General features: G+C 47.8%; 2 protein-coding genes across 6 annotated transcripts; one reads left to right on the forward strand and one right to left on the reverse strand.

Moving 5' to 3' along the window:
* Positions 1-60298: 60298 nt before the first annotated feature.
* FAM76B (family with sequence similarity 76 member B) lies at positions 60299-165882 on the reverse strand. 5 transcript variants are annotated; one of them, XR_010202187.1, is made up of 11 exons: positions 164992-165520; positions 153857-153921; positions 152407-152461; positions 126771-126926; positions 119422-119612; positions 106105-106152; positions 81275-81355; positions 67464-67614; positions 67210-67311; positions 64633-64988; positions 60299-61137 (listed from the first exon to the last, which is right to left on the reverse strand). XR_010202187.1 is itself a non-coding variant. In XM_063951482.1 (10 exons), the coding sequence occupies exons 2-10, from the start codon at positions 153898-153900 to the stop codon at positions 64899-64901; spliced, it is 918 nt and encodes a 305-aa protein (XP_063807552.1). In that variant the 5' UTR covers positions 153901-153921; positions 165802-165882; the 3' UTR covers positions 60299-64898. The 5 variants fall into 5 exon arrangements, 4 of the variants coding, with proteins under 4 accessions (XP_063807552.1, XP_063807553.1, XP_063807550.1 ...); XM_063951482.1 differs by lacking the exon at positions 164992-165520 and adding an exon at positions 165802-165882 and having other exon boundaries at positions 60299-64988; XM_063951483.1 differs by lacking the exon at positions 164992-165520 and adding an exon at positions 165572-165672 and having other exon boundaries at positions 60299-64988.
* Positions 165883-165985: 103 nt separating this feature from the next.
* CEP57 (centrosomal protein 57) lies at positions 165986-240458 on the forward strand. The gene is made up of 11 exons (XM_063951476.1): positions 165986-166075; positions 167198-167357; positions 194046-194219; positions 210143-210264; positions 216883-216999; positions 218229-218306; positions 225753-225851; positions 226628-226708; positions 227499-227725; positions 228360-228504; positions 238359-240458. Exons 1-11 carry the CDS (start codon positions 166046-166048, stop codon positions 238560-238562), a joined length of 1437 nt encoding a protein of 478 aa, XP_063807546.1. The 5' UTR covers positions 165986-166045; the 3' UTR covers positions 238563-240458.
* Positions 240459-266354: the final 25896 nt, after the last annotated feature.

A 266354-nucleotide genomic window follows, 5' to 3' on the forward strand; every position in this document is an offset into this window, starting at 1 on the left:
TTTTATTCAGAGGTAGAATTACTCTCTGAAGTCCTAATTCCAGCACAGCCCCCAAATGAGTCATCCATTGTGACAGAACCAGGGATGACTTTGCCCAATTTATGAGCCAACCGTGTCTCTGTAAACAAGCAATTGTCTGTTGCAGATGACACTGAAAATTCCTGAGACTGTGCCAGGATTAATAAGTCGTCTAGGTATGGAAAAATCCTTATCTCCTGCTGACGGAGATAAGATGCCATCACCAACATAATTTTGGTGAATACTCTGGGAGCTGTGGCCAGTCCAAATGGTAGGGCCTGAAACTGAAAATGATGCTGGAGGATAGCAAACCTGAGATAGTGCAGATGGAAGAGTGCTATAGGAACATGTAGGTAAGCATCCTGGATATCCAGGGATACCATACAATCCTCTGGATCCATGGCCAAAACAATGGAACAAAGTCTAAATATGAAACCGAGGCACCCAAATGTACTTGTTCAGCACTTTGAGATTGACTATGGGCCAGAACGACCCATGTGGCTTCTGGACTAGAAACAGGTTGTAATAAAAAACCTTATCGTCGTTGTGCAGGAGGAACTGGAATCATCACTCTGACTGAAGTAACGTCTGAACTGTCTCTTGCAAAGCCCTGGCCTTCGTTTGCACTGAAGACGGGCTGGTACAAAAAAAACCTCTGAGGAGAGTGTTTCTTGAAAGCAAACACATAACCGTGAGATACCGCTTCTTGCACCCAGGCATCTGTGGTAGATTGCTGCCAGTTCTGTGCAAACTGAAGAAGTCGGCCTCCCACCCTGGCGTCCCCCAGGTGAAGGCCCGCACCATCAGGCTGATGGCTTATCTTCTGATTTGGAAGACGGTCCTCTGGTAGCCTAATAGTCTTTATGGGCCCAACACACTGATAGATCCGCCGCCGAGCTGCCCGACGGGCGAAGGGGAGGGGGGCAGTGACGGGGGAGTGAAGTTTCTTCACTCCTCCCGTCACCCGGCTCCATAGCAGTGCAGGCAAATATGGACGATCTCGTCCATATTGGCCTGCATGCACAAGCGACGGGGCACCAGCAATGAACGAGCGCGGGGCCGCGCATCGTTCATCGCTGGTGCCTCCACACTGCACGATATGAACGAGTTTGCGTTCATTAATGAACGAGAACGTTCATATCGTGCAGTATCATCTGCCAGTGTATAAGGCCCATTAGTCTTACTAGACTTGTCAGATTGAAACTGTTTGCCATCACCCTTTCCTTTTGCTTTTCCTTGAGTCCGAAAGGGCCAAAAAGCTGGAAATCTAGGCTTGAATTTGTGTGTGGAAGGAAGCTTTACTTTATCGGAATCTGCTTCTGACTCCAAAATACTGTTTAATTCTTTAACAAAAAGAATATCTCCAGTAAAAGGCAAAGACTCCAGAACCTTCTTGGATTCTGAGTCAGCTTTCCATGTACATAGCCAGACCGCTCTGCGAGCTGCTACTGCTGAGGCTAATGCCTGAGAGGCAATTGTACCCATATCCAAGGCTGCTTCTTCCATTAAAATAGCCACCTGTTTGATTTGTGCAATATGGGACTTGCTTTTGCCATCCAGGCTGAAGCCATGGCTGGTCTTATGATTGCCCCAGACAAAAAGAAAATGGTTTTTAGAAAACAATCTTCCTATCCTGACATCATTTAATGATGTTGAAGGCAGAGGTAATGTAGATTTTCTCACCAATTGAATGACTTTGGGAGCCACCTGCCTTTTTAAACAGTCCCCAGCTGGAAGAGGATAATGGGAATTCCATTTCTTTGGAATCCCAAACTTCTTACTGGGCGTAACCCTGGCCTCTTGCATAATTTCCATCAGCTGATATGACCCAGGAAACTCAGTCCTAACTGTTTCACGTTTAAACACAGGTGCCCTAGATTTTAACAAAGGCTCTGCTGCCTCTTCTAAGGATAGAATGGCCTTCATAGCACTAATTAGCTCAGGTATATCCACTGAGCTGAGGCCTTCCTCCTCGTCTCTGTATGCAGACCCGGGGTGCGATTTGACCTCATTCTCCAATGAGTCCTCATCTGAAACGTGTAGATTTTGAAGATGTTGTTTCATGTCTGTGATTTACTTACCACCGGCCTTTCACCTTTTTCTGTTGAGAGGCTGCCGATTTCTGTACTGGATGTGATAACCCCCAGTTGGAATGTTGCAGGTAAGGGTTAATAGGGTAACCTATCCCTGGTATAGGAGCTGGCATTATCCGCTCAGCTAAACTGGATAATGTCTGTGCAAAGGTAGCCCATGGGGGTTCAACTTGAACCTGTGCCTGCCTCGGATTATTCAAGAGGCTTTGGTGAAAGCTAAAACAATTTGCACATAATCCATTTTGAACCAAATCCTGAGAGGTTAACTCAGCTTGCAAGACAAACATGACATGAGTGTTGGTGCTGCTGTGGAGAGTGTATCCTCCTCACCCTTGTCTCTCTTAGACATGATAAATAAATCACACACCTGTACAGTGTTAACTACACAAATTGTGACTGCAATCACTTTAAAATTTGTCAAAGTGACATACAAGCCGATCCCTCCCTGCTTTGCACCAGCATTGAGGATCAGAATACACAGAAACTGACAGAAAATAGTAAAGTCAGCAATCACACTAGCAATCAGTCACCGGTTATACATTAGTATAATAAGCAATGAGCACATAATCAACTACAGATACATTTCAAGTATGTAGGAGAAACATATTACTGCATTACCTTATATAGAAGTTTAGACGTATTTAGTCGCACAGAGAAAGAAAACAGCAGCAATAGGTTACAGACTCATATGTATCAGGCACTTATCCAACTATTCGTACCAAAGGTAGAGACTTCGTGCTGTATCACCCGGCTCAGGAGAGTGGGATGCACAGAGATTTCACCCCGCTTCAAGGATCGAACAATACGTTGGTGAACGCTGAGTGGATCCAGACGTTATTAGTGTACACAATCGCCCCATGAACCTACAGTGAACACAGACGCCCAAGTGAACACAGACACACCAGTCATACAGCTGCCTATGCTGTGACCATGTCCTTTTACATACACAGCGTCTCAGATGGAAGCGAGAACCTCAGTTCATGGCGGGAAACTCCCCACTGCTGACATAAACCCTAGGGATCGCGGCCTCATACTACCCTTGGGGCCTATGATCACTGAGGCCTAGCGCTTGTGCACCTGAGGTGGCAGCCGTGTCAGCGACTGTTTGGTAGTGTCCATCCTGAAACAGTGCAGCTGTGTCTCGCGTTTCCCCTACTAAGCAGAACCGATGCCTTACCTTCTCCACGTGCTCCGGCCACAGCCTGGTAACGTCTGCTGGACTTGCTAGTACATCCTACACAGACGCCCGCCAAAATAGCACCGTACACGTGGGTAAGCGCTGTCTCGACCCGGCGGGGAGTTGTTGGAGCGACTCTTTCTAAGGTAAGTATAAGATGCTTTTTAGAAAGATCACTAAAAAAAAGTAGTAAGACTATAAAAATAAATAAAAAGCTTATGGCTGCTAAAAACCAGCAGCCCATTAACCATGGTCCGGCTCCTGCGACACCAAACAAAAAACTGAAATGCCAAAGCCAGGAGGCGGGGATATAGGGCCGGGCCCGTTGCATTCTGGGAGGACGAAAACTTTGATCATTTGGTGCCAATACGCTGTCGCTACCTCATGTCCCAATGTTATCCTGTGGATAACCTGTGGACCCTGCAGGAGAAATATTGTTACGGTTACATTATATGTTCATTTGGCTTTGACAATGACTAATGTGCATTTGTTTTCTCTTAGCTTGCACGATCAATGTTTTCCATTCTTTGGGTGGAAAACAATGAAGTAATCATACAATCATCTAATTTATTTGTGCTCTGCTTTGGAATTCTTCCATTGTCATTCAATACTCTTATTTTTTAATTTTCATTGCATTTTAGAGCTGTATCCTAAATCTGCTCCCAGATAAGGATAGGCCCCATTGCCAGACCTGTCAGCGCTCCTTAAGGTGGTGTTCTGGCATTGGGTATTTCAACAGGAGCAAAATGACCTCATCACCATTGTGACGTTTCTAAACACCAACCTGCAATGTCACAGCATCAGATATGCCAGAGATTCTCAGATGCGGTCCTCCAGAAACCCAAACCGTCCAGGTTTTAGGTATATCCAAGGTTCAGCACAGATGGTTAAACCAAATTGACTGATATGCTAATTAAGTCACATGTGGCCAAGCATGGACCGCTGGGGTGCCTTGAGGACCATGTTTGAGAATCCCTGGAGATATGCATACCTCCTAACATTTATAAACTGAAGCCCAAGACTTCATGCAAAAGGTGGTTGTGGCTTCCCTTACACGAGGCCACGACCTTGGAGTATGAATTTTTTTATTTAAGGAGGGGAAGGGGGAGTGGGGAGGGTATGATCACAAATCACTCCCATGTTTCACATCATGCTGGGTGTGAGCCCAAAACTTCGAGAGCTGCTGAGCTGCCCCCCAGCCTCTTCTCTACACTAAATGAGCAGCGCATGCATACGCAAGGCATAAATTCACTTTGTAGCTCTGCTTAGCAAAGCAGAGGCGATGACAGCATGACGCCTGAAATTGGAACGGGTGGGAATTATGGGTATGATGCATACTGCAGCAAGAGCTTATAGAGCATCTGTAATTGTTAGAGAAGTAAATCCACTGTATTATAATTATCTAGCACCACCAATTTATGCAGCACTGTACAGAGAATATCTGTCATTTACTGTAGAGTAAATGTTAGCTAGAAGGTGATTGGTTGATATGGACAACTTGTCCATTCTTTAGGAGGCTTGAGCCATCTCCTCCTAAGTTCCTAACCATACAAGTGCAGACACATTTTAATTAGAATAATTAAGCTACTAGTGTGTTCAGCAAAGAGGTACTGTTTCCGTGTTACACACAATTCTGTTTGTATGGGATCTCGCATTTAGCAAGACTGCACACATAACTTAGCCGTATTACAGGTGCTTCAGATTTATACACATCTGAGTAGAGTATGCATTGCCAGCTGGGTTGATGTTACTAGGGGGAGTGTTCATAATTAGGATAAGTATTCAGTGGGTATAGCCACATTTGTGGCACCAAGTGTAGGGCTGGTGCAGATAAATAGTAATGATGCTACTTTCACAGGCAGGTGTATGGGGGAGGTGACTGTATACAGATGGCCAACTCTGAATACAGGCAAAAATCCACATTTATTTCAGATCGCAATGAGTGGCTGCAATTGCACTTAACTCTGAATCTGGCCCATATTGTCTTTCCATATATTTCCATCCCCCTGACTGAGCGGTTGCATTCTGGTAAGCGCTCCTTCTTGGGGGGGGCGCTTGGAATAACTGGGGTCGACTGGATGTTCACCTCCTCGTCCACTTGCTGTGTGCATACCAATAGCTGCAGATACCTCCGCAGCTGCTATTGTCTACTGGCTGTCTGCTGCCAATGGTATTCACCAGCCTGGATGTACGGGTTGCTGGCCCGAGCAGATGTGCTCGGAGAGCTCTCCCTGGGCCTGGGCTCACCACCATCACAGCATTGTCCTACAGGACTGCTTCCTTGCACTAACTCCCAGCTTTGCTCCTCCACTCATCTCCTTGGCCACCATGAGCGCTGCTGCAGCAGGGTCTGCGTCTCCCCTGAACTGCTGCATCCTACCACACGGTTGACCCGGATGCCGATGCTCACTGTGGGGTCTGGTGTCAATCTTGATGCTCCCAATGCTATCACCATTGTTGGCACTGCCTTGCTCCTGTTCCTCTCCCGTGGCTGGGCTGTGAAAGCATTAGGCCCTATCGTGCCTGTTGCCATCTAGCCCATGTAGGCTGTGCTCTCTGACCCTGACAACTGTGCTACTCCCACCATGCCTGCTTCTGCGCTCTCCTGGCTGAGACCCTGTGTGAGCTGCTGGACCCACTCAAAGCATGCCAGAAACACTAATAAGCAACAATTAACCCGTGGATGGGATGTGTATATAAGTAAAGCCCGAACCACATCAAGAGAAGCCAACGAGGTAGGAACGGAAGCAACAGCATCCGAATATGAGGGAACCATAATATCCTGGTTAATATGAAAGCTGGATACCACCTTTGACAGGTAACCCAGCCTGGTACAAAGGACCACTTGATCTGGATGAAAGATGAGGAAAGGGGATTTATAAAAGAGAAAAGCACTCACATTTGACACACAGTGAGCAGAAGAAATTGCACGTGAGCCAGTAAAATCCCATGGAGTCCAGGGAGTCGAATGGGTGAGACTAAAGCACCCTCAGGACAAGCAGCAAATACTATGGAGCCACCGGAGGAATGAAGGATAGCTGAAGATGGAGTACCCCCTGAAGAAAAGTCTGCACAGCTGTCAAGTGGGCAATCATCTGTTGACAAAAAGACTGAAAGGGCCATACATGAACCTTCAAGGATGATAGACAGAGGCCCATATCCAACCCTACCTGCTAAAAGGCAAGACCTGGAAAAAGCAAAACATTGACAGAAAGACATGGCAGGCGAAACACCAGTCAAAATAGGCCCACCACACCGACAATAAATCCTTGCTGAGGAGTGTTTCCAAGCTGAGAGCATGGTAAGAACCACCTCATCAGAAAACCACTTAATTTTAAAAAGGCTGTTTCAATAGCCACCCCGTCAAAGTTAGCCGCTGATCATTGCAGAGACCAGCAGTCGACTGGAAGCCCTACCGTGAAGAACTAGCATTGAGGACATTCCTTGGAGCTTAACCCTGAGAAAAGATGGGCTGTACCCAGAAGTCGAGGGTAGTATTAAACCAGACCTCACAAAAGAGCAAAGCCAGCCTCTTACACTAGGAATCCCCAGGTGGTGGTCGGGACAATCATGCTGCAAGCTTCTCAGCAGGCTTAGCCTGCTTGCAAGGTCCAGATGTAACCAGTCACCTGGATACATCTAGACCTCAAGGTCCAGATGTAGCAAGACTAGGAATCTTGGGACCCATGGGAAGGCTGGCCCTGAGTAAGACAGATTTGACAGTCTCAATTAAAGCCTTAACATTGACCGGGCTATAAGAGTCCTCGCCCTAAAGGGAGGACAGGTTGAAGTCCGAAATCTCTAGGAAATCCTAGCCAGGAGTCAGAGTCCCTCCCGAAACTAAGTTGTATCTGGATGGAGGCAGAGTAGAAATCTGATATCTTGAGGGTATCCAGATATTGGAAGGAGTTGTAAACCTGAACTAGGTCCTGGACTGATTGGGACAACCCCTGGACCCAAAGGAATTTCATGGGAGCTGGATGAAAGGTTATAGGGACTGGAGGTGCCATTGAGGGACCTGCACCAGCGGATTGGCCCACTAAAGGAAGAGGCGGCCTTGGAGGCAGCCAACTGATTGTCAGAGGTCCGCCCACGGGAATGCTGTGCCTCTGTGAAGCACCACCAACATAGACCATCCTGGTCTTGCGTATAAAAACAAACCGCTTGTCTTACCAATTTCTGCAGGCACTGGCTCCCAGTACTTAAGTGCAATTCTCCTAGGCAACTTTGGAATAATGGCACTTGACCAACATTGTAATGTAAACCAAAAGTGCGGGAAGGCTTCATGCACACACACACACGCACATAAAGTGCACTGTGCGAGTAGAGAAGAGCTTGGTAAAAAGGAGACAAACACTAGCAAACAAGTAATGAATATCCTAAATACCGCTGAAATAGAAGAAAAATAACAAAATCTGAAGATACCTCGAAAACTGAATAGGTCTACAGAAAACATTGAATATAATCTATATGGAAATATTTACAAGTATCCCTAGCTGAAATAAGGACAGTGTACAGATAAGATTTTAAACCTACCGGTAAATCTTTTTCTCGTAGTCCGTAGAGGATGCTGGGACTCCGTAAGGACCATGGGGATAGAGGGGCTCCGCAGTAGACATGGGCACTTTAAGAAAGACTTTGATTCTGGGTGTGCACTGGCTCCTCCCTATATGCCCCTCCTCCAGACCTCAGTTAGAGAAACTGTGCCCAGAGGAGACGGACAGTACAAGGAAAGGATTTTTGTAATCCAAGGGCAAGATTCATACCAGCAACACCAATCACACCGTATAACTTGTGATATACTACCCAGTTAACAGCATGAAAAAACAACATAGCATCAGTCCAAGACCGATGAAACTATAACATAACCCTTATGTAAGCAATAACTATATACAAGTCCTGCAGAAGTAGTCCGCACTTGGGGCGGGCGCCCAGCATCCTCTATGGACTACGAGAAAAAGATTTACCGGTAGGTTTAAAATCTTATTTTCTTTAACGTCCTAGAGGATGCTGGGACTCCGTAAGGACCATGGGGATTATACCAAAGCTCCCAAACGGCCGGGAGAGTGCGGATGACTCTGCAGCACCGATTGAGCAAACAGGAGGTCCTCCTCAGCCAGGATATCAAACTTATAAAACTTTGCATAGGTGTGTGACCCCGACCAAGTAGCAGCTCGACACAGCTGTAGTGCCGAGACCCCTCGGGCAGCCGCCCAAGACGAGCCAACCTTCCTAGTGGAATGGGCCTTAACTGATTTTGGCAACGGCAATCCTGCCGTAGAATGCGCCTGCTGGATCGTGTTACAGATCCAGCGAGCAATAGTCTGCTTTGAAGCAGGGCCGCCAACTTTGTTGGCTGCATACAGGACAAACAGTGCTTCTGTTTTCCTGATCCTAGCCGTTCTGGCCACGTAAATTTTCAAAACCCTGACCACATCAAGAGACTCGGAATCCTCCAAGTCACGAGTAGCCACAGGCACGACAATAGGTTGGTTCATATGAAAGGATGTGACCACCTTAGGTAGGGATTGAGGACGGGTCCGCAACTCTGCTCTATCCATATGGAAAACCAGATAGGGGCTTTTATGTGATAAAACCGCCAATACCGAAAATCGCCTAGCCGAAGCCAAGGCCAACAACATGACTACCTTCCAAGTGAGATATTTCAACTCCACTGTTTTCAGTGGTTCACACTAATGAAACTTAAGGAAACTTAACACCACGTTAAGGTCCCAAGGCGCCACCGGAGGTACAAAAGGAGGCTGAATATGCAGTACTCCCTTCTCAAAAGTCTGTACTTCAGGTAAAGAGGCCAATTCCTTTTGAAAGCAAATGGATAAGGCCAAAATTTAAACTTTAATGGAGCCTAATTTTATGCCCAAATTCACTCCAGTTTGTAGGAAGTGAAGAAAACGGCCTAGATGGAATTCCTCCGTAGGAGCATTCCTGGCCTCACACCAAGAAATATATTTTGTTGTAACAGGTCTTGCCTTAGAGGAAGAGGCCACGGATCTTGTGAGCATTTCTTGCAGATCCGGATACCAGGTCCTTTGTGGCCAATCTGGAACAATGAGAATTGTTCTCACTCCTCTTTTTCTTATTATCCTCAACATCTTGGGTATGAGAGGAAGAGGAGGAAACACATATACCGACTGGAACACCCACGGTGTCACTAGGGCATCCACAGCTACCGCCTGAGGGTCTCTTGACCTGGCGCAATACCTGTGTAGCTTTTTGTTGAGACGGGATGCCATCATGTCTATTTGGGGTAGTCCCCACCGACTTGCAATCTGCGCGAAGACTGCCTGATGAAGTCCCCACTCTCCCGGATGCAGATCGTGTCTGCTGAGGAAGTCTGCTTCCCAGTTGTCCACTCCCGGAATGAACACTGCTGACAGAGCGCTTACATGATTCTCCGCCCAGCGAAGAATTCTGGTGGCTTCCGCCATTGCCACTCTGCTCCTTGTGCCGCCTTGGCGGTTTACATGAGCTGCTGCGGTGATGTTGTCTGACTGGATCAGAACTGGTTGATTGCGAAGTAAGATCTCCACTTGATGTAGGGCGTTGTATATGGCCCTTAGTTCCAGGATGTTGATGTGAAGACAAGTCTCTTGACTTGACCAAAGTCCTTGGAAATTTCTTCCCTGTGTGACTGCTCCCCAACCCGGAGGCTCGCGTCCATGGTCACCAGGATCCAGTCCTGCATGCCGAACCTGCGGCCCTCTAGAAGGTGAGCACTGTTTAGCCACCACAGGAGAGATACTCTGGCCCTGGGGGACAGGGTGATCCGCTGATGCAGGTGCAGATGCGACCCGGACTATTTGTCCAATAGGTCCCATTGGAAGGTCCTTGCATGGAATCTGCCGTATGGAATGGCGTCGTATGTTGCCACCATCTTTCCCAGAACTTGAGTGCAATGATGTACTGACACGTGTTTTGGTTTCAACAGGTTCATGACTAGAGTCATGAGTTCCTGCGCTTTTTCTGTCGGAAGAAAAACCTTGTTCTGGTCTGTGTCCAGAATCATGTCCAAGAAGGGCAGACGAGTCGTAGGATTCAGCTGCGACTTTGGAATATTGAGAATTCAGCCATGTCGCTGTAACACATTCAGTGAAAGTGATACGCTGTTCAGCAACTTCTCCCCTGATCTCGCTTTTATGAGGAGATCGTCCAAGTACGAGATAATTGTGACACCCTGCTTGCGTAGGAGCACCATCATTTCCGCCATTACCTTGGTGAAAATTCTCGGGGCCGTGGAAAGCCCAAACGGCAACGTCTGAAATTGGTAATGACAATCCTGTACCGCAAATCTCAGGTACGCCTGATGAGGAGGATATATGGGAACATGCAGGTATGCATCCTTTATGTCCAGAGATACCAGAAAATCTCCCCCTTCTAGGCTGGCGATGACCGCCCTGAGCGATTCCATCTTGAACTTGAACCGTTTTAAGTAAAGGTTCAGTGATTTTAAATTTAAAATGGGTCTGACCGAACCGTCCGGTTTCGGGACCACAAACAGAGTTGAGTAGTACCCCTGCCCTCTTTGAAGCATGGGAACCTCTACCACCACTTGTTGAAGACACAATTTGGGAATCGCATGTAACACTATCTCCCTTTCCAGGGGGTGTTTCGGTAGGGCCGATTTGAAAAACCGGCGAGGAGGCACCTCTTCCAATTCCAGCTTGTAACCCTGGGAAACAATTTCAATTGCCCGTGGATCCACCTGTGAGTGGACCCAGACGTGGCTGAACAGTCGAAGACGTGCCCCCACAGGAGCGGACTCCCTCAGGGGAGCCCCAGCGTCATGCGGTGGATTTTGCAGAGGCCGGGGAGGACTTCTGTTCCTGGGAACTAGCTGTGTTGTGCAGCTTTTTCCCTTTGCCCTTACCTCTGGCAAGAAAGGACGATCCACGTGCTCTCTTGCTTTTATTGGAACGAAAGGACTGCATTTGATAATGAGGCTCTTTCTTAGATTGTGAGGGAATATATGGCAAAAAATTTGATTTACCTGCCGTAGCCGTGGAGACGAGGTCCGAGAGTCCCTCTCCAAACAATTCCTCACCCTTGTAAGGCAACAACTCCATATGTCTCTTGGAGTCGGCATCACCAGTCCACTGTCGGGTGCATAAGACACGCCTAGCAGAAATAGACATAGCGTTTATCCTGGAACCCAGTAAACTAATGTCTCTTTGAGCATCCCTCATATACAAGACAGCATCTTTTATATGCCCTAGGGTCAGTAAAATGGTATCCTTATCAAGAGTCTCAATATCCGTTGATAAGGAATCTGTCCATGCTGCTACAGCACTACAACCCCAGGCCGACGCAATAGCCGGTCTGAGTAACGTACCAGAATGTGTGTAAATGGACTTCAAGGTAACCTCCTGCTTGCGGTCAGCAGGATCCTTGAGGGTAGCCGTATCTTGGGATGGAAGCGCTATCTTTTTTAATAAGCGCGTCAAGGCCTTGTCCACCCTAGGGGAGGATTCCCACCGTATCCTGTTTTGCGACGGGAAAGGATACGCTGTTAGGATCCTTTTGGGAATCTGCAGTTTTTTGTCTGGAGTTTCCCACGCTTTTTCACATAATTCGCTCATGTGAGGAGGGAAAGGAGACCTCAGGTTTCTTTCCCTTATACATGTGTACCCTCGTGTCAGGGACAGGCGGTTCCTCAGTGATATGCAACACATCTTTTATTGCGATAATCATATATCGAATACATTTAGCCACCTTTGGCTGTAATTTTGTATCATCGTAATCGACACTGGAGTCTGAATCCGTGTCCGTATCTGTGTCAACTATTTGGGATAGTGGGCACTTCAAAGACCCCGAAGGTCCCGGCGACATAGGGACAGGCATGGGTTGACTCCCTGACTGTGCCCCAGCTTCGGCTTTGTCTAGCCTTTTGTGCAATAAATTAACATTTGCACTTAAAACATTCCACATATCCAACCAGTCCAGCGTCGGCAGCGCCGACAGAGACCTACCATTCATAAACTCCCCCTCCTCCTTAGGTGAGCCCTCAACCTCAGACATATCGACACACACGTACCGACACACCACACATACACGGGGAAGCTCTTTCCTGAAGACAGGTTCCCCACCAGGCCCTTTGGAGAGACAGAGAGAGAGTACACCCCAGCGCTATATGACCCTGGAAAAAACACAGTATGTTTACCCAGTAGCGCTGTTTTGTGTATATGCGTCAATTATGTGCCCCCCTCTACTTTAAAACCCTCTGTCACCGTGTGTTAAGCAGGGGAGAGTCCGGGGAGCCTCTTCTCAGCGGTGCTGTGGGAAAAGTGGCGCTGGTGAGTGCTGAGGGCAAAGCCCCGCCCCCTCGGCGGCAGGCTTCTGTCCCGCTCAAATTTTTCAATACATGGCGGGGGCTCTTTATATACATGTACAGTGCCCAGCTGTACATGAATATATCTATCTTTGCCATAAGAGAGGTTTATATTGCTGCACAGGGCGCCCCCCTCTGCGCCCTGCACCCTTACAGTGACCGAAGTGTGTGAGGTGAAGGGGAGCAATGGCGCACAGCTGCAGTGCTGTGCGTTACCTCAGTGAAGATCCAAATGTCTACTGCCGCCTCAGATGGTCTTTTCCTCACATACTCACCCGGCTTCTTTCTTCCGGCTCTGCGAGGACGGCGGCGCGGCTCTGGGACGGACGGCGATGGTGAGACCAGCGTACCGATCCCTCTGGAGCTAATGGTGTCCAGTAGCCTAAGAAACAGAGCCCTGAAACTCAGAGAAGTGGGTCTGTTTCTCTCTCCTCAGTCCCTTGATGCAGGGAGTCTGTTGCCGGCAGGCTCCCTGAAAATAAAAAAACCTAACAAAAATGCTTTCTTACAGGAAACTCAGGAGAGCTCCTGAAATGCACCCAGTCTCCACTGGGCACAGTATCAAACTGAGGCCTGGAGGAGGGGCATAGAGGGAGGGGTCAGTGCACACCCAGAGTCAAAGTCTTTATTAAAGTGCTTATGTCTCCTGCGGAGCCCGTCTATCCCCATGGTCCTTACGGAGTCCCAGCATCCTCTAGGACATTAGAGAAATATCAGTAAAAGAAACACATGCAGCCGGCATACACTAAAGAAAATACAAAATGTAAAAACTCCCACTAAGCACACCAAAAGGTTAAGAAGGAAGATGAAACCTTGCACTTGGGGTAGTGGGAGGTATAGGGGAGGCAAGAGCAGTATCCCTTTCTCTGGTAGCAGTACAGGTCCAATACTGGAGGAGGAAGAGATGGAACCTTTGGTGGGCAGCATAGAGAAGGGGGCGTGCCAAATGGTGGGGGGTGGAGAGTACTGGAAGAAAGCTAGCTAGCTGACCCGCATGGACCTGCCGCTGAGCACAGCATTCAGTTTACAGTGTAATGTCACTGGTGGTCTAGTGTGTGCATGGAAACGATCAGGCAGACCCTTAGCTAACCCCCCACCAGCTGGGATTGCTGCAGAGACCTTCTGCGCCATATTGCTCCAGTGGGTCCTGCTCTCCATTCTAGGACCAGCTGTTGTCACTGATGCAGTTATCAGTGCACCGGCCACCAAGACTGGGGTCCTTGTGGAGCGGTTAGTGAGAAACTGCTATTGCTACACTGCTGGCCAGCCACGTGTATATAAAAAATAATTAAATCAATCAAACAAACAAACATACAAAAGAGGGGCTGCAAGACGGCAACCTAAAAAACAAAAGAAAGTGTGTCCAGTCTCCATATGCAGAAAAGAAGAATTGGGTGCTGGGTCAGAGGTGGTTGCTACACGGGAGGAGGGTGCCTGTGCTGCAGCTCCTGCTTTAAACAAGTTTAACTCTTTGTTGCTCTGGCTCCATAGCTCACGCTATACCCAAAGTCTCCAGTGTCCCCCATGGATGCTAGGGAAATGTACACGAACCTATCATTTCAGATATTAAACTGTAAACTTTATGATGCATCTGTTTTTTGATCGTACTATGTTCCTAAATTGTGCTAAAGCTCCTTGTTTTGTATTGTATATAGCCACTACTAGTTGTGGACAAAACTGTCATTTATATATCACATCTTCCAAAACTGTACATGCCTCAATGTTTCACAAATCTAGTCCTCATGGACCACTAACAGTTAATGCTTTACAAAATGCCCAGTTGGTGTACAGGTGCAATCATTCCTGGCTGACACATTTCACAGGTGGAGCTAATTATTGCACTTGTGATACTAAGGAGATCTGTAAAACATGCACTGTTAGGGGTCTCAGATGACTAGAGCTGGGAATCACTTACATACATCACCATTACTACATAGAGCTATATTCAATAACTGTCGGAAGCTGCCGTCTTGTCGGAAAGACGGCAGCTTCCAACAGTTTTAGGTCGGAAGGGGTTCAGCGTGCATTGTCGGAAGCGAGGCCAAACCTGACAGGTTTTAGCCCCGTTTCAGACAATTTCAATCAGACTTTAAAAAAAGTCGGATTGAGATGAGGAGACTAATGGTGCTGCGGGGGGTGCAGAGATCGGCGGCCGGTAGGAGGAGCAGGCTGCAGGGGGACATGCCTGCGGCGGCGGGGGAAGGCGCTGCAGGGAGAGAGGTGCCTGACCTTCCCCCGGCCAAACACCTCTCTCCCTGCAGCGCCTACCCCTACCGCAGACATGTCCCCCCGCAGCCAGCTCCTGCCGCCGATCTCTGCTCCCCCCGCCGCAGACATGTCCCCCGCAGCTTGCTCCCCCCTGCCGCCGTCCCACTCATGCACCGCTGCTGTCAGCGCATCAGCAGCGGCAGCACAGGACCTGTGAACGGCCAAATCCGACAGTCGGATTTGGCCGCCCATTAAATAGGGGTTGTCGGGTCCATTCCGACAACTGCATGTCGGAATGGACCCGACTCTTATTGAATATACCCCATAGTGGGAATGCAACAGATTTGGAATTTAGGGAGTTGATCGTACCAATATGACCAAAATTATCTTTGATATCTGCAGTCCCAGCTTTGGGGGTAATTCTGAGTTGATCGCAGCTTCAAGTTTGTTAGCAATTGGGCAAAACCATGTGCACTGCAGAGGGGACAGATATAACATGTGCAGAGAGAGTTAGATTTGGGTGTGGTGTGTTCAATCTGCAATCTAAATTGCAGTGTAAAAATAAAGCAGCCAGTATTTACCCTGCACAGAAATAAAATAACCCACCCAAATCTAACTCTCTCTGCACATGTTATATCTGCCTCCCCTGCAGTGCACATGGTTTTGCCCAACTGCTAAAAAAAATCCTGCTGCGATCAACTTGGAATTACCCCCTTTGAGCGATAGGAAAGTAGATGCTAGCTCTTTAATGTATGTCAGTGGTTCTCAACTCCAGTCCTCAAGTAACAGGTAACATTTTCAGGATTTCAATCTGTGAAGGTGGGATAATTACTCATCCAGCAAAATAAATAAAATCATCTGTGCATGATGAAAGGAATCTAGAAAACATGACCTGTTGTGAGTACTTGAGGCCTGGAGCATAGCGCCACTGATCTAAGTAACTGTCTAAGATCGCAGATCATATGTGGCTGGGATTGGTAAATTAGGAATAGCCCATTGGCACTGTTCACTCCGCCATTTTCTCAGTTCTTATGGTTTATCCTTCTGGAGTGACTTCATCACTTGGGAAACCGGTTATGAAGGAGAATGGGATGACTCACCAAGACAGAACAGTTATTAACTGATGTGGTCTGCACTCGATCTATTGTTTATACTAGCCACCCCATCTAGGACCTTCTTTCCCGCACTAGGCAAAAATGTACAGGATGATTATGAGTATTGTATATATTCTGTGTGTAATTTAGAAAAAAAAAAACATTCACTCGTACATACTTTAATAAGCTAGAACACAGCTGTGATAAAATGCTATATAGCACTTACAGTTTCCTCCTAGTAATTACTTTACATTTATGTTATGTTAGCAGCATCTAGTGGCTGAAATAAATAGTTCAACTTCAATACTAATTCTCAGACGACTTTGTACACAGATACAAACTTGGTAAAACAAATGTAAAAAATTCTCATTACATTTTTATTAAATAACAAACAAAAAATGAAATGAGTACAGATGAATCAATTGCATAACAATTTTCAAAGAGCAAAAAAGAGAAACAGGATAGAAGGGAAGAACAGAACGGGGAAGGGAACAGAAAGGGATGGAAGACCACAAACTCAACTTAGATAAACAGCAATGTAAGCGGGATCTATTGGCTTTCAGAAAGACGTTAGATCAGTGGTCTCCAACCTTAATTGAGGTGTGAGCTACTCAAGAAAAATTAAAGATTCCTGAGGAGCTACTAAAGTTTTTAAAAAAAAATAAGGATTTACCGGTAGGTTATCAAAATTCTTTCTCCTACTCCGTAGAGGATGCTTGGGACGACATCAAGACCATGGGGTATAGATGGGATCCGCAGGAGACATGGGCACTCTAAAGACTTTTCATTGGGTGTGAACTGGCTCCTCCCTCCAGACCTCAGTTGTAGGAACTGTGCCCAGGGAGACTGACATTTCGAGGAAAGGAATTACTTAACTAGTGGTGAGATATCTACCAACTCACACCCTCAACCATGCCGCACACATGGCATTCAACATAACACACACCAATAGGCATGAACTAATTGCAACCTGCTGAAACCAAGGTAACACAATTTGTGTAACTGTAATAACTAAACTGCAGGTAAAGTACGCACTGGGACAGGCGCGCAGCATCCTCTACGGACTAGGAGAAAAGGATTTACCGGTAGGTTATCAAAATCCTATTTTCTCATACGTCCTAGAGGATGCTGGGGACGACATCAAGACCATGGGGTCTATACCAAAGCTCCAGTACGGGCAGGAGAGTGCGGATGACCCTGCAGTACCGATTGACTAAACTTTAGGTCCTCATCGGCCAAGGTGTCAAACTTGTAGAATTTTGCAAATGTGTTTGACCCTGACCAAGTAGCTGCTCGGCAAAGTTGTAATGCCGAGACCCCCCCGGGCAGCCGCCCAGGAGGAGCCCACCTTCCTAGTAGAATGGGCCTTCACTGACATTGGTAACAGCAATCCAGCCGTAGAATGAGCTTGCTGAATCGTACCTCTGATCCAGTGCGCAATAGTCTGCTTGGAAGCAGGACACCCAATCTTGTTGGGAGCATACAGGACAAACAAAACCTCTGTTTTCCGTATTCGAGCTGTTCTAGCGACATAAATCTCCAAAGCTCTAACCACATCTAGAGACTTTGACTCAGCGAACGTGTCAGTAGCAACTGGCACCACAATAGGTTGGTTTATGTGGAAAGAGGAAACCACCTTTGGAAGAAAATGTTGACGAGTTCTCAACTCTGCCCTATCTTCATGGAAGATCAGGTAAGGGCTCTTTTGGGACAAGGCCCCCAATTCAGACACCCGCTTTGCGGATGCCAACGCCAAAAGCATCACCACTTTCCAAGTGAGAAACTTCAACCCTATTTCTTGTAGAGGCTCAAACCAACACGATTGAAGGAACTGCAACACCACATTAAGGTTTCATGGTGCCACTGGAGGCACAAATGGAGGCTGGATGTGCAGAACCCCTTTCACGAACGCCTGAACTTCTGGAAAGGAGGCCAATTGTTTTTGAAAGAAAACTTATAAGGCCGAAATCTGGACCTTGATTGACCCCAATCTAAGGCCCGCATCCACACCAGCCTGCAGAAAATGGAGAAAACGTCCCAACTCAAACTCTTCCGTAGGAGCCTTCTTGGATTCACACCAAGGGGTAAATTTACTAAGATGGGAGTTCTATTTAAGATGGGATGTTGCCCATAGCAACCAATCAGATTCCACATATTATCTTCTAGAAGGTGTTAGATAAATGAGAAGTAGAAGCTGATTGGTTGCTATGGGCAACATCCCTTCTTAAATAGAACTCCCATCTTAGTAAATTTACCCCCAAGACACATATTTTCTCCAAATACGGTGGTAATGTTTAGATGTTACTCCTTTCCTGGCCTGAATAAGAGTGGGGATGACTTCCTTGGGAATACCCTTTAGGGCTAGGATCCGACGCTCAACAGCCATGCTGTCAAACGTAGCCGCGGTAAGTCTTGATACACACATGGCCCCTGCTGTAGTAGGTCCTCTCGAGGAGGAAGAGGCTGAGGATCTTCTATGAGCAACTCCTGAAGATCTGGATACCAAGCCCTCCTTGGCCAGTCTGGGGCAATGAAGATTGCTCAAACTCTTGTTCTTATTATTATTTTGAGAACTTTTGGAATCAGTGGAAGTGGAGGGAAAACATATACCGACCGAAACACCCACTGGGTCACCAGTGTATCCACTGCCATTGCTTGAGGGTCTCTCGACCTGGAACAATATCTCTGAAGCTTCTTGTTTAGACGAAATGTCATCATGTATACTTGAGGAACTCCCCAAAGACTCGTCACCTCTGCGAAGACTTATTGGTGGAGGCCCCACTCTCCTGGATGGAGATCATGTCTGTTGAGGAAGTCTTATTCCCAGTTGTCCACTCCCAGAATGAAAATTGCTGACAGAGCTCTAACATGTCTTTCTGCCCAGAGGAGAATACTTGTTACCCCTGCCATTGCTGCTCTGCTTTTCGTTCCGCCTTGCCTGTTTATGTACGCGACTGCTGTTTGTTACATTGTCCGACTGGATCTGCACGGGATCTTGAAGAAGATGTACCGCTTGTAGAAGGCCGTTGTAAATGGCTCTCAATTCCAGAACGTTTATGTGAAGGCAGGCTTCCTGACTTGACCATTTTCCTTGGAAGCTTTCCCCCTGTGTGACAGCTCTCCAGCCTCGGAGACTTGCATCTGTGGTTATTAGGACCCAGTCGTGAATCCCAAACCTGCGTGCCTCTAGTAGGAGAGAACTGTGTAGCCACCACAGGAGCGAAGTCCTGGCTTTTGGGGACAGGATTATTTTCCGGTGTATGTGTAGGTGGCATCCGGACCACTTGTCCAACAGGTCCCACTGGATTACTCTGGCATGAAAACGGCCAAACTGTAATGCCTCGTAGGCCGCTACCATTTTCCCCAACAACCGAATGCCTTGATGGATCAACACGCTTGTTGGTTTCAATATTTGTTTGACCATTTTCTGGATTTCCAGAGCCTTTACCACTGTAAGAAATACTCTCCGTACTTCTGTGTCCAGAATCATCCCTAAAAAGGACAATCTTGTCGTCGGTTCCAACTGCGACTTTGGAAAATTCATGTTCCAACCGTGTTGTTGGGAGTATTGACAGGGAGAGTACGATGTTCTGCACCAACTGTTCGCTGGATCTAATTTTTATTAGATCGTCCAGATAAGGAATTATATTGACTCCTTTTTTAATGAAGGAGGACCATCATCTCCGCCATCACCTTGGTGAATACCCTCGGTGCCGTGGAGAGTCCGAACGGCAACGTCTGAAACTGGTAATGGCAATCCTGTACTGCGAATCTCAGATAAGCTTGGTGAGGAGGATAAATGGGAACATGCAAGTAAGCATCTTTTATGTCTACTGACACCATGAAGTCCCCCTCTTCCAAACTGTAAATCACTACCCTCAGGGATTCCATCTTCAACTTGAACCTTTTCAGGTAGAGATTCAGATTTTCAGGTTTAAAAATCGGTCTGACCGAGCTGTCCGGCTTCGGAACTACGAAGAGGCTTGAATAAAAAAACCTTCTCGTTACTGTGCCAAGGGTACCAGGAAAATGACCTGATCCTGACATAATTTTTTAATTGCCGTTGTTACTGCCTCTCTTCCCGGAAGAGAAGCTGGCAAGGTCGATTTGAAAAATCGGCATGGGGGGATGTCTTGAAACTCTAGTTTGTACCCATGGGACACTATTTGTAAGACCCATTGGTTCAGGCCAGATTGAATCCAGATTTGGCTGAAAAGTTTCAGACGTGCTCCCACCCGTGCGGACTCCCGCAAGGGAGCCCCAGCGTTATGCTGCAGATTTGGCAGGAGCAGGGGTGGACTTCTGCTCCTGCGATCCGGGAGACTCTGCGGATTTCTTTCCTTTTCCCCTTTCCCTACCTGCAAAAAAAAAAGGGGAGACCTTTGGCCTTTTTGTATTTGTTGGGCCGAAAGGACTGTATGTGAGAGTGATGTGTCTTTTTCGCCGGTGTAGGAGCATAAGGCAAGAATGTCGACTTACCTGCGGTAGCCGCCGAGTCTAACGCATCCAGCCCTTCACCAAATAAGGCCTCACCTTTATACGGGAGAGCCTCCATATTTTATTTTGGAATCTACATCAGCATTCCACTGGCGAATCCACAACGTCCTCCGAGCCGATACTGCCATGGTAGCGGTTCTTGATCCCAAGAAACCAATATATTTCATGGATTCTAGTACGTACGCAGCAGCGTCTTTGATATGACCTAACGTTAGGAGTAACTCGTCTCCATCTATTGTGTCAATGTCTAATGACAAGTTTTCTGACCACTTTTCAATAGCACTACTCACCCACTCACAGACAATGGTAGGCCTGAGTAGTGTCCCATTGGCCACATCAATAAATCACCTCACTCACTTGCGGTCTGTCGGCTCCTTAAGTGAAGCCATTCCAGGCTCAGGGAGAAACACCTTTTCTCTTTTATGACAGGGCCCTGTCTAAAATGCGGGGTGACTCCCACCATTTTTAGAAAAAGGTAAGCTCCTGAATTCCTTTTGGGAATCTGACATTTCTTTTCAGGTTAAAGCAGACCTGAGGTGGAGGGAAAATTACATTACTTCTTTACTAAAGTAAACCCTCTCCTTGTGGTGATAGAGGGGGCTTCATAACTTCTAACACCTCCTTTATAGCTAAAACATGTTTTGAATGTTTTTTTGCTAACTTAGGACCTATTCCCCTGGAATCACTAGTGTCGACACAGGAATCAAGAGTCTGTGTCGGTATCAGTTTGTACTACTTGTACAAATTTGTATGTGACCCAGAAAGGTCCCTGTGGATGAAAGGCAGATCCCTGTGGATGAAAGGCAGAACTATTAAAAATCACACCGTCAACAGATTATTTTCATTTTCTGTATGAGATTCAGTCCAACCTCTTACTGATGATTCACACTATCATATAACCTTTCACCCAGTCAGGCTCTTGGTGTCATATTACACCTCTGTATCCCTAACATGTCTCCACGGAGTTCCCTACCACAGACATGTCACACACGTCCAGAACCACACCACAGACACTCCGGGACTTATAGGGGGACAGACCCACAGTAAAATCTGTCAGAGGGACAGAGATGGGATTTGCCAGTTCACAACCCAGCGCCAGTAACACAATGTCTGTGAACACAAAATGCCCACTGACATTCAGCGCTTTTATAATGTTAATTACACAATTACATAGCACCAAATTCACTGTGGCCCCCCCTGTTTTGCACCCTGATACTTGTTCAGTAGTGGAGGAGGACCAGCCTTGTCTCTGCAGCCTGAGGAGAGAAAATAAGAATTTACTCACCGGTAATTCTATTTCTCGTAGTCCGTAGTGGATGCTGGGGACTCCGTAAGGACCATGGGGAATAGACCGGCTCCGCAGGAGACTGGGCACTCTAAAGAAAGATTAGGTACTACCTGGTGTGCACTGGCTCCTCCCTCTATGCCCCTCCTCCAGACCTCAGTTAAGGAAACTGTGCTCGGAAGAGCTGACATTACAAGGAAAGGATTTTTGGAATCCAGGGTAAGACTCATACCAGCCACACCAATCACACCGTATAACTGGTGATAAACTTACCCAGTTAACAGTATGAACAACAACAGAGCATCACTCAACGGATGCCCCATAACAATAACCCTTTATTAAGCAATAACTATATACACGTATTGCAGAAAGTCCGCACTTGGGACGGGCGCCCAGCATCCACTACGGACTACGAGAAATAGAATTACCGGTGAGTAAATTCTTATTTTCTCTAACGTCCTAGTGGATGCTGGGGACTCTGTAAGGACCATGGGGATTATACCAAAGCTCCTAAACGGGCGGGAGAGTGCGGATGACTCTGCAGCACCGAATGGGCAAACACAAGGTCCTCCTCAGCCAGGGTATCAAACTTGTAGAATTTAGCAAAAGTGTTTGAACCCGACCAAGTAGCAGCTCGGCAAAGCTGTAATGCCGAGACCCCTCGGGCAGCCGCCCAAGAAGAGCCCACTTTCCTTGTGGAATGGGCTTCTACTGAACTCGGATGCGGCAATCCTGCCGCAGAATGAGCCTGCTGAATCGTGTTACAGATCCAGCGAGCAATAGTCTGCTTTGAAGCAGGTGCACCCAGCTTGTTGGGTGCATACAGGATAAATAGCGAGTCAGTCTTCCTGACTCCAGCTGTTCTAGAAACATAAATCTTCAAAGCCCGGAATACATCTAGCAACTTGGAGTCCTCCAAGTCACGAGTAGCCGCAGGCACCACAATAGGATGGTTCAAATGAACAGATGACACCACCTTTGGCAGAAATTGCGGACGAGTCCGCAATTCTGCCCTATCCATATGGAAAACCAGATAGGGGCTTTTACACGACAAAGCCGCCAATTCTGACACACGCCTAGCCGAAGCTAAGGCCAACAGCATGACCACTTTCCAAGTGAGATACTTTAGCTCCACTGTTTTAAGTGGCTCAACCCAGTGGGATTTCAAGAAATCCAAAACGACGTTGAGATCCCAAGGTGCCACCGGTGGCACAAAAGGGGGGCTGAATATGCAGCACTCCTTTTTTTTTTTTAAATAAAGTATTTTTATTTCGAAGGAGAGTAGTTTGCATACAGACATTGCATAACAGGAACACATTAAACACGTAATGACATGTCCTCATCGGGGAACAGCATTCACTTTCGACTTATTTTCAAACTATGTCATTTGCTCATAGGCGCATAGGAATGTACAGTTATATATACCATTATTTTGCATTATCCGTACACTCTAGTATTCATGAAATCACATTATACTTTGTTTTGTTTCCCCCCCCCCCCCCTCAAATATAACTCTTACAGACAATCCGTCCGAGTAAAACCCTTTAAAAGAGAAGAAAACAATCAGAAACCAAACACAGAGAACCCCAGAAATAAAAAAATTAAAAAAACAAAGAGACAAAAAACATTATGGGGAAGAGGACGCCTTGGGGGATACTAGCACTCTAAATCCTACCCTGTCCAGATGGGCACAGAGCCACTCTCTCATTCACAACCCATTGGGTGAGAGGGAAGCCTATGGCCCTAGAAGATCATAACTTGGCAAATCCAGGACCTGTTAGTAACCCTATCACCATTAAGTTGTAGGGTCTGGGACGGAGTATATGGATTCCAGCCATGGAGACCAAATTCTTTCAAATTTAGCGGAGGCATTGTGTTTCATATAAATGTATCGTTCCTTAAAAACAGTGTCGTTTATTAGTGCCTTAAGAGCGGGGAGTGTAGGGCCCTTAGGGGCCATCCATAGCCTCGCAATGCTCACCTTCGCCATTGCACATATGTTGCGAGCATATAGGCCCTCTGTACCAGACACAAAGTCAGAGCTACCCATTCCCAGGATGCAAAATTGCGGAGTAAGCATGGCCTCGTCCACCCCTGTGTTCCCCAGAATCGATCCGACCCCCGCCCAGAAAGCCCGCAGCACCGGACAATCCCAAATGAGGTGCCAAAAAGTACCTGCAGTCATCCCACACTTAGGGCAGTCACCCACACGACCCGTCCCGAATTTGGCCAGTCTGGCTGGGGTCATATATATTCTATGCAAAAGGAAGTATTGTATCTGTTGATACCTGATGGATTTGGTAACCGTGCACGGAGTTTCCAAAGCAAGGGCCCAGTTCTCTTCATCTATGGGGCCCAGATCCTGCTCCCATTTGACACGGAGACGTGTCAAAGGATCTATATGGAGTTTGGCGAGTAGATAACCATAAGCATGGGAAATCATCTTAACTCGACCCAGCATACTTACAAAGGTCTTAATGGGAAATGGTATAATTTTAGGGGGGAAATTGGCGAATTGGGACTGTAAGGCATGTCTGAGCTGGAGGTATCTAAAAAAATAGGAGTTAGGCAAATTAAACTCATCTTTTAGTTGTTGGAAGGATTTGAGCGTATTATCCGTATAAAGGTGATTTATGGAAATCACTGATTTAGGGGCCCAAACTTCCCTCCCCTCGAGCGCATACAGTTCAGGGAGCCATTTAGAATACCAGAGGGGGGTGTCCGGGTCCAATCCATCAAATTTCAAAAGAATTTTTAGTGCCTGCCACACCTTCATGGCTTGGTATATAAGAGGAGGGAGGAACCGGGCCAAGCTCCCACTCAGCAACACCTGCAGGGGGGATAAGTCGGGAAAGTAGCATTGGACAAATACCCAGTGTAGAGAAGTGACGCCAGTATCCTGCACCCATGCACTAATATGAGACAGCTGAGCGGCATAGTAGTACATCTGAAAGTTTGGCAAGGCCAGACCTCCGTCGCTGCGCAGCCTGGTGAGAGTGTTCAGTTGTATTCTAGGACGTTTGCTAGCCCATATTAAAGAAGACAGGACACTATTCAATTTTCTAAAGAAGGATGGATGAATATATACAGGGGATTGCAGAACCACATATAGAATCTTAGGTAGTATTATCATTTTTACGAGGCTGACCCTGCCAGATACAGTCAATGGAAGCTTACACCAAGTCTTGGATTTACGAGTAATTTGTTGCATGATCGGATCAAGGTTAAAAGGTGTAAAGTCAGAGGGGTCATTGGTTACCTGAATCCCAAGATATTTAAATTTCGCCGTCCAACATAGCGGTAGGGAGATTTTAGGAGCAGCAGGGGGGGGGGCAATCACAGGCATAATAGAGGACTTAGACCAGTTAATATGAAGGCCTGAATATACACCGAACTCCTCAATCAATTGCAACACTGTAGGCATAGACCTGGTGTAATCCTGCAGAAACAACAGCATGTCGTCAGCGTAAAGGGCAATCCTATCCTCACGAGGGCCGGTATGAATGCCCACCACGCCTGGGTGAAACCTTATTAGACAGGCCAAGGGTTCGATGGCCAGGGCAAACAAGGTTGGGGACAGAGGACATCCCTGCCTGGTCCCGCGAAACAGGCGGAACGAGGGAGAGATATAGCCATTCACTGAGATCCTGGCAGTCGGGTGCTGATAAAGCAATTTAATCCATTTTATAAAATTAGGCCCGAAACCCATAGCTGTCATGACCTCCCATAGATAGGACCACTCGATACTGTCAAATGCCTTGGCGGCATCCAGTGAGACCACTACCGAGTCAGAGGGGAAGTCATATGGGATTTGTAAGATGGTATATAATCTACGTAGGTTAATAGAAGTGGACATCCCTGGCATAAAGCCGGTCTGGTCGGAGTGGATAATGGAAGTAATTACGGTGTTGAGTCGAACTGCTAAAATCTTTGCCAGGATCTTAGCGTCAGTGGGAATCAATGATATCGGTCTATAGGATTCTGGGGATCTAGGGTCTTTTCCGGGCTTCGGGATCACTATAATAATCGCCTCCGCCATAGAGGGGGGAAGTTGATCATTAACAAAAATATCAGAATACAGGGCGTGAAGCCTAGGACCGAAGAAATCAATGTGGGTCTTGTATACCTCTGAGGGGATGCCGTCATAGCCCGGTGCCTTGCCGCTGGGAGACAAGCCAATAGCCGCCGTTACCTCTTCCAGAGTTAAGGGTGCCTCCAGCATCTCAGAGGCCTCCGGGGGGAGTGTGGGTAGGGGAATATTACTTAAATAAGCGGAGAGGTCTGATGTCGAGTCTACCAGTTGTGAACTGTAGACCTCAGCATAGTAGGAGCGGAATAGCTGCGCAATTTCCGGCGTGGTGTTCACAAGGGCGCCATCGCTACCGGTCATCTGAGCAATTGTAGAACCTGGGCGGTCACTGTGCACCAATCGAGCCAACAGGCCACCTGGCCTATCGCCCTGCATGTAAATATTAGTAGCCTGAAATAGAAGCGAGCGCAAGTTTTTATCAGACAGATGAGCCACCCATGCCAACTGGGCCGCCAGCCAGCGTACCTTCAGCGCAGGGGTGCCATCCACCAAGTATCTAGATTCCAAATCCCTGGCGTCACTCTCAAGGGCTCGCTCTCTCTCCCTGCAGGACATTTTGAGGGCAGAAATACGTCTAATATACGTTCCCCTTAGGAATGCCTTAAATGAATCCCAAACCACTGTTCCGGGGGCCGAGCCTACATTGTCAGTAAAGTATCCCTCCCACTGAGTCACCTGGTCAGAGCAGTCACCTATTTGCAGCAGCCAGGAAGGATGCAGTTTCCAATAAGATTGACCCCTCTGGCTCACCATAGCGAGAGTCAACACCATAGGGGAGTGATCAGATATACCCCGGGCCTCGTATTGGACGTCAACCACCCTAGGGAGAAGAACGGGGGAGAGTAGGGTCAGATCGATCCTGGAGAACGAACCATGCGTGCCAGAGAAGCATGAAAACTGTCTAGTCGTAGGGTGCCGAGCTCTCCACACATCCACCCACTGCAAATTATTCAGAAAATCAGCAAATTTAGTAGGACTAGAGCGGACCCCAGCAGCCTGCGGAGAGCGCCATCTGTCTAAAGCTAAATTCATGACATTGTTAAAGTCACCCAAGCAGATTACCGGGGTGTCCGGAGAGGAGGCTATGAATGAAGCGGCTTGCTGTAGTACATCGTACGAGAATGGGGGGGGGGGATATAAACCGCCAGTATGTAGTAGGGTTGGGAACTTAGTCTACATTCAAGGAACACAAATCGACCGTATTTGTCAGTCTTGACCGATACCAGCTCAAATTGGACCGATTTCTTTATCAGGATTGACACACCCCTGGAGGAAGAGGAGTGAGAAGCGTGATAGGCCCAGCCCACCCAGGGTCTTCTAAGTGACAGTAACCTATTCCCCTCCAAGTGAGTCTCGCAGAGACATGCAACATCCGGGCCATATTTCCGAAGTGTAGTTAATACTAAGGAACGCTTTATCTTATTATTTAAACCTCGAACATTCCATGTCAGAAATTTCAAATTAGCCATAGATCTGGTAATATTCTATGTAGTAACCTAAAGATACAGTCCAGCGAATATTCCTGGAAATTGTTAGTGAGGGTAAGAACAGTGCTATACTACTCAATCCCTGACTCTCAATCGACAGTATCCAATGCATCAGACATACTTCCCACATCAAAATAAATGTACTCCAAAACAAATTTAAGCATGAGAAAAATAACAAACTATAGAAAGAAAAAAACTTGTGTAAGGCACAGCAACAAGCTGTTCGCTGAACTCTCCCCCCCTCCCCATATACCACCCCTAACTTCGGCATACTTAAATCCCAAACTATCGTTTCTATCTCTCAAGGGCTAATTACTAAACAAAACCCTTAACCAAAGTCAAGCGATCAAGAGAAAGAAAAGAAAAGTCCTGAGCCACCAACGCCAAGGGGGGGCTCCCTGGACAATGGGTAGATGCCTCTGGTGGTCCCAACCGATCATTAGACAGTGCAGGGCCTCAATCCGGGGCCATCTGGCGCGCTCCCGGAGCATATCTGTCCAGCCATTGGGCCGCCTCTCTAGGGGAATTGAAGAATTTGGTTTCCCCGTCCGCTACCACCCGGAGTCGGGAGGGGAATAGCATAGAGTAGGAGACGTTCAGGTCTCTGAGGCGCCTCTTGATAGGCATAAACTGGGCTCGATCCTTCTGGACTTCCGCGGCAAAATCAGGAAAAGCAGACACGGTAACCCCGTTTCTGGTAAGGGGGCCTTTTGTGCGTCCCAACCGGAGGACCGAGTCACGGTCCTTATAATGCAGAAATTTGGCGATGAAGGTGCGCGGAGGGGCGCCAGGAGGTAGAGGACGAGATGGTATCCGGTGTGCACGCTCCACCGTAAACTGTGCCGTGAAGGATTCAGCGCCGTACAGTTCCTTAAGCCATGACTCCAGGAAGACCTCAGGCTGGGAGCCCTCCTCCTTCTCCGGCAGGCCCACAAATCGCACATTATTTCTACGCAGCCGACCCTCCATGTCTAGTAATTTGGATTGAAGGGATGTTACTTGCTGGGTTACCGTGGAAATAGATTGTTTCATAGGACCGCACATATCCTCCAGATTCGAGACACGGGTTTCTGCCTCTCCCACTCTCTCTCGTATGCGCTGGACGTCCTGCCGAAGCAGTGAGAGATCACACTGCACTTTCTCCATCTTATCTGAAAGACGCTGTTCCGATCCAGCTATTGCCTCCAGCACTTGTTGAAGAGATGGAGCTGCGGGTGTGTTAGGGGATTCAGCAGCTGTTGCAGATGGGGAGTAGGAGTGGGACGGAGAGGCCCCCTGCGAAGCGGCCTGCGAGGCCCGTTGGTTTAGTGGGTTAGGTTGTCTGGCAAATTTCTCCAGCTTCGCCGCAGCCGTGCGCTGGCCGTCCCGAACCATGACGGACAATAGGTAGTAACAGACACTCCGGTATAATCTCAGGTCAAAAGCGTAGAAGGAGACTTCAGTAATGAGTGAATTTTAGGGTTGTAATAAGCAGAAACACATCCGCAGCTGGTCTCCAAAGTAGTAGGCAAATGTAAAAGAAAGTACTGGCAGCGTCCCAGAATATAGGTGAGAGCAGGAGCGATGCAGTTATTTAGTATGTAAAATAAGACAGCAACTGAAGTCAAAGTGTAATTTGATCCCAGGAGGTAGAAGTCACTCACCAGTTACATATCAGTCAGCCTTTAAGTGAGAGTGTTCCCTCTATGACTGGAAGCAGCAGTCCAGAGCAGTGGGGCCGGGAATCTCCAAAATTAAGGCCGGGGATCCGGAGGAGGTATAGGCCGCAAATCCGGAAGTATGTCTCCTCGGCCGTACAGACCCCGGGGAGAGCGGGGAAATCGCCTGCCGGTGCCCTGCAGCGTAGGGAAGAAAAGCAGGGTATTCAGGCACACCAAAGGGGCCAGGATATTACAGGAGAATGTTTAATCCAGGGAGCTCCCGGGATCTGCTTCCTACTCCTGTGCTGCCGTGGCCACGCCCCCCATGCAGCACTCCTTTAACAAACGTCTGAACCTCCGGTAGTGAAGCCAGTTCTTTTTGAAAGAAAATGGATAGGGCCGAAATCTGGACCTTTATGGACCCTAATTTTAGGCCCATAGTCACACCTGACTGTAGGAAGTGTAGGAATCGCCCCAGCTGGAATTCCTCTGTAGGTGCCTTCCTGGCCTCACACCAAGCAACATATTTTCGCCATATCCGGTGATAATGCTTTGCTGTCACGTCCTTCCTAGCCTTTATCAGCGTAGGAATTACTTCATCCGGAATGCCCTTTTCTGCTAGGATCCGGCGTTCAACCTCCATGCCGTCAAACGCAGCCGCGGTAAGTCTTGGAACAGACAGGGCCCCTGTTGCAACAGGTCCTGTCTGAGAGGCAGAGGCCATGGGTCCTCTGTGAGCATTTCTTGCAGTTCCGGGTACCAAGTCCTTCTTGGCCAATCCGGAACAATGAGTATCGTTCTCACTCCTCTTTTTCTTACGATTCTCAACACCTTGGGTATGAGAGGAAGAGGAGGAAACACATAGACCGACTGGAACACCCACAGTGTTACCAGAGCGTCCACAGCTATCGCCTGAGGATCTCTTGACCTGGCGCAATACCTTTTTAGCTTTTTGTTGAGACGGGACGCCATCATGTCCACCTGTGGCAGTTCCCATCGATTTGCAATCTGCGAGAAGACTTCTTGATGAAGTCCCCACTCTCCCGGGTGGAGGTCGTGTCTGCTGAGGAAGTCTGCTTCCCAGTTGTCCACTCCCGGAATGAACACTGCTGACAGTGCTTGCACGTGATTCTCTGCCCAACGAAGAATCCTGGTGGCTTCCGCCATCGCCACCCTGCTTCTTGTGCCGCCCTGGCGGTTTACATGAGCTACTGCGGTGATGTTGTCTGACTGAATCAGCACTGGTTGGTTGCGAAGTAGGGGCTCCGCTTGACTCAGGGCGTTGTATATGGCCCTTAGTTCCAGGATATTGATGTGCAGACAAGTCTCCTGACTTGACCACAGCCCTTGGAAGTTTCTTCCCTGAGTGACTGCCCCCCAACCTCGGAGGCTTGCATCCGTGGTCACCAGGACCCAGTCCTGTATCCCGAACCTGCGGCCCTCGAGGAGGTGAGCACTTTGCAGCCACCACAGAAGAGACACCCTGGCCCTGGGGGACAGGGTGATCAGCCGATGCATCTGAAGATGCGATCCGGACCACTTGTCCAGCAGATCCCACTGAAAGATTCTCGCATGAAACCTGCCGAAGGGAATGGCTTCGTATGACGCCACCATTTTTCCCAGTACTCGCGTACAGTGATGCACCGATACCTGTTTCGGTTTTAGGAGTCCTCTTACTAGAGTCATGAGCTCCTGAGTCTTCTCCTCCGGGAGAAACACCTTCTTCTGGTCTGTGTCCAGAATCATGCCTAGGAAGGGCAGACGCGTCGTAGGAATCAGCTGCGACTTTGGAATATTCAGAATCCAGCCGTGCTGTCGCAACACTTCCTGAGAGTGTGCCACGTTGATCAGCAACTGCTCCCTGGATCTCGCCTTTATGAGGAGATCGTCCAAGTATGGGATAATTGTAACTCCTTGCTTCCGAAGGAGCACCATCATCTCTGCCATCACCTTGGTAAATATTCTCAGTGCCGTGGACAGTCCAAACGGCAGCGTCTGGAATTGGTAATGACAGTCCTGTACCACAAACCTGAGGTACTCCTGATGTGGAGGATAAATGGGGACATGCATATAGTTTGTGAATTGCCGCCAACACTACCTCCCTCTCCATGGGGGAAGCTGGCAAGGCTGATTTCAGGAAACGTTGAGGGGGCGTCACTTCGAATTCCAGTTTGTATCCCTGCGACACAACTTGTATCGCCCAAGGATCCAACCGTGAACAAACCCACTGGTGGCTGAAATTTTTGAGACGCGCCCCCACCGCTCCTGGCTCCGCCTGTGGCGCCCCAGCGTCATGCGGTAGATTTAGTGGAGGCCGGGGAGGACTTTTGTTCCTGGGAACCAGCTGCATGATGCAGCTTTTTTCCCTTACCCCTGCCTCTGGCAAGAAAGGATGCACCTCTGACCTTCTTGCTTTTTTGAGGACGAAAGGACTGCATTTGATAATACGGTGCTTTCTTAGGCTGTGAGGAAACATACGGCAAGAATTTTGATTTCCCATCTGTAGCTGTGGAAACCAGGTCCGAGAGACCATCACCAAACAATTCCTCACCCTTATATGGTAAAACCTCCATATGTTTTTTAGAATCAGCATCCCCTGTCCATTGCCGAGTCCATAAGACCCTCCTGGCAGAGATGGACATTGCATTTACTCTAGAGCCCAGTAAGCAAATGTCCCTCTGGGCATCCCGCATATATAGGACGGCGTCTTTAATATGCCCCAGGGTTAGTAAAATAGTGTCCCTGTCCAGGGTATCTAACTCCTCCGACAGAGTATCTGTCCATACTGCTACAGCGCTACACATCCAGGCCGAAGCAATGGCTGGTCTCAGGAGAGTACCAGAATGTGTATACACAGACTTCAGGATAGCCACCTGCTTCCTATCCGCAGGATCCTTTAGGGCGGCTGTATCCTGAGACGGCAGGGCCACCTTTTTAGACAAGCGTGTTAACGCCTTGTCTACCCTGGGAGAGGATTCCCAGCGTAACCTGTCCGTTGGCGGGAAAGGATACGCCATAAGTAACCTCTTGGAAATTATTACCTTCCTTTCAGGGATTTCCCACGCTTTTTCACATAATTCATTTAATTCGTGGGAAGGGGGGAAAGTTACTTCTTGTTTTTTTCTCCCCAAACATATGAATCCTCTTGTCAGGGACAGGGATTTCCTCAGAAATGTGCAATACATCCTTCATCGCTATAATCATGTAGCGGATGGCTTTAGTCATTTTAGGCTGTAACTTAGCCTCATCGTTGTCGACACTGGAGTCAGACTCCGTGTCGACATCTGTGTCGACTAACTGGGATAGTGGACGCTTATGAGACCCTGACGGCCTCTGAGCTGTGGGATCAGACACTGGGTGAAACCCTGACTGTCCCAAGGCCTCAGCTTTGTCAAACCTTTTATGCAAGGAGCTTACATTATCATTTAACACCTTCCACATTCAAATGCACTTGCTCTGCCTCCAAGTATCCTTCCTCATCAAACATGCCGACACTGACGTACCGACACACCGCACACACACCGGGAATGCTCTGACTGAGGACAGGACCCCACAAAGGCTTTTGGGGAGACAGAGAGAGAGTATGCCAGCACACACCCCAGCGCTATATAACCCAGGGATTACACTACAACTCCGTGTTTACCCAGTAGTCGCTGTATACCACAATTTTGCGCCTAAATTTATGTCGTCCCCCCCTTTTCACCCTTTGTGCACCTGGATACTGCAGGGGAGAGCCTGGGGAGCTTCTTTCCAGCGGAGCTGTGAAGAGAAATGGCGCTGGTGTGCTTAGGAAGAAGGCCCCGCCCCCTCAGCGGCGGGCTTCTGTCCCGCTTCTGTGTGGAAAAAATGGCGGGGGTTTGTACATATATACAGTCTCTGACTGTATCTATGTACTCTTTTGCCAAAAGGTACTCAAATTGCTGCCCAGGGCGCCCCCCTCCCCCCCCCCCCCCCCAGCGCCCTGCACCCTACAGTGACCGGAGTGTGAAGGTGTGCTGGGAGCAATGGCGCACAGCTGCGGTGCTGTGCGCTACCTTATGTAAAGACAGGAGTCTTCTGCCGCCGATTTCGATGTCTTCATGCTTCTGCTGCTTCTTTTCTTCTGGCTCTGCGAGGGGGACGGTGGCGCGGCTCCGGGAACGGACGATCGAGGTTAGGTACCTGTGTTCGATCCCTCTGGAGCTAATGGTGTCCAGTAGCCTAGAAGCGCAACCTAGCTGCAGATAGGTAGGTTTGCTTCTCTCCCCTCAGTCCCACGTAGCAGTGAGTCTGTTGCCAGCAGAAGCTCACTGAAAATAAAAAACCTAACAAATAATAAGAATTTACTTACCGATAATTCTATTTCTCGGAGTCCGTAGTGGATGCTGGGGTTCCTGAAAGGACCATGGGGAATAGCGGCTCCGCAGGAGACAGGGCACAAAAGTAAAGCTTTTACAGGTCAGGTGGTGTGTACTGGCTCCTCCCCCCATGACCCTCCTCCAGACTCCAGTTAGGTACTGTGCCCGGACGAGCGTACACAATAAGGGAGGATTTTGAATCCCGGGTAAGACTCATACCAGCCACACCAATCACACCGTACAACTTGTGATCTAAACCCAGTTAACAGTATGATAACAGAGGAGCCTCTGAAAGATGGCTTCCTAAACAATAACCCGAATTAGTTAACAATAACTATGTACAAGTATTGCAGATAATCCGCACTTGGGATGGGCGCCCAGCATCCACTACGGACTCCGAGAAATAGAATTATCGGTAAGTAAATTCTTATTTTCTCTATCGTCCTAAGTGGATGCTGGGGTTCCTGAAAGGACCATGGGGATTATACCAAAGCTCCCAAACGGGCGGGAGAGTGCGGATGACTCTGCAGCACCGAATGAGAGAACTCCAGGTCCTCCTTTGCCAGGGTATCAAATTTGTAAAAATTTACAAACGTGTTCTCCCCTGACCACGTAGCTGCTCGGCAGAGTTGTAATGCCGAGACCCCTCGGGCAGCCGCCCAAGATGAGCCCACCTTCCTTCCGGAATGGGCCTTAACAGATTTAGGCTGTGGCAGGCCTGCCACAGAATGTACAAGTTGAATTTTGTTACAAATCCAACGAGCAATCGACTGCTTAGAAGCAGGTGCACCCAACTTGTTGGGTGCATACAGTATAAACAGCGAGTCAGATTTTCTGACTCCAGCCGTCCTTTAAATGTATATTTTTAAGGCTCTGACAACGTCCAACAACTTGGAGTCCTTCAAGTCGTCTGTAGCCGCAGGCACTACAATAGGCTGGTGCAGGTGAAACGCTGATACCACCTTAGGGAGAAAATGCGGACGCGTCCGCAGCTCTGCCCTATGTCGAATGGAAAATTAAATAAGGGCTTTTATAAAACAAAGCCGCCAGTTCAGATACTCTCCCGGCCGAAGCCAGGGCCAGTAACATAGTCACTTTCCATGTGAGATATTTCAAATCCACATTCTTTAGTGGTTCAAACCAATTGGATTTGAGGAAATCTAAAACTACATTTAGATCCCACGGTGCCACCTTAGGCACCACAGGAGGCTGTATATGCAGTACTCCTTTGATAAAAATCTGGACCTCAGGGACTGAGGCCAATTCTTTTTGGAAGAATATTGATAGGGCCGAAATTTGAACCTTAATAGATCCCAATTTGAGACCCATAGACAATCCTGATTGCAGGAAATGTAGGAAAACGACCCAGTTGAAATTCCTCCATCGGAGCACTCCGCTGCTCGCACCACGCAACATATTTTCGCCAAATACGGCGATAATGCTTCGCGGTGACTTCCTTCCTTGCCTTTATCAAGGTAGGAATGACTTCTTCTGGAATGCCTTTTCCTTTTAGGATCTGGCATTCAAACGCCATGCCGTCAAACGCAGCCGCGGTAAGTCTTGAAAAAGACAAGGACCCTGCTGAAGCAGGTCCCTTCTCAGAAGTAGAGGCCACGGATCGTCCGTGACCATCTCTTGAAGTTCCGGGTACCAAGTCCTTCTTGGCCAATCCGGAGCCACTAGTCTTACTCCTCTTTGCCGTATAATCCTCAATACCTTTGGTATGAGAGGCAGAGGAGGAAACACATATACGGACTGGTACACCCAAGGTGTTACCAACGCGTCCACAGCTATTGCCTGCGGATCTCTTGACCTGGCGCAATAACTGTCCAGTGTCTTGTTGAGGCGAGACGCCATCATGTCCACCATTGGTTTTACCCAACGGTTTAATAGCATGTGGAAAACTTCTGGATGAAGTACCCACTCTCCCGGGTGAAGGTCGTGTCTGCTGAGGAAGTCTGCTTCCCAGTTGTCCACGCCCGGGATGAATACTGCTGACAGTGCTATCACGTGATTCTCCGCCCAGCGAAGGATCCTGGCAGCTTCTGCCATTCTGTTTCTTGTGCCGCCCTGTCTGTTTACATGGGCGACTGCCGTGATGTTGTCCGACTGGATCAACACCGGTCTTCCTTGAAGCAGAGGTTCCGCCTGGCTTAGAGCATTGTAGATTGCTCTTAGTTCCAGAATGCTTATGTGAAGAGACTTTTTCAGGCTCGACCACACTCCCTGGAAATTTCTTCCCTGTGTGACTGCTCCCCAGCCTCTCAGGCTGGCATCCGTGGTCACCAGGATCCAATCCTGCATGCCGAATCTGCGGCCCTCCAATAGATGAGCCTCCTGCAACCACCACAGAAGGGATACCCTTGTCCTCGGCGACAGGGTTATCCGCAGGTGCATCTGAAGATGCGACCCTGACCATTTGTCCAACAGATCCCTTTGCATGGAATCTGCCGAAAGGGATTGCTTCGTAAGAAGCTACCATTTTTTCCCAGGACTCTTGTGCATTGATGTACAGACACCTTTCCTGGTTTTAGGAGGTTCCTGACCAGGTCAGATAACTCCTTGGCTTTTTCTTCGGGAAGAAAAACCTTTTTCTGAACTGTGTCCAGAATCATCCCCAGGAACAGCAGACGAGTTGTCGGCATTAATTGGGATTTTGGAATATTCAGAATCCATCCGTGCTGCTTTAGCACCTCTTGAGATAGTGCTAAACCCATCTCTAGCTGTTCTCTGGACCTTGTCCTTATTAGGAGATCGTCCAAATATGGGATAATTAATACGCCTTTTCTTCGAAGAAGAAATATTATCTCGGCCATTACCTTTGTAAAGACCCGAGGTGCCGTGGACAAACCAAACGGCAGCGTCTGAAACTGATAGTGACAGTTTTGTACAACGAACCTGAGGTACCCCTGGTGTGAGGGGTAATTGGAACGTGGAGATACGCATCCTTGATGTCCAAGGATACCATAAAGTCCCCTTCTTCCAGGTTCGCTATCACTGCTCTGAGTGACTCCATCTTGAACTTGAACTTCTTTATGTACAGGTTCAAGGACTTCAGATTTAGAATAGGCCTTACCGAGCCATCCGGCTTCGGTACCACAAAAAGAGTGGAATAATACCCCTTCCCTTGTTGTAGAAGAGGTACCTTGACTATCACCTGCTGAGAATACAGCTTGTGAATGGCTTCCAAAACCGTCTCCCTTTCTGAGGGGGACGTTGGTAAAGCCGACTTCAGGAAACGGCGAGGTGGCTCTGTCTCTAATTTCAACCTGTACCCCTGAGATATTATCTGCAGGATCCAGGGATTTACCTGCGAGTGAGCCCACTGCGCGCTGTAATTTTTGAGACGACCGCCTACCGCCCCCAAGTCCGCTTGCGAAGCCCCAGCGTCATGCTGAGGCTTTTGTAGAAGCCGGGGAGGGCTTCTGTTCCTGGGAAGGAGCTGCCTGTTGCTGTCTCTTCCCTCGTCCTCTGCCTCGTGGCAGATATGAATAGCCCTTTGCTCTCTTATTTTTAAAGGAACGAAAAGGCTGCGGTTGAAAAGTCGGTGCCTTTTTCTGTTGGGGAGTGACTTGAGGTAGAAAGGTGGATTTCCCGGCCGTAGCCGTGGCCACCAAATCCGATAGACCGACCCCAAATAACTCCTCTACGCATCGCCTGTCCACTGTCGTGTCCATAAAGCTCTTCTGGCCGAAATGGACATAGCACTTACCCGTGATGCCAGTGTGCAGATATCTCTCTGTGCATCACGCATATAAAGAAATGCATCCTTTATTTGTTCTAACGACAGTAAAATATTGTCCCCGTCCAGGGTATCAATATTTTTGATCAGGGACTCTGACCAAACTACCCCAGCACTGCACATCCAGGCAGTCGCAATAGCTGGTCGTAGTATAACACCTGCATGTGTGTATATACCTTTTTGGATATTTTCCATCCTCCTATCTGATGGATCTTTAAGTGCGGCCGTCTCAGGAGAGGGTAACGCCACTTGTTTTGATAAGCGTGTTAGCGCTTTGTCCACCCTAGGAGGTGTTTCCCAGCGCTCCCTAACCTCTGGCGGGAAAGGGTATAAAGCCAATAACTTCTTTGAAATTAGCAGTTTTTTATCGGGGCACCCCACGCTTCATCACACACGTCATTTAATTCTTCTGATTCGGTAAAAACTACTGGTAGTTTTTTCACACCCCACATAATACCCTGTTTAGTGGTACCTGTAGTATCAGCTAAATGTAACATCTCCTTTATTGCCAAAATCATATAACGTGTGGCCCTACTGGAAAATAGGGTTGATTCGTCACCTTCACCACCGGAATCAGTGCCTGTGTCTGGGTCTGTGTCGACCGACTGAGGCAAGGGGCGTTTTACAGCCCCTGACGGTGTTTGAGGCGCCTGGACAGGCACTAATTGAGTGTCCGGCCGCCTCATGTCGGCAAACGACTGCTTAAGCGAGTTGACGCTATCCCGTAATTCCACAAATAAAGGCATCCATTCTGGTGTCGACCCCCTAGGAGGTGACATCCTCATATTTGGCAATTGCTCCGCCTCCACACCAATAACGTCCTCATACATGTCGACACACACGTACCGACACACAGCAGACACACAGGGAATGCTCTATACGAAGACAGGACCCACTAGCCCTTTGGGGAGACAGAGGGAGAGTCTGCCAGCACACACCAAAAAGCGCTATATATGACAGGGATAGCCTTATGATTAAGTGCTCCCTTATAGCTGCTTTTATATTGATATATTGCCATTTATTTTGCCCCCCCTCTCTGTTATACCCTGTTTCTGTAGTGCAGTGCAGGGGAGAGACCTGGGAGCCTTCCTGACCAGCGGAGCTGTGACAGAAAATGGCGCCGTGTGCTGAGGAGATAGGCCCCGCCCCTTTTCCGGCGGGCTCGTCTCCCGCTATTTAGTACATTTAGGCAGGGGTAAATATCTCCATATAGCCTCTGGGGCTATATGTGAGGTATTTTTAGCCTTTTTAAAGGTTTTCATTTGCCTCCCAGGGCGCCCCCCTCCCAGCGCCCTGCACCCTCAGTGACTGCCGTGTGAAGTGTGCTGAGAGGAAAATGGCGCACAGCTGCAGTGCTGTGCGCTACCTTAAGAAGACTGCAGGAGTCTTCAGCCGCCGATTCTGGACCTCTTCTTGCTTCAGCATCTGTGAGGGGGCCGGCGGCGTGGCTCCGGTGACCATCCAGGCTGTACCTGTGGTCGTCCCTCTGGAGCTTCATGTCCAGTAGCCAAGAAGCCAATCCATCCTGCACGCAGGTGAGTTCACTTCTTCTCCCCTCTGTCCCTCGTTGCAGTGATCCTGTTGCCAGCAGGAATCACTGTAAAATAAAAAACCTAAGCTAAACTCTCTAAGCAGCTCTTTATGAGAGCCACCTAGAATTGCACCCTTCTCGGCCGGGCACAAAAATCTAACTGGAGTCTGGAGGAGGGTCATGGGGGGAGGAGCCAGTACACACCACCTGACCTGTAAAAGCTTTACTTTTGTGCCCTGTCTCCTGCGGAGCCGCTATTCCCCATGGTCCTTTCAGGAACCCCAGCATCCACTTAGGACGATAGAGAAACTTTCTTTTTCTAGCAGGCTCAGGAGAGCCCACTAGGAGCACCCAGCTCTGGCCGGGCACAGATTCTAACTGAGGTCTGGAGGAGGGGCATAGAGGGAGGAGCCAGTGCACACCAGATAGTACCTAATCTTTCTTTAGAGTGCCCAGTTTCCTGCAGAGCCCGTCTATTCCCCATGGTCCTTACGGAGTCCCCAGCATCCACTAGGACAGGCATTCCCAACCGCGGTCCTCAAGGCACACCAACAGTGCAGGTTTTAGTGATATCCAGGCTTCAGCACAGATGGTTAAATCAAAATAACTGAGGTACTAATTAAGTCACCTGTGTTCAAGCAGGGATATCACTAAAACCAGGACTGTTAGTGTGCCTTGAGGACCGTGGTTGGGAAACACTGCACTAGGACGTTAGAGAAAATGGCGCTGAGCAGCGTGCTGGCTGACTGAGGAAGAAGCTCCACTCTTCAATGGTGTGTTCCTCCTCAGCTTTTATGAGGTAATTTTTTATACTGGTGGGGGTAGGACTGTGCCTCAGCAACTTATGCCCCTTATTTATGCCAGTTTCCATAGGTTTCATGCTGCCCAGGGCGCCCCCCCCCCCCTGTAGTGCCTGTGTATGTGTGGGCAACATGGCGCACTGCGCTCCCGCCAGCCGCGCGGGACCTTTAGCCGTCACTTTCTTTATTGAAGACCTGTCTTCTAACTTCTGGCTCTGTGAGGGGGGTGACGGCGGTCTGTGGGAGTGAGCATCTAGGCACGGCTAGCGTTCAGTTCCCTTCAGGAGCTAATGGTGTCCTGTCAGCCAGAAGTAGAGCCATGAAACTCTTTAGGAAGTTGGTTCCTACTTCTGCCCCCTCAGTCCCACGAAGCAGGGAGTCTGATGCCAGCAGATCTCCCTGAAAATAAAAAACCTAACATAAGTCTTTTCAGAGAAACTCAGTAGAACTCCTCAGAGTGCATCCAGTCGACCTGGGCACATTTCTAAAACTGAGGTCTGGAGGAGGGGCATAGAGGGAGGAGCCAGTTCACACCCAATTAAAAGTCTTTTGAGTGCCCATGTCTCCTGCAGATCCCGTCTATACCCCATGGTCTTGATGTCGTCCCCAGCATCCTCTAGGAAGTATGAGAAATGCTGTACTAATGCCTGTGACACATTATGCTACACACCATAATGCCCAAGACATTATGCCACGCACCAAAATGCCCAAGACACATTATGCCATGTACCACAATGCCCAAGACACATTATGCCATGTACCACAATGCCAGAGACATTATGCCACACACAGTAATGCCCGTGACACATTATGCCACACACCACAATGCCCCTGACACATTATTCCACACACCGTAATGTCCGTGACATACTATGCCACACTGCAATGCCCGACATTATTCCACACACCGTAATGCCCATGCCACACCGCAATGTCCCTGACATTATTCCAGACACAATGCCCACAGACCATAATGCCCTTGCCACTTTATGCCACACACCTCAATGCTAGACTTATTCCACACACCATAATGCCGTGACATATTATGCCACACTCCGCAATGCCCTTGACACATTATGCCACACGCCATACTGCCTGTGACACATTATGCTCCACAGTAAGGCTTCTAATTACTTATAAAATTACCTGCTCATTGCAGGTGTCTCACGCTCGCTGTCAGGGGTTCCATGTTCATTGCCAGGGGTGTCATGCTCTGAGGGGCAGATTTATTAAGCCTGGTGAAGTGATAAAGTGGAAGGTGATAAAGTACCAGCCAGTCATCTTCTGTCATTTTTCCAAACCCAGCCTGTAACATGTCAGAAGATGATTGGCTGGTACTTTATCACCTTTCACTTTATCACTTCACCAGGCTTAATAAATTGGCACCTGGGTGTCATGATCATTGCCAGGGGTGTAAGGCTTGTTGCTAGGGGGTCTTGTTACCAGGTGTGTAGTGGAAGCGCCAGCGCTGAGCACTCCAGCACTTCCGGGTGGCTATAGTGCTGTGCTGCCTGACAGACGCTAGAGGTCAAGTAGGACCTCTAGCATCTGTCTCCTTGGAGGTGGAGAAGCGCTACAGACCGACGGCGGGAGTCAATTGTGGACTACCCCTGTAGTTGGGCAGCGGCATCCAAGTAACCCAGAATGCAGAAATGAGCGACAGGTTGGCGACCACTGCGTTAGATCATTTTTGTATGGACAGTACTGGGGACTGTTTCAACATTAAAAACTATACAGCTTGCATAGTTCCAGAACTCATCATGAAATGGGACAAGTTGCGTGACTGAGGGATGACAACTACAAGATTCTTCCTTTCGCAAATCATTAATTGTGTCAACTGACAGCAGCCCCCCTTCATAGCCAGTGGAAGCCAAGCTTCTTTTCCTTATTTTAGAATTAAGAACAGAGCTAAACACACTAGTTCAAGAACATAGCTAGCAAAAAAAAAAAAACCCCACTAGCATTAAGTCCGACACCAGCGGGGTGGTAATATATCAAACACCAGCAATGCACACAGAACTCATGCAATGAGGGAAACCCATCATATTCATTGGGCAGAAGAAAATGTTCCTGTAATATATATCGGACGCATCAAGAAATGGGAAATGGTCAATTACCTCAGCAGGTTCAACCAAGAGAACTTCTAGATTGTGGAGAGATTGCGGAAAGCTGGTTGAACCGCAATGTTGAGGCAATTCTGCTCCATGACCTGGGACCCCACAGGCATTCTTGCAAATTAGGACAGTTCCTTGAGGTTTTCACTTTATTTGTTACCTTCAATTACTATGAAGGCTTTCCTCGAATTCTCAAGGTGGTCAGAATAGTGGTAATATATGAACTTTCTCAGTATGTCAGTGAGTCCATTGTGGCGTCCTCTCCAAGTCAGAAACCTTGTAACAGTTTGATTATCAGTGATTAGCACGTGTGGCTTTAACAATGTTCCAGGCTAAGCCATGATCCTTAATACAAGACTTACAGAGACCATACTCCACTACAAACCCTAGAGAGGTTGGATGACTGTTTCCTAGTGTGAAAAGGGAGATTTCTTGCTCCTATTTTTGGCTGAATAATTTGAATGGTGTAAGGGCTGTAACACACTAGCCGGTTTTCCCCGGATGGCAAAAAGCCGGACAAACGTTGTCCGGCTTTTTGCCATCCGGGAGAAACCGGCAGAATCGCTCACAGAGGACGGCTTCGAGCCGTGTGTGATGCTGTGCGCATGCGCAGCATCAGACACGGCTTCAGAAAAAAACGGTGTGTGTTAAAGCTCCCCTTCACACACACGGTTTACTAGCTACAAAGACGGCCCGGCAGCCGGACCTTCCAGTGGTGAGACCCGGCAGCCGGGCCGGGGGCCGTGCAGTGTGAAGGGACCCTACCTCTCACACTGTTAACTACAATGCCGGCACGTGATAAAGCCATCCGGCTTTTTCCCGGCCGGCAAAAGCCAGGTAGTGTGTTTTAGCCCTAAGGGTTCTTTATAGGTCCAGATTTGTTTCCTTCCAGGAGATGGTGGCATTTTTACCAAAGGTGCCAACAATACTGCAGGATATGACAAATTAGTAACTATACCACAGTGCTCCACTAGTGATTTGGGATTTAAAATAAGTGTATAACACAACACAGAGGATACGTTTTGCACATGGAAAACCACCATTCATTTTAAGATTTCCATGGTCTGAAAGGTGTTGGAACAGATGTAGATTCGGTCAACCAATATTACGCAGACAGTGAAAATGTAGACACCTGACAAGGTTGAGACAGTAAGAAGGCTGCCATTGAAATGGGGGACAGGTTTCTTTTTTTTGCATTGTTGAGTTGCATTTAGCATGCTTAACCACGTGACCCCAATTAGTGCACTGTTTCGCTCAGCAAAGGCTACTATTCCTAATTGTAGTCCATGTCGATGGTGAAGTCTGAAAAAGTAAAAAAAAAAAAAAGAATTTACTCACCGGTAATTCTATTTCTCGTAGTCCGTAGTGGATGCTGGGGACTCCGTAAGGACCATGGGGAATAGACGGCTCCGCAGGAGACTGGGCACATCTAAGAAAGATTTAGGACTATCTGGTGTGCACTGGCTCCTCCCCCTATGACCCTCCTCCAAGCCTCAGTTAGGAACTGTTCCCGGAAGAGCTGACACAATAAGGAAGGATTTTTGAATCCCAGTAAGACTCATACCAGCCACACCAATCACACCATATAACACGTGATAGGAACCCGGTTAACAGTATGATAACAAATGGAGCCTCGGAAGAGATGGCTCACAACAAAACCCGATTTTTGTAACAATAACTATGTACAGGTATTGCAGACAATCCGCACTTGGGATGGGCGCCCAGCATCCACTACGGACTATGAGAAATAGAATTACCGGTGAGTAAATTCTTATTTTCTCTGACGTCCTAGTGGATGCTGGGGACTCCGTAAGGACCATGGGGATTATACCAAAGCTCCCAAACGGGCGGGAGAGTGCGGATGACTCTGCAGCACCGAATGAGAGAATTCCAGGTCCTCCTCAGCCAGGGTATCAAATTTGTAGAATTTTGCAAACGTGTTTGCCCCCGACCAAGTAGCTGCTCGGCAAAGTTGTAAAGCCGAGACCCCTCGGGCAGCCGCCCAAGATGAGCCCACCTTCCGTGTGGAATGGGCTTTTACAGATTTAGGCTGCGGTAAGCCTACCGCAGAATGCGCCAGCTGAAGTGCTACAAATCCAGCGCGCAATAGACTGCTTAGAAGCAGGAGCACCCAGCTTAGCGGGTGCATACAGGATAAACAGCGAGTCAGTCTTTCTGACTCCAGCCGTCCTGGAAATATAAATTTTTAGGGCCCTGACTACGTCCAGCAACTTGGAATCCTCCAAGTCCCTAGTAGCCGCAGGCACCACAATAGGTTGGTTCAAGTGAAAAGCTGAGACCACCTTTGGGAGAAACTGAGGACGAGTCCTCAATTCTGCCCTATCCATATGGAAAATCAGATAAGGGCTTTTACAAGACAAAGCCGCCAATTCTGAAACCCGCCTGGCCGACGCCAAGGCCAACAGCATGACCACTTTCCACGTGAGATATTTTAAATCCACAGTCTTAAGTGGTTCGAACCAATGTGATTTCAGGAATGCCAAAACCACATTGAGATCCCAAGGTGCCACTGGGGGCACAAAAGGAGGCTGAATATGCAGTACTCCTTTGACAAAAGTCTGAACTTCGGGTAGTGAAGCCAGTTCTTTTTGGAAGAAAATCGACAGAGCCGAAATCTGGACCTTTATGGACCCCAATTTGAGGCCCAACGTCACCCCTGCTTGCAGGAAGTGCAGGAATCGACCCAGTTGAAATTCCTCCGTCGGGGCCTTCATGGCCTCACACCAAGCAACATATTTTCGCCAAATGCGGTGATAATGTCTTGCGGTGACATCCTTCCTGGCTTTGATCAGGGTAGGGATGACTTCCTCCGGAATACCCTTTTCCTTCAGGATCCGGTGTTCAACCGCCATGCCGTCAAACGCAGCCGCGGTAAGTCTTGGAACAGACAGGGTCCCTGCTGCAGCAGGTCTTGTCTGAGCGGCAGAGGCCAAGGGTCCTCTGTAAGCATCTCTTGAAGTTCCGGGTACCAGGCTCTTCTTGGCCAATCCGGAACCACGAGTATGGTTTTCACTCCTCGCCTTCTTATTATTCTCAGTACCTTGGGTATGAGAGGTAGAGGAGGAAACACATAAACCGACTGGTACACCCATGGTGTCACTAGAGCGTCCACCGCTATCGCCTGAGGGTCTCTTGACCGGGCGCAATATCTTTTCAACTTCTTGTTGAGGCGGGACGCCATCATGTCTACCTGTGGTTTTTCCCACCGGTTGACCAGCATTTGGAAGACTTCTGGATGAAGTCCCCATTCTCCCGGGTGGAGGTCGTGCCTGCTGAGGAAGTCTGCTTCCCAGTTGTCCACTCCCGGAATGAACACTGCCGTCAGTGCTAACACATGATTCTCTGCCCATCTGAGAATCCTTGTGGCTTCTGCCATCGCCATCCTGCTTCTCGTGCCGCCCTGTCTGTTTACATGGGCGACCGCCGTGATGTTGTCTGACTGGATCAGTACCGGCTGGTTTTGAAGCAGGGGTCTTGCCTGGCTTAGGGCATTGTAAATGGCCCTTAGCTCCAGGATATTTATGTGAAGAGAAATCTCCTGATTTGACCACAGTCCTTGGAAATTTCTTCCCTTTGTGACTGCCCCCCAGCCCCGAAGGCTGGCGTCCGTGGTCACCAGGACCCAGTCCTGTATTCCGAATCTGCGGCCCTCTCGATAGGGTTATCCGCTGTTGCATCTGGAGATGGGACCCGGACCATTTGTCCAACAGGTCCCACTGGAACGTCCTTGCGTGGAACCTTCCGAATGGAATTGCTTCGTACGAAGCTACCATTTTTCCCAGGACTCGTGTGCATTGATGTACCGACACTTTTCCTGGTTTTAGGATGTCTCTGACCAGAGATGACAATTCCTCGGCTTTTTCCAGTGGAAGAAACACTCTTTTCTGGTCTGTGTCCAGAATCATTCCCAGGAACAGAAGACGTGTCGTCGGGACCAGCTGTGACTTTGGAATGTTTAGAATCCAGCCGTGCTGTTGTAGCACTTCCTGAGAAAGTGCCACCCCCACTATCAACTGTTCTTTGGACCTCGCCTTTATCAGGAGATCGTCCAAGTACGGGATAATTAAAACTCCCTTCTTGCGAAGGAGTATCATCATTTCGGCCATTACCTTGGTAAAGACCCTCGGTGCCGTGGATAACCCGAACGGCAGCGTCTGGAACTGATAGTGACAGTCCTGTACCACAAATCTGAGGTACTCCTGGTGCGGAGGGTAAATGGGGACATGCAGGTACGCATCCTTGATGTCCAGGGATACCATGTAATCCCCCTCCTCCAGGCTCGCAATAACCGCCCTGAGCGATTCCATCTTGAACTTGAACCTTTTGATATAAGTGTTCAAGGTTTTTAAATTTAAGATGGGTCTCACCGAACCGTCCGGTTTCGGTACCACAAACATTGTGGAGTAGTAACCCTTTCCTTGCTGAAGGAGGGGTACCTTGACGATCACTTTCTGTGAATACAGTTTTTGAATAGCCACCAACACTGCCTCCCTGGCAGAGGGAGTTGCCGGCAAGGCAGATTTTAGGAAACGGCGGGGGGGAGACGTCTCGAATTCCAGCCTGTACCCCTGAGATACTACTTGAAGGACCCAGGGATCCACTTGTGAGAGAGCCCACTGTGCGCTGAAAAACCTGAGACGTGCCCCCACCGTTCCCGATTCCGCCTGAGCAGCCCCAGCGTCATGCTGTGGACTTACCGGACGCAGGGGAGGACTTCTGCTCCTGGGAACTAGCTGTGTGCTGCAGCTTTTTCCCCCTTCCTCTGCCCCTCAGCAGAAAGGATGAGCCTCTAGCCCGCTTATTTTTCTGGGGCCGAAAGGACTGTACCTGATAATACGGTGCTTTCTTTTGCTGTGGGGTAGCCTGTGGCAAAAAAGTCAATTTCCCAGCAGTAGCTGTGGAAACGAGGTCTGAAAGACCTTCCCCAAAAAGTTCCACCCCTTTATAGGGTAAAACTTCCATGTGCCGCTTGGAGTCGGCATCACCTGACCATTGCCTAGTCCATAACCCCCGTCTGGCGGCAATGGACATAGTGCTTATTTTTGATGCCAGCCAGCAAATATCCCTCTGTGCATCACGCATGTATAAGACCGCGTCTTTTATATGGTGAATCGTTGGCAAAATATTGTACTATCCATGGTATCAATGTTTTCCGACAGGGAGTGATGCAATAGCGGGTCTCAATATAATGCCAGTGTGTGTGTATATAGCTTTTAGGGTACTTTCCAGCTTTCTATCAGCAGGTTCTTTTAGGGCGGCCGTATCCGGAGACGGTAGTGCCACCTTCTTTGATAAGCGTGTCAATGCTTTATCTACCCTAGGGGGTGTTTCCCAGCGTGACCTATCCTCTGGCGGAAAAGGGTACGCAGCCATTAACCGTTTAGAAATGATCAATTTCTTATCTGGGGAAGTCCACGCTTCCTCACACACCTCATTTAATTCGTCAGATGCAGGAAAAACTACTGGTAGTTTTTTCTCACCAAACATAATACCCTTTTTTGTGGTACCTGGGGTATCATCAGAAATGTGTAAAACATTTTTCATAGCCTCAATCATATAACGGGTGGATCTATTGGAGGGTACACTCGTCTCATCATCGTCGACACTGGAGTCGGTATCCGTGTCGACATCTGTATCTGTCATCTGAGGTAGCGGGCGTTTTATAGCCCCTGATGACATTTGAGACGCTTGGACAGGCACAAGCTGAGTAGCCGGCTGTCCTATGTCGTCAAACCTTTTATGTAAGGAGCTGACACTGTCACGTAATTCCTTCCATAAGTCCATCCACACTGGTGTCGACCCCGCAGGGGGTGACATCACATTCACAGGCATTTGCTCCGCCTCCACATCATTATCCTCATCATACATGTCGACACAGCAGTACCGACACACAGCAGACACACAGGGAATGCTCTTACAGAGGACAGGACCCCACAAAGCCCTTTGGGGAGACAGAGGGAGAGTATGCCAGCACACACCAGGGCGCTATATAACACAGGGATATCACTATACAGAGTGTTTTCCCCTATAGCTGCCTATAATATATATATATACTGCGCCTAAATTGTGCCCCCCCCCCCCCCCTCTCCCCCCTCTCTCTCCCCCCCCCCCCCCTCTTTTTTACCCTTTCTGTAGTGCAGGACTGCAGGGGAGAGCCAGGGAGCTTCCTTCCAGCGAAGCTGTGAGGGAATAATGGCGCCAGTGTGCTGAGGGAGTTGGCTCCGCCCCTTTTTCGGCGGGCTTTCTCCCGCTATTTTATCGTTTCTGGCAGGGGTTAATATACACCTATATAGCCTCTGGGGCTATATATGGTGTTAGTTTTGCCAGCCAAGGTGTTATTATTGCTGCTCAGGGCGCCCCCCCCCCAGCGCCCTGCACCCATCAGTGACCGCAGTGTGTGGTGTGCATGAGGAGCAATGGCGCACAGCTGCAGTGCTGTGCGCTACCTTGGAGAAGACAGAAGTCTTCAGCCGCCAATTTTCCGGACCACCTTCTTGTTTCTGGCTCTGTAAGGGGGACGGCGGGGCGGGGCGGCTCCGGGAACGGACGACGAGGTCGGGTCCTGTGTTCGATCCCTCTGGAGCTAATGGTGTCCAGTAGCCTAAGAAGCCCAAGCTACCACCACTTAGGTAGGTTCGCTTCTTCTCCCCTTAGTCCCTCGTTGCAGTGAGCCTGTTGCCAGCAGGTCTCACTGAAAATAAAAAACCTAAACTATACTTTCTTCTAGGAGCTCAGGAGAGCCCCTAGTGTGCATCCAGCTCAGCCGGGCACAGAAATCTAACTGAGGCTTGGAGGAGGGTCATAGGGGGAGGAGCCAGTGCACACCAGATCTTTCTTAGATGTGCCCAGTCTCCTGCGGAGCCGTCTATTCCCCATGGTCCTTACGGAGTCCCCAGCATCCACTAGGACGTCAGAGAAATAAGATTTTACATACCGGTAAATCTATTTCTCGTAGTCTGTAGTGAATGCTGGGGACTCCGTAAGGACCATGGGGAATAGACAGGCTCCGCCGGAGACAGGGCACTTTAAGAAAGAATTTGGATACTGGTGTGCTCTGGCTCCTCCCTCTATATCCCTCCTCCAGACCTCAGTTAAAGAAACTGTGCCCAGAAGAGCTGACAGTACAAGGAAAGGATTTTGGAATCCAGGACAAGACTCATACCAGCCACACCAATCACACAGTATAACTTGTGATAAACTTACCCAGTTAACAGTACGAACAATAGAGCATCAGATCAACCCTGATGCAACTATAACATAACCCTTATGTAAGCAATAACTATATACAAGCATTGCAGAAGAAGTCCGCACTTGGGACAGGTGCCCAGCATCCACTACAGACTACGAGAAATAGATTTACCGGTAAGTAAATTCTTATTTTCTCTAACGTCCTAGTGGATGCTGGGGACTCCGTAAGGACCATGGGGATTATACCAAAGCTCCCAAACGGCAGGAGAGTGCGGATGACTCTGCAGCACCGAATGAGCAAACACAAGGTCCTCCACACCCAGGGTATCAAACTTGTAGAACTTTGCAAAAGTGTTTGAACCCGACCAAGTAGCTGCGGGTCCGCAATTCCGCCCTGTCCATATGGAAAACCAGATATGGGCTTTCATGTGACAAAGCCGCTAATTCTGACACACGCCTAGCTGAAGCCAAGGCTAATAAAATTTCTCACGTGGAAGGTGGTCATGCTAACTCCACGGTTTTAAGTGGCTCAAACCAGTGTGACTTCAGGAAACTCAATACCACATTAAGATCCCAAGACGCCACTGGAGGCACAAAAGGGGGTTGAATATGCAGCACTCCTTTTACAAACGTGTACAAACGTCTGAACTTCAGGAAGAGAAGCCAGTTCTTTTTGAAAGAAAATGGATAGGGCTGAAATCTGGACCTTAATGGAACCCAATTTTAGGCCCAAAGTCACTCCCGACTGTAGGAAGTGAAGGAAACGGCCCAGCTGGAATTCCTCCGTAGGGGCATTCCTGGCCTCACACCAAGCAACATATTTTCGCCATATACGGTGATAATGTTTAGCCGTCACGTCCTTCCTAGCCTTTATCAGCGTAGGAATAACCTCATCTGGAATGCCTTTTTCTGCTAGGATCCAGCGTTCAACCGCCCAGCGAAGAATTCTGGTGGCTTCCGCCATCGCCACCCTGCTCCTTGTGCCGCCTTGGCGGTTTACATGAGCCACTGCGGCGATGTTGTCTGACTGAATCAGCACCGATCGGTCGCGAAGCAGGGTCTCCGCTTGACGTAGGGCGTTGTATATTGCCCTTAGTTCCAGGATGTTGATGTGAAGGCAAGTCTCCTGACTTGACCACAGACCTTGGAAATTTCTTCCCTGTGTGACTGCTCCCCACCCTCGGAGGCTTGTGTCCGTGGTCACCAGGACCGTGTCCTGAATGCCGAATCTGCGGCCCTCGAGAAGGTGAGCACTCTGCAGCCACCACAGGAGAGACACCCTGGCCCTGGGGGACAGGGTGATCAGCCGATGCATTTGTAGATGTGATCCGGACCACTTGTCCAACAGATCCCATTGAAAGGTCCCCGCATGGAACCTGCCGAAGGGAATGGCCTCGTATGATGCCACCATCTTTCCCAGGACTCGCGTGCAGTGATGCACCGACACCTGTTTTGGTTTTAATAGGTCTCTGACCAGTGTCATGAGCTCCTGAGCCTTCTCCATCGGGAGATAAACCCTCTTCTGGCCTGTGTCCAGAATCATGTCCAGGAAGGGCAGACGAGTCGTAGGAATCAACTGATACTTTGGAATATTTAGAATGCAGCCGTGCTGTTGTAACACTTCCCGAAAGCGTGCCACGCTGATCAGCAACTGCTCTCTGGACCTCGCCTTTATGAGGAGATCGTCCAAGTATGGGATAATTGTGACTCCTTGCCGTGGCAGGAGCACCATCAATTCCGCCATTACCTTGGTAAATATTCTCGGTGCCGTGGAGAGACCAAACGGCAACGTCTGGAATTGGTAATGACAATCCTGTACCACAAATCTGAGGTACTCCTGATGAGGTGGATAAATGGGGACATGAAGGTAAGCATCCTTTATGTCCAGAGACACCACAAAATCCCCTTCCAGGCTTGCGATGACCGCTCTGAGCGATTCCATCTTGAACCTTTTCAGGTATGTGTTCAGGGATTTTAAATTCAATATGGGTCTGACCGAACCGTCCGGTTTCGGTACCACAAACATGGTCGAATAGTAACCCCTTCCCTGTTGAAGGAGGGGAACCTTTACCACCACCTGCTGAAGATACAATTTGTGAATTGCAGCTAACACTATTTCCCTCTCTAAGGGGGAAGCTGGCAGGGCCGATTTGAGGTAACGGTGAGGGTGCATCTCTTCGAATTCCAGCTTGTATCCCTGAGACACAATCTCTATAGCATAGGGATCCACCTGGGAGTGAACCCACTTGTGGCTGAAATTTCGGAGACACGCCCCCACCGGGCCTAGCTCCGCCTGTGGAGCCCCAGCGTCATGCGGTGGATTTAGTGGAAGCCGGGGAGGACTTCTGTTCCTGGGAACTAGCTGTATTGTGCAGCTTCTTTCCTCTATCCCTGCCTCTGGCAAGAAAGGACGCACCTCGGACTTTGCCTTTTTGTGATCGAAAGGACTGCATTTTGTAATACGGTGCTTTCTTAGGTTGTGAGGGAACATATGGCAAAAACGTTGACTTTCCAGCCGTAGCTGTGGAGACCAGGTCCGAAAGACCCTCCCCAAACAACTCCTCACCCTTGTAAGGTAAAACCTCCGTGTGCCTTTTTGAGTCGGCATCTCCTGTCCATTGCCGAGTCCACAGGACCCTTCTGGCAGAAATCAACATTGCATTAATTCTAGAGCCCAGTAGGCTAATGTCTCTTTGAGCATCTCTCATATAAAGGACAGCGTCTTTTATATGCCCCCGGGTCAGTAATATAGTATCCTTGTAAAAGGTATCAAGTTCCTCAGATAAGGTATCTGTCCATGCTGCTACAGCACTACACATCCAGGCCGACGCAATCGCCGGCCTTAGTAAGGTACCTGAATGTGTATAAATGGACTTCAGGATACCCTCCTGCTTTCTATCCGCAGCATCTTTTAGGGTGGCCGTATCATGTGACGGCAGGGCTACCCTCTTGGATAAGCGTGTTAAAGCTTTGTCTACCCTAGGGGAGGATTCACAGCGTAACCTCTCCGTTGGTGGGAAAGGATACGCCATAAGCATCCGTTTGGAAATCTGCAGTTTCCTATCTGGAGATTCCCAAGCCTTTTCACATAACTCATGTGAAGGGGGAAAGGTCACCTCTTGCCTTTTTTTCCCCATACATATAAACCCTCTTGTCAGGGACTGGGGTTTCCTCTGTGATGTGCAACACATCTTTCATTGCTATAATCATGTAACGGATGGCATTAGCCATTTTAGGCTGTAACTTTGCATCGCCATCGACACTGGAGTCAGAATCCGTGTCGATATCTGTGTCAACAATTTGGGATAGTGGGCGCTTCTGAGACCCTTTACGGCCTCTGCGACATAGGATCAGGCAAGGGCTGAGACCCCGGCTGTCCCAAGGCTTCAGCTTTATCCAACCTTTTATGCAAGGAAGTAATATCATTTAAAACCTTCCACATATCCATCCAATTGGGTGTCGGCGGCGACCCCACATTAATTTGTTCCCGCTCTGTTTCCACATAGACTTCCTCGTCAAACATGCCGACACAAGCGTACCGACACCACACACACAGGGGATGCTCTATTTGAAGACAGTTCCCCCACAAGGCCCTTTGGAGAGACAGAGAGAGTATGCCAGCACACACCCCAGCGCTATATGTCCCAGGAATCACACAGTAACTTAGTGTTAACCCAGAAGCTGCTGTATATACTGTTTTTGCGCCAAATTTATGTGCCCCCCCCCCTCTCTTTTTACCCTCTTCTACCGTGATTCTGCAGGGGAGAGCCTAGGGAGCTTCCGCTCAGCGGAGCTGTGGAGAGAAAATGGCGCTAGTGAGTGCTGAGGAAGAAGCCCCACCCCCTCAGCGGCAGGATTCTGTCCCGCGTTTGTGTAAAAATATGGCGGGGGCCCATGCATATATACAGTGCCCAACTGTATATATGCCCACTTTTGCCAAGAGGTCTCTAATTGCTGCCCCCCCCCCCCCCCTGCACCCTACAGTGACTGGAGTATGTGGGTTTAGTGTGGGAGCAATGGCGCACAGCTGCAGTGCTGTGCGCTACCTCATATAAAAAGACTGGAGTCTTCAGCCGCCGATTTCGAAGTCTTCTTGCTTCTGTCTTCCGGCTCTGCGAGGGGGACGGCGGCGCGGCTCCGGACGACCAAGGGTGCGATCCTATGTACGATCCCTCTGGAGCTAATGGTGTCCAGTAGCCTAAGAAGCAGGACCCTATCTTCAGTGAGTAGGGCTGCTTCTCTCCCCTCAGTCCCACATAGCAGAGAGTCTGTTGCCAGCAGATCTCTGAAAATAAAAAAAACCTAACAAAATACTTTCTTTTTAGCAAGCTCAGGAGAGCTCACTAAAGTGCACCCAGCTCTGTCCGGGCACAGATTCTAACTGAGGTCTGGAGGAGGGACAAAGAAGGAGGAGCCAGAGCACACCAGTATCCAAATTCTTTCTTAAAGTGCCCTGTCTCCTGCGGAGCCCGTCTATTCCCCATGGTCTTTACGGAGTCCCCAGCATCCACTAGGACGTTAGAGGGGGGGGGAAACACCCCAAAAAACTTGTGTCCACCATATGGAGTTTACCTATTGACTGTCAACCTTATTACTGTCCACCTATCATCCGGATACTGATGGAGCTGGGAACAATGTAAAATTTTTAAGAAAGTGTTGTTTCTCCACACAAAGCCATCTTTTCGATCCAGAGTGTTTCCAGAACCAGTTTTAAAGTTACTTACACCGCTTTCACATAGCCATTCCGAGTCACACCCGTGAATTGGAAACAGATCCTTCCCGGGTGCGACCCGGCATTGGACCCTTTCAGGCCAACTTTCCGACCCTGGTAATATGCCGATACCGGGTTATTTGTGCGGTGTGAAAGGGGTATTAGATAAGAAGCATCTCTCCAGTCACTGTCAGCTGGTCAATAAAAATCTCCATAGGACATTAGCTCTTAGAAGAAATATAAAAAAAATAAGATTTTACTTACCGATAAATCTATTTCTCGTAGTCTGTAGTGGATGCTGGGACTCCGTAAGGACCATGGGGAATAGCGGCTCCGCAGGAGACAGGGCACAAGAATAAAAGCTTTAGGATCAGGTGGTGTGCACTGGCTCCTCCCCCTATGACCCTCCTCCAAGCCTCAGTTAGGATACTGTGAACGGACGAGCGTACATAATAAGGAAGGATATTGAATCCCGGGTAAGACTCATACCAGCCACACCAATCACACCGTACAACTTGTGATCTGAACCCAGTTAACAGTATGATAAAACGAAAAGGAGCCTCTGAAAAGATGGCTCACAACAATAATAACCCGAATTTTTGTAACAATAACTATATACAAGTATTGCAGACAATCCGCACTTGGGATGGGCGCCCAGCATCCACTACGGACTACGAGAAATAGATTTATCGGTAAGTAAAATCTTATTTTCTCTGACGTCCTAGTGGATGCTGGGACTCCGTAAGGACCATGGGGATTATACCAAAGCTCCCAAACGGGCGGGAGAGTGCGGATGACTCTGCAGCACCGAATGAGAGAACTCCAGGTCCTCCTCAGCCAGGGTATCAAATTTGTAGAATTTAGCAAACGTGTTTGCCCCTGACCAAGTAGCTGCTCGGCAAAGTTGTAAAGCCGAGACCCCTCGGGCAGCCGCCCAAGATGAGCCCACTTTCCTTGTGGAATGGGCTTTTACCGATTTTGGCTGTGGCAGGCCTGCCACAGAATGTGCAAGCTGAATTGTACTACAAATCCAACGAGCAATCGTCTGCTTAGAAGCAGGAGCACCCAGCTTGTTGGGTGCATACAGGATAAACAGCGAGTCAGATTTTCTGACTCCAGCCATCCTGGAAACATATTTTTTCAGGGCCCTGACAACGTCAAGCAACTTGGAGTCCTCCAAGTCCCTAGTAGCCGCAGGTACCACAATAGGTTGGTGCATGTGAAATGCAGAAACCACCTTAGGTAGAAATTGAGGACGAGTCCTCAATTCTGCCCTGTCAGAATGAAAAATTAAGTAAGGACTTTTATATGATAAAGCCGCCAATTCTGACACACGCCTGGCTGAAGCCAGGGCTAACAGCATCGTCACCTTCCATGTGAGATATTTGAAGTCCACAGTGGTGAGTGGTTCAAACCAATGTGACTTTAGAAAACTCAACACAACATTGAGATCCCAAGGTGCCACTGGAGGCACAAAAGGAGGCTGTATATGCAGTACCCCTTTTACAAATGTCTGAACTTCAGGCATTGAAGCCAGTTCTTTCTGGAAGAAAATCGACAGGGCCGAAATTTGAACCTTAATGGACCCTAATTTTAGGCCCATAGATAGTCCTGTTTGCAGGAAATGGAGGAAACGACCCAGTTGAAATTCCTCTGTAGGGGCCTTCTTGGCCTCACACCACGCAACATATTTTCGCCAAATGCGGTGATAATGTTTTGCGGTTACGTCCTTCCTGGCCTTGACCAGGGTAGGGATGACTTCATCTGGAATGCCTTTTTCCCTCAGGATCCGGCGTTCAACCGCCATGCCGTCAAACGCAGCCGCGGTAAGTCTTGGAACAGACAAGGCCCCTGCTGGAGCAGGTCCTTTCTCAGAGGTAGAGGCCACGGTTCGTCCGTGAGCATCTCTTGAACTTCCGGGTACCAAGTCCTTCTTGGCCAATCCGGAGCCACGAGTATAGTTCTTACTCCTCTCCTTCTTATGATTCTCAGTACCTTTGGTATGAGAGGCAGAGGAGGGAACACATACACTGACTGGTACACCCACGGCGTTACCAGGGCGTCCACCGCTATTGCCTGAGGGTCCCTTGACCTGGCGCAATATCTGTCTAGTTTTTTGTTCGGACGGGACGCCATCATGTCCACCTTTGGTTCTTCCCAACGGTTTACTATCAGGTGGAAGACTTCTGGGTGAAGTCCCCACTCTCCCGGGTGGAGGTCGTGTCTGCTGAGGAAGTCTGCTTCCCAGTTGTCCACTCCCGGAATGAACACTGCTGACAGTGCTATCACATGATTTTCTGCCCAGCGAAGAATCCTTGCAGCTTCTGCCATTGCCCTCCTGCTTCTCGTGCCGCCCTGTCTGTTTACGTGGGCGACTGAGGTGATGTTGTCCGATTGGATCAATACCGCCTGACCCTGAAGCAGGGGTTTCGCTTGACTTAGGGCATTGTAAATGGCACTTAGTTCCAGAATGTTTATATGAAGAGATGCTTCCATGCTTGACCACAAGCCCTGGAAATTTCTTCCCTGTGTGACTGCTCCCCAGCCTCTCAGGCTTGCATCCGTGGTCACCAGGATCCAATCCTGAATGCCAAATCTGCGGCCTTCTAGTAGATGAGCACTCTGCAGCCACCACAGAAGAGACACCCTTGTCCTTGGAGACAGGGTTATCCGCTGATGCATCTGAAGATGCGATCCGGACCATTTGTCCAGCAGATCCCACTGAAAAGTTCTTGCATGGAATCTTCCGAATGGAATCGCTTCGTAAGAAGCCACCATTTTTCCCAGGACCCTCGTGCACTGATGCACTGACACCTGGCCTGGTTTTAGGAGGTTCCTGACTAGCTCGGATAACTCCCTGGCCTTCTCCTCCGGGAGAAACACCTTTTTCTGGACTGTGTCCAGAATCATTCCTAGGAACAGTAGACGTGTCGTAGGAATCAGCTGCGATTTTGGAATATTTAGGATCCACCCGTGCTGACGTAACACTACCTGAGATAGTGCTACTCCGACTTCTAACTGTTCCCTGGACCTTGCCCTTATCAGGAGATCGTCCAAGTAAGGGATAATTAAGATGCCTTTTCTTCGAAGAAGAATCATCATTTCGGCCATTACCTTGGTAAAGACCCGAGGTGCCGTGGACAACCCAAACGGCAGCGTCTGAAACTGATAATGACAGTTTTGTACTACAAACCTGAGGTACCCTTGGTGAGACGGGTAGATTGGGACGTGGAGATAAGCATCCTTGATGTCCAGAGACACCATATAGTCCCCTTCTTCCAGGTTTGCCATCACCGCTCTGAGTGATTCCATCTTGAATTTGAACCTCTTTATGTAAGTGTTCAAGGATTTCAGATTTAAAATTGGTCTCACCGAGCCGTCCGGCTTCGGTACCACAAACAGCGTGGAATAATACCCCTTTCCCTGTTGTAGGAGGGGTACCTTGATTATCACCTGCTGGGAATACAGCTTGTGAATGGCTTCCAAAACTGCCTCCCTGTCGGAGGGAGACTTTGGTAGAGCAGACTTCAGGAACCGGCGAGGGGGAAACGCCTCGAATTCCAGTTTGTACCCCTGCGATACTACCTGTAGAATCCAGGGGTCCACTTGCGAGTGAGCCCACTGCGCGTTGAAATTCTTGAGACGGGCCCCCACCATGTCTGAGTCTGCTTGTAAAGCCCCAGCGTCATGCTGAAGACTTGGCAGAAGCAGGGGAGGGCTTCTGCTCCTGGGAAGCGGCTGCATGGTGCAGTCTTTTCCCCCTTCCTCTGCCCCGGGGCAGGAAGGAATGGCCTTTAGCTCGCTTGTACTTATGGGAACGAAAGGACTGAGTTTGAAAAGACGGTGTCTTTTTCTGCTGATGTGAAGTGACCTGGGGTAAAAAGGTGGATTTTCCAGCCGTTGCCGTGGCCACCAGGTCCGATAGACCAGCCCCAAATAACTCCTCCCCTTTATACGGCAATACTTCCATATGTCGTTTGGAATCCGCATCGCCTGACCACTGTCGCGTCCATAACGCTCTTCTGGCAGAAATGGACATAGCACTTACTCTTGATGCCAGGGTGCAGATATCCCTCTGTGCATCACGCATATATAGTAATGCATCCTTCAAATGCTCTATAGTTAGCAGTATATTGTCCCTATCCAGGGTATCAATATTTTCAGTCAGGGAATCCGACCACGCGACTCCAGCACTGCACATCCAGGCTGAAGCGATTGCTGGTCGCAGTATAACACCAGTATGTGTGTATATACTTTTAAGAATATTTTCCAGCCTTCTATCTGCTGGTTCCTTGAGGGTGGCCGTATCAGGAGACGGTAACGCTACTTGTTTAGATAAACGTGTGAGCGCCTTATCTACCCTAGGGGGTGTTTCCCAACGCGTCCTAACCTCTGACGGGAAAGGATATAGTGCCAATAATTTTTTAGAAATTAGCATTTTTTTGTCGGGGGAAACCCACGCTTTATCACACACCTCATTTAACTCATCTGACTCAGGGAAAACTATTGGTAGTTTTTTCACACCCCACATAATACCCTTCTTTGTGGTACTTGTAGTGTCAGAAATGTTCAATGCCTCCTTCATTGCCGTGATCATGTAACGTGTGGCCCTACTGGACATTACGTTTGTCTCCTCACCGTCGACACTAGACTCAGTATCTGTGTCTGGGTCTGTGTCGACCCACTGAGGTAACGGGCGTTTTAGGGCCCCTGACGGTGTCTGAGACGCCTGGACAGGCACTAATTGATTTGCCGGCTGTCTCATGTCATCAACCGTTTTTTGCAAAGTGCTGACATTATCACTTAATTCTTTAAATACGATCATCCAGTCAGGTGTCGACACCCTAGGGGGTGACATCACTAACCCAGGCAATTGCTCCGCCTCCACATCATTTTCCTCCTCATACATGTCGACACACACGTACCGACACACAGCACACACACCGGGAATGCTCTGATAGAGGACAGGACCCCAAGAGCCCTTTGGAGAGACAGAGGGAGAGTCTGCCAGCACACACCAAGCGCTATATATATATATACAGGGATAACCTTATATAAGTGTTATTCCCTTATAGCTGCTGTTTATATAATTTTTAGCTGCCAATAGTGCCCCCCCTTCTCTTTTTTACCCCGATTCTGTAGCAAGTCTGCAGGGGAGAGTCAGGGAGCCGTCCTTCCAGCGGAGCTGTGAGGGAAAATGGCGCTTGTGTGCTGAGGAGATAGGCTCCGCCCCTTCACGACGTCCTTATCTCCCGCTCTTTTCTGTAATAATGGCAGGGGTTAAAATACATCCATATAGCCCAAGAGCTATATGTGATGTATTCTTTTGCCAACCTAAGGTATTATCTGTTATATTGCGTCTCAGGGCGCTCCCCCCCAGCGCCCTGCACCCTCAGTGACCGGAGTGTGAAGTGTGCTGAGAGCAATGGCGCACAGCTGCGGTGCTGTGCGCTACCTTAGTCTGAAGACAGGATCGTCTTCTGCCGCCGATTTCACTGGACCTCTTCGCTCTTCTGGCTCTGTAAAGGGGCCGGCGGCGCGGCTCCGGGACCCATCCAGGCTGAACCTGTGATCGTCCCTCTGGAGCTAATGTCCAGTAGCCTAAGAAACCCAATCCACTCTGCACGCAGGTGAGTCCGTTTCTTCTCCCCTTAGTCCCACGATGCAGTGAGCCTGTTGCCAGCAGGACTCACTGAAAATAAAAAACCTAAAATACAGTTTTATTCTAAGCAGCTCAGGAGAGCCACCTAGCCTGCACCCTTCTCGTTCGGGCACAAAAATCTAACTGAGGCTTGGAGGAGGGTCATAGGGGGAGGAGCCAGTGCACACCACCTGATCCTAAAGCTTTTATTCTTGTGCCCTGTCTCCTGCGGAGCCGCTATTCCCCATGGTCCTTACGGAGTCCCAGCATCCACTAGGACGTCAGAGAAATAATAATAACCTGATGAGCTATTGGCACCCGCTGATGCTTCCATTGTTTGATGGATCCCATTTGTTATTTGCCACATTTACAAGGTGGTGGGCAAATGTGAACGCACACACTACCAGGTCAGGCAGTGTCTTGGTTCTATACCACTGATTGCAGAGAAGGCAGCTATGGGTTTGCTCCGTTTTGCACCTCCTAGTGATAGTTGTGTGTCAAAACAATTAAATTGCCACCAATAATACCCCTTTCACACTGCCAATGACGGATCCCACCCGGGATAAGCCGGGTGGGTTGCCATAGCAGGGGGGGCCTCACCTCCGCGCCGCCTCTCCCTGTCTAGTAAACAGGTCCCGGGAGCCCGTTTACGCAGCCACTACCCCCGGTATTCAACCCAGGTATAACACTGCTTTATTTCCGGGTTGAATTGCCGGGTCAGGTGACCCGCGATTTCGGCAATTGCCCTTTCACACCGCACGCCGACCCGGCAATATGGGTCGATACCGGGTTATTTGTGCGGTGTGAAAGGGGTATAAGTGAACTAAAATGCAAAATTGAGGAATAAGTAGCACAATGCAGAAAAGGGTAGCAAAACGAGAGTAAAAAGTACACAATTTAGGTTAAACAGGCAACACCCAGGTCCAATACAAGTGGCCCTCACCATTATGCTTAATCTGCAACCTTATACCAATTCCTTTGCGACAAATCTAATTCTGAGGGCCCACTACTCTATAAGCAAACTAAGATGCAAAACTGATGAACTAGTAAAGACGGAGGAAAAAGTACGCAGCCCGGGAATCGTGGCAAGCTTCTCACTCCATGTGGCGCTAAATAGGAAGAGGTATGTAGATTTATTAGTTGTATTTGTGGTTCATGTACAAAGTGGATAACCACCATTGGAATTTTTCAACCACTCAAAAAGCCCAGCAGCAGATGTGGATGCTGGTAATAAAGGACTAACATTTAAAGCATAAACAAAATCGGGGGGGAAAAAACTTAGCAAGTTTATTTTTTTTATTGTGAAATATTGTATTTAAAAAAAAATTTTTTTTTTTTACAAAAATGCCAACAGTAAAATGTGCAAGTACAGAATCCAAATCTATACAGGTGAAAAAGACTTCAAATTCATACAGATATACATGATGCAGTTAGGACAATGCGTATTTACAAGCTTTGAATGAACAAAACAATTCATTTGGGTAATACCACTAAACAGTTGAAAATAAAAAAATCCTTAAAAAGCACAGTACATCATCCAATCCACATGAAGCACTCCTGCTCATTTCATTACAGACCCAAGACCAAGTATATAATTCAAATATATTTTTTTTGCATTTTTATACAGTTTTAAAGTTAAAAATAAAAATGAGGTTATAGTCATTTAATGTGGACTTAATACTGTGAAGCCCCTAAAAAACACACAAGAAGGAAATACTGTAACTAGTAGAGATTAGTATCATTTGCAAGACCACTCTGTGAAGTATTCTCATCGTTTTGCCTTTTGTACATTGCTCCGGTAGTTTGGCCTTCAGTATTCCTGCCTCAACCACACAGAATGATATGACAAGCACTGTCCTCAGGTCCCTTCAGAGACTACACACTGCATTAAATGTATGAAGCGTAGAGCTGCACAGCAAAAATAGAACTCCATAACTACCGCTGGAACTCTGCACCTCTGCGAATGAAACGGCCTGCTCCAACAAAAACTCGATTTGTATGACCTTTTCCTGCCGCTTCATTCGTCCATAGAGAAAGGTTTAAATATCCAATGAAAATTATATATTATTTTTTTTAATCTGAAAGGGTTCGTTTACATTTGCCTTTATTCTTTTGACCTATATGAGTAAACCAAGACCAACAAACAAAATAAATAAAAACACACAGATTTTGTTAAAAATCTTAAAATATATAGGATATACACAATTATAATGTACTGCACTTTTGACTTAAATATTCTCAACATAATTCAGACAAATCCAGTTTATCATTACGATTAACAGAATCATAAAAAAGGAGGCGTTATACTTAATGGGCCTCAGCTAGATTTAAAAACTCCAGCTAAAAAGGAGCAAATTTGCACCTGGGACTACGTTAAGCTACAGGTGTGCGTCATTGCTGTCCATGAAATAAAACAACTACTAATATAACAAGGGTGCAGATTACTTGATACCCTATTAACAGTGGCGCTAACTCAATCTAAATATGGCCACATTTAAAATCTGTAGTGCATCATATGTTTGTGTTGAGATGCTAAGTATAACTTCTACCAGGATTATTCCTACCTCTAATACCCCTTTCACACATGCAGCTAAATCCTGGGGTTTTGCATCAACTCAGGATTTCTGAATGTGTGAAAGGAAACAACCCGGACTCCGACCATGTCCCGACCAGGGTCACGGAGCTAAGATCAGGGAATTTGTCGGCTTGCAAGACCCGGCAAACTCCTGGATCACATGTCTGAAATCGGCATAAATAAAACCCAAGGTAGAGATAGATAGGGTAAGATGTGTTGCCTTAGAAAGCAATTTTTTCTACCCACTAAACTAATTTGGTTTAAAAAAAAAAATAACTGGAGTGCGCAATACTCACTGTTCCAAATCATTCACAATGTGTACATACGGAACACTGGTAAGAGGCGTGACCGATATGGGGACAATGGGTGAAAAGGTTTGTTTGGTCTTAGAGGAAATAACCAGTCACATTTTCCTTTTCATTGAAAAACAAGAATACGATGACTTGTAAACATGATCTCCCTCCAGCATACTCTATAACAGGAGAAGGGCGGTATATAAGGGCATAAGCCTAGATGATTGTCTCTTCAAACTATCCTGCTCCACCCAAGGCAGCAGAGCGTGCGCAAATAGTTCCCATATGGGCTTGCCACAGGTTCTATTCCCATTCTATGATTGTCGTGGACACCCACGAGTGGGAATAGTCCTGTTTTACCAGGATTCCGTCTGGCGGCATTCCAGCATCGGTATCCTGACCGCCGCTGTGAGACCCATAGAAAGCAGTGCCTAGCAGCCTAATTAGAAATCAGATTTAATACTTTTATTGGATCTGCTAAACAAAATCTAAACGTACATTTCATAATTTCATACATGGAATTCTAAATATTCTTAATGTACGTTGTTGTCCACAGTCACAATTCACTTTTGTTTGTTTTTTTGAGTACAGGCAAGAAAAATAATCAGTTTGTCAAAGGTTGCTATGGGGAGCACCATTGTTTATTTCATAGACGCCCTGCTTAACATGGAAAACATTTAAATTAGAGACGCTCTTAAAATGGGCTTGTCAGCCATTTATAAAACCACAGTGATGTCCTTACATATATTTGTTTGGGAAGGGATAAGCAATAGTATGAATGCATGCCACTCGCAGATGCTTCAGCAGAGGCGGTACATTGTAAGCTATTCTCTTCTATTTTCTGGTTTGCATAAAATGCCTTTGGATTTTGAGGATCTGCCAACAGTTGTGCTAGGACGTAAAAATCCCACCATCCTTGGTACAACAGTCAACAAGACCTAGGTAGATTTGATGCACTAGCTACCTAATAAATGCAGCAGGTAGATGGGGAGAAGCAGATCACACACTCTAGCACAGGCATGTCCAAACTGCGGCCCTCCAGCTGTTGTGAAACTACAAATCCCAGCATGCCCTGAAAGTTTTGCTGTCAGAGAATGCTAAAGCTGTGTCAGGGCATGCTGGGATGTGTAGTTTCTCAACAGCTGGAGGGCCGCAGTTTGGAGATGCCTGCTCTAGCAGCTGAACTGGGAGACTAATGCTCCTACACTTCTTGCCGGACCACCACATTTTACTGCCAAAATAGTGGAGGATGAAGAAATTATGTTTTTAAATGAAACCGGTTGCTTTTTATAAAAAGTGATGCAGTCTTAGACAATTCCCTTTTAAAATAGTGCCCCACCCCTCCCATTATATCTGCATAATAGGATCCCCTCTTTATGTACCCCTTAAGAAAGGGGTCACCCAAATGATCATCCAAAGCTGGCCTCATTGGTACATTCTCATAAGGCCACCTCCCATCTTATTGTTTCGCCAACATAGAAAAAACGGTGAGCCTCAGCTCCAATATATAATGCACTTGGACTTTCAAAACCAATTGTGAGGCTGAATCCATGCCACAATAACAGCTGCCAGTTTATTAAGCCCTTTGTGGATGACCAATTTCTTCAGAAGGGGGAAGAGTACTCAGAAAACAGACCCTCCAAAATACATGGAGCAAGGGAAGGGAAGAGGGGGGAAAGGGGTTTACACTAAAGCTGCACAGTGACCAGTATAGTGTTAACAAATAGAATTTTTAGAGGAGGAAATGAGTAAAGTTATGGTTTCTCCACTATTGCGTCTCCTTCATGACCTTCATCTCTAACCCACCAGTAACCAGAGGTGGATGCAGCGATACGACACTCATGCACCACATGAAAATAGACAACGGTTCCCCTTAGTTACCCGAACACTTCATTAACATTCCACAAACTCTTCATGTTACAATTTAGGTTTTTTTACATTTTTTTTTTTTGCCTTGCTATAAACAGTATAGTTGTACAAAAAAAGTAACCATGAGATTAAAAAATAAAAATGCACTATCCTAAAAATATTACTTAATAAAACAACTTTAGCAGAGCGAGATTGTTTGAAACCAAATATTTATATATTTTTTTAAATTGTATATGGCACCCAGCGTAGGCAACACTGAGGCAGTGAAGCCCATTCGCTAGGCCTGACCAACATCTGCCGATTAATGAGGCCATGATGCTGAATGGAGCAAAGTCTTGCCCGGCCCTTTGGCACACAAAAAAAAAGAAAAAAGGAAACAATTAAATTAAATATGCGCGATTCGTTCATTTCTATATATACGCTTTCTGTACAAAAATCAATTAAAACATGGTTTTCATACATATGTACAGAACTCCCTCGACACTCCTATAATTTAAAAAAAAAAAAAAAAAACCAAGGTACACCAAAGGCACTTGCAAGTAAAAATCCACAAGACTCCACAAAAGCACACTTTGTTTCCCTGCAGGCACAGTGCAAGTGTGTAAGAAATTAAAAAACTACTTAATGGATATCATAAATCTCTTCAGTCATTTACACAGTAGTTTTTTTGTTTATTTTAACCCCTTCTGGGATGAAGGGGAACCAGCAGCGCTCCAAATAAAGAAGAGGGGTTAAGCACCAGCATTAAAATCCTGACATAATATTAAAAACACACAGTTCAAATATCTGAACACTAACTAATATATTTGTCACAGCAGATGTAAAGCACTCATTAAATTGTGAGCAGTGTAATAAAACTAGGTTTACCTGCTGACCTGATATCTTTTTGTTTTATTGCCTTATGCACTCTTGAAAAGTTTGTTATTGTAGTGATGCATTCTCTCCTTTGCAGAAACAGAACAGAGAGGGGGGTGGAGGTGGGGTCTTCAAGCCAGTTGAAGTAGGTTTGTCTGAAAAGTGTAAAACTTAAAAAGTCCAGTACGTACTATAAAACATGTACTAAAAGATAGTTTTTCCCTTGTCACTAGATATTTTTAAGGGCTTCACAGACCAACAATGTGTCCTTCCATTAAAAAGTTCCTTAAAGAGAGGTCAGTATGCTGCCACTTTTGTCAAATTTTTTACCCTTTGATAAAGCCGCGACCTGTTTCAGCAATTCTCTGTTTTTGCCCTAAAATGGAAAAGAAAAAAAAAAAAAAAAAAAAAACCACAACAGAAAAAACGTTAGTGAACAAGTAATGTTATCCATCATTGATAGCAAAACTATCTAACACTGGTTTGTCAACCATCAATGCTTTGGAAACATCGATGGTCATCCCTATCCAAGGGTCTCCCAGGCTGAATCATAGGGTTATCTTTCAAGACAACGGTCTACTACACAACATGAGTTATTCAGTCTCAAATGGACAACTTACATACACCTATGTGCAACTTTTACTAAATATATGTTTATCTATGAACGTCATTTCATGCTTTTCAGCCGTTAGCCAGTGAGAGTTGTTTATGACCATTTGTCTGAGATACGGCACAGTCTGGCTGTGCTCTGCCATTGGGCACAATATAAACCAAAAGTAGAAGAAAAAAGTGTGTACCTGCGCTGGCTAAATATGGTTAAATTGATAAACTGTCAATAATTAAAAGACAATAATAATAATAATAATAATAAAAATAGCAATAATAATAATGAAAAATGGATGGTTTGTTCTATATAAAAGAGTAACAATTTAATAACATATCACATAAGACAATTACTAAAAAGGAAGGAATTCCTCTTGCCACTAGGTGGCAGTATAAACTTGGATTAGCTTATCTGGACAGCAATAAATAAATTTCATATTCTCCAATGTTAGAATTGTCCATTCCTATAGGCTAGGACAGCCTCCCTCTGTGCATTCACTGTACTCAGTATGTATTTACCAGATCCCCTCGTTGGTGAGCATCAGCCTTGGAACAAGTCCTTTGTATAGCTGTAGGGGTAAAGCCAGATAGAAGTAGAGATCCAGTGATGGGAGATAGGTCCAAATTATGCCAAGGAGGACACGGCTTTTGCGGGCCGCTGTGGAGAACGGAGTCCAGATAGAGTAAGTGCGCTCAAGTCCAATGAAAGAAAGCTCAACGCGTTTCACTGGTAAGATCCAGCTTCCTCAGGAAGTGGAAGCTGCTCCTGAGGAAGCTGGATCTTACCAGTGAAACGCGTTGAGCTTTCTTTCATTGGACTTGAGCGCACTTACTCTATCTGGACTCCGTTCTCCACAGCGGCCCGCAAAAGCCGTGTCCTCCTTGGCATAATTTGGACCTATCTCCCATCACTGGATCTCTACTTCTATCTGGCTTCACCCCTACAGCTATACAAAGGACTTGGTCCAAGGCTGATGCTCACCAACGAGGGGATCTGGTAAATACATACTGAGTACAGTGAATGCACAGAGGGAGGCTGTCCTAGCCTATAGGAATGGACAATTCTAACATTGGAGAATATGAAATTTATTTATTGCTGTCCAGATAAGCTAATCCAAGTTTATACTGCCACCTAGTGGCAAGAGGAATTCCTTCCTTTTTAGTAATTGTCTTATGTGATATGTTATTAAATTGTTACTCTTTTATATAGAACAAACCATCCATTTTTCATTATTATTGCTATTTTTATTATTATTATTGTCTTTTAATTATTGACAGTTTATCAATTTAACCATATTTAGCCAGCGCAGGTACACACTTTTTTCTTCTACTGTTCAGTCTTGAGGAATTGACCTTCCTCTTACCTGCTGCTGTTGGCCGTGCACCTGTGTATTTCCTATTGCACAAAATAAACCAAGTAGCTTTAGTTGGGTTAACGGGATCCGGTCTGAAGATCGACAGTGTCTAGGTCAACAATGTTTAAGTCGACCACTATAGGTAGACAGTCACTAGGTCGACAGGGTCAGAAGGTCGACAGGTCAAAATGAGGTTTTTTTTTTAAACAAAAACTTTTTCTTTTTCATACTTAACTATCCACGTGGACTACGACTGGAACGGTAATCTGTGCCGAGCGAAGCAAGGCACCTTGCCCGAAGCATGGCGCACTAATTGGGGTTCCCGGTCACTCTACGAAGAAAACGACACCAAAACAACAAAACCTCATGTCGACCTTTTGACCTGTCGACCTAGAACATGTCGACCTAGTGACTGTCTACCTATAGTGGTATAATGGTATTGTCGACCTAGACACTGTCGATCTAATGATCCACACCTGGGTTAACATGAAACAGGTAAATATAAAATGTTTAACAGACCGTATAATAGCCTACCAGGGAACACATCAGCCACAACAATGGAGAGCGTGGCCAGCATGAGGCTTTCCTAACATGCGGCCTAGCCCAACGTATACTAGTAAAGCAAACAAGGATTCTTACCTGCAGTAGCTCAACAGACTCTTTGTGAGCCTTTTCCATGCCATTCATCTTTGTCCTTAAATTATTCTCTTGGTATTGGAAGTCTGCTTTCAATTCTGTCAGCTAAGAAAGATTGCAAAAGTTTCTTAGGGACATCATTTAGCAGATGCTGAGCGCTAAAACACAGTATAACATGTACAACAATGTATAAACACACACACACACACACACACACACACACAGACAGACAACTGTGAGCTGCCGCAGGGACATACCTTCTTATCCTTCTCCAAAATGGTCTGATCTCTCTGCTGCAAGAGACGTTTCAGCGACATGACTTCCTCTTTCAACTGACTGATTAGGACAAAGTTGTCTGTACCGCCAGTGTCTGTCGACTGATTGATTGAACTACTAAAATAGTAAATGCTGGAATTTGAATATTTATTGTAATACCAACAAATGATACACAATGTGTAATACCAACAACAAACATTTAGCATGCACTCAAACCCCCCCCCCCCCCCCCAACTGTGCAGGAGCAATTCTGCTATAAAAGCAATCTACATTTAACATAGCAATGAGCATTAGGTTGTTAACTATAATTCCATTTCCTTCTTCAAGGCTGTAAGGTGGGGGAAGAACCAGCACCCCCCCCCCCCCCCAGTGTTGTGTAGGAGGTAGGCACAGAGCCATTGTCATTGCTTTACATTTTTTATGTTTTTGTGAATGCAGATCCCCCCTATATAAAGGTCACAGATTGACTATATGATGGACACTGCGCACAGGCTGGTTACAGAATAGACGTACGTCAGCAAACAGGATAGGTAGGTGGTCCACAGACTGCCCAACAGAGTGCACAAGCAATTCCACAAGCTTTCTTAGGAGGGTCCCTGCCACTGTGGGTGCAGACTGGGACACCAGTGTATTGCAGAGAGGGCCATGATTGTTCATTGTGTAATTTAGTCTGACATCCAATATAAATTTAAAGGCCAACCATGTAGTTTGGGGGTCTAGTACCCCTTAATCTTTGGCATGGTACCCAGAGAGACAGGCATACATGCAAATAGCAAAGGGAAATGGCTGAATCTGTATTACACTGCTGCAGGGGTGAGAGGTAAAGTCACCCCCACCAGTGTCTGCTTAAGTTGTGGGACCAATGAGAGGTCACAAACGAGCTGCTGTACAGGCTGACAGTGTGGCAGGCTAGAGGCTGTGGAGCTGGACATAGCACAAGTAAAGGCAGATGGAAGAGGCATTACAAAGACACAGCCACGTTGCAGTGGGACAGCTAATACAGTTTAGAAACCACAAATTCAGATCTACGGAAGGCCTGGCCAACCTGTGGCTCTCCAGCTGTTGTAAAAAACTACAAGTTGCAGCATGCCCTGCCAGTTTTCACAATTAAAGAATTCTAAAACTGTGTCAGGGCATGCTGGGATGTGTAGTTCCACAACAGCTGGAGAGCCACAGGTTGGCCAGGCCTGATCTAAAGCAAGGACAAAAGGCTCAGTGTCCACTTCCAATGCAGGCCAATTTTATAAGATTTATATATTCCCTACCCACCCCGATCCCAATAGACCACATACAGTGTCCATCACCCTACAGCTGAAGAATCATTCCTAACAACTTCTAATATCAGGAGCTACATTCTATCATATAAAATAATGCTAACGAAGCAGAGGGCACATCATCATCACTAGGGTGGCCAATCCTGGGATCGGCAGGATTTGGGCCAGAAATCGTCCGGGATTCAATCCCGAAATTGGAAGCTCCAATTACGGGGATTGAGGGATCATGCGGCCCTTTGTGTTTTTAAAGCCGGGCAGTGTTGAGTGTCATCAGGACGCTCAGACGCTGCTTGGCTCCCTCCTCCCGGCACCCACTGCGCAGCGTGACGTGCAGTCACAGGTCACGCTGTGCAGTCAGCCGTCCGCCGCCACGCCCAGAGGATGTGTCCCACTCTCTTGCTCCCGTCATATGGTGAGTTATATGGGATGGGCGGACACATAGGAAAAAGCCAATCCCAGGACTGACCATTTTTCAATACGGATACCAGGGATTGAAAAAATAAGATTTTACTCACCGGTAAATCTATTTCTCGTAGTCCGTAGTGGATGCTGGGACTCCGTAAGGACCATGGGGAATAGCGGCTCCGCAGGAGACTGGGCACAACTAAAGAAAGCTTTAGGACTACCTGGTGTGCACTGGCTCCTCCCTCTATGACCCTCCTCCAGACCTCAGTTAGGATACTGTGCCCGAAAGAGCTGACACAATAAGGAAAGGATTTGGAATCCCGGGTAAGACTCATACCAGCCACACCAATCACACCGTACAACTCGTGATACTATACCCAGTTAACAGTATGAAATACAACGGAGCCTCTCAACAGATGGCTCTCAACAATAACCCTTTAGTTAAACAATAACTATATACAAGTATTGCAGACAATCCGCACTTGGGATGGGCGCCCAGCATCCACTACGGACTACGAGAAATAGATTTACCGGTGAGTAAAATCTTATTTTCTCTAACGTCCTAAGTGGATGCTGGGACTCCGTAAGGACCATGGGGATTATACCAAAGCTCCCAAACAGGCGGGAGAGTGTGGATGACTCTGCAGCACCGAATGAGCGAACTATAAGTCCTCCTCAGCCAGGGTGTCAAACTTGTAGAATCTTGCAAATGAGTTTGACCCCGACCAAGTAGCTGCTCGGCAAAGTTGCAAAGCCGAGACCCCTCGGGCAGCCGCCCAAGAAGAGCCCACCTTCCTTGTGGAATGGGCTTTCACTGATCTAGGATGCGGCAGTCCAGCCGCAGAATGTGCAAGCTGAATCGTGCTACAGATCCAGCAAGCAATCGTCTGCTTAGAAGCAGGAGCACCCAGCTTGTTGGGTGAATACAGGATAAATAGCGAGTCAGTTTTCCTGACTCTAGCTGTCCTGGAAACATAAATTTTCAGGGCCCTGACTACGTCCAGCAACTTGGAATCCTCCAAGTCCCTAGTAGCCGCAGGCACCACAATAGGTTGGTTCAAATGAAAAGCTGATACCACCTTAGGCAGGAATTGGGAACGAGTCCTCAATTCCGCCCTATCCATATGGAAAATCAGATAAGGGCTTTTACAGGACAAAGCCGCCAATTCTGACACACGCCTGGCCAAGGCCAACAGCATGACCACCTTCCACGCGAGATATTTTAGCGCCACGATTTTAAGTGGCTCAAACCAATGCGACTTTAGGAAATCCAACACCACGTTGAGATCCCAAGGTGCCACTGGAGGCACAAAAGGAGGCTGAATATGCAGCACTACTTTAACAAAAGTCTGAACTTCAGGCAGTGAAGCCAGTTCTTTTTGGAAGAAAATCGACAGAGCCGAAATCTGGACCTTAATGGAACCCAATTTGGGGCCCATAGTCACCCCTGACTGTAGGAAGTGCAGGAATCGACCCAGCTGAAATTCCTCCGCTGGGGCCTTCTTGGCCTCACACCACGCAACATATTTCCGCCATATGCGGTGATAATGTTTTGCGGTCACATCCTTCCTGGCTTTGATCAGCGTAGGAATGACTTCCTCCGGAATGCCCTTTTCCTTTAGGATCCGGTGTTCAACCGCCATGCCGTCAAATGCAGCCGCGGTAAGTCTTGGAACAGACAGGGCCCCTGCTGCAGCAGGTCTTGTCTGAGCAGTAGAGGCCATGGGTCCTCTGAGATCATTTCTTGAAGTTCTGGGTACCAAGCTCTTCTTGGCCAATCCGGAACAATGAGTATAGTTCTTACTCTTCTCCTTCTTATTATCCTCAGTACCTTGGGTATGAGAGGAAGAGGAGGGAACACATAAACCGACTGGTACACCCATGGTGTCACTAGAGCGTCCACCGCTATCGCCTGAGGGTCCCTTGACCTGGCGCAATAGTTTTCTAGCTTTTTGTTGAGGCGGGACGCCATCATGTCCACCTGTGGCCTTTCCCACCGGTTTGTAATCAGCTGGAAGACTTCTGGATGAAGTCCCCACTCTCCCGGGTGGAGGTCGTGCCTGCTGAGGAAGTCTGCTTCCCAGTTGTCCACTCCCGGAATGAACACTGCCGACAGTGCTAACACGTGATTTTCCGCCCATCGGAGAATCCTTGTGGCTTCTGCCATCGCCACCCTGCTTCTCGTGCCGCCCTGTCGGTTTACATGGGCGACCGCCGTGATGTTGTCTGACTGGATCAGTACCGGGTGGCTTTGAAGCAGGGGTCTTGCCTGACTTAGGGCATTGTAAATGGCCCTTAGTTCCAGAATATTTATGTGTAGGGACATCTCCTGGCTTGACCCTAGTCCTTGGAATTTCTTCCCTGTGTGACTGCCCCCCAGCCTCGAAGGCTGGCATCCGTGGTTACCAGGACCCAGTCCTGTATGCCGAATCTGCGGCCCTCCAGAAGATGAGCACTCTGCAGCCACCACAGTAGAGACACCCTGGTCCTTGCAGACAGGGTTATCATCCGATGCATCTGAAGATGCGATCCGGACCACTTGTCCAACAGATCCCACTGAAAGATCCTTGCATGGAACCTTCCGAATGGAAATGCTTCGTAAGAAGCTACCATTTTCCCCAGGACTCGCGTGCAGTGGTGCACCGACACCTGTTTTGGTTTTAGGAGGTCTCTGACTAGCGAGGACAACTCCTTGGCCTTCTCCCCCGGGAGAAACACCTTTTTCTGTTCTGTGTCCAGAACCATCCCCAGGAACAATAGACGCGTTGCAGGAACCAGCTGCAACTTTGGAATATTCAGGATCCAGCCGTGCTGTTGTAGCACTTCCCGAGCTAGTGCTACTCCGATCAACAACTGTTCCCTGGACCTCGCCTTTATAAGGAGATCGTCCAAGTACGGGATAATTATAACTCCCTTTTTTCGAAGGAGTATCATCATTTCGGCCATTACCTTGGTAAATACCCTCGGTGCCGTGGACAGACCAAACGGCAACGTCTGGAATTGGTAATGACAGTCCTGTACCACAAATCTGAGGTACTCCTGGTGAGGAGGGTAAATGGGGACATGCAGGTAAGCATCCTTGATGTCCAGTGATACCATGTAATCTCCTTCCTCCAGGCTTGAAATAACCGCCCTGAGCGATTCCATCTTGAACTTGAATCTTTTTATATACGTGTTCAAGGATTTCAAATTTAAAATGGGTCTCACCGAACCGTCCGGTTTCGGTACCACAAACATTGTGGAATAGTAACCCCTTCCTTGTTGAAGGAGGGGTACCTTGCCTATCACCTGCTGCGAATACAGCTTGTGAATTGCCTCCAGCACTGCCTCCCTGTCCAAGGGAGTCGTTGGCAAGGCAGATTTGAGGAAACGGCGAGGGGGAGACGTCTCGAATTCCAGCTTGTATCCCTGAGATACCACTTGTAGAATCCAGGGATCCACCCGTGAGCAAGCCCACTGATCGCTGAAGTACTTGAGACGGGACCCCACCGCACCTGGCTCCGCCAGTGGAGCCCCAGCGTCATGCTGTGGATTTAAGAGGAAGCGGGGGAGGACTTTTGTTCCTGGGAACTGGCTGTATTTTGCAGCTTTTTCCCTCTACCTCTGCCTCTGGGCAGAAAGGACGCGCCTCTAACCCGCTTGCCTTTCTGGGGCCGAAAGGACTGTACTTGATAATACGGTGCTTTCTTTGGCTGTGAGGGAACATGGGGTAAAAAAGCTGATTTCCCAGCTGTCGCTGTGGAAACTAAGTCAGAGAGACCATCCCCAAACAACTCCTCACCCTTGTAAGGCAAAACTTCCATGTGCCTTTTAGAATCTGCATCCCCTGTCCACTGCCGAGTCCATAAACCCCTCCTGGCAGAAATGGACATTGCATTTATTCTAGATGCCAGCCGGCAAATATCCCTCTGTGCATCTCTCATGTATAAAACAGTGTCTTTTACATGCTCTATGGTTAGCAATATAGTGTCCCTGTCTAAGGTATCAATATTTTCTGACAGGGAATCTGACCACGCAGCTGCAGCACTGCACATCCACGCTGAAGCAATAGCTGGTCTCAGTATAATGCCTGAGTGTGTATAAACAGACTTCAGGATAGCCTCCTGCTTCCTATCCGCAGGTTCCTTGAGGGCAGCCGTGTCCGGAGACGGCAGTGCCACCTTCTTTGATAGACGTGTGAGCGCTTTATCCACCCTAGGGGATGTCTCCCAGCGTAACCTGTCCTCTGGCGGGAAAGGGTACGCCATTAGTAACTTTTTAGAAATTACCAGTTTCTAATCGGGGGAAGTCCACGCTTCTTCACATACTTCATTTAATTCATCAGATGGGGGAAAAACCACTGGTAGTTTTTTCTCCCCAACCATTATACCCTTTTTTGTGGTACCTGGGGTAATATCAGAAATGTGCAAGACATTTTTCATTGCCGCAATCATATAACGGGTGGCTCTATTGGAATGTACACTCGTCTCCTCGTCGTCGACACTGGAGTCGGTATCCGTGTCAACATCCGTGTCTGCCATCTGAGGTAGCGGGCGTTTTAGAGCCCCTGATGGCTTTTGAGACGCCTGGGCAGGCACGAGCTGAGAAGCCGGCTGTCCCACATCAGTTATGTCGTCAAACCTTTTATGTAAGGAGTCGACACTATCACGTAATTCCTTCCACATGACCATCCATCCACCTGCTCCACCTCCACATAAGCCTCCTCATCAAACATGTCGACACAGCCGTACCGGCACACCGCACACACACACAGGGAATGCTCTGACTGAGGACAGGACCCCACAAAGCCCTTTGGGGAGACAGAGTATGCCAGCACACACCAACAGCGCTATATAACACAGGGATTAACACTATGACTGAGTGATTTTTCCCAATAGCTGCTTATATACACAATATTGCGCCTAAATTTAGTGCCCTCCCTCTCTTTTTTACCCTATGTAGTCTGGAAACTGCAGGGGAGAGCCTGGGAGCGATCCTTCCAGCGGAGCTGTGAGGGAAAATGGCGCCAGTGTGCTGAGGTAGATAGCCCCGCCCCTTTTTCGGTGGACTTCTCCCACTTTTTTATCTGTATATCTGGCAGGGGTATTTTACACACATATATAGTCTTTATGACTATATTATGTGTTTTCTTTGCCAGCAAGGTACTATATATTGCAGCCCAGGGCGCCCCCCCCCCCCCAGCGCCCTGCACCCATCAGTGACCGGAGTGTGAGGTGTGCATTGGGAGCAATGGCGCACAGCTTCAGTGCTGTGCGCTACCTTGATGAAGACCGAAGTCTTCTGCCGCCGATTTCCAGGAACGTCTTCTTGCTTCTGGCTCTGTAAGGGGGACGACGGCGCGGCTCCGGGACCGGACGACCGAGGCTGGGCCTGTGTTCGATCCCTCTGGAGCTAATGGTGTCCAGTAGCCTAGAAGCCCAAGCTAGCTCCAAGCAGGTAGGTTCGCTTCTCTCCCCTTAGTCCCTCGTAGCAGTGAGTCTGTTGCCAGCAGATCTCACTGAAAATAAAAATAAGAATTTACTTACCGATAATTCTATTTCTCATAGTCCGTAGTGGATGCTGGGGACTCCGTCAGGACCATGGGGAATAGCGGCTCCGCAGGAGACAGGGCACAAAAAGTAAGCTTTTAGGATCACATGGTGTGTACTGGCCCCTCCCCCCATGACCCTCCTCCAAGCCTCAGTTAGGTACTGTGCCCGGACGAGCGTACACAATAAGGAAGGATCTTGAATCCCGGGTAAGACTCATACCAGCCACACCAATCACACCGTACAACTTGTGATTTGAACCCAGTTAACAGTATGATAACAACGAAGAAGCCTCTGAAAAGATGGCTCACAACAATAATAACCCGATTTTTGTAACAATAACTATGTACAAGTATTGCAGACAATCCGCACTTGGGATGGGCGCCCAGCATCCACTACGGACTATGAGAAATAGAATTATCGGTAAGTAAATTCTTATTTTCTGTAACGTCCTAGTGGATGCTGGGGACTCCGTCAGGACCATGGGGATTATACCAAAGCTCCCAAACGGGCGGGAGAGTGCGGATGACTCTGCAGCACCGAATGAGAGAACTCCAGGTCCTCCTTAGCCAGAGTATCAAATTTGTAAAATTTTACAAACGTGTTCTCCCCTGACCACGTAGCTGCTCGGCAAAGTTGTAATGCCGAGACCCCTCGGGCAGCCGCCCAAGATGAGCCCACCTTCCTTGTGGAGTGGGCATTTACAGATTTAGGCTGTGGCAGGCCTGCCACAGAATGTGCAAGTTGGATTGTGCTACAGATCCAACGAGCAATCGTCTGCTTAGACGCAGGAGCACCCATCTTGTTGGGTGCATACAGGATAAACAGCGAGTCAGATTTTCTGACTCCAGCCGTCCTTGAAATATATATTTTCAATGCTCTGACAACGTCCAGCAACTTGGAGTCCTCCAAGTCGCTAGTAGCCGCAGGCACCACAATAGGCTGGTTCAAGTGAAAAGCCGAAACCACCTTAGGCAGAAACTGAGGACGCGTCCGCAGTTCTGCCCTGTCCGAATGGAAAATCAGATATGGGCTTTTGTACGATAAAGCCGCCAACTCTGATACTCTCCTGGCTGAAGCCAGGGCAAGTAGCATGGTTACTTTCCATGTAAGATACTTCAAATCTACCGATTTGAGCGGCTCAAACCAATGGGATTTGAGAAAATCCAAAACTACGTTGAGATCCCACGGTGCCACTGGAGGCACAATCGGGGGCTGTATATGTAGTACACCTTTGACAAAGGTTTGTACTTCAGGCACTGAAGCCAATTCTTTCTGGAAGAAAATCGATAAGGCAGAAATTTGAACCTTAATAGACCCCAATTTGAGGCCCATAGACAATCCTGCCTGCAGGAAATGTAGGAATCGACCCAATTGAAATTCCTCCGTTGGGGCCTTCTTGGCCTCACACCACGCAACATATTTTCTCCAAATGCGGTGATAATGTTGTGCGGTCACTTCCTTCCTGGCTTTAATCAAGGTAGGAATAACTTCCTCTGGAATGCCCTTTTCTTTTAGAATCCGGCGTTCAACCGCCATGCCGTCAAACGCAGCCGCGGTAAGTCTTGGAACATACAAGGTCCCTGCTGAAGCAGATCCCTTCTTAACGGTAGAGGCCACGGCTCTTCCGTGAGCATCTCTTGAAGTTCCAGGTACCAAGTCCTTCTCGGCCAATCCGGAGCCACGAGTATTGTTCTTACTCCCCGTAGCCGTATAATTCTCAGTACCTTTGGTATGAGAGGCAGAGGAGGAAACACATACACGGACTGGTACACCCACGGTGTTACCAGAGCGTCCACAGCTATCGCCTGAGGGTCTCTCGACCTGGCGCAATATCTGTCCAGTTTCTTGTTGAGGCGGGACGCCATCATGTCCACCTTTGGTTTTTCCCAACGGTTCACAATCATGTGGAAGACTTCTGGATGAAGTCCCCACTCTCCCGGGTGGAGGTCGTGTCTGCTGAGGAAGTCTGCTTCCCAGTTGTCCACTCCCGGAATGAACACTGCTGACAGTGCTATGACATGATTTTCCGCCCAGCGAAGAATCCTTGCAGCTTCTGTCATTGCTCTTCTGCTTCTCGTGCCGCCCTGTCTGTTTACGTGGGCGACTGCCGTGATGTTGTCCGACTGGATCAACACCGGCTGACCCTGAAGCAGCGGTTTTGCCAGGCTTAGAGCATTGTAAATCGCTCTTAGCTCCAGTATATTTATGTGAAGAGACGTCTCCAGGTTCGACCACACGCCCTGGAAGTTTCTTCCCTGTGTGACTGCTCCCCAGCCTCGTAGGCTGGCATCCGTAGTCACCAGGACCCAGTCCTGTATGCCGAATCTGCGGCCCTCTAACAGATGGGCACTCTGCAACCACCACAGAAGAGACACCCTTGTTCTTGGTGACAGTGTTATCCGCTGATGCATGTGCAGATGCGATCCGGACCATTTGTCCAGCAGATCCCACTGAAATATTCGTGCGTGGAATCTGCCGAATGGAATTGCTTCGTAAGAAGCCACCATCTTTCCCAGGACTCTTGTGCATTGATGTACTGACACATTTCCTGGTTTTAGGAGGTTCCTGACAAGTTCGGATAACTCCCTTGCTTTCTCCTCCGGGAGAAACACCTTTTTCTGAACAGTGTCCAGAATCATTCCCAGGAACAGCAGACGTGTCGTCGGGGTCAATTGAGATTTTGGAAGATTCAGAATCCACCAGTGTTGTTGAAGCACTACTTGGGTTAGTGCTACTCCGACTTCCAGCTGTTCTCTGGACCTTGCCCTTATCAGGAGATCGTCCAAGTAAGGGATAATTAATACGCCTTTTCTTCGTAGAAGAACCATCATCTCGGCCATTACCTTGGTAAAGACCCGAGGTGCCGTGGACAAACCAAACGGCAGCGTTTGAAACTGATAATGACAGTTTTGTATCACGAACCTGAGATACCCTTGGTGTGAAGGGTAAATTGGGACATGCAGATAAGCATCTTTTATGTCCAGGGACACCATGAAGTCCCCTTCTTCCAGATTCGCTATCACTGCTCTGAGTGACTCCATCTTGAACTTGAATTTCTGTATGTACAGGTTCAAGGATTTCAGATTTAGAATAGGTCTTACCGAACCGTCCGGCTTCGGTACCACAAATAGTGTGGAATAATACCCCTTTCCCTGTTGTAGGAGGGGTACCTTGACTATCACCTGCTGAGAATACAGCTTGTGAATGGCTTCCAATACCGTCGCCCTTTCTGAGGGAGACGTTGGTAAAGCAGACTTTAGGAACCGGCGAGGGGGAGACTTTTCGAATTCCAACTTGTAACCCTGAGATACTACCTGCAGGATCCAAGGGTCCACCTGTGAGCGCGCCCACTGTGTGCTGAGAATCTTTAGTCGACCCCCCACCGCCCCTGAGTCCGCTTGCACAGCCCCAGCGTCATGCTGAGGGCTTTGTAGAAGCCGGGGAGGGCTTCTGTTCGTGGGAAGTAGTTGCTTGCTGCACCCTCTTACCCCTTCCTTTGCCTCTGGGCAAATATGACTGTCCTTTTGCCCGCTTGTTCTTATAGGAACGAAAGGACTGCGGCTGAAAAGACGGTGTCTTTTTCTGTTGGGAGGTGACCGGAGGTAAAAAAGTGGATTTTCCGGCTGTTGCCGTGGCCACCAGATCCGATAGACCGACCCCAAATAATTCCTCTCCTTTATACGGCAATACTTCCATATGCCGTTTGGAATCCGCATCACCTGACCACTGTCGCGTCCATAAACTTCTTCTGGCAGATATGGACATCGCACTTACTCTCGATGCCAGAGTGCAAATCTCTCTCTGAGCATCTCGCATATAAAGAAAAGCATCCTTTAATTGCTCTATAGTCAATAAAATACTGTCCCTATCCAGGGTATCAATATTTTCAGTCAGGGAATCCGACCACACCACCCCAGCACTGCACATCCAGGCTGAGGCTATTGCTGGTCGCAGTATAACACCAGTATGTGTGTATATACTCTTCAGGGTAGTTTCCAGCCTCCTATCAGCTGGATCCTTGAGGGCGGCCGTATCAGGAGACGGTAACGCCACTTGTTTTGATAAGCGTGTGAGCGCCTTATCCACCCTAGGGGGTGTTTCCCAGCGCGCCCTAACCTCTGGTGGGAAAGGGTATAATGCCAATAACTTCTTTGAAATTAGCAGTTTTCTATCGGGGTTAACCCACGCTTCATCACACACGTCATTCAATTCCTCTGATTCTGGAAAAGCTACAGGTAGTTTTTTCACACCCCACATAATACCCCCCTTTGAGGTACCTGCAGTATCAGAGATATGCAAAGCCTCCTTCATTGCCGTGATCATATAACGTGTGGCCCTATTGGAAAATACGTTTCTTTCTTCACCGTCGACACTAGAGTCATCTGTGTCGGTACCTGTGTCGACTGACTGAGGTAAGGGACGTTTTACAGCCCCTGACGGTGCCTGAGACGCCTGGACAGGTACTAACTGGTTTTCCGGCCGTCTCATGTCGTCAACTGACTTTTGCAGCGTGCTAACATTATCACGTAATTCCATAATTAAAGCCATCCATTCCGGTGTCGACTCCCTAGGGGGTGACATCACCATTACCGGCAATTGCTCCGCCTCCACACCAACATCGTCCTCATACATGTCGACACACACGTACCGACACACAGCAGACACACAGGGAATGCTCTTATCGAAGACAGGACCCCACTAGCCCTTTGGGGAGACAGAGGGAGAGTTTGCCAGCACACACCAAAGCGCTATAAAAATGTATATAAACAACCCTAAAAGGTGTTGTTTCTGTTATATGCGCTTAATATATAAAAATATCGCCAAAATATGCCCCCCTTCTCTGTTTTACCCTGTTTCTGTAGTGTAGTGCAGTGCAGGGGAGAGTCCTGGGAGCCTTCCTCACAGAGGAGCTGAGCAGGAAAATGGCGCTGTGTGCTGAGGAGAATAGGCCCCGCCCCCTAAAACGGCGGGCTCTTCTCCCGGAGTTTGCGATATATGGCAGGGGTTAAATACATCCATATAGCCTCAAGGGCTATATGTGATGTATTTTAGCCATAGAAAAAGGTATTATACATTGCTGCCCAGGGCGCCCCCCCCAGCGCCCTGCACCCTCAGTGACCGCTGGTGTGAAGTGTGCCGACAACAATGGCACACAGCTGCAGTGCTGTGCGCTACCTTATGAAGACTGAAAGTCTTCTGCCGCCTGTTTCCGGACCTCTTCAACTTCGGCATCTGCAAGGGGGGGTCGGCGGCACGGCTCCGGACTCCATGGCTGGGCCTGTGTTCGATCCCTCTGGAGCTAATGGTGTCCAGTAGCCTAAGAAGCAAATCCATCCTGCACGCAGGTGAGTTCACTTCTCTCCCCTAAGTCCCTCGTAGCAGTGAGCCTGTTGCCAGCAGGACTCACTGAAAATAAGAAACCTAAAAAACTTTTTCTAAGCAGCTCTTTATGAGAGCCACCTAGATTGCACCCTGCTCGGACGGGCACAAAAACCTAACTGAGGCTTGGAGGAGGGTCATGGGGGGAGGGGCCAGTACACACCATGTGATCCTAAAAGCTTACTTTTTGTGCCCTGTCTCCTGCGGAGCCGCTATTCCCCATGGTCCTGACGGAGTCCCCAGCATCCACTAGGACGTTAGAGAAAAACCTAAAATAATGCTCAGCCGGGCACAAAATTCTAACTGAGGTCTGGAGGAGGGTCATAGAGGGAGGAGCCAGTGCACACCAGGTAGTCCTAAAGCTTTCTTTAGTTGTGCCCAGCCTCCTGCGGAGCCGCTATTCCCCATGGTCCTTACGGAGTCCCAGCATCCACTTAGGACGTTAGAGAAAATGGCCTGGAATTGGCCACCCTAATCATCCCCTTTACTCTCTGCTAAAAGACATTACATTTAAAGAACCCTGAAAATAATCCATTCGTTAAAGAGATAAACCCATCTTCCTTCAGCTGGAAAACTGCAAGTCTCAGTCACAGACCCCTGTACATAATGGAGCCTTTGCTGCGCACACAGCTTTAAGGACACATTTGCATTGTATTGATCATCAAGGTTCTGTATAAACACTCATGACCTGTAGGGGAATGGTTCAGATTTTGCAGGGATATATCTATCTCTCTCTCTATATCTCGCTATCTACATACACACATAGTTCCCGAAAGAAGTGACAGCATTGCAGTTCTAGCAGTTGAAGTTGTTGTGTAGATTTAATACCAGTTATCTATGTAGCGCACACGTTACGCAGCGCTTTACCAAGAATATATCAGTCATTTACGCCAGTCTGTCACAGTATAGCTTACAATCTACTTTCTCTAACACATGGAAACACTAGGGTTATTTTTTTTGGGGTCAAAAGCCAACTCAACATGTTTTTTTTTGGAAAGTATGGAAACCTGTGCAAACGTGGAGAGAACATACAAACCCTGCATATACGGTGCCTTGCTCAAGACTTAAACACATGACATCATGTCTGCGAGGCAGTGATGCCAACTAATATGCCAACTGCATTGCCCCCCTTGTGTTGAGCTCTCATTTCATTATTAAAATCACAGTACTGGGGAGGAAGACTTCGGGAGATGTAGAACGTACCTGTCTCCGTTGGTTGGCTTTGATTCCATTTTGGGCTTTTTCTTTGGAGGCTCATTCTGAATTGCAGTAGTAGATTTATGACTGTAAAAAGAAGAGTCAGTATTATTTAATAAACAAAACTAGTGAGTGCCATGCAGATTACATGCGAGTTAGACAGTTTCCAATGACCTTTGTTAGAAATGAGAATGATCTAGTGTTCCCGTTAGGCTTCTTTTACGGCACTCTGCCTGATTTAATAATGGTACAACGCGCCTTGCCCTTAACTGCTGCACCCTCTGGACCTCCCACTGAACTCACTCCGTTCTGGCCACGTCTCTTCTACTTGCAGCAGAGCACTGACCTCCTGCTGAACTTCGGAGGAGGTGGTGATTGGATTAAGCTTTTTTTGTGCCACCTCCCCCAATATCTGGCGAGAGACAGTGGGCTAAGGCAAAACTGGTCAGCAGAGGATACGGCAGTGCAGGGTGCTCGGTCAACGGGAGATGCATATCCCCCTAACTGGATACACCAATATCCAAAGGAAAATCAAAGGGTATGGCTGTTCCCTTTTACAAATGTAAAACCCAACAACAATTTAGCATTTTGTACATTGTAGTCATATGAAAAAAAAAAAAAAAAAAAACCATCTATTCCAAAGTGTTGCGTTACATCACTCTTCCAATAGCCCCATACATTAAATCCAGAGTTAGTCGTTTTTCAAGTGACCATATATATTAGTCAGCCCTCGGTATTTGCATACTAAACTGTAATTAAATAGTGTGCATTATTATATAGCTCACAGTCTGATCTTACAGGTCATCCAGCAGGCAGTGATATATACAGCAGCCACCCCGGGCTCCTAGCAGAGTGCCTGACAGGCTCATGAGAAGCTCAGCACACAATAGAATAATCCGAATAATATAAAACAAGGCTACAGGTGTACAGTCTTCAACTCGAGCAATGCCGGGTATCTCAGCCAGTGCTAAATGACAATGAAATAATGTGTTTTTCATTACAGAGTTTTGCAGTAACTATTGCTGCAGCGTTAGGATCACTATAGGGCTGTTGGAATTGGGAACAGGATTGCTCTGCTTACAGACAGCTGACCATTTATGATCAGTAGCTACAGCTTCTGGGGTTGTGCCCCAACATCCATCAGTGAGATTCTAGCAGTTGTCACAGAGTGTGACAGTGTGTATGTTATGTATGAGAGTGTGACAGTGTGTATATATATATTATAGGCTTACTATACTATCCCTGTAAACCAGGACACTCAGGAATTACACAGGGTCTATGGCTGCTTACAACCAGGTGAAATACAGGCTAGAATTATGACAGCCACAGAACCTGTGTATTTCATGTGTCACAATTTAAAGGGATATTCAATTACCCCCGAAGAGACATAGGGAGTAAAACCCCCCGATGTTTCTTCGGGCGTTGCGGTCGGGCTATTCGATTAGCTCGGACATTAAAAAGTGCAGTTTCACCAGAAAATACACGGGTTCAGTGAAACCCGTTTTCGTCCTGTTATTGGGGATTTTGCTTTGCCTGCCGGAGGCAGGTGAAGCAAATTCCCAGATAAGCCCCGGCACGTGCCGGCTTATCGGGGCTAATTAGATAGCGCGCGCCCACCCCCGCCCAATGATACATTTACACCTGCAATCGGAGCGGATAATTGAATATCCCAGATAGTATGGTAAGCCTATTATGTATGAAAGTGTGGCCCCAACGAAGATCATATCTAAGCAAACACCTAATCCTGGCCAAACTACACCACCATGCCAAATTTGGTGGAGCTAGGTACAAAACTCTGGCCGTGCATAAAGGACAGACACACAATCCCTTATTATATAGATATTTGATCATTCCCTGTATCTCATGGTTTTATTTGTTGTTGCACAATTAAAGGGTATGTAGCAGAGGGGCACTGAAGCGGACCATGAGGTGGCCTGGTGGGCATGGGCTGAGCATGTGCCCGATTGCAGGTGAGGAGGTCTGAGCGGCATTGTGGGGGCCTAGTAGGACAGATTTAAAGTATTACATACAATACTAGACTACCCATTAGTACTCACATTTTGCCACACAGCTGTAGCGACATGATGCAACCATTTGCACTTTAAAATTAAAATGTGCCTTCCACTGTGATTAGCACCCTATCCAAAAAAAAAAATCTTTGCATGAACAGGATGACCAGATAACGTTTGCGGGAGAGCCCCCAAGTATAATATATATACTTGCATATCATTTATCTGTCCATATAAAATACAGCCCATTGTAGAGTACTTGACGTTTCTTCTTTTTATGCCCGATGCATGGTAAAAGTACAACATGGAGTAAAAAATAAGAATTTACTTACCGATAATTCTATTTCTCGGAGTCCGTAGTGGATGCTGGGGTTCCTGAAAGGACCATGGGGAATAGCGGCTCCGCAGGAGACAGGGCACAAAAGTAAAGCTTTTACAGGTCAGGTGGTGTGTACTGGCTCCTCCCCCTATGACCCTCCTCCAGACTCCAGTTAGGTACTGTGCCCGGACGAGCGTACACAATAAGGGAGGATTTTGAATCCCGGGTAAGACTCATACCAGCCACACCAATCACACCGTACAACTTGTGATCTAAACCCAGTTAACAGTATGATAACAGAGGAGCCTCTGAAAGATGGCTTCCTAAACAATAACCCGAATTAGTTAACAATAACTATGTACAAGTATTGCAGATAATCCGCACTTGGGATGGGCGCCCAGCATCCACTACGGACTCCGAGAAATAGAATTATCGGTAAGTAAATTCTTATTTTCTCTATCGTCCTAAGTGGATGCTGGGGTTCCTGAAAGGACCATGGGGATTATACCAAAGCTCCCAAACGGGCGGGAGAGTGCGGATGACTCTGCAGCACCGAATGAGAGAACTCCAGGTCCTCCTTTGCCAGGGTATCAAATTTGTAAAAATTTACAAACGTGTTCTCCCCTGACCACGTAGCTGCTCGGCAGAGTAGTAATGCCGAGACCCCTCGGGCAGCCGCCCAAGATGAGCCCACCTTCCTTGCGGAATGGGCCTTAACAGATTTAGGCTGTGGCAGGCCTGCCACAGAATGTACAAGTTGAATTTTGTTACAAATCCAACGAGCAATCGACTGCTTAGAAGCAGGTGCACCCAACTTGTTGGGTGCATACAGTATAAACAGCGAGTCAGATTTTCTGACTCCAGCCGTCCTTTAAATGTATATTTTTAAGGCTCTGACAACGTCCAACAACTTGGAGTCCTTCAAGTCGTCTGTAGCCGCAGGCACTACAATAGGCTGGTTCAGGTGAAACGCTGATACCACCTTAGGGAGAAAATGCGGACGCGTCCGCAGCTCTGCCCTATGTCGAATGGAAAATTAAATAAGGGCTTTTATAAAACAAAGCCGCCAGTTCAGATACTCTCCCGGCCGAAGCCAGGGCCAGTAACATAGTCACTTTCCATGTGAGATATTTCAAATCCACCTTCTTTAGTGGTTCAAACCAATTTGATTTGAGGAAATCTAAAACTACATTTAGATCCCACGGTGCCACCTTAGGCACCACAGGAGGCTGTATATGCAGTACTCCTTTGATAAAAATCTGGACCTCAGGGACTGAGGCCAATTCTTTTTGGAAGAATATTGATAGGGCCGAAATTTGAACCTTAATAGATCCCAATTTGAGACCCATAGACAATCCTGATTGCAGGAAATGTAGGAAAACGACCCAGTTGAAATTCCTCCATCGGAGCACTCCGCTGCTCGCACCACGCAACATTTTCGCCAAATACGGCGATAATGCTTCGCGGTGACTTCCTTCCTTGCCTTTATCAAGGTAGGAATGACTTCTTCTGGAATGCCTTTTCCTTTTAGGATCTGGCATTCAAACGCCATGCCGTCAAACGCAGCCGCGGTAAGTCTTGAAAAAGACAAGTACCCTGCTGAAGCAGGTCCCTTCTCAGAAGTAGAGGCCACGGATCGTCCGTGACCATTTCTTGAAGTTCCGGGTACCAAGTCCTTCTTGGCCAATCCGGAGCCACTAGTCTTACTCCACTTTGCCGTATAATCCTCAATACCTTTGGTATGAGAGGCAGAGGAGGAAACACATATACCGACTGGTACACCCAAGGTGTTACCAGCGCGTCCACAGCTATTGCCTGCGGATCTCTTGACCTGGCGCAATACCTGTCCAGTGTTTTGTTGAGGCGAGACGCCATCATGTCCACCATTGGTTTTACCCAACGGTTTAATAGCATGTGGAAAACTTCTGGATGAAGTCTCCACTCTCCCGGGTGAAGGTCGTGTCTGCTGAGGAAGTCTGCTTCCCAGTTGTCCACGCCCGGGATGAATACTGCTGACAGTGCTATCACGTGATTCTCCGCCCAGCGAAGGATCCTGGCAGCTTCTGCCATTGCCCTCCTGCTTCTTGTGCCGCCCTGTCTGTTTACATGGGCGACTGCCGTGATGTTGTCCGACTGGATCAACACCGGTCTTCCTTGAAGCAGAGGTTCCGCCTGGCTTAGAGCATTGTAGATTGCTCTTAGTTCCAGAATGCTTATGTGAAGAGACTTTTTCAGGCTCGACCACACTCCCTGGAAATTTCTTCCCTGTGTGACTGCTCCCCAGCCTCTCTGGCTGGCACCCGTGGTCACCAGGATCCAATCCTGCATGCCGAATCTGCGGCCCTCCAATAGATGAGCCTCCTGCAACCACCACAGAAGGGATACCCTTGTCCTCGGCGACAGGGTTATCCGCAGGTGCATCTGAAGATGCGACCCTGACCATTTGTCCAACAGATCCCTTTGCATGGAATCTGCCGAAAGGGATTGCTTCGTAAGAAGCTACCATTTTTTCCCAGGACTCTTGTGCATTGATGTACAGACACCTTTCCTGGTTTTAGGAGGTTCCTGACCAGGTCAGATAACTCCTTGGCTTTTTCTTCGGGAAGAAAACCCTTTTCTGAACTGTGTCCAGAATCATCCCCAGGAACAGCAGACGAGTTGTCGGCATTAATTGGGATTTTGGAATATTCAGAATCCATCCGTGCTGCTTTAGCACCTCTCGAGATAGTGCTAAACCCATCTCTAGCTGTTCTCTGGACCTTGCCCTTATTAGGAGATCGTCCAAGTATGGGATAATTAATACGCCTTTTCTTCGAAGAAGAAATATTATCTCGGCCATTACCTTTGTAAAGACCCGAGGTGCCGTGGACAAACCAAACGGCAGCGTCTGAAACTGATAGTGACAGTTTTGTACAACGAACCTGAGGTACCCCTGGTGTGAGGGGTAATTGGAACGTGGAGATACGCATCCTTGATGTCCAAGGATACCATAAAGTCCCCTTCTTCCAGGTTCGCTATCACTGCTCTGAGTGACTCCATCTTGAACTTGAACTTCTTTATGTACAGGTTCAAGGACTTCAGATTTAGAATAGGCCTTACCGAGCCATCCGGCTTCGGTACCACAAAAAGAGTGGAATAATACCCCTTCCCTTGTTGTAGAAGAGGTACCTTGACTATCACCTGCTGAGAATACAGCTTGTGAATGGCTTCCAAAACCGTCTCCCTTTCTGAGGGGGACGTTGGTAAAGCAGACTTCAGGAAACGGCGAGGTGGCTCTGTCTCTAATTTCAACCTGTACCCCTGAGATATTATCTGCAGGATCCAGGGATTTACCTGCGAGTGAGCCCACTGCGCGCTGTAATTCTTGAGACGACCGCCTACCGCCCCCGAGTCCGCTTGCGAAGCCCCAGCGTCATGCTGAGGCTTTTGTAGAAGCCGGGGAGGGCTTCTGTTCCTGGGAAGGAGCTGCCTGTTGCTGTCTCTTCCCTCGTCCTCTGCCTCGTGGCAGATATGAATAGCCCTTTGCTCTCTTATTTTTAAAGGAACGAAAAGGCTGCGGTTGAAAGGTCGGTGCCTTTTTCTGTTGGGGAGTGACTTGAGGTAGAAAGGTGGATTTCCCGGCCGTAGCCGTGGCCACCAAATCCGATAGACCGACCCCAAATAACTCCTCTACGCATCGCCTGTCCACTGTCGTGTCCATAAAGCTCTTCTGGCCGAAATGGACATAGCACTTACCCGTGATGCCAGTGTGCAGATATCTCTCTGTGCATCACGCATATAAAGAAATGCATCCTTTATTTGTTCTAACGACAGTAAAATATTGTCCCTGTCCAGGGTATCAATATTTTCGATCAGGGACTCTGACCAAACTACCCCAGCACTGCACATCCAGGCAGTCGCAATAGCTGGTCGTAGTATAACACCTGCATGTGTGTATATACCTTTTTGGATATTTTCCATCCTCCTATCTGATGGATCTTTAAGTGCGGCCGTCTCAGGAGAGGGTAACGCCACTTGTTTTGATAAGCGTGTTAGCGCTTTGTCCACCCTAGGAGGTGTTTCCCAGCGCTCCCTAACCTCTGGCGGGAAAGGGTATAAAGCCAATAACTTCTTTGAAATTAGCAGTTTTTTATCGGGGCACCCCACGCTTCATCACACACGTCATTTAATTCTTCTGATTCGGTAAAAACTACTGGTAGTTTTTTCACACCCCACATAATACCCTGTTTAGTGGTACCTGTAGTATCAGCTAAATGTAACATCTCCTTTATTGCCAAAATCATATAACGTGTGGCCCTTTTGGAAAATACGGTTGATTCGTCACCTTCACTACCGGAATCAGTGCCTGTGTCTGGGTCTGTGTCGACCGACTGAGGCAAGGGGCGTTTTACAGCCCCTGACGGTGTTTGAGGCGCCTGGACAGGCACTAAGTGAGTGTCCGGCCGCCTCATGTCGGCAAACGACTGCTTAAGCGAGTTGACGCTATCCCGTAATTCCACAAATAAAGGCATCCATTCTGGTGTCGACCCCCTAGAAGGTGACATCCTCATATTTGGCAATTGCTCCGCCTCCACACCAATAACGTCCTCATACATGTCGACACACACGTACCGACACACAGCAGACACACAGGGAATGCTCTATACGAAGACAGGACCCACTAGCCCTTTGGGGAGACAGAGGGAGAGTCTGCCAGCACACACCAAAAAGCGCTATATATGACAGGGATAGCCTTATGATTAAGTGCTCCCTTATAGCTGCTTTTATATTAATATATTGCCATTTATTTTGCCCCCCCTCTCTGTTATACCCTGTTTCTGTAGTGCAGTGCAGGGGAGAGACCTGGGAGCCTTCCTGACCAGCGGAGCTGTGACAGAAAATGGCGCCGTGTGCTGAGGAGATAGGCCCCGCCCCTTTTCCGGCGGGCTCGTCTCCCGCTATTTAGTACATTTAGGCAGGGGTAAATATCTCCATATAGCCTCTGGGGCTATATGTGAGGTATTTTTAGCCTTTTTAAAGGTTTACATTTGCCTCCCAGGGCGCCCCCCCCCAGCGCCCTGCACCCTCAGTGACTGCCGTGTGAAGTGTGCTGAGAGGAAAATGGCGCACAGCTGCAGTGCTGTGCGCTACCTTAAGAAGACTGCAGGAGTCTTCAGCCGCCGATTCTGGACCTCTTCTTGCTTCAGCATCTGTGAGGGGGCCGGCGGCGTGGCTCCGGTGACCATCCAGGCTGTACCTGTGATCGTCCCTCTGGAGCTTCATGTCCAGTAGCCAAGAAGCCAATCCATCCTGCACGCAGGTGAGTTCACTTCTTCTCCCCTCTGTCCCTCGTTGCAGTGATCCTGTTGCCAGCAGGAATCACTGTAAAATAAAAAACCTAAGCTAAACTCTCTAAGCAGCTCTTTATGAGAGCCACCTAGAATTGCACCCTTCTCGGCCGGGCACAAAAATCTAACTGGAGTCTGGAGGAGGGTCATAGGGGGAGGAGCCAGTACACACCACCTGACCTGTAAAAGCTTTACTTTTGTGCCCTGTCTCCTGCGGAGCCGCTATTCCCCATGGTCCTTTCAGGAACCCCAGCATCCACTTAGGACGATAGAGAAATAGGATTTTGGTACTTACCAGGTAAATCCTTTTCTTTGAATCCATAGGGGGCACTGGAGTACTCTTGGGATATGGACGGGCTTCCGTAGGAACAGCACTGAATATTTAAATTTAGAACACTCCACCCCTCCATATCCCCGAGTACCTCTCAGTGTTTTTTACTGAGCCGAACAGGAACTATAGAGAGGTTGACAATGGAGTATTACATATAACATAACGGACAATAGCGAAGTTGACAAATAACGTTACTGACAACTAAACAGTTGACACCCTAACCAGCACTTGTAATTTGAACCAGTCGGTGAAAGTGTGTTACCATAAGATCCTCAGAACTCACCACAACTAGGTAAAACTGCTCTGGGTGGGCGTCCAGTGCCCCCTATGGATTCAAAGAAAAGGATTTACCTGGTAAGTACCAAAATCCTATTTTCTTTATCATCCACTAGGGGTCACTGGAGTACTCTTGGGACGTACCAAAGCTCCCCCCGTGGGCGGGAGAGCTGTTTGGCACTTGTAACACTAGGCGGCCAAAGCTAGATGCTGATGCCGCAAACGTATCAAACTTGTAAAAGCGCACAAACGTGTGCACTGAAGACCATGTAGCCGCACGGCAAAGCTGCGTCGTAGAAGCTCCCCGACCAGCTGCCCATGAAGTTCCCACAGAACGTGTGGAATGAACGGTTACTGACGTAGGCGGTTGTAACCTAGCTTGAAGGTAAGCCTGACGTATGGTCAGTTTTATCCATCTGGATAAGGCTTGTTTAGACGCTGGCCAACCCATCTTGGCAGCATCATAGAGAACAAACAACGTATCCGTCTTACGAACTGAAGACGTTCGGGATACATAAACGCGTAATGCGCGTACCACATCCAGAGTTCCAGAATGTGCCGTCAACACAGGAACTACTATTGGTTGATTGATGTGAAAAGATGACACTACCTTTGGTAAGAAAGCGGGATTCGTCCGAAGTTCCGCTCTGTCATCATGAAACACCAAATACGGTGACTTGCATGACAAGGCACCCAAATCAGAAACACGCCTTGCCGAAGCTAAGGCTAGAAGAAAAATTGTTTTCCAAGTGAGAAATTTTATATCCACTTGCTGTAAGGGTTCAAAACATGATGACTGTAAGAACTCTAAAACCAGATTCAAGTCCCATGGCGCTGTAGGTGGAATGAATGGAGGCTGTACTCTGAGGACACCTTGGAGAAAAGTGCGTATAGACGGCAATAGAGCCAATCGTCTTTGAAAGTAAATTGACAAAGCAGATACCTGACAAAGCAGATACCTGCACCTTTAGTGTAGATAAACGCAGGCCTCCATCTTACCCTGTTTGTAGAAACAACAAAAGGCGGCATAACTTGAAAGATGATGTTGGAAACTTCCGAGCTTCACACCAACCTATATAGGCACGCCATATTCTGTAATAATGAGCTGCCGTAACCGGCTTCCTAGCTCGTAACATGGTTGGTATAACCGAATCTGTAATGCCCTCTCTTCTTAAGAGGGCGGTCTCAACAACCACCCCGTCAAACGCAGCCGCGCTAAATCGGGGTAAAGGAACGGACCCTGTTGTAACAGGTCTGGACGTAGTGGGAGCGGCCAAGGATTGTCTGCGAGTAGTCCTCGGAGATCCGAGAACCAAGCTCTCCGAGGCCAATGAGGCGCCACTAGTATGACTGTGACAGACTCTCTTTTGATCCGTTTTAGCACCAGAGGGAGCAACGGAAACGGTGGAAACAGATACACAAGACTGTACGGCCACGCGACAGTGAGAGCGTCCACCGCCACTGCCTTTGGATCTCTTGTTCTGGACACATACTGGAACGTTTGGTGATTGTGTCGAGACGCCATCAGGTCCACCTGAGGATAACCCCATCGCTGAACCAACATGTGAAACACTTCTGGATTTAATGCCCATTCGCCTGGATGAAAATCCCGACGACTGAGATAATCCGCTTCCCAGTTGTCCACTCCCGGAATGAACACGGCCGACAATATCACCTGGTGGCATTCCGCCCAATTGAGGATTCGAGCTACTTCCCGCATTGCCATGCGGCTTCTCGTTCCTCCTTGTTTGTTGATGTATGCGACCGCCGTCGCATTGTCTGACTGCACTTGGACAGGCTGAGAGCGAAGCATGTGCACTGCTTGTCGTAGCGCATTGTAAATTGCGCGGAGTTCCAGGACATTTATAGACAGCAATTTTTCGTGATCCGCCCAGAGACCCTGGATCTGACAATTTTGAATTACCGCTCCCCAACCTCTGAGACTGGCGTCCGTAGTTAGAATTATCCAATTCCAGCCTCCGAACAGTCTTCCTGCGGTTAAATTGTGTTCCTTGAGCCACCAGAGCAGAGATACTCTTGCCCTTGGCGACAACCTCACCCTGTGGTGAATCTGCAGATGCGAGCCCGACCACTGGGCGAACACATTCAGTTGAAATGGACGCGAGTGAAATCTTTCGAACTGAAGCGCTTCGAGAGCTGCCGCCATTGTACCTAAGAGGCGAATGCACAAGTGTACAGACACTGTGCGTGGATTGAGCACTAATTGTACTAGATGGCGTAGAATTTGTACTTTCTGCTGTGGTAGGTAAATTCTTTGATTGACCGTATCGAGAATCATACCTAGGAATTGAAGGCGTTGAGACGGAATTAGATGTGATTTCTTGAAGTTGACAATCCAACCGTGGTGAACCAGTACATCGTACGTTAGCAGCGCATGTTGGAGAAGCATCTGTTGAGACGGAGCTTTGATGAGCAGATCGTCTAAATACGGAACTATTGTCACTCCCAGGGATCTGAGATGAGCTATCATCACAGACATCACTTTGGTGAATACCCGAGGCGCTGATGACAGGCCAAACGGTAGAGCCTGAAACTGGTAATGGTTCTGGCGTATTGCAAACCGTAAGAATTTCTGATGAGGCTGCCAAATTGGAATGTGTAAGTACGCATCCTTGAGATCTAGTCTGCAATCACCGAACGCAGAGACTCCATTTTGAATCTGTAGTAAGTTAAGTACTGATTGAGACCCTTTAAGTTCAATATTGGTCTGACTGAGCCATCCGGCTTCGGTACTACAAACAGACTTGAATAATAACCCTGACCCTGTTGGTGTACAGGGACCGGAATCAAAACTGCTGAATCCAGTAGGGACTGGATGGCAATTTGCAGAACCGTCCTCTTGTCGTCCGACAGAGGCAATCCTGTCTTGAAAAACCGCAGAGGCGGAAGACAGTCGAACTCTATTTTGTAACCTTTTAACACTAAATTGCGGATCCACCCATCCGCGGATGTGTGGAACCACGCCAAATGGAACGTTTGAAGGCGTGCTCCCACAATCGGAGAACCGAGATGGGCTGGTAGCCCGTCATGCCACTGGCTTGTCGGTAACCTTAGCGTCCTGGCGAGTTGTGTTGGTTTGTTGGAAACCACGTCCTCGACCACGTCTAGCAGGCGTGGCTGTTCCTCTGCCACGTCCTCGAAAGGGCTGAGGTCTAAAAGATTTGAACGAAGGTCCAGCGTACCTTCTTCTTGATACCGGTGGAGGCAATGTAAGAAAACAGACTTACCTCCCGTAGCCTCAACAATCCATGCGTCCAATTCAGGACCAAACAACTTCTTGCCATCGTAAGGCAACGCCTCTATACCTCGTTTGACCTCTGCCTCCGCATGATAAGCACGCAGCCAGAGTGCTCTTCGTGCCGTTACTAGCGACGATGAAATACGAGAAGTGAGCTGACAGACGTCAGTAGACGCTGTGCAGAGATACTCTACAGCCTCACTCATTTGATTTACAAGTAGTATCAGGTTTTCGTCATGTAAAGCAGATTTGAGTTCTGTAACCTGCTGCTACATACATGGATTTTAGCATAGTTTCTTAAGCGTAGTAGCTGCTGGCACTGGTATGGTTAATTTCTTGGTAAGCTTGGACACTGAGGAATCAACTATTGGTGGATTCTCCCATGTACACGTTACCGAGTCTGGAAACGGATAACTAGACTTAAATCTGCGAGGTATAGAAAACAGTTTATCTGGATTCTGTCGTGTTTCTACCAACATCTGATTAAGAAATTCCGACACAGGAAAACTTATTGGCGTTTTCCGTCGTTTCGTAAATACGACCTGATCATTTGTGAGAGGCTCCTCAGTTTCAGGAAACTTCAGAGACAGACGTACCGCTCTGATGAGATCATCAATGCCGGAACTGTTAAAATCCTCGCCATCTGACTCCACTTCGCCCTCCTCACCCTGATCTTGTTCCGTGAGGTCTGGCATGGAATCGTCAGAATGCAACATAGCAGAAACTGGAAAATCATAAGACATATGAAATTTATCCCGTTTACCCAAAATGGATTTGGACCTTACGCAAGGCTGAGACGCCTCCGGTAGTTCTGGCGGTCTCACCCTAGACTCAGATCTTGCCGTTTCCCGCTCCTGACGAGCGGCGGTCAATTCTGATTGTAACCTATCTAGTACATTTACTAACATACCCCACGGAGGGTCCGGTGAGGACATTGGTTGTAAACTGGAGCAGAAATGGTATTCTGAATCGGATCCACAAAACATACTGTACATGTGGTAGATCCATTCGGTAACACACTGCTACAGACTTTGCAATTATGCTTTTTAGTTTTTTCTGGTGCCTTACTCATTATGGCGACAGACAATACAATACACAAAAAACAGACACTTGCACGACTCAGTAAAAATAAGAATTTACTTACCGATAATTCTATTTCTCGTAGTCCGTAGTGGATGCTGGGAACTCCGTAAGGACCATGGGGAATAGCGGCTCCGCAGGAGACTGGGCACAAAAGTAAAGCTTTAGGACTACCTGGTGTGCACTGGCTCCTCCCCCTATGACCCTCCTCCAAGCCTCAGTTAGGATACTGTGCCCGGACGAGCGTACACAATAAGGAAGGATTTTGAATCCCGGGTAAGACTCATACCAGCCACACCAATCACACCGTATAACCTGTGATCTGAACACAGTTAACAGCATGATAACAGAGGAGCCTCTGGAAAGATGGCTCACAACAATAATAACCCGATTTTTGTAACAATAACTATGTACAAGTATTGCAGACAATCCGCACTTGGGATGGGCGCCCAGCATCCACTACGGACTATGAGAAATAGAATTATCGGTAAGTACATTCTTATTTTCTCTGACGTCCTAGTGGATGCTGGGAACTCCGTAAGGACCATGGGGATTATACCAAAGCTCCCAAACGGGCGGGAGAGTGCGGATGACTCTGCAGCACCGAATGAGAGAACTCCAGGTCCTCCTCAGCCAGGGTATCAAATTTGTAGAATTTAGCAAACGTGTTTGCCCCTGACCAAGTAGCTGCTCGGCAAAGTTGTAACGCCGAGACCCCTCGGGCAGCCGCCCAAGATGAGCCCACCTTCCTTGTGGAATGGGCTTTTACAGATTTTGGCTGTGGCAGGCCTGCCACAGAATGTGCAAGCTGAATTGTACTACAAATCCAACGAGCAATAGTCTGCTTAGAAGCAGGAGCACCCAGCTTGTTGGGTGCATACAGGATAAACAGCGAGTCAGGTTTCCTGACTCCAGCTGTCCTGGAAACATATATTTTCAGGGCCCTGACTACGTCCAGCAACTTGGAGTCCTCCAAGACCCTAGTAGCCGCAGGTACCACAATAGGCTGGTTCAGGTGAAACGCTGAAACCACCTTAGGGAGAAATTGAGGACGAGTCCTCAATTCTGCCCTGTCCGTATGAAAAATTAGGTAAGGGCTTTTATAGGATAAAGCCGCCAATTCTGAGACACGCCTGGCTGGAGCCAGGGCCAACAGCATTACCACTTTCCATGTGAGATATTTTAAGTCCACAGTGGTGAGTGGTTCAAACCAATGTGATTTTAGGAACCCCAAAACTACATTGAGATCCCAAGGTGCCACTGGAGGCACAAAAGGAGGCTGTATATGCAGTACCCCCTTGACAAACGTCTGAACTTCAGGAACTGAAGCCAGTTCTTTCTGGAAGAAAATCGACAGGGCCGAAATTTGAACCTTAATGGACCCTAATTTTAGGCCCATAGACAGTCCTGTTTGCAGGAAATGCAGGAAACGACCCAGTTGAAATTCCTCTGTAGGGGCCTTCCTGGCCTCGCACCACGCAACATATTTACGCCAAATACGGTGATAATGTTGTGCGGTTACATCCTTCCTGGCTTTGATCAGGGTAGGGATGACTTCATCCGGAATGCCTTTTTCCTTCAGGATCCGGCGTTCAACCGCCATGCCGTCAAACGCAGCCGCGGTAAGTCTTGGAACAGACAGGGTCCCTGCTGGAGCAGATCCCTTCTTAGAGGTAGAGGCCACGGGTCCTCTGTGAGCATCACTTGAAGTTCCGGGTACCAAGTCCTTCTTGGCCAATCCGGAGCCACGAGTATAGTCCTTACTCCTCTCCTTCTTATGATTCTCAGTACCTTGGGTATGAGAGGCAGAGGAGGGAACACATACACTGACTGGTACACCCACGGTGTTACCAGAGCGTCCACAGCTATTGCCTGAGGGTCCCTTGACCTGGCGCAATACCTGTCTAGTTTTTTGTTGAGGCGGGACGCCATCATTGACAGTGCTATCACATGATTCTCCGCCCAGCGAAGAATCCTTGCAGCTTCTGCCATTGCCCTCCTGCTTCTTGTGCCGCCCTGTCTGTTTACGTGGGCGACTGCCGTGATGTTGTCTGACTGGATCAGCACCGGCTGACCTTGAAGCAGAGGTCTTGCTAGGCTTAGAGCATTGTAGATGGCCCTTAGCTCCAGGATATTTATGTGAAGTGATGTCTCCAGGCTTGACCACAAGCCCTGGAAATTTCTTCCCTGTGTGACTGCTCCCCAGCCTCTCAGGCTGGCATCCGTGGTCACCAGGACCCAGTCCTGAATGCCGAATCTGCGGCCCTCTAGAAGATGAGCACTCTGCAACCACCACAGGAGAGACACCCTTGTCCTTGGTGACAAGATTATCCGCTGATGCATCTGAAGATGCGACCCGGACCATTTGTCTAGCAGATCCCACTGGAAGGTTCTTACGTGGAATCTGCCGAATGGGATTGCTTCGTAAGAAGCCACCATCTTTCCCAGGACCCTTATGCATTGATGCACTGAGACTTGGCCTGGTTTTAGGAGATTTCTGACTAGCTCGGATAACTCACTGGCTTTCTCCTCCGGGAGAAACACCTTTTTCTGGACTGTGTCCAGGATCATCCCTAGGAATAGAAGGCGTGTCGTCGGGATCAGCTGCGATTTTGGAATATTGAGAATCCAACCGTGCTGCCGCAGCACTATCTGAGATAGTGCTACCCCGACTTCCAACTGTTCCCTGGATCTTGCCCTTATCAGGAGATCGTCCAAGTAAGGGATAACTAAAACTCCCTTCTTTCGAAGGAGTATCATCATTTCGGCCATTACCTTGGTAAAGACCCGGGGTGCCGTGGACAATCCAAACGGCAGCGTCTGAAACTGATAGTGACAGTTCTGTACCACAAACCTGAGGTACCCTTGGTGAGAAGGGTAAATTGGGACATGTAGGTAAGCATCTTTGATGTCCAGAGAGACCATATAGTCCCCTTCTTCCAGGTTTGCAATCACTGCTCTGAGTGACTCCATCTTGAATTTGAACCTTTGTATGCAAGTGTTCAAGGATTTTAGATTTAAAATTGGTCTCACCGAGCCGTCCGGCTTCGGTACCACAAATAGTGTGGAATAGTACCCCTTTCCCTGTTGCAGGAGGGGTACCTTGATTATCACCTGCTGGGAATACAGCTTGTGAATGGCTTGCAATACTGCCTCCCTGTCTGAGGGAGACGTCGGTAAAGCAGACTTTAGGAAACGGCGAGGGGGAGACGTCTCGAATTCCAATTTGTACCCCTGAGATACCACCTGAAGGATCCAGGGGTCCACTTGCGAGTGGGCCCACTGCGCACTGAACTTCTTGAGACGGGCTCCCACCGTGCCTGAGTCCGCTTGTAAAGCCCCAGCGTCATGCTGAGGATTTTGCGGAGGCGGGAGAGGGCTTTTGTTCCTGGGAACTGGTTGTTTGCTGCAGCCTTTTTCCTCTCCCTCTGCCACGGGGCAGAAATGAGGCGCCTTTTGCCCGCTTGCCCTTATGGGGCCGAAAGGACTGCGCCTGATAATACGGCGTCTTCTTAGGTTGAGAAGCTACCTGGGGTAAAAATGTGGATTTTCCAGCAGTTGCCGTGGCTACCAGGTCTGATAGACCTACCCCAAATAACTCCTCCCCCTTATAAGGCAATACTTCCATGTGCCTTTTAGAATCCGCATCACCTGACCACTGCCGCGTCCATAAACCTCTTCTTGCAGAAATGGACAGCGCGCTAACTCTTGATGCCAGTCGGCAAATATCCCTCTGTGCATCACGCATACATAAAAATGCATCTTTCAAATGCTCTATAGTCAGTAATATACTGTCCCTATCTAGGGTATCAATATTTTCAGTCAGGGAATCCGACCACGACACGCCCGCACTGCACATCCAGGCTGAGGCGATTGCTGGTCGCAGTATAACACCCGTGTGAGTGTATATACATTTTAGGATATTCTCCTGCTTTCTATCGGCAGGTTCCTTTAGGGCGGCCGTATCAGGAGAGGGTAGTGCTACCTGTTTAGACAAGCGTGTGAGCGCTTTATCCACCCTAGGGGGTGTTTCCCAACGTGCCCTATCCTCTGGCGGGAAAGGGTACGATGCCAATAACCTTTTAGGAATTATCAGTTTTTTATCGGGGGAAACCCACGCCTCAACACACACTTCATTTAATTCCTCGGATACAGGAAAAACTACAGGCAGTTTTTTCTCACCAAACATAATACCCTTTTTAGTGGTACTTGTATTATCAGAGATATGCAATACATTTTTCATTGCTTCAATCATGTAACGTGTGGCCCTACTGGAAGTCACGTTTGTCTCCTCATCATCGACACTGGAGTCAGTATCCGTGTCTGTGTCTGCCATTTGAGGTAACGGCGTTTTAAAGCCCCTGATGGCGTTTGAGACCCCTGGACAGGCACAAGCTGAGTAGCCGGCTGTCTCATGTCGTCAACTGTCTTTCGTAAAGAACTGACACTGTCACGCAATTCCTTCCATAAGCTCAGCCACTCAGGTGTCGACTCCCTAGGGGGTGACAACTCTATAATAGGCAATTGCTCCGCCTCCATCTCATTTTCCTCCTCAAACATGTCGACACAATCGTACCGACACACCGCACACACACAGGGAATGCTCTGATAGAGGACAGGACCCCACTAGCCCTTTGGGGAGACAGGAGAGTATGCCAGCACACACCAGAGCGCTATATATAGACCGGAATACCACTATAAAACGTGCTTTTCCCTTTATAGCTGCTGTTATTATTAGAACTGCGCCAAATTAGTGCCCCCCTCTCTTTTTTACCCTTTTCTGTAGTGCAGGACTGCAGGGGAGAGTCAGGGAGACGTCCTTCCAGCGGAGCTGTGATGGAAAATGGCGCCCGTGTGCTGAGGAGATAGGCTCCGCCCCCTTCTCGGCGGCCTTTTCTCCCGCTTTTTGGTGAGTTCTGGCAGGGGTTAAAATACATCCATATAGCCCTGGGGGTTATATGTGGTGTATTTTCGCCAGCCAAGGTGTTTACATTGCTGCTCAGGGCGCCCCCCCCTAGTGCCCTGCACCCTCAGTGACCGAAGTGTGAAGTGTGCCTGAGTAACAATGGCGCACAGCTGCAGTGCTGTGCGCTACCTTGTTGAAGACGGATGTCTTCTGCCGCCGATTTTTCCGGACCTCTTCTTGCTTCTGGCTCTGTAAGGGGGCCGGCGGCGCGGCTCTGGGACCGGACTCCGAGGCTGGGCCTGTGTTCGGTCCCTCTGGAGCTAATGGTGTCCAGTAGCCTAAGAAGCCCAAGCTGGCTGCAAGCAGGCAGATTCGCTTCTTCTCCCCTTAGTCCCTCGATGCAGTGAGCCTGTTGCCAGCAGGTCTCACTGAAAATAAAAAACCTAAAACTAAACTTTCACTAAGAAGCTCAGGAGAGCCCCTAGTGTGCACCCTTCTCGGCCGGGCACAAAAATCTAACTGAGGCTTGGAGGAGGGTCATAGGGGGAGGAGCCAGTGCACACCAGGTAGTCCTAAAGCTTTACTTTTGTGCCCAGTCTCCTGCGGAGCCGCTATTCCCCATGGTCCTTACGGAGTTCCCAGCATCCACTAGGACGTCAGAGAAATAGCAGTAAGGTGTCTCTGTATATATATCTGGCCAAGTGCAGTACACGTGGCCAGTACTATGAAATGTGATCCCAAATTCCCACTAACACCCCTGCGCCTCCGGTGGAGTAGCGATGTAGTACTGGAACATTCTGGAATCACAGCAGGAAGACACAGGAAGCATGGTTAAAATGGCTGCCATGCTTAAACATATAATCACAGTGCATTCCATACTGATCTTATAAACAGTCTCCCTTCCAGCATAAACATCATTATATATATATATATATATATATATATATATATATAAGAATTTACTTACCGATAATTCTATTTCTCGGAGTCCGTAGTGGATGCTGGGGTTCCTGAAAGGACCATGGGGAATAGCGGCTCCGCAGGAGACAGGGCACAAAAAGTAAAGCTTTACGATCAGGTGGTGTGTACTGGCTCCTCCCCCTATGACCCTCCTCCAAGCCTCAGTTAGGTACTGTGCCCGGACGAGCGTACACAATAAGGAAGGATTTTGAATCCCGGGTAAGACTCATACCAGCCACACCAATCACACTGTACAACCTGTGATCTGAACCCAGTTAACAGTATGATTACAGCGGAGCCTCTGAAAAGATGGCTCACAACAATAATAACCCGATTTTTGTAACTATGTACAAGTATTGCAGACAATCCGCACTTGGGATGGGCGCCCAGCATCCACTACGGACTCCGAGAAATAGAATTATCGGTAAGTAAATTCTTATTTTCTCTATCGTCCTAGTGGATGCTGGGGTTCCTGAAAGGACCATGGGGATAATACCAAAGCTCCCAAACGGGCGGGAGAGTGCGGATGACTCTGCAGCACCGAATGAGAGAACTCCAGGTCCTCCTTAGCCAGGGAATCAAATTTGTAGGATTTTACAAATGTGTTTGCCCCTGACTAAATAACCGCTCGGCAAAGTTGTAAAGCCGAGACCCCTCGGGCAGCCGCCCAAGATGAGCCCACCTTCCTTGTGGAATGGGCATTTACATATTTTGGCTGTGGCAGGCCTGCCACAGAATGTGCAAGCTGAATTGTATTACACATCCAACTAGCAATAGTCTGCTTAGAAGCAAGAGCACCCAGTTTGTTGGGTGCATACAGGATAACAGCAAGTCAGTTTTCCTGACTCCAGCCGTCCTGGAACATATTTTCAGGGCCCTGACAACATCTAGCAACTTGGAGTCCTCCAAGTCCCTAGTAGGTGCAAGGCACCACAATAAGCTGGTTCAGGTGAAACACTGACACCACCTTAGGGAGAGAACTGGGGACGAGTCCGCAGCTCTGCCCTGTCCGAATGGACAAACAGATATGGGCTTTTTTGAGAAAAAACCACCAATTTGACACTCGCCTGGTCCAGGCCAGGGCCAAGAGCATGGTCACTTTTCATGTGAGATGCTTCAAATCCACAGATTTGACTGGTTTTAAACCAATGTGATTTGAGGAATCCCAGAACTACGTTGAGATCCCACAGTGCCACTGGAGGCACAAAAGGGGGTTGTATATGCAATACTCCCTTGACAAACTTCTGGACTTCAGGAACTGAAGCCAATTCTTTCTGGAAGAAAATCGACAGGGCCGAAATTTGAACCTTAATGGACCCCAATTTGCGGCCCATAGACACTCCTGTTTGCAGGAAATGCAGGAAACGACCGAGTTGAAATTTCTTTGTGGGGCCATCCTGGCCTCACACCACGCAACATATTTTCGCCACATGTGGTGATAATGTTGTGCGGTCACCTCCTTTCTGGCTTTGACCAGGGTAGGAATGACCTCTTCCGGAATGCCTTTTTCCCTTAGGATCCGGCGTTCCACCGCCATGCCGACAAACGCAGCTGCGGTAAGTCTTGGAACAGACATGGTACTTGCTGAAGCAAATCCCTTCTTAGCAGCAGAGGCCATAAGACCTCTGTAAACATCTCTTGAAGTTCCGGGTACCAAGTCCTTCTTGGCCAATCCGGAGCCATGAGTATAGTTCTTACTCCTCTACGTCTTATAATTCTCAGCACCTTAGGTATGAGAAGCAGAGGAGGGAACACATACACCGACTGGTACACCCACGGTGTTACCAGAACGTCCACAGCTATTGCCTGAGGGTCTCTTGACCTGGCGCAATACCTGTCCCGTTTTTTGTTCAGACGGGACGCCATCATGTCCACTTTTGGTATTTCCCAACGGTTTACAATCATGTGGAAAAAACTTCCCGATGAAGTTTCCACTCTCCCGGGTGGAGGTCGTGCCTGCTGAGGAAGTCTGCTTCCCAGTTTCCATTCCCGGGATGAAACACTGCTGACAGTGCTATCACATGATTTTCCGCCCAGCGAAAAGTCCTTGCAGTTTTTGCCATTGCCCTCCTGCTTCTTGTGTCGCCCTGTCTGTTTACGTGGGCGACTGCCGTGATGTTTTTCCCACTGGATCAATACCGGCTGACCTTGAAGCAGAGGTCTTGCTAAGCTTAGAGCATTATAAATTTACCCTTAGCTCCAGTATATTTATGTGGAGAAAAGTCTCCAGACTTGATCACACTCCCTGGAAATTTTTTCCTTGTGTGACTGCTCCCCAGCCTCTCGGGCTGGGCTCCGTGGTCACCAGCATCCAATCCTGAATGCCGAATCTGCGGCCCTCTAGAAGATGAGCACTCTATAACCACCACAGGAGAGACACCCTTGTCCTTGGATATAGGGTTATCCGCTGATGCATCTGAAGATGCGATCCGGACCATTTGTCCAGCAGATCCCACTGAAAAGTTCTTGCGTGAAATCTGCCGAATGGAATTGCTTCGTAGGAAGCCACCATTTTTACCAGGACCCTTGTGCAATGATGCACTGTTTTTAGGAGGTTCCTGACTAGCTCGGATAACTCCCTGGCTTTCTCTTCCGGGAGAAACACCTTTTTCTGGACTGTGTCCAGAATCATCCCTAGGCACAGCAGACGTGTCGTCGGGATCAGCTGCGATTTTGGAATATTTAGAATCCACCCGTGCTGTTGTAGCAGTATCCGAGATAGTGCTACTCCAACCTCCAACTGTTCCCTGGACTATGCCCTTATCAGGAGATCGTCCAAGTAAGGGATAATTAAGACGCCTTTTCTTCGAAGAAGAATCATCATTTCGGCCATTACCTTGGTAAAGACCCGGGGTGCCGTGGACAATCCAAACGGCAGCGTCTGAAACTGATAGTGACAGTTCTGCACCACGAACCTGAGGTACCCTTAGTGAGAAGGGCAAATTTGGGACATAGAGGTAAGCATCCCTGATGTCCCGGGACACTATATAGTCCCCTTCTTCCTGGTTCGTTATCACTGCTCTGAGTGACTCCATCTTGATTTGAACCTTTGTAAGTGTTCAAAAATTTTTTAGAATAAGTCTCACCTAGCCTTCTGGCTTCAGTACCACAATATAGTGTGGAATAATACCCCTTTTCTTGTAGTAGGAGAGGTAATTTAATTATCACCTGCTGGGAATACAGCTTGTGAATTTTTTCCCATACTGCCTCCTTGTCGGAGGGAGACCTTGGTAAAGCAGACTTCAGGAGCCTGCGAAGGGGAAACGTCTCGACATTCCAATCTGTACCCCTGGGATACTACTTGTAGGATCCAGGGGTCCTGTACGGTCTCAGCGCCATGCTGAGAACTTGTCAGAAGCGGTGGAACGCTTCTGTTCCTGGGAATGGGCTGCCTGCTGCAGTCTTCTTCCCTTTCCTCTATCCCTGGGCAGATATGATCTTATAGGGACGAAAGGACTGAGGCTGAAAAGACGGTGTCTTTTTCTGCAGAGATGTGACTTAGGGTAAAAACGGTGGATTTTCCAGCAGTTGCCGTGGCCACCAGGTCCGATGGACCGACCCCAAATAACTCCTCTTCCTTTATACGGCAATACACCTTTGTGCCGTTTGGAATCTGCATCACCTGACCACTGTCGTGTCCATAACATCTTCTGGCAGATATGGACATCGCATTTACTCTTGATGCCAGAGTGCAAATATCCCTCTGTGCATCTCGCATATATAGAAATGCATCCTTTAAATGCTCTATAGTCAATAAAATACTGTCCCTGTCAAGGGTATCAATATTTTTAGTCAGGGAATCCGACCAAGCCACCCCAGCTCTGCACATCCAGGCTGAGGCGATCGCTGGTCGCAGTATAACACCAGTATGTGTGTATATACTTTTTATGATATTTTCCAGCCTCCTGTCAGCTGGTCCTTGAGGACGGCCCTATCTATAGACGGTACCGCCCCTTGTTTTGATAAGCGTGTGAGCGCCTTAGCCACCCTAAGGGGTGTTTCCCAACGCGCCCTAACTTCTGGCGGGAAAGGGTATACCGCCCCTAATTTTCTATCGGGGGGAACCCACGCATCATCACACACTTTATTTAATTTATCTGATTCAGGAAAAACTACGGTAGTTTTTTCACATCCCACATAATACCCTCTTTTGTGGTACTTGTAGTATCAGAAATATGTAACACCTCCTTCATTGCCTTTAACGTGTGGCCCTAATAAGGAATACGTTTGTTTATTCACCGTCGACACTGGATTCAGTGTCCCTGTGTCTGTGTCGACCGACTAAAGTAAACGGGCGTTTTAAAACCCCTGACGGTGTTTTTGAGACGTCTGGACCGGTACTAATTGTTTGTCGGCCGTCTCATGTCGTCAACCGACCTTGCAGCGTGTTGACATTATCACGTAATTCCCTAAATAAGCCATCCATTCCGGTGTCGACTCCCTAGAGAGTGACATCACCATTACAGGCAATTGCTCCGCCTCCTCACCAACATCATCCTCATACATGTCGACACACACGTACCGACACACAGCACACACACAGGGAATGCTCTGATAGAGGACAGGACCCACTAGCCCTTTGGAGAGACAGAGGGAGAGTTTGCCAGCACACACCAAAAACGCTATAATTATATAGGGACAACCTTATATAAGTGTTTTCCCTTATAGCATCTTTATTATATATTTCTAACGCCAAATTAGTGCCCCCCCTCTCTGTTTTAACCCTGTTTCTGTAGTGCAGTGCAGGGGAGAGCCTGGGAGCCTTCCCTCCAGCCTTTCTGTGAGGGAAAATGGCGCTGTGTGCTGAGGAGATAGGCCCCGCCCCTTTTTCGGCGGCCTCGTCTCCCGCTCTTAACGGATTCTGGCAGGGGTTAAATATCTCCATATAGCCTCCGGAGGCTATATGTGAGGTATTTTTAGCCAAAATAGGTTTTCATTTGCCTCCCAGGGCGCCCCCCTCCCAGCGCCCTGCACCCTCAGTGACTGCCGTGTGAAGTGTGCTGAGAGGAAAATGGCGCACAGCTGCAGTGACAGCTGCAGTGCTGTGCGCTACCTTTAGAAGACTGAGGAGTCTTCTGCCGCCGATTCTGGACCTCTTCTTACTTCAGCATCTGCAAGGGGGCCGGCGGCAAGGCTCCGGTGACCATCCAGGCTGTACCTGTGATCGTCCCTCTGGAGCTGATGTCCAGTAGCCAATCCATCCTGCACGCAGGTGAGTTCACTTCTTCTCCCCTAAGTCCCTCGTTGCAGTGATCCTGTTGCCAGCAGGACTCACTGTAAAATAAAAAACCTAAGCTAAACTTTTCTAAGCAGCTCTTTAGGAGAGCCACCTAGATTGCACCCTTCTCGGCCGGGCACAAAAATCTAACTGAGGCTTGGAGGAGGGTCATAGGGGGAGGAGCCAGTACACACCACCTGATCGTAAAGCTTTACTTTTTGTGCCCTGTCTCCTGCGGAGCCGCTATTCCCCATGGTCCTTTCAGGAACCCCAGCATCCACTAGGACGATAGAGAAATTTATATATATATATATATATATATGTGTGCATACTATCAACAGCCTGATGTTGCTGCTGTCCCTTCTCCCCCCCCCCCTCGCATCTGCTCATAGCGTGCAGTGCGGGCCGGGCATCCCTGCGCCGGGACCTGGAAGACTGGGAGCGCGTGTTAGCGCTATGACTACCGGGCCGCAGCGGATACAAGCGGCGGGCGGAACATTGGGAGAAGCGGCGGCCGGACCAGACGCGGGGAGCAGATGGGCTGTAAGAAGCGCCGGAGCTGAGACCCGGCGGCCAGAGCAGTTGAGCGGCTACGTTACCCGGCGGCCGGAGCCGCTGCGGCCACAGTCAGCCGAAAGAAAACCAGCGCCTTCCCCACACGTCGGGGCGGCAGCGGAAGCTGACCGCCCCGTTCTCACCCCTCACATACCTGCAATAGTTGTACCGAGTCTGGAAACGGTCTGTGATGAGGCTCCGACGGGGCTTCTTAGTAAGCGCCGGCCAGCCTGAGCAGGAGATATGTGTGGCTGTGAGGGAGCTCTTTCAGAGAGGCCCGACACGCCCCTGCTGCTATCAGCAGCTGCACTATACCTGACCCTGCCTTTTGGAAGGGGGAAAGGGATGTATGAAATTTAAAAATAAAAATATTCAAAGTAATTGTGACCTGAGCCACAGAGCTGTTACTACTTCGAGCACAGAAAAAACACTGAGAGGTACTCGGGGATATGGAGGGGTGGAGTGTTCTAAATTTAAATATTCAGTGCTGTTCCTACGGAAGCCCGTCCATATCCCAAGAGTACTCCAGTGACCCCTAGTGGATGATAAAGAAAAGGACAGTGTGATTGTTACATAGTAACAGTAGCGACACGTACCTTTGTTTCCAAATTCCCTGCTCTGCTTCTGGGCTTAGACTGCCAATTCTGTAAGTGCAAGGAAAAATAAATCATTTACAATGCTGGATAGACAAAGACCTGGACTTTCAGCGGAGGAAAATACAACAATGGCAAATATGGAACCAAAAATAAGAATTTACTTACCGATAATTCTATTTCTCGGAGTCCGTAGTGGATGCTGGGGTTCCTGAAAGGACCATGGGGAATAGCGGCTCCGCAGGAGACAGGGCACAAAAGTAAAGCTTTCCGATCAGGTGGTGTGCACTGGCTCCTCCCCCTATGACCCTCCTCCAGACTCCAGTTAGATACTGTGCCCGGACGAGCGTACACAATAAGGGAGGAATTTTGAATCCCGGGTAAGACTCATACCAGCCACACCAATCACACTGTACAACCTGTGATCTGAACCCAGTTAACAGTATGATAACAGGGGAGCCTCTGAAAAGATGGCTCACAATAACAATAACCCGATTTAGTTAGCAATAACTATGTACAAGTATTGCAGATAATCCGCACTTGGGATGGGCGCCCAGCATCCACTACGGACTCCGAGAAATAGAATTATCGGTAAGTAAATTCTTATTTTCTCTATCGTCCTAGTGGATGCTGGGGTTCCTGAAAGGACCATGGGGATTATACCAAAGCTCCCAAACGGGCGGGAGAGTGCGGATGACTCTGCAGCGCCGAATGAGAGAACTCCAGGTCCTCTTTTGCCAGGGTATCAAATTTGTAGAATTTTACAAACGTGTTCTCCCCCGACCACGTAGCTGCTCGGCAGAGTTGTAATGCCGAGACCCCTCGGGCAGCCGCCCAAGATGAGCCCACCGTCCTTGTGGAATGGGCTTTAACAGATTTAGGCTGTGGCAGGCCTGCCACAGAATGTGCAAGTTGAATTGTGCTACCAATCCAACGAGCAATCGACTGCTTAAAAGCAGGAGCACCCAGCTTGTTGGGTGCATACAGGATAAACAGCAAGTCAGATTTCCTGACTCCAGCCGACCTGGAAACTATATTTTCAGGGCCCTGACAACATCCAGCAACTTGGAGTCCTCCAAGTCCCTAGTAGCCGCAGGTACCACAATAAGCTGGTTCAGGTGAAATGCTGACACCACCTTAAGGAGAAACTGGGGACGAGTCCGCAGCTTTGCTCTGTCCGAATGGACAATCAGATATGGCTATGTGAGTCAAAGCCGTCAAATCTGACACTCGCCTGGCCGCGGCCAGGACCAACAGCATGGCCACTTTCCATGTGAGATATATCAAATCCACAGATTTGAGTTGTTTTAAACCAATGTGATTTTAGGAATCCCAAAACTACGTTGAGATCTCCCAGTGCCACTGGAGACATCAAAGGGGGGTTGTATATGCAGTACTCCCTTAACAAACTTCTGGACTTCAGGAACTGAAGCCAATTTCTTTTCTGGAAGAAAATCGACAAGTCGAAATTTGAACCTTAATGGACCCCAATTTGAGACCCATAGACACTCCTGTTTGCAGGAAATGTAGGAATTAACCTAGTTGAAATTCTTCCGTGGAGCCTTCCTGGCCTCACACCATGGAACATATTTTCACCTAAGCGGTGATAATGTTGTGCGGTCACCTCCTTCCTGGCTCTGACCAGGGTAGGGATGACCTCTTCCGGAATGCCTTTTTCCCTTAGGATCCGGCGTTCACCCGCCCTGGCGTCAACGCAGCTGCGGTAAATCTTGGAACAGACATGATTCTTGCTGAATCAAGACCCTTCTTAGTATCTCTTGAAGTTCCGGGTACCAAGTCCTTCTTGGCCAAACCGGAGCCACGAGTATAGTTCTTACTCCTCTCCTTCCTATCATTCTCAATACACTGGGTATGAAAGGCAGAGGATGGAACACATACACCGACTGGTACACCCACGGTGTTACCAGAGCGTCCCAGCTATTGCCTGAGTGTCTCTTGACCTGGCGCTTCATGTGGGACGCCATCATGACCACCTTTGGTCTTTCCCAACGGTTTACAATCATGTGGAAACTTCCAGATTAAGTTCCCCACTTTTCCGGGTGGAATTCATACATGCTGAGGAAATCTTCCCAGTTGTCCACTCCCGGAATGAACACTGCTGACAGTGTTATCACATGATTTTTCGCCCAGCGAAAAATCCTTGCTATCATTGCCCTCCTGCTTCTTGTGTCGCCCCGTCTGTTAACGTGGGCGACTGGTATGATGATGTCCTACTGGATCAGCACCGGTTGACTTTGAAGCAGAGGTCTTCCTAGGCTCAGAGCATTGTAAATTGCCCTTAGCTCCAGTATAGTCATGTGGAGAGAAGTCTCCAGACTTTACCACACTTCCTTGGAAATTTCTTCCCTGTGTGACTGCTCCCCAGCCTCTCAGGCTGGCATCCGTGGTCACCAGAACACAGTCCTGAATGCTGAACGTGCTGCCCTCTAGAAGATGAGCACTCTGCAGCCCCCACAGAAGAGACACCCTTGTCCTTGGAGACAGGATTAACCGCTGATGCATCTGAAGATGCGATCCAGACCATTCGTCCCGCAAATCCCCCTGAAAAAATTTTTTTGCGTGAGATCTGCCGAATGGAATCGCTTCGTAAGAAGCCACCATTTTTCCCAGGACTCCTGTGCATTGATGCACTGATACCTGGTCTGGTTTTAGGAGGTTTCTGACTAGTTCGGATAACTCCCTGGCTTTCTCCTCCAGGAGAAAACCTTTTTCTGGACTATGCCCAGAATCATTCCTAGGAACAGCAGACGTATCGTCGGAAAACGGCTGCGATATTTGGAATATTTAAAATCCACTCGTGCTGTCGTAGAACTACTTTAGATAGTGCTCTTCCGACGTCCATTCTTTTCTTTGAAGAATCATCTTTTCGGCCATTACCCTGGTAAAGGCCCGGGGTGCCGTGGATACTTCAACGGCAGCGTCTGAAACTGATATTGACAGTTCTGTACCACGAACCAGAGGTATCCTTGTTGAGAAGGACAAATTTGGACATGGAGGTAATCCTTGATGTCCAGGGACACCATATAGTCCCCTTTTTAGTTCGCTATCACTGCTCTGAGTGATTCCATCTTGATTTGAACCTTTTTATGTAAGTGTTCAAAGATTCAGATTTAGACTACGTCTCACCAAGCCGTCTGGCTTCAGTATCACAATATAGTGTGGAAGACTAATACCCTTTTCCTTGTTGTAGGAGGGGTACTTTGATTATCACCTGCTGGAAATACAGCTTGTGAATCTTTTCCAATACTGCCTCCCTGTCGGAGGAAGCCGTTGGTAAAGCAGACTTCAGGAACCTGCGAGGAAAAGATGTCTCGACTCTCCAATCTGTACCCCTGGGATAATACTTGTACGATCTAGGGGTCAACTTGCGAGTGATCCCACTGCGCGCTGAGACTCTTGAGACTACCCCCCCACCTCACCTGAGTCCGCTTGCACGGCCCCAGCGTCATGCTGAGGACTTGGCAGACGTGGTGGAGGGCTTCCTTTCCTGGGAAGGGGCTGCCCGCTGCAGTCTACTTCCCTTACCTCTATGTCTGGGCAGATATGACTGGCCTTTTGCCCGTTTGCCTCATGGAAACGGAAGGATTGAGGCTGAAAAGACGGTGTCTTTTTCTGCTGAGATGTAACTTGGGGTAAAAAGGTTGGATTTCCCAGCTGTTGCCGTGGTCCCCAGGTCCGATGGACCGACCCCAACTAACTCCTTTCCTTTATACGGCAATACTTCCATGTGCCGTATGGGATCTGTATCACCTGACCACTGTCGTGTCCATGACATCTTCTGGGAGATATGGACAACGCACTTATCTTGATGCCAGAGTGCAAATATCCCTCTGTGCATCTTGCGTACATATATATAGAATGCATCCTATTAAATGCTCTATATCAATAATATATTTTCAGTCAGGGAATCCGACCAAGCCAACCCAGCACTGCATCTCCAGGCTGATGGCGATCGCTGGTCGCAGTATAACCACCGTATGTGTGTATATACTTTTTAGGATATTTTTCCAGCTTCCTATCAGCTGGCTCCTTGAGGGCGGCCGTATCTGGAGACGGTAACGCCACTTGATAAGCGTGTGAGCGCCTTATCCACCCTAAGGGGTGTTTCCCAACGCGCCCTAACTTCTGGCGGGAAAGGGTATAACGCCAATATTTGCTATCGGGGTAACCCCACGCTTCATCACACACTTCATTTTATTTTATCTGATTCAGGAAAAACTACAGGTAGTTTTTTCACTCCCACATAATACCCTTTTTTGTGGTACTTGTAGTATCAGAAATATGTAACACCTCCTTCATTGCCCTTAACGTGTGGCCCTAATGAGAAATACGTTTGTTTATTCACCGTCGACACTGGATTCAGTGTCCGTGTCTGTGTCGACCGACTGAGGTAAATGGGCGTTTTTAAAGCCCCTGACGGTGTTTCTGAGACGCCTGGACCGGTACTAATTGTTTGTCGGCCGTCTCATGTCGTCAACCGACCTTGCAGCGTGTTGACCTTCTCACGTAATTCTCTCAATAAGCCACCCATTTCGGTGTCGACTCCCTAGAGAGTGACATCCCCATTACAGGCAATTGCTCCGCCTCCTCCCAACATCGTCCTCATACATGTCGACACACACGTACCGACACACAGCACACACACCGGGAATGCTCTGACAGAGGACAGGACCCCACTAGCCCTTTGGAGAGACAGAGGGAGAGTTTGCCAGCACACACCAAAAACGCTATAATATATATAGGGACAACCTTATATAAGTGTTTCTCCCTTATAGCATCTTTATATATATATTAATATCGCCAATTAATGCCCCCCCTCTCTGTTTTAACCCTGTTTCTGTAGTGCAGTGCAGGGGAGAGCCTGAGAGCCTTCTCTCCAGCCTTTCTGTGAGAGAAAATGGCGCTGTGTGCTGAGGAGATAGGCCCCGCCCCTTTTTCGGCGGCCTCGTCTCCCGCTCTTCAACGGATTATGGCAGGGGTTAAATATCTCCATATAGCCTCTGGGGGCTATATGTGAGGTATTTTTAGCCAATATATAGGTTTTCATTTGCCTCCCAGGGCGCCCCCCCCCAGCGCCCTGCACCCTCAGTGACTGCGTGTGAAGTGTGCTGAGAGGAAAATGGCGCACAGCTGCAGTGCTGTGCGCTACCTTTAGAAGACTGCAAGAGTCTTCTGCCGCCGATTCTGGACCTCTTCTTACTTCAGCATCTGCAAGGGGGCCGGCGGCGCGGCTCCGGTGACCATCCAGGCTGTACCTGTGATCGTCCCTCTGGAGCTGATGTCCAGTAGCCAAGAAGCCAATCCATCCTGCACGCAGGTGAGTTCACTTCTTCTCCCCTCAGTCCCTCGTTGCAGTGATCCTGTTGCCAGCAGGACTCACTGTAAAATAAAAAACCTAAGCTAAACTTTTTCTAAGCAGCTCTTTAGGAGAGCCACCTAGATTGCACCCTTCTCGGCCGGGCACAAAAATCTAACTGGAGTCTGGAGGAGGGTCATAGGGGGAGGAGCCAGTGCACACCACCTGATCGGAAAGCTTTACTTTTGTGCCCTGTCTCCTGCGGAGCCGCTATTCCCCATGGTCCTTTCAGGAACCCCAGCATCCACTAGGACGATAGAGAAATCTGAATACCTAGAACAGACCCCAATTGGATACTTGGGGTGGTAGCAGTGGGGGAGGGGGTTGTAATAATTTTGCTAATAACCTCAAACCTAGATCTGTGAATGAACAGTGTAAATGTCAGTGCAAATTAGTACTTGCAATAAAATAATAAGAATTTACTTACCGATAATTCTATTTCTCGGAGTCCGTAGTGGATGCTGGGGTTCCTGAAAGGACCATGGGGAATAGCGGCTCCGCAGGAGACAGGGCACAAAAGTAAAGCTTTCCGATCAGGTGGTGTGCACTGGCTCCTCCCCCTATGACCCTCCTCCAGACTCCAGTTAGATACTGTGCCCGGACGAGCGTACACAATAAGGGAGGAATTTTGAATCCCGGGTAAGACTCATACCAGCCACACCAATCACACTGTACAACCTGTGATCTGAACCCAGTTAACAGTATGATAACAGGGGAGCCTCTGAAAAGATGGCTCACAATAACACTAACCCGATTTAGTTAGCAATAACTATGTACAAGTATTGCAGATAATCCGCACTTGGGATGGGCGCCCAGCATCCACTACGGACTCCGAGAAATAGAATTATCGGTAAGTAAATTCTTATTTTCTCTATCGTCCTAGTGGATGCTGGGGTTCCTGAAAGGACCATGGGGATTATACCAAAGCTCCCAAACGGGCGGGAGAGTGCGGATGACTCTGCAGCACCGAATGAGAGAACTCCAGGTCCTCTTTTGCCAGGGTATCAAATTTGTAGAATTTTACAAACGTGTTCTCCCCTGACCACGTAGCTGCTCGGCAGAGTTGTAATGCCGAGACCCCTCGGGCAGCCGCCCAAGATGAGCCCACCTTCCTTGTGGAATGGGCATTTACATATTTTTTGCTGTGGCAAGCCTGCCACAGAATGTGCAAGCTGAATTGTACTACAAATCCAACGAGCAATAGTCTGCTTGGAAGCAGGAGCACCCAGCTTGTTGGGTGCACACAGGATAAACAGCAAGTCAGATTTCCTGACTCCAGCCGACCTGGAAACTATATTTTCAGGGCCCTGACAACATCCAGCAACTTGGAGTCCTCCAAGTCCCTAGTAGCCGCAGGTACCACAATAAGCTGGTTCAGGTGAAACGCTGACACCACCTTAGGGAGAAACTGGGGACGAGTCCACAGCTTTGCTCTGTCCGAATGGACAATCAGATATGGCTTTATGAGATAAAGCCGCCAATTCTGACACTCGCCTGGCCGAGGCCAGGACCAACAGCATGGTCACTTTCCATGTGAGATATATCAAATCCACAGATTTGAGTTGTTTAAACCAATGTGATTTTAGGAATCCCAAACTACGTTGAGATCGCCCAGTGCCACTGGAGACATCAAAAGGGGGTTGTATATGCAGTACTCCCTTAACAACTTCTGGACTTCAGGAACTGAAGCCAATTTCTTTCTGGAAGAAAATCGACCGGTCGAAATTTGAACCTTAATGGACCCCAATTTGAGACCCATATACACTCCTGTTTGCAGGAAATGTAGGAATTAACCTAGTTGAAATTCTTCCGTGGAGCCTTCCTGGCCTCACACCATGGAACATATTTTCACCTAAACGGTGATAATGTTGTGCGGTCACCTCCTTCCTGGCTCTGACCAGGGTAGGGATGACCTCTTCCGGAATGCCTTTTTCCCTTAGGATCCGGCGTTCACCCGCCCTGGCGTCAACGCAGCTGCGGTAAGTCATGGAACAGACATGATTCTTGCTGAATCAAGATCCTTTCTAGTATCTCTTGAAGTTTCGGGTACCAAGTTCTTCTTGGCCAACCGGAGCCACGAGTATAGTTCTTACTCCTCTCCTTCCTATCATTCTCCATACACTGGGTATGAAAGGCAGAGGAGGGAACACATACACCGACTGGTACACCCACGGTGTTACCAGAGCGTCCCAGCTATTGCCTGAGGGTCTCTATACCTGGCGCTTCATGTGAGACGCCATCATAACCACCTTTGGTCTTTCCCAACGGTTTACAAACATGTGGAAACTTCCAGATGAAGTTCCCACTTTTCCGGGTGGAATTCATTCATGCTGAGGAAATCTTCCTAGTTGTCCACTCCCGGAATGAACACTGCTGACAGTGTTATCACATGATCTTTCGCCCAGCGAAGAATCCTTGCTGTCATTGCCCTCCTGCTTCTTGTGCCGCCCCGTCTGTTTACGTGGGCGACTGCCATGATGATGTCCTACTGGATCAGCACCGGTTGACTTTGAAGCAGAGTTCTTCCTAGGCTCAGAGCATCGTAAATTGCCCTTAGCTCCAGTATATTCATGTGGAGAGAAATCTCCAGACTTGACCACACTTCCTTGGAAATTTCTTCCCTGTGTGACTGTTCCCCAGCCTCTCAGGCTGGCATCCGTGGTCACCAGAACACAGTCCTGAATGCTGAATGTGCCGCCCTCTAGAAGATGAGCACTCTGCAGCCCCCACAGAAGAGACACCCTTGTCCTTGGAGACAGGGTTATCCGCTGATGCATCTGAAGATGCGATCCGGACCATTCGTCCAGCAAATCCCCCTGAAAAGTTTTTGCGTGAGATCTGCCGAATGGAATCGCTTCGTAAGAAGCCACCATTTTTCCCAGGACTCCTGTGCATTGATGCACTGATACTTGGCCTGGTTTTAGAAGGTTTCTGACTAGGTCGGATAACTCCCTGGCTTTCCCCTCCAGGAGAAATACCTCTTTCTGGACTATGCCCAGAATCATTCCTAGGAACAGCAGACGTATCATCGGAAAACAGCTGCGATTTTTGGAATATTTAGAATCCACTCGTGCTGTCGTAGAACTACTTTAGATAGTTCTTTTCCGACCTCGAACTGTTCTCTGGAAACTTGCCCCTTTCAGGATATCGTCCAAGTAAGGGATAATTAAGATGCCTTTCTTCTTTTAAGAATCATCTTTTCGGCCATTACCTTGGTAAAGGCCCGGGGTGCCGTGGATAATTCAACGGCAGCGTCTGAAACTGATATTGACAGTTCTGTATCACGAACCAGAGGTACCCTTGTTGAGAAGGGCAAATTTGGACATGGAGGTAATCCTTGATGTCCAGGGACACCATATAGTCCCCTTTTTTCCGGTTCTCTATCACTGCTTTGAGTGACTCCATCTTGATTTGAACCTTTTTATGTAAGTGTTCAAAGATTTCAGATTTAGACTGTCTCACCAAGCCTTCTGGCTTCAGTAATACAATATAGTGTGGAAGACTAATACCCTTTTCCTTGTTGTAGGAGGGGTACTTTGATTATCACCTGCTGGAAATACAGCTTGTGAATTTTTTTCCAATACTGCCTCCCTGTCGGAGGGAGCCGTTGGTAAAGCAGGCTTCAGGAACCTGCGAGGAAAAATTGTCTCGACTCTCCAATCTGTACCCCTGGGATAATACTTGTACGATCTAGGGGTCAACTTGCGAGTGATCCCACTGCGCGCTGAGACTCTTGAGACTACCCCCCCACTGGTGGAGGGCTTCTTTTCCTGGGAAGGGGCTGCCTGCTGCAGTCTACTTCCCTTTCCTCTATGTCTGGGCAGATATGACTGGCCTTTTGCCCGCTTGCCCACATGGGAACGGAAGGATTGAGGCTGAAAAGACAGTGTCTTTTTCTGCTGAGATGTAACTTGGGGTAAAAAGGTTGGATTTCCCAGCTGTAGCCGTGGCCCCCAGGTCCGATGGACCGACCCCAAATAACTCCTTCCCTTTATACGGCAATACTTCCATGTGCCGTATGGGATCTGTATCACCTGACCACTGTCGTGTCCATGACATCTTCTGGGAGATATGGACAACGCACTTATCTTGATGCCAGAGTGCAAATATCCCTCTGTGCATCTCGCATACATATATATATATATATAGAATGCATCCTATTAAATGCTCTATATCAATAAAATATTTTTAGTCAGGGAATTCGACCAAGCCAACCCAGCACTGCATCTCCAGGCTGATGGCGATCGCTGGTCGCAGTATAACCACCGTATGTGTGTATATACTTTTTAGGATATTTTTCCAGCTGCCTATCAGCTGGCTCCTTGAGGGCGGCCGTATCTGGAGACGGTAACGCCACTTGATAAGCGTGTGAGCGCCTTATCCACCCTAAGGGGTGTTTCCCAACGCGCCCTAACTTCTGGCGGGAAAGGGTATAACGCCAATATTTGCTATCGGGGTAAACCCACGCATCATCACACACTTCATCTTATTTTATCTGATTCAGGAAAAACTACAGGTAGTTTTTTCACTTCCACATAATACCCATCTTTTGTGGTACTTGTAGTATCAGAAATATGTAACACCTCCTTCATTGCCCTTAACGTGTGGCCCTAATGAGGAATACGTTTGTTTATTCACCGTCGACACTGGATTCAGTGTCCGTGTCTGTGTCGACCGACTGAGGTAAATGGGCGTTTTTTTTTTTTTTTTTTTTTAAAAACCCCTGACGGTGATTCTGAGACGCCTGGACCGGTACTAATTGTTTGTCGGCCGTCTCATGTCGTCAACCGACCTTGCAGCGTGTTGACATTCTCACGTAATTCCCTAAATAAGCCATCCATTCCGGTGTCGACTCCCTAGAGAGTGACATCACCTTACAGGCAATTTCTCCGCCTCCTCCAACATCGTCCTCATACATGTCGACACACACGTACCGACACACAGCACACACACCTGGAATGCTCTGACAGAGGACAGGACCCACTAGCCCTTTGGAGAGACAGAGGGAGAGTTTGCCAGCACACACCAAAAAAACGCTATAATTACATAGGGACAACCTTATATAAGTGTTTCTCCCTAATAGCATCTTTATATATATATATATTTATATCGCCAATTAGTGCCCCCCCTCTCTGTTTAAACCCTGTTTCTGTAGTGCAGTGCAGGGGAGAGCCTGGGAGCCTTCTCTCCAGCCTTTCTGTGAGAGAAAATGGCGCTGTGTGCTGAGGAGATAGGCCCCGCCCCTTTTCCGGCGGGCTCGTCTCCCGCTCTTTAGTGAAGTTTGGCAGGGGTTAAATATCTCCATATAGCCTCTGGGGGCTATATGTGAGGTATTTTTAGCCAGTATATAGGTTTACATTTGCCTCCCAGGGCGCCCCCCCCCCAGCGCCCTGCACCCTCAGTGACTGCGTGTGAAGTGTGCTGAGAGGAAAATGGCGCACAGCTGCAGTGCTGTGCGCTACCTTTAGAAGACTGCAAGGGTCTTCAGCCGCCGATTCTGGACCTCTTCTTACTTCAGCATCTGCAAGGGGGCCGGCGGCGCGGCTCCGGTGACCATCCAGGCTGTACCTGTGATCGTCCCTCTGGAGCTGATGTCCAGTAGCCAAGAAGCCAATCCATCCTGCACGCAGGTGAGTTCACTTCTTCTCCCCTCTGTCCCTCGTTGCAGTGATCCTGTTGCTAGCAGGACTCACTGTAAAATAAAAAACCTAAGCTAAACTTTCTCTAAGCAGCTCTTTAGGAGAGCCACCTAGAATTGCACCCTTCTCGGGCGGGCACAAAAATCTAACTGGAGTCTGGAGGAGGGTCATAGGGGGAGGAGCCAGTGCACACCACCTGATCGGAAAGCTTTACTTTTGTGCCCTGTCTCCTGCGGAGCCGCTATTCCCCATGGTCCTTTCAGGAACCCCAGCATCCACTAGGACGATATATATATATATATATATATATATTTCTCTATATATATATATATATATATATATATATATATATATATATATATATATATATATGTATGTATGTATGTATGTATGTATGTATGTATGTATGTATGTATGTATGTATGTATGTATGTATGTATATATATATATATATATATATATATATATATATATATGCGAGAGAGATATAGATTCTCGGCGGCGCGGCACTCAGCTTCTCAGTATAAATGATGCGGACAAAGTCTGCTAAACAACGTTTCAATATATTGAAGCATTGATTAGCAGACTTTGTCCGCATCATTTATACTGAGAAGCTGAGTGCCGTTGAGAATCTACACTTACCAGTTTTACGAGGGCACGGCGCAAGATATTACCTTTGACTATGGAGTGCCAAACCCCAGAGCAAAATATATATATATATATTTTTTTATCACCACTGTGCGGAGCCTATTTTGGAACTTTTCAGACTGTTCACATTGCAACTTCAATATCAGTCATTTGTTTATGCAGTACCCGCACAAAGGGTTGCATTCCGGAGTTCAACACTCACTATGTGGACAGTAGATATGTCGACATCAAAATGCAGTGATCCCCTCACTCAGTGATCCCCTAATGCTCTGATTAGCAACATGTTTATCGTTGTGACACCCGCACAGTTATGGAGATTTCTGTAGTGTAGGGTGTAAATGTCTGTTAAGAACATGATATTTCTGCACAACATCTACTAACAAATGAAGGTCTCAAATGTGCAGTTGGGAGAGACAGTAAGACCTCATTTGTCCTCAGAATTTATAAAGCACATACTGAGGATCAGCCCTACTCGTCCTTAGCAGTGAAGTGGTTACAGTTAAAGAGATCTTGTCAACCCTAATAACCTAATGCTGCAATACTGATGATCAGAATTTCTTGATAAACATCATTTAAAAATATTCGCCAGTTAGTATCCAGAATCAATATCCCACCTACAGTAGCATGCACCTACATCCTTAAGCGAACAGCATGCAACTGTCAGATTTTGTCCAAGTTACTGCACCTGTAATAACTAAAAATCTGTCTGACCATGACATGGGATTATCGATGCCTATGCAAAAAGAATCAATATATATCCGCATTGCATAAAAGTTCCATTAAATGATTTCTTTACATTAATGTTTCATACCGCTCCCTACACATATCAGCAATACGTTAACTGTGTGGTGAACGCATCAGAATTTTTACAAGAGCTCGTGTGCACGTCCATAGTGAGCGAGAAGATTCAGCTAAGGGGAGGATTCAATGAGCCACCAGCTGCTGCGCTTCACTAAATCCCCTAAAATCATCTGCAAAGACTGAGCAGTTGCCAACGGTAGATTGAGCTTTTTAGTAGGTGTGAATTGCACAAAGGGGGTAATTCCAAGTTGATCGCAGCAGGATTTTTGTTAGCAGTTGGGCAAAACCATGTGCACTGCAGGGGAGGCAGATATAACATGTGAAGAGAGAGGTAGATTTGGGTGTGGTGAGTTCAATCTGCAATCTAATTGCAGTGTAAAAATAAAGCAGCCAGTATTTACCCTGCACAGAAACAATGTAACCCACCCAAATCTAACTCTCTCTGCAAATGTTATATCTACCCCCCCTGCAGTGCACATGGTTTTGTCCAACTGCTAAAAAATTTCCTGCTGCGATCAACTTGGAATTACCCCCAAAATCCCAACTGCGAAAATAAAATAGTCTGACGAAGGCTTGGAGGGAGGGAGGGGGAGAGAGAGAGAGAGAGGGAGGGGAGAGAGAGAGAGAGAGAGAGAGAGAGAGAGAGAGAGAGAGAGAGAGAGAGAGAGAGAGAGAGAGAGAGAGAGAGAGAGAGAGAGAGAGAGAGAGAGAGGAGATAAAGTACCAGCCAATCAGCTCCTGTCTTTTTTTCAAATGGCAGTTGGGAGCAGATTGGCTGGTACTTTATCTCGTCCACTTTCTCTCTCACCAAGCTTAGTACATGGACCCCATAATTACTTGGAGGGTGTGACTTACTTGTGGTGACTGCTGCTGTGCCTGTGGTGGTGATGGTGGTGATGCTTGGAATGATGTTGGTCTTTCTCGGTGAGAGACGAGGAAGAGGAGTTGGAATGGGCGGAGCCCAAAGTTTTCCGCTGCTCTTTCGTTTTCTGTAGAACCCTCTTGTAAGACAGCGTGCACAGCCAGCATAGCAGCTTCCCATCAACCTTTAAAACAAGAGAAGCTGGATAATTCATTTTCATTCCAGATACGGAGCACCATGTCACAAATACCCTATATCCCATGTCAGTATTATCCCAGTCTCTGTCACAATGTCGCTGCCATATACCACATTGTTATATTATTTAGCAGTGCTCCTCACAGTGACTGCAAGAGATGACAAAATAGGATTTTGGTACTTACCAGGTAAATCCTTTTCTTTGAATCCATAGGGGGCACTGGAGTACTCTTGGGATATGGACGGGGCGTAGCCGGAAATGGCATATTTAAATATTTAAATTAGTAACTGGTCACTCCCTCCATACTCCCATAGAGACTTCAGTATTTTTACTGAGCCGAACAGGAGCGATAGAGAGGATGAACCTATAACGGTCAACACTAAAGTTGACACATAACGTAAATAATAACGGTTGACACATAACGTAACTGACAACCAAGCAGTTGACACCACAAGAGCTATCACCGTAACATCGTATCCATTGGTGATAATGTGTTTTCATAAGATCCACTGAGCTTACCACAAGCCAGGTAAAACTGCTCTGGGTGGGCGTCCAGTGCCGCCTATGGATTCAAAGAAAAGGATTTACCTGGTAAGTACCAAAATCCTATTTTCTTTTTCATCCACTAGGGGTCACTGGAGTACTCTTGGGACGTACCAAAGTTTCCCCCTTGGGCGGGAGAGCTGTTTGGCACCTGTAACACTAGACAGCCAAAGCTAGATGCTGATGCCGTAAATGTAGCAAACTTGTAAAAGCGCACCAACATGCGCACTGATGGTCATGCACCGATGACCGTGTAGCAGCTCGTCTAAGTTGTTTTTTAGAAGGTTAACGACCTGCTGCCTATGATGTTCACAAGGAACGTGTGGACTGGTCCGACACTGATGCAGGCGGTTGTAGCCTGCCTATGACGTTCGTAAGAACGTGTGGAATGGTCTGACACTGATGGAGGCGGTTGTAGCCTATGAGCCTGACGTATGGTATAAGGTCTGCTTGGAATCTGGCAAATCCAAGTTAACTACATTAGAGAGAACAAACTGTGTGTCTGTTTTACGTACAGTTAATGTTTGGCCTACATAAACGCGTAATGCGCGTATCACATCTTAAGTAACTGAAGTTCCTGAACCTACTGATAACACAGGAACTATGATTGATTACGTGGTGTAACATTTTTGGTAATAAAACGGAATTTGTGCGAAGTTCCGCTCTATGATCATAAAACACCAGATACGGTGGCTTGCATGACAATGCACCCAATGTTAAAACACGCCTTGCTGAGGCTAAGGCTAAGAGAAACTCTTTTCCAAGTGAAAAACCTCCACTTGTTGTAAGGGTTCAAAACATGAAGATTGTAAGAAAAAAATTAAATCTAAACCCAGATTCAAGTCCCATGGCGTAGTAGGTGGTATAAATGGAGATCGTACTCTGAGGACACCTTGCAGGAAGGTGTGTACAGTCGGCAAAGGAGCCAAACACCTTTGAAAATAAATTGACAAGGGAAAGACCTGCACCTTGAGTGTAGAAATGTAGTCCTCCACCTAATCTAGCCTGTAAAAAAAAAATTAAAAGATGTCGGAAACGTCCGAGCTTGCCACCAACAGATACAGGCACGCTATCCTATGATAACGAGCTGCTGTAACTGGCTTCCTAGCACGTAACTTGGTTGGTAGAACAGATTCTGGAACGCCCTTCCTTCGTAAGAGGACGGTTTCAACAGCCACCCCGTCAAACGCAGGCGCGCTAAATCGGGGTAAAGGAACGAACCTTGTTGCAACAGGTCCGGACGTGGCAGAAGCGGGCAAGGATCGGCTGCGAGTAGTTTGCGGAAATCCGAGAACCATGCTTTCCGAGGCCAATAAGGCACCACTAGTATGACCATCGTGGACTCTCGTATGGTCCGCTTTAGCAACCAAGGAAGCAGCGGAGACGGTGGACACAGGTACAAAACTGTACGGCCACGTGATCGTGAGAGCATCCACTGCCTTTGGAGCGCTTGCTCTGGACACATACTGAAATGTTTATTTTTATTTATTTATTTTTATTTTTTTTATTTTTTTATTCTTTGCTAGATGCCATTAGATCCCCTGAATTTTCATCCAGTTTCCTGGATGAAAATTCTGACAGCTGGGATAATCTGCCTCCCAGTTGTCCACTCCAAAACAAAACACTTCCGACAATATCACCTGGTGACGCTCGGCACAATTGAGGATTCGAGCAACTTCCCGCATGCCATGCAACCTCGAATTCCTCCTTGTTCTGTATGCGACCGCCGTCGCGTTGTGTGGCGGCATCTGGACAGTCTGATACCGGAGCATGTGCACTGCTTGTTGTAGCGCGTTGGAAATTGCCCTGAATTCCAGGTCATTTAATTGACAGCAATCTTCCGTGATCTGACTAGAGACTCTGAAGTTGACAATTTTGGACCACAGCTCCCCAACCTCTGAGACTCGCGTCCGTTGTAAGAATTATCTAATTCCAGACGCCGAACATTCTTCCTGCGGTGAGATTGTGTACTTGGAGCCACCAGTAGTGATACTCTGGACCGTGGAGCCAACCGCACTATCTGATGAATTTGTAGATGCGTGCAATAACATTCAGATGAAAATGACCTTAGTGAACTCCTGCGAACTGGAGTGCGTCGAAAGACGCCACCCTCCTTCCTAGTAGTCGAATGCCCCAAATGCACCAAGATAGTCCGTGGATTGCGTACTAACTGTACGCGATGACGAACACTTTGTGTTGTGTTCAGGCAGGGAAATTCGTTTATCCACGGAATCAGTGTTCTGCATGAATCATTTGAAACGGAATGAGGGTTGATTTCTTGAGGTTGACAATCTAACCGGGCTGAACGACGCCAGTGTACGTTAGTAATGCACGTTGCAGGAATAAGCGTTGAGACGGAGCATTGATGAGCAGATCTCCAAAGTACGGAACTGTTATCCTTCTTAGGGATCTGGGATGAGCTATCATGCCAGCCTTTACTTGTGACTACCCGAGGCACCGATAAGTAGGCAAACAGTAGCATTTGAAAGTAAGAATGGATTTTTACAGCAAACCATAAGTAGGCGTGATTCGTGTAAACACGAGATCCACTGTAATCCAGTATTACTGCGGATCCCAAGCTGCCGTCACCGACTGTAAGTATTCCATGATGAATCTGTAGCAAGCGACCTCATGGTCAGTATCTGACTGACAGAGTCATTCAGTTTTGGAACTATCCAAAACCGAAATATAACCGCGACTCGGGTGTTGACTGCGGCATCAAACTACTGAGCCTACTATAGCCTGTGTCTCTGTAGCACCGCCGTCTTGTCCTGTGATCTAGGCAGACCTGTCTTGCCAATGGCAATGACGGGAAACCGTCGACTGTATTTTCATAAGCTGTGAATCCAACTCTGCGGATCCACCTAACTGTGGATGTCCACAACTGACGATCGGAGATGCTGGAACGCCATTATGGCATTGGCTTGTTAGTGGCTTAGATGTAAAGGCCACTGAAACTTGGATAGAGACCTCTCGAAGTAGGTGGCAGTAACATAACCGCAGTCCACCACATGTCCTGTAGCACGGCGCCGAATGGACCGAGGTGTAAAGACAATATCCTGAGTAGTTCTATTCAGGAATTTGCGTAGACAATGGTAGGAAATCAGATATTCCCCCTAGTGGTCTGCGAAAGGCAGGTGTCCAAGACAGGACCAAACCTCTAGCCAGCGCAAGGTAATGTCTCTATTCTCGTTCGAAATCCGTCCTCGCCTGGTAAGAACGTAGCCAAAGTGGACGTTGTGCCACCACTAGTGAAGCTGAAAAGCGAGAACAAACTGGCCAACGTCCGCAGAAGCAGTAATCAGCGGGAAGTGTAAAGCGTTCTTCTTGTAGGGCAAACGTGACTTGAGTGCCATGCCCCTACAGCCTTTTTAACCGAAACTCCCACCAAAGCAGGGGAATACAACACCCCTACTGCTGTATACTGTAGGATCCGGTCCGACGGGTAAATAAACGTCGTATGCTGAAACTGACAAGGGATAACAGTTGAGAACTGGACATACGGGCCTGTTCATATGAAGGCTGGCGGTGAATCGACCGCAAACAATCCCTGAAACAGTCAATTTATAAGACAAATAATCACAATTTGTCCCCCCAGGCAGTACATGCGCCCGCATTCCTCCAAAGAGGATCGGCAAGGGTCCGTTTGTGCAGTCGGATTTGTTCGACACACTGTCTAACCGACTTTGCAGCGAAGCTGCTAGTTTGACTTTGTATTAAACTTATTGATTATGTACACCGACCAGCAACAATGGAAGGACAGACCCGTACCGTGACGTAGGACCACATTAGTAACATGTGTATAAATCTGCATTACAGTGCACGTGAAAACAGCTGCTGTACAAAACAACTAAACATTCCTAACAACACCCCGGCTCCTCCAGAGGCTGAGTGTTGTAGGGCAGCAACTTCCGGGGAAGAACCAGGAAGTAACGTCAAAATGGTGTCCGCCATGTGCTTGCTATGACAAGAATAGATTTCAATGTTAGCCGATACACCAATCTCTATATATATTATATTCCATATACACACACATATATATGTACCCATATACACACACACATATATATATATATATATATGTACTCATATACACACACAGCAAGATACATATATATTTCTATAATTATATATATATATATATATATATATATATATATATATATATATATCTATATCTATATACACATTGTACACTGTACAGGAAACAGAGGCTGTTATAGTGCCCTACTTTAACCCCCTCATAGGCTTAAAAGCTTGAGCTGTCTGCTGCATAAAACGCAGCTTAGTTATTGGGGCCTCCCTGCGGGCATTCCTCCCCCCCTCTCTCTCTGATCTCCTCTGTAGCTTCGGACCGCGGCAGCAAGTCATCTGTGTAAGCGGCAGACTTCCCTCCACTGCCTCCCCCCCTCGAGCTCCGTCTATTTCAGCGGACAAGAGCCAGAGAGCGGCGGGAGCAGGGAGCAGAGAAGTCGCGGTGCAGTGAGCGGCTTGAGCGCTGAGACTGGGGAGCGGATCAAAGAGCGTGCCGCGGCAGCAGGGAGAGCTGCCCGCGGCCGCTGCCCCGCTCTCCCCTCCAGAGGCGCTGGTAACGGCGGGAGGGAGGAGGGATGTCTGGCCCCTAGTCCGGCGTCTGAGAGCCGTGGAGCGGCGAGCGTCCCTGCGGCAGTGCCGGGGACTGCTCGCTGGCTCCCTCTGTAAGCGCCCAGCCCACCGGATCCTCACACTGGGCGGCGGGTAGGGAGTGCGGCTAGAGCGAGCGGCGAGGGAGCGACGAGTGGCAGGCAGCAGGGGTTGTAATAATACATTGTATAAATAAAATACAGTCCCCACATAGAGGGCGGCAGCGTGAGCTGACCGCCCGCAATAAACAGTAATAGAAAGTAAGTGAGCGGCGGCAGAGAGAGCTGCCAAACCGCTCAGTACCTGCACCACCTGTGGAGGCCATGACGGGGCTTCTCTGCTAAGCTCCGTCCTGCTTCCTTGTGCAGCCTGAGGCTGCCATCAGCTCTGCTGATGTTTATCAATGGTGGGGCTCCTTTTATGAGCACCGGCAGACCATCTGCTGCCTTCTGCAGCACCAACGATCCCGGACCCACGCTTTTTGATAAGCTGGGAAGGGATCGGGTAGAAAAAATTAAAAAATAATCTTGTTTGAAGAGTCTAAGGACATTCTGTCCACTTGTACCTTCCGACTAGAGGCACAGAAAAATACTGAAGTCTCTATGGGAGTATGGAGGGGGGTGACCAGTTACTAATTTAAATATTTAAATGTGCCATTTCCGGCTACGGCCCGTCCATATCCCAAGAGTACTCCAGTGACCCCTAGTGGATGAAAAAGAAATGGTGACCGTCATTCAGAGACATGATCAGATAATGAGGGTTTTTTCTCACTCCATCTTTTTGGTGGACACAGAGAGGGTGAGGAATGTGGTGCAGGAGAAAAAGACACTTAGGGCGGGATTAAAATTTTGCAGCTGCCCTCCCACCCCACATAGCGCCCTCCGGCAGTATGACAATGTTACTGCCGATGGGCACGATATCAGCATTTCAGTTCGCCACCCCCTGGGGTGGTGAGCTAAAATGCACGAAAAGTTACCCGTTTGGACGCCCAAACAGGACTTTGAGATCTCGCCCATGACTTTACTTGGGTTTAGCTGCTTTACGCGGCTAAACCCGTCTCTTATGGACGCGATCAGCGCGATAACAGGGGGCCATAGAATATCGCCCCGCGATCTCCCGTCACTTTAGACGGGAGATCAGGGGCAATAAAGGATTTGAATCCCGCCCATATTCTGACTTCAGCACAAATCCAGAAAGCTCCTCCCACTCTGTCTCCTCTATCCAGGTGCCATAGTGTTACATAAATTGCCTAAACCAGTTTCCTTTAATTTTATCTATTTTATTTGTTTTCATATACTGTGGCTACAGCAGCATCTTCTGTCAACCAGAGGGGAGAAGCCTGTGGTGAAGACCATCGCCCTAACTTCTGTCCTCTCACAGGCAATTTTCTGCTGGTGGAGTCTGGTCACTACAGACCAGGGCAACGATCAATGGAATCGTACCATCAGATAAAAAGGTAAAACTGCCAAACACTTTACACTGCTGCTGTGCCAGCTCTCCCCTTCTGTACCTGCTGCTATCTGATACTTACACAGTCTAGTAGACTATTATATTGTGCACTACACTGACTCTAGTGATGCAGGTGCCCTCTTGTCAGAATGTCAGGAATGTAAATGTCTACCCAGGTGTGATGTCTGGCCACACATACTGATCTGCCAATTGGCAAGTGTGTATAGCTTACCAAATCCATGCTATCAGCATCTCACTAGTGCGATCGCCTCTGCCTGATGGACAGGCAGGAGCGGTCGCGGTCCGGACAACGGAGAAGTGTCTGGACCATTGGAGGGGAGGGGAAGCTGTTCATCAGGTACAAAAGCATCACCGCCGTGCGGGGCGGACTAGCCCTGTGCTGGGCGTCCCCCAGCATGTCTGTGAAACTGATCATAGATGTGCTAAATATAGCACATCTACGATCAGCTCTGAATTAGGCCCTATTGTCAAGATAACAATAATTGACCCCGGGTTTGGCAAAGGTCATACCTTTCTCCTTCCTTCCTCTTTCCGATCGAAAGCACATTGTTGTTTGCACTGCTCACAGGTCTGCGGAGGGCCGTATTTCTTCTCTGAGTTGGTACAACGTTGGCACTTTGTGCCAATGAACGCAGCTATGATGTTACAGTACTGGCAAGGCTTGGGCTGTAAAGAAGGAATAAAGCATTAATAAAATGCACAGTTAGTAGCTAGAACTACATTGCAGTAGCGGGTTTAATAAGAAATGTAGACTACATATAACCAAACCCCTGTAGGGTAGGGGTTATGCCACATGCAGCACTGCAGCTTCAATATAACTACACATCCCAGCATGCCCTGCTAGTTTTAGCATGCTATAATAGCAAAACTGCGGCAGGGCATGCTGGGACGTATAGTTCCGCAGTAGCTGGAAGGTAGCATCTTGAATACCTCTGGTGTAAAGTACACAGTCCAGTCACATTATTATGACCACCATCCAATAGCTTGAGTAACTGCGGCTAGAAGGGCTGGGAGTGCCCCAGTAAGGTGCTGGTAGGTTGGCACAGATATCTGGAGCCATGCTGACTTCAGTGCATCCCACAGCTGCTGGGGAAGAGGGAAGGGGGTGTGTGACCACTACCAGCTTGTTTTCTTCTAGCAATGGTTGCAGGGTGTTTGTTCTCTGATGGTTCTCGTCTGACACGCCAAGGTCCATCTGTTCGATGAAGCAGAAAACGTGACTCATCTGGGAAGGCAACCCTTCGCCAATCAGCAGAGGTCCAATTCTGATACAGCCGTGCAAAGTGAAGCCTTTTCCACCAATGCACCTTCATTAGCATAGGCAGTGACCATCTGTTTGCTTTGGAGTCCCATACGCAGAAGGGTTCGCTGAAGGGATATTTTAGACACACGTCTGGTAGCCCAAAGGTTCATTTTGACTGTGAGCTGCACCTGTAGTGTGTCTGTTCACAAACTGCGGCGTTTCAAAAATACTGCCACCCTTGGCCCGAAAGCGGATAATCATCCCTATTTTCAACTCTGATAAATCGACACCCATGACAGCAACGAGTGATAAGTGCAGACGACATGTCGCACACCTTATATACCCACCATGCCAGCGCACGACACGTGACGTACTTCATGGGCTACGCACTGCCAACGTCAAATGTAGGAAGTGGTCATAATAATATGACGACTGTGTATATTATAGTATTGGGAAGCTCTCAGCTCTGTCCATCTGTAGGCCCTGCTGTTCCAGCTCTTGGGGGTATATTTATTAAAGTGATAAGTAGAATCTGGTTGCTATGGGCAAAATCTCCACTTCTAAAAACCTGCACTTTAGTAAATATACCCCTTAGTCTCTGCTTTAGGACTAACTCAGCCTCGCCAACATTAACAGCTCTAATTTAATGAGAAGTGGGAGCACAGATGAAGCTTGGTGGCTCAGAAAGTAAAATAGGATTTTAAATTACCTACCGGTAAATCCTTTTCTCGTAGTCCGTAAGGGATATTGGGGAGACTTAGTACGATGGGGTATAGACAGGATCCAAAGGAGCCGCTGCACTTTAAATTTCTTCACAGGGTGTGCTGGCTCCTCCCCTCTATGCCCCCTCCCACAGGCAGTTATAGGTAAAACAGGGCCGAAGGAGAAAGGACATATGAGAGAAGAAACATGACAACAAAGAGTGGTGAGATTCAACACCAGCACACCACTAACATATAAAACACACCAGCAACGGCTAGTAACAATAAACAGCAACAGCTGAACAGGTAACCACATAACAGAGACCCTGCAGAAAGGTCAACGCACTGAGGCGAGCGCCCTATATCCTTTATGGACGACGAGAAAAGGATTTACCGGTAGGTAATTAAAATCCTATTTTCTCTAGCATCCATAAGGGATATTGGGGAGATTAGTACGATGGGGACATCCCAAAGCTTCCAGAACAGGCATGAATGTGCGGAGACTGCTGCACCACCACCTGCCCAAACTGGGTATCAAACTTGTAGAACTTCACAAATGTGTTCTTCCCCTACCAGGTAGTCTCTCGGCATAGTTGCAAGGCAGAGACTCCTCGGGCAGCCGCCCAGGAAGAGCCCACAGATCTTGTAGAGTGGGCTTTCAGAGACTTAGGAACAGGCAAGGCTGTCGAAACATTGGCCTGTTGGATAGTAAGCCTAAGCCAACGAGCAATGGACTGCTTCGAAGCAGGACAACCCTTTTGCGCATCAGAGCACGAACAAGGAATCAGTCTTTCTGATCCGAGCTGTCCACTTGACATAAATCTTCAAGGCTCACACCACATCCAATGCCTCCGGAGGAGCAGAAGCGTCAGAACTGGACAGAACCAAAATAGGTTGTTTCAGGTGAAACACAGAGACAACCTTACGGCAGGAACTGCTGCCTAGTCCTGAGATCCGCTCTGTTCTCATAAGAGACCAAGTATGGACTTTTACACGATAAGGCCCCCAATTCTGAGACACGTCTAGCAGAAGCCAGGGCCAGTAATATCACAGTCTTCCACGTGTGGTACTTGTCTTCAACCGGCATCAGAGGCTCAAATCAGGCGGAATGTAGAAATTCCAACACTACATTCAAATCCGAGGGCACCGTTGGCAGAACAAAAAGGAGGTTGTATGTGGAGTACCCCTTGCAAGAAGGTCTGAACTTCTGGCAACACTGCCAATTTCTTCTGGTAGAAAATGGAGAGAGCTGAAATCTGAACCTTAATGGAACCAAGAAGCAAACCCTTATCCACTTCCTGCAGAAAATGTATGAAACATCCCAAGTGGAACTCTGCAGGTGGATACGTGCGTTCCTCGCACCAAGAGACATATCTTCTCCAGATGTGATGATAGTGTTTTGACATCACAGGTATCCTGGCCTGAACCATGGTAGCAATAACCTTTTTGGAAAGGCCCTCGTGAGCTAGGATGTTCAGCTCAAGCTCCATGCTGTCAAACAAAGTCGCCGTAAGTCCGGGTAGACGAAAGGTCCTTGTTGATGAAGTTTGCTTCTTAGTGGTAGAGTCCAAGGGTCTTCGACGGACATGACCAGAAGATCCGCATACCACGCCCTCAGAGGCCAATCCGGGGCAATCAGAATTGCCTGGACTCACTGATTTCTGATCCGCTTGCGCACCCTTGGGAGCAACGGAATCGGAAGAAACAGTTAGACCAGCCGGTAAGGCCAAGGCGACATCAGTGCGTCCACTGCCCTCGACTGAGTGTCCCTGGGTCGCCAACAATACCAGTGAAGCTTCTTGTGGAGACGAGAAGCCATCAAGTCTATTTGCGGGCAGCCCCACTGGTGAAACACCTGAGGGTGGAGTCCACACTCTCCCTGGTGGATGTCGTGACGACTGAGGAAGTCCGCTTCCCAGTTGTCCACTCCCAGAATGAAGATTGCAGACATTGCTCTTGCATTTCTTTCCGCCCAGAGGAATATCTTTGACACCTCTTGCATGCAGGCTCTGCTTTTTGTCCCTCCTTACCGATTGATGTACGCCACTGCTGTGTGGCGTTGTCCGACTGAACTTGGAGTGCATGATTCGCGAGCAGAGGAGGGGGCTGGAGCAGAGCATGGTAGATAGCCCAAACTTCCAGAATGTTGATCGAAAAGGGAGGTTTCGTGGGCTGACCACCTGTACTGGAACTGCACCCCTTGGGTGACAGCACCCCAAACTTGCATCAGTCGTGAGGAGAGTCCAAGCCTGAATCCCGAGGACTGCAGCCACCACAGGAGGGAAAATAAGAATTTACTTACCGATAATTCTATTTCTCGGAGTCCGTAGTGGATGCTGGGGTTCCTGAAAGGACCATGGGGAATAGCGGCTCCGCAGGAGACAGGGCACAAAAAGTAAAGCTTTAGGATCAGGTGGTGTGCACTGGCTCCTCCCCCTATGACCCTCCTCCAAGCCTCAGTTAGGTACTGTGCCCGGACGAGCGTACACAATAAGGAAGGATTTATGAATCCCGGGTAAGACTCATACCAGCCACACCAATCACACTGTACAACCTGTGATCTGAACCCAGTTAACAGTATGATAACAGCGGAGCCTCTGAAAAGATGGCTCACAACAATAATAACCCGATTTTTGTAACTATGTACAAGTAATGCAGATAATCCGCACTTGGGATGGGCGCCCAGCATCCACTACGGACTCCGAGAAATAGAATTATCGGTAAGTAAATTCTTATTTTCTCTATCGTCCTAGTGGATGCTGGGGTTCCTGAAAGGACCATGGGGATTATACCAAAGCTCCCAAACGGGCGGGAGAGTGCGGATGACTCTGCAGCACCGAATGAGAGAACTCCAGGTCCTCCTTAGCCAGGGTATCAAATTTGTAGGATTTTACAAACGTGTTTGCCCCTGACTAAATAGCCGCTCGGCAAAGTTGTAAAGCCGAGACCCCTCGGGCAGCCGCCCAAGATGAGCCCACCTTCCTTGTGGAATGGGCATTTACATATTTTGGCTGTGGCAGGCCTGCCACAGAATGTGCAAGCTGAATTGTATTACACATCCAACTAGCAAAAGTCTGCTTAAAAGCAAGAGCACCCAGTTTGTTGGGTGCATACAGGATAACAGCAAGTCAGTTTTCCTGACTCCAGCCGTCCTGGAACCTATATTTTCAGGGCCCTGACCACATCTAGCAACTTGGAGTCCTCCAAGTCCCTAGTAGGCGCAAGACACCACAATAAGCTGGTTCAGGTGAAACACTGACACCACCTTAGGGAGAGAACTGGGGACGAGTCCGCAGCTCTGCCCTGTCCGAATGGACAAACAGATATGGGCTTTTTTTGAGAAAAAAAAAAACCACCAATTTGACACTCGCCTGGTCCAGGCCAGGTCCAAGAGCATGTTCACTTTTCATGTGAGATGCTTCAAATCCACAGATTTGACTGGTTTTAAACCAATGTGTTTTGAGGAATCCCAGAACTACGTTGAGATCCCACAGTGCCACTGGAGGCACAAAAGGGGGTTGTATATGCAATACTCCCTTGACAAACTTCTGGACTTCAGGAACTGAAGCCAATTCTTTCTGGAAGAAAAATCGACAGGGCCGAAATTTGAACCTTAATGGACCCCAATTTGAGGCCCATAGACACTCCTGTTTGCAAGAAATGCAGGAATCGACAGAGTTGAAATTTCTTCGTGGGGCCTTCCTGGCCTCACAACACGCAACATATTTTTGCCACATGTGGTGATAATGTTGTGCGGTCACCTCCTTTCTGGCTTTGACCAGGGTAGGAATGACCTCTTCCTGAATGCCTTTTCCCTTAGGATCCGGCGTTCCACCGCCATGCCGTCAAACGCAGCTGCGGTAAGTCTTGGAACAGACATGGTACTTGCTGAAACAAGTCCCTTCTTAGCGGCAGAGGCCATAAGTCCTCTGTGAGCATCTCTTGAAGTTCCGGGTACCAAGTCCTTCTTGGCCAATATGGAGCCATGAGTATAGTTCTTACTCCTCTACGTCTTATAATTCTCAGTACCTTAGGTATGAAAAGCAGAGGATGGAACACATACACCGACTGGTACACCCACGGTGTTACCAGAACGTCCACAGCTATTGCCTGAGGGTCTCTTAACCTGGCGCAATACCTGTCCCGTTTTTTTGTTCAGACGGGACGCCATCACGTCCACCTTTGGTAATTCTCAACGGTTTACAATTATGTGGAAAACTTCCCCATGAAGTTCCCACTCTGCCGGGTGGAGGTCGTGCCTACTGAGGAAGTCTGCTTCCCAGTTTCCATTCCCGGAATGAAACACTGCTGACAGTGCTATCACATGATTTTCCGCCCAGCGAAAAGTCCTTGCAGTTTTTGCCACTGCCCTCCTGCTTCTTGTGCCGCCCTGTCTGTTTACGTGGGCGACTGCCGTGATGTTTTATCCCACTGGATCAATACCGGCTGACCTTGAAGCAGAGGTCTTGCTAAGCTTAGAGCATTATAAATTTACCCTTAGCTATATTTATGTGGAGAAAAATCTCCAGACTTGATCACACTCCCTGGAAATTTTTTCCTTGTGTGACTGCTCCCCAGCCTCTCGGGCTGGCCTCCGTGGTCACCAACATCCAAAACTGAATGCCGAATCTGCGGCCCTCTAGAAGATGAGCACTCTGTAACCACCACAGGAGAGACACCCTTGTCCTTGGATATAGGGTTATCCGCTGATGCATCTGAAGATGCGATCCGGACCATTTGTCCAGCAGATCCCACTGAAAAGTTCTTGCATGAAATCTGCCGACTGGAATTGCTTCGAAGGAAGTCACCATTTTTTTACCATGGCCCTTGTGCAATGATGCACTGATTTTAGGAGGTTCCTGACTAGCTCGGATAACTCCCTGGCTTTCTCTTTCGGGAGAAACACCTTTTTCTGGACTGTGTCCAGAATCATCCCTAAGCACAGGAGACTTGTTGTCGGGATCAGCTGCGATTTTGGAATATTTAGAATCCACCCCTGCTGTTGTAACAGTATCCGAGATAGTGCTACTCCGACCTCCAACTGTTCCCTGGACTTTGCCCTTATCAGGAGATCGTCCAAGTAAGGGATAATTAAGACGCCTTTTCTTCGAAGAAGAACCATCATTTCGGCCATTACCTTGGTAAAGACCCGGGGTGCCGTAGACAATCCAAACGGCAGCGTCTGAAACTGATAGTGACAGTTCTGTACCACGAACCTGAGGTACCCTTAGTGATAAGGGCAAATTTGGGACATGGAGGTAAGCATCCCTGATGTCTCGGGACACCAGATAGTCCCCTTCTTCCCGGTTCGTTATCACTGCTCTGAGTGACTCCATCTTGATTTGAACCTTTGTAAGTGTTCAAATTTTTTTAGATTTAGAATAGGTCTCACCTAGCCTTCTGGCTTCAGTACCACAATATAGTGTGGAATAATACCCCCTTTTCTTGTTGTAGGAGGGGTAATTTAATTATCACCTGCTGGGAATACAGCTCGTGAATTTTTTCCCATACTGCCTCCTTGTCGGAGGGAGACCTTGGTAAAGCAGACTTCAGGAGCCTGCGCAGGGGAAACGTCTCGACATTCCAAACTGTACCCCTGGGATACTACTTGTAGGATCCAGGGGTCCTGTACGGTCTCAGCGTCATGCTGAGAGCTTGTCAGAAGCGGTGGAACGCTTCTGTTCCTGGGAATGGGCTGCCTGCTGCAGTCTTCTTCCCTTTCCTCTATCCCTGGGCAGATATGACTCTTATAGGGACGAAAGGACTGAAGCTGAAAAGACGGTGTCTTTTTCTGCAGAGATGTGACTTAGGGTAAAAACGGTGGATTTTCCAGCAGTTGCCGTGGCCACCAGGTCCGATGGACCGACCCCAAATAACTCCTCTTCCTTTATACGGCAATACACCTTTGTGCCGTTTGGAATCTGCATCACCTGACCACTGTCGTGTCCATAAACATCTTCTGGCAGATATGGACATCGCACTTACTCTTGATGCCAGAGTGCAAATATCCCTCTGTGCATCTCGCATATATAGAAATACATCCTTTAAATGCTCTATAGTCAATAAAATACTGTCCCTGTCAAGGGTATCAATATTTTTAGTCAGGGAATCCGACCAAGCCACCCCAGCTCTGCACATCCAGGCTGAGGCGATCGCTGGTCGCAGTATAACACCAGTATGTGTGTATATACTTTTTATGATATTTTTCCAGCCTCCTGTCAGCTGGCTCCTTGAGGACGGCCCTATCTATAGACGGTACCGCCACTTGTTCTGATAAGCGTGTGAGCGCCTTATCCACCCTAAGGGGTGTTTCCCAACGCGCCCTAACTTCTGGCGGGAAAGGGTATACCGCCCATATTTTCTATCGGGGGGAACCCACGCATCATCACACACTTCATTTAATTTATCTGATTCAGGAAAAACTACGGTAGTTTTTTCACATCCCACATAATACCCTCTTTTGTGGTACTTGTAGTATCAGAAATATGTAACACCTCCTTCATTGCCCTTAACGTGTGGCCCTAATAAGGAATACGTTTGTTTATTCACCGTCGACACTGGATTCAGTGTCCCTGTCTGTGTCTGTGTCGACCGACTAAAGTAAACGGGCGTTTTAAAAACCCCTGACGGTGTTTTTGAGACGTCTGGACCGGTACTAATTGTTTGTCGGCCGTCTCATGTCGTCAACCGACCTTGGTGCGTGTTGACATTATCACGTAATTCCCTAAATAAGCCATCCATTCCGGTGTCGACTCCCTAGAGAGTGACATCACCATTACAGGCAATTTGCTCCGCCTCCTCACCAACATCGTCCTCATACATGTCGACACACACGTACCGACACACAGCACACACACAGGGAATGCTCTGATAGAGGACAGGACCCACTAGCCCTTTGGAGAGACAGAGGGAGAGTTTGCCAGCACACACCAAAAACGCTATAATTATATAGGGACAACCTTATATAAGTGTTTTCCCTTATAGCATCTTTTTTATATATTTCTAACGCCAAATTAGTGCCCCCCCTCTCTGTTTTAACCCTGTTTCTGTAGTGCAGTGCAGGGGAGAGCCTGGGAGCTTTCCCTCCAGCCTTTCTGTGAGGGAAAATGGCGCTGTGTGCTGAGGAGATAGGCCCCGCCCCTTTTTCGGCGGCCTCGTCTCCCGCTCTTAACGGATTCTGGCAGGGGTTAAATATCTCCATATAGCCCCCGGAGGCTATATGTGAGGTATTTTTAGCCAAAAAAGGTTTTCATTTGCCTCCCAGGGCGCCCCCCTCCCAGCGCCCTGCACCCTCAGTGACTGCCGTGTGAAGTGTGCTGAGAGGAAAATGGCGCACAGCTGCAGTGCTGTGCGCTACCTTAAGAAGACTGAGGAGTCTTCTGCCGCCGATTCTGGACCTCTTCTCGTTTCAGCATCTGCAAGGGGGCCGGCGGCGAGGCTCCGGTGACCATCCAGGCTGTACCTGTGATCGTCCCTCTGGAGCTAATGTCCAGTAGCCAAGAAGCCAATCCATCCTGCACGCAGGTGAGTTCACTTCTTCTCCCCTAAGTCCCTCGTTGCAGTGATCCTGTTGCCAGCAGGACTCACTGTAAAATAAAAATCCTAAGCTAAACTTTTCTAAGCAGCTCTTTAGGAGAGCCACCTAGATTGCACCCTTCTCGGCCGGGCACAAAAATCTAACTGAGGCTTGGAGGAGGGTCATAGGGGGAGGAGCCAGTGCACACCACCTGATCCTAAAGCTTTACTTTTTGTGCCCTGTCTCCTGCGGAGCCGCTATTCCCCATGGTCCTTTCAGGAACCCCAGCATCCACTAGGACGATAGAGAAATCCTGGCCTGCGGTGACAGCTGAATCATCCGGTGCATCTGTAGATGTGGCCTGGACCACTTGCTCAGGTGATCCAATTGAAATGTTCTGGCATGGAACCTCCCATATTGGATCGCCTCGTAGGAGGCGACCATCTTCCCCAACAATCTGATTCAAAGGTGGATGAATACACGAGCAGGTTGGAGCACCATGTGGACCATCTCCTGAAGTGTTCTCATCTTGTCCTCTGGGAGGAATACCTTCTGGGCCACCGTATCCAGTAACATCCCCAAGAACAGGAGCTGCTGAGTCGGTTCCAGGTGGGACTTCTGTAGATTGAGAATCCACCCATGGCATGACAGAAGTTGGATAGTGTGGTCGATATGGAGCAATAAAAGCTCCCTGGATCTTGCTTTTATCAGAAGATCATCCAGGTAAGGGACAACATTAACCCCCTGGAACCAGAGTTGGAACATCATCTCCACCATCACCTTCGTGAATACCCTCGGAGCCGTGGACAAGCCAAAGGATAGTGCCTGGAACTGGTAGTGATCATCCAGTAGGGCAAACCTCAGAAAAGCTTAATGAGGTGGCCAAATTGAAATATGAAGGTAGGCGTCATTGATATCCAGGGAAACCAGGAACTCCTGTTCTTCCAGACCCGCAATTACTGCCCTCAGGGATTCCATTTTTAACTTGAAAACCTTTAGGTAAGGATTCAAGGACTTTAGATTCAAAAATAAGAATTTACTTACCGATAATTCTATTTCTCGCAGTCCGTAGTGGATGCTGGGAACTCCGAAAGGACCATGGGGAATAGCGGCTCCGCAGGAGACTGGGCACAAAAGTAAAAGCTTTAGGACTACCTGGTGTGCACTGGCTCCTCCCCCTATGACCCTCCTCCAAGCCTCAGTTAGGATACTGTGCCCGGACGAGCGTACACAATAAGGAAGGATTTTGAATCCCGGGTAAGACTCATACCAGCCACACCAATCACACCGTACAACCTGTGATCTGAACCCAGTTAACAGCATGATAACAGAGGAGCCTCTGAAAAGATGGCTCACAACAATAATAACCCGATTTTTGTAACAATAACTATGTACAAGTATTGCAGACAATCCGCACTTGGGATGGGCGCCCAGCATCCACTACGGACTACGAGAAATAGAATTAATCGGTAAGTAAATTCTTATTTTCTCTGACGTCCTAGTGGATGCTGGGAACTCCGTAAGGACCATGGGGATTAAACCAAAGCTCCCAAACGGGCGGGAGAGTGCGGATGACTCTGCAGCACCGAATGAGAGAACTCCAGGTCCTCCTCAGCCAGGGTATCAAATTTGTAGAATTTAGCAAACGTGTTTGCCCCTGACCAAGTAGCTGCTCGGCAAAGTTGTAAAGCCGAGACCCCTCGGGCAGCCGCCCAAGATGAGCCCACCTTCCTTGTGGAATGGGCTTTTACAGATTTTGGCTGTGGCAGGCCTGCCACAGAATGTGCAAGCTGAATTGTACTACAAATCCAACGAGCAATAGTCTGCTTAGAAGCAGGAGCACCCAGCTTGTTGGGTGCATACAGGATAAACAGCGAGTCAGATTTTCTGACTCCAGCCGTCCTGGAAACATATATTTTCAGGGCCCTGACTACGTCCAGCAACTTGGAGTCCTCCAAGTCCCTAGTAGCCGCAGGTACCACAATAGGCTGGTTCAAGTGAAACGCTGAAACCACCTTAGGGAGAAATTGAGGACGAGTCCTCAATTCTGCCCTGTCCGCATGAAAAATTAGGTAAGGGCTTTTATAGGATAAAGCCGCCAATTCTGAGACACGCCTGGCTGAAGCCAGGGCTAACAGCATTACCACTTTCCATGTGAGATATTTTAAGTCCACAGTGGAGAGTGGTTCAAACCAATGTGATTTTAGGAACCCCAAAACTACATTGAGATCCCAAGGTGCCACTGGAGGCACAAAAGGAGGCTGTATATGCAGTACCCCCTTGACAAACGTCTGAACTTCAGGAACTGAAGCCAGTTCTTTCTGGAAGAAAATAGACAGGGCCGAAAATTGAACCTTAATGGACCCTAATTTTAGGCCCATAGACAGTCCTGTTTGCAGGAAATGCAGGAAACGACCCAGTTGAAATTCCTCTGTAGGGGCCTTCCTAGCCTCGCACCACGCAACATATTTACGCCAAATACGGTGATAATGTTGTACGGTTACAGCCTTCCTGGCTTTGATCAGGGTAGGGATGACTTCATCCGGAATGCCTTTTTCCTTCAGGATCCGGCGTTCAACCGCCATGCCGTCAAACGCAGCCGCGGTAAGTCTTGGAACAGACAGGGTCCCTGCTGGAGCAGGTCCTTTCTTAGAGGTAGAGGCCACGGGTCCTCCGTGAGCATCTCTTGAAGTTCCGGGTACCAAGTCCTTCTTGGCCAATCCGGAGCCACGAGTATAGTCCTTACTCCTCTCCTTCTTATGATTCTCAGTACCTTGGGTATGAGAGGCAGAGGAGGGAACACATACACTGACTGGTACACCCACGGTGTTACCAGAGCGTCCACAGCTATTGCCTGAGGGTCCCTTGACCTGGCGCAATATCTGTCTAGTTTTTTGTTGAGGCGGGACGCCATCATGTCCACCTTTGGTTTTTCCCAACGGTTCACAATCATGTGGAAGACTTCTGGGTGAAGTCCCCACTTCCCCGGGTGGAGGTCGTGTCTGCTGAGGAAGTCTGCTTCCCAGTTGTCCACTCCCGGAATGAACACTGCTGACAGTGCTATCACATGATTTTCCGCCCAGCGAAGAATCCTTGCAACTTCTGTCATTGCCCTCCTGCTTCTTGTGCCGCCCTGTCTGTTTACGTGGGCGACTGCCGTGATGTTGTCCGACTGGATCAGCACCGGCTGACCTTGAAGCAGAGGTCTTGCTAGGCTTAGAGCATTGTAGATGGCCCTTAGCTCCAGGATATTTATGTGAAGTGATGTCTCCAGGCTTGACCACAAGCCCTGGAAATTTCTTCCCTGTGTGACTGCTCCCCAGCCTCTCAGGCTGGCATCCGTTGTCACCAGGACCCAGTCCTGAATGCCGAATCTGCGGCCCTCTAGAAGATGAGCACTCTGCAACCACCACAGGAGAGACACCCTTGTCCTTGGTGCCAAGATTATCCGCTGATGCATCTGAAGATGCGACCCGGACCATTTGTCTAGCAGATCCCACTGGAAGGTTCTTGCGTGGAATCTGCCGAATGGGATTGCTTCGTAAGAAGCCACCATCTTTCCCAGGACCCTTGTGCATTGATGCACTGAGACTTGGCCTGGTTTTAGGAGATTTCTGACTAGTTCGGATAACTCCCTGGCTTTCTCCTCCGGGAGAAACACCTTTTTCTGGACTGTGTCCAGGATCATCCCTAGGAATAGAAGTCGTGTCGTCGGGATCAGCTGCGATTTTGGAATATTGAGAATCCAACCGTGCTGGCGCAGCACTATCTGAGATAGTGCTACTCCGACTTCCAACTGTTCCCTGGATCTTGCGCTTATCAGGAGATCGTCCAAGTAAGGGATAACTAAAACTCCCTTCCTTCGAAGGAGTATCATCATTTCGGCCATTACCTTGGTAAAGACCCGGGGTGCCGTGGACAATCCAAACGGCAGCGTTTGAAACTGATAGTGACAGTTCTGTACCACAAACCTGAGATACCCTTGGTGAGAAGGGTAAATTGGGACATGTAGGTAAGCATCTTTGATGTCCAGAGACACCATATAGTCCCCTTCTTCCACGTTTGCAATCACTGCTCTGAGTGACTCCATCTTGAATTTGAACCTTTGTATGTAAGTGTTCAAGGATTTTAGGTTTAAAATTGGTCTCACCGAGCCGTCCGGCTTCGGTACCACAAATAGCGTGGAATAGTACCCCTTTCCCTGTTGTAGGAGGGGTACCTTGATTATCACCTGCTGGGAATACAGCTTGTGAATGGCTTCCAATACTGCTTCCCTGTCTGAGGGAGACGTCGGTAAAGCAGACTTTAGAAAACGGCGAGGGGGAGACGTCTCGAATTCCAATTTGTACCCCTGGGATACCACCTGAAGGATCCAGGGGTCCACTTGCGAGTGGGCCCACTGCGCACTGAACTTCTGGAGACGGGCCCCCACCGTGCCTGAGTCCGCTTGTAAAGCCCCAGCGTCATGCTGAGGACTTTGCGGAGGCGGGAGAGGGCTTTTGTTCCTGGGAACTGGCTGTTTGTTGCAGCCTTTTACCTCTCCCTCTGCCACGGGGCAGAAATGAGGCGCCTTTTGCCAGCTTGCCCTTATGGGGCCGAAAGGACTGCGCCTGATAATATGGCGTCTTCTTAGGTTGAGAAGCTACCTGGGGTAAAAATGTGGATTTTCCAGCCGTTGCCGTGGCTACCAGGTCTGATAGACCTACCCCAAATAACTCCTCCCCCCTATAAGGCAATACTTCCATGTGCCTTTTAGAATCCGCATCACCTGACCACTGCCGCGTCCATAAACCTCTTCTTGCAGAAATGGACAGCGCGCTAACTCTTGATGCCAGTCGGCAAATATCCCTCTGTGCATCACGCATATATAGAAATGCATCCTTCAAATGCTCTATAGTCAATAATATACTGTCCCTATCTAGGGTATCAATATTTTCAGTCAGGGAATCCGACCACGCCAGGCCCGCACTGCACATCCAGGCTGAGGCGATTGCTGGTCGCAGTATAACACCCGTGTGAGAGTATATACATTTTAGGATATTCTCCAGCTTTCTATCGGCAGGTTCCTTTAGGGCGGCCGTATCAGGAGAGGGTAGTTCTACCTGTTTAGACAAGCGTGTGAGCGCTTTATCCACCCTAGGGGGTGTTTCCCAACGTGCCCTATCCTCTGGCGGGAAAGGGTACGATGCCAATAACCTTTTAGGAATTATCAGTTTTTTATCGGGGGAAACCCACGCCTCATCACACACTTCATTTAATTCCTCGGATACAGGAAAAACTACAGGCAGTTTTTTCTCACCAAACATAATACCCTTCTTAGTGGTACTTGTATTATCAGATATATGCAATACATTTTTCATTGCTTCAATCATGTAACGTGTGGCCCTAGTGGAAGTCACGTTTGTCTCCTCATCATCGACACTGGAGTCACTATCCGTGTCTGTGTCTGCCATTTGAGGTAACGGGCGTTTTAAAGCCCCTGATGGCGTTTGAGACCCCTGGACAGGCACAAGCTGAGTAGCCGGCTGTCTCATGTCGTCAACTGTCTGTCGTAAGGAGCTGACACTGTCACGCAATTCCTTCCACAAGCTCATCCAACTCAGGTGTCGACTCCCCAGGGGGTGACAACTGTATAATAGGCAATTGCTCCGCCTCCATCTCATTTTCCTCCTCAAACATGTCGACACAATCGTACTGACACACCGCACACACACAGGGAATGCTCTGATAGAGGACAGGACCCCACTAGCCCTTTGGGGAGACAGAGGGAGAGTATGCCAGCACACACCAGAGCGCTATATATATATATATATATATATATACAGGAATACCACTATAAATTGTGTTTTTCCCTTTATAGCTGCTGTTAGTATAAACTACTGCGCCAAATTAGTGCCCCCCTCTCTTTTTTACCCTTTTCTGTAGTGCAGGACTGCAGGGGAGAGTCAGGGAGACGTCCTTCCAGCGGAGCTGTGATGGAAAATGGCGCCCGTGTGCTGAGGAGATAGGCTCCGCCCCCTTCTCGGCGGCCTTTTCTCCCGCTTTTTAGGTGAGTTCTGGCAGGGGTTAAAATACACCCATATAGCCCTGGGGGTTATATGTGGTGTATTTATGCCAGCCAAGGTGTTTTACATTGCTGCTCAGGGCGCCCCCCCCTAGCGCCCTGCACCCTCAGTGACCGGAGTGTGAAGTGTGCCTGAGTAACAATGGCGCACAGCTGCAGTGCTGTGCGCTACCTTGTTGAAGACTGATGTCTTCTGCCGCCGATTTTTCCGGACCTTTTCTTGCTTCTGGCTCTGTAAGGGGGCCGGCGGCGCGGCTCCGGGACCGAGCTCCGAGGCTGGGCCTGTGTTCGGTCCCTCTGGAGCTAATGGTATCCAGTAGCCTAAGAAGCCCAATCCACTCTGCACGCAGGTGAGTTCGCTTCTTCTCCCCTTAGTCCCTCGATGCAGGGAGCCTGTTGCCAGCAGGTCTCACTGAAAATAAAAAACCTAAAACTAAACTTTTCACTAAGAAGCTCAGGAGAGCCCCTAGTGTGCACCCTTCTCGGCCGGGCACAAAAATCTAACTGAGGCTTGGAGGAGGGTCATAGGGGGAGGAGCCAGTGCACACCAGGTAGTCCTAAAGCTTTTACTTTTGTGCCCAGTCTCCTGCGGAGCCGCTATTCCCCATGGTCCTTACGGAGTTCCCAGCATCCACTAGGACGTCAGAGAAATGGGCCGTACCGAGCCGTCCGGCTTCGGAACCACAAACAGGTTGGAGTAATAACCCCTGCCTCGTTGTTGTATCGGTACTGGGACAATGACGTGGGACTGGACCAACTTTCGGATGGCCTGTTGCAACGTAACCTGCATATCCTCCAAAGCTGGTAAGCTTGATTTGAAAAATCGTTGGGGAGGCGCACCGTCGAACTCCAGCTTGTAGCCCTGAGCAATTAGGTCACTTACCCAGGTATCCTGGCAGGAGCTTTCCCAGATGCGGCTAAAGTGACACAGTCTGGCTCCCACCTCGAGATCTCCTCGGGGTGGGTGGTCACAGTCATGCTGAGGACTTAGTGGAAGCAGAACTGGTGCTCTGTTCCTTAGAACCGGTGGTTGCAGGTCTTTTTGACTTACCTCTGGTGCCTCAGTCTATTTGCATTGGAGGCACCTCTGGCCCTAGAACGAAATCTGTTAGACCGAAAGGACTGAACAGACTGCCCCGGGTAGGAACGCCTAGACGGCGGGGCCCCAGAGGGGAGAAACGTGGATTTCCCAGCAGTTACTTTGGAAATCCACAAATCCAACTCAACCACAAAGAGCCATCCCCCCAAAAAAGGGGAGGGATTCCACACTGCGCTTTGATTCTGCGTCCGCTATTCACTGACGCAACCACAAAGCCCTGCGCACAAACATTGCCATGGCAGAAGTCCTAGCATTAATATTCCCATCTTCTTGAGCGAATCACACAGGATGCATGTAGTGTTCTGAATGTGCCTTAGGACGGTGGTCACTGCAGTGACCAGATGCATAGCCCCAGAGATGCCCTCCTGAATTTGAGTGGCTCATGAATGAATAGCATGGGTTATCCAGCAACCCGCTATGACTGGCCTTTGCGATACATCTGCTGCCATGTAAATAGATTTGACTATAGCCTTTATTTTTCTGTCCCTAGGATCCTTTACAGTAAAAGAGACCGGTGCACGCAGCTCTGCCTTTTGGGACAGTCGAGAGACTGATACATCAACCCTCGGGGGTTCTTCACAAAATTTTCTACCTTCAGGAGCAAATGGGAAAGTGCGCAAAAACTCGTTTGACACTTGGTATTTTTTGTCTGGATTTTTCCAGGCTAATTTGAAGAAGTCATCCTACTCTGCAGAATCACAGAAAATTACATTAGGCTTGTTTTGTGTAAAAGAAAAATGACTCTAGAGGGAGCTTTAACACGTCCCTTATAGCCAAAATGGGGGGGTTCAATACCCTGAGCAGAATCTGAATCCCCACTAACTGGATCCAAGTCCTCCTCATCCTCCTGTATTTCCTCATCTGAATCAGAGTAGAGCAGGCAAGGCAACGCTTCCGTGGTGCTGCATGAAAAGGGGGGGGGGGGGGGGGGGGGGGGGCTGTGTAACATCTGCCCTAGCAGCTAAGTCTGCAACAGCCTGTTGTAGTACCTGAGTATTCTGTACATTTGCAGTGAGCTGGGATGACATATCAGTCATCCTAGTTTTAAGAGAACCTAGCCAGGAGGGCTCTGGACCTTCTCCCCCAGCCACTTCACTGATTTGTGAAGGTTGGCTACATTGTTCACAAGAAACAGAATCAGATGATACTTGAGAGAATCTAGTGTGACATACACTGCACAGCTTGTGTTTACCCATGTTTCACAGTAAGCAAAAGAACATACACACAGACAGTAATACTTTTCAAGCCTGCCATTACTGTATGTGAGAGGAAACACAGAGAGACACCAGCACACCCCTAGCTGCACAGACCCAGTGAGGCTGACAGCCAATTATATCACAGTAACACTAATATTGTCTGTTCTGTAGAGGACCCAGATAGTGTACAATAGCAGCTCTTCCCCTTTGCTACACCCTGTACCAGTTTCCCAGCATGTCTTGTGAGGCAGGAAGCGCTGTGAGTGCTGTCTGCGGCTGCATTAAAGCAGAGGAATGCGCAAAAATGCCTCTGGTACTGCTCTGTGGTAGCCCCGCCCCCTCCATTGGCACCTGAGCTACAGTGACATTTTATACTGGCATTGTCTCCTATTTGCTTAAAAACATCACACAAGTGCTAGTTCAAGCTGTTTGATGCCATTCCAGCATACTGAAAATAAACATTTAAAAGAAATTGAAGAAAAACCTCTGGAGCTGCAGAGATGTGCATCATCTCCTTAGGGCACTTTTTTTCTAAACTGCCTGTGGGAGGGGGCATAGAGGGGAGGAGTCAGCACACCCAGTGAAGAAATTTAAAGTGCACCGGCTCCTTTGGACCCCATCTATACCCCATCGTACTAATCTCCCCAATCTCTCTTATGGATGCTAGAGAAACTAGAACTAGATCTAATGGTATGTCGCTACAGCAAGCGACTTGCACACACACACACCACATCTCCTCCACACAACACAGGTAGCTCACGCAGCGTCAGGAGCAAATCCAACACCGGAGTATGAGAGGCGTGCAGTCTGCATCACCTCCTGTCTGCGGTACAGTGGACTGTGCATGCACAGGTCACTGGAAACATGGCGGGACCATGTTCCTGGCAGCAAATCTCTAGTTCTTGTGTGCCAATCACTGGGAAAATTTGAAATTTTCCGAGCGACGACTTCAGCAGCACCAATGCGGGACTCCGGAGAGGTAATTGAACATGGGTGCAAGGTTTGCGATCCCTGGACCCAGTGCCCCGCACACACCCATGTCTCCCTCCTTACTCCATGGAAATAGAGCTTTGTGACTATTAAAAGCAAGGTATGGAATTTAGGCATGGTGATTAGTCATTACATTGGTAGTGGGTGCTGTAAGACGGGAGTGAGGGGAAAGCTGGAGAAATGATTGCATGCCAAACAACATCCACTTTGTAATGTGTGGCAACTAGATCCCATTTTAAAGATGCTGATTACCATCAAGTGTAAAGTTTTAACATTGCACGGTTAAAATGCTCTAAGTAACATTCCATTTGTGTCGACATCCAGGCACCGGCATTTTCATGTAGAAACAGTAACTATGGACATAGTGATTGCCGACCTCAATCACCGAACCCGCTGGAGGACCAAGAAGAGGCTGCAATGTCTTTAATTGCAAACTAAAATAAACATATAGGCTCCCCCTCCAGAAAGTCACGCAACTCCGGTATTCAGAATCCCTGACCTTGGGGCTATAAGGCTCCAATAATAAGATTTTACTCACCGGTAAATCTATTTCTCGTAGTCCGTAGTGGATGCTGGGAACTCCGAAAGGACCATGGGGAATAGCGGCTCCGCAGGTGACTGGGCACAACTAAAGAAAGCTTTTAGGTTACCTGGTGTGCACTGGCTCCTCCCACTATGACCCTCCTCCAAGCCTCAGTTAGGACACTGTGCCCGGACGAGCTGACATAATAAGGAAGGATTTTGAATCCCGGGTAAGACTCCTACCAGCCACACCGTATAACTCGTGATACTATACCCAGTTTAACAGTATGAAAACAACTGAGCCTCTCAACAGATGGCTCAACAATAACCCTTTAGTTAACAATAACTATGTACAAGTATTGCAGACAATCCGCACTTGGGATGGGCGCCCAGCATCAACTACGGACTACGAGAAATAGATTTACCGGTGAGTAAAATCTTATTTTCTCTGACGTCCTAGTGGATGCTGGGAACTCCGAAAGGACCATGGGGATTATACCAAAGCTCCCAAACGGGCGGGAGAGTGCGGATGACTCTGCAGCACCGAATGAGAGAACTCAAGGTCCTCCTCAGCCAGGGTATCAAATTTGTAGAATTTTGCAAACGTGTTTGCCCCTGACCAAGAAGCAGCTCGGCAAAGTTGTAAAGCCGAGACCCCTCGGACAGCCGCCCAAGATGAGCCCACCTTCCTTGTGGAATGGGCTTTTACTGATTTAGGATGCGGCAGTCCAGCCGCAGAATGCGCCAGCTGAATTGTGCTACAAATCCAGCGAGCAATAGTCTGCTTAGAAGCAGGAGCACCCAGTTTGTTGGGTGCATACAGGATAAATAGCGAGTCAGTTTTCCTGACTCTAGCCGTCCTGGAAACATAAATTTTCAAGGCCCTGACTACGTCCAGCAACTTGGAATCCTCCAAGTCCCTAGTAGCCGCAGGCACCACAATAGGTTGGTTCAAGTGAAAAGCTGATACCACCTAAGGGAGAAACTGGGGACGAGTCCTCAATTCCGCCCTATCCACATGGAAAATCAGATAAGGGCTTTTACATGACAAAGCTGCCAATTCTGACACACGCCTGGCTGAAGCCAAGGCCAATAACATGACCACTTTCCACGTGAGATATTTTAGATCCACGGTTTTAAGTGGCTCAAACCAATGTGATTTTACGAAACTCAACACCACGTTGAGATCCCAAGGTGCCACTGGAGGCACAAACGGGGGCTGAATATGCAGCACTCCTTTCACAAACGTCTGAACTTCAGGTAGTGAAGCTAGTTCTTTCTGGAAGAAAATCGACAGAGCCGAGATCTGTACCTTAATGGAGCCTAATTTCAGGCCCATAGTCACTCCTGCTTGTAGGAAATGCAGAAATCGACCTAGTTGAAATTCCTCTGTTGGGGCCTTTTTGGCCTCACACCAAGCAACATATTTCCGCCATATGCGGTGATAATGCTTTGCAGTTACAGCTTTCCTGGCTTTAATCAGCGCAGGAATGACTTCCTCCGGAATGCCCTTTTCCTTCAGGATCCGGCGTTCAACCGCCATGCCGTCAAAAGCAGCCGCGGTAAGTCTTGGAACAGACAGGGCCCCTGCTGCAGCAGGTCCTGTCTGAGCGGCACAGGCCATGGGTCCTCTGAGATCATCTCTTGAAGTTCCGGGTACCACGCTCGTCTTGGCCAATCCGGAACCACGAGTATTGTTCTTACTCCTCGTTTTCTTATTATTCTCAGTACCCTTGGTATGAGAGGCAGAGGAGGGAACACAAACTGACTGGTACACCCACGGTGTCACTAGAGCGTCCACAGCTATCGCCTGAGGGTCCCTTGTCCTGGCGCAATATCTCTCTAGTTTTTTGTTTAGGCGGGACGCCATCATGTCCACCTGTGGCCGTTCCCATCGATTTACAATCAGCGTGAAGACTTCTGGATGAAGTCCCCACTCTCCCGGGTGGAGGTCGTGCCTGCTGAGAAAGTCTGCTTCCCAGTTGTCCACTCCCGGAATGAACACTGCTGACAGTGCTAGTACGTGATTTTCCGCCCATCGGAGAATCCTTGTGGCTTCTGCCATTGCCATCCTGCTTCTTGTGCCGCCCTGTCGATTTACATGGGCGACTGCCGTGATGTTGTATGACTGGATCAGTACCGGCTGGTGTAGAAGCAGGGATTTTGCCTGACTTAGGGCATTGTAAATGGCCCTTAGTTCCAGAATATTTATGTGTAGGAAAGTCTCCTGACTCGACCATAGTCCTTGGAAGTTTCTTCCCTGTGTGACTGCCCCCCAGCCTCGAAGGCTGGCATCCGTGGTCACCAGGACCCAGTCCTGTATGCCGAATCTGCGGCCCTCTAGAAGATGAGCACTCTGCAGCCACCACAGCAGAGACACCCTGGTTCTTGGTGACAGGGTTATTAGGCGATGCATCTGAAGATGCGATCCGGACCATTGGTCCAACAGGTCCCACTGAAAGATTCTGGCATGGAACCTGCCGAAAGGAATTGCTTCGTAAGAAGCCACCATCTTTCCCAGGACCCGCGTGCAGTGATGCACCGATACCTGTTTTGGTTTCAGGAGGTCTCTGACTAGAGATGACAGCTCCTTGGCTTTCTCCTCCGGGAGAAACACTTTTTTCTGGTCTGTGTCCAGAACCATCCCCAGGAACAGTAGACGTGTCGTCGGAACCAGTTGTGATTTTGGAATATTCAGAATCCAACCGTGCTGGTGTAGCACCTCCTGAGATAGTGCTACTCCCACCAACAACTGCTCCTTGGACCTCGCCTTTATTAGGAGATCGTCCAAGTACGGGATAATTAAAACTCCCTTTCTTCGAAGGAGTATCATCATTTCCGCCATTACCTTGGTAAACACCCTCGGTGCCGTGGAGAGTCCAAACGGCAGCGTCTGGAATTGGTAATGGCAATCCTGTACCACAAATCTGAGGTACTCCTGGTGAGGATAGTAAATGGGGACATGCAGGTAAGCATCCTTGATGTCCAGGGATACCATGTAATCCCCCTCGTCCAGGCTTGCAATAACCGCCCTGAGCGATTCCATCTTGAACTTGAATTTTTTATGTATGTGTTCAAGGATTTCAAATTTAAAATGGGTCTCACCGAACCGTCTGGTTTCGGTACCACAAACAGTGTGGAATAGTAACCCCGTCCTTGTTGAAGTAGGGGCACCTTGATTATCACCTGCTGGGAATACAGCTTGTGAATTGCCGCTAACACAGCCTCCCTGTCTGAAGGAGTAATCGGCAAGGCAGATTTTAGGAACCGGTGGGGTGGAGACGCCTCGAATTCCAGTTTGTACCCTTGAGATACTATTTGCAGGATCCAGGGATCCACCTGTGAGCGAGCCCACTGATCGCTGAAATTTTTGAGGCGGCCTACCTGATAAAACGGCGCCTTTTTAGGCTGTGAGGGAACATGGGGTAAAAATGCTGACTTCCCAGCAGTTGCTGTGGAAACTAGGTCCGAGAGACCATCCCCAAATAACTCCTCACCCTTATAAGGCAAAACTTCCATGTGCCTTTTTGAATCTGCATCCCCTGTCCACTGGCGAGTCCATAAGCCTCTCCTAGCAGAAATGGACAATGCACTTATTTTAGATGCCAGCCGGCAGATCTCCCTCTGTGCATCTCATGTATAAGACTGAGTCTTTTATATGCTCTATGGTTAGCAGAATAGTGTCCCTGTCTAGGGTGTCAATATTTTCTGACAGGGAATCTGACCACGCAGCGGCAGCACTGCACATCCATGCTGACGCAATAGCTGGTCTAAGTATAATGCCTGAGTGTGTATATACAGACTTCAGGATCGCCTCCTGCTTTCTATCAGCAGGTTCCTTGAGGGCGGCCGTATCCGGAGACGGTAGTGCCACCTTTTTAGACAAACGTGTGAGCGCTTTATCCACCCTAGGGGGTGTCTCCCAACGTGACCTATCCTCTGGCGGGAAAGGGAACGCCATTAGTAACTTCTTAGAGATTACCAATCTTTTATCAGGGAAAGCCCACGCTTCTTCACACACTTCATTTAATTCTTCTGATGGGGGAAAAACTACGGGTAGTTTTTTCTCCCCAAACATAATACCCTTTTTAGTGGTACCTGGGTTTATAACAGAAATTTGTAACACCTCTTTCATTGCTTCAATCATGCAACGAATGGCCTTAGTGGACATTAGACTAGACTCATCGTCGTCGACACTGGTGTCAGTATCCGTGTCGACATCCGCGTCTGCCATCTGAGGTAGCGGGCGTTTTAGAGCCCCTGATGGCCTTTGAGACGCCTGGACAGGCACGAGCTGGGAAGCCGGCTGTCCCGCATTTGGCATGTCGTCAAATTTTTTGTGTAAGGAGTCGACACGTGCACGCAATTCCTTCCATAAGTCCATCCACTCAGGTGTCTGCCCCGCAGGGGGTGACATCCCTTCTATAGGCATCTGCTCCGCCTCCACATCATTATCCTCATCAAACATGTCGACACAGCCGTACCGACACACCGCACACACACAGGGAATGCTCTAACAGAGGACAGGACCCACAAAAGCCCTTTGGGGAGACAGAGTGAGAGTATGCCAGCACACACCAGAGCGCTATATAATGCAGGGACTAACTGAATTATGTCCCCTATAGCTGCTGTTATATATACTGCGCCTAAATTTAGTGCCCCCCCTCTCCTTTTTACCCTTTTCTGTAGTGTAGACTGCAGGGGAGAGCCAGGGAGCTTCCTTCCAGCGCAGCTGTGAGGGAGAAATGGCGCCAGTGTGCTGAAGGAGATAGCTCCGCCCCTTTTTTGCGGACTTTTCTCCCGCTTTTTTATGGATTCTGGCAGGGGTAATTATCACATATATAGCCTCTGGGGCTATATATTGTGGTATTTTTGCCAGCCAAGGTGTTTTTATTGCTGCTCAGGGCGCCCCCCCCTAGCGCCCTGCACCCTCAGTGACCGGAGTGTGAAGTGTGTATGAGGAGCAATGGCGCACAGCTGCAGTGCTGTGCGCTACCTTGGTGAAGACTGATGTCTTCTGCCGCCGATTTTCCGGACCTCTTCTTGCTTCTGGCTCTGTAATGGGGACGGCGGCGCGGCTCCGGGACCGAACACCAAGGCCAGTTCCATGCGGTCGATCCCTCTGGAGCTAATGGTGTCCAGTAGCCTAAGAAGCCCAAGCTAGCTGCAAGCAGGTAGGTTCGCTTCTTCTCCCCTTAGTCCCTCGATGCAGTGAGCCTGTTGCCAGCAGGTCTCACTGTACAATAAAAAACCTAATTATATACTTTCTTTTTAGAAGCTCAGGAGAGCCCCTAGTGTGCATCCAACCTCGGCCGGGCACAAAATCTAACTGAGGCTTGGAGGAGGGTCATAGTGGGAGGAGCCAGTGCACACCAGGTGACCTAAAAGCTTTCTTTAGTTGTGCCCAGTCTCCTGCGGAGCCGCTATTCCCCATGGTCCTTTCGGAGTTCCCAGCATCCACTAGGACGTCAGAGAAAACTCGGTGATAGCGCAGGTTTAAGGCTAGTATAAGTCCCTCTTGTATATCTTACCAGTTCGTCCACCACAGGCACATTAGTTAAAATACAGTGGGGCTTGACTTTATTATCTTTGTATAAAAGCAGGGATGGGGAACCTTTGGCCCTCCAGCTGTTGTTGAACTACACATCCCAGCAAGGTTTGCAACAGTTTTAGCATGGCCAAATAGCAAAACTGTAACAAGGCATGCTGGTATGTGTAGTTCAACAATAGCTGGAGGGCCAAAGTTTCCGCACCCCTGTATAAAAAGAACAAAGTAGTACAGTCACACAACATCCACTTTGTAATGCGTGGCAACGAGATCACATTTCACAGACTGCACAAATTTGTTGCGCTACACAGGGTTTTGGGAGTGTGACATGCTCCCATCGACCACTTATATTACGGTCACAGTAGCTTTGTAGCTGGTTCCGTGGCTTTGAAAATATTTCTCTAGTAGTTTAGAACAAAACTGGAGGTTAAACATTGCAAACTGCAGTTACCCATGGTTTTCAAGGTCATGTGAATTTGTCAGGAATAAAATAAACTATATTTACTACTTTGTTGCAGCTCAGTCAGTTTATTTGGATTACAATTACGTTGGAATTAAAACGTTATAACAGCATGTGAACATAAAGGATATACATGTTACTAGTGCAATCCGCATTATCTTGACATTTTAGAAAATTATAATTACATATACAGGTTTAGCGCCTAATATTACCATTTTAAAACTATCAGCCAAAGGTAACGATAACTGGCAGTTTGACGAACTGTGCCTCAGTAAACTTTAAGGGGGGTGTCCTATTAGCTGCAGTCATTTTCACACAGAAAATGAAACAAAACCGGGCTTTTATCGCGATTTTTTTGCCTGATTGTCATTATTCAATTATAGTCCATTTGTCAGTGCAAAGAATTACCTTTTCACGCAAAAACACATAGGGTCTGCAAAAAGCCGCAGACCTATGAGTTTTTGCGGCAGTGATCGTGGAAAAAATACTTATCTGGGATTTGGTCTCTCCTGCCTGAGAGTGTGCCAGCATCGGGGCAAATAGGGTAGCCCCGGGGGTGTCAATTTGCCGTGGTAATTGGATACTACCGTAGTTACATACTGGTATTACTCAGACTTCCGGGTTAATGAACAGGTGACAATCCAGTAATCACTGTGTGGGCACTAACTGTAGGAGATCTGGCTCATTAATCAATGCTATATAGTTCAATGTTAAGTAGAGATTATACTAATATGTTACACTACCCTCTGACCAAAGCAGGCTACCCATGCCCACAGTTCCATGTACACAATGGACATGTTTACTTACGGTTCCAAACTGCTTAACATTTTGGGCACATTTCTTACATATCGTGTTCGTTTTACTAGAGAAAACAAATATAAAGAACAAGTCAGTGTAAGCATGTATAAGAGGAATAAACTACTTATGAACATGTGGGCGGTACATAGAAGCCATAACAGAATTTAGGGGGTGTTCCAATCCTCAGCAATGTTACGTTGCAGCGTGCAGTGCAGATGCACACACTACTGTATATTACAGTAGCCCAACATCGCAGATTTTCCTGGGCACCTGTATCAGACATGCTGTAAAATGTATATAAACTTTGGTAGGTGGCTAGTTTTTAAAGTTAAACACATAATACGGTCGGTGAGAAGCCCGAAAACTATATATATTTGATTACCCTAGGGCAGGCATTCCCAACCACGGTCCTCAAGGCACACCAACAGTGCAGGTTTTAGTGATATCCAGGCTGCAGCTCAGGTGGTTAAATCAAAATAACTGAGGTACTAATTAAGTCACTTGTGCTCAAGCCTGGATATCACTAAAACCAGGACTGTTAGTGTGCCTTGAGGACCGAGGTTGGGAAACACTGCCCTAGGGTGTTGCCAAACACGCCACTGGTCTGTGTATGGCAATACTGGAGACTGATCACATCACTAAGAATAAGTAGCAAGGTTAGTCCATAGGTGGGCAGATGATCACGTGGCTTCGTGATTCAGAGATGTACATTATCGTCAAGTTTATAAACATCTCAGATGCTTTATTGTAACTTCACTGCGCATTTGTGGATCCGGAGTGTAAAGTCGCTTGCGGTGCCCTTATCGCTGCAGCATGCTGCTGGCGTCTGGGAGCAGTGACAGGCAGCTTTTACAGAAAAGGAGGGTGTATCAGTAACCAGTATTTCCACACAGTTGGGGTCAGCCAGTAAAGATGTGTCCGAGGATGTAGCCACTGGCCTTGCGTACCTAGAATATGGGAGGTGATACGCCCCTGCTTTCTAAAACGCTGGTAGTTAATGCCCCTTCCCTGCACCCAAAATTTAGGAGCAGAAATCCTGGGCACCAGATAGCCAATGCACTGGTGCAAAGGCAAACCTGGTGCAAATCTTTTTTTATCACATAAAAAAAAAAAAAACTAGGGGGAGGTACCCTATTAGCCGCACTAATATTTTAAAGGTGTTTTTTGCACGATGGCTTTATCGAGCTACCCAATTATTAGCCCGTTTTTGCCACACGAAGATACATAGGGTCCGCAAAAAGCCGTCGACCTATGTATTTTGGCATCAGCTATCACCGGAAAAAGGTTACTTATTGGGGATTTGGTTTTGATTCCTGATGGCATCGTGGCTAACAGGATAGCTGCAAGCACGCAAATAAGCTGTGGTAATTTACAGCGGCTAATTGGATACCGGCCTTAATTTAAAAACCTAACTGTATAATCACCATTTACCTTTTGTGTATAACACTTAGAGCCTTACCTCTCCTGCTGAAACTCGGATCTGCAATATGTGCACTTTACCATAGGATGAGCGATTCTACATTCCTTTTAACACAAAGCAAAAAGGTCATTATTAGTATCGCACAAAACTTTTTTCTTCATGATGCATTTACATTTATAACAAAATAACGCAATTTCACAATCTGCGTTTTTCTATATGCCGGCTGCTCTGCTATATAAATGTGCTACATGGAAATAACTAACCAATTAGCTACAAAGCATATGTGATAGGATTCTGCGCCAAACCTCAGCAATTACAATGCAGGACAGATCAGTCAGTTTTCAGCACTAATAAAAGGTGCGCAGAGTACTGCAGAAATACAATACATGACGCTCCCGTCAGGATATCACAGCACACTGAAATCATACGTCTAACGTTACATGGGTGAGGATTGGGCACTGACAACTACCATTTTGGGTTTACCAATAAACTGTACCTACAGCACCACACAGTTCGGGGGGGGGAGAGAGATAACAGATTACCCAGCACACTATACTGGGTAATATGCCATACTATGTATACTACTGGATAGTGACTACTACATCGGGCACAGGGAGTATGACAGGGTATTATTGCACACTGTACCAGGTAATAAACCATACTACGGTGATAGTGACTACTACACCGGGCACATAGGGGTATAATGGGGGATCACGGCGCACTATACTGGGTAAAATAATGTAAAGTGACTATTAGTCTTGGCATAATGGGGGGAAAGGGGGGGGGGGGGGGGGGGGGGGTCAGGGCACACAGTACCGGGTAATATAATGTAAGGCAGTGACTATTAGTCCTGGTATAATGGGGGGGGGGGGGGGTCAGGACACACTGTACCGGGTAATATAATGTAAGGTAGTGACTATAGGCCCTGGTATAATGGGGGGGTCAGGACACACTGTACCGGGTAATATAATGTAAGGCAGTGACTATTAGCCCTAGTATAATAAGAATTTACTTACCGATAATTCTATTTCTCGGAGTCCGTAGTGGATGCTGGGGTTCCTGAAAGGACCATGGGGAATAGCGGCTCCGCAGGAGACAGGGCACAAAAGTAAAGCTTTCCGATCAGGTGGTGTGCACTGGCTCCTCCCCCTATGACCCTCCTCCAAGCCAGTTAGGTACTGTGCCCGGACGAGCGTACACAATAAGGGAGGAATTTTGAATCCCGGGTAAGACTCATACCAGCCACACCAATCACACCGTACAACTTGTGATCTAAACCCAGTTAACAGTATGATAACAGCGGAGCCTCTGAAAAGATGGCTCACAACAATAATAACCCGATTTTTGTAACTATGTACAAGTATTGCAGATAATCCGCACTTGGGATGGGCGCCCAGCATCCACTACGGACTCCGAGAAATAGAATTATCGGTAAGTAAATTCTTATTTTCTCTATCGTCCTAGTGGATGCTGGGGTTCCTGAAAGGACCATGGGGATTATACCAAAGCTCCCAAACGGGCGGGAGAGTGCGGATGACTCTGCAGCACCGAATGAGAGAACTCCAGGTCCTCCTTAGCCAGGGTATCAAATTTGTAGAATTTAGCAAACGTGTTTGCCCCTGACCAAGTAGCTGCTCGGCAAGGTTGTAAAGCCGAGACCCCTCGGGCAGCCGCCCAAGATGAGCCCACCTTCCTTGTGGAATGGGCATTTACATATTTTGGCTGTGGCAGGCCTGCCACAGAATGTGCAAGCTGAATTGTATTACACATCCAACTAGCAGTAGTCTGCTTAGAAGCAAGAGCACCCAGTTTGTTGGGTGCATACAGGATAACAGCAAGTCAGTTTTCCTGACTCCAGCCGTCCTGGAACATATTTTCAGGGCCCTGACAACATCTAGCAACTTGGAGTCCTCCAAGTCCCTAGTAGGTGCAAGGCACCACAATAAGCTGGTTCAGGTGAAACACTGACACCACCTTAGGGAGAGAACTGGGGACGAGTCCGCAGCTCTGCCCTGTCCGAATGGACAAACAGATATGGGCTTTTTTGAGAAAAAAACACCAATTTGACACTCGCCTGGTCCAGGCCAGGGCCAAGAGCATGGTCACTTTTCATGTGAGATGCTTCAAATCCACAGATTTGACTGGTTTTAAACCAATGTGATTTGAGGAATCCCAGAACTACGTTGAGATCCCACAGTGCCACTGGAGGCACAAAAGGGGGTTGTATATGCAATACTCCCTCGACAAACTTCTGGACTTCAGGAACTGAAGCCAATTCTTTCTGGAAGAAAATCGACAGGGCCGAAATTTGAACCTTAATGGACCCCAATTTGAGGCCCATAGACACTCCTGTTTGCAGGAAATGCAGGAAACGACCGAGTTGAAATTTCTTTGTGGGGCCTTCCTGGCCTCACACCACGCAACATATTTTCGCCACATGTGGTGATAATGTTGTGCGGTCACCTCCTTTCTGGCTTTGACCAGGGTAGGAATGACCTCTTCCGGAATGCCTTTTTCCCTTAGGATCCGGCTTTCCACCGCCATGCCGACAAACGCAGCTGCGGTAAGTCTTGGAACAGACATGGTACTTGCTGAAGCAAGTCCCTTCTTAGCGGCAGAGGCCATAAGACCTCTGTAAGCATCTCTTGAAGTTCCGGGTACCAAGTCCTTCTTGGCCAATCCGGAGCCATGAGTATAGTTCTTACTCCTCTACGTCTTATAATTCTCAGCACCTTAGGTATGAGAAGCAGAGGAGGGAACACATACACCGACTGGTACACCCACGGTGTTACCAGAACGTCCACAGCTATTGCCTGAGGGTCTCTTGACCTGGCGCAATACCTGTCCCGTTTTTTGTTCAGACGGGACGCCATCATGTCCACCTTTGGTATTTCCCAACGGTTTACAATCATGTGGAAAAAACTTCCCGATGAAGTTTCCACTCTCCCGGGTGGAGGTCGTGCCTGCTGAGGAAGTCTGCTTCCCAGTTTCCATTCCCGGGATGAAACACTGCTGACAGTGCTATCACATGATTTTCCGCCCAGCGAAAAGTCCTTGCAGTTTTTGCCATTGCCCTCCTGCTTCTTGTGTCGCCCTGTCTGTTTACGTGGGCGACTGCCGTGATGTTTTTCCCACTGGATCAATACCGGCTGACCTTGAAGCAGAGGTCTTGCTAAGCTTAGAGCATTATAAATTTACCCTTAGCTCCAGTATATTTATGTGGAGAAAAGTCTCCAGACTTGATCACACTCCCTGGAAATTTTTTCCTTGTGTGACTGCTCCCCAGCCTCTCGGGCTGGGCTCCGTGGTCACCAGCATCCAATCCTGAATGCCGAATCTGCGGCCCTCTAGAAGATGAGCACTCTATAACCACCACAGGAGAGACACCCCTGTCCTTGGATATAGGGTTATCCGCTGATGCATCTGAAGATGCGATCCGGACCATTTGTCCAGCAGAGCCCACTGAAAAGTTCTTGCGTGAAATCTGCCGAATGGAATTGCTTCGTAGGAAGCCACCATTTTTACCAGGACCCTTGTGCAATGATGCACTGTTTTTAGGAGGTTCCTGACTAGCTCGGATAACTCCCTGGCTTTCTCTTCCGGGAGAAACACCTTTTTCTGGACTGTGTCCAGAATCATCCCTAGGCACAGCAGACGTGTCGTCGGGATCAGCTGCGATTTTGGAATATTTAGAATCCACCCGTGCTGTTGTAGCAGTATCCGAGATAGTGCTACTCCGACCTCCAACTGTTCCCTGGACTATGCCCTTATCAGGAGATCGTCCAAGTAAGGGATAATTAAGACGCCTTTTCTTCGAAGAAGAATCATCATTTCGGCCATTACCTTGGTAAAGACCCGGGGTGCCGTGGACAATCCAAACGGCAGCGTCTGAAACTGATGGTGACAGTTCTGCACCACGAACCTGAGGTACCCTTAGTGAGAAGGGCAAATTTGGGACATAGAGGTAAGCATCCCTGATGTCCCGGGACACTATATAGTCCCCTTCTTCCTGGTTCGTTATCACTGCTCTGAGTGACTCCATCTTGATTTGAACCTTTGTAAGTGTTCAAAAATTTTTTTAGAATAAGTCTCACCTAGCCTTCTGGCTTCAGTACCACAATATAGTGTGGAATAATACCCCTTTTCTTGTAGTAGGAGGGGTAATTTAATTATCACCTGCTGGGAATACAGCTTGTGAATTTTTTCCCATACTGCCTCCTTGTCGGAGGGAGACCTTGGTAAAACAGACTTCAGGAGCCTGCGAAGGGGAAACGTCTCGACATTCCAATCTGTACCCCTGGGATACTACTTGTAGGATCCAGGGGTCCTGTACGGTCTCAGCGCCATGCTGAGAACTTGTCAGAAGCGGTGGAACGCTTCTGTTCCTGGGAATGGGCTGCCTGCTGCAGTCTTCTTCCCTTTCCTCTATCCCTGGGCAGATATGATCTTATAGGGACGAAAGGACTGATGGCTGAAAAGACGGTGTCTTTTTCTGCAGAGATGTGACTTAGGGTAAAAACGGCGGATTTTCCAGCAGTTGCCGTGGCCACCAGGTCCGATGGACCGACCCCAAATAACTCCTCTTCCTTTATACGGCAATACACCTTTGTGCCGTTTGGAATCTGCATCACCTGACCACTGTCGTGTCCATAACATCTTCTGGCAGATATGGACATCGCATTTACTCTTGATGCCAGAGTGCAAATATCCCTCTGTGCATCTCGCATATATAGAAATGCATCCTTTAAATGCTCTATAGTCAATAAAATACTGTCCCTGTCAAGGGTATCAATATTTTTAGTCAGGGAATCCGACCAAGCCACCCCAGCTCTGCACATCCAGGCTGAGGCGATCGCTGGTCGCAGTATAACACCAGTATGTGTGTATATACTTTTTATGATATTTTCCAGCCTCCTGTCAGCTGGTCCTTGAGGACGGCCCTATCTATAGACGGTACCGCCACTAGTTTTGATAAGCGTGTGAGCGCCTTATCCACCCTAAGGGGTGTTTCCCAACGCGCCCTAACTTCTGGCGGGAAAGGGTATACCGCCCATAATTTTCTATCGGGGGGAACCCACGCATCATCACACACTTTATTTAATTTATCTGATTCAGGAAAAACTACGGTAGTTTTTTCACCTCCCACATAATACCCTCTTTTGTGGTACTTGTAGTATCAGAAATATGTAACACCTCCTTCATTGCCTTTAACGTGTGGCCCTAATAAGGAATACGTTTGTTTATTCACCGTCGACACTGGATTCAGTGTCCCTGTCTGTGTCTGTGTCGACCGACTAAAGTAAACGGGCGTTTTAAAACCCCTGACGGTGTTTTTGAGACGTCTGGACCGGTACTAATTGTTTGTCGGCCGTCTCATGTCGTCAACCGACCTTGCAGCGTGTTGACATTATCACGTAATTCCCTAAATAAGCCATCCATTCCGGTGTCGACTCCCTAGAGAGTGACATCACCATTACAGGCAATTGCTCCGCCTCCTCACCAACATCGTCCTCATACATGTCGACACACACGTACCGACACACAGCACACACACAGGGAATGCTCTGATAGAGGACAGGACCCACTAGCCCTTTGGAGAGACAGAGGGAGAGTTTACCAGCACACACCAAAAACGCTATAATTATATAGGGACAACCTTATATAAGTGTTTTCCCTTATAGCATCTTTTTTATATATTTCTAACGCCAAATTAGTGCCCCCCCTCTCTGTTTTAACCCTGTTTCTGTAGTGCAGTGCAGGGGAGAGCCTGGGAGCCTTCCCTCCAGCCTTTCTGTGAGGGAAAATGGCGCTGTGTGCTGAGGAGATAGGCCCCGCCCCTTTTTCGGCGGCCTCGTCTCCCGCTCTTAACGGATTCTGGCAGGGGTTAAATATCTCCATATAGCCTCCGGAGGCTATATGTGAGGTATTTTTAGCCAAAATAGGTATTCATTTGCCTCCCAGGGCGCCCCCCTCCCAGCGCCCTGCACCCTCAGTGACTGCCGTGTGAAGTGTGCTGAGAGGAAAATGGCGCACAGCTGCAGTGCTGTGCGCTACCTTTAGAAGACTGAGGAGTCTTCTGCCGCCGATTCTGGACCTCTTCTTACTTCAGCATCTGCAAGGGGGCCGGCGGCAAGGCTCCGGTGACCATCCAGGCTGTACCTGTGATCGTCCCTCTGGAGCTGATGTCCAGTAGCCAAGAAGCCAATCCATCCTGCACGCAGGTGAGTTCACTTCTTCTCCCCTAAGTCCCTCGTTGCAGTGATCCTGTTGCCAGCAGGACTCACTGTAAAATAAAAAACCTAAGCTAAACTTTTCTAAGCAGCTCTTTAGGAGAGCCACCTAGATTGCACCCTTCTCGGCCGGGCACAAAAATCTAACTGGCTTGGAGGAGGGTCATAGGGGGAGGAGCCAGTGCACACCACCTGATCGGAAAGCTTTACTTTTGTGCCCTGTCTCCTGCGGAGCCGCTATTCCCCATGGTCCTTTCAGGAACCCCAGCATCCACTAGGACGATAGAGAAAATGGGGGATCAGTGCACACTGTACCGGGTAATATAATGTAAGGCAGTGACTATAGGCCCTGGTATAATGGGGGATCAGGGCACACTGTACCGGGTAATATAATGTAAGGCAGTGACTATTAGCCCTGGTATAATGGGGGATCAGGGCACACTGTACCGGGTAATATAATGTAAGGCAGTGACTATAGGCCCTGGTATAATGGGGGATCAGCGCACACTGTACTGGGTAATATAATGTAAGGCAGTGACTATTAGCCCTGGTGTAATGGGGGATCAGGACACACTGTACCAGGTAATATAATGTAAGGCAGTGACTATTAGCCCCGGTATAATGGGGGATCAGGGCACACTGTACCGGGTAATATAATGTAAGGCAGTGACTATAGGCCCTGGTATAATGGGGGATCAGGACACACTGTACCGGGTAATATAATGTAAGGCAGTGACTATTAGCCCTGGTGTAATGGGGGATCAGGACACACTGTACCGGGTAATATAATGTAAGGCAGTGACTATAGGCCCTGGTCTAATAGGGGATCAGGGCACAATGTACCGGGTAATATAATGTAAGGTAGTGACTATAGGCCCTGGTATAATGGGGGATCAGGACACACTGTACCGGGTAATATAATGTAAGGCAGTGACTATAGGCCCTGGTCTAATAGGGGATCAGGGCACACTGTACCGGGTAATATAATGTAAGGTAGTGACTATAGGCCCTGGTCTAATGGGGGATCAGGACACACTGTACCAGGTAATATAATGTAAGGTAGTGACTATTAGCCCTGGTATAATGGGGGATCAGGGCACACTGTACCGGGTAATATAATGTAAGGCAGTGACTATTAGCCCTAGTATAATGGGGGATCAGGGCACACTGTACCGGGTAATATAATGTAAGGCAGTGACTATAGGCCCTGGTATAATGGGGGATCAGGGCACACTGTACCGGGTAATATAATGTAAGGCAGTGACTATTAGCCCTGGTATAATGGGGGATCAGGGCACACTGTACCAGGTAATATAATGTAAGGCAGTGACTATAGGCCCTGGTATAATGGGGGATCAGCGCACACTGTACTGGGTAATATAATGTAAGGCAGTGACTATTAGCCCTGGTGTAATGGGGATCAGGACACACTGTACCAGGTAATATAATGTAAGGCAGTGACTATTAGCCCCGGTATAATGGGGGATCAGGGCACACTGTACCGGGTAATATAATGTAAGGCAGTGACTATAGGCCCTGGTATAATGGGGGATCAGGACACACTGTACCGGGTAATATAATGTAAGGCAGTGACTATTAGCCCTGGTGTAATGGGGGATCAGGACACACTGTACCGGGTAATATAATGTAAGGCAGTGACTATAGGCCCTGGTCTAATAGGGGATCAGGGCACACTGTACCGGGTAATATAATGTAAGGTAGTGACTATAGGCCCTGGTCTAATGGGGGATCAGGACACACTGTACCAGGTAATATAATGTAAGGTAGTGACTATTAGCCCTGGTATAATGGGGGATCAGGGCACACTGTACCGGGTAATATAATGTAAGGCAGTGACTATTAGCCCTGGTATAATGGGGGATCAGGGCACACTGTACCGGGTAATATAATGTAAGGCAGTGACTATAGGCCCTGGTATAATGGGGGAATCAGGGCACACTGTACCGGGTAATATAATGTAAGGTAGTGACTATTAGCCCTGGTATAATGGGGGATCAGGACACACTGTACTGGGTAATATAATGTAAGGCAGTGACTATTAGCCCTGGTGTAATGGGGGATCAGGGCACACTGTACCGGGTAATATAATGTAAGGTAGTGACTATAGGCCCTGGTCTAATGGGGGATCAGGACACACTGTACCAGGTAATATAATGTAAGGTAGTGACTATTAGCCCTGGTATAATGGGGGATCAGGGCACACTGTACCGGGTAATATAATGTAAGGCAGTGACTATTAGCCCTGGTATAATGGGGGATCAGGGCACACTGTACCGGGTAATATAATGTAAGGCAGTGACTATAGGCCCTGGTATAATGGGGGAATCAGGGCACACTGTACCGGGTAATATAATGTAAGGTAGTGACTATTAGCCCTGGTATAATGGGGGATCAGGACACACTGTACTGGGTAATATAATGTAAGGCAGTGACTATAGGCCCTGGTCTAATAGGGGATCAGGGCACACTGTACCGGGTAATATAATGTAAGGTAGTGACTATAGGCCCTGGTCTAATGGGGGATCAGGACACACTGTACCAGGTAATATAATGTAAGGTAGTGACTATTAGCCCTGGTATAATGGGGGATCAGGGCACACTGTACCGGGTAATATAATGTAAGGCAGTGACTATTAGCCCTGGTATAATGGGGGATCAGGGCACACTGTACCGGGTAATATAATGTAAGGCAGTGACTATAGGCCCTGGTATAATGGGGGAATCAGGGCACACTGTACCGGGTAATATAATGTAAGGTAGTGACTATTAGCCCTGGTATAATGGGGGATCAGGACACACTGTACTGGGTAATATAATGTAAGGCAGTGACTATTAGCCCTGGTATAATGGGGGATCAGGGCACACTGTAACGGGTAATATAATGTAAGGCAGTGACTATTAGCCCTGGTCTAATGGGGGATCAGGGCACACTGTACCGGGTAATATAATGTAAGGCAGTGACTATAGGCCCTGGTATAATGGGGGATCAGGACACACTGTACCGGGTAATATAATGTAAGGCAGTGACTATAGGCCCTGGTCTAATAGGGGATCAGGGCACACTGTACCGGGTAATATAATGTAAGGTAGTGACTATAGGCCCTGGTCTAATGGGGGATCAGGACACACTGTACCAGGTAATATAATGTAAGGTAGTGACTATTAGCCCTGGTATAATGGGGGATCAGGGCACACTGTACCGGGTAATATAATGTAAGGCAGTGACTATAGGCCCTGGTATAATGGGGGAATCAGGGCACACTGTACCGGGTAATATAATGTAAGGTAGTGACTATTAGCCCTGGTATAATGGGGGATCAGGACACACTGTACTGGGTAATATAATGTAAGGCAGTGACTATTAGCCCTGGTGTAATGGGGGATCAGGGCACACTGTACCGGGTAATATAATGTAAGGTAGTGACTATAGGCCCTGGTCTAATGGGGGATCAGGACACACTGTACCAGGTAATATAATGTAAGGTAGTGACTATTAGCCCTGGTATAATGGGGGATCAGGGCACACTGTACCGGGTAATATAATGTAAGGCAGTGACTATTAGCCCTGGTATAATGGGGGATCAGGGCACACTGTACCGGGTAATATAATGTAAGGCAGTGACTATAGGCCCTGGTATAATGGGGGAATCAGGGCACACTGTACCGGGTAATATAATGTAAGGTAGTGACTATTAGCCCTGGTATAATGGGGGATCAGGACACACTGTACTGGGTAATATAATGTAAGGCAGTGACTATAGGCCCTGGTCTAATAGGGGATCAGGGCACACTGTACCGGGTAATATAATGTAAGGTAGTGACTATAGGCCCTGGTCTAATGGGGGATCAGGACACACTGTACCAGGTAATATAATGTAAGGTAGTGACTATTAGCCCTGGTATAATGGGGGATCAGGGCACACTGTACCGGGTAATATAATGTAAGGCAGTGACTATTAGCCCTGGTATAATGGGGGATCAGGGCACACTGTACCGGGTAATATAATGTAAGGCAGTGACTATAGGCCCTGGTATAATGGGGGAATCAGGGCACACTGTACCGGGTAATATAATGTAAGGTAGTGACTATTAGCCCTGGTATAATGGGGGATCAGGACACACTGTACTGGGTAATATAATGTAAGGCAGTGACTATTAGCCCTGGTGTAATGGGGGATCAGGGCACACTGTACCGGGTAATATAATGTAAGGCAGTGACTATAGGCCCTGGTATAATGGGGGATCAGGGCACACTGTAACGGGTAATATAATGTAAGGCAGTGACTATAGGTCCTGGTATAATGGGGGAATCAGGGCACACTGTACCGGGTAATATAATGTAAGGTAGTGACTATTAGCCCTGGTGTAATGGGGGATCAGGACACACTGTACCGGGTAATATAATGTAAGGCAGTGACTATAGGCCCTGGTATAATGGGGGATCAGGGCACACTGTACCGGGTAATATAATGTAAGGCAGTGACTATAGGCCCTGGTATAATGGGGGATCAGGACACACTGTACCGGGTAATATAATGTAAGGCAGTGACTATAGGCCCTGGTCTAATGGGGGATCAGGACACACTGTACCGGGTAATATAATGTAAGGCAGTGACTATAGGCCCTGGTCTAATGGGGGATCAGGGCACACTGTACCGGGTAATATAATGTAAGGCAGTGACTATAGGCCCTGGTATAATGGGGGATCAGGGCACACTGTAACGGGTAATATAATGTAAGGCAGTGACTATTAGCCTTGCTGGCACAAGAAGTAAGATATAACATATGACCGATGCCCATCACCCGATCACTGCGGCGCCATAGGCAGGAAGCCGGGGTGCAGAGCCGCCTGTGACCTCCAGGAGGAAGGCCCGGGGCGGAGGAGGGGGACAGGCCCCGGCGGGGACACTAGGCCTCACAGACCTTGCACAGCTGCTGGCCCTGGGAGAGCTCCTCGAACGGGTACCGCTGGTGACACTTGGTGCAGGCGTACAGAGCCGAGGCCATCTTCCGCCGGCGGTTAGTCAGTCAAGGATCCTGGGGTGGTGACGGGGAATCCGGGTCACACAGTCACCGCGGGCGCGTTCCGGGTTTCTCGCTTCCTCAAGTCTCTCAGTGTCCGGCGCCCGCCCGCAGCCTTACTATCCTGCCCGTGTTACACAGTCCGCCGGAGTGGCGCCGGTATACAGGGAGGCTGAAGCTCGGGGCAGCGGTCTTCCTTCTCAGTCCTGACCCCCGCTGCTCTCTCCAGACCCCGCGGCGTCACACTACTACCCGCCCGCCCTGTTTCACCACAGGAAAAAAAAAATTACAAGATGAAAAAAAAAAAACCGACACACTGCTGTAACCGGATCCTGCTGAATTCGCGTCATTACAAAGGACGGGCACAGCCGGCCAATCAGCGCTCGCCGCACAGGAGCGGGAACACCCGTTCAAATTCATCTGGCCAATGGTGGCGGAGGACGAATTCTGCCGGCCAATCAGCGAGCTCGCGAAGGCGTACCTTGGGGCATTACAGGCCGGCTGGGCTGACCAGTGAGAACAGGAAAAGGCGTGGTCACCAGGTCACGCCCATCTTCGTTCTTATTGGTCAGGCTCAGAGCGATAGACTCGTTTTCGGAATAACACCGTATAACCGGCGGCGCCAATCATGAGGATGGGGTCACGTTACCGTCTCTGACGTACATGTAACGTCTCCTATATTACCCGTCACACGGCTGCGACCCTGCGTACCTGCCCCGGTGACCGGTCACGTTAGAGGACGCATCTTGTTATTGTGCCTGAGCAATTCTCCGCTTGGCGACGCCTCCTTAATCCTTCTGACGCTGTGATTGGGCGAAGGAGGTGTCAGTCAGAGCGTGGCGTCAGCAGAGCCCGCCCTCCCTCCCCTGTGAGTACCTGCGTAGAGGGCGGGCTATGGATGATGGATACCCCGGATTAACACAGTCAGCACCTGTAGCTGCTTCCCGTAAGAAAGATGGCGGCTGGTGCCTTCCAGTCCAGGACGGTGAGATTTCCAGTGAGCCAGCTGTACGGTGACTGCAAATCTCAGCATGCTGCTGCGGCGTACAGTCCCACCACAGCTGGAGAGTAGAGGTGTTTATGTTTTGTGCTACCTGCCACAGTGCCTGGGTCTCAAGCGCAGAGGGGGAGGATGGAGGATGCACCCAGCCCCCTTCCTCATATAAATGGCCCTGTTACGCATAGTACGTGTGTGTGTGTATATATATATATATATATATATATATATATATATATATATATATATATAGTGTGTGTGTGTATATATATATATATATATATATATATATATATATATATATATATATAGTGTGTGTGTATATATGTATATATATATATATATATATATATATATAGTGTGTGTATATGTGTATATATATATGTGTGTGTGTATATATATATATATATATATATATATATATATATATATATATGTGTATATACACACACACACGTGCGTGCGCAGTATGGTATATACCAATACATCGTGCTGGTGCTTTGTGTGTAGGTGATACAGCCTGTTACGGAGCTCAGTGCGGTGTCTTAGGTGATGACAGAATAATGTTGGTTGTTATCTCGGACCCATCCTTACCCAACAAGTGCAACATGCTATACTCCATCACTTCACAAACGCTGACTTCTCCAGCGTGCCCACCGACCAGAGTGGCTTTGGTGCGTTAGGGTAAGGTGAGTATGCACATTTATACGCCCTTGTTACTCCCTGGCACAGATATGAGTAAATGTCTATTCTCCGTCAAATCACCCTGATGCACCAGAGGCACGGTGGTTGGGCTCGGTGATAAAGTCGTGACCGCCCCAACACAAAACTGAGCTTTATTATTATGTATGTCTAGAGGGGAGTGTTATGTTACTATTAGAAAACAATCTAATACATTAAAGATAAATTATTACAATTGCAGAATTGCCCCAGCTCTCTTATCTGCTAAACAGACTACAAACATTACATTGTTACTATGATCCCTAGGTCATAATGCCTCCATCCATTACATAACACCTTCATCCATTCTTCTCTTCATTATTATTTTTTGCATAATACACTCTCTATGCTCCGTAACATTATTCATATTTGCTGTCTGTTCTCTTTCAGCCTCACAGTCCGTTGTCTGGGACATCTAAAGGGCTGACTGCTAGAGATACTTTATCTACATCTTTTCACCCGTACCCTAGTGGGAGCACGTTCCTTAACTCTGACCTGCAGGGTTCCCCAGGCAGGCCGGTTCTCGCATATCCAGAGAGTAACAGCAGAGGTGAGGTTTAATATACTGCTCTCAGTCCATGTTCAGTGAATGATCATTGTATCCATCATGCACATCACTCTGCCAGTTGTTTCTGAATCCGTTCTGACTTGAAAATAAAAAATATATTAATATTTTTTTTTTTGAGATTAAGCCACACCATCTAAAAAATATATATGATCTATATATATATATATATATATATATATATATATATATATATATATATATATATATATATATATATATCTGTGTATTTTGATTTTCATAGGTGTTGCCATTTGATGTATTGTGTTTAGCAGTATAAATAATTTCAGAGGTTGGACACGGATATTCCTGATTTAATTATTCATGGGGTTTGTTCTTGGTATATCTCCTCTGTGTAAAGGAACAGCCGCCTTTATTGAAACTGATACAACCAGCCTGACTGGTGTCCTGCGTTTCCATCTCCTGTGTGTGACGGTCCTCGTCTTGGTGTAATTTTTATAGAGTACGCCTCTGTGGGTGATATCTGCTCAGTGGTCTACACACACACGTGTTAGCATGGGATATATCTTGGCTGCTAGAGCGTGTGCTCTTTAGTGTGATGGGTCCTCTTCCATGCATGCTCATGCTATAAGAGGGCTGTCAATCGGTGCATTACCTGGGAGCCGGCTTGGTGTTTTAGAACACTGTGCTGGCTCAGTCCCCTGAGCCTAACGTCTGCAGTCACCTGAATGGCCCGGTGGCCCCATAAGCTTGGTTTCTGTATAGAAGAGAATTAAATCAAACCTGTGGGTACTATGGGAACACCACCTTTCTATTGTCCACCGCTTTGTATGCTTTTATGCCGATCCCTGGGAACTGACGCCACAGAGGAGGATTTATGAAAATGTCTAAAGTGGTTAAGTTGAAGTGTTGCTTATAACAACCATTCAGATTCTAGTTATCACTTTATAGAATACACTATAGAAATTAGTGCTAGATCATGATTGGTTGCTGTGGGCAACACCTCCATTTGTCCTGTTTAGGAATCTTGGTCCATATATATATAATATATATATATATATATATATATATATATATATATATATATATATATATATATATATATATATATATATATATATATATATATATATATATATATATATATATATATATAATATAATATAATATAATATATTTTACTAAAACTAGAGCATATGAGATATCAGGGTGATAATATCTTTGTCATTAACAAACACCAAGGTATGTCAACGAAAAAAATCAAGCCAGACCATATCACATAACATAGATGTGCAGCAAGTGACCTTTCTAGACCTAAAATGTAAACCTTTTGACAATTTCACATACGTATTGCACTCGGAAAGAAGCTGTTGTGCAACCTCTTTGTGTGTGAATAAACAGCCCTAAAGCGTTTATTTGATGGCAGTCTTGAAAAGATTGGGTAGTTTGGATGACTAGAATCCCCCCAAAATGGCCATAAATTTCTTAAGGATCCTCTTTTCATATATCTCATAAATACTGGGCAACCTAACACCAATGACTCTACCCGCTATCCTAATCACCCGATCCAGGGCCTTTCGTTCTGCAACAGTACAATTTCCAAACCATACGGCAATCTCATAGGTCAGTACACTCTCCATAACACTACGATAAAAATGTAACCAGGTCTCTTTACTCACGCTAGCAGATTTTAATTTCCTCCAGAAAAAAAGACATTGCTGCGTCTTCTTTATCAAAAAAATTGAGTTTAAACACTAGACGGAATTAGAAATAAAAATTTCAAAGACTCCACCTGCTCAATACTTTTCTCCTTCATCCACTAGGGGCCACTGGAGCGCAGTTACAATGGGGAAATAGTAGGCAGTAATTGGGAGCTGGCACTTTAAAATTCTAATACTGTGGCTAGCTCCTCCCCTACTATCTCCCCTCCAAGCCAGTCTTAGTTAGTGCCCCGAGGTGAGCTGGTCACTTGGGTCTTCTCTGAAGAATTTTTTTTCTTTATTATTTTATTTTTTCTCTCTTACATGCACAGACTGGCAGCTCTGCCACTTCCAGTCTGCACCGCGGGAGCTGCCGGCGGGGTCCCATCGCAGCTGCGTGCGGCTCGGGATGGGCCCCGGCTGAGGGAGACACTGCGCTCTCCTGAGCTGGCCGGACACGGCGCGTGTCGGGGCCGCTTCACCAGCAGAAGATTCGTGGCAGCATGGCAGTGGTGAGTATCCAAAAAGTGGCCGGACACCGCTGCGTGCGGCGTGTGTCGGGGCCACTTCACCACAGAAAAGGTGAGTGTGTGCAATCCTCACCCAAACCCAGCCTCACAGAGCCGCTACGGGGATCCGGCAAAAGGCGCAAAGCATCTTTGAATCTGGCGCCTTTGCGGAGGGGGGGCGGAGCTTAGTCCCGCTCTGCAGCGCCGGAAGTAGCGCGCGCTGGCGGCCATTCCCTTTCAGCAGCGCGGGCCGGAGGAGCGCCACGGAGCACAGTGAGGCTGTTACACTGGGGAAGGGGGGCACTGGGGGGCACCTAAATCTTAATTACAGCCTGTCACTGCACAGTATCGTGCAGGATAGATCAGGCTGCTGTGGCTGTATTTTTCCCTGCTTTCTCCCCTCCCTCCCTTTCTGCCTAGTGCTGTTTTCCTGTGGGGGAGGGTCACAGTGTTAGGTGCTGCCATGGCCAATAAAGGCTCCAAGGCAACACAAAAACAGGGTCAGATTTTATGTGAGGAGTCACAGCCATCGGCTCAGCCCTCCTCAGAACCCCAGAGCGCCCCGGCATGGACAACACAACTCACAGAGGTTATGTCCCTGCTGACTGGGGAACTTAAAGCCTCTCGGGAAGATAGGGAGGCGTCCCGGTACCGCAGCCAGAACCTGCATGGGCTGTCTCATTGGCAAAGTCAGTGGAAGGGCTTTCTAGGGCTGTGATCCCTTCCCAAGCCCCGTCCTTTAGCCCCCTCAACAGGCTTCTAAAAAGAGATTGCTAACCTCTGTGTTGCAGGACTTTGATGATGATATGCCTCAATTAGATGAGGCGGGGTTAGATGTACAGGATGTTGATATACAGGATACTGATGAGGATCAGGTATACGGGGACTCTGAACCAGTAGCTCAGGGTATAGAGGCTCTTATTACTGCTGTTCGCTCAGTATTACAGGTGGAGGAGACGGGGCAGGACGCCTTATGCCCTTCAAGTTTTGGCACCAACCAATGCCTGCCGGTGACCTTTCCAGTTTCGGAGGAGCTGGATGCGCTCATAACGGCAGCCTGGAAACATCCAGACGCAAAATTTCAGGTATCAAGAAAACTGTTGTCTTCTTATCCTTTTCCCGCAGATAGCAGGACACGTTATGAGACCTCTCCGATGGTGGATCCTTCGGTATCTCATCTGTCCAAAAAGACGGTCCTACCAGTTCCGGGTGCAACTTCGCTTAAGGAGGCGTCAGATAGGAAGTTGGAATCTACCTTAAAGAATATTTACTCTGCGGCAGGGGTATTACATCGCCCGGCGCAGGTAGGTTGTTGGGTCAACAAGGCGATAGAAGCTTGGGCGGAGCATTTGTCCTCTGGAATTCGTGACGAATTGCCGGCGGATCAATTGATAGAGTTGGCGGAACACATCCGTGAATCAGCCCTTTATCTTTGCGAAGCGTCCAAGGACATAGGTATTCTCGGAGCTAGAATTTCCGCTTTAGCAATTGCGGCCCGCAGAGCTCTCTGGCTCCAGCAGTGGCAGGCGGATACGGAATCCAAAAGGGCGGCAGAAGCGTTGCCCTTTACGGGTGAGTTTCTGTTTGGTAAGGATCTGGATGCCTGGATCTCTCAGGCCACCGGAGGTAAGTCGACTTATCTTCCATCTGCTGCTCCAGCCACTCGCAGGCCATATAGGGGTCCCTCTTTTCGATCCTTTCGTGCCCCTTCCAGGTTTCGAGGCCAGGGGTGGAGTTTCTACCTTCCGTGGCCATAGAGGTAGAGGCGGCGGCAGGGGTAGAGGTTCCGCAACCTCAGCCCAGTCAGAGGTTAAGTCCTCTACCACTGCCACCGCATGACGGGCTTCCCTCCCACCTGGGAGATCACAGGGTGGGAGCTCGTCTGTGGGATTTCAAGGAGGCCTGGATAAAGTCCTGCCCAGACGCTTGGGTCCGGGATCTAATCACTTGCGGTACAAGCTCGATTTTCGGGAACAGCCGCCCCAGCGGGTTTGCCAGTTTCCGACAACCAAGGAGTTGCCTTACAGGCAGCGGTCCAGAAGCTTCTATCTGCAAGGGTGGTGATCCCTGTTCCCTCTCATCATCGGAAACAGGGCTATTACTCAAGCTTGTTTCTGGTACCAAAGCCGGACGGCTCGGTCAGGCCAATCCTGAACTTGAAAGATCTCCATCCGTATTTGAAGGTATTCAAGTTCAAGATGGAGTCCCTCCAGTCTGTTATTGCGGGGTTGGAAAAAAACGAGTTTCTGGCATCCTTAGACATCAAGGATGCATACTTACATGTTCCCATTTGGCCTCCTCATCAGGCTTTTCTCCGGTTCGCAATACAGGACACTCATTTACAGTTCCAGGCCCTTCCGTTCGGTCTCTCTTCTGCTCCCAGAGTGTTCACAAAGGTCATGGCGGTCATGATGGCCCTACTTCGGAAGCAGGGTGTGACAATTGTTCCCTATCTGGACGATCTGCTAATAAAAGCAAGCTCAGCAGAACGGTTACTTCTGAATATCCGGATCACACAGGACCTTCTGATGCGACACGAGTGGATCCTGAATTTCCCGAAGTCTCACTTATGCCCCTCACAACGGCTGTTGTTTCTGGGGATGATTCTCGACACAGTCCGTCAGAGGGTTTTCCTTCCGCAGGACAAGATACTGTCTCTGCAGACAATGGTAAGATCGATTCTTCGACACCGTCGGGTGTCAGTGTATCTGTGCATTCTCCTTCTGGGAAAGATGGTAGCAGCGTTCAAAGCTCTCCCGTACGGTCGCTTCCACTCTCGACCGTTTCAGCTGTGTCTTCTAAATCAGTGGTCAGGATCTCATCTGTTCCTTCATCAGCGGGTGACGCTATCTCCAGAGGCACGGTCGTCGCTGCTCTTGTGGCTTCAGTCAGTCGACACATCTGTTGGAGGGAAGACTGTTCGGTATATGGGATTGGACTCTCCTCACCACGGACGCCAGTCTGAGAGGTTGGGGGGCAGTGACCCTGGAACATCGGTTTCAGGGGCACTGGTCAATCCACGAATCCTCTCTCCCCATAAACATTCTTGATCTAAGAGCGGTGTACAATGTCCTGCTTCAGGCACATCACCTACTGCGCGGTCGAGCGGTCAGAGTTCAGTCCGACAACGCCACGACGGTAGCATACATCAACCGTCAGGGCGGCACTCGCAGCCGTGCGGCGATGAGAGAGGTCACCAACATCCTTCTCTGGGCGGAGAAGTATGCTCTGTCCTTCTCGGCAATATTCATTCCGGGAGTGGACAATTGGGAAGCCGATTATCTAAGCCGCCAGGACATGCACCCGGGAGAGTGGTCACTACATCCCCAGGTGTTTTTGCAACTGGTACGCCGGTGGGGAAAACCACAGATCGACCTCATGGCGTCCCGCCGGAACCATCAGTTGCCTCTTTATTACTCTCTGACAAGGGACCCGGCGGCGGCGGGCGTGGATGCCCTCACGGCTCCTTGGAATTTCCGGTTCGTTTACCTCTTTCCTCCTTTCCCACTGTTGCCGAGGGTTCTGCAACGCATCAAGAGGGAAGACGCTCTGGTCCTCCTGGTGGCTCCGGATTGGCCATGCAGGGTTTGGTACTGCACCCTGCACCTGTTGTCGGTGGCCGAGCCTTGGCCCCTGCCACTACGAGACGACCTTCTACAACAGGGTCCTTTTCTTTATCCAGACTTACGCAGGCTACGTTTGACGGCGTGGCTGTTGAGAAAGCCATCTTGAAAAGGAAGGGGATTCCTCATACAGTTATACCTACTATGCTTCGGGCTAGAAAGTCAGTCACATCTTCTTACTACTACCGCATTTGGAAGGCTTATGTAGCATGGTGTGAATGTCGAATTTTCTCCTTCCGTGTATAGCTTAGCCCGTCTTCTCCGTTTTTTTGCAGGCGGGTTTTTCAGCAGGCCTAAGACTGGGTTCACTAAAGGTGCAGGTCTCTGCTCTTTTGGTTTTCTTCCAGAAAAAGTTAGCCTTGCTGCCTGAGGTTCAGACTTTCTTTCAAGGGGTTCTTCGAATACAGCCTCCCTTCCGTCCTCCGACAGCGCCATGGGACCTCAGTCTGGTCCTGTCTTTTCTGCAGTCTTCATTGTTTGAGCCCCTGGAATCAGTAGAGATAAAATATCTCACCTGGAAGGTGGTCCTTCTCCTGGCGCTGGCTTCAGCTAGACGGGTGTCAGAACTTGGGGCTCTCTCTTGTAGGTCTCCTTACCTGGTGTTTCATGCGGATAGAGCCGAGCTTCGTACTCGTATGTCCTTTCTACCTAAGGTGGTGTCTGATTTTCACATCAATCAGCCGCTTGTGGTCCCGGCCCTCTCGGGGGACTCTCCGGATTCGAGATCCTTGGACGTTGTAAGGGCGCTCAAGATCTATGTGGATAGGACTTCAGCTATTCGGAAGTCAGATTCATTATTTGTTCTATACGATGCTGCCCGCCGTGGTTGGCCGGCTTCTAAGCAGACCTTGTCTCGATGGATTCGACTGACCATCAGACAAGCTTATTTGGCAGCTTCTCGGGAACCTCTATCTTCCATTTCGGCGCACTCCACGCGCTCTGTGGGACCTCCGTGGGCGGCTGCCCGTGGGGTCTCCATGACTACTTTATGTCGGGCGGCTACTTGGTCGGGCCGACATACGCTTGTCAAATTCTACAAGTTTGACACTTTTGCAGCCTCGGCATCTCAGTTTGGCCGAGCGGTTTTACAGGACTCTCAGCGCTCTCCCACCCGTTTTGCGAGCTCTGGGACGTCCCCATTGTAACTGCGCTCCAGTGGCCCCTAGTGGATGAAGGAGAAATCAGGATTTTGGTACTTACCGATAAATCCCTTTCTCAGATTCCACAGGGGCCACTGGACGCCCACCCAGCGCGGTTTCCTCCTTGTTTTTTGCTTAACGGTTTGCAGTTCACTATGTAACTGCTTGTTGAGTTCAGGTTAGCCTGTTTTTTGGTTAGGTTCTGTTCCAGGTTTGGTTTGTGTTATCCTGGTTTACAGGGCGTCATTAACCTCCTCTACCTTTTTTAAGGTTTGTTTATTACAGCTCTCCTCAGGCACAGTTTTACGTAGACTGGCTTGGAGGGGAGATAGTAGGGGAGGAGCTAGCCACAGTATTAGAATTTTAAAGTGCCAGCTCCCAATTACTGCCTACTATTTCCCCATTGTAACTGCGCTCCAGTGGCCCCTGTGGAATCGGAGAAAGGGATTTATCGGTAAGTACCAAAATCCTGATATTCCATTCAGAAGAACAGGAGACTTTGGGGCACTATTTCGTTTCCTAAAATCAATTATCTCCTTAGTTTTAGATGTGTTTAAAATTAAACTATTCACCCTGCTCCACTCTAACTAACGACCTCTTTTTTTTTTTCTATGTGCATTCTCATTCTGGTTGCTTATTAAACCCACTACAGCGGTATCATCCGCAAACGTAAACGTTTTTACCAAATCTGATGTAGACTCATCAGAGTCGTGGGTAATTAATGAATATAGTAGTGGATTCAGGACACATCCCTGCGGCACACCTACATTCCACACTACTGCCCCCGAGGCTAAACCCCCCCCCCCCAATTTAACAACCTGATGCCTAGCCAATAGAAAGTGGAGCAACCACTTACTAGTGAAACTGTTTAGGCTCAACCTGGACAACTTAAAAACTAAAGAATTGGGCACAATGGTGTTGAAGGCGGAACTAAAATCAACAAATACAATTCTTTTATATAGGTGTTCTTTCCTTCCAAATGAGTATGTATATCAGGCATGTCCAAACTGCGGCCCTCCAGCTGTTGAAACTACACATCCCAGCATGTCCTGACACAGCTTTAGCATTCTCTGACGGCAAAACTGTGTCAGGGCATGCTGGGATATGTAGTTTCACAACAGCTGGAGGGCCGCAGTTTGGACATGCCTGATGTGTATGATGTAACATAGTGCAGTAGCATCCGTAGATCGCTTTGCCCTGTAGGCAAATTAAAAAGGGTCAAAGCCCACCAAAAAGTGAGCCTTGATGTGACCCAGCACCAAACGTTCAAAACACTTCATTATCCAGGAAGTCAGGACTATTATTCTAGAATCATTTAAACCATTTAGGTATCCCACACTTTTGGATTGGGATAATAGTAGTTGCCTTAAAACTGCTTGGAACTAAGCAGTGTGCTAATGATGGATTAAAAATCCCGCTTAGCTGTTCACAGCATTCTTTAATAACTTTGCCCTGGATGCCATCCGGACCGGCACCCCTACCAGGCACCACAGAACGCAGACACCGCCGAACTGCCAATTCATCAAGCACCAGGGGGGCCCCCTCTGACCTCATCTCCAATACCAGGTCATTTAATTTACTTTCCTCACTAAACCTGGAATAAAATGCACTTAATTTCTCTACCAGTGAACTATCCACACCCTAGCCTCATCTGATTGCACTCTGTAATCTGTAAGGTCTTGGCTGCATCTCCACATATCCTGCGAATCAGAGTTCTGACTAAATTTCTCTACCATTTTTGTCGAGTAATCCGTTTTGGCCCTTCTAATTCCTTTTCTCAACTCTGCCCTAGCAGCTCGATAAACCTTTGTCCCCTGATCTAAAAGGGTTCCAGTCTATAGATAGACAGTTAAAAGATAGACCGTCATTAGGCAGACACCATATGGTCGACAGTCAAAAGTCAGACAGGGTCAAAAGTCGGACACAAAAAAACAAACAAAATAAATTATATATATATATATTTATTTTATATTTCTCCTTCATCCACTAGGGGCCACTGGAGCGTAGTTACAATGGGGAAATAGTAGGCAGTAATTGGGAGCTGGCACTTTAAAATTCTCACGCTGTGGCTAGCTCCTCCCCTACTATCTCCCCTCCAAGCCAGTCTTAGTTTAGTGCCCGAGGTAGCTGGTTCACTTGGGTTTAGCTGAAGAATTTTTTCTTTATTTTATTTTTCTTTCACACACTCACAGACTGGCAGCTCTGCCACTGCCAGTCTGCACCGCGGGAGCTGCCGGCGGGGTCCCATCGCAGCTGCGTGCGGCTCGGGATGGGCCCCGGCTGAGGGAGACACTGAGCTCTCCTGAGTTGGCCGGACACCGCTGCGTGCGGCGCGTGTCGGGGCCACTCCATCCAGCAGAAGATTCCGGCAGCATGGCAGCGGTGAGTATCAAAAATGGCCGGACACCGCTGCGTGCGGCGCGTGTCGGGGCCGCTGGGTCGAAACGCCTGACGGAAGGAAGCGGTGAGTACAATCTCCCCCCCTCCCCCTCCAGACTGGTGTATGTTTTTACATTTTTCAGTTTCAGTGTTTTAAAACATGGATGGACAGGCTCCCCTATACTCTCCAGTCAGACAGGCTGGAGTGCATAAAAGGCTTACTAATTTGAAATTGGCGCCATTATGTGGGGGGCGGAGCTTCAGCCCGCTCTGTAAGCGGGCTCAGCGCTCTTCACTCCCCGGCTGCAGCATACAGGCAGCCGGGTGATACATTTACATATATCATATATCTGTGTAATAATTAGCATAGCTCTCATGGCAGAGTGGTAACACCTATGGTTACGATGCCCACGAGCTAGGGTTCGATTCCAGCAAAGGACACACTCTCCCCGGCCGCAGCATACACACTTACAGGCAGCCGGATGATAGTGCGGTTTTAATTTGAAAGTGACCGGAGCAGGGGGGCGGAGCTAACTCTCGCTCCATTCGGCGGGCTCAGGCTTTCCGCTCCCCGGCCGCACATCGCTCCCCGGCCGCAGCATACAGGCGGCCGGGGGATGCATGGGCGCTTTCCGCTTACTATACAGCGGATTTGAATTTGGCGCCGAAGCGGAGGGGGCGGAGCTAACTCCCGCTCTGTACGGCGGGCTTTCTCCGCTCCCCAGCCGCTGCAGCATGACGAGACGCCGCTCCACAGTCCCCCGCTCCCCGGGCCACTGAAAGCTCCTTTCCTCTCCTGGCTGTGCAGGGAGGATTCTTTACATGTATGAGGGGGGAAGGGGGGGGAAGCTTATTCCCCCCGGTGGAGGCTCCCAGCTCTCATTGTCTCTAGGCAACACACCTGTCTCTGGAGTTTGTAGCTTTTCTGTGCAGTGTGCTGCAGAAATATTGTTACATCTTGCTTTGGCTACATTCCTCCTGCAGGGGAGTCCTCTGCCCCATTTCAGACATTTAGAGGAATCTGCTCTATTACAGGAGCTGGGACTCAGCTCATTGATAATTAAAAATCTACTGTGCAGTATTTCTTTACCCTACAAATACACAGTATTTATCTACCCTATTAGGTGCACAGTATTTTTCTACCCTATTAGGTGCACAGTAATTATCTGCCCTATTAGGTGCACAGTATTTATCTGCCCTATTAGGTGCATGGGTTCACTGTGGTGTGTGTATATAGATATATATAGATATGTTTGTATATATATGTGGGTATGTATATAGATATATCCATACAATACCATATATAGGGGATAAAACAAACACTTCCGCAATGTTTTCTAGAAACAGAATACCCCACCTTGCCACATAACATTTTCACCCATCTTTTCTCACATGCTGGTCACCATTTTGAAAAGCCAGCAGAACCTCCGAGAAACATCGGGTGCACCTTAATTAGCGGTACACTACATACAGGGCGGGGTGTTTCCTTCCCTTTATTATTCCTTGGTGTCACTAGTTACTAATGCTATTTGTAATTTGGGGAATGTGTGTAAGGCATCAGACAAATAGCGCTGTGGCTCAGTATGCTAGTAGCGGGTATCTGAACAGGGGTTTGAATCCAAACAAAACTTTAAGGAGAGCTCCTATAGCCTAGGGCTAAGACTCCTGTCCCACAGCGCAGCGCTACTGGTTCAGGTCTCCGCTGCTCCAGAAAGTTTATTTGAATCGTGTCCGTCACTACACATTATAGCGCAGACCTTACATAGGGCTGTGTTTATTTAACCCACCTTTTCTCCTTTCGTTTCTCACCTGGGATAGTCAAAGACTTCCCTCTTAGGTGTGAAGTATGCGGTGGAGCCATCTGCAGAGACCTCCACGCACCTGCAGGACACTCCTGTTTGAACAGCTCAGATTATACCGGTAATGTCACTGGTAACCAGAGACCTTGTACGTCATTTCACCTCTCCAGGTTTCTAAAGGAACCTTGCTAACCTTCCATGTTACAATACTGATGATGTCTGTTTTCTGTGGAGTCTGAACCAGTGTCTCAGAATATCCAGGTGCATTATACAGCAGTTTGTCTGAGACTGCAGGTAAAGGAGGCGGACACGTCAAGTCCATCAGGGTTCGACGCCGATGACGAAATGACAGCGACTGGTCCAGTTTCGGATGAGCTGGGCAGGCTCCGGTAGACGGCCGGCAGACACCCGAATACACAATTTCAGGTATCAACAATGTTTGTTTTCCTATCCTTTCCCCGCAGACGGCAGGAAAGGGTATCAGAACCTCTCCAGGGTATACCCCTCGATGTATCGCCGGTCCAACAAGCTGCCGTTTTCCTGAGGCAACCTTGCTCAGGGATCCATCGAAGACATATACGGCAGCAGGTTTCTACCTTGTCCGGAGCAGGTAGGTTGTGGAACAATTGTCCTCTAGGTTACAGGATGATTCGCATCCGGATCAATTGATACTTTGGTACGGGTCAGAATCACGATTCTGCTTTATGTTCTTTGGAGGTCTCCACGTCTGCAGTCTCGGAACCTGCATTTTCGCTTTGGGCTGTCTTAACCCGACGACCTCTGGGGCTGCGACAGTGACAGGTGAACATGAAATCCTACGGGGCAGATGGTTCAGGGGAAGGAACTTTCTGCAGGATTTCTGTGGAGGTAAGTCCACTTTGCTTTCTCCTACTTCTGCCCCAGCTCCAAGACAGACCTTTACCGGTCTTTCCTTTAGATTTTTACCGTGCCCTTTCAGGCTTCCGATTCCACACGGGCGATATCTCTGTCGCCAGGGGATCTCAGAAAAAAAAAAAAAAAAAAGCTGAAGCAGAGGTTCAGCATCCTCGGTCCAGTCTGATTTTACATCATCCTATACACACACTAAAGGTCAGACTTTCCTACCACCTGGAGGGTCCCAGGGTAGGCGCAGGTCGGTGGAAGAAGGCTTGGGCGGTTACAGACTAGATTTGGGAGTACAACCGTCTCGGGAGTCCCTCGGCAGGGGTCGGCCGATTTACGATGACAAGAGAGTCATAATGCAGGCGGCGCTCCATATGCTTCTAACCGCAAAGGGTGTTGATCCCTGTTTTTTACATATCATTTGAATCGGGACAGTTCTCAGGCCTTTGTTTTCTTTTCACGTTCCGAAGCCAGTTGGCTCGGCCAGGCCTATTCTGGCCTTAGAATCCTTTCAGTCTGTGATTGCTAGTTGAACAAGAAAGGGAGTTTTACGCGTCCCTTGTCTTCAGGGATGCCTGTTTACTGATTTCCGTTGGGTTTCCTCATCGGGCTTTACTCAGTCGCATTACAGGATTCTCATTTTCACTGTAAGTCCTTTTCTTTCGGTCTCTCTTCCGCTCCCACAGGGTTCAGGAAGATCACAGAATAACTCTTTTTCAAGGGGTTGACGTTGGTTCCCTAATGGGACAATCTACTGCTACTATCCCACTCTGTACATTACGTGGCTTCTGAAGATCCGATTTATGCTCCTCATAAACGTTTTCTCAACCGGGTCCGTCGGAGGATTTATCCTTCCTCGGTACCAGGTACTCTATTTCTTCAGTCAAGCTGCGACGCAATGAGTGGTCGCCTACATTCCCCTCTGAGCGGGGGACAACAATCTTCTTTCCAGATCAGGCCACCAGGTCAGACTCCTGGGTGAGGGAACATTCCCCGGAGTTTTGTCAGCTGGTCTGCTGTGGGCGGAGATTTCGAATCGACCTCAGGGCGTTCTGACTGACTCTTTAACCCTTTACTACTCACCGACGTGAGCTCTGGTGGCAGTAGCCGAGGATGCCCTCAGGGTTCCTGGGAGTTTCTGGTTATTCTATCCTGCCTCCTTTTCTATTTCTACCTCACTTTCGGTAACACAGGAGGAGAATATGCGTGCTAGTCCTCTCGGTGGCTCTGGTTGGGCCACCCATGACTTGAAGATACGGCTACAACTGTTGTCTGTAGAGGAGCCTTGGCTCCTACCTCGACTGGACTGTCTACTTCAACAGGGTCCTTTTCTTTGTTCAATCTTACACTGGTTTCATTTAACCGTGTGACTGTTCACGAGCCCTCAGAAGGGAGGAGTTCCCTAGTTCGGTTAGGCCTACTAGGCCCCGATTTCAGAAGTCTGTTACCTCTTCTCGCTTTTGCCACTTTGGGAAAGCTGTATGGGACATAATAAGGATAAAAGGGGGTTTTCCCCTTCTTTCAGTTACCATTCAGCCGTAATCTTTGGTTTCTCTGGGAGGTTTTGCTCCGCTGCGCTTCAAACCACATTGACTTGAATTTTCGGTCCCTGCCTTTTTCGGTTTTCTTCCAAAAGAAATTAGCCTGGCGCCCGTAAGTTCGGGCTCTCTTTCAGGGAGTACTCTATTAGCAACTCCCCCGGCTGAGCTTCGGCCTCAGCGGTCGTTTCTCCCAAAGGGCATGTCCGTTTTTCATATAAATCTGACACTAGTGTTTTTCAGTCCTCTTTGACTGTTGTCAGGGCTCGCTGACTTTCTCTACAGAGGTCTTAGGCTATTCGACGAAGGGTTTTTTCTTCTTTATTCTGTACGATGCTCCCGTACTAAATGGCCAGGGTCCCAGCATATGCTGGGCTGTTGGATACATCTGACCATCAGACAGTCTTCTTGGCGGTTGCTCGGGAGCCTCCGTTTTCCATTTCAGCGCACTTTACGTGCGTGGTGGGACCTTCGTGGGCAGCTGCCCGTGGGGTCTCCATGAATACTTTAGGTCGGGCGGCTACTTGGTCCGGCCGTCATACGTTTGTCAAATTCTACAAGTTTGACACTTTTGCGGCCTCTGCATCACAGTTTGGCCGAGCGGTTTTACAGGACTCTCAGCGCTCTCCCACCCGTTCTGGGAGCTCTGGGACGTCCCCATTGTAACTACGCTCCAGTGGCCCCTAGTGGATGAAGGAGAAATCAGGATTTTGGTACTTACCGATAAATCCCTTTCTCCGATTCCACAGGGGCCACTGGACGCCCGCCCAGCGCTGTTCCTCCTTGTTTTTTGCTTAACGGTTTGCAGATCACCATATGACTGCTTGTTGAGTTTGGGCTAGCCGGTTGTTTGTTAGGTTCTGTTCCAGGTTGGGTTTGTGTTATCCTGGGTTACAGGGCGTCATTAACCTCCTCTATCTTACGGTTTGTTTATTACAGCTCTCCTCGGGCACAGTTTCTCCTTCATCCACTAGGGGCCACTGGAGCGTAGTTACAATGGGGAATAGTAGGCAGTAATTGGGAGCTGGCACTTTAAAAATTTTCACACTGTGGCTAGCTCCTCCCCTACTATCTCCCCTCCAAGCCAGTCTTAGTTTAGTGCCCGAGGTAGCTGGTTCTCTTCGGTTTAGCTGAAGAATTTTTATTTTTTCTTTATTATTTTATTTTTTCTTACTTACACTCACAGATTGGCAGCTCTGCCACTGCCAGTCTGCACCTCGGGAGCTGCCGGCGGGGTCCCATCGCAGCTGCGTGCGGCTCTGGATGGGCCCCGGCTGAGGGAGACACTGAGCTCTCCTGAGTTGGCGGACACCGCTGCGTGCGGCGCGTGTCGCGGCCACTCCATCCAGCAGAAGATTCCGGCAGCAAGGCAGCGGTGAGTATCAAAAATGGCCGGACACCGCTGCGTGCGGCGAGTGTCGGGGCCGATCCACCAAGAACAGCAGCAGCAGTGGTGAGTGAGCTGTACTTTATTTGTGGTGGCTATTTATGTTTTTAGAGCAATGCACTGTTTATTGTTGTACAACCACTCCAGAAGGGCTCTCTGGGGCTGTAATGTACTGAGTGCTTCATTGTATTACCTGTTCCTCCTTATGGAGAAACAGACATGATGAATGGGGGAGGCTGAGTATGTGATTATACAGATCCCCTGCACAACTACGGGGTGTGTGTCATTCTGATATCCATCGCTTACTGAGGATCATAAGGCATTGTCTGTAAATTAGTGCGGCTCCCCCAGCTCTCCGGCGGCTGTGGCTCATCTCCCCGCTCCCCCTGCACGGATCCCCGCTCAGCGCGACTCACAGAGCCGGCACAGGGATCCCGCTGGAGCGCAAAGCAAGTTTTAAATTTGGCGCCTTGTACGGAGGGGGCGGAGCTAAGTCCCGCTCTGTAGAGCGGGCTCAGCGTTCCCTGCTCCCCGGCGGCGACTCGCGCTCTGTACAGCGCAACACTCCCCGGCGGCGGCTCGCAGATACAGGGCTCTACTAGCTCTGTATAGCGGGCTCAACGCTCCCCGCGGTGACTCGCAGGTCCAGCGGAGGGTACAGGGCGCTTCCCGCTTAGGTAAATATAGTTTTTCAATAAGGCGCCATAACCGGGGGGCGGAGCTAACTCCCGCTCTGTACAGCGGGCTCAGCGCTCTCCGGCCACTGTTATAGGTAATGGCCATTTATGTGAGGTTCATGCAATGGTGCTGGTGTGAATGTAATATAGTCAGCAGCACTAATCCAGTTATCCACTATATAGATTTTATCTCATAGAGAGGAGTTTCACTATGGCGGCCATTTCCTCCCTGCAGGGGAAACCTCTGCCACATCCAGGTACAGACCTGGGTTCATAGTTGCAGTGTCTCCTATAGCCTAGTGGGCTAATCTTGCATACTCAGAGACAAATAGAAGTAAAGTCCCATGTATATTGGATGTTCAGTTATAAGAGTTTACATAGCTCCGCCTTGCCACATAACATTTCCCCCCAGCTTTTATCACTGGCTAACCGCCATTTGCGGTGACCATCCAGGTTCTCTTTCCCTTTATTATTCCTTTATGTCACTGGTACTTTGGGGAATGTGTGTGGCATCAGATAGTAGCGGGGACTTCTGAACACAGGGACCAGGGTTGTGATCCCAACAAAAACCTGCTTTAAAGCTCCTATTCTGTCACTGCAGGTTATACCACAGCTACGCATCTTTAATTCGTTCATATCATGTTAGGTGGGGATTGTGCGGGACAGCCATCTCTTCAGCCCTCAACGCAGGGCGGGGTGTTGCCTTCCCTTTATTTTTCCTTGGTGTCACTAGTTACTAATGCTATTTGGAATTTGGGAAGGAGTGTGAGACATCAGACAAATAGCGCGGTGGCTCAGTACGCTAGTAGCGGGTATCTGAACAGAGGTTTGAATCAAAAAAAAAAAAAAAAAACTTTAAGGGGAGCTCCTATAGCCTAGGGCTAAGAACAGCGCAGCGCTAATGGTTCAGGTCTCACCTGCTCCAGAAAGTTTATTTGAATCGTGTCGGTCACACATTATAGCACAGACCTTACATAGGGCTGTGTTTATTTAACCCACTTTTTTCTCCTTTCGTTTGTGTCACCGGGAATAGTCAAAGAATTCCCTCTTAGGTGTAAAATATGCGGTGGAGTCATCTGCTTAACCCTCCACGCACCTGCAGGACACTCCTGTTTGAACAGCTCAGATTATGCAGGTAATGTCACTCTTAACCAGAGACCTTGTACGTCATTTCACCTCTCCAGGTTTCTAAAGGAACCTTGCTAACTAACCTTCCATGTTACAATACTGATGATGTCTGTTTTCTGTGGAGTCTGAACCAGTGTCTCAGAATATCCAGGTGCATTATACAGCAGTTCGTCTGATACTGCAGGTAAAGGAGGCGGACACGTCAAGTACATCAGGCAGCGACTGGTCCAGTATCGGATGAGCGGGGCAGGCTCTGGTAGACACCCGAATACATAATTTCAGGTATCAAACAATGTTTGTTTTCCTATCCTTTCCCCGCAGATGGCAGAAAAAGGTATCAGTACCTCTCCAGGGTATACCCCTCGATGTATCGCCAGTCCAACAAGCTGCCGTTTTTTTCCCGAGGCAACCTTGCTCAGGGATCCATCGAACGCACATATACGGCAGCGGGGTTTCTACCTTGTCCGGAGCAGGTAAGTTGTGGAACAATTGTCCTCTAGGTTACAGGATGTTTCGCAACAGGATCAATTGATACTTTGGTACGGTCAGAATCACGATTCTGCTTAATGTTCTTTGGAGGTCTTCACGTCTGCGGACTCGGAACCTGCATTTTCGCTTGGGCTGCGACAGTGACAGGTGAACATGAAATCCTAAGGGGCAGATGGTTCAAGGGAAGGAATTTTTTGCAGGATTTCTTAAACCTTTGGAGGTAAGTCCACTTTGCTTTCTCCTACTACTGCCCCAGCTCCAAGACAGACCTTTACCGGTCTTTCCTTTAGATTTTTCCGTGCACTTTCAAGCTTTCGACTCCACACGGGCGATATCTCCGTCGCCAGGGGATCTCAGGGCAAAAAGCTGAAGCAAATGTTCAGCATCCTCGATCCAGTCTGATTTTAAGTCATCCTATACACCTACTACAGGTCAAACCTTCCTACCACCTGGAGGGTCCCATGGTAGGCGCATGTCGGGGTCCTACGGAGAGTACTGAGAAGGCCTGGGTGGTCACAGACAAAATTTTGGAGTACAACCGTCTCAAGAGTCAAGAGAGTCATACTGCAGTCGGCGCTCCATATGCTTCTAACCGCAAAGGATGTTGATCCCTATTTTTCAGATATCATTTGAATCAGGACAGTTCCCAAGCCTTTGTTTTCTTTTCACGTTCCGAAGCCTGTTGGCTCGGCCAGGCCTATTCTGGCCTTAGAATCCTTTCAGTCTGTGATTGCTAGTTTTGGACAAGATAGGGAGTTCTACGTGTCCCTTGTCTGCAGGGAGGCCTGTTTACTGATTTCCGTTGGGTTTCCTCATCTGGCTTCTCTCAGATTCGCATTACAGGATACTCATTTTCAACGTCAGTCCACTTCCATTCGGTCTCTCTTCCGCTCACACAGGGTTCAGGAAGATCACAGAATAAATCTTTCCCAAGGGCAGAAAGTACGTTGGTTCCCTAATGGGACAATCTACTGCTACTTATCCCACTTTGTGCATTAGGTGGCTTCTGAATATCCGGAGGATCCAGGAGCTTCTGGTTCAACACTGATCCAAAAAAATTATGCTCCTCGTAGACGTTTCTCAGCACGGTCCGTCGAAGGATTTTTCCTTCCTCGGCACCAGGTACTCTGTTTCTTCAGTCAAGCTGCGACGCAATGAGTGGTCGCCTACATTCCCCTCTAAGCGGGGGACAACAATCTTCTTTCCACACACCGCCAGGTCAGACTCACGGGTGAGGGGACATTCCCCGGAGTTTTGTCAGCTGGTCCGCTGTGGGCGGAGATTTCGGATCGACCTCAGGGCGTTCTGACTAACCCTTTACTACTCTCGGACGTGAGCTCTGGCGGCAGTAGCCGAGGATGCCCTCAGGGCTCCTGGGAGTTTTCTGGTTATTCTATCCTGCCTCCTTTTCTATTTCTACCTCTCTTTCGGTATCACAGGAGGGAAATATGCGTGCTAGTCCTCTCGGTGGCTCTGGTTGGGCCACGCATGACTTGAAGATACAGCTACACCTGTTGTCAGTAGAGGAGCCTTGGCTCCTACCTCGACTGGACTGTCTACTTCAACAGGGCCCCTTTTTTCTTTATTCAATCTTACACTGGTTTCATTTAACCGTGTGACACTTCACGAGACCTCAGAAGGGACGAGTTCCCTAGTTCGGTTAGGCCTACTGGGCCCCGATTTCAGAAGTCTGTTACCTCTTCTCGCTTTTGCCACTTTTGGAAAACTGTATGGGACATACTAAGGATAAGAGGGGTTTTCCCCTTCTTTCAGTTACCATTCAGCCGTCATCTTTGGCTTCTCTGGGAGGTTTTGCTCCGCTGCGCTTCAAACCACATTGACCTGAATATTAGGACTCTGCCTTTTTCGGTTTTCTTCCAAAAGAGATTAGCCTGGCGGCCATAAGTTCGGGCTCTCTTTCAGGGAGTTCTCTATTGGCAACTCCCCTGGCTGAGCTTCGGCCTCAGCGATCGTTTCTTCCAAAGGGGATGTCTGTTTTTCATATAAACCTGACACTAGTGTTTTTCGGTCCTCTTTGACTGTTGTCAGGGCTCACCGACTCTCTCTACAGCGGTCCTAGGCTATTCGACGAACGGCTTTTCTTCTTTGTTCTGTACGATGCTCCTGTACTAAATAGCCGGGGTCCCCAGCATATGCTGGGCTGTTGGATACATCTGACCATCAGACAGTCTTCTTGGCGGTTGCTCAGGAGCCTCCGTTTTCCATTTCAACGCACTTTACGCGCGTTGTGGGACCTTCGTGGGCAGCTGCCCGTGGGGTCTCCATGAATACTTTATGTTGGGCGGCTACTTGGTCGGACCGCCTTCCGTTTTGTCAAATTCTACAAGTTTGACACTTTTGTGGCCTCTGCATCACAGTTTGGCCGAGCGGTTTTACAGGACTCTCAGCGCTCTCCCACCCGTTTTGGGAGCTCTGGGATGTCCCCATTGTAACTACGCTCCAGTGGCCCCTAGTGGATGAAGGAGAAATCAGGATTTTGGTACTTACCGATAAATCCCTTTCTCCGATTCCACAGGGGCCACTGGACGCCCGCCCAGCGCTGTTCCTCCTGGTTTTTTGCTTAACGGTTTGCAGATCTCCACATGACTGCTTGTTGAGTTCGGGCTAGCCGTTTGTTTGTTAGGTTCTGTTCCAGGTTTGGTCTGTGTTATCCTGGTTTACAGGGCTTCATTAACCTCCTCTACCTTTACGGTTTGTTTATTCCAGCTCTCCTCAGGCACAGTTTTACGTAGACTGGCTTGGAGGGGAGATAGTAGGGGAGGAGCTAGCCACAGTGTGAAAATTTTTAAAGTGCCAGCTCCCAATTACTGCCTACTATTCCCCATTGTAACTACGCTCCAGTGGCCCCTGTGGAATCAGAGAAAGGGATTTATCGGTAAGTACCAAAATCCTGATATATATATATATATATATATATATATATATATATACAGGTTGAGTATCCCTTATCCAAAATGCTTGGGACCGGAGGAATTTTGGATATCGGATTTTTCCGTATTTTGGAATAATTGCATACCATAATGAGATATGATGGTGATGGGACCCAAGTCTAAGCACAGAATGCATTTATGTCACATATACACCTTATACACCCAGCCTGAAGGTAATTTTAGCCAATATTTTTTATAATTTTGTGTATTAAACAAAGTGCGTGTACATTCACACAATTAATTTATGTTTCATATATACCTTATACACACAGCCTGAAGGTCATTTAATACAATATTTTTAATAACTTTGAGTATTAAACAAAGTTTGTGTACATTGAGCCATCAAAAATCAAAGGTTTCACTATCTCACTCTCACTCAAAAAAGTCCGTATTTCGGAATATTCCGTATTTCGGAATATTTGGATATGGGATACTCAACCTGTATAATATAATTTTTTTTTTTTTTTTTATTTTACAAATTTTGCCTCATTTACTATCCATGTCACAAACTATTACCATTTAGTAAAGTTGTGTCGAGCGAAGCGAGCCCGCAAGGGGACGAATGTCACCAAATTTGGGTTAAAAAATGTTTAAAAAAAAATAAAAAAATTTCTTTCCGTCTGACTTTTTTGACCGTCGACCATATGGTGTCTACCTTTTAACTGTCTATGTGCTATACCACCCCCATCTAAAAGCCCTGTCACTTGCCTTAAGCAAGGAATGAACCGCTCCATAAAGCCAGGGTTTTTCATTAGCGAAGACCCTAAAACTTCGCCTAACAGTTACTTTCCACACAATCTACTTAACCCAAAATTGTAGAAGTGAGAAGATCTACATACATTTTTCCACCCTTCCTAGATTCTTCTATTACTAAATCCCAATTGGTGAAAGATAAAGTATCCTTGAATCGCTCCATCGCACCCTCAGGCCAGACCTGAACACATTTCCTAATAGGCCTAGCACGCTTCACTACTAGAACGTAAGTCTGTATCATAAACAATGAAACCGGATGTGATGTCCCAATGTGGGCACATACAACAGTCTCATAGCCCATCTTAAAAGTCGTATAAACTTGATCCAGAATATTTCCACCACACGTTGGAACCACAATATTCTTATTGAGCTTTAGGTAAAACAGATTTTAAATAAACTCCATAAAAATCACCAGCAATTATAAGAGCCCCTTCCACATAGGTTGATTGCAATTTACCCAAAGCGTCATTTAGCTGATCCAGTTCACCACTTCCATTTACTTGCGGGGGGATAAAGACAGCTGCTATTACTACTGCCATAAATTCCCTACACAGGTAGAAGGGTCTATATTTAATAATTAAATATTCCACAGACTCTGAACAAAAGCTCTCAATAATAACGGCATCCGAACACCAGTTATTGTTCACATATATGCAGAGGCCACAGCTGTGTATATATAATATAAAATATACGTAGCGATAACCAATTAGAGCTATATTACTGTGCAAACTAATCCACAGGGCTGTTCCGCTGCAAGTCCTAATGATTGGTTGTGTGGCTCATGTATGCCAGGACGCTTGGGAGCAGCCTTCAAAGCATATATTATACACATAATCTGTGTATACATCACAACAGAAATCTGTGCCAAGTAACAACTGAAGCCGTATTACCCAGGAGGTAGTGTACATATGCATTACTCACATTGTGTAATAGGAACACTGCACATGTGAACACTCCATACATAGTACAGGTCATTGCCTATACATGACCTGGTTGATGTGACAGCACAAGGTTTTGTGACTATACTATAATCTAATGAAGGGTGACTGTCTGCACATCACCCCCATAATCCTATCCCTTTGCTGAACTAAAATGCTCAGCTAGTCACGAAAGAGCATCGCTCAGTGATTCTTCATTTCTGATTACAGGCATAGTAGACTCTCTACTTGTCATGCATGATAACCATCCGAGTCAGAAGAAACTGTGAACATACAATAGCACAATATTACTGAGACCCAATGGGTGAGGGTAATGCAGTAGTTACCAGACTGTACAGGGGTGGTCATTCCGAGTTGATCGCTAGCAGCATTCGTTCGCTGTGTAGCGATGAGGCAAAAAAAAAGGCACTTCTGCGCATGTGGCGCAATGCGCACGCGCAACGTAAAAGTACAAAGAAAGATGTAGTTTCACACAAGGTGTAGCGTCGCATTTCAGTCGCACTGCTGGCCGCAGAGTGAATGACATGAAGTGGGCGTTTCTGGGTGTCAACTGACCATTTTCAGGGAGTGTTCGAAAAAACGCAGGTGTGCCAGGAAAAACGCAGGCGTGGCTGGCCGAACGCAGGTCGTGTTTGTGAAGTCAAAACAGGAACTGAACAGTCTGAAATGATCGCAAGCTAGGAGTAGGTTTGGAGCTACTCTAGAACTGCACAAAATAAATTTGTAGCCGTTCTGCGATTCTTTCGTTCGCACTTCTGCTAAGCAAACATACACACCCAGTGGGAGGCAGCATAGCGTTTGCACGGCTGCTAAAAACTGCTAGCGAGCGATCAACTCGGAATGACCACCAGGATGTGGTTTTTATACTGAGCCCCAAATACGCAACAGGCACGATTTATACATGGCTGTAAGTAAATATGTATAAAACTGGTAGAAGAGTGACTTAGACGTTCATCTGCCATACAAGTAATAAACTGGTGCAGTATATATGAATTATCATTTATTTATATGGCGCCACAAGGGTTCCGCAGCGCCCAGTTACAGAGTTCATAAACAAATAATCAAAACGGGAAAACGGCAACTTACAGTTGATGACAGTATAGGACAAGTACAGGGTAAATAAACATAGCTACATCAGCAGATGACACTGGAATAAGTATCAGGTGGCAGAAGACTGCTGGATTTGGTGCAGTTGAAGATTATTAAAGTAAGGATAAGCACATGAGGGAAGAGGGCCCTGCTCGTGAGAGCTTACATTCTAAAGGGGAGGGGTAGACAGACGGGTGACACAGACGGGGTACATAGAAAGCGTGGAACAGAAGGTTAGGATGAGATTTGGCTGGGTTTGGTGAAGAAGTGGGTCTTGAGAGGTGAAGGTAGTGTGTTTGGTGAGGAAAATGAGCCGGGCAGCAGCATTGAGGATAGATTGGAGTGGAGAGAGGTGTTTGTCAGGAATGCCAGTCAGAAGAAGATTACAGTAGTCCAGCCTGGAGATGACCAGTGAGTGGATAAGGGTGTTGGTAGCATCTTGGGTGAGAAATGGTCTGATCCTGGAAGTATTTTTAGATGAAAACGGCAGGTTTGTGAGAGGTGCTGAATGTGTGGTTTGAAGGAGAGGGAGGAGTCAAGGATTACTCCAAGACAGCGCACTTGGGGGCTAGAGGAGATAGTAGTGCCATCAATAAATGAGATTGTGGGAGGTGAGGTTATGCGGGAGGAAGGGAAGATGATCAGCTTGGTTTTAGATATGTTAAGTTTAAGAAAGCGCTGGGACATCCAGACAGAGATAGCAGAGAGACAGTTGGAGATACGAGAGGAGAGCAGGGGAGAGGTCCAGAGAGGAAAGATAGATTTGAGTATGAGAGGCCCTCAGCAGAGTGAGCAGCAAGAGTAGTAGTGTCAGAGGGAGTAATCCAGGTGTCTGTAATGGCTAAGAGGTGCAGGGAGTTGGAAATGAAAAGGGCATGAGTGGGGACCAGTTTGTTACAAACAGATCTGGCATTCCAGATTGCACAGGATAGGGGGTATGAGCTTGTGGGAGAGATGTGAATGTCCTGCTTATACACAGGCAGGAAACTCTGTACAGTATGGAATCGGGGTATTACAGTATACAAAGAAAGTTCCTCTCATCCCAGAGATAATTGGCACCTCCACTGCTAATTCCAGAGATCTAACCTACTATAGTGATTCAAATTAGTGAGAGGAGAATGTGTCGGTAAGGATTATCTAGCGACTATACACGGCTGAACCTGATTCAGAGATTTACATTAGTGCGGTTAGCCCGCAGAATCAAGGCAATCTTAAAATGGGTATGCCCTAGACCACAGGTTCTCAAACTCCGTCCTCAGGACCCCGCACACTGCATGTTTTGCAGGTGCACAGGTGTATTAATTACTCACTGACACATTGTAAAAGGTCAATACACAAGGTGGAAAGCTGCTCAATCAGATTGTGATGTCACTCAGGTGCTAAAAGGGGAGGGGTAATTCTGTGTAGGAAAAAAACTGTGTTCCCTAATGCACACCGAGTGAATAATATTACTATATAATAATAGTCAGATAATACGGAGATCTTAGTTGCGTATATCTGCAGATATAGGGTTAAGCCCCCAGGCCGATCGACAAGGCTTCTCCGTCACTGGGGGTCCCTAATACTAGGTATGGGCCTGGGGCGCAGGACCCCACAATGTCGGCACAGGTCGGCCACCCCAGGTCAGCACACAGGTGAAAATTAATAGGGGTTAATAAGAAGCACAGAAGTGCTATGTAAGTGATGTGATTAAAATAATATATACAAAGTGATAGGAAAATTAATAAGTGTTAATAAAGTGTTAGGGTGTGCCGACCTGCAGCAGCCCACCCATACCGACACAGGGGCCACTGCACCCCACACCCACCCCATAAATAATTACATATATATATCTGGGTTAAATTCCCAGTGTAAGGCCACATGGTAATGGCACCTACAGCATCTGAGAGCCAGCTTACCTGGGGATACCCCTGGCTTCCCCTATGGCACACCCTAACACTTTATTAACACTTATTATTTTTCCTATCACTTTGTATATATTATTTTAATCACATCACTTACATAGCACTTCTGTGCTTCTTATTAACCCCTATTAATTTTCACCTGTGGGGTGGCCGACCTGTGCCGACATTGTGGGGTCCTGCGCCCCAGGCCCATACCTAGTATTAGGGACCCCCAGTGACGGAGAAGCCTTGTCGATCGGCCTGGGGGCTTAACCCTATATCTGCAGATATACGCAACTAAGATCTCCGTATTATCTGACTATTATTATATAGTAATATTATTCACTCGGTGTGCATTAGGGAACACAGTTTTTTTTTCCTACACATTGTAAAAGGTCTACAGATGGAGCTAATTATTTCACTTGTGATTTTGTGAGGAGACCTGCAAAACATGCACTGTGTGGGGTCCTGAGGACCAAGTTGGAGAACCTATGCCCTAGACTATATTTCATCCGATCGGTAGACTGATCTATTATGCACGTTGTCTAGTGTGTATGCAGTATTGTGCGCTCTCGCGGGTAATTCATTGCATCTTCTGATTGGCCTACAGTGCAGGCCGATCAGAAGATATTTTGAACGACACCATGCTTCTGGATGTGGCCACTGAATGGTATATCACGCGCTATATTGTCCGTTTGTACGAGACAGCCGATGTATCGTTACATCTGTCACCCCGTTGGCCAACAGCCACATTGTCTAATGTGTACTCTGCATAAGGGCTCAATTCGGTTAGCCATGAATGGGGCTAGTTGCCGTTGCAACAACGTGAGGTTAAGAACAAAAATCTGCGAGTACAGCTTACAGCCGCACTTGTGTCACGAATGAAGTGGGGATTTATTGGATTGAGCCCTTTATCTCTATACTGGGACAGCCCTCGGTTTGTGCACTAGAGAGAATCTCTTCCCTTTTCTTCTGTCTCTATACTGGTATCCGTTCACATGGTCGACCATGTTATGGTCGACAGTCATTAGGTCGACCACTATTGGTTGACATGGACACATGGTCGACACATGAAAGGTCGACACATGAAATGGTCGACATGAGTTTTTTAACTTTTTTTTCTTTTGGGGAACTTTTCCATACTTTACGATCCACATGGACTACGATTGGAACGGTAAAGTGTGCCAAGCGAAGGCACCATGCCCTAAGCATGGCGAGCAAAGCGGTGCACTAATTGGGGTTCCCAGTCACTTTACGCAAAAAACGTTACCAAAAAAAGTTAAAAAACTCATGTCGACCTTTTCATATGTCGACCTTTTATGTGTCGACCATTTTCATGTGTCGACCATGTGTCAATGTTGACCACTAGTGGTCGACCTAATGACTGTCGACCATAACATGGTCGACCATTCATACCGGAACCCTCTATACTGGGGCCTGTTCAACAGATATGTGAATATTATGAAAACACATTAATGCAGCAAACACTTACTTATAAAGATACCGCATGATATTTCACCATGCTAACTGAATTCATGTTTTTATTTTTCTACTTTTAGTATTCATTTATTTATTCCTGTTTTTAATATACTTGTCAACAATGGTGAATTATTAACTGATGTCCTGATTTTCACTTTTCTTTGTGTGTTCTGAATCATCATGAGGTTCACAGCAGCACAGATAATTTCAGGTGATTTTATCATGACCTCTGTGATTTTGATGATAATGGTAAACATAGTCTTCCTTCCTTTGTGCCATTGTATATAGCATTTTATTTTCTTCTACCATTTATTCCTGTCTCTTTTTTTTTTTTTTTTTTTTTTTTGTTTGTTATTTGTTTGAAAACAGCCATATTCTCCGCTTTAAAAAACCTCCAAGAAAAGATCCGGCAGCTCGAATTAGAGCGTCTCAGTGCTGAGAATAACATCCGACAACTATCAAAGGAAACGCTGGGCTATAAGCAAAAGCTGGAGAAACAAGTGCAGTACACAGACCAGGTTGATGTGTCAGGGAAAAATAAAGGTGATTCTTTCACCCACCCCTCCACCACCCTCTATAGAAATCTGTACATGAAAGTGAAAGAAATGTGTGTGTTTATGTATCTATCTTTCTGGTTTGTACTGTCTGGTAATGTGTAGGAGTTGTATGTGTAATCCAACAAGGGATAATATTAATATTTGAAGGAGATGTAGTCCGGATCCCTACAGTCCGAATCCAGATGGTCACAATGCCAAAGGATCCCGACGTGGGGGATAGCCAGTTATCCCCAGTAGATGTTTCACCGATTGTTTATTTATTTTTACAGGCTATCCAGGCAGATCGCCTGAAAAAGAAAAAAAACCTTCTCCCGAAAACACACAGGTTCAGTGAAACCTGTGTGTTTTCGTGTGAAACAGCCCCGTTTTCGTACGAAAACGGGTCTTTTTCCGGGGATTCTGCTTCGCCTGCCAGAGGCAGGTGAAACAAACTCACCGATTAGCCACAGCACTCGCTGGCTTATCGGGGCTAATTGGCTAGTCCTCTGCGGGACAATTAGCCCCGGTAAATTAACGGGGCTAATTGGATATCCCCCTGTGAGTATTAGGGTTGGGGTTTTAGGATTAGGCACTAGGGGGAGGGGTGGGATAGGGATAGAATACTCACTGGTAACCGTCTGCGAATGGGATGGGAATTCCAACCTCAGAATTCTGACCACTGGCATTTTGTACCCAACCCATTTGGAGAAACTAGATCTCTTAACAGATCAAATTAGGGATCACGTACCTATTATAAGATGACAATGGATATGATGGAGCAGCAGCTGGGGGAAAAAATTCAATCATGGAAAAGATTTCGATAACAGGATGACAGTCTTCTATTAAAATGGAACTACGTGCGTTTTTAAAAACAAAAATGCTGCATCAATTCATTGCTACTTGTGTGCATTGATGTAAGCGCGACTCTTATACTGCCACGGCGTCTTGGTGGGCGTGAGGTCAGTTCATTAAATCAAAGAACAAAATCTCTGTTTCTGCTGCGGGGTACACTGGGCTCCACAAAGATAGACATTGGGGTGTAGAGTAGGATCTTGATCCGAGGCACCAACAGGCTCAAAGCTTTGACTGTTCCCAGAATGCACAGCGCCGCCTCCTCTATAACCCCGCCTCCCTGCACAGGAGCTCAGTTTTGTAGTTGGTGCTGCAGTAAGCAGGTACTGAACAGAGGGGCTGCTCCAGGCAGCCCTAAGAAGAGCTTTTTTGACGAAAAAAGTAAAGACTTCAAGGGCAGCAGCGGTGGTAAATGTCAGAAGACATTCACTGCTGCAGCTCCAGCTCTCCCTAGCGGCGCTGTACACTCCCGAGCCCTGGTTGCCGGGTATCTACAGCTGGAGGCTCCGGTTTTCTTCACGTCGGGCACACACGACGGGGGCTCTCCGGGATCGCGTGGCCGCGCTTCGGGAGGTGGTAAGTGGGTCCCGCATGGGTGCAGGTCAGGTTTTCTCTAAACCATTTTCAGTAGCCCACAGTACCTGGTGGTTTGCCAGTAGGGGGATAAGGCTTAGACCTGAAGCCCCTCCCCCAGCCCCAGGGCACCATTTCCCGCAAATGTTTCCGCCCTGGAGCTGCATATCTATCTCTCCCTCACTCCCTGTCAGTGTCTGGGCGCCATTATCCCTCAGCTCACTGTTCCTGGGACTGCTTGGGCAAATCCTCCTGCGTAAAGCTGCCTGGTTGTCAGTGCTGTGACTTTACATGACACTTAAGTATTCTACCTGCCTTTTTAGACTAGTTAAAGAGTGCATTTGTCAGGGTTTTCTAGTACAATTACCCTGTGATATACATCCAGTTCTTACTGTGTAGTGATAGATAGATAGATATAGATATAGATATAGATATATATATATATATATATATATATATAATATATATATATATATATATATATATATATTATTGTGCAAACGGATCGGCACTCGCCTTGCTGAGTTTGAAATGCTCCGGTGCCCTCTGGGGTTAAAAAATCCATAAACGTACCAATTCCATTCAGCGGCACTCGGAGACTGATAACGGCGTCAGGCTTTTAAAAACATCTTGTGCTTTAATAAATCAAAACGAACTGCATACCAACGTTTCGGGGCGCAACCGCCCCTTTGTCAAGGTGAGCAAAAACAGAACAGTTCTGTTTTTGCTCACCTTGACAAAGGGGCGGTTGCGCCCCGAAACGTTGGTATGCAGTTCGTTTTGATTTATTAAAGCACAAGATGTTTTTCAAAGCCTGACGCTGTTATCAGTCTCTGAGTGCCGCTCAATGGAAAATATATATATATATATATTTCTCTAACGTCCTAGTGGATGCTGGGGACTCCGTAAGGACCATGGGGATTAGCGGCTCTGCAGGAGACTGGGCACATCTAAAGAAAGCTTTAGGACTATCTGGTGTGCACTGGCTCCTCCCCCTATGACCCTCCTCCAAGCCTCAGTTAGATCTCTGTGCCCGAACGAGAAGGGTGCACACTAGGGGCTCTCCTGAGCTTCTTAGTGAAAGTTTTAGTTTAGGTTTTTTATTTTCAGTGAGACCTGCTGGCAACAGGCTCACTGCATCGAGGGACTAAGGGGAGAAGAAGCGAACTCACCTGCGTGCAGAGTGGATTGGGCTTCTTAGGCTACTGGACATTAGCTCCAGAGGGACGATCACAGGCCCAGCTTGGATGGGTCCCAGAGCCGCGCCGCCGGCCTCCTTACAGAGCCAGAAGGCAGAAGAGGTCCGGAAAATCGGCGGCAGAAGACGTCCTGTCTTCAACAAGGTAGCGCACAGCACTGCAGCTGTGCGCCATTGCTCTCAGCACACTTCACACTCCGGTCACTGAGGGTGCAGGGCGCTGGGGGGGGCGCCCTGAGACGCAATAATAAACACCTTGGATGGCAAAAAATGCATCACATATAGCTCCTGGGCTATATGGATGCATTTAACCCCTGCCAAAATACATAAAAAAACGGGAGATAGGCTCTGCCCCCTTATCGGCGGCCTTATCTCCTCAGCACACTGGCGCCATTTTCCCTCACAGCTCCGTTGGAGGGAAGCTCCCTGGCTCTCCCCTGCAGTCACTACACTACAGAAAGGGTTAAAAAAGAGAGGGGGGCACAAATTAGGCGCAGTATTAACTATACAGCAGCTATAAGGGGAAAAACACTTATATAAGGTTATCCCTGTATATATATAGCGCTCTGGTGTGTGCTGGCAAACTCTCCCTCTGTCTCCCCAAAGGGCTAGTGGGGTCCTGTCCTCTATCAGAGCATTCCCTGTGTGTGTGCTGTATGTCGGTACTTTTGTGTCGACATGTATGAGGAGAAAAATGATGTGGAGACGGAGCAGATTGCCTGTAATAGTGATGTCACCCCCTAGGGGGTCGACACCTGAGTGGATGAACTGTTGGAAGAAATTACGTGACCGTGTCAGCTCTGTATAAAAGACAGTGGTTGACATGAGACAGCCGGCTACTCAGCTTGTGCCTGTCCAGACGTCTCATAGGCCGTCAGGGGCTCTAAAGCGCCCGTTACCTCAGATGGCAGATATAGACGCCGACACGGATACTGACTCCAGTGTCGACGGTGAAGAGACAAATGTGACTTCCAGTAGGGCCACACGTTACATGATTGAGGCAATGAAAAATGTTTTACACATTTCTGATAATACGAGTACCACCAAAAAGGGGTATTATGTTCGGTGAGGAAAAACTACCTGTAGTTTTCCTGAATCTGAGAAATTAAATGAGGTGTGTGATGATGCGTGGGTTTCCCCCGATAACAACTGATAATGTCTAAAATGTTATTGGCATTATATCCTTTCCCGCCAGAGGTTAGGGTGCGTTGGGAAACACCCCCTAGGGTGGATAAAGCGCTCACACGCTTGTAAGGGCTCTATCCTCTCCTGAGATGGCCGCCCTTAAGGATCCTGCTGATAGAAAGCAGGAGGGTATCCTAAAATGTATTTACACACATACTGGTGTTCTACTGCGACCAGCAATCGCCTCAGCCTGGATGTGCAGTGCTGGGTTGGCGTGGTCTGATTCCCTGACTGAAAATATTGATACCCTAGATAGGGACAGTATATTTTTGCCTATAGAGCATTTGAAAGATGCATTTCTATATATGCGTGATGCACAGCGGAATATTTGCCGACTGGCATCAAGTCTAAGTGCGTTGTCCATTTCTACCAGTAGAGGGTTATGGACACGTCAGTGGTCAGGTGATGCGTATTCCAAACGGCATTTGGAAGTATTGCCTTATTAAGGGGAGGAGTTATTTGGGGTCGGTCTTTCAGACCTGGTGGCCACGGCAACAGCTGGGAAATCCACGTTTGTACCCCAGGTCGCCTCTCAACATGAGAAGACGCCGTATTATCAGGCGCAGTCTTTTCGTGGATAAGCGGCCAAAAGGTTCCTCATTTCTGCCCCGTGACAGAGGGAGAGGAAAAAGGCTGCAGAAATCAGCCAGTTCCCAGGAACAGAAACCCTCTCCCGCCTCTGCCAAGCCCTCAGTATACGCTGGGGCTTTACAAGCAGAATCAGGCACGGTGGGGGGCCCGTCTCAATGAATTTCAGGGCGCAGTGGGCTCACTCGCAAGTAGACCCCTGGATCCTTCAGGTGATATCTCAGGGGTACAAATTAGAATTTGAGACGTCTCCCCCTCGCCGTTTCCTAAAGTCGGCTTTACCGATGTCTCCTTCTGACAGGGAGACAGTTTTGGAAGCCATTCACAAGCTGTATTCCCAGCAGGTGATAATCAAGATACCCCTCCTGCAACAGGGAACGGGGTATTATTCCACACTGTTGTGGTACCGAAGCCGGACGGCTCGGTGAGACCGATTCTAAAATCTTTGAACACTTACATACAGAGGTTCAAATTCAAGATTGAGTCACTCAGAGCAGTGATTGCGAACCTGGAAGAAGGGGACTACATGATGTCTCGGGACATCAAGGATGCTTACCTTCATGTTAAAATTTACCCTTCTCACCAAGGGTACCTCAGGTTTATGGTACAGAACTGTCACTATCAGTTCAGACGCTGCCGTATGGATGGTCCACGGCACCCCGGGTCTTTACCAAGGTAATGGCCGAAATGATGATATTCCTTCAAAGGAAGGGAATTTTAGTTATCCCTTACTTGGACAATTCCCTGATAAGGGTAAGATCCAGGGAACAGTTGGAGGTCGGTGTAGCACTATCTCAGGTAGTGTTGCTGCAGCACGGTTGGATTCTCAATATTCCAAAATCGCAGCTGGTTCCGACGACTTGTCTTCTGTTCCTAGGGATGATCCTGGACACAGTCCAGAAAAAGGTGTTTCTCCCGGAGGAGAAAGCCAGGGAGTTATCCGAGCTAGTCAGGAACCTCCTAAAACCGAGCCAAGTCTCAGTGCATCAATGCACAAGGGTTCTGGGTAAAATGGTGGCTTCCTACGAAGCAATCCCATTCGGCAGATTCCATGCAAGAACTTTCCAGTGGGACCTGCTGGACAAATGGTCCGGGTCGCATCTTCAGATGCATCAGCGGATAACCCTGTCACCAAGGACAAGGGTGTCCCTCCTGTGGTGGTTGCAGAGTGCTCATCTTCTAGAGGGCCGCAGATTCGGCATTCAGGACTGGGTCCTGGTAACCACGGATGCCAGCCTGCGAGGCTGGGGAGCAGTCACACAGGGAAGGAATATCCAGGACTTATGGTCAAGCCTGGAGACATCACTTCATAAATATCCTGAAGCTAAGGGACATTTACAATGCTCTAAGCTTAGCAAGACCTCTGCTTCAAGGTCAGCCGGTGTTGATCCAGTCGGACAACATCACGGCAATCACCCACATAAACAGGGTGGCACAAGAAGCAGGAGGGCAATGGCAGAAGCTGCAAGGATTCTTCGCTGGGCGGAAAATCATGTGATAGCACTGTCAGCAGTATTCATTCCGGGAGTGGACAACTGGGAAGCAGACTTCCTCAGCACGACCTCCACCCGGGAGAGTGGGGACTTCACCCAGAAGTCTTCCACATGATTATAAACCGTTGGGAAAAACTCGACAGGTATTGCGCCAGGTCCATGGACCCTCAGGCAATAGCTGTAGACGCTCTGGTAACACCGTGGGTGTACCAGTCAGGGTATGTGTTCCCTCCTCTGCCTCTCATACCCAAGGTACTGAGATTGATAAGATGGAGAGGAGTAAGCACTATATTCGTGGCTCCGGATTGGCCAAGAAGGATTTGGTAACCGTAACTTCAAGAGATGCTCACGGAGGATCCGTTACCTCTAAGAAGGGACCTGCTCCAGCAAGGACCCTGTCTGTTCCAAGATTTACCGCGGCTGCGTTTGACGGCATGGCGGTTGAACGCCGGATCCTGAAGGAAAAAAGGCATTCCGGATGAAGTCATCCCTATCCTGATCAAAGCCAGGAAGGATGTTACCGCAAAAACATTATCACCGCAATTGGCGAAAATATGTTGCGTGGTGCGAGGCCAGTAAGGCCCGACGGTGGAAATTCAACTGGGTCGATTCCTACATTTCCTGCAAACAGGAGTGTCTATGGGCCTGAAATTGGGGTCCATTAAGGTTAAAATTTCGGCCCTGTCAATTTTCTTCCAAAAAGAGCTAGCTTCAGTCCCTGAAGTTCAGACGTTTGTAAAAGGGGTACTGCATATACAGCCTCCTTTTGTGCCTCCAGTGGCACTTTGGGATCTCAATGTAGTTTTGGGTTCCAAAAGTCACATTGGTTTGAACCACTTAAATCTGTGGAGTTAAAATATCTCACATGGAAAGTGGTCATGCTGTTGGCCCTGGCCTGGGCCAGGTGCGTGTCAGAATTGGCGGCTTTATCCTGAAAAAGCCCTTATCTGATGTTCCATTCGGACAGGGCGGAATTGAGGACTCGTCCTCAGTTTCTCCCTAAGGTGGTTTCAGCGTTTCACCTGAACCAACCTATTTGTGGTGCCTGCGGCTACTAGGGACTTGGAGGACTCCAAGTTGCTAGACGTTGTCAGGGCCCTGAAAATATGTTTCCAGGAGGGCTGGAGTCAGGAAATCTGTCTCGCTGTTTATCCTGTATGCACCCAACAAGCTGGGTGCTCCTGCTTCTAAGCAGACTATTGCTCGTTGGATTTGTAGTACAATTCAGCTTGCACATTCTGTGGCAGGCCTGCCACAGCCAAAAATCTGTAAATGCCCACTCCACAAGGAAGGTGGGCTCATCTTGGGCGGCTGCCCAAGGGGTCTCGGCATTACAACTGTCAAAGTCAGAAAAATATCACTATGCACACTGCCATATTTGCACCTCATATGTGTCCCTGCTGCGCATGCGTGCGCTCTCCCGTGCGTGCGCATACTCGCTGTTGCGGGCACCCGCAGGCGCACGGTATGCGCATTTACGGTAGAGATTGTATGCGTCTAGCGGGCGACTCGTTCGTTACATAACTTCACTATATAATGTATTTTAAAGATCATGGTCCCTTTGATAGATTCTGAAAGTTTAGTTAATGTAGCATGTTCCTGGACGGAGAGATCCCTCTTTGTATTGTACGAAGGGTCCAACAGGAGTCATACAGTGATGTTTAGTATCCATCGGAAGAGTATTTAATTAGCAATATTCCGGTGTTGGTTTGGAGCGGATTAATCGCTCGTGCGAATAGTTATGGACATAAGAAGTTTATGTCCATTTACTATTATTTGCACTTACTTAGCCATGCGGCGGGAAACCTAGTATCCCACCCACCTGAGCAGTTGGAAATAGCCACAGCCCACCTGTATGAATCAACCTATGACCTTTTGTTATAATGCGAAGCCGAATTCCTGTGTCCAATGAACAATAAGAATATAGGGACCATTGTACTGTATTGTGTGCAGTGTATATAAGGGTCACCGTCCCCAAGCCAGCCGGTACTCTCTCTGCAACAGTTATCGCTGATAATTGGAGGACTGGATTCCGGTTGCGCCTGCGTGTGTTCCCCGTATGGTATGTTTCTCTGTTGCCACTTTGTTACCCGTATGTAGTTAGCCATTCACACTTAGTCTCTGTATTTGTAATACGTTCGTTCTCTATTGTGCATGTTACTGTCTAGATACTTTGCTAGAATTATATGTTAGTTTGTAGCGTATGACTTGTGAACTGTTTCCCCTTTTGAAGTAACTTTAGATATGTGTTAGTAAAAGGTTTTGGACCCTTAAAACGGTAGTGTGTATTCGTTATATTGCAAGGGGTAATAGGAGCGTCACGATCGCTCGAACAGTTTTAGTATCTATAAGGTTAAACAGCGTTGCATAACTACAGTGGTTCTAGTACAAGGTATACAGCATAAGAATATCTTTCCAGCGCGTTACATGCAAGTTTTACTGATTGTTATCCAGTTAGCGTCTGCGCCGCTCGTGATCTCCTCGTGGTCCCGAGCGTCCGCTACGCTAATAGCGTAGCATTACGTTAGTCGCTCACCTATAGTGTGCCCGATACCACCAACGTATTCTCGCGAGCGTTTGTGTCGCTCGAGCGGCTCGCTCCCGATTTAGCGTCCGCTACGCTAAGAGCGTACCCTTACGGTACCTCGTACGCCAATTGCGTACTGTGTCTCTTAACCTCTTAGAGTGTTTAATAAGGTAATCAAATCAGCATTTACACAACTTTGCCGAGCAGCTACTTGGTCAGGAGCAAATACGTTTGTAAAATTCTACAAAATTGATATCCTGGCTGAGGAGGACCTGGAGTTCTCTCATTTGGTGCTGCAGAGTCATCCGCACTCTCCCGCCCGTTTGGGAGCTTTGGTATAATCCCCATGGTCCTTACGGAGTCCCCAGCATCCACTTAGGACGTTAGAGAAAATAAGAATTTACTTACCGATAATTCTATTTCTCATAGTCCGTAGTGGATGCTGGGCGCCCATCCCAAGTGCGGATTGTCTGCAATACTTGTACATGGTTATTGTTACAAAAATCGGGTTATTATTGTTGTGAGCCATCTTTCAGAGGCTCCTCTGTTATCATGCTGTTAACTGGGTTCAGATCACAGGTTATACGGTGTGATTGGTGTGGCTGGTATGAGTCTTACCCGGGATTCAAAATCCTTCCTTATTGTGTACGCTCGTCCGGGCACAGTATCCTAACTGAGGCTTGGAGGAGGGTCATAGGGGGAGGAGCCAGTGCACACCAGATAGTCCTAAAGCTTTCTTTAGATGTGCCCAGTCTCCTGCGGAGCCGCTAATCCCCATGGTCCTTACGGAGTCCCCAGAATCCACTACGGACTATGAGAAATAGAATTATCGGTAAGTAAATTCTTATTTTATATATATATATATATATGTGTGTGTGTGTGTGTGTGTGTGTGTGTGTGTTTCCCCCTTCGTCAGGAAACTCCGAAACGTTGATTCTGCACTATTACATGTTGTTGGTATTTCACAAGACTCCGAGTGCCGCCTCATCATTTTCTTCTGGTGTTATGCAAAGGGTTTGTATCCCTGGAGGAGGGCACCTGAGCAAGTCAGCCCCATAGCAGGGGCAGAGCCGAGTGCCGGAGCAAAGTGTGTGTGTGTGTGTGTGTGTGTGTGTGTGTGTGTGTGTGTGTATATATGTATATATATAATTATGTAAGCTAGTCCAGTGCAGTATTATTGTTAGTAATAACCTCTGCATTGTACAAACTGACTATCTGTGTGTGCATTAGATAGCTGAGTGGTGTCCATTTCGTGTCTTTCACTCAACTTGCTATCCCTATATTCTATAACCTGAGGGGGCTTGGTGCGTCAGGTGTTATATTGATATAGGATTTTCACAAAGATATACTTTAATACGTATTTTTCTATGTGATTTTTGTCCCCATATCTCTCCTTTATCTCTTAGTGCTGACTACACTGCGCAGGGGTTTGGGTAAGAGGTATTGTGCTGCTGCCAATTGTACTGTGTTACCTGATACTGAAAGCTATATCATGTCTGCTTCTGAGGGTAAAGGTTCTGGGGCTGAACACACTGCCGGTGTTGCTGAAGCTACAGATCCCTATGAGGAGAATATAGCAGCTGTGGGCTCTTGTTTTGGGGGCTCCTTGCCCCCCAGTGGGACTCTGGCAACGGAGGTACATAATGACCCGCCGTGGGCCGCTTTTTCCATGCTTCTACATACGTTGGTTAATAAACTAACACCCCCTATGGGACCCCCTATGGCGGTACAACTGTATGTGGTCCCTGCAGCTTACCCGCCGTAGGCGGGCGATTTATCTGCCCAATTGAAGTTGAACCAGTCCCTGACTACTAAAAAGTCTGACCATCGCTCGCCTAAGTCCAAGGGGTCCTCACAATCCACTGCTGTCACTGACACCTCGTCTGATGAAGACGGCACTTACACTGACCCCACAGGTTCTGACTCGGATACGGCTGATGGGGAGGGTAGTTCACATGTGGATGTTTCTGATCTTTTGGAGGCTATTGTTAATTCTACAGATTACGGATGATCCTGAGCCATCCGTCCCTCCTAAGAAACCAGATAGGTTCAGGCGTCAGAAGGTGGTTAAACAAGTTTTACCTCACTCTGACCACCTAGTGGATATATGTCAGGAACCCTGGGAAAACCCGGGTATGAAGTTTGTGCCTCAAAAGAAGATGCTGGCTCGCTATCCCCTCGCACCAGAGCTGTCTAAGAATTGGGAAACGCCTCCTCCAGTAGACTCACATGTGGCTAGGATGGTGGTTTCCTCAGCTCTACCTGTCACTACCGTCACGTCTCTAAAGGAGCCTACGGATAAACGTGTGGAGGGTTGTCTGAAAGCGATTTACATTCTCACGGGTGCTGCACAAAGGCCCACTATTTCAGCAACATGGGCAGCAGAGGCTATTGAAGCATGGGCCTTGGAGTTAGAAGCTGAAATCTCTTCTGACCATGCTAGACAATGCCTGTCATATATTGTCACAGCTTCTCGCTATATTAAAGAGGCGGCTTCTGATGCCGGTATCCTAGCAGCCAAGGCCTCTACTACGTCAGTCCTGGCTCACCGGATATTGTGGCCGAGATCCTGGTTTGTGGATCTGGACTCTAGAAAAACCCTGAAGGTACTCCCTTTCAAGGGAGATATTCTGTTTGAGACTTAAATAAGATAGTGGCTGACTTGGCTACTGCCAAAACTGCCTGTCTACCAAGTACCGCTCCTTCTGTGTCGAAGGCTAGAGGTACTTCCTTTCGCCCCTTTCGTCCTTCAGGTAAAGCAAAAGGTCAGGCGTACAACAAGCAGGCCCACACTTCCAAACCTGGTAAGCCAAAGCCCAAAAGAGCCTGGGCGGCCCGTCAGCCAGCTTCCAAGGCTGATAAGCCTGCCGCATGACGGGGCGGGGATCCCAGGGTGGGGGGCCGGCTTCTATGGTATACCCAGGAATGGTTGAAGACCACTTCAGATGCCTGGGTACGGGAAATCGTCACTCGAGGTTACGCCATAGCCTTCAAAAACCGACCCCCACATCAATTTTGCCAGACAGACGTCCCGTTGGACCAGACAAAGGCAAACACTCTGCATTCGGTGGTACAGACCCTCCTGGATACAGGAGTTGTAGTACAGGTGCCTCTTGCGCAGAGGGTCCGGGGGTACTATTCTCCGCTGTTTTTAGTCCCGAAACCGAATGGGACCTCCCGGCCCATTCTCAACCTCAAGGCATTGAACAGGTTTGTGAAGGTTTCCAAGTTCCGTATGGAAACCCTTCGCTCTATAGTTCTGGCCTTGGAACCCGGGGACTACATGGTCTCCCTTGATAATGTCGAATTATCCTTAGGAAAGAAAGCTATACCTTAAACACACCTTAAATACACTTTACCATGGAGCCGCTGCGGCCGCTGTACTTAACACACATTCTGCGCACTTTGTACGCTTTTAGCGTACAAAGTCCCGTACTGCGTACGGACTTCGCGTACAAACGCCGCGCTGACGGTACAAAGTACTCACAGCGCGTACACACCCAGAGATACACCACAAACCCTGAACAGTTATGCAATGCACTGAAAATACGCTTTAAACCTTAGCAGGGCAATGAAGACACAACACCAATTGTGATTTTACCGCTGGGTTCCGACACCACAGTGGATTATTGCTGAAAGGGGGTTACAATACAAATAATACAATACAATATAACAGCATAAATGGCTACATTCAATGGTAGATACGTGAGTGGACAAGCTTGCGCAACCCGGCAGGTCCTTGGTCATCTGATAGATAACTTTGTGAGGCTTGTATCCGACCAGGCCTGCAACAGGCTCTCTTTATACAATTCTTCCAAAAGCAATACAATGGATACTGTAATCTTTGTCCATTGGACACAGGAATGCACATTTACAGTACAGGAGAGGTCATAGGTCGGTTTGAATAGGTAGGCGATGTCTTTCCCAACTGCTCTTGTGGGTGGTCTCCTCTGGATTCCCGCCGCATACATAATGTACAGTAAATACAGTTTATATCTATATTCTGCTCCTGCACATAACTATCCGCAGGAACATGCGATCTTTCTCAAACCAACACCAGAATGTTACCCTTAAAATACCCTTCAGCTGGATACCAAACACCACCTTATGACCTTGTTCTGTCCCCTCCTATTCTGTAAAGGTGAATCCCTTTGTTCTGAAACCAATCAAACTGTTACTTTCTGATGTGGTGCAGGGAAACTATGTGTACATTGTGCACTATTTGGATTAAATATGTAATGTGTTTTGATAGCTTTCCATGCGTTCACAAACTCTACCGTAAATACCCATACCACGCGCTAATGCGCATGACCGCGGGAGCGACCATACGCAAATTGCGGATATGTGCACGCACAGCAGAGCAAGTACGTGCACGGAGGCCATCTGTTTGTGGTTTGTACTTGGTGTGTGTTGTAATATTTTTCGACTTTGACACCCTGGACATACAGGATGCTTACCTGCATATTCCTATAGCAGCGTCACATCAGCAATACCTGAGGTTTGCTATTGGCAACCTCCTTTACCAGTTTCGGGCGTTACCTTTTGGTTTAACAACGGCTCCACGAGTCTTCACCAAAGTCATGGCGGTGATGACGGTGGTACTCCGCCGTCAAGGGGTCAGGATACTGCCGTATCTGGACGACTTGTTAATCCTGGCAAATTCCCCAGAACTTCTCCTACGTCATCTAGGTATGACGGTCCGGTGTCTACAAGCCCACGGGTGGCTCATCAACTGGAAGAAATCCTCCCTGATCGGAGCATGGTGCATCTGGGAGCGCTATTGGACACTCACAACCAGAGGTTGTTCTTGTGTCAGGAGAAAGTCCTGAAGCTTCAGGACAGGATTCGTTGCTTCCTTTCTCGTCCACAAGTGTCGATACATTCGGCGATGCAGGTGCTGGGCCTCATGGTATCAGCATTCGACATGGTGGAGTGTGCTCAATTCCATTCTCGCCCCCTCCAGAGGCTGATTCTAGCCAAGTGGGACGGCCTGCCTCACCGGATCAGGTCTCAAATGATCTCATTGACTCCGGAGGTCTGTCTGTCGCTGCTCTGGTGGCTCCGGGACCAACAATTGTGAAGGGGCCGTCCCTTCTGGATATCCAACTGGGTCCTGTTGACGACAGATGCCAGTCTAAGAGGTTGGGGCGCGGTGCTGGAGCAACACTCCCTTCAGGGTCGGTGGACCAAGGAGGAGTCCCTCTCGATCAACATTCTGGAATTGCGGGCGGTCTTCAATGCACTGAACCTAGCCCAGCATTTAATTCAGAACCATCCGGTTCAGGTACAGTCGGACAACGCCACCACAGTGGCTTACATAAATCATCAAGGCGGCACTCGAAGCCGTCTGGCAATGAAGGAAGTCTCACGGATTCTACATTGGGCAGAACGCCATCTACCAGCCATATCTGCAATCTTCATTCCGGGAGTCCTGAATTGGGAAGCGGACTTTCTCAGTCGTCAGGACGTACATGCCGGCGAGTGGGGCCTCCATCCAGAAGTGTTTCCACTCCTAGTGGAAAAGTGGGGTCTTCCAGACGTAGATTTGATGGCGTCTCGACACAATCACAAGGTTCCGGTCTTCGGAGCAAGGACAAGGGATCCTCAAGCAGCATTCGTGGATGCGCTGGCGGTGCCGTGGAGGTTTTGGCTGCCGTACGTGTTCCCTCCGGTGTCACTCCTGCCCAGGGTAATTCGGAAGTTCTAGCAAGAAAAAGGAATTCTGCTTCTCATAGCTCCAGCTTGGCCCATACGGCACTGGTTCTCAGACCTGCAAGGCCTATCGTCAGAGCGTCCAATTCTACTTCCACAACGCCCAGACCTCTTCGTTCAGGGCCCCTGTGTCTACCAGGACCTAGCCCGGCTGTCTTTGACGGCGTGGCTCTTGAAGCTTCCGTCTTAAGGGCTAAAGGGTTTTCTGAGGCGGTCATTCAAACTATGTTGCGGGCCCGGAAACCGGCTTCTGCTCGGATTTACTATAGGGTCTGGCATTCTTACTTTGTTTGGTGCGCATCTAACGATTATGACGCTTCCAAGTTTAGTATAGCCAAGTTGTTGGCTTTTCTTCAGCAGGGCCTGGACTCAAGGTTCATATTTCTGCCTTGTCGGTGTGGTTTCAGAGAGAAATTGCGACCTTACCTGATGTGCATACCTTTACTCAGGTTGTGTTGCGTATCCAACCTCCCTATGTCCCGCCTGTGGCTCCTTGGGACTTGTTGGTTTTGGAGGCGTTACAAGAGTCTCCGTTTGAACCTCTTGGTTCAGCTGATCTTAAGTGGCTTTCCCTTAAGGTGGTGTTTCTGCTGGCTATTGCTTCAGCTAGAAGAGTGTCGGATTTGGGTGCCTTGTCCTGTAGTTCCCCATATCTGATATTTCACCGTGACCGGGCGGTTCTTAGGACTCGTCCCGGATATTTACCTAAGGTGGTTTCCTCGTTCCACCTTAACCAGGAGATTGTAGTTCCGGCACTTGTTTCTCCTGATCTGTCTCCCAAAGAGCGGTCTTTGGATGTAGTACAGGCTCTCCGTATCTATGTGAAGAGAATTGCTTCCATTAGGAAATCTGATTCTCTCTTTGTACTGTTTGGATTTCTCAAACTGGGCTGGCCTGCTCTCAAGCAGACTTTGGCCAGATGGATTAGAATGGTGATTGCACATGCTTATGTGAGGGCTGGTCCGTCGGCTCCTGCTCACATTACGGCCCATTCTACTCGGTCTGTTGGACATTCTTGGGCAGCCCGCCGTGGTGCGACCCTTGAACAATTGTGCAAGGCGGCTACGTGGTCCTCAGTGAACACGTTCATAAGGTTCTATGCCTTTGATACTGCCGCTTCCCAGGATGCTTCCTTTGGACGCCGGGTTCTTGTGCCCGCTACAGTGCGTCCCCCTCCCATAAGGAACTGCTTTAGGACATCCCCATTGTCCATTCCTTGTGGAGCCCAGTGTACCCCGCAGCAGAAAACGAGATTTATGGTAAGAACTTACCTTTGTTAAATCTCTTTCTGCGAGGTACACTGGGCTCCACAAGGCGCCCACCCTGACGCACTTAGCTTCTTTGGGTTGGTATGGCATTAGCCGCTGACACTTCTCCTGTCGTGAGAATGCGGTGTTGTGGCTACTAACCGTTGTCGTCTCTTTTCCTGCTACTGCATTGGACTGTTTAACTAAAAACTGAGCTCCTGTGCAGGGAGGCGGGGTTATAGAGGAGGCGGCGCTGTGCATTCTGGGAACAGTCAAAGCTTTGAGCCTGTTGGTGCCTCGGATCAAGATCTTACTCTACACCCCAATGTCTATCCTTGTGGAACCCAGTGTACTTCGCAGAAAGAGATTTAACAAAGGTAAGTTCTTGCCATAAATCTCGTTTTTCTGCTTTTGAATGCTAAACATGAATGAATAAATAAATGACTAGGTGTGTTCATTATTAGAACGTTCGTCTTCTATATGTTTGTGTATATGTATAGAACGCCCTTTAAAATCGGATCATATACTCCTATAATAAAGTGTGTGCTTTATCAGACCTGTCCAGACAGCTGTCAGCAGCAGAATCCCGATGCAGTCTTTTGGAAACGCAGCTGGAATACATGAAGAGGATGGTACAGAAGGCAGAGACAGAGAGAAATTCTGTACTAGAAAAGCAGGTAAGTGAAGTGCAGGTGGCATCAAGTTATAATAAAAATATATATTTAAAAAAAAAAAACTCTGGAGATTTTTGTATTTATTAACAGTTTCTTATATAGCGCAACAAACTCTGTTGCGCTTTTACAATTGAGATGATTATCGTTACTATTAAAGTAGACTTATTTAAAGGGATTTACACTGAACATTATTGTTGGTCATATCTGTTCTCTCATGGGGGAGGGGGAAGTGTATCAAACCTTCTAAAGCAGGGTTAGTCAAAATGCTGCCCTCTAACTGCTGTGGAACCACATATCCCAGCATACCATGCCACAGTTTTGCTGTTAGGGCATGCAAAAACTGTTGCAGGGCATGCTGGGATGTGTAGTTCCATAGCCGTTGAAGAGCTGCGTGTTTAATACTCCCTGTTCTAAAGTGAATGGTTCTGATTGTCAACAACCTTTCTCTGACGTCCTAGTGGATGCTGGGTACTCCGTAAGGACCATGGGAATAGACGGGCTCCGCAGGAGACTGGGCACTCTCTAAAGAAAGATTAGGTACTATATCTGGTGTGCACTGGCTCCTCCCTCTATGCCCCTCCTCCAGACCTCAGTTAGAATCTGTGCCCGGCCAGAGCTGGATGCACCTAGTGGGCTCTCCTGAGCTCACTAGAAAAGAAAGTATTTGTTAGGTTTTTTATTTTCAGTGAGATCTGCTGGCAACCGACTCACTGCTACGTGGGACTTAGGGGAGAGAAGCAAACCTACCTGCTTGCAGCTAGCTTGTGCTTCTAAGGCTACTGGACAGCATTAGCTCCAGAGGGATCGAACACAGGGCCCGACCTCGATCGTCCGTTCCCGGAGCCGCGCCGCCGTCCCCCTTGCAGAGCCAGAAGACGGAAGATTCCAGAGAAAATCAGCGGCTGAAGACTCCGGTCTTCAATAAGGTAGCGCACAGCACTGCAGCTGTGCGCCATTGCACCCACAGCACACCACACGCTCCGGTCACTGGTGGGTGCAGGGCGCTGGGGGGGGGCGCCCTGGGCTGCAATTTGTATACCTTACTTGGCAAAATGCACATAATACAGTTCTAAACTGTATATGTGCCTAATCCCCCGCCATATATATTATTAAAAAAAGCGGGAGAAGCCCGCCACTGAAGGGGCGGGGCTATCTTCCTCAGCACAGACAGCGCCATTTTCTCTTCACAGCTCCGCTGGAAGGACTCTCCCCTGCAGTATACACTACGGAAAGGGTAAAAAAGAGAGGGGGCGCACATAAATTCAGGCGCAATTGTGATAATAAGCAGCTATTGGGGGGAAAATTCACTTTGTATTAGTGTAAATCCCTCTGTTATATAGCGCGTTGGTGTGTGCTGGCATACTGTCTCTCTGTGTCTCTCTCTCTCTCTCTCTCTCTCTCTCTCTCTGTCTCTGTCTCCCCAAAGGACTTTGTGGGGTCCTGTCCTCAGTCAGAGAATTCCCTGTGTGTGTGTGCGGTGTGTCGGTACGGCTGTGTCGACATGTTTGATGAGGACGCTTACGTGGAGGCGGAGCAGGAGCCGATAAGTGTGATGTCGCCCCCTGCGGGGCCGACACCAGAGTGGATGGATATGTGGAAGGTATTAACCGACAGTGTCAACTCCTTGCATAAAAGGTTCGATGACGTAACAGCTTTGGGACAGCCGGCATCTCAGCCCGCGCCTGCCCAAGCGTCTCAGAGGCCATCAGGGGCTCAAAAACGCCCGCTACCTCAGATGGCAGACACAGATGTCGACACGGAGTCTGACTCCAGTGTCGACGAGGATGAGACAAATGTACAATCCACAAGGGCCATCCGATGCATGATTACGGCATTGAAAAATGTGTTGCACATTTCTGACATTAACCCGGTTACCACAAAAAAGGGTATTATGTTTGGGGAGAAAAAGCAGCCAGTGACTTTTCCCCCATCTGATGAGTTAAATGAATTGTGTGAAGAAGCGTGGGGTTCCCCAGATAAGAAACTAGTGATTTCTAAGCGGTTACTAATGGCGTACCCTTTCCCGCCAACGGATAGGTTACGCTGGGAGACATCCCCTAGGGTGGACAAGGCGCTCACACGCTTATCAAAAAAGGTGGCACTGCCGTCTCAGGATACGGCCGCCTTAAAGGAGCCTGCAGATAGAAAGCAGGAGGCTATCCTGAAGTCTGTGTATACACACTCAGGTACTATACTGAGACCTGCTATTGCTTCAGCATGGATGTGTAGTGCTGCAGCAGCATGGTCTGATTCCCTGTCAGATAACATTGATTCCCTTGACAGGGATACTATTTTGCTAACCATAGAGCATATTAAAGACTTAGTCTTATATATGAGGGATGCATAGAGGGACATTTGCCGTCTGGAATCTAGAATTAATGCAATGTCCATTTCTGCCAGAAGAGTATTATGGACTCGGTAGTGGACAGGTGATGCTGATTCTAAAAGGCACATGGAAGTTTTGCCTTATAAGGGTGAGGAACTGTTTGGGGACGGTCTCTCGGACCTCGTATCCACAGCAACAGCTGGGAAGTCAACTTTTTTACCTCAGGTTCCCCCACAGCCGAAGAAAGCACCGTATTATCAAGTACAGTCCTTTCGGCCCCAGAAAGGCAAGCGGGTCAGAGGCGCGTCCTTTCGGCCCCAGAAAGGCAAGCGGGTCAGAGGCGCGTACTTTCTGCCCAGAGGCAGGGGTAGAGGGAAAAAGCTGCACCAGACAGCCAGTTCCCAGGAACAAAAATCCTCCCCTGCTTCCACTAAGTCCACCGCATGACGCTGGGGCTCCACAGGTGGAGCCAGGTGCGGTGGGGGCCCGTCTCCGGAACTTCAGCGACCAGTGGGTTCGCTCACAGGTGGATCTCTGGGTTCTACAAGTGGTATCTCAGGGATACAAGCTGGAGTTCGAGACGTCTCCCCCTCGCCGTTACCTCAAATCAGCCTTGCCAGCTACTCCCAAGGAAAGGGAGGTAGTATTGGCGGCAATTCACAAGCTGTACCTCCAGCAGGTGATAATCAAAGTTCCCCTCCTTCAACAGGGACGGGGTTACTATTCCACAATGTTTGTGGTACCGAAACCAGACGGTTCGGTGAGACCCATTCTAAATTTGAAATCCTTGAACACTTATATAAGGAAGTTCAAGTTCAAAATGGAATCGCTCAGGGCGGTTATTGCAAGCCTGGAAGAGGGGGATTTTATGGTATCCCTGGACATCAAGGATGCTTACCTACATGTCCCCATTTACCCACCTCACCAGGAGTACCTCCGATTTGTGGTACAGGACTGCCATTACCAATTTCAGACGTTGCCGTTTGGTCTGTCCACGGCACCGAGGGTATTTACCAAGGTAATGGCCGAAATGATGATACTCCTTCGAAAGAAGGGAGTTATAATTATCCCGTACTTGGACGATCTCCTTATAAAGGCGAGGTCCATGGAGCAGTTGTTGGTCGGAGTAGCACTATCTCAGGAAGTGCTACAACAGCACGGCTGGATTCTGAATATCCCAAAGTCGCAGCTGGTTCCTACGACGCGTCTGCTGTTCTTGGGTTTCTCCCGGAGGAGAAGGCCAAGGAGTTTTCATCTCTGGTCAGAGACCTCCTGAAACCAAAACAGGTGTCGGTGCATCACTGCACGCGAGTCCTGGGAAAGATGGTAGCTTCTTACGAAGCAATTCCCTTCGGCAGGTTCCATGCAAGGATCTTTCAGTGGGACCTGTTAGACAAGTGGTCCGGATCGCATCTTCAGATGCATCGGTTGATCACCCTGTCCCCGAGGGCCAGGGTGTCTCTGCTGTGGTGGCTGCAGAGTGCTCATCTTCTCGAAGGCCGCAGATTCGGCATTCAGGACTGGGTCCTTGTGACCACGGATGCAAGCCTCTGAGGTTGGGGGGCAGTCACTCAGGGAAGAAACTTCCAAGGACAATGGTCGAGTCGGGAGACTTCCCTACACATAAATATTCTGGAACTAAGGGCCATTTACAATGCCCTAAGTCAAGCAAAACCCCTGCTTCAAAACCAGCCGGTGCTGATTCAGTCAGACAACATCACGGCGGTCGCCCATGTAAACCGACAGGGTGGCACAAGAAGCAGGATGGCAATGGCAGAAGCCACAAGGATTCTCCGATGGGCGGAGAATCACGTGATAGCACTGTCAGCAGTGTTCATTCCGGGAGTGGACAACTGGGAAGCAGACTTCCTCAGCAGGCACGACCTCCACCCGGGAGAGTGGGGACTTCATCCAGAAGTCTTCCAGCTGATTGTTAATCGTTGGGAAAGGCCACAGGTGGACATGATGGCGTCCCGCCTCAACAAAAAGCTAAAAAGATATTGCGCCAGGTCAAGGGACCCTCAGGCGATAGCTGTGGACGCTCTAGTGACACCGTGGGTGTACCAGTCGGTTTATGTGTTCCCTCCTCTTCCTCTCATACCAAAGGTACTGAGGATAATAAGAAAGAGAGGAGTAAGAACTATACTCATCGTTCCGGATTGGCCAAGAAGAACTTGGTACCCGGAACTACAAGAAATGATCTCAGAGGACCCTTGGCCTCTGCCGCTCCGACAGGACCTGCTACAGCAGGGGCCCTGTCTGTTCCAAGACTTACCGCGGCTGCGTTTGACGGCATGGCGGTTGAACGCCGGATCCTGATGGAAAAGGGCATTCCGGTTGAAGTCATTCCTACGCTGATAAAAGCTAGGAAGGATGTGACAGCAAAACATTATCACCACATATGGCGAAAATATGTTGCTTGGTGTGAGGCTATGAAGGCCCCAACAGAGGAATTTCAGCTGGGTCGATTTCTGCACTTCCTACAGTCAGGAGGGACTATGGGCCTAAAATTGGGATCCATAAAAGTCCAGATTTCGGCCCTGTCTATATTTTCTTTCAAAAAGAACTGGCTTCACTACCTGAAGTTCAGACGTTTGTTAAGGGAGTGCTGCATATTTAGCCCCCTTTTGTGCCTCCAGTGGCACCTTGGGATCTCAACGTAGTGTTGGATTTCCTAAAATCACATTGGTTTGAGCCACTTCAGACCGTGGAGTTGAAGTATCTCACGTGGAAAGTGGTCATGCTTTTGGCCTTGGCTTCGGCTAGGCGTGTGTCAGAATTGGCGGCTTTGTCATGTAAAAGCCCTTATCTGATCTTCCATATGGACAGGGCAGAATTCAGGACTCGTCCCCAATTTCTCCCTAAGGTGGTATCAGCGTTTCATTTGAACCAACCTATTGTGGTGCCTGCGGCTACTCGGGACTTGGAGGATTCCAAGTTGCTGGACGTAGTCCGGGCCCTGAAAATCTATGTTTCCAGGACGGCTAGAGTCGGAAAAACTGACTCGCTGTTTATCCTGCATGCACCCAACAAGCTGGGTGCTCCTGCTTCTAAGCAGACTATTGCTCGCTGGATCTGTAGCACGATTCAACTTGCACATTCTGCGGCTGGACTGCCGCATCCTAAATCAGTAAAAGCCCATTCCACGAGGAAGGGGGGCTCTTCTTGGGCGGCTGCCCGAGGGGTCTCTGCTTTACAACTTTGCCGAGCTGCTACCTGGTCGGGATCAAACACGTTTGCAAAATTCTACAAGTTTGATACCCTGGCTGAGGAGGACCTTGAGTTTGCTCATTCGGTGCTGCAGAGTCATCCGCACTCTCCCACCCGTTTGGGAGCTTTGGTATAATCCCCATGGTCCTTACGGAGTACCCAGCATCCACTAGGACGTCAGAGAAAATAAGAATTTACTCACTGGTAATTCTATTTCTCATAGTCCGTAGTGGATGCTGGGAGCCCGTCCCAAGTGCGGACTTCTGCAATACGTGTATATAGTTATTGCTTAACTATAGGGTAATTGTTCTGAGCCATCTGTTGTATGAGGCTCAGCTGTTGTTCATACTGTTAATTGGGTATAGTTATCACAAGTTGTACGGTGTGATTGGTGTGGCTGGTATGAGTCTAACCCTGGATTCCAAATCCTTTCCTAGTAATGTCAGCTCTTCCGGGCACAGTTTCCCTAACTGAGGTCTGGAGGAGGGTCATAGAGGGAGGAGCCAGTGCACACCAGATATAGTACCTAATCTTTCTTTAGAGAGTGCCCAGACTCCTGCGGAGCCCGTCTATTCCCATGGTCCTTACGGAGTACCCAGCATCCACTACGGACTACGAGAAATAGAATTACAGGTGAGTAAATTCTTATTTTCTCCTGCCTATTATTATATAGAATGTACTGGATTGGTTGCTACGGGCAACTTCTCCACTTCACACCTCCACTCTTTAGAAGGGTTGATACATTTCCATCATAGTCCTGTCTGCCTTCTTGTGCTCTACATCTTTCTTGTAACCCACCAGGCAGATTCCCCCGGGCTGGGAATATTACTTGTAAGCGTGACGCTCTGCAAATTGTATGAACAAAGGGGTCTATGTACTAAGCTTTGGAGAGAGAGATAAAGTGCCAGCCAATCTGCTCCTAACTGCCATGTTACAGGCTGTGTTAGGAGTTGGTTGGTCTCCGTCCACTTTCTCACTGTAAGGCTCAGTACATAGACTTCAAAGTCCTGAAAATCTGACATTTGCAGCGCTGCGGACTATGCTAAGAAATGTGAGCTGCGCTTACTGAGTCTTCTTCCTTTAAGGTATCTCTTGGAGGTGATAGAACACTGGAAAAATCTAACTTCCAGTCGCAGCTGGCAAAGCTGGATATGTTGGAACAGGAATACCTGAAACTGACCACAATGCAGGTCCTGGCAGAGGTTTGTACAGCACTGTATGCTCACTGTACTGAGGTGCCTGCAAGATAAGAAAGTAGCAGAATGGAAGCTGATGGGTAGAAGCAGCCGCTAAAGACAGGACACAACGTACAGGAGTAACACAAACCAGAAAATATCCATACTTCTATTACATGAAACTGACGACATAAAATGAGAAACCAAGTAACTAAACATGAAATAATGAATTGAAGCCAACAGGTAATAGGAGAGCTTGGGGGAGATGGGAAGATGTTTAAATTGCCCATAGCAACTAATCGGCTTCTGCCTATCATTTTATAGAATGCAAATGATAAATTATAACTAGAAGCTGGCGGTTGTTAGGGGAAACTTGTCCACTTCTCTGCTCTTTAGAAGGCTTTACACATTTCCCCCGAAGTTTCCTATTCCTTGTTGGTTCAGCTCATTATTCCATGTTTAGTTACTAGAGTGTTGATGTATCAAGCAGGGAAGAGTGGAGAAGAGGACCAGTGGACAGGTTGCCATTAGCAACCAATCAGCTTAGCTTATCGCTAAAACGTATTAATTGCAGTCTATAAAATAACAGGTAGAAGCAGATTGATTAATATGGGCAACTTGTACACTGGTCCACCTCTCCACTTCACTTCTTGATTAATCTCTATGGTTTCTCATTGTATGTTCTCTGTTCTGGAGAACGAAAAATACATAGGGTGATATTCAGTTGTTGTTTCGCGCCTAATCTCCCGTCTAAAGTGCTGGGAGTTTGCGGGGCGATGTTCAATTGATCCCCGTTATCGCTCATATAGGACCAATAGCACTCTGGTTTAGCTGTGTAAAGGGGGCTGTGAGCAGAAATGCAAGAACTGGCAGCCATAGCACCCGAACAGAACTACAATTTAATTGCTCTTTTTGGTCACCATCTAGTGACTGCCGGCGGGATAAGAATTGAAAGGCATTTGTAGTACAGATGTGATCATCAGGGGGGGGTTCCCTAAGATTTAAAAACCCTTATCCAGTAAGCCTTGAATATTCCGAATCAGTAGTTGGCATACGTGTGTCTAACCTGTCAGTCATACGCAATGTATGTGGAATTCTAAGAATATTAGCTACTAAGATTGGAAAACTTCTCAGTCTCGTGTTTGAGGTCTCTGACAGTATGACGACAGTGATGGAACTAACACGATGATATTCACTGGTCTGTAGCAGAGTCCCTTGTTATCATATAATCATTTGCCAACTTCTGTTATTTTCAGAATAAAATCCGTGATATAGAACAGAAGCTAAAAGAGGAGGAGTACCAGCGCAAGCTTGTACAAGAGAAAGCAGCCCAGGTATGTAATACGCAAACTCAAAGCGTGGAAACCCATCACTCTACCCACGTGTTCCGCTATTATGCATGGTCAGGTGCTGCACCTGTGGGCTTGTGTATAGGAGCTTGGGGGCCTACACTAACTTACGTTTTGGTAAGGGTAATGTGGCCCAGCATATAACTGCTGCTTCCTATATCATCCATCTGGGGGATGCTGCGTCATTACCTCTGGGTTAGAGTGTGGGCTATGGAGGTTAGGCACAACCCCCCCCCCCCCCCCCAACAAAAAGCGGACTCCTCCTCCCTCCTCCAGCAGAGTCTCCTTGTAGTTTTCTGTGCCTAGGAGGAAGGCACACTTGCTGCTTTTTCAGTAAATTGGGCAGATAGAAATAGGAGGATACATTTCTAACATCTATATGTCATATGGCGCAAGTGAGACGCACAGAAACTGTTAGTGTACAGACTTTTCTGCGGCAGGGTACATAGGGTTCCACAGGGAACATTGGGGTGTAGTGATGGATCAGTAATCCGGGCACCAAACCGTAAAAGCTTTAGCTGTCCCAAAATGCACGGCTTCACTCTTCTATAACCCAGCCTCCAGGCACAGGCAACTTTAGTTGTAGTTGGTGCCTGCAGTAGAGCAGGTGCATTTTGCATCTTATTCACATTGCAGACGCAGTGAAACACCACTCTGTGTACTTTAGATGCCGGGCTGAGGAACTTGGCGTGAGAATAAGCTGCAGCCGCCGCATTGTAGCTCTTCATATGCAGATTCAGACTCCTCACACAGCTGTACAAGTGTCACACATCAGATTGATCAGTGTACACTAGCAATGTAGTTTTGTCATTTTTGTTGCTTCTAGATTTATTTATGCTAATAAGATGCACATTGAGAGCAAGAAAGATGTTTGGCGTGCCGAAAGGGGCTGTCTGCCACGAATTGAGTAACAGTGTAGGAGGATACATCTGTAGTTGCATTTAGTTTACATACAAGCATAGAAAGGAGGGGGAATTTTAGGAGAAACCAGTCATGATACTGGGGTATAAGTGGCTATTATATTATACAGGGTGATTCAAAAGTCGCAGCACACCCTTTTGTTTCAAAAACTGTGAAGGAAATGGGAAAACTGAATACTCCAGTGAGGTGGGGCTATCTTTTAGGGTATGTACCGAACACGGGCGCCATCTTGAATCTACGTCAGTTTTCCCATTTCCAGCATTTGAATCACCCTGTATTATTTAAGTTGAATTATTATTAAGCAGCTACAATAAAAACACAATCATGCAGTGGTAAAGCAAAATGACATTAAGAAGTTGAGTATAATTGTAAATAATAGCATTAAGGGCTGGGTTCAGTTAAATCTGTGCTAACGCGTCTTAACCCATATATTCTGGGATAAGTGCCTGGAGCTATGAATTAACGTGTTCGCAGCACCCGCTATAAGGGCTCTACTTACCATAGATTTCTATTCAAGTCTACCTGAGGCTCAAAAAAAAAAAAATCCAGGCAAAGGCAAACCAATAGTCCTGGCCACTGCTACAAGCCTGCGGTAATTAGTGCGGTTGATTGGATATGGCTGTAAGTATGTGTTCAAGTGTAAATCCATACAGGAAATTTTTAGGGCGTGAGGGTAGAACATAGGTACTGTAATTCGAATACAGTTCCAAACCTCCACCTAAAACCCATACGCCACAGGGGAACCTCAGGGCATATGCACATTTAGTCCTGTTTCTTTATCATCCACTAGGGGTCACTGGAGTACTCTTGGGATATGGACGGCTTCCACCGGAAGAAGGCACTGAATAAATTAATTTTTGAGACTACTCCTCCCCTCCATATCCTCGAGCACTCCAGTGTTTTTTCTGTGCTCGACACAGTTAGAAGGCATAGTGGAGCTCGTCCACGAAGTATTGGAATTTTTTTTTTAGTTCCTAAGTTTTTCTTTTCAAGGATTTCCACGTCCTTTCCCCCCTTCTAACAGGCGTGGGTCAGGGACAGTGGAAGCGGCTGAGAACAGCCGTGAGTGTCGGACCTCTCTGTAAAGAGCTCCCTCACTCCACCTGCAGGCTGCCTGCAAAAAGCTGGACGGAGCTTGGATGAGAAGCCCCGTCATAGACTTTGGTCACGGTCCAGGTATGTTAGGGGCGGTCAGCTCTTGCTGCCGCTCCACTGTTGGGGATTGTATTGGGTACTCACCGCTGCCCGGAGCGCGTGTGCATGGGCCGCATCACGGCTCCATGCGGCGCGCTCTCACTCTCCGCTCCCAGCATCTTAAATACCAGACCGCTGCTCCCCGGCGCCGCAGCAGCGCTGCCTGGCTACAACAGACACTCCGCAAAATGTGTGTGGCGGGCGGGAGCGCGTGTGCATAGGCCGCTCCAGGGCTCTATGCAGCACGCTCGCTGCTTCCGCTATCCGCCCGCAGCAGCCGAGGAGTTCCCGCTGCCTGGGCCTACAGGTACAGGCCGCTCACACGGCCCTATGCAGACTTCCACAGGCCCCGACCCGGTGCTGTACACGGAGGTCGTGGAAGTGGGGGGGGGGGAGACATTGGCAGTATTTGGCATGCTTAATATGTTAATGTTCTCCTGTCTGTTCCAGGTTTCCTTTATTACATCTCGGCTAAGAGTGGTACTAGGGGAATTTTGGGGTCAGTTTTCTTATTGCTGGCAGGCACTGCACTTGCCTGATATATACCAGGAACTTTGGTGTTATTACTGAGTCGTGCAGTCTGTCTGTGTGTAGTTTGTATTGTCTGTCTTTTATAATGAGTAAGACACCAGCAAAATCTAAATACGATTTCAGAAGTAAAACCACCATCTCTGGACCCTCCATGGGCTTTACTTGCAGATGTATTAGTTGGTTTACAATCAGAGCTGGCCGCCTCTCGTGAAGAAAGAGAGGCGGCAAGATCTGAGTTTAAAATGAGACCATTTGAGTTACCAGAGTCTCAATCTGGTCAGAGGCCCACCTTGAGTGGAAAAGATAAATTTCCTTTTCCTAATAATTCTCCAGTCTCTGGGATACTAGACCTCACTGAACAGGAGTATGAGGAGGGCGAAATAGGGCAACAGTCAGATAGTGACGATTTTGACAGCCCAGGTATTGACAATCTCATCAGAGCAGTACGTCAGTCGCTGGAGTTTACGGAAACTGAGGAGCCCCTGACGAATGATGAGGTAGTTTTTACTAAACGACAGAGATCTCCGATGTGTTTCCCTATTTCGGAATCTCTTAATAAAATGTTACTGGAATCACGGAAAAATCCGGATAAACGGTTTTCTATTCCTCGTAGATTTAAATCGAGTTACCCGTTTCCAGAGTCCATGACAGCTACTTGGGAGAACCCACCATTGGTGGATTCATCCGTATCCAAACTTACAAGGAAGTTAACCATACCAGTACCAACTGCTACTACGCTTAAAGACCCTGCAGATCGTAAAATAGAGGCTATGCTAAGGTCCATGTATACAGCAGCTGGAGTGCTGCTGAGACCTGGGTTGGTTGGCATTTGGGTTACTAAAGCTTTAATGGTATGGATAAAAGAGCTCAAGTCGGCTCTGCAAGATGACCATCTTATACTTCTCGCGGATCAAATCTGGGAAGCTGCTGAATATCTATGTACAGCTTCTACTGACGTCTGTCAGCTTACTTCTCGCCTGTCCTCATCGCTAGTCATAGTACGACGAGCACTTTGGCTGCGTTCTTGGCAGGCGGAGACGGAGGTTAAAAAAGGTATAGAGGCATTGCCTTAGGATGGCGAGAAGCTTTTCGGTCCTGAATTGGACAAATGGATTTCTGAGGCTACTGGAGGAAAGTCTGTGTTTCTTCCATCGCCTACAACTATACCTAAACGGAAATATTCTGGTCCGGCGTTCAAATCCTTTAGAACTCAGCCCTTTCGTGGGCAGGGCACAGGAGCAGTCACGCCTGGTAGAAGAGGTCGGGGACGTAGTGCTCGACAATCCAATGCACGTCGTCAAGACACTAAGACCACTAACAAACCAGTGGCATGACGGGCTCCCAGCCCATCTCGGATCTCCAATTGTGGGAGCACGCCTTCAGAGCTTTCAGGGGGCGTGGCTGCAGACGTCCACAGATGGGTGGATCCGCAAGTTAGTATTAGAGGGTTACAAAATAGAGTTCGATTATCTTCCGACAGGAAGATTTTTCACGACAGGACTGCCTGTGTCGGACGACAAGAAAGCAGTTCTGCAGGTTGCCATTCAGTCTCTGCTGAATGCTGCAGTTGTAATTCCGGTCCCCGTGCAGGAACAGGGGCAGGGTTATTATTCCAGTCTGTTTCTGGTACCAAAACCAGATGGCTCAGTCAGGCCAATATTGAACCTAAAAGGTCTCAATCATTACGTCACTTACCACAGATTCAAGATGGAATCTCTCAGGTCAGTAATTGCAGGGTTAGAGCCGCAGGAATTCATGATTGCACTGGATCTCAAGGATGCGTACTTACACATTCCGATTTGGCCACCTCACCAGAGTTTCTTAAGGTTTGCGATAAGGCGAGACCATTACAAAATTCAGGCTCTCCCGTTTGGCCTCTCATCAGCGCCTCGGGTATTCACCAAGGTAATGTCCGTGATGATAGCTCATCTCAGGTCCCTAGGGGTAATAATTGTTCCGTATTTGGACGATCTACTCATAAAGGCTCCGTCTCAACAATTGCTTCTCCAGCATGCTTTGCTAACGTACAATGTACTAGTTCAGCACGGTTGGATAGTCAGTTTAAAGAAATCACATCTAATTCCGTGTCAGCGACTTCAATTCCTAGGGATGATTCTCGATACAGTAAAACAAAAGGTTTACCTGCCACAACAGAAAGTACAGGTCATTCGTCATCTGGTGCAATTAGTGCTCAAGCCACGCACAGTCTCAGTACATTTGTGCATTCGCCTTTTAGGCACAATGGTGGCGGCTTTCGAAGCACTTCAGTTCGGAAGGTTTCACTCACGTCCGTTTCAACTGGAGGTGTTAGCGCAATGGTCGGGATCACATCTGCAGTTGCACCACAGGGTGAGATTGTCGCCACAAGTCAGGGTGTCTCTTCTCTGGTGGTTAAAAATACACAATCTATCTGCAGGGAGACGATTCGGCGTCGTGAATTGGATAATTCTGACAACAGACGCAAGTCTCAGAGGTTGGGGAGCTGTAGTTCAGAGTCATCGGCTCCAGGGCCTCTGGGCAAATCACGAAAGATCGCTATCCATAAATGTTCTGGAACTCAGGGCGATTTACAATGCTCTAAGACAAGCAGTGTACATGTTTCGTTTTCAGACTGTTCAGGTGCAGTCAGACAATGCGACGGCAGTCGCATACATAAACAAACAAGGAGGAACGAGAAGCCGCATGGCAATGCGGGAAGTAGCTCGGATCCTCAGATGGGCCGAATATCACCAGGTGATATTGTCGGCAGTGTTCATTCCGGGAGTGGACAACTGGGAGGCAGATTTTCTCAGTCGTCGGGATTTTCATCCAGGAGAGTGGGCATTAAATCCAGAAGTATTTCAGATGTTGATCCAGAAGTGGGGGTACCCTCAGGTGGATCTGATGGCATCCCGCCACAATCATCAGGTGTCACGATATGTGTCCAGAACAAGAGATCCAGGGGCAGTGGCGGTGGATGCTCTCACAGCCACGTGGCCGTACAGCCTTGTGTATCTGTTTCCACCGTTTCCGCTGCTCCCGCTGTTGCTAAAACGGATCAAGAGAGGGTCCGTCACAGTCATACTAATAGCGCCTCATTGGCCTCGGAGGGCTTGGTTCTCGGATCTCCTCGGGTTACTCGCAGACGATCCGTGGCCACTCCCACTACGTCCGGACCTGTTACAACAGGGTCCGTTCCTTTACCCCGATTTAGCGCGGCTGCGTTTGACGGGGTGGCTGTTGAAAAGGCCATCTTAAGAAGAGAGGGCATTCCTGAGTCTGTTATACCAACCATGGTACGAGCTAGGAAGCCGGTTACGGCAGCTCATTATTACAGAATCTGGCGTACTTATATAAGTTGGTGTGAAGCTCGGAAATTTCCGACATCATCTTTTAATTTATCCCGTCTTTTGTTATTTTTACAGATGGGGTTAGATGGAGGACTACGTCTTTCCACACTAAAGGTGCAGGTATCTGCGTTGTCAATTTTCTTTCAAAGGAAATTGGCCTCGTTGCCGTCAATACATACGTTTTTACAGGGTGTAAAGAGGATACAGCCTCCTTTCATTCCACCTACAGCACCATGGGACTTGAATCTGGTTTTAGATTTCTTACAGTCCGATTACTTTGAACCTTTACGACAAGTGGATATTAAATTTCTCACTTGGAAGACGATTTTTCTTTTAGCCTTAGCTTCGGCTAGGCGTGTTTCAGATCTGGGTGCCTTGTCGTGCAAGTCACCGTGTTTAGTTTTTCATGATGACAGAGCGGAACTTCGGACGAATCCCGCTTTTCTACCAAAGGTAGTGTCGTCTTTTCACATCAATCAACCAATAGTAGTTCCTGTGTTAACAGGAGATTCTGGAACGTTGGATGTGGTTCGCGCATTGCGCATCTATGTATCCCGAACGTCTACTGTGCGTAAAACGGATACGTTGTTTGTTCTCTATGATGCGGCTAAGAGGGGTTGGCCAGCCTCTAAGCAGACCTTATCCAGATGGATCAAACTGACCATACGTCAGGCTTACCTTTATGCTAGGTTACAGCCACCGACTTCAGTAACAGCTCATTCCACACGTTCTGTGGGAACGTCATGGGCAGCGAGTCGTGGGGCTTCTACGACACAGCTTTGCCGTGCGGCTACTTGGTCTTCAGTGCACACGTTTGTGCGCTTTTACAAGTTTGATACTTTCGCGGCATCAGCATCTAGCTTTGGCCGTTTAGTGTTACAAGTGCCAAACAGCTCTCCCACCACGGAGGAAACTTTGGTACATCCCAAGAGTACTCCAGTGACCCCTAGTGGATGATAAAGAAAATAGGATTTTGGTACTTACCAGGTAAATCCTTTTCTTTGAATCCATAGGGGGCACTGGACGCCCACCCAGAGCAGTTTACCTGTTTTAGGAAGTTCAGTGGTTCTTATGGTAACACACTTTCACGACTGGTTTAAATTTAACAAGGGTTAATCAGTTATGGTGTCAACTGTTTAGTTGTCTGTTACGTTTTGTGTCAACTTTATTGTTGTCAGTGAGATTATATGTAATTCTCCTTTGGTCAATCTCTCTATCGATCCTGTTCGGCTCAGTAAAAAACACTGAAGTGCTCGAGGATATGGAGGGGAGGAGTAGTCTCAAAAATTAATTTATTCAGTGCCTTCTTCCGGTGGAAGCCGTCCATATCCCAAGAGTACTCCAGTGCCCCCTATGGATTCAAAGAAAAGGATTTACCTGGTAAGTACCAAAATCCTATTTTTGCTATACGTATTGGCGGCTTACCCTGTAACTTGTGCTATGTCTTGTCTTACAGCTGCAGACCGGTTTAGAAACAAATCGGATTCTGCTGAAGTCTCTAACTCCTCCTACAAAACAAGTGAAGAGCAAGAGAAGAACATTGGACGCTGAGAAGGTAAAAAGGGGTTTTGGTCTCGCCAGTGATTTTAAAATAGGTTTTTATTTGGAGAGACCATGAAGTATGAAGGCTGACATTTGTCAGTAGAAGTTTAAATATTATTTGGTATAATTCCAACTGTAATTAGAACACATTCCAAAAATTTGTAGGGCCGGCGTCTATATAAAAAGTTTCATCGGCTCTGCTCTGTGAAAGCCGAACCAGCGAGACGAGTTAAGCATGGGAGAGGCAACAGGGGTGAGTTGTATATAGCAAAGCATTTGTAGGGGGAGGGAGAGGGGGGGTTCAGAGCGGGTGTGGGCAGACAGATGACCCAGCAGATTCCTTTACTAATAGGTTAAATAAACTTGTAAAAGCAAACCAATAATGGGTATCAATGTGTGAGTGCAAATAATAGGTGGAACAGATAATAACAGTGCTGTACCCAAATTACTACAGAGCCATATTTATATAGAATTTATTATATCATGGGGTGGGCGGTGGTTATTATAAGCACAAAAGAAAGTTCCATAGTGTAGAAAATAATTTATGCAGGAAGATTCTAGTCCCAACACTTGCAGATATCAGAGCTGTAATATTACAGTATACAGCCTGTGGAGGAATACAGAATCACTCACCCTCTTATTGTAGAAACGAAAGGGCTGGTAGAAGGTTCTGACTTTATGAATACACCTCAGTCCAGGTAGATCCAGACATCGAACGCAGATTTGCAGCGAATTGTGTGATTGTGCAGTTATTTATCTTTGTCTGTTTGTTTTGTTTCTACGTTTTAGAAGGCTGGCCCGCTGAGCGGTAGCCCCCCACAGATCCACTATAGATTGAGTCTCGGAGATGTGCCGTTTGTTGCAGGAAAGGTAAATAACGGGTCTCCTAACTAGAAGGATAGAGTTGACGCAAATTGTTCTCTGAAATATTTGTCTGCAAAATGTAATGGCCGTCAGTGATTCCAGCTTTACTCCAACCTCAAGACAGAAAAACAAGTTTCCCTGGCGCGAATTAAATACCCAGTGTTTCTTACCAGAATTGCCGCAGCTTTCCAACTACCAGGGAATACTCAACCCTTTGAAAAGACAGAATCATACATATACAATTTGCCAGCTCTTTAAATTTTTGGTCTTTACTCCAACCTCCCAGCAGAAGGCAGAGGGAATACCGGCGCTATACTTTCTGCAAATTGCAAGTCTATAAATGTAGAGTGGAAGAGTGTCGTTTGCAGATTGCTTCTTCGGAGGCTCTCCTCTGCACAGTGGTCTCTTCCACCACAGACTCCATTATCAAGAAACGCTGTTTCCATTGAGCTCATCTCTGCTCATTAACTGGCTGCTGGCCTCTAGTGGCCACAAGTGGTATATACACGTTCTGTGATATGTGGGAAGTGTATAAGCTGTTTACCTCAGTGTTGCTTTTTGTAAAATGTTTCAACTTCAAAAATTACTATGAACCTTGTACTTTGTTGTTATATACAGTTGTTGTTGTTACTCGGTGTACTTTTATTAATCCATTACAACACATGTAGTGGACTGAGCTAGTTTTACTATTTAGCATCCATGAGAAACTCCTCCCAAGATGATGCAAAATGGGACACACACACACACACCACTTCATGAAAGGCATGTCATACATGTCATCTGCTTTGTCTTTCAGTCCACATCTCCCAGTCACTCTGTCCGAGCCAATGTCCAGCACGTCCTGCATATGATGAAGCAGCACCATAAAGTCTTCTGCAATGACCGCGTTGTGAGCGATCAGCCTATAGAAAGCAAAGAGAGCGGAGTGAGGTGGACACACGAGTCCCTTTCATCTCCCACCTCTTACCAGGAACTCTCTGAGGTTTTGCACACCCTGGAAGATGAATTCGGGCAGATGAGTTTGTGAGTGCAAAGTGTTGGCTGATTATCTTTATTTATTTATTTATTTTTTGTAGATATAAATGGGTATGGGTCGTTGGGTCGACACAACTTAGGTCAACAGTCATTAGGTTGACTGCTATTGGTTGACAGGGTCATTAGGTCGACAGTGTCTTTCTGTTGACATGTGCTAGGTCAACAGGTTAAAATATCGACATGAGGTTTTTTTTGGGGTGTTTTTTTATTTATTTATTTTTTACTTTTTTTGGTGTTGCTTTCTTCGTAAAGTGACGGGGACCCCCAATTAGTGCACCGTGTCCCCTTGCATGGCTCGCTTTAGGCAAGGTTACCATTCACAGTTGTAGTCCACATGGGTCGTAAAGTATGAAAGTTCAAAAATTGGAGAGAAAAAATGTGAAAAACTCATGTCGACCTAATGACTGTCGACCTAACGACCAGATCCCATATAAATCATAAAATACTATCTCCCCCCCTCCCCGCTGTGCCATATAGAAGTGCTGTTTATAGCTCTTGTTTCTAATGCCAGTTGGTCATTAAGAATTCCATGACCCTATTAGCTAATGCTCAAGGACCGCTTCAGATCGTGACCCTTATGCTGTACAATAGGGACATTTTTTTGCTTTATTTTCTCTATCAGTGATCACAAGGAACTTGTGAAGCAGATCTACGAGGCCCATTCCGACCGACTGAAAGCAGATTTGGAGGAAGAGCTGATGATCCTAGTGAGGAGAATGGAGGCGAAAGCAGACCAGATAACCAAAGTGCGCAAACACCAGGCAAGGGTAAGTCACATGTACCGTACACTACACATATACCAACTGTTCTAGCAATGGAGTTCAAGCTACACAAAGATATAAAGATTGGGAAGCCCCACCCCCATGTGTTTGGGATACTGAACCAGCTGTTCATTGTGTCATTTATCCCAGCTAGCATGCTATGGGGACTATTTAATAATTTGCAGCCGTACTTGGCATTTTGTATCCCTGCTTACTGCAGTGTTTAGAATGTTGTACCACCACAATTTATAAAGTAGACCAGTAGTGAGATGGCCTATGTCAAGCCCCCTTCCCATGTGAAAACAGCCGTTGCTACTTTGTGTTCATAAGGTGGAAAACATTACTGCGCAGCTCAGACGTGTGTACAGTAAACATTTGCTGTCTCCATACTAGGCATGTGTGATTCAAAAAGACTGCACTTGCCCAGAAAGTTTGGTAACCTTTTCTGTACTGCGCCTGTGCGAGACGAGAATGTCATGCAGACCCAGTACTTGGAAAGAGTAGGGCATAATTATGTTTAATGCCATCGAGAGATGGCATTGTACTTTTATTTTCAAACTGCAAAAATCTCAACTTTTGGCAGTTTGATAATTTGCAGCTCTTCACAGTCCCCATAGTAGGCTATAGGGACTGTGGTACAGTGCGAAATTAGAGGAACTGCAGAGATCACTTCTTCATTAGTCTCATATTAAATAGGCAGAGGTAGGCATATTCTTCGGAAGAGGGGTTTTCTCTAGCATCCATAAGGGATATTGGGGAGACTTAGTACGATGGGGTATAGACGGGGTCCAAAGGAGCCGGTGCACTTTAAATTTTTTCACTGGGTGTGCTGGCTCCTCCCCTCTATGCCCCCTCCCACAGGCAGTTTAGAAAAAAATGCCCTGAGGAGAGGATGCACATCTCTGCAGCTCCAGAGAGTTTTCTAACGTTTCTTTTAAATGTTTGTTATTTATGGTATGGAGGGGTGCGGGGGGGCGGCCACCTTCCTTGTGAGGTGCAGAGCTGCTTCCCCGCTGCAGGACCACCGTCGTGAGGGGTTGTTGTTCAGCGGGGCACTCTGCCTTGGCTGTTACAAACGCAGCATGCCGCACACCCCTAATATATGCTTGAAGGTGACGACTGTGGTGAGTACAGACCGGGAGCCCCGCAAGAGGGGCCGGTCCCCCGGTTCTGTGGTGCTTCTCATGCAGCACCACAGAAGTGTGGTTTGTCTGCTCTACTCTCTGATTCAGATGAGGAAATACAGGAGGATGGGGGGGACTTGGATCCCGTTAGTGGGGATTCCAGTTCTGCTCAGGGTATTGAACCCCTCATTTTGGCTATACGGGACGTGTTAAAGTTACCTCTAGAGGGTGCTGCGTCACAGCAGTCGTTTTTCGTTACACAAAGCAAGCCTAATGTCGCTTTCCCTGATTCTGCAGAGTTAGATGAATTATTCAAATTGGCCTGGTAAAATCCAGACAAAATTCCAAGTGTCAAAAAAGTTTTTTTGCGCACTTTCCCATTTGCTCCTGAAGGAAGGAAATTTTGGGAAGAACCCCTGGGGTTTGATGTATCGGTCCTTCGACTGTCCAAAAAGGCGGTGCTGCCTGCCCAGGGCTCCTTTACTATAAAGGATCCTGGGGACAGAAAAATAGAGGCTATAGTCAAATCTATTTACATGGCAGCAGGTGTATCGCAAAGGCCGGTCATAGCGGGTTGCTGGATGACCCATGCTATTCATTCATGGGCCACTCAAATTCAGGAGGGCCTCTCCGGGGCTATGCCTCTGGTCACTACGATGACCGCCCTAAGGCACATTCAAGACACTACACACGTCCTGTGTGATTCGCTCAAGGAGATGGGGAATATTAATGCTAGGACTTCTACCATGGTAGTGTCGGCGCGCAGGGCCTTGTGGTTGCGTCAATGGATAGCGGATGCAGAATCCAAGCGCAGTGTAGAATCCCTTCCCTTCTCTGGGGAATAGCTCTTTGGGGTTGAATTGGATACGTGGATTTCCAAGGTAACTGCTGGGGCCCCGCCTGCGAGACGCTCCTACCCAGGGCCATCTATTCAGTCCTTTCGGTCTAACAGATTTCGATCTAGGACCAGAGGTGCCTCCAATGCGGCTAGAGGCACCAGAGGTAAGACGAGAAAGTCTGCAACCTCCGGTTCTCAGGAACAGTCCATCAGTTCTGCTTCCACTAAGGCCTAAGCATGACTGTGCCCACCCACCCCGAGGGGATCTCGAGGTGGGAGCTTGACTGCGTCACTTCAGCCGCGTCTGGCTTGCGTCTGGATTCCATTAAGGTCCAGATTTTAGCTCTCTCCATTTTCTTCCAGAAGAAATTGGCATTGTTGCCAGAAGTTTAGACCTTCTTGCAAGGGGTAATCAACATACAACCTCCTTTTATGCCGCCTACAGCGCCCTGGGATTTGAATGTGGTGTTTGGAATTTCTACAGTCCTTCTGGTTTGATCCTCTGATGACGGCAGAAGACAAGTACCACACGTGGAAGACGGTGATGTTACTGGCCCTGGCTTCTGCTAGGCGTGTCTCAGGACTAGGCAGCAGTTCCTGCCGAAGGTTGTCTCTGCGTTTCACCTGAGTCAGCCTATTGTGGTTCCGTCCAGTTCTGACACTTCTGCTCCTCCGGAGGCGTTAGATGTGGTGCAAGCCTTGAAGATCTATGTCAAGCTGACTGTTCGGATCAGAAAGACGGATTCCTTGTTCGTGCTCTATGATGCGCAGAAAAAGGATTGTCCTGCTTCGAAGCAGTCCATTGCTCGTTTTCTCTAACGTCCTAGTGGATGCTGGGAACTCCGTAAGGACCATGGGGAATAGCGGGCTCCGAAGGAGGCTGGGCACTCTAGAAAGATCTTAGACTACCTGGTGTGCACTGGCTCCTCCCACTATGACCCTCCTCCAAGCCTCAGTTAGATTTCGTGCCCGGCCGAGGTTGGATGCACACTAGGGGCTCTCCTGAGCTCTTAGAAAGTTATAGTCTTAGAATTTGTTATTTTCAGTGAGACCTGCTGGCAACAGGCTCACTGCAGCGAGGGACTAAGGGGAGAAGAAGCGAACTCGCCTGCTTGCAGCCGGATTGGGCTTCTTAGGCTACTGGACACCATTAGCTCCAGAGGGATCGACCGCAGGCCCAGCCTTGATGTTCGGTCCCGGAGCCGCGCCGCCGTCCCCCTTACAGAGCCAGAAGCAAGAAGATGGTCCGGAAAATCGGCGGCATGAAGACTCTGTCTTCACCAAGGTAGCGCACAGCACTGCAGCTGTGCGCCATTGCTCCTCTCACACACTTCACACTCCGGTCACTGAGGGTGCAGGGCGCTGGGGGGGGCGCCCTGAGGCAGCAATAAAAACACCTTGGCTGGCTAAAATACCTCAATATATGGCCCCAGGGGCTATATATGAGGTAAATACCCCTGCCAGAATTCCATAAAAAACGGGAGAATAGGCCGCGAAAAAGGGGCGGAGCCTATCTCCTCAGCACACTGGCGCCATTTTTCCCTCACAGCTCGGCTGGAGGGAAGCTCCCTGGCTCTTCCCTGCAATTCTACAGTACAGTAAGAGGGAAAAGAGAGGGGGGGCATTAAAATTGGCACTGTATACAGTATATTATATAAAAGCTATTAGGGACATAACTCAGTTAGTCCCTGTATATATATAGCGCTCTGGTGTGTGCTGGCATACTCTTACTCTGTCCCCCCCAAAGGGCTTTTGTGGGTCCTGTCCTCGTTTAGAGCATTCCCTGTGTGTCTGCGGTGTGTCGGTACGGCTGTGTCGACATATTGAATGAGGAGGCTTATATGGTGACAGAACAGAGGCCGATATATGTGATGTCGCCCCCTGTGGGGCCGACACCAGAGTGGATGGATAGGTGAAAGGTATTAACCGACAGTGTCAACTCCTTACATAAAAGGGTGGATGACGTAACAGCTGTGGGACAGCCGGCTTCGCAGCCCGCGCTTACCCAGGCGTCTCAAAGGCCATCAGGGGCTCAAAAACGCCCGCTCTCTCAGATGGCAGACACAGATGTCGACACGGAGTCTGACTCCAGTGTCGACAAGGTGGAGACATATACACAATCCACTAGGAACATCCGTGACGTGATCCCGGCAATAAAAAATGTGTTATACATTTCTGACTTTAACCCAAGCACCTCTAAAAATGGGTTTTAGGTTTGGGGAGAAAAAACAGGCAGTGTTTTGTTCCCCCATCAGATGAATAAATGAAGTGTGTGAAAGCGTGGGTTCCCCCGTTAAGAAACTGGTAATTTATAAAAAGTTACTGATGGCGTACCCTTTCCCGCCAGGTGGATAAGTTACGCTGGGAGATATCCCCTAGGGTGGATAAGGCGCTCACACGTTTGTCAAAAAAGGTGGCACTGCCGTCTTGGGATACGGCCACTTTAATAGGTACCTGTTGATAAAAAACAGGAGGCTATCCTGAAGTCTGTATTTACACACTCAGGTACTAGACTGAGACCTGCAGATAGTGCTGCTGCAGCGTGGTCGGTGACCCTGTCAAACAGGGATACTAGTTGGCAAACATAAAAACATATTAAAGACGTCGTCTTATATATGGGGGATGCACAGAGGGATATTTTGCCGGCTGGCATCCAAAATAAATGTAATGTCCATTCTGTCAGGAGGGTATTAGAGACCTGTCACTGGACAGGTGATGCTGACTTAAAAAGCGCATAGAGAGCCTTATAAGGGTGAGGAATTATTTGGGGATGGTCTCTGGGACCTCGTATCCACAGCAACTGCTGGGAAGAAATAATTTTACCTCAGGTTTCCTCACAGACAAAGGTACAGTCCTTTCGGCTTCAGAAACAAATGGCGCTTCCTTTCTGTACAGAGACAAGGGTAGAGGGAAAAAAGCTGCACCAGTCAGCCTGTTCCCAGAATCAAGATTCTTCCCCCGCCTCCTGTGAGGCCACACCATGACGCGGGTGCTCCACAGGTGTAGCCAGGTACAGTGGGGGGCCGTCTCAAAAATTTCAGCAATTAGTGGGCTCGCTCACAGGTGGATCCCTGTTTCTTTCAAGTAGTATTTCAGGGGTACAAGCTGGAATTCGAGATGTCTCCCCCCAGCCGTTTCCTAAAATATGCCTTGCTGACAACTCCCTCAGGCAGGGAGGCTGTGCTAGAGGCAATTAATAAGCGGTATTCCCAGCAGGTAATACTCAAGGTGCCCCTACTTCAACAAGGACGGGGTTACTATTCCACACGGGTTGGGGTACCGAAACCGCATGGTTCGGTGTGACCCATTTTATATTTAAAATCCTTGAACACAAAAATTCAAGTTCAAGATGGAATCGCTCAGGGCGGTTATTCCAAGCCTGGACGAGGGGGATTACATGGTATCCTGGGACATCAAGGATGCTTACCTGCATGTCCCCATTTACCATCCTCGCCAGGAGTACCTCAGATTTGTGGTACAGGATTACCATTACCAAGTCCAGACACTGCCGTTTGGACTGTACATGGCACCGAGGGTGTTTTATCAAGGTAATGGCCGAAATGTTGATACTCCTTCAAAAAAAAGGGAGTTGTAATTATCCCGTACTTGGACAATCTCGTTATAAGGGCGAGGTCCAAGGAGCAGTTGGTAGTCGGGGTAGCACTATTTTGGAAAGTGCTACAACAGCATGGTTGGATTCTAAACAGTCCAAAGTCACAGCTGGTTCCTATGACACGTCTACTGTTCCTGGGGATGGTTCTGGACATAAACCAGAAATAGTGTTTCTCCCGGAGGAGAAAGCCAAGGAGTTGTCCTCTCTAGTCAGAGACCTCCTGAGGCCAAAATAGGTAGCGGTGCATCATTGCACGCGAGTCCTGGGAAAAATGGTAGCTTCCTACGAAGCAATCCCATTAGGCAGGTTCCATACAAGAACTTTTCAGAGGGACCTGTTGGACAAGTGGTCCGGATCGCATCTTCCGATGCATAGGCTGATAACCCTGTCTCCAAGGACCAGGGTGTCTCTACTGTGGTGGCTGCAGAGTGCCCATCTTCAAGAGGGCCGCAGGTTCGGCATACAGGACTAGGTCCTAGTGACCATGGATTCCAGCCTTTGAGGCTGGGAGGCAGTCACACAGGGAAGAAATTTCCAGGGACTTTGGTCAAGTCAGGTTATTTCCCTACACATAAATATTCTGGACCTGAGGGCCATTTACAATGCCCTGAGGCCGGCAAGGCCTCTGCTTCAAAACCAGCCGGTACTGATCCAATCAGACAACATCACGGCAGTCGCCCATGTAAACCAACAGGGCGGCACAAGAAGCAGGATGGCGATGGCAGAAGCCACAAGGATTCTCCGATAGGCGGAAAATCATGTGTTAGCACTGTCAGCAGTGTTCATTCCCGGAGTGGACAACTGGGAAGCAGATCTTCTCAATAGACACGACCTCCACCCTGGAGAATGGGGACTTCCTCCAGAAGTCTTCCAATAGGATTGTACACCATTGGGAAAGGCCACAGGTGGACATGATGGCGTCCCGCCTCAACAAAAAGCTATAAAAGATATTGCACCGGGTCAAGGGACCCTCAGGCGATAGCTATGGACGCTCTGGTAACACCGTGGGTGTACCAGTCGGTTTATGTGTTCTCCCCTCTGCCTCTCATACCAAAGGTACTGAGAATAATAAGAAGGCGAGGAGTAAGAACGATACTCGTGGATGGCCAAGAAGAGCTTGGTACCCAGAACTTCAAGAATTTATATCAGAGGACCCATGGCCTCTGCCACTCAGACAGGACCTGCGGCAGCAGGGGCCCTGTCTGTTCCAAGACTTACCGCGGCTGCTTTTGTCGGCATGACGGTTGAACGCCGGATCCTGAAGGAAAAGGGCATTCCGGAGGAAGTCATTCCTACGCTTACTAAAGCCAGGAAAGAGGTTACAGCAACTCATTATCACCGCATATGGCGAAAATATGTTGCATGGTGTGAGGCAGAAAGGGCCCCAACAGAGGAATTTCAACTAGGTCGATTTCTGCATTTCCTGCAAGCAGGAGTGACTATGGGCCTTAAATTGGGTTCCATTAAGGTACAGATCTCGGCTCTGTCGATTTTCTTTCAAAAAGAACTAGCTTCAGTACCTGAAGTTCAGACATTTATAAAAGGAGTGCTGCAGAGTCAGCCCCCGTTTGTGCCTCCTGTGGCACCTTGGGATCTCAACGTGGTGTTGAGTTTCTTAAAATCACATTGGTTTGAACCACTAAAAACCGTGGATCTGAAATATCTCACGTGGAAGGTGGTTATGTTATTGGCCTTGGCTTCTGCCAGGCGAGTATCAAAGTTGGCGGCTTTGTCTTGTAAAAGCCCTTATTTGATTTTCCATATGGATAGGGCAGAATTGAGGACTCGTCCCCAGTTTCTCCCAAAGGTGGTGTCAGCGTTTCACCTGAACCAGCCTATTGTGGTGCCTAGGCTACTAGGGACTTGGAGGACTCCAAGTTGCTAGACGTTGTCAGGGCACTGAAAATATATGTTTCCAGAACGGCTAGAGTCAGAAAATCTGACTCGCTGTTTATCCTATATGCACCTAACAAGCTGGGTGCTCCTGCTTCTAAGCAGACTATTGCTCGTTGGATTTGTAGTACAATTCAGCTTGCACATACTGTGGCAGGCCTGCCACAGCCAAAATCTGTCAATGCCCATTCCACAAGGAAGGTGGGCTCATCTTGGGCGGCTGCCCGAGGGGTCTCGGCTTTACAACTTTGCCGAGCAGCTACTTGGTCAGGGGCAAACACGTTTGCAAAATTCTACAAATTTGATACCCTGGCTGAGGAGGACCTGGAGTTCTCTCATTCAGTGCTGCAGAGTCATCCGCACTCTCCCGCCCGTTTGGGAGCTTTGGTATAATCCCCATGGTCCTTACGGAGTTCCCAGCATCCACTAGGACGTTGGAGAAAATAAGAATTTACTCACCGGTAATTCTATTTCTCGTAGTCCGTAGTGGATGCTGGGCGCCCATCCCAAGTGCGGTTTATCTGCAATACTTGTACATAGTTATTGTTAACTAAATCGGGTTATTATTGAGCCATCTGTTGAGAGGCTCTATTGTTTCATACTGTTAACTGTGTTTCATATCACGAGTTGTACGGTGTGATTGGTGTGGCTGGTATGAGTCTTACCCGGGATTCAAAATCCTTCCTTATTGTGTACGCTCGTCCGGGCACAGTACCTAACTGAGGCTTGGAGGAGGGTCATAGTGGGAGGAGCCAGTGCACACCAGGTAGTCTAAGATCTTTCTAGAGTGCCCAGCCTCCTTCGGAGCCCGCTATTCCCCATGGTCCTTACGGAGTTCCCAGCATCCACTACGGACTACGAGAAATAGAATTACCGGTGAGTAAATTCTTATTTTCTTAGGCTTACTATTCAGCAGGCCTATGTGTCTGCAGCCTTACCTGTTCCTGAGTCTCTAAAAGCCCACTCTACAAGATCTGTGGGCTCTTCCTGGGCAGCTGCCCAAGGAGTCTCTGCCTTGCAATTATGCCCAGCTGCTACCTGGTTGGGTAAGATCACCTTTGTGAAGTTCTACAAGTTTGATACCCTAGCCCATGGGTCTTCAACCTGCGACCCTCCAGCTGCTGTGGAACTACACATCCCAGCATGCCCTGCCTCAGTTTTAGCATACCTTAATAGCAAAATTGTGGCAGGGCATGCTGGGATGTGTAGTTTCACAGCAGCTGGAGGGCCACAGGTTGAAGACCCATGCCCTAGCCGAAGAGGATACCCAGTTTGGGCAGGCGGTGCTGCAGCAGTCTCCGCACATTCCCGCCTGTACTGGAAGCTTTGGGATGTCCCCATCTTACTATATCTCCCCAATATCCCTTATGGATGCTAGAGAAAATAGGATTTTAATTACCTCCCGGTAAATCCTTTTCTCGTAGTCCATAAAGGATATTGGGCGCCCGACTCAGTGCCTTGACTTTTTTCTGCAGGGTCTCTGTTATGTGGATACTTGTTCAGCTGTTGCTGTTGTTGTTACCAGCCGCTGCTGGTTGTTATGTTCGTGGTGTGCTGGTGTTAAATCTCACCACTCTTTGTCATGTTCCTTCTCTCATATATGTCCTTTCTCCTTCGGGCACTGTTTTACCTATAACTGCCTGTGGGAGGGGGCATAGAGGGGAGGAGCCAGCACACCCAGTGAAGAAATTTAAAGTGCACCGGCTCCTTTGGACCCAGTCTATACCCATCGTACTAAGTCTCCCCAATATCCCTTATAGACTATGTGAAAAGGATTTACCGGTAGGTAATGAAACAGGGGAGGGACATGCAGCACCAGGTTATTGGGACGCATCTTCAAACTGACCTGAAATCGGGAGACAGTCACCGGTATTGGTACAATTGAGAGATATGGAATATGGCATTTTCCCATATCTAAAGATATTTTTCTTTTATTTAACTGGGGGACATGCGACCATGGGTATAGACTCGAGGGTGATACGGGATTGAGACAGTTTGCTATTTACTCCTATTTGAAAGGCTTCTCAACCTCTATCCTGTCCCATCAGTTCATCAGCCTCCTTTTTTCTAGGTTCCCTAGGGCACTTCTGCATAATACTGTGTGTACATCTAGCTGTTATATAGCATATTCCTTTTAGTTGCTTTCTGGAAAAATTTGTGTCCAGCCCATACTGTCTCATAGATGATCTCTGTTAAGGGAAGGCATGGTAATGTTACAGAATCCAAGAGAGCTCCACAGGATACTGTTGTATTGAAAGGGCTGAGAAACATGGTTTGGAGTAAGAGTTGTCCTTTAAGTATATATGGTTCTGAGTATAATGGTTCCTGTTGATTTATGTTTGGATGCTTTTCTTAGATAGATCTCTAATCTCTATCTATTTTCCCTATGCAGCTTGCAAAATTACTGAGGGAGTCCAAGCCAAAAAAGAAGGTTGCGTACGATTCTTTGACAAGAGACCCAATGCACATTTGGGGAGGGAAAGATCTGGGCAAAGCCAGTCCTGGAGACAGGAGTCGAAAGAGTCTCCAGTTGCTGCGAGACATGCAGACCCTGCAGAGCTCCCTCCAGAAGGACGACTTACACTGGGAGGAATGATCGCTGATCACAGGGAACAAGGACTCCGTTGGATTCCCAGCCTAGCTGCTGTAAATGCCTTTGCCTTGAATTTTTATTTAATACAGTAAATTTATCGGGCTGTAAAGACTCTCTGGGTGCTGTTACCGAAGTGTTGGTCAAAGGAATTTAAGAGAAATCAGCAAGATTCCAAAATGGAATTAGCGGGATTCCAGTTGTCTCCAGCACCCGTTCTGAAAGCTGGCCCTTATGAATGTATTTTATTTATTACTGCGCCGTCATTCCTGCAGCCCAGGTGGGTTTCCAACATTACTTTCTCCAACAGTCATCGGGGGAACACAGTTAGCCATAAAGTGAGTGAGAGAAAGACAAGAGCCAACCGCCTACTCTACGTAACATGTGGATGCTGGACATTTACCAAGAGAATTACTTGATCGTGGCTGCGTGTGTCACCTGGCCAGCAGAAGCACCATTGTTCTAGGCCCAGAAAAGGCCTGTACGCTGAACAGCAAGTCCAACGGAGGAGAGCAGACGCCACCAAGGAACGCCATATCCTGTGATGGGATGTCTGCTTGTTTCAGGGCATAGGTCTGCAAACTCGGTCCTCATTACCCCACACAGTGCATGTTTTGCAGGTCTCCTAACAGAATCACAAGTGAAATAATTAACTCCACCTGCGGACCTTTTAAAATGTGTCTGCGAGTAATTAATACACCTGTGCACCTGCTGGGTTACCTGCAAAACATGCACTGTGTGGGGTAATGAGGACCGAGTTTGCAGACCTATGTTTTAAGGTCTAGTGACGTTGTTGGCTATCGTTGGTTGTCTTGTTATTGCACTATGTAAATTGTCTCTTCTCTGCTGAAGGTGTTCAGAAGTCCCCCACTAGCTGCTCCTTATTGTCGTTGAAGGATCCCTTCCCTATATTTGCGTTTTTAAAGTGTGATACAGAAAACTGGATTTCAAATATTGAAATCTGTTCGTTACTTGTGTGAAGGATCGCACTGCTCAGGGAAATGGTCCAGGCTGTACCTATAATCTGGACAACATACAGGAGTATAACCTGTTTCTGTGCTCTTATAATGGCATGAATGCTTATTCTGCAGATGCGTTGTTACTGTCAGCTGACATGACCGCTTGCTGTTGGATCCAGGCCAGCAGCCGTGCTATGCTTTGCACAGACTACTAAATAAATGTTTTTGGTTTTTTTAAATTGATATAAATGGGAACTCATTTATGGAGTACAGTCCCCAGAATTTAATGTTAATCCAATAGATGTGCCACTAATTAAGGTGTAACCTATTACAGTAATTAGGAGCACTGGGATGGTGTTGCGTTTTGTGACTAGAACAGATCTATGTCTTCATACAACCTTGGTTCTGTCACACAAAATCATGTTCTTTATTTGGGGTTGTTTTTTTTTTTTTTTTCTTTTCTTTTTGTGATGTTTCACGAACCGTGTATACAGAATTTATTATCCTTGCTATAAAATAGTATTTATTTGTATTAATTTTTTGTAAGCCCTTTATAGTATATAAAATCATGTTAAGGGGGATCTTTTTATATGGTATGTAAGGAACATTGCTTATCATACATTTACTTTTGGGTAAATATACTCCACCTTGGCGTTAGCATAAGTGATCTGTAGTTAGACACATGGTCTTTCCATCTGTTACTATTTGTTAAACAATTTGGCTTCAGAAGTTTTCTCCATAAAGTGCTAAATGCACAGTCCCTACTTATTACTAGTCACTCCTAACAATGGGAAACTGCTCATATAGACGTGTATCATGTGGGTGCTTGGTGATGTGTTCTGATCAATCTGTAACTCCACACGCACCCTTTTCTGTGTGTGTGTGTGTGTGTGTGTGTGTGTTTCTCTTACGTCCTAGAGGATGCTGGGGACTCCAAAAGGACCATGGGGTATAGACGGGATCCGCAGGAGCTTGGGCACACTAAAAAGACTTAAAACTGGGTGTGAACTGGCTCCTCCCTCTATGCCCCTCCTCCAGACCTCAGTTAGACTTTGTGCCCAGGAGTGACTGGATGCACACTAGGGGAGCTCTACTGAGTTTCTCTAGAAAAAGACTTTTGTTAGGTTTTTTATTTCAGGGAGCCCTGCTACAGGCTCCCTGCAGTGTGGGAGTGAGGGGAGAGAAGCAGACCTACTTCTGTGAGTTTCAAGGCTCTGCTTCTCTGCTACTGGACACCATTAGCTCCAGAGGGTTCGATCACTTGGTGCGCCTAGCTGCTTGTTCCCGGAGCCACGCCGTCACCCCCTCACAGAAGGCAGAAGTCGGGTGAGTATGAGAAGATCAGAAGACTTCAGGACGGCAGAAGACTTCAGTGACGGAAGGTAAAGCACAGCGGTAACGCTGTGCTCCATGCTCCCACACACATATCACCAACGGTTGTCACTGGGTGCAGGCCTCTGGGGGGGGGGGGGGCACCCTGGGAGGCATGTTACTGAAGTTTTGTAAGGGCGGCATATGATTGTGGGTGCCGAGGCACCTTTTACAGACCCCCGCCGGCATTTTACATGAGTTTGAATTTGGCGGGCCGAAGCTGCCGGGAAGGGGGCGGAGCTTCGGTCTGCGGCACACACGCGCTATTTTCTCCCTGCACCAGACGGAGGGAGAGACTCTACCGGGACCTCCACGCTGATTTCAAGTAAAGGGGGCATATCCAGAGGGGAGCCGCAGTGGGGTACCAATCTTTTTGATAATAAGGCAGCGCTGGGTACATATATTCGTGTACCAATATACAGGCGCTGGGGTGTGAGCTGGCATACTCCCTCTGTCTCCTCTTCTGGGCTGCATTGTGGGCCTGTCACCTTGCTGGGACGGTTCTGTGTGTGTTGTGTGTCGGTCCTGCGTGTCGACATGTCGGAGCCTGAATGTTATTCACCAGAGGAGGTTATGGGAGGTGGGGATGCGGGGCTAGATGTAGCACTGTCGACGCAGCCGACTCCTGATTTACTAGCACTCCTTAATACAATAAATTCCAATGTAGCTTCTTTATCTAAGAGGTTAGATAAGTCTGAGTCACAGACGCAGGTGTGGAAAAAGTCCATGGAGGAGGCTTTATCTCAGGTACAGACCCCATCCAGGTCCCATAAGAGGCCTTTTACTCAGGTGGGGGATACGGATACCGACACGGACTCTGATTCCGAGGTCGATTTCACTGAGGCTGCGTTACATCCACGATTAGTTAAGAGTATTCAGTACATGATTGTGGCTATAAAGGATGTTTTGCAAATTTCTGATGAACCTGCGGTGCAGGAAACAAGGATTTGCTTGTTCAAAGGAAAGAAACCTGAGGTGAAGTTTCCCCCCTCTCATGAAATGAATACTCTTTGTGAAAAGGCTTGGGAGTCGCCGGATAAGAAATGGCAGATTCCCAAGAGGATTTATATGGCGTATCCTTTCCCCTCTGACAGGGAATAATGGGAGACCTCTCCAACTGTTGATAAAGCTCTATCCTGTTTGTCTAAGAAGGTGGCGCTTCCGTCTCCTGACACGGCAGCTCTCAAGGATCCGGCGGATCGCAAGTTGGAGACGTGTCCATTTTTGCTAATACGGGTGCATTGCTCAGACCTGCTGTGGCGTCGGTATGGGTGAGTAGTGCTATTGCTAAATGGGCTGAGAATTTAGCTAGTGACATGGATACTCTTGATAAAGATAATGTCCAACTAACTCTCGGTTATATTAAGGACGCTGCGGATTACCTAAAGGACGCGGCAAGGGACGTCTGTCTCTTGGGATCAAGGACCAATGCCATGTCGATATCTGCCAGGAGGGCCTTGTGGATCCATCAATGGAATGCTGATGCCGACTCCAAGAGGTCTATGGAAGCTCTACCCTTTAAAGGTACTGTCTTGTTTGGGGACGGCCTGGCGGACCTAGTCTCGACCACGACTGCGGGTAAGTCCTCTTTTCTTCCTTATGTTCCCACACAACAGAAAAAGGCACCACATCAACAAATGCAGTCCTTTCGTCACAATAAATACAGGCGTGGGAAAGGTTCGTCTTTCCTCGCCTCAAAGGGTAGAGGACGGGGAAGAAAACTTCCTGCAGCCTCAGGCGCACAGGACCAGAAGTCCTCCCCGGCTGCTACCAAGTCCACCGCATGACGCTGGGGCTTCCCTGGGGGAGTCCGGACCGGTGGGGGGCCGTCTTCAGGTATTCAGCCAGGTCTGGATTCAATCAGACCTGGATCCTTGGGTGTTGGAAATCGTGTCTCAAGGATACAAACTGGAGTTTCAGGAGATGCCCCCTCACCGGTTCTTCATTTCGGCATTACCAGTGGTTCTTCCGGACAGGGAGGTGGTCCGGGCGGCGATTCAAAAATTGTGTCTACAGAAGGTCATTGTTCCCGTCCCAGCGGGGGGAGGGGTTCTACTCGAGCCTCTTCGTGGTACCGAAACCGGATGGTTCGGTCAGACCAATTCTAAATCTAAAATCCCTCAATCCATACTTGAAAGTCTTCAAGTTCAAGATGGAATCCCTTCGAGCAGTGATTGCCAGCCTGGAGGGGGGGGGATTTTATGGCGTCAGTCGACATAAAGGATGCCTACTTACATGTGCCGATATATCCTCCACATCAGGCTTTCCTCAGGTTTGCGATACAGGATTCTCATTACCAATTTCAGACGTTGCCGTTTGGGCGTTCCACGGCTCCGAGGATTTTCACCACGGTCATGGCAGAAATGATGGTTCTTCTTCGCAAACAAGGGGTTTCAATTATCCCGTACTTGGACGATCTCCTGATAAAGGCGAAGTCCAAGGAACGGTTGCTGAGATGTGTAGAGTTGTCACGATCGGTTCTGCGACAGCACGGTTGGGTGCTCAATTTGCCGAAATCCCAGTTGATTCCGACCACTCTGCTTCCTTTTCTGGGCATGATTCTGGACACGGAGTTACAGAAGGTATTCCTTCCAGAAGAAAAGGCTCAGGAACTGCAGACGATGGTCAGAGAACTTCTGAAGCCGACGAGTGTGTCGATCCATTATTGTACTCTGGTTCTGGGGAAGATGGTTGCGGCGTACAAAGCCATTCCATTTGGCAGATTTCACGCCCGCGTGTTTCAGTGGGACTTGCTGAGCAAATGGTCCGGATCTCATCTACACATTCACCGGAAGATAAGTCTATCTCCCAGAGCCAGAATTTCGCTCCTGTGGTGACTACGAGCTCATCACCTCCTGGGGGGGACGCCGATTCGGTATCCAGGATTGGGTACTTCTGACGACAGATGCAAGTCTCCGGGGCTGGGGCGCTGTCACCCAAGGAAGAAATTTCCAGGGAAAATGGTCGCTCCAGGAAGCCTGTCTCCACATAAATATTCTCGAGTTAAGAGCCATTTGCAACGGCCTGCTCCAAGCAAGAAGTCTTCTTCAGGATCGACCGGTCCTGGTACAGTCAGACAACATCACAGCGGTGGCCCATATAAACCGGCAAGGCGGAACGAGGAGCAGAGCGTCAATGGCGGAGGCCACAAAGATCCTTCGCTGGGCGGAACAACACGTCAGCGCACTGTCAGCAGTTTTCCTACCGGGGGTGGACAACTGGGAAGCGGATTTCCTCAGCAGACACGACCTCCATCCGGGAGAGTGGGCTCTGCACCAAGAGGTATTTGCAGAAGTGACAAGACGCTGGGGAATTCCGTTGATAGACATGATGGCGTCTCGGCTCAACAAGAAGCTCCCGAGGTATTGTTCCAGGTCAAGGGACCCACAAGCCACTGCAGTGGACGCCCTGGTGTCTCCGTGGGTCTTCCAGTCGGTTTATGTGTTCCCTCCACTTCCTCTCATCCCAAAGGTGCTGGGGATCATTCGTCGAGCAAGGGTTCAGGCGATTCTCGTCGTTCCAGACTGGCCAAGAAGGGCCTGGTACCCAGATCTTCAGGACTTGCTGGTGGAAGATCCTTGGCCGCTTCCTCTAAGAGAGGATCTGTTGTTGCAGGGTCCATGCGTGTTTCCAGACTTACCGCAGCTGCGTTTGACGGCATGGATGTTGAACGCCAGATCTTAGCTCGTAAGGGTATTCCCAGGGAAGTCATTCCAACTCTCATTAAGGCTAGGAAAGAGGTTACGGCGAAACACTATCACCGTATCTGGAGGAAGTATGTTTCCTGGTGTGAGCTTAAAAAGGCTCCTGCGGAGGATTTTCACTTGGGTCGTTTTCTCCACTTTTTACAGGCGGGCATAGATGCAGGCCTAAAATTGGGTTCCATCAAAGTGCAAATTTAGGCTTTGTCTATTTTCTTTCAAAAAGAGTTAGCTGCCCTCCCAGAGGTTCAGACCTTTGTGAAGGGTGTAATGCATATCAATCCGCCGTTTGTAGCTCCATGGGACCTCGATGTCGTCTTACGGTTTCTCATGTTTTCCTGGTTTGAACCTTAGCGTAAGGTTGAGTTGAAATTTCTCACTTGAAAGGTCGCTTTTGGCGCTGGCATCTGCCAGGCGAGTGTCGGAATTGGCAGCTTTATCTCATAAGAGCCCGTACTTGATTTTTCATTCGGATAGGGCGAAATTGAGGACTCGTCAACAATTTCTACGGAAGGTGGTTTCTTCATTTCACATTAACCAACCTATTGTGGTTCCGGTAGCTACGGAAGAGGTGGCGATTCCAAAATCTGTGGATGTTGTAAGAGCGTTACAAGTATATGTTTCTAGGACAGCTGTTACTAGGAAAACTGAAGCGTTGTTTGTTTTGTATGCGGCCAACAAGATTGGTCATGCCGCTTCAAAACAGACTATTGCACGCTGGATTTGTAGTACGATCCAGCAGGCTCATTTTTCAGTGGGACTGCCGGAGCCGAAATCGGTTAAAGCCCATTCTACCAGGAAAGTGGGCTCATCTTGGGCGGCTGCCCGAGGTGTCTCTGCGCTACAGCTTTGCCGAGCAGCTACTTGGTCGGGTTCAAACACTTTTGCTAAGTTCTATAAGTTTGATACCCTGGCCGATGAGGACCTGGCGTTTGCTCAGTCGGTGCTGCAGAGTCGTCCGCACTCTCCCGTCCGTTCTGGAGCTTTGGTATAATCCCCATGGTCCTTTTGGAGTCCCCAGCATCCTCTAGGACGTAAGAGAAAACAGGATTTTGGTACTCACCGTTAAATCCTTTTCTCCTAGTCCGTAGAGGATGCTGGGCGCCCGTCCCAGTGCTGACAATTACTTGCATTGTGTTTCTTACTGGTTAAGTTAGTTTGTACACGAGTTGTGTATTGGTTTGTTGCAGCTGGTTGCTGGAGTTTTATGCATACTGTTATCTGGTTTGGCGTTATTCCGGTTGTACGCTATGTTTATGGTGTGGGCTGGTAGTTTGGTAGCCCTTAGTTAAAACAAAAATCTTTCCTTGTACTGTCAGTCTCTCCTGGGCACAGTTCCTATAACTGAGGTCTGGAGGAGGGACATAGAGGGAGGAGCCAGTTCACACCCAGTTTTAAGTCTTTTTAGTGTGCCCAAGCTCCTGCGGATCCCGTCTATACCCCATGGTCCTTTTGGAGTCCCCAGCATCCTCTACGGACTAGGAGAAAATGATTTAACGGTGAGTACCAAAATCCTGTTGTTTTTTTTGTTAATGAGCAGAAACTTTCTTACCAATAGGAGGAGAGGTTCCAGATGAAAATAAAGTTCAGAAACCGTTGCTGTAGACCTCTGATCTTCTTCATTATTTTGGTGGGTGCCTCTAAGCAATATAATAGTTCTATGAAATGTGGAAGGTTTAGTAAACATTTTTTGGCAATAAAATCTGTTTTACAATGATTTTTTTTTTTTTTTAAATGGGATAAATTAAATAGACACAAGGGGAGGCACATCCTCTCATCCATTATAATACTTTACATTGAAAGGGAACCAGGATAAACATTCTGCATTATTATATATGATATGAAGTGTGCGGTGCTGAATGTTTGTTTATGGCTTACACTATCCAAATAAACTAACAAGTGACCCAGCGGAAAATGTGTACAGTCCTTAAGTTGTTCCTACAATATGTATACTCATATGCCAGACACCTGTCTAGTTACATGTAGGTCCTCCTTTTGATCAGATTACATCTGCAACACGATGGCATATACAGGTTGAGTATCCCTTATCCAAAATTCTTGGGACCAGAGGTATTTTGGATATCGGATTTTTCCGTATTTTGGAATAATTGCCTACCATAATGAGATATCATGGTGATGGGACCCAAGTCTAAGCACATAATGCATTTATGTTTCATATACACCTTATACACACAGCCTGAAGGTAATTTTAGCCAATATTTTTAATAACTTGGTTCATTAAACAAAGTGTGTCTACATTCATACAATTCATTTATGTTTCATATACACCTTATACACACAGCCTGAAGATCATTTAATACAATAATACGTAGCTTTGTAGGCAATCTGTATACAGTGTGTAAGGTGTAGCTCAGAGTAGGAATTAGTACCGGAGAATGTACTGATGTCATAGATCAGGGGTGATCCAGTTTGGTCCTCAAGGAGCCCTAAAATGTCATGTTTTCCATATCTCCTAACTGGTGCATTTGAAAGATCTACAGGTTATCTGGGAAAGATGGACAGTTAGGGGTCCTTGAGGACTGAACTTGGTCACCCCTAGCATAGACTATCAGCATTGTCGGTGAGTGTCAACGCAGTATAGCATCGTGTAGCTGTCAATTTCTGCATGTTAGCATTGATACGCTCTTCTCCAGCTAACATCTAATAAACATGTCCTGAATATGTTCATTATACTCTTAGTTAGGTCATGTGCAGTCTCAAACTCTCCCACAGTGTTAGCACAGGAAGCTGATGTGGCCATTTGTTCCAATTATGCTCTTCTACCACACTATAGGGCAGACCTGGCCAACCTGTTGCTCTCCAGCTGTTGTGAAACTTCAAGTCCCACCATGCCCCCCTTCACTTTTGCTGTTTGGAAATGCTAAAACTGTGGCAGAGCATGCTGGGATGTGTAGTTTTACAACAGCTGGATAGCCATAGGTTCGCCAGGCCTGCTATGGGGTTTCTGCAAGGTACATTGGTTACCACAGGGAAACATCGGGCTGTAGAGTGGATCTTGATCCAGAGGCACCAACAGGCTAAAGCTTTAGCTGTCCCAGGATGCATAGTGGCCTCCGCTCTAATCCCGTCTCCAGGCACTGTGAGCTCAGTTGCGAGTTGGTGCCTGTAGCAGCAGGTCACTTAATAGGTGGGCTGCGCTGGGCAGCCCTGAAAAGCTTTTCTAAAGAAGATTTCTACTTCTCTGGCTGGGCTGTCCGTGCTGTACGTCAGTGTGACATTTATTTATTAGCAGTTTCTTAAATAGCGCAGCATATTTTGTTGCACTTTACCATTAGAACAACAGTAATAGAACAAAACTGGGCAAAGACAGACACATAGAGGTAGGAAGGCCCTGCTCGCAAGCTTACAATCTATAGGGAAATGGGCATTGATACACAAGGGTAGATGCTACCTGTTCCATAATGGTCCACCAGATTGCTGGGTTCTTAATGGGTTGTATGATATGATCACCCAGCAATGGTGGAAAACAAAATGTGAGGTTATGTGGACTGTACAGAGAGGATGTAATTAGATAGGGAAGCATTGAAGGTTATGTGGGTGGGTCTGGAATTTGATAGGCTTGTCTGAAGAGATGAGTTTTTAGGGAACGTTTAAAGGTTTGGAGACTAGAGGAGAGTCTTATTGTGCATGGGAGGGCATTCCACAGAGTGGGTGAATCCCGGGTAAAGTCCTGTAATTTTGAGTGGGAACAGGTAATACATGTGGATGAGAGATGCAGATCTTGTGCAGAGCGGAGAGGTCTGGTAGGGAGATATTTTTAGATGAGTGAAGAGATGTATGATAGTGCAGTTCGGTTAATAGCCTTGTATGTAAGTAAAAATAGGATTTTGGTACTTACCAGGTAAATCCTTTTCTTTGAATCCATAGGGGGCACTGGAGTACTCTTGGGATATGGACGGCTTCCGCAGGAAACAGGGCACTGAATATTTAAATTTAGAACTCTCCACCCCTCCATATCCCAGAGTACCTCAGTGTTTTTTACTGAGCCGAACAGGAACTATAGAGAGGTTGACAATGGAGAATTACATATAACATAATGGACAACAACAAAGTTGACACATAACGTTACTGACAACTAAACAGTTGACACCATAACCAGCACTTGATAATTTGAACCAGTCGGTGAGAGTGTGTTACCATAAGATCCCCTGAACTTACCACAAACCAGGTAAAACTGCTCTGGGTGGGCGTCCAGTGCCCCCTATGGATTCAAAGAAAAGGATTTACCTGGTAAGTACCAAAATTCTATTTTCTCTAACGTCCTAAGTGGATGCTGGGGACTCCGTAAGGACCATGGGGAATAGCGGCTCCGCAGGAGACTGGGCACATCTAAAGAAAGCTTTAGGACTAACTGGTGTGCACTGGCTCCTCCCCCTATGACCCTCCTCCAAGCCTCAGTTAGATTTCTGTGCCCGACGAGAAGGGTGCACACTAGGGGCTCTCCTGAGCTTCTTAGTGAAAATTTTAGGTTAGGTTTGTTATTTTCAGTGAGACCTGCTGGCAACAGGCTCACTGCATCGAGGGACTAAGGGGAGAAGAAGCGAACTCACCTGCGTGCAGAGTAGATTGGGCTTCTTGGCTACTGGACATTAGCTCCAAAGGGACGATCACAGGCCCAGCCTGGATGGGTCCCGGAGCCGCGCCGCCGGCCCCCTTACAGAGCCAGAAGAGCGAAGAGGTCCGGAAAAATCGGCGGCAGAAGACGTTCCTGTCTTCAATAAGGTAGCGCACAGCACTGCAGCTGTGCGCCATTGCTCTCAGCACACTTCATACTCCGGTCACTGAGGGTGCAGGGCGCTGGGGGGGCGCCCTGAGACGCAATAAAACATGATAAAAATACCTTACATGGCAAAAAAATACATCACATATAGCTCCTGGGCTATATGGATGCATTTAACCCCTGCCAGAATATACGGGAGATAAGGCCGCCGGAAAGGGGGCGGAGCCTATCTCCTCAGCACACTGGCGCCATTTTCCCTCACAGCTCAGTTGGAGGGAAGCTCCCTGGCTCTTCCCTGCGGTCACTACACTACAGAAAGGGTTAAAAAAAGAGAGGGGGGCACTAATTAGGCGCAGTATTAAAACATACAGCAGCTATAAGGGGAAAAACACTTATATAAGGTTATCCCTGTGTGTGTGTGTGTATATATATATATATATATATAGCGCTCTGGTGTGTGCTGGCATACTCTCCCTCTGTCTCCCCAAAGGGCTAGTGGGGTCCAGTCCTCTATCAGAGCATTCCCTGTGTGTGTGCTGTGTGTCGGTACGTTTGTGTCGACATGTATGAGGAGAAAAATGATGTGGAGACGGAGCAGAGTGTCTGTAACAGTGATGTCACCATCTAGGGGGTCGACACCTGAGTGGATGTACTGTTGAAAATTACGTGACAGTGTCAGCTCTGTATAAAAAACAGTGGTTGACATGAGACAGCCGGCTACTCAGCTTGTGCCTGTCCAGACGTCTCATAGGCCGTCAGGGGCTCTAAAGCGCCCGTTACCTCAGATGGCAGATACAGACGCCGACACGGATACTGACTCCTGTGTCGACGGTGAAGAGACAACCGTGATTTCCAGTAGGGCCACACGTTGCATGATTGAGACAATGGAAAATGTTTTATACATTTCTGATAATACGAGTACCACCAAAAAGGGGTATTATGTTCGGTGAGGGAAAAACTACCTGTAGTTTTCCTGAATCTGAGAAATAAAATGAGGTGTGTGATGATGCGTGGGTTTCCCCCCGATAACAATTGATAATTTCTTAAAGTATTGGTGTATACCCTTTCCCGCCAGAGGTTAGGGTGCGTTGGGAAACACCCCCTAGGGGGGATAAGGCGCTCACACGCTTGTAAGAACAAGGGCTCTACCCTCTCATGAGATGGCCGCCCTTAAGGATCCTGCTGATAGAAAACAGGAGGGTATCCAAAAATGTATTCACACACATACTGGTGTTATACTGCGACCAGTAATCGCCTCAGCCTGGAGGTGCAGTGCTGGGTTGGCATGGTCGGATTCCCTGACTGGAAATATTGATATCCTAGATAAGGATAGTATATTATTGCCTATAGAGCATTTAAAAGATGCATTTCTATATATGCATGATGCACAGCGGAATATTTGCCGACTGGCATCAAGTATAAGTGCGTTGTCCAATTCTACCAGTAAAATGGTCAGGTGATGCGGATTCCAAACGGCATTTGGAAGTATTGCCTTTGAAAAGGGACATTTGGGGTCGGTCTTTTAGACCTGGTGGCCACGGCAACAACTGGGAAATCCACGTTTGTACCCCAGGTCGCCTCTCAAAATAAGACGCCGTATTATCAGGCGCAGTCCTTTGTTGGCAAGCGGACAAATGGTTCCTCTTTTCTGCTCGTGACAGAGGGAGAGGAAAAAGGCTGAAGAGATTAGCCAGTTCCCAGGAACAGAAACCCTTTCCCGCCTCTGCCAAGCCCTCAGTATGACGCTAGGGCCTTACAAGCTCAGGCACGGTGGGGGCCCGTTCTCAATGAATTTCAGTGCGCAGTGGGCTCACTCGCAAGTAGACCCCTGGATCCTTCAGGTAATATCTCAAGGGTACATATTGGAATTCGAGACGTCTCCCCCTCGCCGTTTCCAAAAGTCGGCTTTACCGACGTCTCCCTCTGACAGGGAGGCAGTTTTGGAAGCCATTCACAAGCTGTATTCCCAGCAGGTGATAATCAAGGTACCCCTCCTGCAACAGGGAACGGGGTATTATTCCACACTATTGTGGTACCGAAGCCAGACGGCTCGGTGAGACCGATTCTAAATCTAAAATCTTTGAACACTTACATACAGAGGTTCAAATTCAAGATTGAGTCACTCAGAGCAGTGATTGCGAACCTGGAAGAAGGGGACTACATGATGTCTCGGGACATCAAGGATGCTTACCTTCATGTCAAAATTTACCCTTCTCACCAAGGGTACCTCAGGTTATGGTACAGAACTGTCACGATCAGTTCAGACGCTGCCGTAGGGATGGTCCACGGCACCCCGGGTCTTTACCAAGGTAATGGCCGAAATGATATCCCTTCGAAGGAAGGAAATTTTAGTTATCCCTTACTTGGACGATTCCCTGATAAGGGTAAGATCCAGGGAACAGTTGGAAGTCGGTGTAGCACTATCTCAGGTAGTGTTGCGGCAGCACGATTGGATTCTCAATATTCCAAAATCGCAGCTGGTTCCGACGACTTGTCTTCTGTTTCCTAGGGATGTTCCTGGACACAGTCCAGAAAAAAGGTGTTTCTCCCGGAAGAGAAAGCCAGGGAGTTATCCGAGCTAGTCAGGAACCTCCTAAAACCGAACCAAGTCTCAGTGCATCAATGCACAAGGGTTCTGGGTAAAAATGGTGGCTTCCTACGAAGCAATCCCATTCGTTAGATTCCACGCAAGAACTTTCCAGTGGAACCTACTGGACAAATGGTCCGGGTCGCATTTTCAGATGCATCAGCGGATAACCCTGTCACCAAGGACAAGGGTATCCATCCTGTGGTGGTTGCAGAGTGCTCATCTTCTAGAGGGCCGCAGACTCGGCATTCAGGACTGGGTCCTGGTGACCACGGATGCCAGCCTGCGAGGCTGGGGAGCAGTCACACAGGGAAGGAATATCCAGGGCTTAGGGTCAAGCCTGGATACATCACTTCACATAAATATCCTGAAGCTAAGGGCCATTTACAATGCTCTAAGCTTAGCAAGACCTCTGCTTCAAGGTCAGCCGGTGTTGATCCAGTCGGACAACATCATGGCAGTCACCCACGTAAACAGACAGGGTGGCACAAGAAGCAGGAGGGCAATGGCAGAAGCTGCAGGGATTCTTCGCTGGGCGGAAAATCATGTGATAGCACTGTCAACAGTATTCATTCCGGGAGTGGACAACTGGGAAGCAGACTTCCTCAGCACGACCTCCACCCGGGAGAGTGGGGACTTCACCCAGAAGTCGTCCACATGATTAAAAAACTCGACAGGTATTGCGCCAGGTCAAGAGACCCTCAGGCAATATTTGTAGACGCTCTGGTAACACCGTGGGTGTACCAGTCAGTGTATGTGTTCCCTCCTCTGCCTCTCATACCCAAGGTACTGAGATTGATAAGATGGAGAGGAGAAAGCACTATATTCGTGGCTCCGGATTGGCCAAGAAGGACTTGGTAACCGGAACTTCAAGAGATGCTCACGGAGGATCCGTGGCTTCTACCTCTAAGAAGGGACCTGCTCCAGCAAGGACCCTGTCTGTTCCAAGACTTACCGGCGGCTGCGTTTGACGGCATGCCGGTTGAACACCGGATCCTGAAGGAAAAAAAGGCATTCCGGATGAAGTCATCCATATCCTGATCTAAAGCCAGGAAGGATGTAACCGCAAAAACATTATCACCGCAATTGGCGAAAATATGTTGCGTAGTGCGAGGCCAGTAAGGCCCGACGGAGGAAATTCAACTGGGTCGATTCCTACATTTCCTGCAAACAGGAGTGTCTATGGGCCTGAAATTGGGGTCCATTAAGGTTCAGATTTCGGCCCTGTCAATTTTCTTCCAAAAAAGATCTAGCTTCAGTCCCTGAAGTTTAGACGTTTGTAAAAGGGGTACTGCATATACAGCCTCCTTTTGTGCCTCCAGTGGCAATTTGGGATCTCAATGTAGTTTGGGTTCCAAAAGTCACATTGGTTTGAACCACTTAAATCTGTGGAGTTAAAATATCTCACATGGAAAGTGGTCATGCTGTTGGCCCTGGCCTGGGCCAGGCGCGTGTCAGAATTGGCGGCTTTATCCTGTAAAAGCCCTTATCTGATTTTCCATTCGGACAGGGCGGAATTGAGGACTCGTCCTCAGTTTCTCCCTAAGGTGGTTCCAGCGTTTTCACCTGAACCAACCTATTGTGGTGCCTGCGGCTACTAGGGACTTGGAGGAATCCAAGTTGCTGGATGTTGTCAGGGCCCTGAAAATATTCCAGGACGGCTGGAGTCAGGAAATCTGACTCGCTGTTTATCCTGTATGCACCCAACAAGCTGGGTGCTCCTGCTTCTAAGCAGACTATTGCTCGTTGGATTTGTAATACAATTCAGCTTGCACATTCTGTGGCAGGCCTGCCACAGCTAAAATCTGTAAAAGCCCGTTCCACAAGGAAAGTGGGCTCATCTTGGGCGGCTGCCCGAGGGGTCTCGGCTTTACAACTTTGCCGAGCAGCTACTTGGTCAGGGGCAAACACGTTTGCTAAATTCTACAAATTTGATACCCTGGCTGAGGAGGACCTGGAGTTCTCTCATTCGGTGCTGCAGAGTCATCCGCACTCTCCCGCCCGTTTGGGAGCTTTGGTATAATCCCCATGGTCCTTACGGAGTCCCCAGCATCCACTTAGGACGTTAGAGAAAATAAGAATTTACTTACCGATAATTCTATTTCTCATAGTCCGTAGTGGATGCTGGGCGCCCATCCCAAGTGCGGATTGTCTGCAATACTTGTACATAGTTATTGTTACAAAAATCGGGTTATTATTGTTGGGAGCCATCTTTTCAGAGGCTCCTCTGTTATCATACTGTTAACTGGGTTCAGATCACAAGTTATACGGTGTGATTGGTGTGGCTGGTATGAGTCTTACCCGGGATTCAAAATCCTTCCTTATTGTGTACGCTCGTCCGGGCACAGTATCCTAACTGAGGCGTGGAGGAGGGTCATAGGGGGAGGAGCCAGTGCACACCAGTTAGTCCTAAAGCTTTCTTTAGATGTGCCCAGTCTCCTGCGGAGCCGCTATTCCCCATGGTCCTTACGGAGTCCCCAGCATCCACTAAGGACTATGAGAAATAGAATTATCGGTAAGTAAATTCTTATTTTCTTTTTCATCCACTAGGGGTCACTGGAGTACTCTTGGGACGTACCAAAGCTTCCCCCGTGGACGGGAGAGCTGTTTGGCACCTGTAACACTAGGCGGCCAAAGCTAGATGCTGATGCCGCAAACGTATCAAACTTGTAAAAGCGCACAAACGTGTGCACGGAAGACCATGTAGCCGCACGGCAAAGCTGCATTGTAGAAGCTCCACGACCAGCTGCCCATGAAGTTCCCACAGAATGTGTGGAATGAGCTGTTACTGATGTAGGCGGCTGTAACCTAGCATGAAGGTAAGCCTGACGTATGGTCAGTTTTATCCATCTGGATAATGTCTGCTTAGACGCTGGCCAACCGATCTTGGCAGCAGCATAGAGAACAAACAACGTATCCGTCTTACGAACTGTAGACGTTCGGGATACATACACGCGTAAAGCGCGTACCACATCCAAAGTTCCAGAATGTGCTGTTAACACAGGAACTACTATTGGTTGATTGATGTGAAAAGATGACACTACCTTTGGTAAGAAAGCGGATTCGTCCGAAGTTCCGCTCTGTCAACATGAAACCCCAAATACGGTGGCTTGCATGACAAGGCAACCAAATCTGAAACACGCCTTGCCGAAGCTAAGGCTAGAAGAAAAAATTTTTCCAAGTGAGAAACTTTATATCCACTTGCTGTAAGGGTTCAAAATATGAAGACTGTAAGAAATCTAAAACCAGATTCAAGTCCCATGGCGCTGTAGGTGGAATGAATGGAGGCTGTACTCTGAGGACACCTTGCAGAAAGGTGTGTATAGACGGCAATAGAGCCAATCTTCTTTGAAAGTAAATTGACAAAGCAGATACCTGCACCTTTAGTGTAGATAAACGCAGTCCTCCATCTAACCCCGTTTGTAGAAATAACAAAAGACGGGATAACTTGAAAGATGATGTCGGAAACTTCAGAGTTTCACACCAACCTATATAGGCACGCCAAATTCTGTAATAATGAGCTGCCGTAACTGGCTTCCTAGCTCGTAAAAATTGGAAAGTGTAAGTACTGGCGCCGGCTGAAGTTCAAAATAAATTAGCTATATCAATATGATAAAAAATTCAAATTTAATTTCTGTACAATCATAAGAATAAAAATTCCTCAATAATAAAATACAATCAGATGTGAATAACTGACATAAATATGAACCACAGCTTAGCCCCATAAGCATATATTGTCCACAATCCCTGGCTAGGACATTTACTAGCAGCTGTTTTTGCAAGTTCAATTTTGAACAGGATAGATTACCAGACTCTCTTTCCAGATGGAATTCCCTAGGTGTCCATATTGCAGTGGAAACCAGATGGCAAAGGGGTATGAGTCCGGATCTGCAGGTCCCTTGTGTGCAAATTTAAAGCTGATGAGTGCATACAAGTCCAAATATCGCCAGGAAGTGGTTGGGTTTGCTGGTGCTTGTGGTCCTTCAGATAAAAAGCTCAACGCTTTTCTCTGGTCTTATGGGTGCCAGCTTCCTCAGGAGCATATGATCAGTAACTATCTGGCAGACTATATATACCCTTATAATCATAGGGCAATTAGAAACATCTGTCAGTCACAACATAATTAATAATAAACATTTCATAAAATTAATATAAAATTCAGTAGAAGGCAATCCTTTATAAACAGTACCATAAATATTATTTATTTGTAAAAACGAGATCTAGAAATGTGTAAAAATATATATAAGAATATGATCTAAACATATACCATGTGATCGTTTCCTGATCACATGGTATTCTTTTAACCAATGAGTGCTGCCTTTGGTGTTTGTATGCTGCCGCCCGGGAGCACGTGATGCCCTCCGATCACGCGATCCCGCCGTCTGGATCGTGCGGCGCATGTCCGGAAAGGTCACTGTACTACGTGGAGCGCACAACGAAATACAGGAAATATTTGCGTGGAGCGCATGACGAGATGCCGTTAGTGCTTGCGTTCCAGGGGCACCATGGAGATTACATCAAAATAAAACAGTCATGCGGCGCATGTATAGAGATATCATAGCGCCCAGTTAATTTTAGGAAGTAAGCTTCTATTCTAAACAATACAATGACTAATACAAATAAAAGGAGAGGATCATTAGACTGGTATTAAATTAGAAGGAGGAAAAAACGTCCATGATAAGGACAGATAGAGGATTATTTATCATAGTAAGATAAATCTTTTACTTAAGGTAAATGAAAGGTTATTTACTCAAGTAGACACAATTCCATTTACAGTGTACATATATATATTTTCATAATTTAAGAGTTTCAGAAAGAAAGAGGGTGGGGATGCAGAGTAGGGAGAAGGCAGAAGAAGAATTATATATTATTGTATACTATTGAGTTCTATGCTTTCATTAAGCCCATCTGGGTACAAAGAACCAAATTTAAGTATCCAATAAACTTCTCTGCAGCAGAGTTTATTGAACCTGTCGCCTCCCCTAGGTGTGGGGGCGACATGTTTAATGCAGATAAGAGACAAACTTTTAGGGTCCCCCGAGTGTATTTGTGAAAAGTGTCTCGAGACACTGTGTTTTTCAAATTTTTTGATTATATTCCTGCGGTGTTCCATAAATCTAATATGTATGGGTCTGGTGGTCCTTCCCACATAATTAAGGCCACAACCGCAGGTCAAAAGATAAATCACATAATTTGTATCACAATTCATAAACGTTTTTATATTGTATTGTTCATTAGTCCCTGGTATGGTAATAGAACATGTTTTTTTAGGCATATATGTACACGTGGTGCAACGGGTCTTCCCACAATTGAAGCACCCGATTGGTTTAGTTGGCAACCACAAGCATCCTATGGGTATCTCTTTTTTCCGCTCTCGGGGATCTAAATATGTTGGAGCTAGTATGGTTTTAAGGGACTTATTTTTCTTAAGTATCACCTGGGGTTTAGAAGGGAGTACTTGATTCAAAATTCGGTCTTGTTTTAGAACTCTGTAATTTTTGGAAATGATGGATCGTATTTCTTGAGCTGAATTATTATATTTACAAATGAATGCTAGCTGTCTCTCACCGTTATCCATGTTACTATTTTTATTACTGTTGGTCCTGTCCTTATTTTTTGGGATAAGCAATTTGGTTCTATCCATGTTATACACCTCACTAAAAGCTTGTTGGAGTAAGTTCTCTGGGTATTTTCTCCGTCTTAAGGATTCCATTAGTTCCTCCGCCTGCTGCAAAAATGTGTTGATATCTGAACAGTTTCTCCTGAGACGCATCATCTGCCCCTTGGGGATGTTACGTTTCCAAGGGGCATGGTGTGCGCTCTCAAAATGTAGGTATGAGAATGTGCTCACAGATTTAGTATAATTAGATGTGACAATTTGGTTGTCTCTGATTTCGAGGGTCACATCCAGGAAGTTTAGACGCTCCCTACTGTGCTCAAAAGAGAAAGATAAGTTGTAGGAGTTGTGATTAAGATAAGAAACAAATTACGAAATACTAGATGTGTCCCCATCCCAAATAATAAAAAGATCATCTATATAACGGCCATAAAAGACCAGGTTACCCCCCCAGTCGCTTCCCCACACAAGTGAGTCCTCTAGGTCTCCCATGTATAGGTTGGCATAACTGGGGGCGAACCTAGTCCCCATGGCCGTCCCCATCACCTGCAAATAGTACGTGGAAAGAAAAAGAAAATAATTGTGTGAAAGTATAAATGAAATAGACTGGAGAATGAAAGTCTGGTGTTCAGCGCTGAGGTCCCCATCCATGGACAGTTTCTTAGAAATGATATCAATCCCTCTGGAGTGAGGGATGTGTGTGTATAATGCTTGTACATCTAACGTTAGAAAGTGATAATTCTCTTTCCATTGTATGTTCTGAACTTTGTTAAGAAAATCTGTTGTGTCCCTGATATGTGACCTCAACGCTGAGACACGAGACTGAAGAAAGGAATCAACATAAAAAGAAAGGTTAGATGTGATAGAACCAATACCAGAAATGATAGGCCGCCCGGGGGGTGTGGTGAGGGATTTGTGAATTTTGGGAAGAAAGTAAAAAGTAGGTGACACCGGAAATTGGGGTAGAAGGAAGTTATATTCCTCCCTGGATATGACCCCCGACCCGAGAGCTGAATCCAGCATGGTTTTGATTTCCCTCAGAAAGGCATCGGTGGGGTTTCTTTCTAGTACACAATAAAAATCTTTATCCCCTAACTGTCGATTAGCCTCATGAATATAATCTGCTCTGTCCATCACCACAAGACCCCCACCCTTGTCTGCTTCTTTTATGACAAGGGTGCTGTCCTCGGTGAGATTTTTAAGAGCTCTCTTTTCTTCTCTAGAAAGATTAGATGGAGTTTTTGCGCAAACCTGCTGTCGTCCTACCAGATCTCTGAAATCTTCTAACGTTATTTTGTAGAATGATTCTATCGAACTGCTCTTAGTGTGTATAGGAAAAAATTCTGATTTCTTCTTAAAAATAGTGGGTTCTCTCTCAAGATCATAGATTTTCTGTTTTTGAACCCCTTCTATGTGATTTTGCTCCCAGAGTTCTTATAAAGAGGCCAGTAGGGCATCATCATTGCTATCTAGCACTATTGGAAGTGATAATTCATCATCCTTAGTTAATTTCTTGTTTGCAAAATACTTTTTCCTACACATGGTGCGAACATATCAGTTTAACTCTACAAATAGGTCAAACATGTTTGGTCCGCTAGTCGGGGCAAACTTGAGGCCTCTTTCTAACAGTGAGATTTCTGATTTATTCAGTTCCCTAGAGGAAAGATTAAACACACTTTGCCTCTTGTTTGAGGGGTCCTGACTTATAATTATATTCTCCTTGGATTTTTCCTTTCTTTTTCTAAGTCTCCCTGCTCTTCTTCCTCTTGGTTTGAATCTCTTCTTCTTTTGGGGGTCCCCCAAGTGTTCTGGTTGTATCCCAGATTTTTGTTTTTGGGCGTGCCCCCAAAAAATGATCCCTAGAGTCATATCCTTCTCTATTGTTAGAATTATCTCTGTAGCTGTTTCTACGGGGATAGGGCCTTCTAGGATGATGTTCTACTTTCTTATCCTTAATCCACCGTGTTTCTCCACCCGTTTGTTGTTCTATGGGTTGTTTCTTTAGACTGGTATATGAGGGATTTTGATTAACCCGTCTATCTCCCCTATCCCAGTTCTTCCTCCCCCGTTCTTGATATAATTCCTGTCTTTCCCCAGAGAGATCACCCCTTCGTTTGTCTTTCTCTTTAAAAGTTCTTACTTTGTAATTTTCATAATCTGATATGTCTCTCCTAAACTTCTTCTGTTTGGTTTCCATAATCTGGTGCTCGTATTTGATAACTCTATCATTGATTATCTTATCTTTTTCTTTTAACCTCTCATCATTCTTATCCATTGTTTTCTTGATCTCTTCTATCTCCTCCTCAATTATTTGAACCCTCGATGTCCTATACCTGATGATCAAACCAATCAATGCAAAAGAGCAATCATCCAACAGTTGATCCCAGAGCCTCTGATATTCCACATCATTCTGAAATATTGATGGCTTGAAAAGACGAAGGCCTCTGGGAATCATTTTTTTATCTAAATATTGTTGGAGATTGACACTATCTAACCAATTTCTTGATTCTGCTTTAAGCAGATCTTCTAGTTTGTATAATTTTTTATAAAAATCTGTTTCATCAGGTACAGGAACATCAATCTTAGGTTCATCCAAATGGGACCAAAAGGATTGCCTTCTACTGTTACGTTCATTTAGATTTGAAAAACAGCTCATGATTGCAGCACTCACTGACCAAAAATGTGAACCAAAAATAAAGATATAAATAGAGTGCGCTATCAACGGCAGCCTGTACAGGGAAGGTCAGTTCCCTTAATTAGATAAGCAAAAATTGGAAAGTGTAAGTACTGGCGCCGGCTCAACAGCCACCCCGTCAAACGCAGCCGCGCTAAATCGGGGTAAAGGAACGGACCCTGTTGTAACAAGTCCGGACGTAGTGGGAGCGGGCAAGGATCGTCTGCGAGTAATCTGCGGAGATCCGAGAACCAAGCTCTCATAGGCCAATGAGGCGCCACTAGTATGACTGTGACGGACTCTCTTTTGATCCGTTTTAGCAACAGAGGGAGCAGTGGAAACGGTGGAAACATACACGAGCTGTACGGCCACGCGATTGTGAGAGCATCCACCGCCACTGCCTTTGGATCTCTCGTTCTGGACACATACTGGGGCGTTTGGTGATTGTGGCGAGATGCCATCAGGTCCACTTGAGGGTAACCCCACCTCTGGGCCAACATGTGAAACACTTCTGGATTTAATGCCCATTCTCCTGGATGAAAATCCCGACTGTTGAGACATTCCGCCTCCCAGTTGTCCACTCCCGGAATGAACACTGCCGACAATATCACCTGGTGGTATTCTGGCCAATTGAGGATTCGAGCTACTTCCCGCATTGCCATGCGGCTTCTCGTTCCTCCTTGATTGTTGATGTATGTGACTGCCGTCGCGTTGTCTGACTGCACTTGGACAGTCTGAGAGCGAAGCATGTGTACTGCTTGTCGTAGTGCATTGTAAATTGCGCGGAGTTCCAGGACATTTATAGACAGCAATCTTTTGTGATCCGCCCAGAGACCCTGGAGCTGACAATTTTGAACTACAGCTCCCCAACCTCTGAGACTCGCATCCGTCGTTAGAAATATCCAATTCCAGCCGCCGCCTGCGGTTAAATTGTGTACCTTGAGCCACCAGAGTAGAGACACCCTTGCCCTTGGCGACAACCTCACCCTGTGGTGAATCTGCAGATGCGAGGCAGACCACTGTGCGAGCACATCCAGTTGAAATGGATGTGAGTGAAATCTTCCGAACTGAAGCGCTTCGAAAGCCGCCACCATTGTTCCTAATAGGCGAATACACAAATGTACCGAGACTGTGCGTGGCTTGAGCACTAAATGTACCAGATGGCGAATAATCTGTACTTTCTGTTGTGGTAGGTAAATTCTTTGATTTACCGTATCGAGAATCATACCTAGGAATTGAAGTCGTTGAGACGGAATTAGATGTGATTTCTTGAAGTTGACACACCAACCGTGGTGAACCAGTACCTTGTACGTTAGCAGCGCATGTTGGAGGAGCATCTGTTGAGACGGAGCTTTTATGAGCAGATCGTCTAAGTACGGAACGATTGTCACTCCGAGGGATCTGAGATGAGCTATTATCACAGACATCACTTTGGCCTCTCGTCAGCGCCTCGGGTATTCACCAAACGGTAGAGCCTGAAACTGGTAATGGTTGTGGCGTATTGCAAAACGCAAGAACCTCTGATGAGGTGTCCAAATCGGAATGTGTAAGTACGCATCCTTGAGATCTAGCGCAATCATGCATTCTTGTGGCTCTAAATCTGCAATTACTGACCGCAGAGATTCCTAATCTGTAGTAAGTGACTTACTGATTGAGACTCTGACGGAGCCATCTGGCTTCGGTACCACAAACAGACTGGAATAATAATAAGAAAAGAAATACCCTAAGGTATTACTACTCCCAGGCGCTTGATGCGAGGTTCCCCACAGCAGCTGTATATATACAGGGGTTCGTCAGACCCCTAACAATGTAAACAAATAAAGAAGATATTAGCGCTTATTGGTCACAAATGCAAGGGTGTGTCACAATTAAATCACAATTTATTAAAGGAATATAGATTTAGGCATATTTTCTTAAAAATTAAATGCAATGCACAATAGTGGTTAATACCACATAAAAACACTGAGAAAAAGTAGATGGTGTAACTCCCATTGTTGTGTCATCCTATTCGAAAACTTATCAGAGAATGGACCTGTTCCTATGAAAGTCCCCTTGGTTATTAAGGTTCAGTGTCCTATCCGTAGGTTTATATTTACCACCAACGTCTCTCGAGGTAATTAGGCGAATCTGCGTCCGCAAAAGTGCTGTTCCTCGGCGGGTGGTGGATAGTGACTTTCCACGGTGAAATAGGAATGTCCTTGTAAATCCAGTAGGAATGTCCAACGGGGGCTTGGTCCAGGTCCAATAGTTCCAAAAGGTGAGGGAGTAAACACTAGCAGGCAGGTCTCACCGACGCGTTTCGTTGCAATACAAGCAACTTTTTCAAGGCCTTGTATTGCAACGAAAAAGTTGCTTGTATTGCAACAAAACGAGTCGGTGAGACCTGCCTGCTAGTGTTTACTCCCTCACCTTTTGGAACTATTGGACCTGGACCAAGCCCCCGTTGGACATTCCTACTGGATTTACAAGGACATTCCTATTTCACCGTGGAAAGTCACTATCCACCACCCGCCGAGGAACAGCACTTTTGCGGACGCAGATTCGCCTAATTACCTCGAGAGACGGTGGTGGTAAATATAAACCTACGGATAGGACACTGAACCTTAATAACCAAGGGGACTTTCATAGGAACAGGTCCATTCTCTGATAAGTTTTCGAATAGGATGACACAACAATGGGAGTTACACCATCTACTTTTTCTCAGTGTTTTTATGTGGTATTAACCACTATTGTGCATTGCATTTAATTTTTAAGAAAATATGCCTAAATCTATATTCCTTTAATAAATTGTGATTTAATTGTGACACACCCTTGCATTTGTGACCAATAAGCGCTAATATCTTCTTTATTGGAATAATAATAACCCTGACCTTGTTGGTGTACCAGGCCTGGAATTAAAACTGCTAAATCCAGCAGAGACTGAATGGCAATTTGCCGAACCGCCTTCTTGTCGTCCGACAGAGGCAGGCCTGTCTTTAAAAAAAAAAAACGCAGTGGCGGGAGACAGCTTTCGTTTAACACTAAATTGCGGATACATCAATCAGTGGATGTCTGGAATCCCGGCAAATGTAACGTCTGAAGGCGCGCTCCCACTATTGGAAATCTGAGATGGCCTGGGAGCCCGTCAAGCCACTGGCTTGTCGGTGACCTTGGCGCCCTGACGTTACAAGGCGTGGCTGTTTCTCTACCACAGCCTTGAAAGGACTGAAGTCTAAAGGATTTGAACGCCGGGCCAGAGTATTTCCGTCTCGGTACCAGTGGAGGCAATGGCAGGAAACTAGACTCCCCCCCCCCTTCGTGGCCTGAGAAATGCATTTGTCCAATTTAGGACCAAACAACTTCTGGCCACCGTATTCTTTGGACCTCTAACTCCGCTTGCCAAGAACGCAGCCAGAGTACTTGTCGTGCTGTAACTAGCGACGATGAAAAGCGAGAAGTGAGCTGGCAGCCGAAGCTGTACACAGATACTCAGCAGCTTCTCAGATTTGATTAGCGATAAGTATAACGTGATCGTCATGTAGAGCAGACTTGAGTTCTGTTATCCATACAAATAGCGCCTTAGTGACCCAAATGCCCTTCTATCTTACGTCTGAAGGGTCTTCATAAGGTTTGACACAGACGACTCCACCAATGGCGGATTCTCCAATGTAGATGTCACTGTGTGGAAACGGGTAAGTAGACTTAAATCTGTGAGGTATAGAACTGGTTATTCGGTTCTTTCGTGTTTCTACTAACATCTTATTAAGATATTCCTAAATAAGAACCCCATTGGAGATCTCTGTCGTTTTGTAAATACGACTTTATTATATGTCAGAGGCTCCTTAGTCTCTGTAAACTTCAGAGACTGACGTACTGGCCTGATGAGATTATCAATGTCTGGGCTGTCAAAAGCTGCACTATCTGACTGCTGGTCTAATTTGCCGTCCTCACCCTTATTTAGCGCCGTGAGGTCTGGCATAGAATTGTTAGACTGCAACATAGCAGAAACGGGTTAATTATAAGACAAATTAAATTTATCCCTTGTACCCAAAGTGAAGTTGGACCTTTGGAAAGGTGGAGACTCCTCCGTTAGATCTGGCGGTCTCACCCGAGACTCCAATCTTGCCGCTCGTGTCGAGCGGCGGCCAATTCTAATTGCAACCCAGCCATTACATTTGCTTAACATAGGATCTGGGAATGCAACCGGCTTCCGGAGTGGAAACCTACAAAACATACTGTACATGTGTAGATTCATGTACAGACATTGCAGTAAAACTTCTTTTTAGTCTTTGCTGGTGCCTTACTCATTATGCAGACCGACAACACAATAGACAAAGACAGACACTTGCACGACTCAGTAAAATTGTTACTTAAGGTGTGTAATATACACATATATATATATATATATATATATATATATGGCCGAAGTGCAGTTCACATGGCCAGCCTATATGAAACCTGAACCAAAAATTCCCACTAACACCCCTGCGCCTCCGGTGGAGTAGAGATGTAGGACAGGAACGTTCTGGAATTAGAAACAGGAAGCATGGTTAAAATGGCCTCCATGCCATGCTTACAGTGATAATCACAGGTCAGGTTACAATACGTGCCTCCTGACTGCAGTTTAATATAGGCTCAATAGTCTATTAATACAACCTATGGTGCATATGAAATCTGGCAGCCTGTCATGCAGCCTATTCTTCCCATATAAGTTTTTCTCCCTTGCAGCAGCGCTGTGATCAGACTTGTCCCCCCCCCCTCCCCCTGTGCTCCCTGTAGCGCTGTGTCTCAGCGGGGAGCGTTGCCGGGAAGCTGACCTTGGTGTCATTGCAGGGAGGCGGGGGACGCTTATGAAGAGAGCGGTCGAGTGAATGGAGTTCGGCTGGCTGGAGCGGCGCGTAGCTGCTTCCGGCGGCGCTAGTGTGAGCGCTGAGCTGCGGCGGTTCTCCCCCTTTTGGCGCTGGTACTTTGATGTACGTACAGGGCGGACGGAGCGGCTGGGGCGGGCGGCGTTATAACACGGACCCTACACAGCGGGGTGGCAGCGTGCGCTGACCGCCCCGTTCCCCCCCAGCATACCTCGTCTCCTTGTAGGGAGGGCTGCGACGGGGCTTCTTTCTGTAAGCTCCGTCCAGCTCTTGCAGCAGGCAGTGAGCTGCGTGTGGCTGTGAGGGTGCTCTTTGTGTTGACCGACATGCCATGCGCTGCTTCGTGCAGCGGCACTATCCCGGACCCATGTTTTTAGTAGAAACTGGGAAGGGATGTGTTTAAATAATAAAAAGGTAAAAATTAAAAACAAAATCAAAAAATATTCAAAGAAAAGTGTGGATCCCCACACCAGCCTCTGTTAGTGCGTGAGCACAGAAAAAACACTGAGGTACTCTGGGATATGGAGGGGTGGAGAGTTCTAAATTTAAATATTCAGTGCCCTGTTTCCTGCGGAAGCCGTCCATATCCCAAGAGTACTCCAGTGACCCCTAGTGGATGAAAAAGGAAGTATTTTATATTTAATACGGTAGAATACCGGTAACCAATGGAGGGACTGACAGAGCGGATCAGCAGACGAAGAATGTCTAGCGAGGAAGATTAGCCTCACAGCTGCATTTAAAATGGATTGTAGTGGTGAGAACCTATGTTTGGGAAGACCAGTAAGGAGACTATTACAATAGTCAATGTGGGAGATGAGAGCATGGATTAGAGTTTTTGCAGTGTCTTGTGTAAGATAATGGTGTATTTTGGATATGTTTTTAAGGTGCATGTAACATGATTTTGAGACAGATTGAATGTGTGGAACAAAGGACAGTTCAGAGTCAAGGATGACACCTAGCCAGCGAGCTTGTGGGGTAGGGTGGATGGTTGCATTGTCAACAGTTATGGAGATATCAGGTTGGTAACTACTCTTGACTGGTGGGAAAATCATTTTCTCTAACGTCCTAGTGGATGCTGGGGACTCCGTAAGGACCATGGGGAATGGACTGGCTCTGCAGGAGACAGGGCACTCCAAGAAAGAATTTGGATTCTGGTGTGTTCTGGCTCCTCCCTCTATGTCCCTCCTCCAGACCTCAGTTTGAATCTGTGCCCGGACGAGCTGGGTGCTACTTAGTGGGCTCTCCTGAGCTTGCTAAAAAGAAAGTATTTTGTTAGGTTTTTTATTTTCAGGGAAATCTGC

This window comes from Pseudophryne corroboree, chromosome 2 (genome assembly GCF_028390025.1).
Source record: "Pseudophryne corroboree isolate aPseCor3 chromosome 2, aPseCor3.hap2, whole genome shotgun sequence".
NCBI classification, from domain to species: Eukaryota; Metazoa; Chordata; class Amphibia; order Anura; family Myobatrachidae; genus Pseudophryne; species Pseudophryne corroboree.

What these genes read in the sequence shown, in the direction of transcription:
- FAM76B (XM_063951480.1), bottom strand. Translation starts at nt 165,075, where the DNA reads ATGGCCTCGGCTCTGTACGCCTGCACCAAGTGTCACCAGCGGTACCCG. An exon ending in ATGTTAAGCAGTTTGGAACC is followed by an intron (nt 126,927 to 152,406) that starts GTAAGTAAACAT and finishes CCTTCTTTACAG; the next exon opens with CCCAAGCCTTGCCAGTACTG. An exon ending in CACAGCAGCAGTCACCACAA is followed by an intron (nt 106,153 to 119,421) that starts GTAAGTCACACC and finishes TTGCACTTACAG; the next exon opens with AATTGGCAGTCTAAGCCCAG.
- CEP57 (XM_063951476.1), top strand. Translation starts at nt 166,046, where the DNA reads ATGGCGGCTGGTGCCTTCCAGTCCAGGACG. An exon ending in TCCAGAGAGTAACAGCAGAG is followed by an intron (nt 167,358 to 194,045) that starts GTGAGGTTTAAT and finishes GTTTGAAAACAG; the next exon opens with CCATATTCTCCGCTTTAAAA. An exon ending in CAATGCAGGTCCTGGCAGAG is followed by an intron (nt 217,000 to 218,228) that starts GTTTGTACAGCA and finishes TGTTATTTTCAG; the next exon opens with AATAAAATCCGTGATATAGA.